The sequence below is a fragment of the Armigeres subalbatus genome, chromosome 2 (genome assembly GCF_024139115.2).
Source record: "Armigeres subalbatus isolate Guangzhou_Male chromosome 2, GZ_Asu_2, whole genome shotgun sequence".
Taxonomy (NCBI): domain Eukaryota; kingdom Metazoa; phylum Arthropoda; class Insecta; order Diptera; family Culicidae; genus Armigeres; species Armigeres subalbatus.
In genome coordinates, this window is record NC_085140.1 from 279,197,162 (window position 1) to 279,461,269 (window position 264,108).

The 264,108-nt window shown below is 40.1% G+C and overlaps 6 protein-coding genes and 4 long non-coding RNA genes across 23 annotated transcripts; 6 read left to right on the forward strand and 4 right to left on the reverse strand.

The window, feature by feature from the left end:
- Window positions 1–22,462: 22,462 nt before the first annotated feature.
- Window positions 22,463–157,282, reverse strand: LOC134212298 (anoctamin-8). 13 transcript variants are annotated; one of them, XM_062690018.1, is made up of 22 exons: window positions 157,086–157,280; window positions 156,117–156,552; window positions 118,779–118,889; window positions 118,561–118,702; window positions 104,480–104,651; window positions 85,818–85,899; window positions 64,237–64,353; window positions 63,955–64,085; window positions 63,012–63,173; window positions 62,741–62,896; window positions 62,124–62,192; window positions 53,693–53,828; window positions 52,960–53,090; window positions 52,063–52,880; window positions 49,471–49,744; window positions 47,847–47,941; window positions 36,866–36,973; window positions 36,369–36,591; window positions 36,078–36,191; window positions 26,186–26,333; window positions 25,976–26,112; window positions 22,463–25,912 (listed from the first exon to the last, which is right to left on the reverse strand). In XM_062690018.1, exons 2-22 carry the CDS (start codon window positions 156,286–156,288, stop codon window positions 25,751–25,753), a joined length of 3,660 nt encoding a protein of 1,219 aa, XP_062546002.1. In that variant the 5' UTR covers window positions 156,289–156,552; window positions 157,086–157,280; the 3' UTR covers window positions 22,463–25,750. The 13 variants fall into 13 exon arrangements, with proteins under 13 accessions (XP_062546002.1, XP_062546001.1, XP_062545999.1 ...); XM_062690017.1 differs by having other exon boundaries at window positions 156,117–156,690; XM_062690015.1 differs by having other exon boundaries at window positions 156,751–157,280.
- Window positions 106,992–116,056, forward strand: LOC134212297 (uncharacterized). Its single transcript, XR_009979237.1, has 3 exons — window positions 106,992–107,114; window positions 107,168–107,600; window positions 114,906–116,056. It is a non-coding gene; the product is annotated as an uncharacterized LOC134212297 (long non-coding RNA).
- A 9,207-nt stretch (window positions 157,283–166,489) lies between the features above and the next one.
- Window positions 166,490–197,450, reverse strand: LOC134212300 (ATP-dependent RNA helicase vasa). Of its 2 annotated transcripts, none has more exons than XM_062690028.1 (5): window positions 197,239–197,450; window positions 178,758–178,799; window positions 178,598–178,694; window positions 177,500–178,263; window positions 166,490–167,693 (listed from the first exon to the last, which is right to left on the reverse strand). In XM_062690028.1, exons 2-5 carry the CDS (start codon window positions 178,779–178,781, stop codon window positions 166,689–166,691), a joined length of 1,890 nt encoding a protein of 629 aa, XP_062546012.1. In that variant the 5' UTR covers window positions 178,782–178,799; window positions 197,239–197,450; the 3' UTR covers window positions 166,490–166,688. The 2 variants fall into 2 exon arrangements, with proteins under 2 accessions (XP_062546012.1, XP_062546013.1); XM_062690029.1 differs by lacking the exon at window positions 197,239–197,450 and adding an exon at window positions 179,141–179,460.
- LOC134216420 (uncharacterized) lies at window positions 189,375–190,702 on the forward strand. Its single transcript, XR_009980661.1, has 3 exons — window positions 189,375–189,748; window positions 189,830–189,929; window positions 190,454–190,702. It is a non-coding gene; the product is annotated as an uncharacterized LOC134216420 (long non-coding RNA).
- A 2,524-nt stretch (window positions 197,451–199,974) lies between the features above and the next one.
- LOC134216422 (probable ribosome production factor 1) lies at window positions 199,975–207,205 on the forward strand. The gene is made up of 2 exons (XM_062695308.1): window positions 199,975–201,216; window positions 207,188–207,205. The coding sequence occupies exon 1, from the start codon at window positions 200,090–200,092 to the stop codon at window positions 201,185–201,187; it is 1,098 nt and encodes a 365-aa protein (XP_062551292.1). The 5' UTR covers window positions 199,975–200,089; the 3' UTR covers window positions 201,188–201,216; window positions 207,188–207,205.
- Window positions 207,206–207,532: 327 nt separating this feature from the next.
- On the reverse strand, window positions 207,533–208,816 carry LOC134212301 (uncharacterized). The gene is made up of 2 exons (XR_009979238.1): window positions 208,585–208,816; window positions 207,533–208,058 (listed from the first exon to the last, which is right to left on the reverse strand). It is a non-coding gene; the product is annotated as an uncharacterized LOC134212301 (long non-coding RNA).
- A 2,067-nt stretch (window positions 208,817–210,883) lies between these two features.
- Window positions 210,884–212,694, reverse strand: LOC134216421 (peroxisomal biogenesis factor 19). Its single transcript, XM_062695307.1, has 3 exons — window positions 212,389–212,694; window positions 212,195–212,309; window positions 210,884–211,856 (listed from the first exon to the last, which is right to left on the reverse strand). Exons 1-3 carry the CDS (start codon window positions 212,465–212,467, stop codon window positions 211,172–211,174), a joined length of 879 nt encoding a protein of 292 aa, XP_062551291.1. The 5' UTR covers window positions 212,468–212,694; the 3' UTR covers window positions 210,884–211,171.
- A 3,099-nt stretch (window positions 212,695–215,793) lies between these two features.
- Window positions 215,794–216,361, forward strand: LOC134212302 (uncharacterized). The gene is made up of 3 exons (XR_009979239.1): window positions 215,794–215,874; window positions 215,934–216,013; window positions 216,218–216,361. It is a non-coding gene; the product is annotated as an uncharacterized LOC134212302 (long non-coding RNA).
- A 592-nt stretch (window positions 216,362–216,953) lies between these two features.
- On the forward strand, window positions 216,954–235,254 carry LOC134212304 (protein transport protein Sec24C). The gene is made up of 10 exons (XM_062690030.1): window positions 216,954–217,146; window positions 217,340–217,459; window positions 217,526–218,263; window positions 231,342–232,229; window positions 232,295–232,583; window positions 232,666–232,826; window positions 232,889–233,057; window positions 233,117–233,713; window positions 233,970–234,163; window positions 234,229–235,254. The coding sequence occupies exons 2-10, from the start codon at window positions 217,358–217,360 to the stop codon at window positions 234,370–234,372; spliced, it is 3,282 nt and encodes a 1,093-aa protein (XP_062546014.1). The 5' UTR covers window positions 216,954–217,146; window positions 217,340–217,357; the 3' UTR covers window positions 234,373–235,254.
- Window positions 235,255–242,845: 7,591 nt separating this feature from the next.
- Window positions 242,846–244,744, forward strand: LOC134212305 (phosphoglycerate kinase). The gene is made up of 3 exons (XM_062690031.1): window positions 242,846–243,027; window positions 243,092–243,440; window positions 243,672–244,744. The coding sequence occupies exons 1-3, from the start codon at window positions 242,966–242,968 to the stop codon at window positions 244,506–244,508; spliced, it is 1,248 nt and encodes a 415-aa protein (XP_062546015.1). The 5' UTR covers window positions 242,846–242,965; the 3' UTR covers window positions 244,509–244,744.
- Window positions 244,745–264,108: the final 19,364 nt, after the last annotated feature.

The following is a 264,108-nucleotide window of genomic DNA, read 5'->3' on the forward strand; positions in this document are numbered from 1 at the left end:
TGTTGTTGGCCATTTCTGGAACAGGTGTCACCATGATTTTTGGTTTTGAAATAATCTCTATATGCAAATCTACCGGAATGGTATAAATAGGAACGAAATGCACATTTCATTTCGTCATATTCTTGGACTTAAGTATATTGCCAAAGAAGGTAGTTGGGGTCAAATTTACTGCATCTGACCCAGTGATCCACCGGTATAACTCAGGATTAGAGGACCACATCGCAAGTCCCAACATGTACGGATCCGTACGAGCAGAACAGTGATAAAACCAAGACAATACGACATAAAATGACGAAATGGCAGTAATTTGATTATTTTTTTCCTTCACTCAGGCCAATACGGGTTAACTGCGAAGTTTCTAAGCCATGTTACCATTTTTGCATTCGTATATCATGAGGCTAACACGATGATACTTTTATGCCCAGGGAAGTCGAGACAATTTGCAATCCGAAAATTGCCTAGACCGGCACCAAGAATCGAAGCCAGCCACCCTCAGCATGATGTTGCTTAATAGCAGGGATTGAACTTATCATTTCATTCATTTAGTATTCAGCCAATAACTCATTCCAGATGCGGAATTCCAAAAAGTGTTGTATGGCGGAATTCTAGCGCTGATTCCCCTCTACAACTTTGTCTAAGCGTACATTGCTCTTTGTCTAATATTCACCGCGGGAAATGCTAGTATCATTTAGTATACTAAATGATAATAACACTTATTATCATTTAGTATATTGAGTGTTCCTACCGTTTCACGCTGTAAATATTAGACATAGAGCAAAGTACCCTTAGACAAAGTTGTAGAGGGGAATCAGCGCTAGAAGTCCGCTCCGCCATACAACACTTTTTGGAATTTCGCCTCTGGAATGAGTTATTGGCTGAATACTAAATGATAATGAAATGATAAGTTCAATCCCTGCTTAATAGCCGCGCATCTTACCGCTAGGCTAAATAGCCCCCCCCTATATATGGGAAGTTGTGGGAATGAAGATTCTTTTTTCACAACGATGTTTGGTACTGGCCCATGGCTGTGGGGTTGAACGAGCTAGGCTATGGGTGCCGGTATTGAAATATTTTATTATGTTCGTGTTTAATTCTAGCTAAAGGACAAGCTCAACCTCCTGCTTCTGAACCACCATCGTCAATATAATTGACTGTAGCAGAAACATACTCAATATCCAAAGCCAAAGCGGGATCGGAAGGAGGTACAGCGCTGTTTAGGGGGCAAATAAGCTCAACTACATAGAGAATATCAAGCTGATTCCGAGGCATGTTAGAGAAAAAACAGCGCTGGCAGAATTATCCACGGATACGTTTCGATCCGAATCGGCAGAACTAGACCCTGTTCGATGGAGGCAGCAGTGACTATGTCCAAGGGCTTTACGACCCCTCCCCAAGGCCACTGAGAGTTAGGGGCCCTGTCTAGAACGTGAAGGAGTTTGGCAGTGGGCTCTGTTAAACCTCTACAAAAAGCTACATGTGTCCACAAGCAGGCCAAAGGGACCCTGCACATGGGTACACAGGAGCCCAGGGAGTGTCAATTGGCATGGGGAGTGTCCCTACTTCGATAGGATAGTGCGTGTCCTGCTTTAGCAGAGAGCGAGTGATCTGCTTGTGTTGAAGCAGGAGTGCCATAGTGCGTCACCACTATTGTCACCTCGAAGCACGGCAAACTTTTTTCTTCTATTTATTATAGATTATAGATTTTTCAAAAAGCGTACGAAATTTCGATGTTTCTTATTTCGAAGAAAAACTATAATATAAAACAATGTTTATTCGAAAAAAAAAAAAATAGCTGCTGTTGACTTTTCTGTCTCGTATTTTCTGTACTTTTATGAATTCAGCCGATAAAAATCCGTTTTCCGAAAATTGTGGTAGTTTCTAGAATTTTTTTTTTCTTCTCTCGATTCGCGGGTGTACAGTGGTTTTGGACTCAACAAATTTTGAATACCCTATTCCCCTCAAAATGTTGCCCATGCAGACGAAGAACCATTTAGCCAGTTCAGAGCCGCATCGAGGTATCGACTCCGGAAGGGGGTTTTAAAACTGGAAACCAGAATGGAATCGTCGTAAGTTAAAAATAGATCAATTCAAGATGGAAAAAGGTAAGCAAAAGAAAAAAGATCATTTTTATATCTCAGCGGATTATGTGTAAGTGTTTTTTTTTACTGAACTCATACTGTTTGCAGTATTCATGATGCTAAATTAGTATTGTCATCATCTTCTCTTATAATATAATTATTATTTGTCATATAGGGGTAACGGCTCAAACCTTGGCCCATTATGCTACGGTTGAGCACATTTATCGTTATAAATCTTCATATATTGCATTTCCAACCAGAATTATTCCACCAGCCGGCTTGCTTACATTTGGTGTTGACGTCAAATAGCAAAAAACGGCGGTGAATGTCCGCAATATCTCATTTAAACCAGTGAAAGTCTCGAGAGAAATTGACAAAATGTCGGCATCCTTGTCCCTATCAGGTGGATCATTTTTCAGCCCACTTGGGACGAGTGATTGTTGATTTCGAACATACGAAAGATAAAGATGGGTTGCTGTTTGTAGTACCAGTCATTTTGCTTGCGTTGAATAAAGGCAGCATGCAAACAAATAGAGAAAATCAAATCACCTTATTGAGCGTGAATTCTAATTGGTTGCATGTAAAATACTACCACACGGATTGTGAGAGTGCATTTCTGATTCCCCAATAGCACGCTTACCAAGGACATGCTAACGAAAATACTATTATATGAATCATTTATTTCCCAAATATTTACCATATTTGCAAGTGAGGAAGTTTAGACAAATGAAAACTGTATTAAAAATTGCAATTGCAAAAAGGCTACATGTTCTAGCCCTCATGTTGTGCCTTCAAACAAATTGCATACGTTAATTATTGGCTGCCGCATAATTTTGAGATTTACTGCTAGTTTAAACCATGGCAGTTGTGTTGCTCTCGCTCTCGCGATACTCTCAAAGAAACTTTTTTCCAAAACGTAAACAATGCTTTAGGTGGGGATGATGCATAACGCACTACTGAAGAAAGCCAATTATAAAACTTATTCTATGCAATTTCTTGCTTTGTACTGTGCATAAACAGTTATAACTGAGCCAACTACCTGATATTATTACACAATTATTCATAAATACAATTATTGGATGCTTGTTTTTAACTCTGCCTGCATTGAAGTTTCATGATTGGTACATGCGTTTGACTCCACTCCTCTCAATATCGATCAGCTGTTGTGAATCCTCTCAAATCTCTCGCGTGTTTCAACTTCCCGAGTTGAAAGAATACTTCTTCGGTATCATTTTACAGATCAAAATACTTTTTGCAAGCAATAGTAGATCTAAATTATGATGAAGGTATTTGTCCAGTAATTTGACTTGAAATTATTCACATGAAATGACGTTGAAAGTTTATCGAAGGAATTATACGATCCATTGTATCTTTCCATTATTAAATGAGAAAATGTTTGTAAGATTCGTGCGAAAGAAGATAGTCATACACTAATTGAATCATTTATTTGCGAAATTATGAAGAAAATGGTGTATCGAACCCAAAAGGTTGATGCTTGAATCGCTTTCGCTTAAATCGTGTTTGGAAGCCGTATGGTAGGCAATTATTTTTGGTATGTTCTGCGAATGAAACCGATTATATCGTGTTTCGAGAAAACCATCATGAGGTCCATTCACAAACTACATGACGTTTTAGGTTGTAAGAGGGTACTTGTCTGAGCATTAAGGACTTTATACATTTCAGAACCCTACAATACATTAAGCATTACTAGACCACTAGAGGCTTGGTGTGGGTTGATTTTAGCGTTATGTAATTTGTGAATGAAACTTAACCGCTGAGTGGATTAACCTGTGTTTACAAAAATTCTCAGCATCTCAATCGCAAGCATCGGATATTCTATCTGCAGCTTTCGGTTATTTTCTCCAGTACGGGCTATCGGTGAGAATGTTTTGATTTTAGAGTTTCACCTATACTAACGTAGTGCTACAAATCGAAAGCGCATGCCAACATTTGACTACGAGTGCCCCCAGTATTGTCCAGAAAAGTTTTGGTTGATAATGTCGCTATACTAATAGAAATTATGAAATAAAAATTATAGCTGACATAGTGTGGTTGTTATCCATTCATCTGATGTGCGAAAGCAGGTATGTTCATTCAGAAAACTCTTTTATTGGGCAAAAGAAAAACTCTAGTACAGCCAGCCTGCATAAGTCAACGAAACATGGCTGCTAAAAAAACGAGTCAAAGTGATTTTTCACGCAACATAATTGCTTTTAAAAGTTTAAGAAGAGTATAATTCTAGAGTTATGAAGCAGATATATGTTTGATACACTTTTCTAAAGAAGCAGTGATTAATATCTCCCTACAAATCGACGTATTATCGCTGAAATATTGATTAATTTGCGTGAGGAGCCAATGTTACATCCAGGGCCAACATTACCGCCGGTAACCCTACGCTTATTAAAACATGTACCTATGTTATTTTCTTAAGCTGCGAACCAAATTACCGATTCGTTTAAAATTTGGTCGAAGTTTAACGGTTTGTGGGTTGTTTAACTTTTGGTTGAGATTCACCCTGTTCCGAAGTATGGCTGGATTTGTCAGTATGATAGATAAACTTTGTTTGTGGAAAAAATGGCGCTACATCAAATTTGTACCAAACAAATATCATTCTGCCAAAACTCATTGAGCTTTTTGACTAGATGTGGGATTGGTCGTTGAAGTAGTTTGAACCTAACAGAGGCCATCAGAGACAAACGATACATTCTGGAATGCAGAGGAAATATTGGTCGTGACCATCGTGGGTTTAAAGTAATTAGGTTTTCTCACCTTTCAATTGAAATAATCCAAAAAGTAGATGAAATGAATGCAATCAGCTTAGGAGTGTGCGCATCCTGGAATGTTAAATCAAGTTTTTAATTTCAAATATCATTTAATCCTACACCTTAGTTTTTCTAATTTTCTGATTGTGTAAACCTCAAATGTCCTTTCGTATTTATTTTATTTTTATTGATTTTACGGAATTTCAACAGAAGATAAACATTATTTAGTTAAAGTGATTTATTATTTGCCACTCGATTCCTGGACGTTGAAATGCGTTAGTTAAATGTATTTTCAAGATCAAGATAAGTTAAATAAGAATAAGCTTTTTTAATGGTATGTTTACCTTGAAGGCTCTATCCTTCAGTTTACCCACAACATGAAAGAGGACTGAGGAGACTATACACTTTCGCGTGGTGAGTGTTTCAGAGATACTAATTTTTGAGATATTTATATCATCTCTATTCTATTCTTTCACATATTTAAATATAGTATGTTTCGAATAAATATTTCAAATACTATTTGCCAAATGTGGGATATTTTTCTAATATTCACATATATTAAATAATAAAAATGTTACACATTGCTGTCAACGTATGAGTGAATATGGGCCAGTGAATATTTGAGATAATCGAGATAACGATAATCTGTGGTAAGTAAATATGATGTATTCTATCGTCTTATGGGTTCTATGCTTGTTTTCACCGGTTTTGTTTCTTTTTAGGCCTGGCCGCTTTATGTTTGAACTACATTCATGATGTGCTTCAAACATAAATATTGACAAGAAAAGTGATAGGTGTAGTCGAATCTATAACTTTCCAGGATTCTTCCAAGTGATGGCTGTGTATGTGTAGACTAGACTAGACTAGACTAGAATGCTGTCCGAATTACGAAATTCGATTTTTTTTTTGAAATCGGAATGGAATCCTGTTCAGATTCCGAATGTAATTCCTTATGCATTGCGAATGAAATTCTTTTTGAATTCCGAATTTACTACTGTTTGAATTCTAAACGTTTTTTTTTATAATTTCTTATAGATTTCTTCGAGTTTCGAATGCAATACTGTTCGAATTCCGATTGGAATTGTGTCTGAATTTCGAACGGAGCTCTTATGTAATTTTAAATGGATTTTTCTATTCGAACTTCGAATTAAATTCTGTCCGAATTTTGAGCGGATTTTTTTTTCCGAATTCCGAGTGGAGTTCTGTTTGAATACCAACAGAAGCTCTTTCAGAGAGACTTTCAGCCCTAGATCACAATATATATATTTATTCTGGCCTTTGCTCGCCTTCTATTTTGACTATCTTCAAATCTTCCTTCTCATAGCCTATTTCAAATATATCTCTTTTGTCAACTATCTTGCTCGCTTTCCATTTTGTTAGTAGAAAATGCATTTTAGACATAGCTAATTTTTTGAAGAGTGGTAGAAATGCTAGTACATATTAGGTTGGTAAGAAAATAGATTAGAGTGCGTTTTTATATGATATGCAGATTGTTCGCGAGAATCAGAAGCTTTTGATCTGCTTGTGCGGTCGATATGTGAATAGATTTAATTGATCGCAATGCTGTACTTGAAAACATGGCTTAAAGACATTTATTTAGGAGTATCAAATTTTCTGTCGGAATTGAGTGAAAAAAGTAGATCATGTTTGTTTGTTGCTTGAAAGACAAATGTTCAGCATTCAGAGGTCACGTACAGTTGTGATTTATTTAGTAGGCAGAACGGTCGGCTGGTCATGACATAATTTGTTCTGCTTTGTGCGGTTAGCAGAACGATCGCCCGATCATCGAAATGTTGTTCTGATTTGTGCGGGTGAGTAAATTAATTAGAAAGTGAAGATGCAGTTCGCGTCAGTAAGCAGAACGATCGGTCGGTCATCGAAAATATTGTTCTGCTTTGTGCGGTTAGCAGAGAGATCGGCTGGTCATCGACAATTTTGTTCTGCTTAGTGCGGTCGGTAATTAAAATAATTAGTGTTCGTTCGATTATGTTTTGAATTGAACAAACTACACACTATACACGGCATACCGTTTACCAAAACGAACCCTGCCACAATACCTACCCCATATATCCAACATCCCAGTGATTTCTCGTGGAAGTGCAGATGACTCGTCGGCTTCTATCAAAGCGAGTATCATGTCAACATTTTCCTACCCATTCCTTAATTGACCTGCATTCGGACACGGCCGGCGCTGGTATTGCTTATTTTTGGGTCACCAGTTCTTACACATTGAAGATGATGTTAGTTCCAAACTTCATCTGTTGGTTCTCTATGTAATTACAGCTGACCTGGCAATAACGGAGTAGCAACCGTGGGCGGTCAATCATGCTCATGCTCATGCTCAATATAAAACAATGTTTATTCGCGAAAAATTTGTTCAGTGCAATATGAATATGAGTTAAATTGTTGAACTAAGGGCCGATTTCTTCACATCCGCTTAGTGCTTAAACCAGGTTCAAGCGTATGGGTAAGCACCACATCCTCGTTCTATGATTGAATTCAACGCAAGTCCTTAACGTGTTCATTTCAACACCTATTTCCCTAAAGATGGACAATGGTTATTGTACGTGACATTATCATAGAATTTCCAAAGTTAGAGTAGGGAAACAACACTTTGCCGTAGTGAAATGATGGCACAAAATAGAGAAACTCCCTTCAATAGGTTCTTCAGACTTTTGCGGGAATAAACATTAATAAAAAGTTAAACTTTTCGGCACCAATTCCCAACAGCTTATTACGATGCTCAGGCTTTTCAGTTCGGAGTAAACTTCTTCCGAATACTTTACTTTATTTATTACGGCGTTTGTAATCCATTATCCAAATGACTACCGTTAAATTACGCATATTTGCGCAACTAGTTGATATTTGTTTCGCGAAAAATATCTCCGACCTCTGAATGCGACAAGAAAACCATGTGTACCTGTTCTCAGATGAACAAAAAATGTTATGAGAAAAATGTATTCGGAAAGCAACGACATCAAATTGCTCACTGGTACGCGACACAACATAGCTCATTGCTCCACTTATCGCCGGGGACGACGACAGCCGAACACTGAGCGGTGCATGTCATATCTCAGGGTCTTACGATGTAGCTATTTTGTACAAGCCGGACAGACAATTACAAACTCATATAATTACCACCTAAAAGTACACCCAGAGGACTGTAACTGTTGTGCGCTCATAAACTGGATTAAGGCTACTTTCGTACCGTAGATAAATCAAAACAAAACATAATTAATTTAATCGCTATAAAATGTTTGAAGCGGAGGAATAGCACAAGGATTTTAATTACGCCTAGGTTTCTTTCCCATTCATCACCTTTGGGTCATTCATGCTACAGCTAACATCACCGGATTGCGGGGTGTCGTTCACTTTAGCACCAGAAATCCCGTCGGTTTCGTGTCTAACAACAAGGTGCACTGCTGGATGATTTTTAAGTGCGTGTGAAGCTGTGCGAAGGTGCTTTTAAAGTGTAATTTAAACTTTACAACCTTTCTCGACGTGTAGGTATCTGTCGTATCACGTGTGCATGCTGATTTGATGCTCTAAAATATGACTTTGGTACCTAGTATCGAAATCGAATTTGGGGTTCGAGATCCGAAGATAAATTTATTATTTTACAATGCTTCCTTTTCTTAATAGGTTCAATGTTGATAAAATCCACGCGGATTTACATAACGATTTTAGGGATTCGCGCGGATTTGACACGGATTTAGTTATAGGTGAAAATCTAACAAATAAAATTCTAGATCTAAGGACGTTTATTTGAAAATTAGTTTTATGTTTATCTAGATGGGCTTTATTTTCGTTTGCAAATGTTGTTGAGAACGAAATTCCCATTTGAAGTCAATTACAATATTTTTCGGATAACTACAAACCCTTATTGAATTCCATGATTACACTCTTCAGCATTCATTGGATAAAAGTTATGAGGAGAGTGTCACCGAGATATTTGTCGTAATTCCAAAATATGTGTCAGTTTCTGATTGATTATTCCTTTTACGATGAACCACAGCATGATGTATCATATCATTTCTTGAAATTTTTTTCCTCGAAAATTCTCATATACCGCAGAAATTCGATCAAACATTGAAATGTGCACTAATTAATGATTTGAGTGTATTACTATGTATTAGATATGTGTATTAGATATAGCAGCTTACACACTGATATTCTTCCCTCCCCCTTCATACGGGAGTTTGGCAGAAGGAAGGTCGTGTGATATGTATATACCATCACAAATATTGCCCTCCGCTCGCTTTCGAATCAACTTCTTTAACCCTTTTGTTACCGACAAAAAAACACCCTTACGTTACCGACAGGGTACCCGGGTACCCACGGACTTAAAATGATCATAACATTGTCAGTTTTTCACTGATTTTGACGATTTTGGTTGCTACGGATGCAGGAACTTACCCGCTATTCGATACATGTTACAGAGAACCGATTCGGATTACCTGGTAACCGGAATTCCAGATTTACTGGGCCAAGTCCCAAAGTATGTGTAAATTGAAGGTATATATTCAACCAAATGAAGATTTCTTGCGTCATGACTAATAAACTTCGTTGGAAATTTAAAGAATATAACTTAACTACGTTACAGGATCATCTTATGAATTAATCCCGGAACGGTTATTCCGGAAACAGGTTCCCGTCGGGCCTAAAGTGGCCACAAATTTATTCTGAAGAAACCCTGGCAATATGGGTATCAAAATTCATGAAATTGTATCGGAAGCATGATCGGATAAGTAATTGGATCAATGGATGGTTTGACAACGGACCGGTCATCCTGGAACTGGTTCTCGTGGGGCCTAAAGTGGCCACAAACTCATTTTGAAGAAACCCTTGCAATGTGGGTATCAAAATTCATGAAATTGTTTCGGAAGCATGATCTAATAAGTAATTGGACCATAGGAAAGTTTGACAAGTCATCCTGGAACAGGTTCCCGTGGGGCCTAAAGTGGTCACAAACTCATTTTGAAGAAACCCTGGCAATGTTGGTATCAAAATTCAAGAAAATGTCTCGGAATCATGATCTTTTGGGTTATTAGGCCATAAGATGGTTTGACAATGGAAAGGTCATTCTCGAACAGGTTTCCGGGGGGACCCTCATTTAAAAGGAACACTAGCTATCTTCTTTTTCCGTTATTTCTTGTCAAAAAAACTTAAAAATTCTTGAAATAAAAACTCAGAAATGATCATTATAAATGTATCATTGGTGTTTGCTGGATAATTTACAAAATTAAAAAGAAAGACTAAAATTTTTTTAAATGTTTGTGGTGATAAAATGGGTCAAAAACGTGACAAAAGCGGGACGTGATAAAATCGGGTCGAAAATGAAATAAAGTCGGAAGTAGATAAAATCGGGGAGTGACAAAATCGGGTCAACACTGTGTAACTTTTCACTTCTCTCTTCTCATTTCTCTCATTTCAATTTTCACTTTTCACTTTCCACTTCTCACTGCTCACTTCTCACTATTCACTCCTCATTTCTCATTCGACCCAATAACCATTCGGCCTAACAGCCATTCAGCCTGATGACCCAACATCAGTCCCATCTTCTTTGAAAAACATGTTTCCGAAAATATTCCAAGAATTTTGATGCCAGGGTGTCTTCTAAATGAGTTTGTGGCCACTAAGGGCCTTTCGGAAACTTGTTCTAGGATGACTGTTCTGGTTGATATCCATCCTATGGTTTTAACTTTATGGATAACATATTTCCGAAACAATTTAAAGAGTTTTGATACCCATATTGCCAGGGTTTATTTTAAATGAGTTTGTGGCCCCTACGAGCCCTCCGGGAACCTGTTCCAGAATGACCGTTCCGGTTCATATCCAAGTTCATATCTCAACTAGATGAATAACATGTTTCAGGAACAATTCCAAGTTTTTGATTCTCATATTGCCAAGGTTTATTCTAAATGAATTTATGGTCACTTTAGGCCTCCGAGAAACTGTTCAAGAATGACTATTCCGGTTGATATTCATCCTATGGTCTCAACTACATGATTAACATGTTTCCGGAACAATTCCAAAAAATTTGATACCCATATTGTCAGTGTTGCAACTTGCAACAAATTCAAGAAACAGACTTCCGATTTTCTGAACGTGTATTTCGATTTCGTCTAACGCAATAAACTACGTTAAAAAATCCCTATTGAGAGGTAGCAAAATATAGGGAAAGTATAGATATATATGAGTTGTACATAGTAATTTTTAGGGTTTACAATATAAGGTTCAATTCATCTTCTCCGAATTACATTCATATTTATATTACTTACGTTTAGTGTTTCTTTTCTGCTGCAAATTTACGTTCTTCTGACGCTATTATCAGTTGTGGGTAGCTATAAGGTTTACAATATGGGTTAAGTTTAAGTTCACATTATTACAAGATAACATTACCTTTTTGAGTATATATTTAAGAGCTTGTTTTCTACTAATTTCCCATTAAACTTTATCTAGGTTTAAGGTTCGGAGCTGTTATCTAGAGCGTACTAATAATTCATTTTAATTATAGAAATAAGCTGTCCACCACATGAACCATGATTTACTAACCAGATTATCTTTAGAGATTTAGTATATAGAAATCCACAAGCATGTACTTTTTAGTAACAAAACTCACTTCTAGACCTAGCCTAGTGATTACTTTTAGTTTTAAGGATATAGATTTAAGAAAATAGTATAATTTTAGCCAACAATAATTAAGAATTCACGAAATGCACGTTTTCTGTATACTGTAAATAACTGCTAGTCAATAACAATCTAATCGTCTCTCCCACTGTAGTATGCATAGATAACGATGCAATATCATTTCGTTGTCTGCGTTGATTGATACGGATAAGGTGATTGTGATACGGATGTAGGTACGTACCATCGCTGCTGTTGGTAGTGTGGTGCGAAGCAACGAGAGTTGCGACAGCCAGGGTTTATTCTAAATGAGTGTTTGGCCCCTATGGACCCTCGGGTAACCTATTCCAGAATGACCGTTCCGGTTGATATCCATCCTATGGTCTTAACTACATGGAAAATATGTTTCCAGAACAATTCCAAGAATTTTGATACCCATATTGCAAGGGTTTCTACCAAATGAATTAATGGTCACTTTAGCCCCTCCGGGAACCTGTTCCAGAATTACCGTTCCGGGTCATGTCTAATCTATGCTCTCAACTACATGGAAAACATGTTTCCGGAACAATTCCAAAAATTTTGATACCCATATTGCCAGGGTTTATTCTAAATGAGTGTTTGGCCCCTACAGACCCTCCGGGAACCTATTCCAGAATGACCGTTCCGGTTGGTATCCATCCTATGGTCTTAACTACATGGAAAATATGTTTCCAGAACATTTCCAAGAATGTTGATACCCACATTGCTAGGGTTTATTCTAAATGAGTTTTTGGCCACTACGGACGGGCCCTCCGGGACCTGTTCCAGAATGACCGTTCCGGTTCATTTCCATCCTATGGTCTCAACTACATGGAAAATATGTTTCCGGAACAATTCCAAGAATTTTGATACCCATATAGCTAGGGTTTATTCAAAATGAGTTTTTGGCCACTACGGGTCCTCCGGGAACCTGATCCAGAACAACCGTTCCGTTTCATATCCATCCTATGGTCTCAACTACATGGAAAACATGTTTCCGGGACAATTCCAAGAATTTTGATACCCATATAGCTAGGGTTTATTCTAAATGAGTTTTTGGCCCCTACGGACCCTCCGGGAACCTGTTCCAAAATGACCGTTCCGGTTCATATCCATCCTATGGTCTCAACTACATGGAAATTATGTTTCCGGAACAATTCCAAGAATTTTGATACCCATATTGCTAGGGTTTATTCTAAATGAGTTTTTGGCCACTACGGGCCCTCCGGGAACCTGTTCCAGAATTACCGTTCCGGTTCATATCCATCCTATGGTTTCAACTATATGAATAACATGTTCCCGAAACAATTTCAAGAATTTTGATACCCATATTGCCAGGAATGAATTTGCGGCCACTATAGGACCCACGGGAACCTGGAGATCGAAGTGCACCGTGCTTGCAGTTGGACGTGTTTTTATTTTTGTCCCGTCACTTTTTTTTTGTATTCGCCAATTTCAATTTTCATTTTTCTAGAATTCAATGTTTAAGGTCACTCCTGACGGATTCCAATTTTCAAAGTACTCACGTTTTCAAGGGCACACCATTCGATACGGAAGCAACGCACAACTGTCATTTTTGTTTTTTCATGTTTGCTACGCCGCAGCATGCGTGAAAAAATAAAAATGACAATTGTGCGTTGCTTCCGTATCGAATGGTGTGCGAGTACTTTAAAAATTGGATTCCGTCAGGAGTGACCTTAATCAGACATGATTACCATTTAACAAGTGCTATGCTTCAAATGAATGTGAAGCGTGGTAACACTGAATACGTATACTGCAATTGGAACTATACAGGTTTTGTATTATCGTGCTAATGGAAAAAGGTGTTCTGTATTTTACTTCGAGTAGTCCAGTTTTCGGAAATCAATTCGGTGAGTTTGTTCCATAATATGATTAACGAAATGACACAAAAATCGTCCGAAATGTGTTCCCCGTCACAGGATTAAGAGCCGGTTCCTTTGCGACAGATTTGATTGCACAGTCGGTGCGTCGGTGAAGAGGGCAAGTGAAAACATTATACATATTAAAATAACTTGGCAGAGGTGTACTAGGGCCGGTTGGTCCCAATACCGGACGTTTCTCTTAAATGACACTTCTGGGATCCACACATATATTATATCTAAGAATAACAGGTCTATTACAAAGCTTTTGTCCTGCGTAGACCGTCTCTGTTCAAGATTTGAATTAGATATAATGGTCAACATTTTGAGGATTCACTCACTTCCAACAGATTTGAATAACCTGTAAGTTTTTTTTCACATTATTTGGGTTATATTCCATCATATTGAGAATGCAAGAATGAGTCGCGAATGGGTTACTTTAGTAGGGTTTGATGGAGCAAAATGAGCACTCTAAGAATGATGTTTAATACCTTCTAAGACAGCCTGATTTCCTATACACCCGATTCCGTGTTATTTCGAGAAACCGTGTAAAAAATCCGTGCAAAAAATATCCGTGTAAAAAAGTAATCGGGTCTTTGTTAATATGGGGGATGCGTTCCGTGTAAAATAAATCCGTGTGAAAAACATCCGTGCTGTTTCGAGAATCCGTGTTATTTCGAGAAACCGTGCAGAAAAAAACAAAGAACTTTCTTTTTAACTTATATTAAGCATTTTTTTTTTGTACATCCTCTGTCAACGTTATTTGTCACAAAACTGATCTTACATCCCAAAGCTGTTGAAGCCTGAAGCAGACCACACTCTCTCTCACTCAAAATCCATAATTTCCCTCAAAGTCCATCAAACCGCTATCAAATTCGTTGCACGCTAATGTTTTTTTAAATAGTTAAATACCCGATCAAATTACAACAAATTCCATTTTTATTTTTATTTCAGCAACCGTCATCATTGAAACACATTTTTTTTAAATTTACTATTCTTCATTCCTACACGTGCTACAAAAAAAAAGTGTATACGTTTTCATACCGTGGTTTATATGTTGAAAATATTGCAGGCTAGTTTTTTTTCTTTCTTTTCAACAATCAATGTAATAGTAGGAACTTCTTGCGCGCAAATCAATTCCACGATCACCATAGGTCATTGCTCGCGGCAAACATAACCTCACTATTTTGACAGGTACTGGTAGACAGGTACTCATAGAAGAATCTCAATGTGTTTCCTCTGAATGCAGAACGATCGCCCGATCATAGAGATATTTGGCTCTGCGTTGTGCGGGTAATTAAATTAATTAGCAAATAAAGATTTAGTGCGTGTTCTATCGTGTTTCTATTAGTACGCAGAGCGATCGCGCGATCATCGAAATAATTTGTTCTGCTAAGTGCGGTCGATAAGTTGGATAAATTAGTGCGCGCTCTATTGTGATTTAGTTTAAACTTCATCAAACTACATGCTACACACGGCAAACCTTTTACCAAAACGAACTCTGCTACACTTCCTACCCCATATATCCAACATCCCAGTGATTTCTCGTGGAAGTGCAGATAACTCGTCGGCTTCCATCAAAGCGAGTATCACGTCAACATTTTCCTACCTATTCCCTAATTGACCTGCATTCGGACACGGCCGGCACTGGTATTGCTTGATTTTGGGTGACCTGTTTTTACACATTGAGGGTGATGTTAGTCCCAAACTTCATCTGTTGGTTCTCTGTGTAATTACAGCTGACCTGGCAATAACGGAGTAGCAACCGTGGGCGGTCAATCATGCTCATGCTCATCTTCAAGGGAAGCTTCCGAGCCTCTTGAAAGGAGGCTTTCGTCCCTTTTAAAGGGATTCTTTTAAGCCTCTTGAAAGGACATTTTCGGGTCCTTGAAACGGGGTTTCAGAGCCCCTCGATAGGAAGCTTCCGAGCCTCTTGAAAAGAGGCTTCCGAACCTCTTGAAAGGACACCTCTGAGCCTCTTGAATGGAGTCTTCCAATCCTCTTGAAAAAATGCTTCCGAGCCTCTTGAAGGGGACTTCCGAGGCTCTTGAAAGGAGGCTTCCGAGTAGCGTAGACCGATCCTACTAATGCAACGAAGCAACATAACTTTTCGTAAAAAAAGCCTCTATGCTTCTCAAATGCAGGGTTTCGTACCTTCAGACTCTAGATTATAATTCAGAAATACCATTCATTTATTTAGTCTGCATCTAATCAGATGACACTGAATCAACAATTTGAGGCCACAATACACGGTTCGAGGCTTTGATATTCAATATTTCTTTATATATGTGCTCATGTTATTATGTATGATACTGCTCTCCGTCTTTTTATTTCATCTTTTCAGAAATCAAGAAGACTATTTTTCGATCCTTGAGCCAGAACGAAGCCTATTCCACGATTTAAACCAGGAATTATTGGTTTTCCACCTCTGAAGACAACCTCAATCTAAAACTAGCTGTTGTTGAAGAAAGGTCATCCAGGACAAGCGAATTGAAACTTGGTGAGAGAATTCCATTATATATTTTTACCAAATTATATTGAAACTATATGATTATAAACTATAAAAAAAACCATCAGGGCACCCGATTGAAGCGATTTGGATAGGAAGAGTGGAATCGCCAACTTCCTATTGTTAACATCTCATGGATAAAGGGCGGGCACTTATCCCCATCTATTGGGTCAATCTGGGAAATGAGGGCTAGATTATATTATTGTATGTACGAACTTTCTTCTGGAAGGAGTTTCTTTATTCATCCCGTGGATTTGCATAAGTGTCTTTGCTTATGGAACCATCCATTTTGGCCCTTTATACAGGAGTCTGATGAAATACAAACAATAGTATAATCATGATCAAATCGTTTGTCAGATATGGCCAGTGCTATCGGCAGGTGCCTTGCTACAATAGATGGTAGTATCATCATCATCATCATCATCATCATCATCATCATCATCATCTATAGGACCCACGGGAACCTACTCCGGGATGTCCGTTCCGAGTCCATATGATCACGTGGTCCTAATACGTTGGGAAGTCATAATCCTCGAATTTTCTGCGAAACTGGTAACTCAGGATACAAGAAATCATCATTTGGATTCTGTAAGATCAACTTCTCCATTTTTGAGACATGGTCTAGCAAATCCGGAACTCCGGTAACCAGGTAATCTGGATCGGTCCTATGTGACATGGATCGGGTAGAGGATGAATTTCTCAATCCATAGCAAACGGAATCGTCCAAATCGGTTGAAAACTGATGAAGTTATGGTCATACCAAAACGTGGGTACCCGGGTACCCTGTCGGTACGTTACGGGGTAAAAATATTCAGAAGCCCCTCCTCAAGCCCCCCCTTACTGGATTTTCATTTTCGTACCAACCAAACCTTAATTTTGCCGAGTTTGAAGATGTTACGGAGTTTCAATTTCCTGCGATGTTTAGAACCCTAAGAAAATTTCACTTGAAAACGAAAAAGGTACCCGGGTACCCTGTCGGTAACAAAAGGGTTAAAAACATTCGTCATGCCTGCCGTATTCCAACGGAACTATCAGTTCCATACTTTCGCTTCTAATTATATCATGACCATCCCAAGTAACATTTTTAGTTTTATAACGCTCTTGAAGACCAGTATTTACTCTACAAGAGTGCCTTAAAACCATTATAAAACCATGTAATTGAAATGTGGTTTTCAAAAGGTATTTCTGAGAGAAAAAATCCGCAGTAATTTCAGGAGCATTTTTTGTAATGTTTTCTGATATATTCGATGGTAATACTGCAGGAATACTTACCGACAAAATACGAAATCACCCTAAGGAATTTTCACAAGGATTCTATGAGGAATTTAATGCATAAATTTCCACAGCCTAAAGAAGATTTCTGCAGTCTGTGTTGAACTTAATCCTAGAATTAAAAAAAAGATTTCTAAAGCAATTAAAATCCAAAAAATTATAAAGAAATTTTTGGAGAAATTTCTGAAACTCTTGGAGTGCTGACCACAGGAATTACTGTAAAGCAATCCACAATTTACGAAAGAGTTTCCTGAAGGTTATTTAAATGAATTCACCAAAAAAATGTCTGCAGAAATTTCCAAAGCAATTTCCACAGGAATTCATGGAGGAAATTCAGAATTTATTTTCGGAAAAAATTTTGCAGAGATTCCCAGAGAAATTTCCACAAGAATTCACTTCGCGATTTCCTCAGAAATTCCTGTAGCGATGATCACAGGAATTTCTGTAAACATCTGTGGGGTTTGAGTAAGTTACCATCAGAATGTGTTTATATATTAGGTATTACTTATATATGAAAAGCGAATCATGACTCGGCCTCTTCTTGTCAAAAAAAATAATTACGAGGTTAACAAAATGTTGCCAGCTTTCACAAAGCTATTAAATTGGAGTTGTTGGCTAATAATATTAGCTAACATAAGTCTAAAATTGACGTATGATATCTCTATATTTTTTAAATAAATATCATTTTCTAGGCGATTCTGGAAATCCTTTCCCCTCGGATATGTTACCTTGCCGCGGTGGGTCGGCTTACGCCATTAGCACTGATATGGCAACCAAAGACATATCCTGTCGTGGTGGTATCACATGTTGACTATTTTTATTTGATGCCGCGTTACATATCAGGCATTGACGCACTAATTTACGGCATTTGCATGTGATCCAACGGATCTCGTGTCTTGGAGCCTTGAATGGTAGTGCAGTCAGGCAGTGGCCTTTCTCATCAGTGATAATGATGTAAGTTCTCTTCTTTTCGGCAATACTTTTCTGATGCGTTCCCTGTGACGATGAGTCGTAGCTACGCTTACATTTAGCTAGCTAGGCATTTATTTAAAAAAACAAGACATTCGTAGGGAATCGACTGCTGGATTCACTGAGTAGAAGTTTTTTTCAAAACTAAGAGCGTGGTGCCAGTTTTATTTTGTTATTCCTCACTTCGAAGAGCAATAATAAAAAATACCACACACTATAATGATGGTATATGAACAATCTTATGACGGCTTCATTCACGATAATTTTTACTAATAGTAGGGAATAGGCGTGATGAAGCTTTACTTTGCCACCAAAATGTGAATCCTATAGCTGACTCATAACAGATCATTAGTACATGATAGATAATGACAGTTAGTTTGGAAACGATGAAGCTACTTATTAGAACATAATAATAGTAATACCTTGACAAAGGAATAACAATAAAATAGACTAAATGCACGAACAGTTTCCACTTTTTACAAGACATAACTTACATTGTGTTTGATAGTATTGACATCGGATGAACCAATAACTTAGGTAAACAAAGTAATTCATGGAACGCATACTTCATACCTTCTGACCATGAAGACAAGAATGACATCGTACAGATCAATCTATATGATTCGGCAATTGAGCCTTCAAAGTAAACGAAAGATTAAAAAAAAAATCTATATGATTAGGAATGAGATAATGGGAGAGAGTATCTATTAGAGTTATAAATGTAATGTCTTTTGAGCCAGTTCAACAATGTCTTAATGGACGACATGATCCTTGTACGGCTGGAAAACTGCTTCAAAAGTTATTAACTTGTCATTTTTTTATAAATCGGGGATTGAACACTTTCTTATACTTTCTTATACTAAAAAAAGCTTCCAACTCAGTTTCTTCGATGAAGCATTGGGCAACATGTTCCATGTGAGTTGAAAAAACTGCTTCGGTCGATTTCGAGCGCGTATAATGACAATAGACGTCTAAATAGCATAAAAACTGACAAAATAGTTTGACTCTGACAAGAAAATGACAAAAATGACTTTAAACTATAACGATGTTAGTTAGCATGAGACCTGTCTGACTATTTATGAACGTAATTCCCTCTGATTCAGGTGGCATACGACAAGGTGGCATACGACAGCATAGACCGCGTAGAGCTATGGAATATTATGGACGAGAACCGCTTCCCTGGGAAGCTTACCAGTCTGATCAAAGCAACGGTGGATGGTGTGCAAAACTGTGTGAAGTTCGTTCGAATCATGCCGGGGACTAAGACAAGCTGATGTACTTTCTCTGTTGTTCAACATTGCGCTAGAGGTTGTCATGCGGAGACGCGGGTGTAACAGCCGGGGTACGATTTTCAACAGATCCAGTCAATTTATTTGTTTCGCGGATGACATGGACATTGTCGGCCGAACATTTGCAAATGTGGCAGAACTGTACACCCGCCTGAAACGTGAAGCAACAAAAGTTAGACTGGTGGTGAATGCATCGAAGCTTGTGGACGGAACCGAGCGCGACCGGGCCCGCCTGTGAAGCAGTGTTACGATAGACGGGGATACCTTCGAGGTGCTCGAGGAATTCATCTACCTTAGATCCTTACTAACGGCTGATAACAATGTTAGTCGAGAAATACGAAGGGGCATCATCTGTGGAAGTCGGGCCTACTACGGGCTCCAGAAGAAACTGCGGTCAAAAAAGATTCGCCACCGCACCAAATGTGTTATGTACAAGACGCTGACGGGGGCAGCCGGGATTATGTCCAAGGGCTTGACGATCCCTCCCCAGGCCATCTGCGAGTTGTGACGCCTGTCTAGAATCTGGTGGGGTTTGACAGTGGGCCCTGTTAAACCTCTATAAAAAGCTGCATGTATCCGCAAGTAGGCTCCGCCAAAGCGACCGTGTGCCGCTCAAAGCGCACAAGCCCAAGTCCTGGTGTTAGGTGGGACGCTCAACAGCCCTGACACGACGGCCCTCCGACGAGACAGGAGTTTTGCGCAGGCCCAATAATCCGCCTTTAAAAACAACCATTACGAACGACATAGAAGATAATACGACTCGATACAATCGGCAAAGACCTAGGCGACGAATAAAGGATCACGATTGGAAGCTCGGATTATGGAACTGCAATTCGCTAAGCTTCGCTGAATGCGACAGAAGCATACGGTCAGTTCGTTGTGCCTACTCCGCATAAAAGAACGTCGCAATAGTAATATAGCGTTTCATAATCATTAAACAAAGCAGAGTCGTATATATGTTCTACAACGGTACACGGTCAATTGCACCCACCAAAAATACGCTGAGAAGTAACAATGAAGATGAAATGCATCCCTGCATCACATTCAATAAATTGTGGTAACCAAAATTGATATTTCACGTGTTTAGTTCTGGGTCGCGCAGATTTTCCGCGGAATGGATTTCATGTCGCGCGGAAATGGCGCAGATTTGATTTATGTTTCAGAGGTTTTGGAGTTGATAGTTATAAAAGTTATAATACCTAGTACAAAACGTGTTGTAAATAGTAAAACAAAGAATGAGATACAATTCAGCAAGACCTGCCCAGTCCACACAAGATCGTACATAAGGTACACTGGGGGAAGTATTTTTTAAGCTTTATTAAGGTGTTTTTTTTAATTCTAGATTAAGTCTAGATTAACACCGACTGGGGGAAGTGGACAAACGAGGTAAGTATGTTAAAATTTGTATAATATGGGGCACATACTAGTGGTATTCGTACCATGAATGTTTACATACGCGTTGAGACTGCCATGTCTTTTGTGTGCCATGCTAAACATCAAACAGAAAATCAGGCTACTATGCATATTAATGGTAGTAGCTTGGTTTATGTTGGATATGTAGCGTTAAAAGTACGTCACTTTTGAAGTATAGCCTTTGTTACAAGCCTATCTTGTTTTGATTAGATTTTTTTTTCGGTATCGCCAGTGGGAGAAAGCGAAGATGACCTGTGGTTAGCTACTGAAATGTTGTTATTACTATTACGTTAAAATCAAATCTTCACATTTGGCCGCCACGTGGTGCATCCTAGCAGTGAATGCTTGGATAGCACGTGCTATTTGAACTGCGGAGAAATTTTTCACATCACATCACAGAGCTTTGGAAAATTATCACGAAAGTTGTAATTTTTGTTGCAAGGCACAATAACGTCAAAAAAAATCATACGCTCTGTCGACCAGCCTACTTTGATCTAACTAACGTTTATTTCCTTACGAAAACCGTTTTTTATAAATATATTTTTATGTATTGATTTTTGAGGGATACTTTGTATGGACCACATTTAGAACTTCTAAAGGCACATCTTTTTGTTGAAGACCCATGGACCTATCTCGTTTATTTATCAAGTTATAGCCGTTTTTCGATTAAAAACATATTTTTTTCAAAATGAAATAAAACGCTTTAAACAAAAAACGCTCTCTCAGTTTTCCCACCCTAAACGCAGAAAAGTGCGAGCTTTCGGATAGAACCAATAGATTGGAAATCGGTTTGCTCCATTTTGAAATATACGCATGTTAAAAAAACATGTTTGTCATACAAAAACTCGAATAACTTTTTTGTTATAAGAGATAGATCCATGGTTCTTTAACAAAAATGTGCGTCTTCAAAAGTCCTAAAAGCGCTCGGAACAAAGTTTATGCGAGAAATGAATGTATAAAAAGTTATGTGGAGAATACCGATTTTTAGGGACCGCCCTAACGTATTTATTAAAAAGCTCATAACTTGTGAACCATAAGTGATAGAAAAATGGTTTCTTCGGCAAAGTTGCTCAAAATTAATTGTTCTACAACTTTGTGGAACATTGCACAAGTCTTTACAGAAAAATTAAAAAGTTGATATTATGAACTTCTGAAATATAGGTACCACCCTAATTTCACTACATGGAAAAAAATCGTCAAAAAATATGGAATTTTTTTCCCAAAGACACTATATATCTAAAACTAATAGTTTTGGCGCAAACATTTTTGTCTTGCTAGATTCGACTCTGGGACCATTGTGCCATGGTACAAGGCGACAAGAAAATAATTTCAAGGCTATCTTTAATGAAGACATTATAATACAATTAAACTAATCACATTCCATTTGCAGTGGTTTGTACCATAAAAGCAAATAATTTAAAGAATTTTACTTACCCTTGGTATCGAACACACTGTTTTGATCACTCGAAAATTCCCCTCCCTCCAGGGTTTATTTCGATAGCTGTGAATCTTAATATGGTCCTTCTCCGTTATCATTGTGTTTAAACTAATAATATATATATAAGCAGAACATAATGGGATGAATTATTTATATTCTTATATTCTATTTGAAATTCTTTAACAGTTCTTCATTCCAAACCACTCGTTTCAAGTAACATCAACATTTTATTTCCCAAAAGAAAATAAAAATACAGTTTTATATACAATGTTCAATTTTGCCTACTCAACTGCAGTATTGTATTTAATGTTTTGTTCGTCATGTTAGTAACAATCATCTCGCCATTTCAGGTGACCTTTGCGTTTGATTTAGTATTAGACTTGATAAAATTCATTGCAAAGCATTTTGTTCGAAACATACTTGGCAGGATGGTGAACTTAAATGCATGTAACTTTGTATCTGCAAACATCTGGACACCTAGAGTAAAATATGACAGGCGGAATCAATTGTTTAGAGGGGTTAGTTGTTAGGTGGGAGCCATAAGTAGTGTGATTTGTTTCTACTTTTCCCTAGGAATGTAAAGTTACAATGTAATGATAAAGAGTTACGGATTACAGTTTAGATGAAATAATGTTATCTACAGAGATTAGATGTGGATAGTTTTCAACAGTAGTGTTTTTTCTAAGTCTCAGTTTAAAACCGTTGTGCTTATAGTTTGCATTGCGGATCCAGCTTCACTACATCGATTAACTTATCGATTGTGCATCCGGTGATAATAAGTTTACTATTTCGACTGTTTTCTTTTCAGACGGTTACAAATTCTATTCTGTCAGCATTCCATGTGATTTGGCCTAATTGACTTGACGGATTGGTTATTTTGTAGCCGATCTGTTCGACAGTTCAAAGCAAGTTGTTTTTACTAATATATCAACCATTATTTATATTATAAGCTAAATACAGTCATAGCCGCTGGCATGCAAAATATTTATACTTGGCGATAAATGTAGAAAATAACATTCGATTGTACTGTAATTATTATTGCATGAGATTCACATCGCCGCTTGGACATGGACATTTGTTTTTGCACTGTAAGTTGCTTAATCTTGCATAGCTATCTGTTTATAAATTAGGTTAAATAATTAATGCACTAAAGATTGTCACTATATATAAAAGTAATAATAAAAAATGTCACAATAATTATAATAAATACAAAATGATTGCTTGTGTTTTTTCGTGAGTTTGTAATTAATAATCCATTAAATAGGCGAACCAGTCTTTTAAATATATCGATAAATAAAATAAACCTAATCGCCAGCTTCCTAAGCCTCCTGAATGTTAAATCATCTTTATTAAACATTGCGTACAAAATACAATCTACGAAAAAAAAACATTTTACCATATGCTACTTTTTAGACGATGGCGTATTGGACAGTTTTTCAGAAATTTATTGCCGTCTGATTCCTATGATAAGCACAAAATATGGATTAATACATTTAATATATTAATTATCGCGAGACCCTTGTTAGCTTAGTGATAGCAAAAATTCATGGTTTCCAATCTGGATACGGTGATTTTGATTCTCAGTCCATTCGATAAATCATAATTCAATATTTAAACTTATCGTTTGTCAAGTCATCATCTTTTAATAATTCACGTTGTGATGGCTAACTTTTGCCATATTATCGATCGTAGGCTTCCTTTTTGTTTATACATGTTCAGATTGGCCATATCACTTGACAGAACATTTTGTTATGTCAAATGGTATCGTATGGTATCACGTAAATAATAGTCACACTCGAATCCCTTGAACAATCTTGTCCCATTTGTGCACTTCATTGTTCATTCATTTTCAACAATATATATATAATACTGTATAGAGAAGCACCCAATATTATATTACAAACAATGAACGCCTTTTTATTCCAGCAAACATCTTGAACTCAATGCGATTTGCAAATCCATTCAACATAAAGCATATTTCTGTCAAATTGAGGTCTGATGTGTTGACTGGATTCCATACTGCTGTCATTTAAGCACATACCACTCTTTTATATCACCCATTCAGATTAATAATACCGACCATCGCCTACTTTTTTTATGATATTTTTATGCACTCTTATTTTCATTAGTGTAAAATTCCTAAACATCGATTATTCACTATTGCAAAGAACTACGATTAAAATTCCTCTCAAATATTTTGTATTTTTTAGCTTCTACACTGTATATACAAATTCGATTCTTGTTTTTGCTGATTTAGCCTTCAACGATAATTGGATCATTCGAGGTCAAAACATCCAAACGACAAAATTTATTTAACGATCTGTCAGTTTTTAATTTATTTAATGCCAGTCATTTCTCGAAATTTCACTCAACACTTTTCTCATCAAATTTTATACCATCACGACCATCACAAAATCAAATATTTGATTGTGGGTAATTTTAACAGCGCTGATTAGGTAATAAGTTCGAAAAATTAAAAACGCTATAAGTCTATAAATTCCCGATTTGATATGTATTATAGACAAAAGACCAGTGTTAAATTGAACACATTTTATTAATTAAAAATAGGTTTGATGCCAACTATACTGCCTATGATGGCATATCAGTCCCATCTTTGCTAGATTTACTATTCATATGGGACAAATATGCGATTGTGGGCAGTATAGAACTTAAGGTATAGACAATAATCCTTCATATGAGATTCCCATTTTTTTCGGTTCACGAAGAAACATAATGGCATCAATAAATCCTACCAACTGAGTGGATTCAAATTTTACCTGAAAAACGATATCGTTACAATCTTTTTGAAATTAATTCCTGCAGTACTTTTTATAACTTTTTTTTTTTTGAAAACATGATTGAAGTTGTAGTGAAAACGAAACCTGAACAATTCCATGAAATGAATTCAGGCGTTTGGCTTTCAACTGAAGTTCTGTGTTACACAGGCACAGGCAGGTGAAATACCTGGTGCACGTCATCGATCGTGACGGATGACAAGCCAATCCAGATAAGATGCAATTAAGGTAATAATATCCTAGATGCCTCCATCGAGGAATATCACAGAGCTGCGTTCTTTCTTGGGAACCGAAGTTCATCAAGTGAATGCACATACACTTTAATTCAGCTTTCTTGATCAGAAAATGCCATATCGATATTTTGAAAACGTGAATACGAGTCTGGCTGGAGCATCACTTATTAACACCATCTAGTTTGTGATGGATTAACGACTTTGATTATGTGCAGGGTTTCTAGTGTTCGCTGCTTATAAACGAACTGATTTTTTCCTGTCCCTGACCAAATGTGAATCGATTCGTTGATTTGACCTGGAATCATTCGTTCGCTTTACCCCTGATTCTACTGCTAGGCTAGTCAATGTAACGAGCTTTGATGTGTTATTATATGTATCTCTCTCATAAATGCTGTACAAGGAAATTCCTTTTCCTATCGCGTTACGGTCGGCGGCAACGTCGACCGTTATAAAGCATATCTTGTGTCCTACGTACTCCCTGAGCCGTTGTTGCTGGTACTGATATTGGTGCTGGTGCTACTAGCTTGGTGCGTTTGATTGCGCTGGTTCAGAACATCATCCACTTGTATCAGTTGCTCGATGGGAATCAGCGACAGTTCACCGCCCGGAGGAGGCGCTGGGAGTGCTTCCTAAAAGCGTAAACGGTTCAATTCAAGTAGGGTTGCGAAATTAAAATTGTTGAGGGCAATTACTCTGGCTTCTTGGGCTGCCTTTTCGGCCCGCTTCGCGCGTTGTTCCTTCAACTTCAGGGAGAATATTGCCACCGAACGTGCCCGCTTCACCAGGCTTTGCTTCAGTCGTGATTTCTTGGCGGCCAGCTCTGCCGCTGCTGAACAGAGTACAAATAAGTAAGAGTGATTTACCAGCGCCGGTTATTTTAAACTAGGAAGAGAATGGAATACCTTTGGCTTCCTCTTCGGTTTGTGGCTTAATGGTGGGTGCACTTGAGCTGGTTCCGGGTTGCTCAACGGCAGGTTTAGGTGACATGTTGCTCCACGACGGTGCTCCTTTCAGCAACTCGGAGTCGGATGATGTCGCCAGCTCTTGTTGCTAGAAAAATTGAAATGTTTCACTATTTTTTGGTAATTATTATCACATCAATACATCCAACAAACAACGAAACTGTAGCGTAAATACGATATGTGTTGATTAAATTTTATACATATACTATTCTAAAACCAAATAGCATAGCATAAATATTGTCTGTGAATCATAAGTTGATATAGATTGTATAACATTTCATCGAAAGCTATTTCGCGGAAATCCTTTTCGCAGTTGAACATTTCGCGGAATAACATTTGGTGGTTTTTAACCTTTTGCGGTACACAGCAAATAATTGAAAAATCAACGATATGTAAAATTGCAACTTATCTCAATAAACAAATCAACATTCGATATCATGAGATCGATTGAATGTTACGTTTATTTACATGCTCCAAATATGTGCATTAAAATACATTTAAAATCACAACATATTTTTATCTGTATAAGACATTTGGCGAATTCTACCTTTTCACCGAATGACTTTTAGCGGAATGAACAATTTCGCGGAATATTAATAATAATAGCTTAGTGAGGTCCTCCTTAGCCTAGCGGTAAGATGCGCGGCTATATAATAAGACCATGCTGAGGGTGGCTGGGTTCGATTCCCGGTGTAGGTCGCAATTTTCGGTTCGGAAATTGTCTCGACTTCCCTGGGCATAGAACAATCATCGTGTTAGCCTCACAGCAAATAATTTTGAATATTCAACAACGTGTAAAATTGCACCTTATGCCATTTGATGGCCATTAACATTCGATATTGAATTAAATTTGATTGAATTTTACAAGCAAGCACCGTTAAGTTTATTTTGATTTAAAAGAAGAGTGTGACTGATTGAATGTTACGTTTATTTGCATGCTCCAAATATGAAAATGATTTAATAGATAGATTTAATAGCATGAAAATAGATTTAAAATCACAACATTTTTTATCTCTGCTTATGATATACCATATACGAATGCAAAAATGGTATAACATGGCTTAGAAATCTAGCGATTAATAACTGTACAAGTGCTGAATAAACACTAAGTAGCGATGCGGCAAAGTCCCAGGGGGGATGTGATGTCAATAGGAAGAACAATATGCTTAGTGTTCATTCGACACTTCCACAATTATTGCCTGCGAGGTTTCTAAGCCAAGTGACATTTTTTTTTTGCATTCGTCTAACACGTTGAAACATTTATGTCTAAAAGAGTCGAAAAAAATTCATCGGTAAATTTCCTAGACCGGGCCAGAAGTTGAACCCAGTCTCCTTCAGTGTAGTCTTAGTTGACAGCCACGCATCTTCCCGCATGGCTAAGGAAGGCCTCCAAAATATGTAGGAGTAGTTTTTGAAATTTCAATTGCCTCTTACAAATGCTTTACAGGGTGCGTGACGAGTTTTTGCAGAAATTTCAAAACGGATTTTTGAAAAAAAAAAATGCATAACAAGATACAGACATATCTGTAAGCAATGGTTATTTTTTCTGTAAATTTCAAACAATTTTTTTCTATGATTGCAGAAAAAATCAGATATATCTGGAAACACAATTTCCTTCGGAAGTGTCTATAATTTCACTTTGTATGCGTTACGGAGGCACGCTACATATTAATCTATCAATATATCTCTTAAATTATGAAATAAAATGTATGGTATTTGAAACAACAAACTAGCTGACCCGGCGAACTTTGTCTCGCCCAATACTAATCAATTTACTGATATTTTTATTTACGCACACAATATATTAAAAAAACAAACCACTTTTCTTATTAATTTAGTAACAAAACCAAAATTAGATTAAATCAATCTTTCCGTTATCTGATGAATCAGTGATGATAATGTCAACTTAGATGACATGATTTGAAATTAGCATAAAAAGACACGACAAACCATTTCATCGGAGAGGATATTCAATTTTTTTATACTTCATCGTAGATAGAAGAAGAAAGGAAATATAAATTTGCAAAAATTGGGCTGTCTGTTCTTGAGTGATGCGCGGCCGTACAAATACCAACTTTGTTTTATATATATAGAAGAAGGTGATATGATGCAATGTACGTGTGCGAATTCTTAAATTTACTACCTTATAAATCTCATACATTTCTAAGGTATCAAACAAGATAAATTTTACGAAATTAGGTATCCGTAAGGCGAAATACATGTTATTATTGAACGCATTTGAGTTTAATTCAGGTCAATTACGGGTTTAGTTAGTTCCAGATTAATTAATAGGGGTATTCATGTAAGGTGGTATTTTTAACAAGGCGTATTTGCTAAATGTTTACCACTGCTTTCATGTGAATGCTCCACGCAGTGTACTCGGTATATTGATGTGTAAATGGACAAAATTATCTGTTCTATATCAAAGTATAGCGAAAAGAGAGAATAATTGTATATTGTTCAAATGGTCTGGGACGATTTGTTGTAGCCTATTTGAGAATGAAAGATGGAAGTTTTTAAAATACTTCTGATGCAAGGGGCGCACTGATGAATATTGCATGCATATTATATTTAGACTATTATTTAGCGCTATCCGTAATTCTAAGTTTAGACAAGACATGTGAATTAAGCAAGTCACTTAAATTAAACGCGAATTGAACGTGTAAGCACCTTCATTTAATTCACTTGAACGAAAAGAAAGCTGAATATGTTCAACTTTTGGCAAGTCAATTGAACTCAACTGAGTTGTTTAATTCACTTGCCCCGTTGAAACGCAGCATATAAGAATGAGAAAAGCAGCCTCGCTCAAATGTCATTTACAACCCAAACCGGTACGCACATAGGAACTTGTCGAGTCTCGATTATTTAGAGCAAGATTTCACGTTTGTTATTTATTTTCTGAAAAATATCATATCAATACCCTTGAACATAGTATTGTAAATCGGTGTAAACGAATACACATCAAAATCGAAGTGTATCGGCATACAGTCGCGTAAGTCTGATTTCCTTCGAAAGAAATACCAGCTCGTAAATATTTGGCTAAATATACCACGTATACAAGAAATACACTGAATACCAAGCGCTACGTGAATACCCCTAATATCTCTCTAGAAATTACGAGTATGCTGCCAGCATAACGATAGTTTCTCTTTCAGCCATGTTACAATAGCTACTCAATTCGACAAGCGCCTGATAGATAAGCAGATTGGCGTGCAGTGCGTTATCATTCGTTTTATTGTCACTCAAGTATGAAAATATTTTCTTATGATTAAGGAAGGGTAAAAAACTCACTGTTGGTGGATTAATTTGGTTTTTTTTATGAATAATCCTTTATTTCGCCTTATGCTGAGAAAACGTATTCTTTTAAATATGGTATTATATCCTCCCTTCGCTTTGTACCGGGCAAAGGCAACCATTTAGAGAAGGCATTATCCCTTCTTTCGCAATATACCTAGCAGATGTGTTCTTTTTAAGAAGGTTTTATTAACTCCTTCGCCTTATACCGGGAAGTCACATTCATTCAAAGAAGGCATAATCCATCCCTTCGCCTCAAGTCGAGCAGATGCGTTCTTTTAAAGAACGCTTTATCTCCTGCTTTCACCTTATAACGGTCAAACGCTACCAAGCATTACCCCTTCCTTCGCGTTATGGCGAGCAGATGCATCAGTTTAAAAAAAAGCATCCCCCTTTGCCTTATACCGGGCAGACGCGTTCTTTTAAAGAATGCATTATTAACTCCTTTCGCTTTATACCGGGCAGATGCATCCATTTAAAGAAAGCGTTACCCGTTCCTTCGCCTTACACCGGGCAGATGCGTTCTTTTAAAGAAGGTATTGTACCGGGAAGACAAAAGATATTTTAGATACCAGATAAAGATTGTCGCTTCGGTTCCCTTTGTTCTGCTGTCCGAAACATGTGTGGTACCTAACTGTCAAATCGTATGTATTTTTCCATAGGTATTTTTCCATTTTTCCAGCAAAAGATGTTCCGGACACAACGACAGCGACAATGTTTATCTGGTAACTAAAATATCTTTTGGAAAGACGCATCCATTTAAAAAAAAGGTGTAACTCCTTCCTTTGCCTTAACCCGAGAAGACGCGTTGTTTTAAAAAGGCATTATCAGTTCCTTTCGTCTTATACCGGACATACGCATCCATTTAAAGGAGGCATTCGCCTGCGTTCGCCTTATACCGGGAAGACGCGCTCTTTTAAAAAAAGGCATTATCAACTCCTTTCGCCTTATACCGGGCAGATGCATCCATTTGAAGGAGGCATAAGCCTAACTCGGAAGACAAATGAAAGGCGGACCTGAAAACTAACGGGATATATGGATAATGTTTGTTTTTCTGTGAAACTATCGATTGAGGACTTTTGGAGACTTCCGAGCCTCTTGAAAGGACGCTTTTCAGTCTCTTGAATAGAGACTTCCAAGCCTCTTGAAAGAATAATTCCGAGCGCCTTGAAACACGGCTTCCGATGCTCTTGGAAGGAGACTTCCGAGTATCTTTGAAGAAGGTTTAAGAGCATCTTGAAAGAAGGCTTTCGAGTCTCTTGTAAGGAGGCTTCCAAATATCATGAATGGATGCCCTTGAGCATCTTGAAGGAGGGTTAAACGCCTCTTGAAAGAAGAATTTCGAGCATCTTGAAGGAAAGCTTCCAAACTTCAGAGGGCTTCCGAGCCTCTTGAAAGGAGCCTTTCGGGTCTGATGGAAGGATACCTCCGATCCTGTTGAAAGGAGGCCTCCCAGTTTATTTGCAGGAAACTTCGGAGTCTCTCGAAAAAAGGCTTACGAGCTGCTTGGAAAGCTTCCTCTTGACTTACTAATGTGGCTTCCGAAACGCTTATAAGGAGGCTTCCAAGCTGCCGAGCTTACCGAACAAAGACCTTCATGTCTCTCAAATGGAGACTTCCGAAGTTCAGAAGCATATTCTTAACATATTACTCAACATTTTGTCTCGGTCAGGTAAACTGCATTGAAAAATTGAACCTTTGACGTTTTGTCCTTTTGATCTTTTATCCCACAGCCCTTCATACATTGTGCTGGTTGGGGTAGGCCGGATTCAAAAGTCATCGATTTACTGGTCGCCGTGCATTTTATGTACAGTACCCTTCTTAGCCGTGTGGTAAGACTCGCGGCTACAAAGCAAGACCATGCTGAGGGTGGCTGGGTTCGATTCCCGGTGCCGGTCTAGGTATTTTTTTGTCTTTATTAAGGAGACTTTCAGCCCGAGGCTGGCTCGTCTCCGGCGGTCTATGTAATTTTCGGATTGGAAATTGTCTCGACTTCCCTGGGCATAAAAGTATCATCGTGTTAGCCTCATGATATACGAATGCAAAAATGGTAACTTGGCTTAGAAACCTCGCAGTTAATAACTGTGGAAGTACTCAATGAACACTAAGCTGCGAGGCGACTCTGTCCCAGTGTGGGGATGTAATGCCAATAAGAAGAAGAAGAAGACAAACTTTAAGAATTGAAAATTATTATTATTATCAAGTTTTTTATTGAAATTGTTCTACATCCGCCATTACGATTTTTTGGTCAAGGTACCCCATGGGACCAACAAAGATACCTCCAGAGGACCCCAGATTGAGAACCGTTGGAATAAGTTTTCGTGCCCTAAAGAATTGTCAACAATAGATTTATCCAGCCACGGTTTGTCATTAGCTTAGGAGCACTGAAAATACCTTCAAATCAAATGCGCCACTTTACGCAACAATCAATTATTATCTCTATTTTTTAATTAAATGTTCTTCTCACCAAAAAGGTATCTACTCCCGAAAATTCGACTATATATTTTTTTCTCCCGATATTAAGTTGGACCAGTATAATGATCATAATGGTGACTCAATTCAAAGATGCGTATACTTCGGAAATTCGATTTTTATGTACACATATCTTTATAGTGGAGTCACGGTGCGCCGGTAGACCGTTATTATAAATTAAAAATGTCCATCAAAACCAAGTACAGGGCTCAATTCTTGTGCTAATTCTGCACCTCTGGACAAATTTTCAAAAAAATCCCTAGGAGGAATCTCGAGAAATCTTGATTTGAAGTTTTTAGCTAAGAAATTTCAAAAGAATCCATATTTTAATTCAACAATATTCTCAAAATACCTGCAAAAACGTCCGAAAAGTGATCCAAGTTGTTTTCAATCAGTTTGAATTTGTTGCCGTTTCATTTGTTATTTAGTTAACATCTAAACAAATAACACTGAATCATCAATTTAAAGCCACAATACGCGGTTCGAGTCCCGATCTCCCCATCCTCGGTAACGCTCCACGCTCGTCAAGTCGTTCTGTGCCAAGCTTGCTGCTCTTGGATGGTTTAAGCACACAATGTTCTTATGCATACCGCCAAAGATGGGTTTAGGCACAGGGAACAGACATGGAGGCTCGAACAAAATTTCTTGCAAAACATGTGTAAAAAAACACACCGAACCTCAACGCCATCGACGTCGACATTGCAACACACAATCTCATTTTGACAACACGATGGCGCTGGTATGCTCTTGCGTGCATAACCACACTAGCGCACAGTGGCATTTTTTGATGACGCTAGCGCTGATTATGCACGGGATAACGGCGACATTCCAAAGTTATTCAAAATGAACAGTAAAAAGTTATCACAACATGGCGAGTGCAGCTTCAACGTCTGTTCTCTGTGGTTTAGGTAAGTACACGTTTCCATTATTACAACTATAAATATTTACAACTGACTTATCTTACCAATCTGACTTAAGTATGTTTTTTTGTATGGATAACTGGTTCGAGTTTAGTTGTTGCCGTCCATGTTAATTAGAATAGAAGGTAAAAATGAACTATAATTTAGTGTTTATGTTCATATTGGAGAGAAGTAAGATTACAGTTCAAGTACAATGATAGTAGTCAGAGGCTGAAACATGTGATCGCTGTTACACTCGATTACAGCAGTTTTTAAACGATCTTTCTAAATCTGAAATGATTTAGGTGCTCTGTACCGCTGCCAAATCTAGTCAAAATTCTTATGAACGGACTCGAAAAAGCATGTTTGTTATGTAAGCCAAGACTTCTTCCGGTGCTTTTACAGAACTCTGAAACATGATAATTCAAGATATGGTACTTTGACGTAAATGGAAGCTGATAAAGAGATTTTCCTTACCGCCATCCTTGCAGTCATTACCAGCCGGATGATCAGTTTGCGGGGAAATATCAGACAAAATCATGGAAAAGCTCTGTCCAATTGTTACGAAGGACCAAAATCTACACTACTTCTAACAAAACTTTAAGCTGTCGCTTTCTATCCACAAATTTCTTTCGTACTCCAGGTTTGATCTTTGCTTCTCATATACTTTTTATCACACTCACATAATGAAAAAAAAATACACAAACTTTAATCTGATTAGAATATAAGGTTTGCTCATACTAAGAATGTTTTCGCATTAAACAAACAATCTACAGCCTGCACGTGAATTCTTGAAACAAACTTTCTACATATTCTGAACGAGAGGTGGTCGGGGTTCTGCCAAATCACACCAAGCGCCAATGAAAAATTTCCATTTTTTTAGCCAAAGTTTTCGTGAAACGGATTCAATTAACCACAAATCGCATCGGACATCGTTCAAGGCCATAGCTGAGGATATCCTACAACAAATGTACGCATGATTTGACATAAAATAAATACTTTCCGTTTTCCTTTTGCAAACGAAATATCACAAGTCAGTCGAAAAGCCGCCTGGTGCGGATTGGCTGAACCCCAACCAGGTATCATGCTTGAAGACTGGCGGTTTCAAGCCATATAAAAATTATACCTAAGTCAGTTTGGTGAGTTTGTCAGTTGGAAATATTTAAAAAGACAACAAATGCAAACTGATTGAAGACAACTTGAACCACTTTTTGGACGGTATTGTAGGTATTTTGGGGATATTGTTGAATCAAAATATGGATTATTTTGAAATTTCTTAGCTAAAAACTTCAAATCAAGATTTCTCGAGATTCCTCCTAGGGATTTTTTTTTTAAATTTGTCCAGAGGTGCAGGATTACCACAGGAATCGAGGTTTTGGTGGACATTTTTATTTTATAATAACGGTCTACCGGCGCACCGTGGGAGTTCTTTTGTGAGGCAGCAAAATAAAATTTCCATAAAGCATGAGTAATTATACATGAAAAATTAGGAAATTGCCGATTAAGAAATCAGGGTAGAAGCTATAAATAAATATAAACATTCCCTAGATTATGCAAAATTTCCATTAACAATTAAAATGTTGAAAATGAAAAAAGAATTTTCCACAAATAAATCATATTAGCAATAATCAAATTCAAAATTTTCCACAGTATAAATTATAATTATAAGAAAACTAGACGCCGCATTCTTAATCGATTCCAGTTCTAGCTTGATAGTTTTCTTCAAAACTTTTGAAATCGTATTATTAATAAATTTGTTCAACTTTCGCAACAAAATGTTCTATCTTTTCGTACATAAAAACACAGCAGATCCCAAGACGAATCGATTAATGAGAAAATAATTATCGTTATAAATTATCTTCCATCCGTTCTTGAGTTATATTGCCTCAAAGGGAATGAAAACTCATTTTTATATATAGAAGATTAAAAGCTTTCCACAAAACACAAATAAAGAGCAATTGAAAAAAAAAAATTCGGAGACGAGCCAGTCTCGGGCTGAAAGTCTCTTTAATAAAGACACAAAAAAAAAGCAATTGAAAAAATGAGAATTTCAATGAAGAAAAAAGCAATAATATTGCTTTTAAAGATAGAGTCATCTATGGAAAAAAAATCAGTTTTATTCCTTTTTATGTTTTTCCATAAAAGGGCCCTCCTTAGCCGTGCGGTTAGACGCGCGGCTACAAAGCAAGACCATGCTGAGGGTGGCTGGGTTCGATTCCCGGTGCCGGTCTATGCAATTTTCGGATTGGAAATTGTCTCGACTTCCCTGGGCATAAAAGTATCATCGTGTTAGCCTCATGATATACGAATGCAAAAATGGTAACTTGGCTTAGAAACCTCGCAGTTAATAACTGTGGAAGTGCTTAGTGAACACTAAGCTGCGAGGCGGCAATGTCCCAGTGGGGGATGTAATGCCAACGAAGAAGAAGAATAAAAAAATATTTATTTATTTATTTTGTGGAAAATTTTGTAGTCGTATATTTCTTATATAAATTTCTTTATAGAATTTTCCTCTTTTATATTTGCAAATTTTGCAAAAGTGCTAATGTATTTTCTCTTTCATAAAACGAGTGACAAGTGAAAACATTCCACTCAAAACTCAAAATGATTTTCTTACAAATATATTTTTGTTTCGTGAAAAAAAAAACATTGTTTATGGAAATTTTGCATTATTTAGGGAAATTTTATATTTATTTATTCCTTTATTTATAGTCTGATTTCTTTGTTGACAAATTTAATTTCTTTATGGAAAATTTTTAATTTTTAATTTTTTGTCTTTTTTGTCGAGATTTTCAGCCCAAGGCTGACTTTTTTCGTACGCGAAGAAAAGTTCAATTTTCTTGGTTTATCATTATTATTTTTTAAATTATTTAAATAAAAATCATATATGGATAACTGAAAACGAAAAGTTCATGCATTTCCTAATTATATCCTGACAAATCAGTGTGCAGTCGTTAGAAACTCCATGGTCGGGTATGCAGTGAATAAAATCGATAGATTACAACGATAAACAGCGAAGCCATCCAGTGCAATGGTCGTCGGATTAATTTTGACTGTATGTGCGTAGATAGACATTTAGCAGGCCGAATACGAGTTACGTAGGCCGAGTTCCACAGCACCGTGATCAAAGGCCAATAGTTTGCTTCTGCCAAGCTTTTACAAGTTACCTTCGCTACAATGCAGTCGGTGCTTCTGTGAATTATGGAAGGATCTGCCGCCTTCAAACGCTTCGCCCACTCTGCACCTCCACTAGGTCCAATCGTGAGATGGTGTTCGGTGTGCTTTTGTGTGTGGCAATTTCATGGACAAAGTTTAATGGAATGACAAAGTGAATGATGACCAACGGAAATAAAATTGCGCACGAGGATGGGTACAATGATTAAGAAAATGAGGAGAGATAGAGAAAAGTGCATTTCCACACGGGTTAGTACGGCTCGGCTCGACGATACGAAACTGACCTTTATTCGGCTCACCTCGATGTTGGGCATCCATTCTTTGGACTTGATACGCGGTCGGAAGGGAGGTATTTCCGGTATCCTGGGTGGCGACGCGTTCGCCGAGGAAACGTTCTGCGGGCTCTGATTGACGGGCGAATGCATGGTGGAGTGTGCCTGCTTGCGAAAGGGTGGAATCTCTGGGATTTGAATAGGCTGCGATGCCACTCGGGGACTCATGGTTTCACTGAAATTTTTTAAACAGACACTTTAGCACTGGTAAAAACTATCAGTTGTAGAGGGGTCGCTATTTCTTTCTAGTTTATTGTTTGTTAGACCGAATTGTTCAAGTTTTACTATAGGAAGAAAGAACGAAATAATAAGGAAGCTAGGAAAAGAATTTTGATTATTTGGATGCACACTCTGATTTGATTGAAGAAAAATAAAACACTTTTTTAACATCTATGGGAAGAAAAATACATCTATATTTGAGAAGGGAAAATTTAATACTTAAACCATACCCAAGATTGATGCTTCGCTTATCGTAAATACTATAACTGTGCTTCATCGATTGTCCACGGAATGGCGGAATTTCAGCGAGATTAATGCTTGGCTTCTTTGGGCATGCACTATAAATGTAATTATAAAGAAAGTATAGCAAAAAATGCTAGCAGTAAGATGTAAAATCTTTGCGAAACTATTTGACTATTAATTACTATTTTCGTTTCAATGTAGTCGAACAATTTTGCAAAATTTAAGAAAATTACATGTATCTAACACTATCTACAATACGACATAAATAAGTTTATTTTGAGATCATTAAAAAATTTTGAAAACTGTAATGAGTTAGGCCGTTACAAATATTTAATTGACTTTTTGTCCTACTAGTCTCCGAAAGTTCAAGGGGGGGATAATAAAAAATAAATATTAAAATGAAAAAAATCAAAAAACTCCTCGGATTTGTTAAAGAATGTTTTGAAAATCCTCAAAATTATCCGAATTTTATTTTGTTGCCCCCTCAAAATATCATTTTTTGGCGAAAAAAATCCGAGGGGGGGAGACAAAATGGATTTTAAATATTTGTATCGGCCTTATTTAAGTATATTTTCACATTTATGAGAAACTAATTTGAAAACTTCGTGTGCTTATGTATGTACAACATAAAGAAGATAGGGTACGAAAACGAATATATTCGATTTCAGTAACTTTGTGGAATTAGGCGATAAACTTTAATGACAAAATGAATAATTGCAATTCGCAGAAATACATATGGCTTTTATGCAACATGGTCAGGATATATCATGGTACTTGATGTTTTCGTATTCTTTTAGCTACGTTCGTAACTTAAAAACTCCTCATATTTTTAAGCAACCACCTTCACGTTATGCTTGTCTTGGATTATCCATGGTGGTATTGTCCCAGCCAATACGAAATCACATATGCTTAAGCTCGATTCACCTACGTCTTTTTTACACCGCTTCTAGTGATTCGTTCTTTTGACCGCAAATTATTTGAGACGCTCTCTTTTTTCAGTGGTGAAAATTTTGTAACGATTCGTTTAGATTGAAAAATTGAATATTATATTTGTGCGTTATTGTACAATTTGTGGCTCCACGCACTGTTCATGCCAGCATGCTGATTCGCCCACGCGTGGTGCGTTGTTTACTAACATGTTGCTTGAGATGAAAATACCCATAAAAATCGTTACAGTTAAAAGATTGAAGCAGTCTTTGTCTTGCTGGGGCATATTGCCCGGCAAAACATACTTTTGCATATACACAATAAAGAACGATCCATAAAAAATGAAAAACGATCCGTAAATAACTTCTGAAAATAATTTTAAGATCAATAACTACGCTAAAATATAGCACTTAATAGGAAAATATATTCCTTTAAACATGGTCAAGTAAAACAATAAAATTCTAATGATATGGAAATGCTAATATCATCTTCCAAACTTAGACGTACATGTTCATGATAGAATTAGAGGCGAAAGTATAGAATTGATCATATTATCGAAATTATGAGCATGAGCATGATTGACCGCCCACGGTTGCTACTCCGTTATTGCCAGGTCAGCTGCAATTACACAGAGAACCAACAGATGAAGTTTGGGACTAACATCATCTTCAATGTGTAAGAACTGGTGACCCAAAAATAAGCAATACCAGCGCCGGCCGTGTCCGAATGCAGGTCAATTAAGGAATGGGTAGGAAAATGTTGACATGATACTCGCTTTAATAGAAGCCGACGAGTCATCTGCACTTCCACGAGAAATCACTGGGATGTTGGATATATGGGGAAGGTATTGTGGCAGGGTTCGTTTTGGTAAACGGTATGCCGTGTATAGCGTGTAGTTTGATTAATTCAAAACATTATCGAACGAACACTAATTATGTTTATTACCGACCGCACTAAGCAGAACAAAATTGTCGATGACCAGCCGATCTCTCTGCTAACCGCACAAAGCAGAACAACATTTTCGATGACCAGCCGATCGTTCTGCTTACTAACGCGAACTGAATCTTCACTTTCTATTTAAATTACTCACCCGCACATAGCAGAACAACATTTCGATAATCGGGCGATCGTTCTGCTAACCGCACAAAGCAGAACAAATTATGTGATGACCGGCCGATCGTTCTGCCTACCAAATAAATCACGACTGTACGTTACCTCTGAATGCTGAACATTTGTCTTTCAAGCAACAAACAAACATGATATACTTTTTTCACTCAATTCCGACAGAAAATTTGATACTCCTAAATAAACGTCTCTGAGGTATGTTTTTAAGTAAAGCATTGCGATTAATTAAATCTATTCACATATCGACTGCACAAGCAGATCAAAAGCTTCCGATTCTCGCAAACAATCTGCATATCTAATAAAAACGCACTCTGATCTATTTTCTTACCAACCTAACATTATAACAATTCAATAAATCATCTATGTTGTAGACTCAAATGTATTTTCTATTAAAAAAACGGAAAGCGAGGAAGATAGTTGGCAAAAGAAATATATTTGAAATAGGCATTGTGAAATAGAAGGCAAGCAAAGGCCAGAATAAATATATTGTGAAATGAACCTCCGTAAATTGGATTTGTCTTGCTCCAATCCATCTTCAATCATCCATCATTCATTAATGAATCAATCTTTGATGAATGTACAATAATTAAAAATTACATATTAAAAAGAAAATGCAAAAATAGATGATAAAATTTAAATTTGAGGGGACGATTTTTTTCCGCCTTTCTCGCCCTCTGGAAAGAAAAAAATGAATGAATAAAGCGACGAAAAACAAACGAAATCCTAAGACCATCAATATAACCATATTAGATACTTACAATAGCTTCATATTTGTCTAACCTGCAATCGTTCATGTTCGACCGTTTCAAGACCTGGCCCTATCCACACATAAAATCTCGTAAAGCTAAAATATAATTGTACTTCGGCCGTGCACAAACCGGGGCAAACTCATAAAAAACTTTGCAGGAGCAAATTCAATCAATTCTTTGCACTAATCTGCAATTAGGGATAGTGGTTGATCACTATGTCAACGGCTACTGCGGAGAGCTGCGCGACAGATTTAAATGGATTGCGGGTTCTTTGCACCGCATTAGATGTTCAGTATCTACAACAAACCTCCATGTCAAGACTGGATCCAATCATTTCGGTTCAACGATTTGTATTATTAAAAGACAAATCAATATATGGTGGGGATATAAAAAATAACACTTAGATATTCAGTGACATTTGTACAAATCAGAGACGTTGTTTATAGATAGAGACCCGCAAACAGTGAAGCCGAAAGTACCAAACGAACCGTCAAACGCGGTACCAAACGAGCAAAGTAAACAAACATTACCAATCGGTACTAAATGCAAGATAGGTATTGTAATCAACATTATAGAAATTATAAAAAAGTTTGAAAAGTTCAGTGAATGAAGATGTTTTCAGAGTTGTCATAGCAAATTTATATATGGTATTTAATCATATTTACTGTTGAATATAAGGAAATGGTGCTAAACAAGAGAAAATATGTAGTTGGATCAAACGAAATAACTGCTCACACTGAGAGTCACTTCAAGTTCTCACAATTTTGTATGTTGCTGATCGCACAGAATTTTTTTGTCTGCTGGCCGTGAAGCCAGAATTGCTTTTATTCTCTCCTCGTGTCTCTATATAATACCATCGTCTCTGGTACAAACCATTTTCCCCCTTTCCACGAAACTACATTTTACTAGGCGCCTTTTAACTCTAAAGGCATTTTCTTCAAATCTGTTGTCATAAAAATCTGAACGTTCTATCTGTATAAATTTGATTTAAAGACATTTTATATTAAAACTCTTTTCACCTTCGTTCACCCTTCAATAATTTAGTGGGCCTGAGTAGAACGAGCTTGCCTCAAAAGCAAAGGCATGTTTAGCTAGTAAATGTATATATATAGGTGTGCACTTTAATATAAAATAGAGAAGCATTCCATCGTGGAACAGACTCACCGGGCAATCCATCTGAATATCGGATTCACTGGGTTTCTTGAGAATCACAAAAACATGGTTCAGCTTCAGTTAAAAACATTTACAATACACAACTGACACACACAAGAAAGCGCGATACATTTGAATTGAAGTCATATCTACAATCTCCACCATTTTCCAAATCTACAAAACAGTACTTTTCAAGTCAAACTAAAACTTTGAAAGGTAAATTGAATAAAATACAGAAAAAATGACGGGAGCAAACATTTTCCGCGTCCAATCGCGAACTTGGCACACTACGATCCTCCATCGAAATTATGGATCATATAAACAAAACTATGGATCAAATGACCAAAATTATGATCCATATAAAAATACACGATAAAAATTGCGCAAATTTGATGGATCACAATATTGTTTTTTATGGATCATTTTCCAAAGATTTATGGATCATTTGTCATACGTTCATGGGAAAATAGCTAAATAGAAAAACAATAAAATTCTTGCAAGAATTTTATTGTTTTTCTTGACCATGTTTAAAGGAACATGTTTTCCTATCAATTGCTAAATTTTAGCGTAGTTATGGATCTTAAAATTATTCTTTACGGATACTCCCGAGCAATGTTGTGGATTTATGGTAACGTTTATGGAACATTCAGAAGTTATTTACGGATCCTTTTTCATTTTTTATGGATCGTTTTTGCTCATTTAACGGTGCAAAGTAAGGGCTGCCATATTCCCTCCCTTACCCTATACTGCGTTGGTTATTTGTAAGGGTGATGTATATCTTTGGTGAACTGGACAGTTAAAAATATATTCAAAATGCTCGTGTGCCATATTTGACACATTTGTAGTTTACGAACTTAAAAACCAACTGGTAACTGCCGCTAGTTGATTGATTGGGGAAACTCCGAGATCGTTTTATTACAAAATAGAAGATGGTTCGTCGTTTGTGAATTTTCCTCGACGTTCTCGTTAAAGTCATTTGCATCTTTTATGGTCGCTTGAGATGAAATATAGGGTAAGACGGTATAATATGCCCCCCCTAAGGCAAATCCTTGATAACTTTTTACTTTTCAACGCAATTTATGCAAACTTTGTGTTATTTGGTAGTCCAGAAAGTCGCAAATGTATTGCCCGTGAGTAGCCATATACAAATATTACAGAAAACACGTAATAAAGCTTTTTTGAAAAGTCGTGAAAAAATGAATTTTAAATAGTGCCTGGGCAATACGCCCCACCTCAACCAAAGTCATTTAATAGCCCTTGATTAGTATTTTATCAATCCCATAATAAAAGGCTACAAATCCTTAAGCGCTTGACATTAAAAACCAACATAGGTCCATTCAAGCAGGTATGAATTACATTTCAATATTTTCCATACAATTTGGAAGCAACTGCTGCAGGCTCGCTGCGCTTGTGTCCAGTTGGTAAGGGCATATCGTCCTGCCTACACTGGGGCGTTTTGGCCAGTGAAACATGTTTTCGAAAATCGTTACATTTTTGAAGATGGAAGCAATTTTATATCGTATTAACCACTGAGAAAAGTAATTTTGTTGCCCAACTGAGTGCTCCAGTGCAAGTTTTGCGGACAGTATGCCAGAGTCGCTCCAGAATGTTCAGCAAACAAACATTAAAAGTTACATCAAAACTGTGACTTTTTGTATTTTGCAAATATTTTCATTATGTAATACAAAAATATTCACATATTCACATAGGATGATGGTTTTACAAATATTTATAGGTACCAACTGAATTTGACCCTTAGTTAGTTATAGTTTTCTAGAAATCAAAGCGGGGCGTTTTGGCCAGGTGGGGCGCATTATACCGTCTTACCCTACCAAGGTATTCCGATCATCGCTGTGAGTGTTTTTCAGTGTGCCTTGAGTGGGCGGTCGGTGGAATAGGTAGAGATAATTAATCATTTGTTTGAGAAACTGCATATATCCATTTTATACCAGTTGAAGAATACAACAAAATACTGTTCTTGAACAAATTAGCACCGCATCTTTTGATTTCTTCAATACAGGTCAACAAATTTCGTGCACGCATTGTTAAAAGCAATTATGGAGTACTGCTTACAGTTTTCGCACTGGAAGTGCCCCAGGGTGTTGAGTTTTACCAAAAACTATCGATCTATATCAGAGAAATCGAAAGATTCGCTGCCAATTTGAACAAAAACAGTGTTTTATTATGATATGGAAATGCTAATACCATCTTCCATCTTCCAAATTTAGACGTACATGTTCATGATAGAATTAGAGGCAAAAGTATAGAATAATAGAATTGATATGGAGATATATCAGCTTCCACACTGATATTCTTCCCTCCCCCTTCATACGGGAGTTTTGCAGAAGGAAGGTCGTGCGATATGTGCCATCACAAATATTGCCCTCCACTCGTTTTCAAATCGACTTCTATAAAAACATTCTTCATGCCTGTCGTATCCTAACGGAACTATCAATTCTATACTTTCGCCTCTAATTCTATCATGAACATGTACGTCTCTAAGTTTGGAAGATGATATTAGCATTTCCATATCATTGTAAATCGTTTAACTCCACGTAGAAGTAATACACTCAAATCATTAATTAGAGTGTTTTATTGTTTTCTCGATATTGTGTAAAATGGATATATGCAGTAGAAATACTAGAATAAGAGATCGGCAAAGACGCCATCTTGTTTCCAATCGAACCGTCAAAAGCGGTTCCATTTCGACTTGTTTACTTTTTGCATCCATAAGAAGCAAGCAAAAAGTTCAAGTGCTGCCAGTATCATTTTCGCGATTTCATGCATTTTCATACGTTGCCATTTCGACAGTTTTTCACTCCGCCAGTCTCTGGTTGTAATGTTGCTAATATGCAGTTTCTCAAACAAATGATTCAATTGCTCTTTAAAGTACAATTTAATTTATTCGATCCAAGTAAACCGTGCTTCAGTTCGGTTGTGTTATTTTTTAGCGGGTCAAATTTTTGTTGCCTAACAATCATCAGAATTTTGGACGGTCCGCGTTTTAACGATTTTCAGATTTTTTCTTTATTAACGTGATTTTTAAGTTGCACAAAGTTCATCACTAGCGATTTTCAGATGTTATTGATAATTCAAACTGTGACGCAAGTGGCAAGTGGCAAGATGCACCACGAAAGTTCTGTGTTCAAAGTATTTTTTCCGGATGTTAGTGGATGGCTGGTGACATAATATGATCAAAAATGCTGCCTTACGTATTACGCACAACTTACCAATGACAGATATTCTTCCTCAAGCGTGAAGTATCAGGTCTCCGGATATGTATTATCCAATAAATAGGCGGGGCTTATTGTAAGCAAAAGTTATCTCGGTCATGAAATACCAAGCAGTTTAAAATGGGTCACTGGAGCTGCAGTAGAGCTAGCACTTTCTAACTCCCGGACTGTAAAACTAAGGATTTAGAATATACATTTAAATATCATTTTGTCCAAAAATAGCACATATGCAGTTTCTCAAACAAACCGTTCAACTAAAAAGTTCATCATCATAAACCATACGAGCCCTGTGCTGAATGTCTCTCAAATCAAAACAAAAAAATAGCATATGGAGACGCAGGGTGCATTGATTAATCAACTCCTTTTGACTAAACTTTCTGAGCAAATTTCATCACAACTGCTATGTACAACACAAGTATGCAAGCAAGTATGGTAAGTGCTGGGCGATATGTTTTTTTTCCTAAACAATGGAGGGGGAATCTGCTCAACAGACATCCTGGGTTGACCAGGAAGTGCGGGGTTAGGGATCACCGAGGGAGGCAGGACTACATTCCCGACCCGCTAAACCGTTTCCATTGCCGCCAAGCCCATAGTCCCTTCGGTACAACCAGAAAGTAATGCTTCAAAGGGGGGCCAGTGCACAACGCACCCTCGAGGTTAGCTGCGTGTCCTTGCAGCACCGAACATCGTAACTCGCTTTTCTAGAAGAACACCATGGTATCGTGCCAGCGCGTTGCCGGCTTTCCAGGTGGCCTTACCACGCCCTATGTCCTTGGAAGGTGGGAAGGGTCGACTTCGCGCCTGCTTCCCTCTGCACGACTGGTATCAAGAATGATGATGCCGCGTGCACCCCAAATTGACCTTTCTGCGATAGGGCCTATTCGCCAGCACACAGAGGGACTTGCCGACGCGAGGCCTACGCCTGCCCCAGCCTTGACGAGGACCCCTTTCCGTCCTCGGGCTCGGAACCCGCCCGGTTGACCGACGCCGCGAAAGCGACGATACCATGTTGTTCTTCGCGCGGCCACTTGTTCGATAAAGGATCGAGTTCGACCACAGAGCATGACCACCGGTATGACCCATGAAGCCGACTCCGATCCCTTGGACCACCTCTTATTTGCGCCTGAACTAGCCATCCTTGAGTCCACGCGCCACCTTCTGTGTAGCTCCGAGACGATTTGGGCGATAGCCGATAAAACGGCGTTCCAGCCAACTTCATCTTTACACATCCTCCGAACTAGGTTGTCCGGGGTAGTGTCCAGACTACATGTGGCAAGCATGTGGTCACGCATTGCGCGAAAACGTGAGCACACGAACAACACGTGTTCCGCCGTTTCCTCTAAACCTGCGCACACCAAACACTCGGGCGAGGCCGAGCAAGCCAGCTGCGTTACCTGCACTTTGATTTTGCAGCACGCTTAAACGCCGGGCACATCGAATCCCCCATGGGGTGCTTGCTGTTCACAGCTTTGCTGGAACAAATCAAACAATTGGGAGGGTTCGTGCAGCATTGTGCCTTATGTCCCTCAATCCGCAGCGTCGGCAGAGATTGCTTCTGTCAGGGCCTTTGCGGTCCCATTGCTTGTGCCCCGGTTCCAGGCACTTGAAGCAAACTTCGGGTTGCTCGTATATGCGCACAGGGCATACCGACCATCCCACCTTGACGCTCCCTAACTTGACTACCTTGGAGGCGTCCGCTGCAGATAGCCGAACCAATGCTACCTGCGTCCCTGCCGGACCTTTCCGTAGCCGAACGGCTGCGGTGGTCGTCTCCACTTCACACTGTCGCCGCAGTGCCGTGACGAGCTCTTCGACTTCAGTGATCTCGTCCAGGTCTTTAACCCTTAGATTCACCTCCGTCGTGAGTGCCCTCACCTTGACCGTCTCGCCTAGGACCTCCTCCGCCAACTTCTTGTAGGCGGCGCCCTTTTGCGAGACGCCCCGCTTCAGCTCGAGTATCATCTCGCCCATCCGGGTACGTCTTATTCGACGTACGTCGGCGCCGAGTTCACCGAGCTTGACGTCACTCCTCATCGCCTTCAAAACATCCGAGTACTTAGCCTCGTCCGCCGCGATGACTAGGGCATCGCCCCTGGAGTGATTGGCGCCTACCCTAGACTTCTTGCTACCCTCATTCGCCTGGGCCTTCTTTTCGGCCCTTGACGTCTTCGGTTTCCTCTTGTTCTTGACCAGGGTCCAGGAGGCGTCACCCCCCTCTATTTCCCTGGTCTGGTGCGGCTGAGAACTTTCAGCCTGCCGTAACCCCTTATCACCGTCTTTCCTGAGTGGACGGACCTTTACAGGTCCTTCCTCCCCCGGTTTTGGAGGTACCTGACCGGGCTTCAGCTTCCCAGCCCCACTACCCTTGTTCGGGGTAGTAACCCTCCGCGTTTTGGGCGATATGTACTAATTATGCTTCTATACCTGAAGGAAGGTGAAAACTGATAGGGAGCGTCTGTCCACCAAGGCTCACAACATAGTCTGTTCTTCGCGCAAGGTGCGGCTGTTCATCGTCAAAAGACCAGCGAGGGACTCTAAGAAAAACGGAGCACCCTTGGAGATAAAGCAGGAATGGTCCTCTGGAAATTTAGGGGGTTTGGTGTCAGGCCCTGCAAGTCAGCTTTTAAAACACACACAACAAATAAATACCAAATTTTTAAAACGACTTAACTGCTTTTGTAAGCAAAAATTCAAACGTCGATTTAACAAATCTGAGAGCACTCCCACGCAAACCAACACCAATTCCATTGGCTTTCGACAATAATAACAAACTTTCTCCTTCTCACCACTCGAAACAGGAACTACAGCTACGTCTTCCTTTCTTGTCTTATCTGCCACTCGTCAAGTAGCTTTTGCTTCCCGATCTGCATTGTCAGATATTTGTTCTTCTGGCTTTCAGTATAGAGCCGGGTGTAACAGCCGGGGTACGATTTTCAACTGATCCAGTCAATTTGTTTGTTTCGCGGATGATATGGACATTGTCGGCCAAACATTTGGTGGCAAAACTGCACACCCGCCTGGAACGTGACGCAACTAAAATTGAACTGGTAGTGAATACCTCGAGGTGAAAGTGCGATACCTAGCGCGACAGGACCCGCTTGGGAAGCAGTGTTACAACAGACGGGGATACCTTCGAGGTGTCGTTAATTTCGTCCTTGTATTCTTACTAATGGCCGATAATAATGTTAGTGCTCAAACAAGATTCACACTCGCACCAAATTTATCATTTAAAAACGCTCCCATATGATTCCCTGATCACAGTTTTTGAAGTGGTAACCATGAACAAAGTTTTACCACAAGAAATTGATGAACCCATGTAATATTGCAACATGCGTCTCCATATCCCTACTTACCCCGCTGGGAGACCCATGTTCTTCTGAACACATGGGAATATACAATTATCATACCTCATATGAACATCAAACATACAAATGACTTCAACGTCGAGGAAAATTCTAAAGCGACAAACGCCCAGCTTTTTGCTTGATTAAATAATCTCGGAGTTTTTCCCACTAGCAGCACGTAATACTTAAGATAAAATGCACAAGATTTGATGATTAAAGAGTGTTTTCGTAACTTCAAATGATTTGTAATTTAAATGAGCCTCTGGATAATAAATAATACAAAACGCCAATTATAAAGCATACATAGTGCAACGCAAACAATACATTTTTTAGATGTTTCAATTACGATGTTACAATGGAAGAAGAAAACCATTTATGAAGTACAGTGTGTCACACACACAACATTGAAGAAAATGGGAAGAAAAAAGTATGTCATACCCTGAGCTCGAATGTGTAGACTCTAATGCAACAGTTTGTGCTGATTGACCACTAAGGGGAGAATCTTGAAGAGGTCGTAACAATAGTGTGCTGGTCTATCGGAGTATGGAAAAAAGAAAATGGATATGTGTATTGTGGTCAAAAGTCGTTTCGATGACGATGATTTCGATTCGAACACAATTTATTTTGAAATTAAAAACACCGAAAAGAACAATAAAAGTGTTACAAACATTAAAAGAGTACAAAAAGGGAGATTTACATTTATCTTCTGGTTCATGTCTAATTGGATAAACAATACGAAAAAGAATAATTGATAAAAAAAAATTGAATGGATTGTGAGAGATTGCATATTATCATTGACTTATCCTACAAAGAGCGAAAGAAACCTATAATTAAAAGTGCATTAATATTACATACCTGTTAAATACATATTTTTATATCCGAAATTGGACATTAACTGGTGCTGAGAAATTCGATTTGAAAATGTGTTCTAGCCGCAAAGTATAATAAAGCTGGTTGAAGAACATCCAGCAATCTGAACACAACTTGATACTCTGTTTGAAATAGCTTTTAATTCAATGAAATTCTATCAATATTCTACAACAGTTAAGTGGAAACTGTTCAATAAACGAATCGAAACCAAAAATAAAGTTTTCCGCAGCACAATTATTAATTGAAATTGCACTTATTTTATTCCATATATGTACAATATGTAATCAGATTAGTTTCATCAATTTTGGCAGCATCCTTTTCCCACAGACAAACAGACATAACACATTGAACATTTACTCAACAAATTCATCGTCGTTCAAACACTAACGACATCTGTTGATTTCAGTTAGTTGGGCAAATCACGAACCAGATGGCGGTAGTGAGCAAACGTCAAACTGGAGCAAAAACGACGCGCGCGCTACGAGCGATTGATTGACCAACCAATGATTATTTGAATTGACCAGTAAATCAGTGAACGATGGAAATTTGACAAGTGTTATGTCTGTTTGTCTGTGCTTTTCCGGTCCGAACCTCTTTTATTCAGCTACATCTCAACAAAAATGTCTTGACATTCACCCTTATTCTTGTTTACGTACGAACGCGCTTTCGAACGAAAGATGATGCGCATTCTCGTTTACGCCAGCAAAATCAAATGGGGAAACGATTCGAACGAACTGCCTTCGTTCGAAAGTTTCGTTCGTCCGTAAACAAGAATAGGGGTGATGAAATAATTGGTTAAGTAATAGCAAGCGCGGCCGGAAATAGGAATCCTCCTCAATAAGACTACTTCGTATCAGATTCTGTATTGTGTCTGCCACTGGATGTTCCCAATTTGACGTTAGATAGATGTTCACCTTGTTTATGATCAGCAAATCAAATCAAACGAACAATTGCATAATTTACCATCAGTTGTGTTACAGATAAACGCTCGAAATTCGGTTTCTTTTGCTCAGCTTGCAGATGTTTTTCTTTGGACACGTGAAATATAGAAGGGTGGTAATTGTAGTTGATAAAAAGAAGGAAACCCATGTAAAGATCAAAATGGCCAAACGCAAAAGAAAAAAACAGGAAAATCGATTGTTATACTTTGTCAGTGGAGCCGGTGGAGGATGAAAATCGAATCATAAAATACCTGCGAAAGCGGCGAGTCCGGTGTAACCTCCCGCGTTTCGGTGGCAAAGATGTCCATGTTATCGTTGCTGCTGTGCGAGTCTTTTTTCTGCTGCTGCAGGAGGTGATGGTGTTGATGATGTTGTGCTGGTGGGTGGGGATGGTGATGATGTTGCTGCTTCTGTTGCTGTTGTAGCTGCTGACTAGAAAAATTGTCCAGTTTTGCCGCCACATTCGTCAGTGTGACCCGCTCTAAATCGTTTTCCTGATTATCGTGACTAGAGGAGATGTGAAATCTTGGTTGGTGAAAAAGCGTTCAGAATTACTCTACTTTTACTGGGGTGCTGGAAGGATGCGGTACTAGGCATGCATTTTTGATGCATGGTTGCCGGCATATTGCCGGCTAAATAGTGTTCAGTAATTAGACTTAATGTCAAGCTTGACTTGCTGGTAGTCAGTACCGTGTTTCTATTCCAATTATTTTATTCGTTTGAAACAAGGATGTTATTTATAAAAGCTGTTCAATGAGAAATTATAATAAGAACTATTCCAAGCTTGTGCAGATAAGTGGCTGTTTTTGGACATAATTCAAACTATAAATCAGTTTATAACTTGAAAAACCGCAAGCGATCTGTATTATAATTAACTGATTTATGATGGAACGCACAAAGGACAGCATAAACAAAACTGTATTGCGATAGTAAGGAGGAACTGTATTACAATATTAAATAGAATTGTATATGTGCTTTTTCTATTATGAAACTTTGTATCTTCCCCTAGATGAATATTTGTCTTTCCATCCACAAACATATATTGGGTAGTGCGAGAGACCTCATTGGCTACTTCCAGAACCTCACGGAGTGCCCCGGGGGAGTATGTAGAAGCTCCATCTTCATGGTTACTCACGAATAATCCTGAGGTGAGTCAATAAAAGTTTGTAATGTGTGAAAGACCTCATTGACCACTTCCGGAATATCACGAAAACCTGTAGAAGTGGACATTTTCGATTGTAGACCAGAAAGTATCACGCGGCAGCTCATTTTTCGTCGTTTCTCACAAATGAACTTCTGAAGCCTTTATAAAGCGCATTCTCCGTGATTTATCAGGATCAAACTTCTGCAGTCTTTGTAAAGGGTGAAAGACCTTATTAATCACTTCCGAATCCCACGGCGTTTACCCCGGGTGTATATGTAGGAGACGACATTTTCGAATACATTCCAAAACGCGTTAAACAACACATTTTTCTTAATTTCTCAAGAATAAACTTGTTGATAATCTGATAATCTGTTAAGTGTGCGTGCCCCTGTGGAACCTGTAAAAAGGGACAATTCCGGCTGTAGACCAAAACGTGTCATGCGACAGCTCTATCTTCATGATTTCTCGCAAATAATTATCTGATGAGTCTATAAAGGACAGTTGACATCATTGACCACTTCTGGAACATTACGAAGTGTCCCGGGGGAATCTGTAGAAGGGGACATTGTGTGTGTGTCTGAGGAGTATCTCAGTGGAACATATAGAAGCGAAAATTTCCGTTTTTCGACCAACACATGCGATAGTTCATTCTTTATGATATCTCACGGATAAACATCTACAAATGAACATGTTCCCACCTACAGTTACCCCATGAGGTTCCCGAAATAGCCAATGAGGTCTTTTCCTTTTTACAGACTCCCTTCAGGTTTATTTGGGAGAAATCTTAAAGATAGAGCTGTTGCATGACACGTTTTGGTCTCCCCCGGGGTACTCCGTGAAGTTCCGGAAGTGGCTGATAAGGTCTTTCACACTTTACAGACTCAAGCTTATTCGTGAGAAATCATGAAAAAAAGTTGTCACATGAAAAAACAGAAATGTTTTCTTCCTACATGTTTCCTCGGGGCAATACGTTAGGTACCAGAAGTGGACAATAAGGTCATTCGCCCTTTACAAAGACTTCAGAAGTTTATTCGTGAAAAATCACGGAGAGTGAGCTGTCACATGACCCGTTTTGGTCTAAAATTTCCTGCTACAGGTTAACTTGGGACACTCCGTTATGTTCCAGAATTGGCAAATGATACCAATTGTTTTTTATAGACTCATCAGAAGATTATTCGTGAAGATGGAGCTGTCGCATGACTCGTTTTGATCACACAAATTTCCTTTCTGAAGAGTTTGACATTTTTAGTGTTAACGAATTATGATAGCAATTGAATTTCATACTGGACTATTTAGTGAAAGACAGAGTGTCCATGAAAATAATAAGTTGCAATTCATTTTTGACCACATGTCAATTCGCCTAAAAGAAAAGTCATTACCGAAATGTCCCAAAGCCGTCTTCCATGCATCACGATTATTAATTGGGTTTTATCAAACGCTTCAAACCCGCTTGGAATTCAAACCAAACACGACAGCACTGGGCGTAGCCAGATGATGCTATGCATAAGTGGTAAATAAGAATGCACTTAAGGTGAAATGACTGAATTAATTTTGCTGCCGTACCAGAGATAGAACATCAAAAATATATTTTCGTTTTTGTTAAATATAATCACATATAATGCAAACATCTATATGCCATTAAAAATCATGCCTATTGTTCGCACATTTTGATTTAAGACTTATTAGGTTTCACAAGTACCTGCCGACGGATTGTTCCGTTTTGTCGAAAATGTCCTGGTTGCTGTTGAAGTCCTGATCATGGTGTGATAGCGATGTCGATGATGGTGGAGACGGTGGGGTTTGTCGTGGCGAAGGTCCTTTGCATTGCATTTCCCGACGGCAGTGCTCTGCACGCGCAATCTCAGCAGCTAACCACGATGGAAGCTCGGGTAACAGCCATGTAAGTGCAGACCTCAATCCAAGCATGACATGCTCGAGGGCAACTATCAATATCACAGTCTGTGTCGACGTTAATCCAGGCCAAAGACGTGAAACTTGCCCCGACAAACCAATAAGAGCACAGTTCACTATCACAGCTGCCAATCCCAACATGCCCAAAGCATTCTGCCACGTGCCAATATTAGCAACTCGTTGCCCAAAAGGCCGTTGGTGTACATGAGCAAGTTTAAAGGCATCTGACCGTATCTCCAACAAATTGTTCGCTAACGCACACAGTCCAGCCAGTGGAAACGCTGAGGAAAACAGGACAACATATCCCATCTGAACTAACATTTCTAGATGATCGGAGAACGTCCCGTCATATTTGTACAATGAGCTCTCGATTTCAGCCTGGTTAATAGACCGTTTCGGCGTCGATGAAGTGCAGTCCGATGAACTCTTGCTATCACCCAACTGCTTGTTTTCACTCGGGGGTGGCGGAGCCTCCTGAGTAGGACTTAACGCGCCCCACATTTTAAAACTCAATTTTGCCAGCTTCCACTGCTCCACCAAGTACGGCCAGGCTGACTCGCGTAGATTGCCGATAATTTGTCGCGATATGAGCAAACCAGCCAGTTGCTTGAAAGAGAGAAGGGGAAAAGTGTTTCAAATAGAAGGCAGAAGAGCCCACTGACTGGCTGAGTGCAAACTATATTACCTCCTTCAGCTTATCTTGATCACGAAGATAGAATGCAATATAGAACAACGACAAGAAGCTGTTCACAAATTGGAACAGAGCCACTTTCGCGATTAGGTGGTTCTCATACTTAGACTGCAGTCGATAGCTCTCTGTTGGGAAAAAGAAGAAAAAAAATTATTAAGATTATGACACTTTATTTAATAGACTAGGTTACACGAGTTTTCATTATCAAACTGATATTGACAAACAAAAAACGTGCATTAAACATAATCTGAACTCTCATTTCGTTGACAATTTTGTACTTTCGAAAGTATTCATTGAGTGGGTTGGATATTGTTTATTTCGTCAAACATTGTAGACTACAAATACCTACATTGATTCACTTAATGAGCACTATCTAATTGATCGCTTATACAATCCTTATCGTTAATGTTTATCAGGGAACAGCAAGAGCAACTAATATTTAAACAAACATCACATCATCTTATGTTACATATATCTTCGTCCAAATGTTCGTTACTCTCGCAATTTCTAGTATTCAAATACATAATACGAAATCTATCTTTAGCTGTAATACTCGTCTTACAACGTTACAAAGCTGAATAAAAACCATTTCATTTGTATTTTTGTTTTGCATTGTTTTACTCCCTTCAATCTATGATCAACTACGAATGTACTATACCCTTTTGTTGAAATCTACCCATATCTACCCATTACTACATGATACATACATATGTGATTCATAGCTTACCTCTGTCGTTCAACCAGACTGCCAGCTTGTAGTACGCTTCGTCCATCAGCGTAATGGCGCCGGCTAGGAGGACCTTTGGTATCACGCTCAAACAACTGAAAATGCCTTGCTCTGGGAGTTTCTCATCCCACCAGTCCTGTCGTCGGTGCATCCACCGGAAACGGACGGCAACGGAATAGAACAGGAAAAGAGGAAAGCAAATTGAACTATCTGTCGGTGATGTGATTGCGATTCGCGCCTTCAATGTACAGGTATCGATTGAATTTTATATTCGATGACGATGGCCACTCGCTATATGGTATCATCGGTTCGGGGGTACGACTGGGGAGAGTTTATGAATATATCTAGCTGGATCTACCAGATGAAATGTGTTGCTTTTATGATTCTGAATTTATAATGGTGTTTGGCATAGAGTTGTTGGTCGGATGAGTTGCCCTATGATTGTACCCAGTGGACCAATTCAACATGTGTTGTTCCATGGATTTAATTACTTTTCTAATAAGCTAATATGCCAGATTGAAAAGCATTCCCATATTATTTAGTTAAATTAATTTCAAATATTATTTCATCTTTATAAATAAAAATGAATTGCCACGATTTTCAACTTTTTCAGACTTAGGTGTATACCCGAGCAAGAGAAAAAAAATCAACGATACATAACCCTTAAAAGGCCGGGATGGCAGTCACCTCCTTCAAAGTGCTCGTTCTCAGTTCTCAGAAGCGCAATGCTTGTTTCAAATCAAGCTCAGGTCATCCTTCCCAGTTCAAAGAAATCAAATGAATTATTGGAAATGTCAGAACCCCTTTCACACATGTTTCATTTGATTTCTTTGAACTGGACAGGATGACCTGAGCTTGATTTGAAACAAGCATTGCGATTCTACTTGATTGTAGATCTGACGATCTGAACTCAATAACGTTTTGGAAGGCCTTCAGTGTATTGAAATGCAGAAAGATCGGTATAACGTTTCTTGGCAGTTATCCAAGGATCTGTTGGGAAGGGTTTTGATAGCTGCCGAAAACATTTTTGAGGCCGTTGTAGCGTAAGTCTTACGAGCTGAACTTCAGAGCATTTCGGCGCATTCTAGAATGTCATTATGGGGCATGCAGAAAAATTTCCAATAAGTCATTTGATTTCATTGAACTGGGTAGGATGACTTTAGCTTGATTTGATACAAGCATTCCCAAGAAACATTTTGGTTTTATGATGGTTTTATAACACTCTGGTATAGTAAATTATGGTCTTCAAGAGCGTTATAAAACTTAAAATGTTACTTGGGATTGCGCTTATACTTGATTGTAGATCTGACGACCTGAACTCAAGAACGTTTTGGACGGCCTTCAATGTATTGAAATGCAGAAAGATCGGTATAACGTTTCTTGGCGGGTATCCAAGTCTTACGAGCTGAACTTCAGAGCATTTCGGCGCATTCAGAATGTCATTATGGGGCATGCAGAAAAATTTCCAATAATTCATTTGATTTCATTGAACTGGGTAGGATGACCTGAGCTTGATTTGAAACAAGTATTGCGCTTCTACTTGATTGTAGATCTGACGATCTGAACTCAAGAACGTTTTGGATGGCCTTCATTGTATTGAAATGCAGAAAGATCGGCATAACGTTTCTTGGCAGGTATCCAAGGATCTGTTGAGAAGGGTTTTGATAGCTGTCGAAAACATTTTCGAGGCCGTTGTAGCGTAAGTCTTACGAGCTGAACTTCAGAACATTTCGCGCACTCTAGAATGTCATTATGGGGCACGCAGAAAAAATTCCAATAAGTCATTTGGTTCCTTTGAACTGGACAGGATGACCTGAGCTTGATTTGAAACAAGCATTGCGCTTCTACTTGATTGTAGATCTGTCGACCTGGACTCAAGAACGTTTTGGATGGCCTTCAGTGTATTGAAATGCAGAAAGATCGGCATAACATTTCTTGGCAGGTATCCAAGGATCTGTTGGGAAGGGTTTTGATAGCTGACGAAAACATTTTCGATGCCATTGTTGCGTAGGTCTTACGAGGCGAACTTCAGAACATTTCGCGCACTCTAGAATGTCATTATGGGGCACGCAGAAAAAAATCCAATAATTCATTTGGTTTCTTTGTTTTGATAGCTGCCGAAAACATGTTTGAGGCCGTTGTAGCGTAAGTCTTACGAGTTGAACTTCAGAGCATTCCGGCGCATTCTAGAATGTCATTATGGGGCATGCAGAAAAATTTCATAAAGCAAGAAAACAAACGAAATATCGACGGTTTCGTGCAATACACGCACAACTAGAAATCTGTAAATTTCAAATTTTCACTTGAAAAAGAATCTGAAATATTTTTGTGATTATTTTGAAATCGTGGATATTTTTGCATACATTATTGATACAAATGGGTTAGTTTTGTATGTTTCAGCAAAAAACTTTTGAAAAATCAATAAATTTGATGATTCATACCGGTTTTTTGAAAAAATCGCCAAGTTTTAAATTAGCATAACCAGGGCTGACAATAGTCATCGTCATTGCACGAAATGGCACAGTAGCGACGAGATGCAGTGTCTTCATTGCTACTCTACACATCGTCAATGACGCGCACGACGTAAGCTTTCGTCGTGTAACCAAATCGTCATGACGACATCGAAGAACGAAGACTTCATACCGTTATTCTTCAAGCGGCAGCTGCCATGCGAAGATTTTTACTAATTCTTTGTAATAATGAATTTGAAGCAACGCATGAAAGCGTTATGAATGTTATCGATACATTTATGTTACAAAAGTTCCTACTATTTGTTTATTTGAGAAGCTGTTATGTTTTTAACCAGTCCGTCTATAATGACGTGCAATCAATTCTTTTTTTTAGTACTTTATTAACGTGATCGTGCAATCAATTGTGTGAAGAAGTGACGACGAAAATCGTCATAACTTTTGGCTGCGCGACTATCGTCGTGGTACGCATGCGGTGCGAAGAAAACGAATAGGTGTTGCGTCGTGCAATGTTATGACGAAGACTAATTTTTTTTCGCTTTCTTCATGCGACGAGAATGACTATTGTCAGCCCTGAGCATAACTTTTGATACTTTGCAAACTTTGACCTGAGTCTTTGTCAGATTAAACTTCATGCTGCTACCAAAGGTCAAAAACGCAAAATTTTGAGTTATGCCAGTATTGCACGAAACCGTCGATATATCAAAAGTACTGTGTGATACCACTTGAAAAAAAACTGCAAATTTGGAGGTCGCGTAATACCGTAATGAAGGTAGATTGTGAAGAAATAATCCTAACATTAGAGGCTATAGACCAATGCAAGATCTTGACTTGATTTCATGACAATTCACAGAGCTTGATTACATGGTGTAAGAATTTGCATCGATGCACAGTGGCGAGCCCTCATACAAATCCCGGACAAAACCTGAGAGTGCGTTCAAAACTTCACCACAAAGTAATTTTGAAACGTTGAAAGGTTAAAATGGTTATCTGACATACTTTATGTTATCCAAGGGCTTCCGCAAGCCCAGGCCCTAGGATTTAGAACAAAGACAGCGTCCCCATTCTAGCATTGCACCAATCAATTTCCCGCTTTTGGGCAGCTATGCGCAATTCACCACACTAACCACCGGAAAGTAGACAAAAAATAGATTTTAATACATAATACCAGAACTTTTCGAATCTTTCCCAAAAGTTTAGCCAAATTTCATTTTGTTCGGGAGAAACTTTCGGAATGAACTTCAACAAGACATCAAAAATTTAATTTACAAGTTGCAAACAAAATTTTGGAACTAGGTAATTCAATATATATGTTAAGGTGGTTATACAACAAAGCCACAAATCGGACATTTTGGAAACCACGTGCTTTTTCTAGCGATTTTTCAAGAGCACGAATTAAGAGGACCACAAAGGGGATGAAACATCCGTAGATCGTTTGCTTACTTATGCTAAACAATCGACTTTAATTTCAACACTGTACAAAAATTATTACGCTAGATTTGAACTTTTGATAATAAAAGTAGAAAACCGTGTGGTGAATTTGAAATTCACCACATGGCTTGATTGTATAATCACCTTAAATTTTTTAAAAATATGGGCTTCACGTAGGGGAACTGTTCCATTTTCCATCTCACTGAACATATATTCATCTCATCACAAAACAAAGAAATACAACACCAATCTCGTCTCTTCTTTTTGCTAACACGCGTGCTCACTGGTGAAAAAACTCACAAAAATAAAAACCAAACCAAATTCCTTTTCATTGCTTTGTTTTTGATGGGATGGAAATAGAAGCTATGGGATGAAGTGCCGAACCGTTTTCCTAAATCACGAAAAAAAATTGAGGTTTCGTCCGGCTTCCCGCCACTATGCGATGCTCTAGAGACTAAGGCATTGTAAACAAGCTCAGTGAATTTTACAGTACTCTATTATCCCATACAGTCAAAGGCTAACCAACCAACATTTCAAAAGGGTGAAACTGCTTTTGTAAACAAGAGCTTCATACGTCGCTGGTGGGCAAATGTATGGCCACCCACGCAATCCAGTGCCATTTAATGAAAGGAGAATTCGCTGCTTCCGTCAGTGTTGTTGGGCGTAGCCAGGATTTCGAGCAGATTGCCCCCCCGACTTTTTTGGGTCTTCTAATTCGTAGTTTTATAGTGGTTTTATGAAAACACATGAATATTAGTGCTTGGCACTATTTCCTTCTAAGTTCCAAAAACTTTGAAACGAAATCCACAACCAACAGTAAAGGCTGGATCACAATAGCACGTTGCGCTGGGCGTTGAAGTCAGCGTTTTGTACTAGAACGCAACGCTAATAAACGTGATGCATTCATGCCCACAATGCAACGTTCGCGTTGTGCGTTTATTAAACAACAATAATGATATTTGAATTTCTAAACCAATCCGCTCTGAAATAATATTTATTATCAAATAGGCTGAAAAAAAAACAATATGCAAGCTTCCTCCAGGAATTCCTTCGACAATTGCTCCAGTCATTCTATCCGAAGTTCTATCAGGAATTCTTTAGGAATGCCTCCAGCAACTTCTTCGGCAATATCTTCAGGAATTTCACCATTAATTTTGCCGGGAATTAATCCAAAAATTTCACCATTATTTACTCCAAGAAATTTCCCCGAGCTCCTTTGTAATCCTAAAAGAATTCCGGTGAAAACATCAAGATTTCCACTGGAAGATCCTCCAGGAGTTTCTCCAAAAACTGCTCCGGGAATTCTTCCAGGAGTTCCACCGGCAGTTCCTCCAAGAGTTCCTCTAGGATTTCTTCCGAGAATTATTCCAGTAGTTCTATCGGCAGTTCCTACGGGGGTTCATCTGAAAATTCTTCCGGGAAATTCTCCAGAATTTCCTTTGGGAATTCATTCAGGCTTCCTTTCTGGAATTCATTAGGTTTTCTTCAGGAATTAATATAGAAATTCACCCAGAAGCTCCTCCGGGAATTTCTCTGGGAGCTCCTCAGGGAATTCTCCGGGATGTCCTCTGACGATGACGATGGTCCAGCTATATACCCCTACAAAGGTTTCAGCTAGACGAGATTTGTCTATAAGATGAATTTTCCACGATTTTTTTCCGAGGATTCTTCTGATAGTTTCACTGGCATTTCCTCTGGGGGTTCCTTTGAAAATTCTCCCGGCAGTTTCTTCAGAAATTCCTCCGGAAGTTCCTACGAGAATTCCTCCGAGAGCTCCTTCGGGAATTTCACCAGTAGCTCTGCCAGGAACTCATTCAGGCTTTTTTAAGAAAATCATTTAGGCTTTCTTCAGAAATTTAAATGGAAATTCCTCCTGAAGTTCTTCCGATAGTTTCTGTGGGAGTTCCTCCGGGAGGTCCTCTAGGAATTCTTCCAGGAGTTCCTCCTGAAATTCTTTCGAGAGTTCCTTCGGGAACTCCTCCGGGAGATACACCTCAGAAGAGGAACTCCCAGAGTAATTTCCGGAGGAACATCCGGAGGAATTCCCGTAGAAATTATCAGAGGAATTATAAGTCGCTAAGTTAACTAAGTCCCGTTTTATTAGGAAATGCTAAGACAATGTAACAATAAAACCGGACTTAGTTAATTCCTTGATAAAGGTACAATATATGTAACCGAAACGTCGGATAAAAACGTAAAACCCGTTTTTGAGCATAAGAAGACTGAAATCCATAATCTCAAATACTATTATTATCTTTATTTGGGAAGTTTTCAGTCCAAGGCTGGCTAACCTCGAATCCAGGAATTCCCTGTGAAGTTCCTGGAGGGATTCCCGGAGGAACGCTTGGTAAAACTCCAGGAGGGAGGGAGGAGGAGCTCCCGGAGGTACTCCCACAAGGAAGTCCTGAAATAGTTCTTGGAGAAGTTCCTGAAGGAATTTCCGGAGAAATATCAGAAGTAATTCCCGGATAAAGTATTCCCTGGAGTCTTCCTGAAAGTATTCCCAGATGAATTGCTGATGAAATTACTGGATGCATTCCGGGACGTTTGTTCTGAAGAAATTTCTGGAAGAACTCAATGGAAGATGTTCTGAAGGAACTCTCAAATTAATTTCCGAATGAAATTCTGGAGTATATTCCGAGTGAAGTCCGGAAAGAATTCTAGGACAATTCTGCGATACATTGCCGGAATAATTCCTGAGGGAATTCCAGGAGAAGTACCTGAAGGAATTCCCGGAAAAATATCTGGAAGAATTTCCGGGGAAATACTTGGACGAACTCCTGGAGAAATTCTCAAAGAAATTTTTAGAGGAATTCTTGAAGGATATTCTGAAGTAATTGCGAAAAGAATTCTAGAATGAAATCCTAGAGGATTTCGCTATTAAGTTTATGGCGGTTTTATCCCGGAGGATATAAAGAAAGAACTCCTGGAGAAAGAAGTTCCTTGAAGAATTTCCGAAGGAATTTCTTATAGATTTACAAGTGAAATTATGGAGCGAAATCGGAGAATTTCTGTCATAAATTTTTGAAGAAACTTCTGGTGGAATTTCGGGAGGAAATTCCGTATGTATTCTTGAAGAAACTCTCGAATACATTCCAGAAGAAATGCCGGAGATTTAGCTGGAAGAATAGCCGAAGAAATGTATAGAAGTAAAACTTAGAAAGAAGTAAAAAATCTTCAAGGAATTTCCTCATGAATTCCCTAAAAAAAATTTAGTGAGGGGTTTCTAGATAAAAAGGAATTACAATTACATGAGAAGGATTTTCGAACGATTTTCAAAAGGATAACTTCCCGGAGGAATTAAGAAGTTCCCAGGGGAGCTTCTAGAAGGATTTTAAGGAGAATTTATGACCGACGAGTTGTTTTGAACTTTCATATGTATTATGGATCCTGGATACCCTAATAAGTTTTTGGGAATCTGAATTTCTACCACCTATTTCTGAATATGATTGTATTGTAAAGTGCACATGTTAAGGGAATTCATTCCAATCCACCAGGCAATTCATTAACCCCGCCCCCCTTGGGCTACGCCCTTGGTTGTTGTATTGCGTGGGTCGGCTCAAATGAACCCATCAGCGACGTAAGAAGCTCTTGTTTACAAAAGCAATTTCGCCCTTTTTATAATGTTGGTGCCAAATTTTGTGATTACCTATTGCTATTGTGATCAACTTTCCAGATTGGTTGAAAATAGACTACTCTTATGAAAAACAAGGACAATGTCCTTAGGACATGCGACACATTAAGCCTCACATTATCCAAATTTAAATCTACTCGCCTTTCCAAGTGCACACCACTCAATAAAAAGCAACGCCCAACTGTCATCCTTTTACTGCGACGCAGCATGCGTGATAAAAATAAAAGTTACAGTTGTGCGTTGCCTCCGTATTGCATAGCGTTCCCTTAATAATGTGAGTGAATTTAGTTTTGGATTGTCCTGAAGAACCGTTTTGCGAGAACCTCGAAGAACATGTTGATTGCAAGATTTACAGACTCATTTGAAATCTAATACTAATGCATTTACTATTGGCGTTGTCTAAAAATGTCTAACCAGCCTCAATTAAGCAGATATGAATTATTATATAAGATATAACTCGCCTCAAACTTTCATAGGGTTATTAGCTAAAGAATATTCGTAGTCATCATTAATTAATAAAATAAAATATTTTCAACTTTTATCATGTAAACTAACAGGTTGTGAAATGGTGAGTTGAAGTTCGGGATAGCTTGAGGATATTTAAACAGAACAAAACAGGATTAAAATCGTGAAAAATGGACACAGAGCATCCCATCGTCTCATCAACTAATGCCACATGATTCCAAAATGTCACAGATGTATGAGAAGGTCGACGCCAATTTTAAAGTGCTAACGATGATGAATGGTGGAAGCGCAACCGAAGGATAATTTTAATTACAACGCGCTAACATGGTGGGGATATGTTTCATTGCAATGCAACCGCAATGATTCTCTAACGCTTCCTAAGCCTATGGACAGTTATAATGCTATTAAGACTTAACAATAAAGCAGACCAGACCTTCGACGCCATGCACATGCAATCCCAGAGGCCATCGTTGGAATTTGGTAGGTGCTGATCGAGCCAATCCTGCAAATGGTGTATCGGTGTCGGAGAAAATCAAAACATAAAAAATGTGATCAGTGTATTTGCGTGTGTGCTGTGGCTTGTGATGCTTGATTATATAATAAGTGAAGTTGAAACCAATTTCGAATAGAATTTGATATACAAAGCGCTCAGAGTGAGGAAGAGTTTGAAATCTGATTTTCCAATTCTAAAGAGGTGATAAACAATATTTAAGTAAATCTATTACTATATAAATCAACAAAACAACTGGGTGATGGTTAAGAAATTTAACGCATTAAGAGGCATTCCGAGTTGCATCTCCTATTTAATTAGTATTATAATATATTTCATAAATGAGTAATTATCAAATAATTTAAATTTTAACACTTTAAAATGCAAAAGACTTGCAAGACTTGCCTCTTGATATTCCAAGAGAATGTACGAATAAAGATTATGCATATTAACAAGTAAATCTAAACCATAATAAGCGATGCACGCAAGGATGGGAGGTGTGTGAATTGTTAAGTTGTGCTTGCTACACATTTAGGTTATAAAACATTGAGCATAAATACCTGAAGTCGTAACATTAGGAACATCACTACAAACACTAGCACTAAACAGAGTCCAATTATTGGAAAACTAACTAGGTACCGAAACGCACGGCGCTGCCAGGCTGGAGCCTCCCGAGGCTCCAGTCGCCCCGTAACAGGACTTTCTTCCAGTGGACCCTTTTTTAAAGTTGCGTTTAACATAAAGGCAAGCGGAAGAAGAAATACAGTTTGTTAATCTTATTATTATAAACTGGTTCGACACGTGGTGAACGAACAACAAAGATTGGCTTACTTTGTACAGCGGCCTTGGAGGTTCCAACAGTTCCGGCGGCGTCGAAAGCGTGCCCCATCTGAAGGCAAGTTCAACAGAATACCGTCGCCAAGCCTCCAGATACAAGGACGCCCACGCCACGTTGAACAGCGAGAATATGACATGTCCAATATCCTGGGCAGTCTGTAAACAAATTAAGGAAGTAATTATTCTTACATGTGATTGAAAATAAATGACACCTTTCGGCAAAATTTTCTTCATCCTGTTACGATAGAGTTCTCTGTTCACGACAGTTTCTCTGCTTCCAAAATTGCGCTCTGTACTTAAGTGGTACACTTATGTTTCTACGCAGTTTGGTTTTAATCGATTAAGACCTTTAGATTCAATAAAACAATGAACTTTTTTGAACTTTTTTAATAGAATCAAAGAAAAATTCAGGTGATTTTTAAAAATCTGTGAAAGTTCTAGTTAACCAAGAAATTGATGAATTCCTACCGCATGAGAAAAACCTGGGTGTACTTACATAGTGAGTAAGTCTTGATTCTAAATATACAACGCTCTCGGATATCAAAAAGTTGGTCCTTAAATAGTACTCATCATTAGTATTGCACAGTTTCCAAAAAAAAAATTGCAAAACATTTTCTAAGGACGTGTGCTAATGCCGTCTTTAAATCCACGTTTAAGTTGGGTTGGAAGTCGGTGTTCATTGCATTTCTAAATATACACCACAGTAAAGGTTTGTCAGACGCTCGTTAATGACACATGCTTGAGTCCTTTTTAAGATCGTGACGCACGTGCCCAAGATAGGATTGGCATTGCCCTCTTCTTGAAGATGCTTGTTTTGTTAGTAAATGCAACATGTCTACTTAGCAACCTTATAAATTTGCAACGACGAACATTTTTGCAGTTTAACCACGCATATGCTGAACAGTAAACTTGTTTGCTTATTTTTCTCAACGCTTACCTGTCCACGACCCCACAGTCCAATGTACAGAATCGTTCCTAGCACGGCAGGAACACACAGAGCGCACGTATAATGGCCCAACCAAGCAAAATATAAAGCAACTTTCACTCCAAAGTACGCCGCAATATCATCTACCGGAGGAAGAAAAAAATGGAATAATGAAAATAGTGTAAATTAGATTACGCAATATTCCTTTGCCCACTCTCTAGGGAAATGATGTAGAGCCTGCAGGAGCACGAATGCAACTCGGAGTAGACAGTATGACACTTTAGCAATAATTACCTAACGGCTGGGGTGCAAAAAACTTCCGGACCCAACTGGACTGCAACTGTTGTAAGGCGCTTGTTTCGTGTAGAGGAAACACTTGTGTTATCAGACCCAACTCCTGCCAGGCCGCCACTATGGAAAACGGAAATTGACAAGAAAAAATAAAGAATGAAAATTGCAGTGGAGACTAATAGCTTTGAATGTACTGCCGTCCTACGCATATTTGTCCCATAGTTACCATATACATGGGACAGTTGTACGACTACAGATTCATAACGGCAGTGTAGTATGAAGCATTTTGTTTCTATTGAAATGCTCTGTGCATAAAACCAATCTCAAAAGAACCACAATATTTGACTAACAAACTTCGACTTAGATTAAGTTGACAAAGCATGTAATTTAATAATTTTTCGTTGTTTCATAGATAACCCAACCCTTATTCTCCTCTCATTTTCATAAATATGTTACTGTGTCATCTTAATTCACTTTCTACTCGAAAGTGAAATACAAATAAAATAAGACAAAACATCACTCACATTCATTTTATCTACAAGGAATTATGACGCTCGTACAATTGATGTACAAAAATAACTTTAACAGCTTTTTTCAGACTGACAGACCTTTTTTTTAGACCGACATGCAAGTAGAATGCATAGTGTGGCCACCCTACGTTTTATTTTCAAATTTCCCACTTTTTTCCTGAATTTCCGACAAATTTTGATGAATTCTCCCGGTTTTTTAAAAGTCATGACGTTAAATATGAAAATTAATAAATCAATTCATAATTTTTTGAAATTAAAAGACGTGTTTAATTTTCATAGCGAACTAATGCTGAGAGTTAGTTTTATAATAAACTAATAATTTGGAAACACACACAATAGGAAAAATGGATGTATTTTTGGCCAAAATTATGAATCCTACAATAAATAACGTTTTTTTTTAATCTTTCGTTTATTTGGAAGGCTCATTTGCCGTGAGCGTTACGGAGCCGAAATCAAGTTTAACAATACATTTCTTGATTCTTATACATTAGATCTGTTCACCATTTTCAAAAGTATTTCAGATTCAAAGTGCCACCCCTCTATTTCAATGAGTATCTTAAATGGAGTCTCCTGACCAATTTTCAGCCAAATCCATGGAGTTTTAGAGGTGCATCAAACGAGATTTGTGATTTTTCAGACTTTTTCGTAAAAATAGCATCTAAAAGCATCAATTTAACTCCACATAATAACAGGATTAGTCGTTGATAACTTCTTTAGACTATTATCTACCACTTTGTCATTGATGCTAGGATGTTTAGATGGCTTATTCTATGACTTTTTTTTAGATTTAGCTGAAAAAAATGCCTGAAAACCAAAAAAATAATTTTAGGTGCTTCTGGGGGTACAGTCAAACCTCCATGAGTCGATGTTCTATGACTCGATATCGACTCGAGGAAGCAAATTATGCCATATAAAAAAATATTTTCTGGGTTACTGTGATGGTCCCTTCAAACGGCTTTCCAAAGATTTGCTATTCCTCATCTCGATATTTCCATAAGTCGATGGTCCCTTCAATATCGACTCATGGAGGTTTGACTGTAGTATAAATTTTCAATATGTGCCCAATTAAATTTTTCCTTTCATTTCCTTCGAATGTTGCGGAAGTTTCGTCCATACATCACTTTAGTCCACGGTTCGAGGCGCCGAATCGATAAAGATTTTGTCTTGTCAAGTCTTATGGAAAATGCCATGTTTTCAATGACCTTTTGGGGTCGTTAACTACATTTGAATGTGATCGATCCGGTTTTGTTTGTGGCATGAGTGTGGTAAAATAACTAAGGAGAGGTTAACCAATAAATCAAGATGTTTTTTAAACTTTATAAGATTTTTTTATCACGTTCAATTTAAAGGAAGTTTCCGACCGCGACAGATTATCGACAACATGGAATTAGCCACCTGGCTTGATAAATAAAATATCTTTAACTGCTAAGCGCCTCGAACCGTGGACCTCTTGATCTGCAGGCTCTGACACTACCACATAGCCCACTCTAGATCCATACCAGTGGGTCGAGCATACTGGATGACATTGCTCATAAATCATGGTCAACTTTGTTTTAGCATAGGGGGAATGGTTTTGCTTGACTACCCTATTCAAATGTTGAGTATTTCATGAAAAGTGCATTATTACATGCCGAAGCTTATTTTTCAGAATAAAGTGATGTATGGACGAAACTTCCGCAACACTCGAAGGAAATGAAAGGAAAAATTTAATTGGGCACATATTGAAAATTTATACTACCCCCAGAAGCACCTAAAATTATTTTTAGGGTTTTCAGGCCTTTTTTTTAAGCTAAATCTAATAAAAAGTCATAGAATAAGCCCTCTAAACATCCTAGTACCAATGACAAAGTGGTAGATAATAGTCTAAAGAAGCTATCAACAACTAATCCTTTTATTATGTGGAGTTAAATTGATGCACTCAGATGATATTTTTACGAAAAGGTCTGAAAAATCACAAATCCCGTTTGATGCACCTCTAAATCTCCTTGGATTTGGCTGAAAATTGGTCAGGAGACTCCATATAAGATACTCATTGAAATAGAAGGGTGGCACTTTGAATCCGGAATACTTTTGAAAATGGTGAACTGGTCTATTATACATAGTGTTAGTTTTGGGGAACCGAAAGACTCGCGGTTTAGTCGAGGTTAGGGAATACAATAATACAGTAGGAAAGGAAAGGATTTTAGGGTGCTTTGCTTAAGTAATTACGATGCTGATGTTCAGAAAGTTGACATTCCTCGCATTTTTACATCTGTAACGGGACAAACAAACTTTTTTTGGGAGACAACGACAAGAGGAGGACATACGGAAGGGATTAACGACAGACTTGGAAATGTACAACAAGAGGAAGACATTCGATATGGGATACGACAGGCTAGGGAATGGGCAGTCAATGATTATAGTTTTACATCAGCAACTTTCAAAAATTGGAGGACCAGGGACATATACTCTAGATCAAGGCCCGACAACACTTCCCTAATAGGCTTTGGTTGTTTTCCTCGGACCCGGAGATGTTCAGTTAGCGCAGATCTGGGGCCACGATGCTCCTCGCACGCCCACACGACATGATCGATGTCCTGATAATCCTCGCCGCAAACACAGAGATTTCCTTCCGAGAGCCCCACTCTGAAAAGATGTGCATTTAGAGTGTAGTGATCCGAATCCGCTTTCTCATTTCCCAGGATGGAGCAATGGAGTGATTGTGTAAGACCGTTGTGATAAGGCACTCAAAGCTTTCCGTATCCCATTCAGTAGATACGCTGAGTGCTTAACCGGTTTCATTGACCGAACAGCTTCCAATACAACACAATCATCTGCAAGCTGCCTTAACGAGCAATTTGGCATGAGACATTTATCAATGTCTCTGACGTAAAAATTGTAAAGAAGGGGGCTATAAATAACGTTATTCATCAGAAAACTATAGATAGATCAAAAAAATATTTTTTCTTTGGCTTCAATGGGGTATTGGACCAATTTACGGCATAGTATCGATTTTTGTCATATTCTACAAAACCAACGGAATTTGGTCACTTTTTGGCTGGTAATAAGCCCGTTTGATGCTGGATAAATTACTAATGGTCATGTGAAGGTTTTAACAGTATATTCAAGTCACAGACAAATTTACGCAACAAAAATTTCCTAAAATGATCAAAAAAGCCCCATTAGTTTCTGGTGTTGAAAATTTACCGAGTAGAACTTCTTAATATAGGTAAAATAGATTCATTAAGCGTCATATTTCGTAAAGTTTTCTTTTATAATTATAAAAGGTCTTAAGGCAAGGAGTTGTTCAACACACTATTCAATTCATCCAACACATTATGGTTAAATGTAAATCTATAATTCGCTTCTATTATGTAGTAATGTCAAAACTGTAGAAGGGCCCTTCTCATTTTGAACGCTTTTGGTATGAAAGATGATTTTTTTTTCTTGAATTAGGCGCAACGTTATAACTTTTGAGCCCAATGTCCGATCGAGCCCATTTTTGATAGGGAAACAACATTCTCTGAATAATGAAACTTGTTGCGAGTAAATCGGCCTAAAAAAGAGTTTTTTTGCTCTCACACATACAGATATTCACACACACGAATACACAGACATCACCTCATTTCGTCGAACTGAGTTATTTGTATACAACACTATGGATGTTGGGGCTTTCTTTTATGAGTTTATGAGCGATCATATAGCTTCTAGGTATACTTAGTATACGAGAAAGGCAAAAATGGGCAACTTTTCAATTTTTTGTATCTCACAAAATGGTGAATTTGTGCAGAATTTTATTCATGGCCCTCAAAGTTTTGATCGTTAAATACAGTAATATCTCCATGAGTCGATGTTCTATGACTCGATATCGACTCATGGAAGCAAATTATGCCATATTAAACATATTTTCTGGGTTACTGTGATGATCCCTTTAAACAACTTTCCAAAGATTTCCTATGCTACATCTCGATATTTCCATAAGTCGATTGTTCCTTCAATATCGACTCATGGAGGTTTGACTGTATTGCGTAAAATATGCTTTTGCAAAACTACTAAAAACTAAATTCAGGACGGAGCTATTATTACATTATTGAGTTTATTGCATAGTTCTGTTTAAGAGCTTTGTAACAATATATACATATGTTACTTTTGGGAAGGAAATATGGCAAAGCTGCTCGTTTCTAGGAGGGACCAGTTTGAACGTCCCCCACCCCTCCTTAAAAAAACTAAAAAACCAAACTGTCCCGATTATAAAAATATAAGATATAAGCTGTGTATGCATCACATTTTACGCGCCCTTTTGGTAGTTTTGGCCACTCCTTTATATGGGTACAATAGGATTCCACGTTAGAAACAGGAATGTAAAATTACCAATAACGTGTTATGTGGATTTTTTATGTAAATAAACAAGTTGTGTTCTTCATAGTAGTGTGCCTAGGAGTTATCAACAATATAGCATTTAATTTGTATAGTGTTGGTTTAATGAAATGCTACTCCAGGGTGGTGTTTCTCTCAAAGAGCTCAATGTCCACATAAAACATCAAAAACGTGTCTTTAAAGAAACGATTTTAAATAAAACAACAAAACGTTAGATCTTCTTCTTTGTTGACAACATTACATCCCTCACTTGTACATTTCGAGCTCGCAGTTTAGTGTTTATTGAGCGCTTCCACAGTTATGCTAGGCTAATTTACCTTTTTTGCATGCATTTATCATGAGAATAATGCATTTATCATCGAAACAATTTTCATCCTAAACCGAACCGGGAATCAAACTCAGCCACCCTCACCATGATTTGCTTTGTAGCCACGCATCTAACCGATAGGCTAAAGAGGATCTAAAAATGTTTGATGTAAAATTGGTTGTAAACTTCGACAAAGCAACTTGTCAAAGCTGCTTTTATTTAAGGTTCAATAATTCAAGTATAATTCAAGACAAAATTTTCAAAACGACTTATCTGCTTTTGTAAACAAAGATTCAAACGACGAGTTGACGAATCTGATAGCTCTCCCACGTTAACCAACACAGGTAGCGGAATCCTTCACCTACCTATTGATAGTGTTGGTTTGCGTGGGAGGGCTATCAGATTCGTCAAATCGTCGTTTGAATCTTTGTTCACAAAAGCAGATAAGTCGTTTTGAAAATTTTGTCTTGAATTACAGATTGACCGTGAAGTAACAAGGGAGCATTCATGTATAACGTCTGCTTTATTCGGTGTCTTTGAGAGTTCTGTGTTACAATAATTAAGTGTTGGTTCTCACTATCTGACATCTCAATATTTGCCTACTATGATTCTGCCACTACAGCTCGGCCATCCTGATCAAACACATCGCCCCCGATGTGCACTATGTCTGATCGACTTCCGTTCTCCATAATTTCATTTTGGTTAGATCAAATATACCCGTGAATGGCAGACGAAATAGTTGCCATCCATCTATGTCACTGATAACATAACGATTATTCACGAGAACATTCTTAACCACTTAAGGTCCTTTGAAATGTTGTTTCAGTTTAGACGACCCACCGGAATTCGAATGATGTGGTATATATACAAGATCACCTTCTTGATAAACTGATGTGGTTTTACATTTAGAGTCATATTGCTTTTTATTGTAAATTTGAACGGCTTTGTTAACCGCTATAGCTTTTTCGCGAATTTTCGTCAAATCTCTTTGCATTTCTGTGTTTGCATTTAAAACATTTTCAATATCTACATTAGCTGAGTAACGTTGATTAATTCCGAATAAAACTTGTGAAGGAGTATTAGCTATCGATCTACAAAAAGAATTAGGGGGAATGACGGCTTTGGCAGGTTTTGTTCTATTATTATCATGGGGGTTTTTTATGACTGATTATGCTCAGATTTGGCCTAAACATTCTTTGCATATCAAAGAATATTGTGGCCAAATTTCATAAAATTCGGTCGGCAAAAACCTCCCTGCCAATAATAGAACAAAACCTGCTGTTGGAGCCACACTAGAGTTAAGCACAGAAATAACTTCTTGTACCATATTCCCCTTTGTATCGAATTACTATTAGTTCTATTGGTCTCGTTTTGCCATAGTGCAGTAATCAATCTGTCTCCCTTGTCACTAGCCGTCTGCTAGCAAGAAGAAAACGATCTCGATTTCTATTATGCACATACCTTTTATACTGAATTCTATATGCAAACCAGAAACAAACTAGTGAACAATAAATTATCGGACAGTGAACATCGCTGTATTTCTCTCGTCAAATAAACTTTGCCTCGTTTCGTAGTTAGTTAACTTAAATCCGTGTCTAATAAATCAGTGCAGTGGAAGAACGAACCCTATCACTAGAACGGTCTCCCAAATTCCGCCGCGATAACATTTTGGTCCTGGTCGACCGGATCAACCGTTTAGTGAATAAAAAACGGTGATTGTTCGGACAATTCTATTCGCGGTTTGGTGTATGTCGAAAAGTGAACATTCGTCACAGGGTTAAGTGACGCAACTAGTGATTTACGGACTGGGACTACAAGTGCATAAAGTGACAAACTACCCGTACACTGCCGTGACGTTGAACAGTGATAAGTGATCAAACGCATGGACTGAGGGTGCAATTGCAACAATATTCTGCTTAGAGCAAACAGTGCGCGAAAGATCGTTTGATATTTCGATCTCGTTAGTGATCAAAGCTGCTGCTGTTCCTGTGGATCGTAGGTACATGTACAATAGCGCCGTCCTCATCGTGAGAGCTAGGCACGCTGGTTTGGCTGGCTTGGGTTGCTTTGTGCTGCCTAAAGGTACAATAGGACGACGGTCAAAAAAGGTCAGCAGAAAACAATTGTGAGTAGATGCCAATTGAATTGAATTGCTCCCGTTGGAAGATTATTCATAGCATCAAAAAGGCTTCGCTTGCTTTCATCCTGATCGAGTTTTGCTCTGTAGCAAGTTGGTACTTAGGTGAGGAGTTGAGTCGAGCTAATATTGATAAATTTTTGGCTGCGTGTGTGGAAAATGTCGCCTAGTTTGAGGACACTTTCCCGCCAAGAGCGGTTTCATTTGGACACCATGACCAACATAAAGCGTTTCGTAGAGAATTTTAATGTCGAGCGCGATGTAGGACAGCTTGAGGGATGGAAGCAACGAGCGGAAGTATTGTATGCCGATTTTCAGGCAAATCGTTTACAGATCGAATTGTTCGGCGAAGATACCGATAAGAAAGATACGGATGAAGAGGATGCAAAGATTGCAGAAGAAGCTAATCGTCTAATTCGTCAGGGGTTCGAAAATGATTTTGTACGGGTTCATAGTTTTCTCACTAGTGAATATCGTAAATCTACCACACCACAATCGATAGTTCCTGCTACTACCAGTGATGCAGGAAACCTATTCAATCACCCTTATTCTCGTATAAAAGCTCCTGAAGTAAAACTTCCCACATTTTCTGGGTGCGTTTCGGAGTGGATAACGTTTCGTGACACGTTTAAGTCCCTAATTGACTTTCTCCTATCAATAAATTGTCGAATCTCGTTGCTTCTCTGTCCAACGATGCTAGGAAGGTGGTCGAATCCGTCGAGAACACTGCTGCAAATTATCCAGTCGCCTGGAACCTACTAGAGAAGCGATTCGACAACAAAAAGTTAGTCGTCAGAACGTTAATTGATGCTCTATTTTCGATTGAGCCCTCAAAAGGGAGTGTTATGAGTCGCTTATGCATCTTGTCGATGATTTTGAACGAAACCTGTGTATGATCGACAAGATGGGCATTCCCACGAAAGACTGGAGTGTGTTGCTGGCGCACATGGTATGTAGTAAACTCGATTCGTCCACGCTGAAGCAGTGGGAAACGTACCACAAATCGACAGAGGCTCCCAAATACGAAGACGTCATCAAGTTTCTTCGTACCCATCTAACGGTGCTCCAATCGCTGACTCCGTCGAAACCACGCTTGTTAGATACACCCAAACCGGAGTCGTACCGGTCACAGAAGTCGAAAATAAATACAGTCCACACAGTTACTACTACTAGCTCATCGCCAAGTTCTTGCCCGTTCTGCTCCACGTCTCCTCATTCTCCATTCAAGTGTGAAGCATTCCAGAAACTTTCGGTCGTCCAACGTTTCGAGCAGGTGTAAGAAAGGTTTGTGTATCAATTGCTTCTTCTCCTCCCACCTAGTCAGAAATTGCTAATCCGGTGCTTGCAGAGTATGTGGCCAGAAACATCACACAATGCTACATCAGTCGCAAGACTGTTCGTCCACTCTATCAAAGCCAATCAATTATTCAATTCTACTGTTATTTCGCAACCTTCGGCATCGAATTCGTCAATGCAACCAACACAGTCTCGTCAATCATCGACAGCAGAATCCCAATCGCCATCAGCCAATGCCACAAGCCTCATTTCCACCACTCTCGTCGGAAGTTTTCGAACTGTTCCAGCTACTGTACTGCTACAAACCGCCATCGTCAAGATCTTCGATTCACACGGACACACGCATTGTGCCGGAGCATTACTCGATCCCGCTTCACAGTTAAGCTTGGTTACGGAAAATCTTGTCTAGAAACTCCAGTTACGCCGCTATTCTGATCGCCAAGAGATCGGTGGCGTAGGTAACTCCCTCGTAGTTTCGTACCATGCTGTTCCTATTCGTATGGGTTCGCGTTGCTCGGATTTCGTCACTGATGTACAATGTCACATCCTAAAGAAAATTACACGTGAGTTGCCAGCCAGGTGCATCGACACGTCAGCGTGGAACATCCCATCGAATATCGCTTTAGCTGACCCTCAGTTCCACAAGCCTGGACCCATCGATCTCCTCATCGGTATGGAAATGTACTATGACCTGCTTCTCGAAGGATTCTTGAAACTCGGACCAGAAAAACCTGTCCTGCAAAACACCGTGCTTGGATGGGTGGCCTCCGGTAGGGCAGGCTCCAACCGTACAACTGAGCACACTCCGAAACTTGCTCATGTAACCAGTGCTGAATCTCTCGACGCCCAGCTTGCTCGCTTTTGGGAAATTGAATCTTGCTGGAACAAAGGTACCTTTTCGTTGGAGGAAACCGCATGCGAAGAACATTTCTCCAGTAACGTCTGATGAATCAGGTCGCTTCGTAGTCACTCTTCCCAAACGTTCGTCGATGCTAAACCTATTGGGAAGTTCAAAGGAGATTGCTACTCGAAGATTTCTCGCTCTCGAACGTCGCCTGCAAGCCAACCCCAAACTGATGGAAGCATACTCGGCTTTTATCGAAGAATATCATAAATTGAACCATATGCGAGAAGTTGTCGATGAAGAAATTTCTGCTAGTGGTATTTCATACTATCTCCCGCATCACGGCGTGGAGAAAGCAGACAGTACAACCACGAAGCTTCGAGTAGTCTTTGACGCTTCGTGTTCTACTGATAGTGGGATCTCGCTGAACCAAGTACTAATGGTAGGTCCAGTCATTCAAGATGACCTGTTAGCAATCATTCTGCGGTTTCGGATGCATCGCTTCGTTATTATTGCTGACATCGAGAAAATGTTTCGGCAAATTCGAGTCCACTCTGCTGATTATCCACTACAGCGGATTCTCTGGCGTAGCTCGCCGGACCAGCCTCTTCGTACCTTTGAGCTGACAACAGTCACGTACGGCACCGCTTCTGCCCCATATTTGGCAACCAAGTGCCTCCAGCAGTTGTCCAAGGATGGGTCGGAAGAATATCCCCTCGCTGCGTTCACCTTAGCAAAGGATTTTTACATGGACGACATGTTGACCGGTGTCGACGATGTGGACGAAGGTGTAGAGCTCTGCCAGCAGCTTCTACAATTGATGCAGTCGGCCGGCATGAGCTTGCGTATATGGTCATCGTATTCTCCAGCAATTACCGCCCACATACCAGCAGAGCTACGCGATGAACGAACTACATTTTCGCTGGACTCGTCTTCCGCTCCAATCAAAACATTGGGGCTCCAATGGCAACCGGTGGACGACGTGTTTCGATACTCTGTTCCCAAATGGTCCAATGAAGGGCCAATTTCTCGACGAATCGTTCTATCGGATACGGCTCGTCTCTACGATCCTCTCGGTCTCATCGGCCCAGTTGTGGTGCTCGCTAAACTTTTCGTTCAGGCTCTCTGGCGAGCTATGAGGAATTGGGACGACCCGTTAGACGAAGCCGGACAACATCACTGGTTGGAGTTCCGTAACAGTTTAGATGGGCTATCGGCGATTAGCATTCCTAGATGGGCGATGCCTGCATCAGTTCTCGTGTCCACTGAAGTGCATGGTTTCTGCGATGCCTCGGAGAAGGCGTATGGAGCCTGCATCTATATACGCACAGTTTCGACAGACGGAATGATCGCCGTTCGATTGCTGGCTGCCAAATCCAAGGTGGCCCCAACGGGGATACCAAAAGGCAGAAGCGCATCTGCTTACCACGTCTTGAGCTCTCATCAGCCCTTCTCCTGAGCCATTTGTACTACAAGGTTCAAACAAGTACAGCGTTGAAAGTCAAGGCCATTTTTTGGACAGATTCAATGATCACCCTCCACTGGCTTCGTTCGACTCCATCGCGGTGGAAAACTTTCATCGCAAATCGAGTCTCCGAGGTGCAACATCTCACCGCCGACGGTGTTTGGGCGCATGTCCCAGGAGTTGAAAATCCTGCAGATATCATTTCTCGCGGCATGTATCCAGATCAGCTTCAAGAGAGCACATCGTGGTGGAATGGCCCACCATGGCTTAGTCAACCATCGCGCTTTTGGCCACCTCTAACTCCACAAACCTCATTCGACTTGCCGCACGAACTACTTGAAGAGAGAACAGTATCACTGCCGGTACAGGTGCACCAACCAAGCGAAATCTTCTCGATTCGATCGTCATTTCCGGCACTCGTTCGTATCGTTGCTCTGCTTCGTCGCTTCAGTCACAACAGCAAGCCAAGTAACCGCACAGATCGACGGTCAGGTTTTCTTCAAACGTTGGAGCTCATTGAAGCTTCCAACAACCTTGTTCGACTAGCACAAAACGAAGTTTTCGCTAAAGACATCGCTGCAGTAGCTACACACGGTCAAGTTGAAACGAACTCGAAACTACGGAACCTCGCCCGATTCTCGTTGATGGGATTCTACGACTTCAAGGCCGCCTGAGACATGCGGCTATCTCCAACGACAGGAAACACCCAATTATTCTGCCAGCTTGGCACCCTCTAACGATTTCGATTGTTTCGTAATACCATTTGAAGAACCTGCACGCTGGACCTCAACTTCTTGCGGCATGCGACTGGGAAAAAATGTGGCCTCTTCGTCTTCGGGATTTGACACGAAGTGTTGTGCACTCCTGCGTAAGCTGCTTTCGCTGCCGTCCTCGTAATCTAGATCAGCTGATGGGGGACTTGCCTCTTGAAAGAGTAACACCGTCATTGCCGTTCCTCAACACAGGAGTAGATCTCTGTGGTCCTTTTCAGTACCGCAAGGCTAAGAAGGCACCTCCAATAAAATGTTTCGTAGCCATTTTCATCTGCCTTGTCACCAAGGCAGTACATATGGAGCTGGTCTATGACCTCTCCACTTCGGCGTTCAAGGCAGCGTTGCATCGGTTCATCGCTCGAAGAGGAAAGCCAAGTCTCATAGAGTGTGATAACGCAACAAACTTCCGAGGAGCCGCAAAGGAATTAAAGGAATTGGGCAAACAGTTTCGTTCGCAACAGCACCAGGATGGAATAGTCCATCAATGTGCGGACGAAGGCGTAAACTTCAAGTTCATACCGCCTCGCAGTCCAAACTTCGGTGGTCTGTGGGAGGCGGCAGTTAAGACCTTTAAGAATCACTTCCGTCGAACCGTCGGGAACTCGGTCCTCTCAGGACGAATTCGTCACTCTGCTAGCACGCATCGAAGCCTGCTTAAACTCGCGGCCGCTGACGCCACTCTCTTCCGACCCGAACGACCTAGAAGTTCTCACTCCGGGACACTTCCTCGTTCACCGTCCGCTCACTTGCTTCCCCTGAACCAGACCTCTCGGATGTCCCTCGAAATCAATTGGATCGCTACCAGCAGAATCAAGAACTTCTCCGGCGAATCTGGAAACGGTGGGCAGCAGATTACCTGTCTGGCCTCCATCCACGAACCAAGTGGACACGCATTCGGGACAACGTTAACATTGGAACGATGGTGCTTCTAAAGGAAGATGGTCTTCCGCCGCTTAAGTGGAAGTACGGAAGGATCTCGAACATAGTTCGCGGAGACGATGGCAACATCCGGGTCGTAGACGTCCGAACAGCAGGCGGAGAATATCGGCGCGCAATCACCAAGATTTGCGTACTCCCAGTAAGCCAACCATTATCCGAGCAGACCTAGCCACAACCCGGTTGGTTCGTCCATCGCAGTACTCTAAGTACTGCGCAACATTCGGAGGCCCTAGTGCCTCCGAAACCTGTAAGTATTAATTTATAATGAATTTTCAAAAAAATAATGGAATGTTTGTACTCCGGCATGTGCGGCGCTTCGACGGCTGCTACGATGGGTTACCATTGAGTATGCCCAACCTGATGACTTCGAGGTGAACCTCTACATAACCTGATCGACGTTCGAGTGGGCCGCAACGAAAACTTCGACGACGTAATTTCCTGCAGTGAAGGATGTCATCGCCATGACGGACTGTCCTGAGCGACCCGGTTAACCAGCGGTTTCGTGAAGCAGTGAATCAGCGAGTGCCAACGGTTACTTCTCGATCGACAATCTCAGCATTATCGGTAGTGTGCAATATTGCGGTTGAAAGGATCGATCTTTCAACAGGGGCCGGCATATGTTGGAGCCACACTAGAGTTAAGCACAGAAATAACTTCTTGTACCATATTCCCCTTTGTATCGAATTACTATTAGTTCTATTGGTCTCGTTTTGCCATAGTGCAGTAATCAATCTGTCTCCCTTGTCACTAGCCGTCTGCTAGCAAGAAGAAAACGATCTCGATTTCTATTATGCACATACCTTTTATACTGAATTCTATATGCAAACCAGAAACAAACTAGTGAACAATAAATTATCGGACAGTGAACATCGCTGTATTTCTCTCGTCAAATAAACTTTGCCTCGTTTCGTAGTAAGCTAACTTAAATCCGTGTCTAATAAATCAGTGCAGTGGAAGAACGAACCCTATCACTAGAACGGTCTCCCAAATTCCGCCGCGATAACACCTGCCAAACCCGTCTTTTCCCCTATTGATAAAATTTCCTGCATCTTGCAAAATAGGAATAAACCTTTGCTAGGATTCGAGTCTAATTTGGCTAAAACTGGAGTTAGTACCCTGTTGAACCTCTCCACCTGACCATTGGCTTGAGGGCAAGCAGTAGCTGTAAGAATATGTTTAATATTTAAGCCATTTAAAAATTCTTTAAAACTATTTGCTTCCGCGATCTGAGACTAGTTGAATAGGTAATGAATAATTAGATAAATACAATCTTAGATGCTTTAGTACTTCGCTTGTATTTGTAGTTTTACAAGGATATAATTTTAAATATTTCGAGAAAGCATCAACAACAACAAACACATATTTATATTTACAATTGGATAAAGTTAACGGTCCGTAATGGTCAATATGCACAGTATGAAATGGTTCACTCCTCTTATCTTCTTCTTCTTCTTCTTCTTCTTCTTCTTCTTCTTCTTCTTCTTCTTCTTCTTCTTCTTATTGGCATTACATCCCTACATCGCCTAGACCGGCACCGGGAATCGAACCCAGCCACCCTCCGCATGGTCTTGCTTTGTAGCCGCGCGTCTTACCGCACGGTTAAGGAGGGCCCATCTATTATATTTAAAAGACCATCTTTACTGAAAATTTTCCTTGAAAATACAATGCACTTCAAACAGTTTTTTATATATTTTGATATTGTTTCTTTCATTTTGGGAAACCAATAAGACTTGATTATATTTTCATATACCTTTTCAGTGCCAAAGTGCCCAAAATCGTCATGATACATTTTTAAAACTTGATCAATCATATTTTTGGGAACATAAAACAACAAGCGGCTTCGTTTGGTTTTCTTGTACACAATTCCATTTCTTAATTCAAAATCTTTGTGTTCTCTTGTTTCTAACAATTGACGAATTGCTTCTATATTAGAATCCTGAACTTGACTTGCAATTATAGCCCGTTCAAAAGAATTACTTTCATTCTCAATAAAACATAATTCTGGAATTCTAGATAAAAAATCAGCGTGTTTCATGAGAATTGAATTTCTGTGTATTATGTCGTAATCATATTCTGATAGAAAAATCTCCCATCGTGCTATTTTAACAATAATATCTTTCTTTTTTAAAGTTTCTTTTAAAGCAATACAATCAGTAACAATAGTAAACTTGATTCCCTGCAAATAAATATGAAATCTCTTAATAGAGTTGACCACTGCTAGTGTTTCCAACTCAAATGAATGTAATTTTGCTTCATGACTATTTGTTCTTTGACTATAATACATAATTGGATGCAACTTTCCATCTTTTTGCTCTTGCATCAGAACACTATACCGAATCCATGAGAACTGGCGTCAGTGTGAAGTTCTGTTCTGGCATAAGGAGAATACACTTTCAAAACGGGGTCAGCTATTAATTTGTCTCTTAGAGTTTCAAATGCTGTGAATTCTGATTCTTTGAAATGAAATTCTTTCGGGGAAGGTTCTTAAGATGGTTCGATACCCCTCCCCGCTTTGGAAAGGGGGGCTGTGATACAAATTGAACACCAATTACTTCATAACTCGAGATCTAATAAGAGAATTAATTAATTTTAAGCGAAACGAAGTTCGTCGGGTCTGCTGGTGTAACATAAATCTGGATTAGATGGAGTTAAACGACTGTTGTTATATTTATCAAGGAATAAGATTTGATGCTTCGTATATCCGTTAATGAAGTTCCGTTATCACCAATATCTAATAGATCCACATCAGTTTTCAAGAATGTGTCTGTATACTTACCTCTATATTGTTAATTTCAAACAGTGGATAATCTGGACAAGTCACCGACTTCGAAGAAGCTTATGTAATTAATTGGTTTTTGACTGCAAATTGCAATGTTCGACCGTCATACCCAACTATCAAGTTATTGCGCTTAACGAAATCCGATCCCAAAATACACATAAATATAATCATCAATTACAATTTCTGAATCAAAAATACCTGAAATATTCAGTTTTGAATTATTTAAACCTACATATGAATTTGAAAATGTTTTATGATATTGAATTTTATCTGAAACAAAACTACTTTTGATTGAACATATAGGACTACCTGTATCAAATAAAGCATCTGATTTAATTAAATGATTAGGGGCCATCCACAAAGTACGTCACGCACCTAGGGGGGAGGGGGGGTTTCGAGCTGCGTGACGACCCATACAAAAATTATAGATGTTTCATACAAAAAGTGTGACAAAGGGGGGAGGGGGGGTTGAAAATCGCCAATTTTTGCGTGACGTACTTTATGGATCTTCCCTTATTAATTTTTATTAAAATGTTGAAATATACTTTTTCTATACTAACCCTACCATGATTGTGTTGTGTTACTCATGTAGAACATTGTTCTTCATTGATAATTCGTCCGTCGAAGCATGACCACGCTGCAACGTTTCGAGTATTCGATTGCTGACAACCAACATCCCGAGATTGAGAATTTTGTTGACTACTTCGAAGCCTGTCCTAAGTCGCACGACCTAAACTTCCGCACGGATAACAACTTCTGTTACTTGAATCTTGTAGCGATGAACGCATCTGCATCTGGTTTTCATAACGTAAGATTGCATCCAGTAAGGATTCCACATCAGCAAATTTCATAGTACTCAGAGCCATCCTCAAATTAAAGTCCAATAAGCCATTAATTATATACTTGACTAGTCGACCCGGCAGACGTTGTCCTGCATAGTAGGCAAAAATGCGCGTTGTGAACTACGCATGCCCATACGATTCCTTAGTTTTGTTTTTCACGATTTACTCAACTTAACTAATAATTTTCGCATGAGGAAATATCATATAAACCCGTCGGAAACTATAACGAAAGTAACTGCTGAAGGAATAAAGATGATCCATCCAGCCGTTATCGAGTTATGCGGATACGAACACAGACCATTTCATTTTTATTATATAGATTATAACTGTTATGCTCAGGTCAACAGTTCTTGCTTTGGCAACGATTGCATAAACGAAATTTTCATAACTTTCATTCGGCTTCTTCGTCCGCTTCATCAACTCAATATGAACATCCACCTCATCTATTCTAGTAGGAAACGCTCGTATAATACGTTGCTTGAAATCAGCCCATGCAGTAATATTTTCTTCGATACTTTCAAACCATATTCTTGGAACCGGTCCTAATCGCATTACTGCATAATGCAGTGCAGCACGTTCATCCCAACCGTACATACTTCCTAAACTTTCAATCTTCCGTAACCATTTTTCTGTTGTTGTCATTTTTGGATTGAACTCGGGAATTAAATTTCGTACATCCTCAGGGTGCAGAAACATTTGGATGACGCCTGATTGAAACATTTCTGGTCTTGGACAAAAACTTCTGTAGCGCCACATAAAATAAAATCTTTACGACTTTACAGGTTCAGAGTTTCCAGGTTCATCCTAACTTCGGAAATGGAAGTAACAAGGGAGCATTCATGTATAACGTCTGCTTTATTCGGTGTCTTTGAGTGTTCTGTGTTACAATAATTAAGTGTTGGTTCTCACTATCTGACATCTCAATATTTGCCTACTATGATTCTGCCACTACAACCGAAAATTTCCTAGATCGGCACCGGGAATCGAACCCAGCCACCCTCAGCATGGTCTTGCTTTATAGTCGCGCATTTTACTGCTAGGCTATGGAGGGTCCCTATGATTTATACAGGGTAAAGTATTTCATCAGCGATTCTTTTTAGAAAAAGTGAATTTATTTATTTTATCCTCCAACGTGTATCGAATACATGTTCTAAACAAGTCAACAGACAAGTCTAGGCTACAAAATCGATTTTTTTTTTCAAGAACAACTGCAATACATTTATACATATATTTTCTTGCATTATTTGCTTCAAACATTCGCACCAAATGTGCAGCACACTGAATTTTGCTAAATTTTGTTGAGCTTAGCATAACTACTCCGCGATGGATCAGAACTGGTGTAAATTGCACTACGATCCAAGTGATTAGAGGTTGAGATTTACCACCTATTCTCGAAGTACACGTTTCAAAACCTCACAAATCTAGATCAATAACGGCGTCGGCCAAGTCCTTACAGTCAGTGAGGAAAGGAAGGTAATGTTATTGTGTAGTTATTGTTGCTACTAGAGACCAAGAGTACCTTCGCATCCCCACAATATCACGGTATGAAAGTTTTGTTAATTGCATGAGCATGAGCATGATTGACCGCCCACGGTTGCTACTCCGTTATTGCCAGCTCAGCTGTAATTACACAGAGAACCAACAGATGAAGTTTGGGAATAACATTATCTTCAATGTGTAAGAACTGGTGACCCAGCGCCGGCCGTGTCCGAATGCAGGACAATTGAGGAATAGGTAGAAATAACTGGGATGTTGGATATATGGGGTAGGAAGTGTGGCAAGGTTCGTTTTGGTAAACGGTCTGCCGTGTATAGCGTATAGTTTGAATTAAAACATAAAAAATCGAACGGACGCTAATCATACAACTGGATGCTAACTAAATTTTCACTTTCTGATTAACTTCCTCACCCTCACAAAGCAGAACAAAATTTCGGTGACCGGCCGATCGTTTTGCTTTCCGCACAAAGCAAAACTAAATTTCGACAACCGGCCGATCGTTCTGCTTACTGGAGAATCACGACTGGACAAGAAACAAATTTACACTTTCTGATTAATTAACTCACCCGCACAATGCAGAACAAAATTTCGATGACCAGCCGATCGTTTTGCTTTCCGCACAAAGCAAAACTAAATCTCGGGTTAGGGACAAACGGTCGAAAGACATAAGGTCGAAAGGACAAAAAGTCGAAAGGCAAAACGTCGAAAGACAAAAGGTCGAAGGGACAAATGGTCGAAAAGGACAAAAAGTCGAAAGGGACAAAAGGTCGAACGGGACAAAAGGTCGAAAGGACAAAAGGTCGAAAGGGACAAAAGGTCGAAAGGAAAAAAGTCGAAAGAAACAAAAGATCAATCAAAATCAAAATTACACAATTTTTAACAATTAATTAAAATTCATTCAGTGAGTACAACTAAAGATGGATGTTTGGGTTTTCTAAATATCATATCGATCTATCAAAATGGCGCACGCCGCACATTAAATACATCAATGCGCGCGCCTATTTTGACAGATCGAAATGACATTTAGAAAACCTTGATATCCATCTAATATTTCCACTCATTGAATGCATTTTCTTCAATTGTTGAAAATAGTGAAAAATAAAAGGGCAATTTTTTTGCCAACTGGTCCTTTTGCAACCAATACAAGTTTTATTCATTTCCAAAATCAACAATCTGCTTTATCTCTAACAAAACTATCTAGACATTCATAATATTGTTTCATAGTAATTTCTCCTTCTTTGAAAATGGCTCATTCTTCAAATTTGATTAATGAGATGAGTGTGTTATTATTTCTGCATGAAGAAAAATGTATAGCACAAACACCCAATTTGTTATCAACTTGTTCTTGATCGAAATTTTGTCCCTTTCGACGTTTTATCCTTTTCGACCTTTTGTCTTTTTCGACCTTTTGTACTTTTCGACCTTCTGTCTCTTTCGACTTTCTGTCCTTTCGACTTTCTGTCCCTTTCGACGTTTTGTCTTTTCGACATTTTGTCTTTTCGACCTTTTGTCTTTCGACCTTTTGTCTTTCGACCTTTTGTCTTTCGACCTTCTGTCCTTTCGACCTTATGTCTTTCGACCTTTTGTCATAGATTCCTAAATCTCGACGACCGGCCGATCGTTCTGCTTACTGGAGAATCTCAACAGATGCTAACCGTGAACTACAAACCAAGAAATTCGGTTGTAATGCGCCCGAGCAATAAACGCTGCGGACAGGAATGAGGGGTACCGCCCAAATGGTCCGATACCCTGTAATTAGGTAGAACTCACCGAATTTTCATTCTCATGAAAATGAGCCATCCTGGAAAGTTTCACTACTTCCTCGTCTATAATTAGTTCACTTCGGAAGTTCACTTCAATTTCGATACTGCGACTCAGCGTAATGAGGCCAGACGATTTAAACTTAATCATCAATATGTTCCCCACTTGTCCTCATACTTTCTTGGTCCAAACGTGGTCATATTTTGCCTTTGAAGTTTCCAATTTCTTCATGCTGCATCACTCGTAGTAGCAAAAATTTGAGCATTCATTTGTGGAACGATGGGAAATATGGACAAACCTTTTATAAGGTTTTTCTAGCTGTAACACTTTTTCACTACAGAAAAAACTCAAAACTCCTTCAAGGAAGTTTTGTTAATTGGGTAGGGTAGATAAACTGAAGCAAAGCGTAACCACAAAACTCGGTTCTCGCGAATGTTCTACATCCTACCCGAAGCACGTCCGATCTCGCACCAATTAGTTTAATCACTCACCACTGATTTTTTTAGTATTTTATACGATTAACAAAAAAATCTATGTACACTTGATACAGCTCGCGATTCATGTGTCTGCTCCGCGTAATATTTTCTTCCCATCTGTTTAAAGTTTCATGTCCATGAAAAGCTACCGGAAGCATTAGAGTTTAATATAGATTAAACTTCGTTCTCGTCAGTATAGTGCAGCCCTAAAGTTTATTACGTAAGCCGTAGAAAACCAACTCCGCAGCAGTAGGGTAAGACGGTATAATATGCCCCCTAAGGCAACTCCTTGATAACTTTGGGGTCGTTCAATAATGTCACAGGTTTTAGGGGGGAAGGGGTCTAAGATTTTGTGACAGTTCATATATCAGGTATACAAAAAAGCGCAACAGAGGGGGGAGGGGGTCTAGAAATCTAAAAAAGTAGTGGACGTCATAGTTGAATCACCCCTTCTCACTTTTCAACGCAATTTATGCAAACTTTGTGTTATTTGGTAGTCAAGGAAGTCGCAAATGCATTGCCCATGAGTAGTCATATAAACATATTACAGATAATAAAGCTTTTTTGAAAAGTCATGAATAAATGAATTTCAAAAAGTGCCTGGGCAATACGCCCACCTTAACCAAAGACGATTCATATCGCTTCATTAGTATTTTATCAATCCCATAATAAAAAGGTTACAAATCCTTATGGGCTTGACGTTGAAAAACCAACATAAGCCCATTTAAGCAGGTTTGCATTACATTTCAATAGTTTTCATATAATTTGGAAGCAACTGCATATTTTCCTGCCTACACTGGGGCGTTTTGACCAGTGAAACATATTTTTGAAAAACGTTACATTTTTGAAGATGGAAGCAATTTATATCATATGAACCACTGAGAAAAGTTATTTTGTTGCCCAACTGAGTGTTCCAGTGCAATTTTTGGGTACAGCATGCTAGCGTCGCTCCAGAATGTTGAGCAAACAAACATTGAAAGTTACATCAAAACTGTAACTATTATTTTTCTATTATTTTCATTATGTAATACAAAAATACTTCCACATTCACATAGTATGATGGTTTTACAAATATTTATAGGTACCAACTGAGTTTGACCCTTAGTTAGTTATAGTTTTCTAGAAATCAAAGGGGGGCGTTTTGACCAGGTGGGGCGCATTATACCGTCTTACCCTAATACGTATTTTGCTTCATGGGAAACGTTATTTTCACATGTCACAAGCGTTAATAACATTTATTTATACAAAAATTATTATATTACGCGTGTAGGTTGTGTTTATAAGCCAATCAAAAGACTTCCCTTCCTGCCACTCTATTTCTTTATGTTCCAAAGAGATAGACAATGCACACCAATCGCTGGTTGTCATACATACATGAAATCACTCCAGCCGCGAGCCGCCGACGATAACTTCGGACGTGGACTTCAAGCTTCAAGTGTTACGTCGAGTGACAAGGGTGAAAACGTCTTCAATTTCGAAAACAACTTACGGTTCTCCTGAGGCTGGTTTTCCCCAACCCATTTTCCCTGTTTTGTATTCAGCACTAATATATAGTGGTGTGTACGAAGAAACAGATACCTACCTATGCTCTGACCTTCCTCGACCTGTGCCCTTCCTTGTAGCGCTTGCAGATCCGAAGCCCCGGCTCTTAGTCCTTGCAGTACCTGTTTGTGCGGGAAAAGGAAAAAACGACAAAAAGATGAGAATACTACGTGAGACGGCACCGAACCAGATAAGAACAAAATTGCTTGCTCAAAAATGCAAGAGCACTTTCGGTTTTATTGTCGTTCTTCAATGTCCTCCTATCCCCGAAGATTCAACAGTGGAAGGATGCGTTAAAAAGCTACTTCCATTTGCATATCTACTAAGATGTAATAACGTAATAATTAAAAATAGTCTTGGAATAATTTTCTTGTCCTCTTGTACCATGGTACGAGTACCACAGGTGTGTCCTTAGTATAAGTATTTAAGTTGTCTGGGACTACACGAAAAAAAGAGTTCCCGAATTCGTGAACCAGCTAAAATACACCGTGATTTAACTCATGAATTCGGGAACACTAGTCACGTTTTCCAGAACATTCCAGAAAACGTGACTGTATTCTCGAATCCGTGACTGTTGTTCCCGAAAAAACTCACCGTGAACTCGTTAGTTCACGAATTCATGAACGCTTTTTTTTGCGTGACACACAATATTCATCAGCAAATGCACTGATCAAGTATAGAGGTTGTGTGTGCTATTTGCTAATCTTCCACATAATGTAGGCTAGACAGTGGCGTAGCCACGGGGGGGGGGGTGGACATAACCCCCCCCCCCAAGAGACGAAATTTTTAGAAGAAAATTTTTTTTAGCAGAAAAAAAATGTTCAGAAAACCCCCCCCAGACGAATTTTCTGGCTACGCCACTGAGGCTAGATGTACCAGTCGTGGCAATAGCACCAGTGCTTTATATGCGAAATGGCCAATCAAATCACCACAAAACAAGTTCAGATCGATAAAGCATATTCATATGATACGATAACACCTTTGATCTCCTCCAAAACAAGCAAAGCATAATAGTAAAAATTGATTTTGCTTAATCTTTGACGTCCTTTGTACTAGTGGTCCCTATTTGGCCAATCCCATAAGAAAACAATGGGATTTGCCAAATAAGGAAATTAAGAATAGTGCCACAACTGGGGCATGCGTTCCTGTAATGGATTAATCAATTTTGAGGATTATAACACATTTTATTGTGGTTTTCACAGCTGTTGTAAGGAGCAGGAAGTAAAACCTTTCGCTTGATATATAAAGTCGAACCGCATGCCTTTTACTTATTTAAAAAAAACAGTTCCGTGAGGTGGCCAATATGAACTATTTATGTACAATCAATGCATTGACGCGGGTCGCTTCGACCGTTTCGTATGGAGTGAATTTAACACCATTTCCGTTTTATTACCTCCAGCAGGGTTACCTTACAGGGTGTTTGTTTCCTGAGTGTGCATATTTTGGGGGCAGCTTGGGGACCCCAAAACATGAAAAAGTGCCCATGGAACATAGGGTCGGAAATCACTGCTAAGTGAGTTATTCAAAATTCTATGTTTTAATTTTTGGTCAACTTTACCAACCTCTATCTCATTAACCAATGATCGTATAATCTCAGTCAGCACACAGAACGAAAGCTTAAAGTCTAAGCTTTCTGAGCTTCGTTGACCTTATGTTGATAAAAGTGGTGTTAAGTACAGTAATTATGCAAACTTTCGAAAAAGTGTCAAAAATAACGTGCTTTTTTCTTATAATTTAGTGATTTTTTCATCAATACATTCGATATTTTGAAAAAATTTCTTCTACAAAACATTCTTATGCTTCTTTGCTTCCAAAATGTCCTTTGGTGGAACATTGTATGATTTGTAGTTCACCCGTAATTTTCAATTTAAAATAATTAAGAAAAATCATCGAACAGCAATTTTCATCGCGATGTTTGCTTCAAAATGTTGGTTGGCAACCCTACATGTTCGGGCGTTCGTTGCCTGCACGTGGTGCGATCGTTTGTAAACACCATGCATGCCACTAATGCCGTGCAGAAGTGAGTTCAAAAACAATGGATCAGCTGACAGAAAAATTGGTTATTTTTAACCAGGGCGTACATTGTTTAAAAAAATCGCACGTTTGTGTAATTAACTTTGAAGAGCGTAAGTGTTAAATTTGCAAACTATCCACGCTGTCTGATGTAAGGCTTATCTGTTAGAAGCGGTCATAATTTATTTACAGATAATGCTTTTCATCAGTAATTAACTATCATTTTATTTTGTTTTCGCTTAAATCGGATAATACCCTGATAATAAAATCCGATGCATGTAGGCAAACGATTGACGAATGACTTCGTATTTGACTTGGTTGCTTCTGGTAGGGTGGAAAATTTTCATTCAGTTGTAGTCGTCCTGCGGTGACGATATGGCACGATTTGTTTATGCAGGTGCTTTACTTTTTTGGACTTATTTTAATTTCAGTGATTCCGGGCCAGGGACATTTTGGTGTATTCTTAAATTAAACAAAATGGTATTTATGGGAATCCGATCAAGAGTCGTCCGTGGGTACTTTCGGGAGGAGTGATGCATGAGAATTCGACTAATCAATTTATTTTTAAAATTTCTATGAATTTGTGGGATTTTTTGGGCTCTGGTAAATTTCTGTGAATTCGGTTGTTTTAATGAAACTAAAATCCACTTTTTAGAAATACGATTGAATCTTGAGAAATACGATTAATACGATTGAATGAGAGTCTTTGTGGGTTTTGGGAATCCGGGTGCATGTGGATAGATTTATAAGACTCTGGATGGATTCTTGAGAAACATGCGTGGATTCGTGAAAATCCGGAAACAATGAGTTTTTGGTGAAATTTTCATTTTTAAATTTCACCGTTCAAAAATCATGGGACCGAGGAGATTCTTTGTAAATCCCGGAGGATGTTTGGAAAAACTCTAAAAATTCTTTGGGAATCCCGGAGGATTCTTAGGAATCCCGGAGGATTCTTAGGAATCCCGGAGGATTCTTAGGAATCCCGGAGGATTCTTAGGAATCCCGGAGGATTCTTAGGAATCCCGGAGGATTCTTAGGAATCCCGGAGGATTCATAGGAATCCCGGAGGATTCTTAGGAATCCCGGAGGATTCTTAGAAATCCCGGAGAATACTTAGGAATCGGAGGATTCTTAGGAATCGGAGGATTCTTAGAATCCAGGAGGATTCTTAGGAATCCCGGAGGATTCTTAGGAATCCCGGAGGATTCTTAGGAATCCCGGAGGATTCTTAGGAATCCCGGAGGATTCTTAGGAATCCCGGAGGATTCTTAGGAATCCCGGAGGATTCTTAGGAATCCCGGAGGATTCTTAGGAATCCGGAGGATTCTTAGGAATCCCGGAGGATTCTTAGGAACCCGGAGGATTCTTAGGAATCCCGGAGGATTCTTAGGAATCCCGGAGGATTCTTAGGAATCCCGGAGGATTCTTAGGAGATTCTTAGAATCCCGGAGGATTCTTAAGAACCGGAGGATTCTTAGGAATCCCGGAGGATTCTTAGGAATCCCGGAGGATTCTTAGGAATCCCGGAGGATTCTTAGGAATCCCGGAGGATTCTTAGGAATCCCGGAGGATTCTTAGGAATCCCGGAGGATTCTTAGGAATCCCGGAGGATTCTTAGGAATCCCGGAGGATTCTTAGGAATCCCGGAGGATTCTTAGGAATCCCGGAGGATTCTTAGGAATCCCGGAGGATTCTTAGGAATCCCGGAGGATTCTTAGGAATCCCGGAGGATTCTTAGGAATCCCGGAGGATTCTTAGGAATCGCGGAGGATTCTTAGGAATCCCGGAGGATTCTTAGGAATCCCGGAGGATTCTTAGGAATCCCGGAGGATTCTTAGGAATCCCGGAGGATTCTTAGGAATCCCGGAGGATTCTTAGGAATCCCGGAGGATTCTTAGGAATCCCGGAGGATTCTTAGGAATCCCGGAGGATTCTTAGGAATCCCGGAGGATTCTTAGGAATCCGGAGGATTCTTAGGAATCCCGGAGGATTCTTAGGAATCCCGGAGGATTCTTAGAACCCGGAGGATTCTTAGGATTGTCGGAGGATTCTTAGGAATCCCGGAGGATTCTTAGGAATCCCGGAGGATTCTTAGGAATCCCGGAGGATTCTTAGGAATCCCGGAGGATTCTTAGGAATCCCGGAGGATTCTTAGGAATCCCGGAGGATTCTTAGGAATCCCGGAGGATTCTTAGGAATCCCGGAGGATTCTTAGGAATGCCGGAGGATTCTTAGGAATCCCGGAGGATTCTTAGGAATCCCGGAGGATTCTTAGGAATCCCGGAGGATTCTTAGGAATCCCGGAGGATTCTTAGGAATCCCGGAGGATTCTTAGGAATCCCGGAGGATTCCAAGGAATGCCGGAGGATTCTGAGGAATCCCGGAGGATTCTTAGGAATCCCGGAGGATTCTTAGGAATCCCGGAGGATTCTTAGGAATCCCGGAGGATTCTTAGGAATCCCGGAGGATTCTTAGGAATCCCGGAGGATTCTTAGGAATCCCGGAGGATTCTTAGGAATCCGGAGGATTCCAGAACCCGGAGTTCTTAGGAATCCCGGAGGATTCTTAGGAATCCCGGAGGATTCAGGAGGATTCTTAGGAATCCCGGAGGATTCTTAGGAATCCCGGAGGATTCTTAGGAATCCGGAGTTCTTAGGAGTCCCGGAGGATTCTTAGGAATCCCGGAGGATTCTTAGGAATCCCGGAGGATTCTTAGGAATCCCGGAGGATTCTTAGGAATCCCGGAGGATTCTTAGGAATCCCGGAGGATTCTTAGGAATCCCGGAGTTCTTAGGAATCCGGAGGATTCTTAGGAATCGGAGGATTCTTAGGAATCCCGGAGGATTCTTAGGAATCCCGGAGGATTCTTAGGAATCCCGGAGGATTCTTAGGAATCCCGGAGGATTCTTAGGAATCCCGGAGGATTCTTAGGAACCCGGAGGATTCTTAGGAAGCCGGAGGATTCTTAGGAATCCCGGAGGATTCTTAGGAATCCCGGAGGATTCTTAGGAATCCCGGAGGATTCTTAGGAATCCCGGAGGATTCTTAGGAATCCCGGAGGATTCTTAGGAATCCCGGAGGATTCTTAGGAATCCCGGAGGATTCTTAGGAATCCCGGAGGATTCTTAGGAATCCCGGAGTTCTTAATCGGAGGATTCTTAGGAATCCCGGAGGATTCTTAGGAATCCCGGAGGATTCTTAGAATCCCGGAGGATTCTTAGAATCCCGGAGGATTCTTAGGAATCCCGGAGGATTCTTAGAATCCCGGAGGATTCTTAGGAATCCCGGAGTTCTTAGGAATCCCGGAAGTTCTTAGGAATCCGGAGGATTCTTAGGAATCCCGGAGGATTCTTAGGAATCCCGGAGGATTCTTAGGAATCCCGGAGGATTCTTAGGAATCCCGGAGGATTCTTAGGAATCCCGGAGGATTATTAGGAATCCCGGAGGATTCTTACGAATCCCGGTGCACTCTTAAGAATCGGAGGATTCTTAGGAATCCCGGAGGATTCTTAGGAATCCCGGAGGATTCTTAGGAATCGGAGGATTCTTAGGAATCCCGGAGGATTCTTAGGAATCCCGGAGGATTCTTAGGAATCCCGGAGGATTCTTAAGGAATCCCGGAGGATTCTTAGGAATCCCGGAGGATTCTTAGGAATTGGAGGATTCTAGGAATCCCGGAGGATTCTTAGGAATCCCGGAGGATTCTTAGGAATCCCGGAGGATTCTTAGGAATCCCGGAGGATTCTTAGGAATCCCGGAGGATTCTTAGGAATCCTCCGGGATTCCTAGGAATCCTCCGGGATTCCTTAGAATCCTCCGGATTCTTAGAATCTGGATTCTTAGGAATCCCGGAGGATTCTTAGAATCCTCCGGGATTCCTTAGAATCCTCCGGATTCCTTAGAATCCTCCGGATTCCTTAGAATCCTCCGGGATTCCTTAGAATCCTCCGGGATTCCTTAGAATCCTCCAGGTTCCTTAGAATCCTCCGGGATTCCTTAGAATCCTCAGGATTCCTTAGAATCCTCCGGGATTCTTAGAATCCTCCGGGATTCCTTAGAATCCTCCGGGATTCCTTAGAATCCTCCGGGATTCTTAGAATCCTCCGGGATTCATAGAATCCTCCGGGTTCCTAGGAATCTCCGGGATTCCTTAGAATCCTCCGGGATTCCCAGAATCTCCGGGATTCCTTAGAATCCTCCGGGATTCTGAATCCTCCGGGATTCCTTAGAATCCTCCGGTTCCTTAGAATCCTCCGGGATTCCTTAGGAATCCTCCGGGATTCAGAATCTCCGGGATTCCTTAGAATCCTCCGGGTTCCTAGAATCCTCCGGGATTCCTAGGAATCATCCGGGATTCCTAGGAATCATCCGGGTTCCTAGGAATCATCCGGGATTCTAGGAATCATCCGGGATTCCTAGGAATCATCCGGGTTTAGGAATCATCCGGGATTCCTAGGAATCATCCGGGTTCCTAGGAATCATCCGGGATTCTAGGAATCATCCGGGATTCCTAGGAATCATCCGGGTTCCTAGGAATCATCCGGGATTCTAGGAATCATCCGGTTCCTAGGAATCATCCGGGATTCCTAGGAATCATCCGGGATTCCTAGGAATCATCCGGGATTCTAGGAATCATCCGGGATTCCTAGAATCATCCGGGATTCCTAGGAATCATCCGGGATTCCTAGGAATCATCCGGGATTCTAGAATCATCCGGGATTCTAGGAATCATCCGGGATTCCTAGGAATCATCCGGGATTCCTAGGAATCATCCGGTTCCTTAGGAATCATCCGGGTTCCTAGGAATCATCCGGGATTCTAGGAATCATCAGGTTCTGGAATCATCCGGGATTCCTACGAGTCATCCGGGATTCCTAGGCATAATACCCGATTCCTATTAATCATCCGGGATTCCTAGGAATCATCCGGGATTCCTAGGAATCATCCGGGATTCCTAGGAATCATCCGGATTCTAGGAATCATCCGGGATTCCTAGGAATCATCCGGGATTCCTAGGAATCATCCGGGATTCCTAGGAATCATCCGGGTTCCTAGAATCATCCGGGATTCCTAGGAATCATCCGGGATTCCTAGGAATCATCCGGGATTCCTAGGAATCATCCGGGATTCCTAGGAATCATCCGGGTTCCTAGGAATCATCCGGGATTCTAGGAATCATCCGGGATTCCTAGGAATCATCCGGGATTCCTAGAATCATCCGAGTTCCTAGGAATCATCCGGGATTCCTAGGAATCATCCGGTTCCTAGGAATCCTCCGGGATTCCTTAGAATCCTCCGGGATTCCTTAGAATCCTCCGGGTTCCAGAGATCCTCCGGGATTCCTTAGAATCCTCCGGGTTCCTTAGAATCCTCCGGGATTCCTTAGAATCCTCCGGGATTCCTTAGAATCCTCCGGGATTCCTTAGAATCCTCCGGGATTCCTTAGAATCCTCCGGGATTCCTAGGAATCATCCGGGATTCCTAGGAATCATCCGGGATTCCTAGGAATCATCCGGGATTCCTAGGAATCATCCGGGATTCCTAGGAATCATCCGGGATTCCTAGGAATCATCCGGGATTCCTAGGAATCATCCGGGATTCCTAGGAATCATCCGGGATTCTAGGAATCATCCGGATTCCTAGGAATCATCCGGGATTCCTAGGAATCATCCGGGATTCCTAGGAATCATCCGGGATTCCTAGGAATCATCCGGGATTCTAGGAATCATCCGGGATTCCTAGGAATCATCCGGGATTCTAGGAATCATCCGGGATTCCTGGAATCATCCGGGATTCCTAGGAATCATCCGGATTCCTAGGAATCATCAGGGATTCTCAGGAATCATCCGGGATTCTTAGGAATCCTCTGGGATTCTCAGGAATCATCCGGGATTCCTGGGAATCATCCGGGATTCCTAGGAATCATCCGGGATTCCTAGGAATCATCCGGGATTCCTAGGAATCATCCGGGATTCCTAGGAATCATCCGGGATTCCTAGGAATCATCCGGGTTCTAGGAATCATCAGGGATTCTCAGGAATCATCCGGGATTCTTAGGAATCCTCTGGGATTCTCAGGAATCATCCGGTTCCTAGGAATCATCCGGGTTCCTAGGAATCATCCGGGATTCCTAGGAATCATCCGGGTTCCTTAGAATCCTCCGGGTTCCTTAGAATCCTCCGGGATTCCTTAGAATCCTCCGGGATTCCTTTAGAATCCTCCGGGATTCCTTAGAATCCTCCGGGATTCCTTAGAATCCTCCGGTTCCTTAGAATCCTCCGGGATTCCTTAGAATCCTCCGGGATTCCTTAGAATCCTCCGGGATTCCTTAGAATCCTCCGGGATTCCTAGAATCCTCCGGGATTCCTAGAATCCTCCGGGATTCCTTAGAATCCTCCGGGATTCCTTAGAATCCTCCGGGATTCCTTAGAATCCTCCGGGTTCCTTAGAATCCTCCGGGTTCCTTAGAATCCTCCGGGATTCCTTAGAATCCTCCGGGATTCCTTAGAATCCTCCGGGATTCCTTAGAATCCTCCGGGTTCCTTAGAATCCTCCGGGATTCCTTAGAATCCTCCGGGATTCCTTAGAATCCTCCGGGATTCCTTAGAATCCTCCGGGATTCCTTAGAATCCTCCGGGTTCCTTAGAATCCTCCGGGATTCCTTAGAATCCTCCGGGATTCCTTAGAATCCTCCGGGATTCCTTAGAATCCTCCAGGATTCCTTAGAATCCTCCGGGATTCCTTAGAATCCTCCGGGATTCCTTAGAATCCTCCGGGATTCCTTAGAATCCTCCGGAGAACTCTCCAGATTCCTTAGAATCCTCCGATTCCTAGAATCCTCCGGGATTCCTTAGAATCATCCGGGATCAGGTTCCTAGGAATCATCCGGGATTCTAGGAATCATCCGGATTCCTAGGAATCATCCGGGATTCCTAGGAATCATCCGGGATTCCTAGAATCATCCGGGATTCCTAGGAATCATCCGGGATTCCTAGGAATCATCCGGGATTCCTAGGAATCATCCGGGATTCCTAGGAATCATCCGGGATTCCTAGGAATCATCCGGGATTCCTAGGAATCATCCGGGATTCTAGGAATCATCCGGGATTCCTAGGAATCATCCGGGATTCCTAGGAATCATCCGGGATTCTAGGAATCATCCGGGTTCTAGGAATCATCCGGGATTCCTAGGAATCATCCGGGATTCCTAGGAATCATCCGGGATTCTAGGAATCATCCGGGATTCCTAGGAATCATCCGGATTCCTAGGAATCATCCGGGATTCCTAGGAATCATCCGGGATTCCTAGGAATCATCCGGGATTCCTAGGAATCATCCGGGATTCCTAGGAATAATCCGGGATTCCTAGGAATCATCAAGGATTCCTAGGAATCATCCGGGATTCCTAGGAACCATCCGGGATTCTAGGAATCATCCGGGATTCCTAGGAATCATCCGGGATTCCTAGGAATCATCCGGGTTCTAGGAATCATCCGGGATTCCTAGGAATCATCCGGGATTCCTAGGAATCATCCGGGAGTCCTAGGAATCATCCGGGATTCCTAGGAATCATCCGGGATTCCTAGGAATCATCCGGGATTCCTAGGAATCATCCGGGATTCCTAGGAATCATCCGGGATTCCTAGGAATCATCCGGGATTCCTAGGAATCATCCGGGATTCCTAGGAATCATCCGGGATTCCTAGGAATCATCCGGGATTCCTAGGAATCATCCGGGATTCCTAGGAATCATCCGGGATTCTAGGAATCATCCGGGATTCCTAGGAATCATCCGGGATTCCTAGGAATCATCCGGGATTCCTAGGAATCATCCGGGTTCCTAGGAATCATCCGGGATTCTAGGAATCATCCGGGATTCCTAGGAATCATCCGGGATTCCTAGGAATCATCCGGGATTCCTAGGAATCATCCGGGATTCCTAGGAATCATCCGGGATTCCTAGGAATCATCCGGGATTCCTAGGAATCATCCGGGATTCCTAGGAATCATCCGGGATTCCTAGGAATCATCCGGGATTCCTAGGAATCATCCGGGATTCTAGGAATCATCCGGGATTCCTAGGAATCATCCGGGATTCCTAGGAATCATCCGGGTTCTAGGAATCATCCGGGATTCCTAGGAATCATCCGGGATTCCTAGGAATCATCCGGGATTCCTAGGAATCATCCGGGATTCCTAGGAATCATCCGGGATTCCTAGGAATCATCCGGGATTCCTAGGAATCATCCGGGATTCCTTAGAATCCTCCGGGATTCCTTAGAATCCTCCGGGATTCCTAGGAATCATCCGGGATTCCTAGGAATCATCCGGGATTCCTAGGAATCATCCGGGATTCCTTAGAATCATCCGGGATTCCTTAGAATCATCCGGGATTCCTTAGAATCCTCCGGGATTCCTTAGAATCCTCCGGGATTCCTTAGAATCCTCCGGGATTCCTTAGAATCCTCCGGGATTCCTTAGAATCCTCCGGGATTCCTTAGAATCCTCCGGGATTCCTTAGAATCCTCCGGGATTCCTTAGAATCCTCCGGGATTCCTTAGAATCCTCCGGGATTCCTTAGAATCCTCCGGGATTCCTTAGAATCCTCCGGGATTCCTTAGAATCCTCCGGGATTCCTTAGAATCCTCCGGGATTCCTTAGAATCCTCCGGGATTCCTTAGAATCCTCCGGGATTCCTTAGAATCCTCCGGGTTCCTAGGAATCCTCCGGGATTCCTTAGAATCATCCGGGATTCTAGGAATCATCCGGTTCTAGGAATCATCCGGGATTCCTAGGAATCATCAGGGATTCTCAGGAATCATCCGGGATTCTTAGGAATCATCCGGGTTCCTAGGAATCATCCGGGATTCCTAGGAATCATCCGGGATTCCTAGGAATCATCCGGGATTCCTAGGAATCATCCGGGATTCCTAGGAATCATCCGGGATTCTAGGAATCATCCGGGATTCTAGGAATCATCAGGGATTCTCAGGAATCATCCGGGATTCTTAGGAATCCCCGGGGATTCCTAAGAATCCTCCGGGTTCCTAAGAATCCTCCGGGTTCCTAAGAACCCTCCGGGATTCCTAAGAATCCCCCGGGATTCCTACGAATCATCCGGGATTCCTAAGAATCCTCCGGGATTCCTAAGAATCCTCCGGGATTCCTAAGAATCCCCCGGGATTCCTAAGAATCCCCCGGGATTCCTAAGCAGCCTCCGGGATTCCTAAGAATCCTCCGGGATTCCGAAGAATCCTCCGGGATTCCGAAGAATCCTCCGGGATTCCTAAGAATCCTCCGGGATTCCTAAGAATCCTCCGGGTTCCTAAGAATCCTCCAGGATTCTAAGAATCCTCCAGGATTCCTAAGAATCCTCCGGGATTCCTAAGAATCCTCCGGGATTCCTAAGAATCCTCCGGGATTCCTAAGAATCCTCCGGGATTCCTAAGAATCCTCCGGGCTTCCTAAGGATCCTCCGGGCATCCTTAGAATCCTCCGCGAATCCTTAGAATCCTCCGGGATTCCTAAGAATCCTCCGGGATTCCTAAGAATCCTCCGGAATTCCTAAGAATCCTCCGGGATTCCTTAGAATCCTCCGGGATTCCTTAGAATCCTCCGGGATTCCTAGGAATCCTCCGGGATTCCTAAGAATCCTCCGGGATTCCTAAGAATCCTCCGGGATTCCTAAGAATCCTCCGGGATTCCTAAGAATCCTCCGGGATTCCTAAGAATCCTCCGGGATTCCTAAGAATCCTCCGGGATTCCTAAGAATCCTCCAGGGTACCTAAGAATCCTCCGGGGGTCCTCAGAATCTTCCGGGATTCCTAAGAATCCTCCGGGATTCCTAAGAATCCTCCGGGATTCCTAAGAATCCTCCGGGATTCCTAAGAATCCTCCGGGATTCCTAAGAATCCTCCGGGATTCCTAAGAATCCTCCGGGATTCCTAAGAATCCTCCGGGATTCCTAAGAATCCTCCGGTTCCTAAGAATCCTCCGGGATTCCTAAGAATCCTCCGGGATTCCTAAAGAATCCTCCGGGATTCCTAAGAATCCTCCGGGATTCCTAAGAATCCTCCGGGATTCCTAAGAATCCTCCGGGATTCCTAAGAATCCGCCGGGATCCCTAAGAATCCCCCGGGACTCCTAATAATCCCCCGGGATTCCTTAAGAATCCTCCGGGATTCCTAAGAATCCTCCGGATTCCTAAGAATCCTCCGGGATTCCTAAGAATCCTCCGGGATTCTAAGAATCCTCCGGGATTCCTAAGAATCCTCCGGGATTCCTAAGAATCCTCCGGATTCCTAAGAATCCTCCGGGATTCCTAAGAATCCTCCGGGATTCTAAGAATCCTCCAGGATTCCTAAGAATCCTCCGGGATTCCTAAGAATCCTCCAGGTTCCTAAGAATCCTCCAGGTTCCTAAGAATCCTCCGGGATTCCTAAGAATCCTCCGGGATTCCTAAGAATCCTCCGGGATTCCTAAGAATCCTCCGGGATTCCTAAGAATCCTCCAGGATTCCTAAGAATCCTCCGGGATTCCTAAGAATCCTCCGGGATTCCTTAGAATCCTCCGGGATTCCTAAGAATCCTCCGGGATTCCTAAGAATCCTCCGGGATTCAAACATCCTCCGGGATTTACAAAGAATCTCCTCGGTCCCATGATTTTTGAACGCGGAAATTTGAAAATGAAAATTTCACCAAAAACTCATTGTTTCCGGATTTTCACGAATCCACGCATGTTTCTCAAGAATCCATCCAGAGTCTTATAAATCTATCCACATGCACCCGGATTCCCAAAACCCACAAAGACTCTCATTCAATCGTATTAATCGTATTTTTCAAGATTCAATCGTATTTCTAAAAAGTGGATTTTATTTTCATTAAAACAACCGAATTCACAGAAATTTACCAGAGCCCAAAAAATCCCACAAATTCATAGAAATTTTAAAAATAAATTGATTAGTCGAATTCTCATGCATCACTCCTCCCGAAAGTACCCACGGACGACTCTTGATCGGATTCCCATAAATACCATTTTGTTTAATTTAAGAATACACCAAAATGTCCCTGGCCCGGAATCACTGAAATTAAAATAAGTCCAAAAAAGTAAAGCACCTGCATAAACAAATCGTGCCATATCGTCACCGCAGGACGACTACAACTGAATGAAAATTTTCCACCCTACCAGAAGCAACCAAGTCAAATACGAAGTCATTCGTCAATCGTTTGCCTACATGCATCGGATTTTATTATCAGGGTATTATCCGATTTGGGCGAAAACAAAATAAAAATGATAGTTAATTACTGATGAAAAAGCATTATCTGTAAATAAATTATGGCCGCTTCTAACAGATAAGCCTTACATCAGACAGCGTGGATAGTTTGCAAATTTAACACTTACGCTCTTCAAAGTTAATTACACAAACGTGCGATTTTTTTTAAACAATGTACGCCCTGGTTAAAAAATAACCAATTTTTCTGTCAGCTGATCCATTGTTTTTTGAACCTCACTTCTGCACGGCATTAGTGGCATGCATGGTGTTTACAAACGATCGCACCACGTGCAGGCAACGAACGGCCCGAACATGTAGGGTTGCCAACCAACATTTTGAAGCAAACATCGCGATGAAAATTGCTGTTCGATGATTTTTCTTAATTATTTTAAATTGAAAATTACGGGTGAACTACAAATCATACAATGTTCCACCAAAGGACATTTTGGAAGCAAAGAAGCATAAGAATGTTTTGTAGAAGAAATGTTTTCAAATATCGAATGTATTGATGAAAAATCACTAAATTATAAGAAAAAAGCACGTTATTTTGACACTTTTCGAAAGTTTGCATAATTACTGTACTTAACACCACTTTTATCAACATAAGGTCAACGAAGCTCAGAAAGCTTAGACTTTAAGCTTTCGTTCTGTGTGCTGACTGAGATTATACGATCATTGGTTAATGAGATAGAGGTTGGTAAAGTTGACCAAAAATTAAAACATAGAATTTTGAATAACTCACTTAGCAGTGATTTCCGACCCTATGTTCCATGGGCACTTTTTCATGTTTTGGGGTCCCCAAGCTGCCCCCAAAATATGCACACTCAGGAAACAAACACCCTGTATATTTAAAAGCTTTCGACCAAGTGCTAATTTGTATGTTCAAAGCCCAATTTTATTGTGTAAGAAGCAAATTAAGGAAAAACGCCCAAAGTGCTGAGCACCACGGCCCTAGTGGAACTAACCTACAATATACTACGCGTCTCCACGCACTGTCCATACCAGAAAGCTGATTCGCCGACGCATGGTGCGTTGTTTCCTAAGAGTTGTCGACTTAAAGGCGTTTTGCTTCATGAGTGTTCCGGCAACGAAATATCACCACTTTTTTAAAATGTGAATTTTATCAATATGAGATTTTTTTCTGATTTCAATATGGCAGCAGCTAGCTATATTGTTACAGTTGATGAAATCGGAACAGTGGTAAAATCGGAATAATTTTCTTTGACGATTTTTTTTAACTAAAATTTTAGTAAAAATTATATATTGCTGGGAAAATGTAAGATTTTCAGGTTCTAACATTTTTAAATGCTAAGGGACTGTCCATAAACCACGTGAACATGCTAGTGGGTGGCAAGGGTTAGTGAAAAGACATAGGAAATGTATATCAATGGTGACTGGTTGAGGTTCCTGGCAAGTAAGGAGTATCAAGTTTGACTATACGCTGAAGACCTAGATATCCAAAACCTTGGGAAGCTTTTGCTTCTGACAGTACACGGTGCCCCCAGACGCGAATATTATCGCACTTTCATGAACCTCCGTGGTTTTCTCACGAAAAGAGCACCAGGAGAAGGATACGGGGTGTTTTAAAATCTTTCATCGGTGAAATTTTGAATACGCCCTATTATAAAATTGCACGATTTTTCCCATATACATACATGTTAGCACCAGGGCCCCCTTCACAGTATTTTAGCCCTCGCTGCGCTAACCGGAGCTATGGCGTAGTTGACTTTTTACTTCTCCGAAATAATCGGCTACTCTTATTCAACCTCATCGTGAGGTTAAATAAGAGTAGGGTTATGAATATGTGTTTTAATCAGTTTTCAACAAATTGTCACCTATATGGATTCGCATTATGCATTTTTTACAATGTGCTTCGTGTATGTTACCCATATGGATTCGCATTATGCGTTTTTTCACAGTGTACTCTGTGTCTCGTCCTTGACGTTTGGCTTCGGCTACTCTTGTTCAATCTCAACGTGAGGTTAAATAAGAGTGGGGTTATGAATATGTGTTTTACTTAGTTTTCAACAAATTGTCACCTATATGGATTCGCATTATGCGTTTTTCACAGTGTACTCTGTGTCTCGTCTTTGACGTACGGCTTTGGCTACTCTTGTTCAATCTCAACGTGAGTGTGGGCTTATGAATATGTGTTTTACTTAGTTTTTCAACAAACTTCTACCTATATAGATTCGCATTTTGCATTTTTTTTACAATGTACTTTGTGTTTGTCACCTATATGGATTCGCATTATGCGCTTTTCACAGTGTACTCTGTGTTTCGTCTTTGACGTTCGGCTTCAGCTACTCTTGTTTAATCTCAACTTGAGGTTGAATGAGGGTGGGATTATGAATATGATTTTACTTAGTTTTTCAACAAATTTTCACCTATATGGATTCGCATTATGCGTTTTTTTACAATGTACTTTGTGTTTGTCACCTATATGGATTCGTATTATGCGTTTTTCAAAGTGTAATCTGTGTTTCGTCTTTGATGTTTGGCTTCAGCTACTCTTGTTTAATCTCAACTTGAGGTTGAATAAGGGTGGGGTTATGAAAATGTTTTTTTACTTAGTTTTTCAACAAATTGTCACCTATATGGATTCGCATTATGCGTTTTTCACAATGTACTTTGTGTATGTTACCTATATGGATTCGCATTATGCGTTTTTCACAGTGTACTCTGTGTCTCGTCCTTGACGTTCGGCTTCGGTTACTCTTGTTCAATCTCAACGTGAGGTTAAATAAGAGTGGGGTTATGAATATGTGTTTTACTTAGTTTTCAACAAATTGTCACCTATATGGATTCGCATTATGCGATTTTTACAATGTACTTTGTGATTGTCACCTATATGGATTCGCATTATGCGTTTTTCACAGTGCACTCTGTGTTTCGTCTGTTGTCTGTTGACGTCCTCTGTTGTGACACCTCTCTTTAGTCCCTAGCTGAATGCGTGTGATTGGCTTTCTTATAAATGGTTCCATTCTCTTTTCCAACTTCACTTCCTCTTCCTTTCCCCTTTTTCACTTCCTTTTCCGTCAGGTAAATGATGAGAAAGGCCAGTGAAGGTGCCTCCTGAGCCGACGTTCTGATACCTGATACCTGATATGTTCCCAATAGTCATGAAGATCGATCACGAAAAGCGCCGCAACTTAGTTTGCGTTCTGTGTTTGGAAAGGATATCCTAATAAAAGGTGTGTGCAAATGCTATTTCACTATTGCATTATCGCGATAAATTCATCGAATTTTATTGGATAATAGGTATTGTAAGAAAAGTGTCACATGTAAACTGCCATTCTACGCATAATTGTCCCATGTACATAGGAAATCCCAGCAAACATGGGACAACTATGCGTATGACGGCAGTAAACATAATGAACTAAAACAAGCATAAAATATTCGCTTTGCACCGATGTGTAAAATTGTATGATTATAATAAAAACAGTAAAAAACAGTGCAGTATGCAAATGAATCTGAAATATTGTTTAACCACATTGTTTAATAAATCTGAACACTCAATCCAGTAAAATAGGCACATGCGCATCATGAAAACCCAATTTTCTCAAACACGAGATGTTCAAGGTACTTCAAAACGTTTCTAAGTTCAACCCAAAGTATCTACCGGACAACCATGGCTTTTTGTAATGTCTTCAATATCGATATGTACTCAACCTGGTTCAAAAAGCATGAGCGTACCATGCAATTTTATTAAATTAGAAATGTTTAAGGTTGTACTCCAAAACATTATCGTGTTGATTTAGGATTTTAAGCGATACACAGGTACATCATTCAGGACTTGGTTGATCAACTAGATCACATGTTCTGAACTCCAGGATGTTTTGAAGAACCGAAAAGGCCTGTAGTAGCTTGTAAGAATAATGAGTGAAATACTATCGGCTCAATAGACCTGCTGGGATGTTCAACGATGCACGGATACATCGTTCAGGACTTGGTTGATCGGGTAGATCACATGTTCTGAACTGTTTTGAACTCAAGGACGTTTTGGAGAAACTAAAAGGCCTATAGTTGCGTGTAAAAGTAATGAGTGAAATCCTATCGGCTCAATGTACCTGCTAAGATGTTCAACGATGCACGAATACGTCGTTCAGGGCTTGGTTGATCGGATATATTACATGTTCTGAACTCCAAGGCGTTTTGAAGACCTTAAAATAGTTTACCTTTATTCAAAACACGATCAATTTATGTCTTATGATCACAGAGATATTTTTGGACATGTATCTCGGCTTAGGACATTTAGTTTGTAGACATATTTTGCGTTACTCGGGTTGGCAAAGAGGATTGCTAAATCGTTTACCGACATTCACGCTCTCAAGTCGGTATATTGCGCCATAGTCCGAAGCGTGCTAGAATGCGCGGTGCAAGTCTGGAGGAGGACCGCATCGAGCGAGTACAACGATCCTTCGTCCGGTATGCTTAAAGAAACCTGCCGTGGAATGATCAGGTTAGACTGCCTCCATATGAGAACCGGTGCAAGTTGATAAGACTCAGTACCCTGAAATCGAGGCGTGTATTTCTACAGAGGGTTATCTGTTTTGACCTGGTGTGGAATGTGATTGACTGCGAAAACTTATTGAGACAAGTAAATCTTTACGCTCCACACCGTTCTCTACGACGCCGCGCACTGCTCTATATCCCCTCACGTCGCACATTATATGACCATCATAATCCACTGCTTAGTTGCTGTAGACATTTTAATGACGTGAGCGACTGTTTTGATTTTAATATTAAAGACTACGTTTAAAAAAAGTTACAGTTTGTGCAACAATTATATGTTGAAGACGGTGGACAAATAAATAAATAAATATTTCCTGGTACATTCGAGGATATATACTCCAGAACAGTTTGGAAGGCCTAGAACATCCGAAAAACTATTTCAACGATTTTTCAGTTATATCAGAACGCCAGATAACAGTGTAATCTTTCGTCCTGAAGTAATAAAGTGCAAACAAACCTGCATCTTGTCAGTTTTATTTCGATGAGGGGAAGTCGATGAAGAGAATCCTCTCTTGTTAGTTACGGCGTTATTACCGCCAGTGCTTGGAATATTATAAAGACAACATTTGGTCAAAACTAACCTAAGTTATTTTATTAAAATAGCAAAATCTCTGAAAAAATATATTGAATTTTCTTGTTGATAAAAACGGAATAATTTTGTTGACGAAATCGGAGCGTGACAAAATCTGAACGCGATCAAATCGGAACATATCTGTAATGTAAAGTTTATATTATAAACTATTTTTCGGATGTTGGTATCATATTTTACTCCAATAAAAAGCCAATTATTTAGTTCACCAGAACTGCAAAAAAAACATAATGATTGAACATTTATAATAAGATAGTACCTATTGCATAATGCCAGCAATATTCTATGTTATATTACCGTACCAACTTCTTACCTGCAGCACAAGCCATTGTCGCTCTTGAGACGTAAACAATGTGTTTGCGCCATCATTATCCTTCGTTTGGGCGAAACAGTGACTTTCCCGTTTTGTAAACTCCTTCAGCGCCCCACCGAGGTCCGTTCGCAGTCTTTTCGGTAGACGTGCTTCCTCTGCTGCTTTGAACAACCTGATTGGATGAAGAAAAAAAAGTAATAAAAGCTGGGTGCTACCATCGTCATCGCTGCAGGTGTCCGTAATCATCTGAACCTCAGAACAAACTTGTATCATGCTCGTAAACAAGCTTACAATCAACAACCCACATCGACTGAGTACACAGACTACTAACTACGATAAACATTGCTTCACAACCTCCCATATACACCGTTATGTATTACCATAGAGTGTATATGCGAAATAGTTTATGGTTGTAAAATAAACTCAAGAAGCAACAACATTTCCAGTCCATAATCCTGTAAAATCAAAGATATTGTTCAGACGATCATTCAGACGCAGATGTTTCTCAAGTGAGTTAATGCTTCGAATGTAAATTTACGCAAACCTTTTAAATTATTCGGTTTTGTCTTTCTTTTGTGTATTAGTATACGTAAAGGCTATAGGATCACTACAAAACCGTAACTTTTGATAGCAATTGCAATAGACGCAGATTGCGGTCTAGTTGTTTTCTATTGAAAATTGGCCAGATCGGCCATTGCGTTCCAAAGCTATTAGCAAAACATTTTTGTTTGCCAAAAAAAACAAAACACAAAAAAACTTTTTTTCAAAAATTACTTCAATGACCACAAACAGATATAAATTGATAGAAAGCTATTTCGACCCCTCTAATGAGTTTTTCTTATTTTTATAATGCTCGAGAAAGGCACCACCAACACTAGGTGGAATATTTTGCAGTCACGGCTTCAAAAATATCATCATAGGATCATCCCCAGGAGCTTGTTTTGAACTACGGGGAGGATGATCTGCTCGTGTTTCTGTGTTTGAGGTTCAAGATGATGAAACTAATACAGAAAAATTGCCAAAGAAATCCTGAATGTGATTTCGAAGAACTTTCCGAGAACATTACAAAGAATTCTCCGAAAAGTAACCAATGAAATTGCCCAGCCACCCTCAGCATGGTCTTGCTTTGTATCCGCGCGTCTTACCGCACGGCTAAGGACCCCTAAGGGCCCCTGAATCCCTTCATATAAAAGGGTATTAGACTGGCCCAGCTTAGTATGGGGAGAAAAAAATGTTGTCGAATTCCACGGGACTGGATTGTGTCTTAAGGTGAGAAAATCAGTCTCTCAAAATTTCAGCTCAATCGCTTATTGCATAAGCTGACGCATTTGATTTGAAGTTTGTATGGGGATTTCAGTCAAAATGTATAGGAAAAAACACCTCCGACACTCATTCGGTCTGGAAATTGGTTCTGATTGCTTGATTCAGCTCAGAATTGCACAAGGGCTGTTAGTATGCTACAGAACAATTCCACAGAACATTGCACGATGATTAAATGAACTTTTATATACTTTTTAGCTGACTCGATTCGATCAATAAATCCAAAAGTAGACAAAACAGCCCCTAACAAATCAGCCGAAAGCTAAATAAAAGTTCATTTAATCATCATACAATGCTCTGTGGAATTGTTTTGTAACATATCAACAGCCGTTTTGCAATTCCGAGCTCAATCGAGCCCCGTGAAATTCTACAACTTGTTGTTTACTGGGCCAGTTTAATGGGTATTGTGGCCACTATATGTAGGAGAAAGTTAAAAGTCTTGCATTGAGTGATAATTTATCCCGTTTACTGATTAGTTTCGTGTAAATAGACTCAGAAATGTTATAGGGTAACGGTACCAATAGTGGAGGTATTAGTAGATCCACAAAAGAAAATATTTTTTAAAAATTGATAATTATGGGAAATTTAATGCTTTAATATCTTATTCAATAGATAAACTAATGAATTTGCTAACAAAAATGAGATAGATGTCATTTAACATAAATAATTACCAAATATTGCTTGCACCACTGTGGGTACACTGTTCCTTTAGTGGAGGTAAAAATTAATTTTGGTTCCCATAGTGGTGCTATCCATTGGTTTCTTATGAGATTCGCCACTATCGGTACAGTTGCACCACTATAGGTGCAAGGGAGTCAATTTTGTTAAGGAAAATCATTGTTTTCAATAGTTTTTCAAGCGAAATCTCAAGATAAGTTGCATTCAACAGGATATTTGAAGCACGATGCATCAACTGAAACCATCGTAAAGTGTATAAATATGATAAATCTCATTAAAACCCCACTACCTCCACTATTGGTGCTACCAGGAACTAATTACCGGGACATCGGAGTCCCGAAGAACCGATTTAAAATTCATGCAACCCAGATGAGCTGACGAGACCAGCACCGCCAGAGGCGCTAGTGTATTTTACTCATATTATGGTAAATTTATTTGAAAGTGTTTGCTGTGAGTTTTTGACAGATTCCTACCCACTCAAAGCCGCGGCGAAATTTACTTCTTCTTTTTTCATCGAAAATAAAATGCGCCGTGTTTTGACGTTTATTTTATCCTGACAGATAATAAAAATCAAACTGAAAGGATTGAACAGAGAAACTATAATATTTACAATAGGCATTCGAATATAATTCGCAAGGTAAGAGAATTCTATTGCTTGTTTTCCATTTTAATAAACTTTACTTCCTCCAGAATAAAAAATGAAAACGATACCGGCGAAGTAAAAATATGAAGGAATGGATTTGCTTACGCTAACCCAGAGAAGGCCGTGACCGGAAATCGTATGTTCATCAAATTTTAGTTGAACCATCTCACCAAGTTGACGGACAGTATCATGGTTAAACTAAAGCCTGATCCGGAACCCGAAAACAAACTTCACTAGTTCCGATGCGCAAATATCATACGGCTTCTACTAGCACAACATCTTGCAAATGGATTACACTTGCCTGAGTATTTCTCGCCGCGACTGCAACTCGCCCAAGTGAGCTCTACGTCCTTAGGAGTTCTATCAGTGTCTAGCTTGTACATCTCCCATGAGGCAGAAGCCCGTCGAGAGTATTTTTACCTGGAGCCGACCGACAACGGAAGGGAGCATCCGGAGATCCTTCTGAATTAGTCATGGTGGGTAAGTAATTTATTTCGAAATAAGGAAATTTATTTCAGCACAACAATGTTTGTAACTCATTAGAATGAGGTTGATAAAGGCAATGGGTAGAAAATTAGACCAGCAAATGTCACCTTAAGGGCCGATGTCCACGTAGCGGTTTTTTAAAACTGCGTGCACGCCGCGTCCACGCAAGGTACCCAGCATCAAATGCAGTCGAGCAAACGTTTCCATTTGATGTTGGGTACCTTGCGTGAACGCGGGGGTACGCAGCGTAAAAAACCGCTACGTGGACATCGGCCCTTAAACAACATTTTGCTGTACGCGTTCTTCACACTACCTACGTCCTGGGGGATCTCAGTAATGCACTGATTATTACACTGAGCATCTCAAAATAATATTTTGCTTTGAGTGTACCGGCGCATTATCACGCTATATGCGCCCTGTGGCACCTCAGTAGTGCACTTATAGTAACAATTAGTCTCTCAAAATAACATACGTATAACATAGCGTACTGATGCATATTCACTAGGGTGGTTAAAAAAATCGATTTTGCTCCACAGTGCTCATCTGATTCTTTATCATGTTCTGAGTGTCCTCTGAAAATTTGAGCTCATTTGGATTAAAACTGATTTAGCACAAGCGATTTCAAGTTTGCATGCAAATTAGTATGGGGAAATTTATTTTTCATTATACTGTTGATGACGTTTCCCCATCAAGCGCAGGTTAAAAGAAAACCTACATAGCTAAAAGGAATACTCAACAGCTTTCACTCAGTGAAAACCGCATCTCAATGAATCGTTCCAATAATTAGTAATCGAATTTAATCTACACCGTGGTGTTCAGGAGCTAATTGCTTAACTCCTCAACAGGCAACATCGCTGCTCGTGGCGCGAAAGATAGCACACACAAATTCAGGCTACTATGTTGCACTGCACATTTCAGTGATGCCCTCAAAGAAGTTTAACGATCATGACTAAAGATTCGCATCCTGTCTTAAAATCGATTACTAATTATTGGGGCGATTAATCAACATGCGGTTTTCGTTGGGTGAAAGCTGTTGAGTATTCCTTTTAGCTGTGTAGGTTTTCTTTTAACCTGCGCTTAATGCGTAAGCGTCATTAACAGTATACTGAAAAAATAAATTTCCCCGTTCTAATTTGCATGCAAACTTGAAATCGCTTGTGCTAAATCAGTTTTAATCCAAATGAGCTCAAATTTTCAGAGGACACTTAGAACATGATAAAGAATCAGATGAGCACTGTGGAGCAAAATCGATTTTTTTAACCACCCTAATATTCACATTACCTGCGCCATGGCGCGTCTCAGACTGAGTTGCTCTGAGTATGAACTACCCTTTACCCTTGTTATTGACAAAATGTAATAATATGAATGAATGAAATTCTTACGATAGTTGAAGGTATTTCATACTACTTAATTATTCTTCTTCTTCTTCAATGGCTCTACATTCCAAATGGAACTTGGCCTGATTTTCAATTTAGTATTCTATTAACATTTCCTCAGTTATTAATTGAATTTTTTTTATGCTCGCCATTGTAGAGTATTTAGGGGAACTGTTTTGTTTTTCATCTCACTGAACATATATTCATTTCATCGCAAAACAAAGAAATACAGTACCAATCTCGTCGCTTCTTTTTGCCAACACGCGTGCTCACTGCTGAAAAAAAAATCACAAAAATATGAAACAAACCAAAATTCATTTCAATGCTTTGTTTTTGATGGGATGGAAATAGGAGCTATGGGATGAAGTGCCGAACCGTTCCCCTATCTTGTGTGGCAAGTACAATAGATACACTATGCCCAGGGTGTCTAAAATGTTTCCAACCCGAAAACATCATACACCGGACCGAGAATCGAACTCGCCATCTCCGGATTGACAATCCTACGCCTTTGCTCGCAAGGCTACTGGAGACCCCCATTCTAATACTATTGTTTTGATAAGAAAATTAGTTTGAGCTTTTTAGTGGAATGTCTTCTATTGTTTTGTTATTAACTTTATTCTATTAACTTCAACTATTAAGGTTCGATATCAACGTAGCGTTTTTTCAAAGTCGCGTGCACGCGGCGACACTGCGTTACCGCTCTTTTCCAATGACGCACTTGCTTCCTTGAAACGCCGCGTGCACTCAGCGTAACGGGGGCATCAGGTATAAGGTAAACTTTTTTCAACAGCGGACTGAACAGGTTTGACACTATTCACAGTTTGAACTGCAGCATTTAGATTGGTCTATGGTCATTTTCTGTATCGATCGTAAAAATAAGGAACCGTAATGTATTTGTAACAACTAATCGTATCGATTTTACAATTTATTTGCATAATGTGTTACAATACAACACTACAATTTTTATATCGTGTTGATTTTATGGTTTTTAATTATGCATATTAGGAATATCTAATTTCTTTGTAAAATTTTACTTTAAGTTCTACATTGTTGTTTTTTATTTTTTCCACCACTTGAAGATAATTTAACAGATACGTATTTCGACTTCAACTGTAAGGCCGTCTTCAGTGGCTCGACTTGGGCATTTAATTGTTTTCGACTGGTTGGATTATGTAATCCTGGATGATATGCGTTTCTCCATCATGTTCATCCTACATAGTTTCAACGCAACATTTCAGTAGCTCTCTGCAGAAAAAAATGAGATCGGTATTTAAAATTATTGCGTAGAGCGCAAACAGAAAATTTCCCTACTTGATGTGCCCTGGTAATCAACATAGCCATTACTGTAAAATCATTCCTCAAGCTGGTATTCTTTCTAGATTCATCTTGAAGAATGCGATCTGGAACGAAAGAAAGAAAAAAATAATTCAAAATCAATAATACTGACGATCGTCAATAAAAGCACTCCATCACAAGGCACTTTTATGAATAACTCTATATCGTAATGTGTGGCCGATTTACCTCCATTTATAATGTTGAATCCAGTTGTGAGGCTACCATATCATAAAATGTAGACAGCATGATTTTTCAGTCGACGTTAAATCGCCATCCCAGCCTCTCCTGCCGTTTAATTCTAGCAATGCATAGTCGGATCTCGCCAATTAGAAGGCGATGGTCAGAGGCGATGTCAGCACTGCGTTTGTTCCGGACAGCCATCATGAAGGCTCACGAGAGTCATTTTGCACCTGGTCTGCCCATCTCGCTCGCTGCGCTCCACGCCGTGTCAACCTCTTTGCAGGGTTGCTGTCCGGCATTCTTACAAAATGTCCTGCCCATCGTACCCTTCCGGCTTCAGCTACCTTCTGGATACTGGGTTCGCCGTAGAATTGGGCGAGCTCGTGGTTCATTCTTCACCGCCACACACCGTCTTCTTGCACACCGCCAAAGATGGCACCCGTCTCTCGAATACTCCGAGTTAGTCCAGTTATTCTGCATGTATAGATTAGATAGGTTTTATGAAGGTGTTCTATTCTGTTCATTAATTTATGTTCATTAATTCCTGGAGGAACTTCCGAAGGAATTCCTGGAGGAACTTCTGAAGGAATTCCTGGAGGAACTTCCAAAGGAATTCCTGGAGGAACTTTTAAAGGAATTCCTGGAGGAACTTCCAAAGGAATTCCTGGAGGAACTTCCGAAGGAATTCCTGGAGGAACTTCCGAAGGAATTCCTGGAGGAACTTCCGAAGGAATTCCTGGAGGAACTTCCGAAGGAATTCCTGGAGGAACTTCCGAAAGAATTCCTGGAGGAACTTCCGAAAGAATTCCTGGAGGAACTTCCGAAGGGATTTCTGGAGGAACTTTCGAAGGGATTCCTGGGGGAAATTCCGAAGGGCTTCCTGGGGGAAATTTCGAAGGAATTCCTGGAGGAACTTCCGAAGGAATTCCTGGAGGAACTTCCGAAGGAATTCCTGGAGGAACTTCCGAAGGAATTCCTGGAGGAACTTCCGAAGGAATTCCTGGAGGAACTTCCGAAGGAATTCCTGGAGGAACTTCCGAAGGAATTTCTGGAGGAACTTCCGAAGGAATTTCTGGAGGAACTTCCGAAGGAATTCCTGGAGGAACTTCCGAAGGAATTCCTGGAGGATCTTCCGAAGGAATTCCTGGAGGGACTTCCGAAGGAATTCCTGGAGGAACTTCTTAGGAACTCCCGAAAGAATTCCTGGAGGAACTTCCTTAGGAACTCCCGAAAAAATTCCTGGAGGAACTTCCGAAGGAATTCCTGGAGGAACTTCCGAAGGAATTCCTGGAGGAACTTCCGAAGGAATTCCTGGAGGAACTTCCGAAGGAATTCCTGGAGGAACTTCCGAAGGATTCCTGGAGGAACTTCCGAAGGAATTCCTGGAGGAACTTCCGAAGGAATTCCTGGAGGAACTTCCGAAGGAATTCCTGGAGGAACTTCCAAAGGAATTCCTGGAGGAACTTCTGAAGGAAATCCTGGAGGAACTTCCGAAGGAATTCCTGGAGGAACTTCGAAGGAATTCCTGGAGGAACTTCCGGAGGAATTCCTGGAGGAACTTCGAAGGAATTCCTGGAGGAACTTCCGAAGGAATTCCTGGAGGAACTTCCGAAGGAATTCCTGGAGGAACTTCCTAAGGAATTCCTGGAGGAACTTCCGAAGGAATTCCTGGAGGAACTTCCGAAGGAATTCCTGGAGGAACTTCCGAAGGAATTCCTGGAGGAACTTCCGAAGGAATTCCTGGAGGATCTTCCGAAGGAATTCCTGGAGGAACTTCCGAAGGAATTCCTGGAGGAACTTCTTAGGAACTCCCGAAAGAATTCCTGGAGGAACTTCCGAAGGAATTCCTGGAGGAACTTCCGAAGGAATTCCTGGAGGAACTTCCGAAGGAATTCCTGGAGGAACTTCTGGAGGAATTCCTGGAGGAACTTCCGAAGGAATTCCTGGATTAACTTCCTGAGAAATTCCTGGAGGAACTTCGTTAGGAACTCCCGGAGGAATTTCTGTAGAAACTTCCGAAGGAATTCCTGAAGGAACTTCCGGAGGAACTTCCGAAGGAATTCCTGGAGGAACTCCCGAAGGAATTCCTGGATAAACTTCCGGAGAAATTCCTGGATAAACTTCCGGAGAAATTTCTGAAGGAACTTCCTTAGAAACTCCCGAAGGAATTCCTGGATAAACTTCCGAAGGAATTCCTGGATAAACTTCCGAAGAAATTCCTGGAGGAACTTCCTTAGGAACTCCCGAAGGAATTCCTGGAGAAACTTCCGAAGGAATTCCTGGATAAACTAGCGGAGAAATTCTTGGAGGAACTTCGTTAGGAACTCCCGGAGGAATTCCCGTAGAAACTTCCGAAGGAATTTCCTATGGAACTTCCGAAGGAATTTCTAGAGGAACTTCCGAAGGAATTTCTAGAGGAACTTCCGAAGGAATTCGTGGATGAACTTCCGAAGGAATTCCTGGAGGAACTTCCGAAGGAATTCCTGGAGGAACTTCCGAAGGAATTCCTGGAGGAACTTCCGAAGGAATTCCTGGAGGAACTTCCGAAGGAATTCCTGGAGGAACTTCCGAAGGAATTCCTGGAGGAACTTCGAAGGAATTCCTGGAGGAACTTCGAAGGAATTCCTAGAAGAACTTCGAAGGAATTCCTGGAGGAACTTCCGAAGGAATTCCTGGAGGAACTTCCGAAGGAATTCCTGGAGGAACTTCCGAAGGAATTCCTGGAGGAACTTCCGAAGGAATTTCTGGAGGAACTTCCGAAGGAATTTCTGGAGGAACTTCCGAAGGAATTCCTGGAGGAACTTCCGAAGGAATTCCTGGAGGATCTTCCGAAGGAATTCCTGGAGGGACTTCCGAAGGAATTCCTGGAGGGACTTCCGAAGGAATTCCTGGAGGAACTTCTTAGGAACTCCCGAAAGAATTCCTGGAGGAACTTCCTTAGGAACTCCCGAAAAAATTCCTGGAGGAACTTCCGAAGGAATTCCTGGAGGAACTTCCGAAGGAATTCCTGGAGGAACTTCCGAAGGAATTCCTGGAGGAACTTCCGAAGGAATTCCTGGAGGAACTTCCGAAGGAATTCCTGGAGGAACTTCCGAAGGAATTCCTGGAGGAACTTCCGAAGGAATTCCTGGAGAAACTTCGAAGGAATTCCTGGAGGAACTTCGAAGGAATTCCTGGAGGAACTTCCGAAGGAATTCCTGGAGGAACTTCCGAAGGAATTCCTGGAGGAACTTCCGAAGGAATTCCTGGAGGAACTTCCGAAGGAATTCCTGGAGGAACTTCGAAGGAATTCCTGGAGGAACTTCGAAGGAATTCCTGGAGGAACTTCAGAAGGAATTCCTGGAGGAACTTCCGAAGGAATTCCTGGAGGAACTCCCGAAGGCATTCCTGGAGGAACTCCCGAAGGAATTCCTGGAGGAACTCCCGAAGGAATTCCTGGAGGAACTCCCGAAGGAATTCCTGGAGGAACTCCCGAAGGAATTCCTGGAGGAACTCCCGAATGAATTCCTGGAGGAATTCCTGGAGGAACCTCAGAAGGAATTCCTGGAGGAACCTCAGAAGGAATTTCTGGAGGAACTTCCGAGGGAATTCCTGGAGGAACTTTCGAAGGAATTCCTGGAGAAACTTCCGAAGGAATTCCTGGAGGAACTGCCGAAGGAATTCCTGGAGGAACTCTCGAAGGAACTCCTGGAAAAACTCCAGAAGGAATTCCTGGAGGAACTCCAGAAGGAATTCCTGGAGGAACTCCAGACGGAATTCCTGGAGGAACTCCCGAAGGAATTCCTGAAGGAACTTCCGGAGGAATCCCTGGAGGAACTTCCGAAGGAGGTCCTGGAGGAACTTCCGAAGGAATTCCTGGAGGAACTTCCGAAGGAATTCTTGGAGGAACTTCCGAAGGAATTCCTGGATAAACTTCCAGAGAAATTCCTGGAGGAACTTTCTTATGAACTCCCGGAGGAATTCCCGTAGAAAGGAACTCCTGGAGGATTTCCCGTAGAAACTTCCGAAGGAATTCCTGGAGGAACTAGTTTCCATGCAAAACATAAAAAAAATCTAATAAACTCATACATTCTGCGATCTTGTTAAAATTTTGTAGCGTTGTTCCTCATTCAATGAATGAACCTAGAACAAGCTTATGTAACGTAATGTAAAATCTCAATAGAACTAGTATGCGGGTATATTCAAAATGGGACAAGGTTGGTTTGGGGTTTTTCACATTTCTCCCGAACAGTCTCATTTTTTATAATGTTACGTAGAAGTATGATGAACGGTGACGAAAATCCAAATGGGACTGATATGCAAGTACCGGCAGTATAAGAGTCGGACAAACAGACAGAAATTCGTTTTTATGTACTTAAATTGTCTACCTTAATATTTGATAACATTTTATATTTTCTTATATTTATAGGTCATTGCTCATGAGGGTTCGGCGGAGGAGAAACTATCTATGCGTAAGGAGTTGGAAGAACGCTTGAACTTGTCAAGTTAACGCAATAGATAAAAAATGGATTCGAGGAAAAAATTGCTTAAGACGTTGTAAAACTGGATGCTGAACGGGCCATCGAAGGTCTGCATAAAGATATCAACAAATGCAAAGTCGATTTCTTTGAGCATCAGATACATCTGGGATGAGATCAAGCGCAGCTTAGCTATTGGCTTTTTGAATCCTTGCCTGGGTTATTCGTAGAGCACGATCTTGTCCAGTGCATGGGATACTTCTTCAGGACGAGTTTGCAGATTTTATCATAGCAAAGAAAAAGGCAATGCTTAGTGCTCAAAGTCTTAACCCAAGAGGGTGCGTGAGAAAAACGTGAAATACTGCCACTTATGAAAGATTGTCCAGCAGACCAAATAACTATGAACAAAGAAGATCTAGAAACAACCCTCGCGTTCATTTATCACAAAATACATTGAAAGTAAGATTCTACTGATTCCAAACACGACCCGTGACCGAATGCTAACATTATTTTTGAAGCCACCATCCGCAGGAACCTTTTAGGACTAGATAGAATCGAAAATTCTCCTGGGTTATTTGGGTAGCATGAAGGTTACTGATCGAGAAGGTGCACTGCAGTTTTACTTCAAAGGAACTGTATGCAATGGGGTCGCAATCGACAGGCGGCTACGAAAAATGAAGAACCCAATGATCAAACCCAAGGCATGAAGAACGACGAATCTGACGGTGAAAGACATCTGAAAGACAACTTATTTTTGACAAAAGTCTTGGCTATGATTTGCCAGACAGGGTTATTGTTGCAAGTAATCAACATCGTCAAAAGTTCGTTTTCTTGCAACAATCCTGCTCCAAATCGAACAATGTATTGATCCTGAATTTCTGTGTTTCGCATTCGAAGGGAAGAAGAAGATCATATAAGATAAATCTACCATCACAAAATCAATCATAAAGGGCCAGAAGAATCTGGGAAGAATTTTATATGAGCGCTACAAACTATCTCCAGCTTTCCTACATTATAATTCGGTTTTCAACTGAAAGCACAATATATACCGCACAGGCCACTTCGGCCTTAGTCTGAATAAATCTATATAATAAAAATGAAATGGTCTGTGTTCGTATCTGCATAACTCGAAAACGGCGAATGGATTTTCTTTAATCCTTCAGCAGATATGTTCGTTACAGTTTCCGACGGGTTTATATGATATTTCCTCATGTAAAAATTACGAGTAAGGATGAGAAAACTGAAATTAAGATTTGTATTGGAATTTCGCTTGAGTAGTTCAGAACGCGCATTTTCGCCTACTATGCAGGACAACGTCTGCCGGGTCGACTAGTCTATATAATAAAAATGAAATGGTCTGTGTTCGTATCCGCATAACTCGAAAACGACTGGATGGATTTTCTTCATTTCTTCAGCAGATATTTTCGTTATAGTTTCCGACGGGTTTATAGTATACTCTCCCATGTGAAAATCAGAAGTAAAGTTGAGAAAATCGCGAAAAACTAAAAATTAGAATTCGTATGGGAATCTTTGCATGGGCAGTTACAACATGCTTTCTGGCCTACTATGCAGGACAACGTCTGCCGGGTCAACTAGTCTATATAATAAAAATAAAATGGTCTGTGTTCGTATCCGCATAACTCGAAAACGGCTGGATGGATTTTCTTCATCCCTTCAGCAAATATGTTCGTAGTCGTTTCCGACGGGTTTATATGATGTTTTCTCATGCAAAAATCACGAATAAGGTTGACCAAATTGTTAAAAACTAAAATTAAGAACCGTATGGAAATTTCGCATGGGTAGTTCACAACGCGCATTTTCGCCTACTATGCAGGAACACCGTCTGCCGGGTCGACTAGTATAATATAAAAATATATTGAATAGTGGATTGGTAAAGGTATTGTTTTATTGCTTGGTTAGTTGATTGATAGTTTGCATAAATGGTAGATTGATTGCTTTATTGGTTGTTTGATTGGTTGGTCGGCTGGCTAGTTGATTGGTTGGTTTTTTGGTTGTTTGAATGGTTGATTAGTTGGTTGGTTGATTGATTGATTAGTTAATTTGTTAGTTGGTTAAATGGTTAATTGCTTGATTGGTAGCTTACTTGAATGGTTGGTTGGCTGATTGGTTAGTTGCTTGATTGGACGATTGGTTATTGGTTGCTTGATTGATTGGAAGTGTGTTAGAATGATTGTTTAGTTAGTTACTTGATTCGTTTGTTGTTTGCTTGATGGCTGGTTGATTAGTTGCTTGATTGGATAATTGGTATCTTGATTTGTTAGTTGGTTGCTTGATTGGTAGCTTCTTGAATGGTTGGTTGCTTTATTGGTTAGTTGCTTGATAGGTGTAGTATACTTGTAAGTAGCAATAAACTAAGGAGGCTTGGAAATGATTGGCTTACAAGAATGTCACTTGAAATCAGTACATACCTCAGAACGGAAGCAAGTGTTTACCCGTCCTCCCTACAAATTGGCGACGAGGATGAAGAACGTCGAAACATTTAGGAAATTCAGAAAAGTTAGCGAAGAGATATCGGCGGTAAATTCGGAACAAAAGAACAAGCCAGTCTACATCACAAATTTCTACGATAAATATTTTTTTAATGAATATATAATGAATAATTACCATATGCATAGTGATCCTTGGGTAGAGACGTCAACGCCATATGCTTACGCAATTCTTCCATAAATTTCGAAAAACCTGTCTTTTTCGGGTTGATTTTTAAAATTTCGAGATCTGTGTCAATGGGCTTAACAAAAATGGCATCGACAACGGCCCGGGAATGTTTGTCACCGAAAAAGCGACCATCGTACTTGAAGTTCACTACCCGGATGTCCTTCGCCGTCCAGTACTGGTATCTTTTATGCTTGGCGAACACCAGCTCATGGCAAGTATTGCACGGTCTTGCAAACCAGTCTGACACCGCTTTTTCATTGAAGTATCGGAAACAATCCGAACACTGACGGATCTCAATCAAATCATAGACGCTATCCGTAACAAAGTACATCACTGCGTTGTACTCAAGGGAAGTAGATCCATGAATGATCCGGATGTTGTGAGCTATGTCCAGAATATCTGCACTATACTCCTCCAATCTCTCGTGCGTGGAGTCTTTGAGCTTATGCTGAATTGTATCCATGGATATGGGACAACGTAGCAATAGTTTTTTGCACAAATCCATGTTCTCTACAACTTCAGAAATACGCGGACGATTATTGAACAGTCGTGTAGGAGAATACGTGTCGTGTGGAAGCCATGATTTGTATTCTTCGAATACAAATAACTTAAGCAAATAATTCAGCTCCTGCTTGCTCAAATGGTATAAACAACAAAAACATCGATGCTGTCAGTAATGCACGGTGAGAGAAACATGCGTGATAACTGACAGCGTATTTAGTGTCTTTTCAGTTGTATACCTAGGACTCCTACACACCGATTGAGAATTAAGTGCAACACGAGAAAATTGCGAGTGTCGGATCCCGGTATTAGTCCCTGGTGCTACCTCCACTAAGGGTACGGTTACCCTACATATACAAATATACAAGTTTGATATGAAGTGTGCTTTATATTAAGGACACCGTACCACAATTTATAAAACAAACTTACACATTCATCGGAGCTGTGACATAGAAAGCGGTTCGTTTTGTACTGTCATGTGCTCTCACCAGTGTCGATAGACCAAGGCCTTCTGGTGGGGTTGCCTTAATTTTACTTAAGAGCCATCGTAGAGCGTCATCCGGGGCATCCTCTGTGATCGAAGAACAGTATATTGAAATATTTTCACTCGCCACACTAATGACACCCATCCCGTAGTCAATTCTTACCTGGAAATTCAATCACCACGTCGCATTGAGTTGGAATTTTGTTCAACCACAGCCGCCGTGGCGTCATGAGGTGTCCTGCACATGGCACTCGTCGTCGTATCAGTCTGGATGCTGGAAGGAGAAAAAAGAAAGCCAAAGGTAAAATCGTGGCAGTTTCGTTGAGCAAGGTTTAACGGTTAAGCAGGTCAATGTAAAAGAAAGATCATATTCAAAGTAAAGGATGTTCCACAGATCATCGATTCCCCTTCGTACGAGGGCCAGGACCGTACATATCGTACCCATCAACAATCTATGCACACAGGCACAGCATGTAGAAGATTTAATTCGAAAAAGGTATTGGAAAGTAAACCAGGACCCAGTTTGTTAGACAGGGGCTCTGCTACGAAGAACTTTTACTTTTTGCTTTAAATGTTCCGTAACTCGCCTTCTTCTCTTCTTTTCCTTCATTTTCTTCTTCTTCTTCTTCTTCTTCTTCTTCTTCTTCTTCTTCTTCTTATTCTTCTTCTTATTCTTCTTCTTCTTCTTCTTCTTCTTCTTCTTCTTCTTCTTCTTCTTCTTCTTCTTCTTCTTCTTCTTCTTCTTCTTCTATGGCTCTACATTCCAACTGGAAATTTGCCTGCTTTTCAACTATTAGCATTTCCTCAGTTATTGATTGAAATCTTTCTATGGCCGCCATTGCATGAGTATGTATCTTGTGTGGCAAGTACAATGAAAACACTATGCCCAGGGTGTCGAGATTGGATCCCACCCGAAAACATCCTAGACCGGACAGAGAATCGAGCTCGCCATATATACTCAGACCAAACCCTTTCAGTCCCATTCCCGAAACGTTGTTGCCGGGGCGAGATTAGTGACCACAGCGGAACACGACCTTATTTAGGATTTTGCCAATCGACACCATCTTAGCAAAGACGCTGCACTTAGTTTCTAGTGTCTTTACCCATGTTGGTACATCATACCGGATTATATAATAATAACCCCTGTCATAAGCTTACGCGTCTGATTTTCCACCACTGATCTATTCGACATGCATTCTGGATCTTATTACTAGCCACGCCCATTCGCCTGCCTAAGGGGGCTAAACATGCAGGTTCCTACCCTAATTTAGCCTGTTGCAACTCATGGTGACTGGTACTACCACCACTGGTGGAGCTAAACTGCGGCACGATGGGGCATGTGACCCACCAAATTGCTCTGAAAAAAAACTTATTTTTCGCCAAATTGTATAAACACTGGCGAACTAAGCTGGGGACGATTGAGCATGTGACCCACCAAATTGGATATTTTCCCTGAAATTTTATTATCACAAATTATCACAAAAATAAGAAACTAACCAAATTCCTTTTCATTGCTTTGTTTTTGATGGGATGGAAATAGGAACTATGAGGTAAAGTGCCGAACCGTTCCCCTACATACGCCTACATACGCCAATTTTCAATAGAAAACAACTTTCTTACGGTTATTTCCGAAGATTTTTTTTGGATATAACTTTTTTCGTAAATTCTTGTAAGATTTCCTTCGGAAATAACTTTAGCATTTGCTTTAGAAATTTCTTTGCAAAATCTTTCCAAAATCTTTAGGATTTTAATTAGAAAATTTGTTTGAGAATTCATTCCTGGAAATTTCTCCAGGAATTTCTTCAAAAAAATCTTTCGAAAATCCTTCCACTTTTTTTCTTTTTTTTTCGCAAGCTGTCATGACAGAGAACTGATTCGGGAGGATATGCCCCATGATAAATTTCTTTTAGAAAGCTTCAAATGCGGAGAGCACTGGCTCTGATGATTCATTTTAACTTGTTTTACACAGCTGTGCAGTAACCAATACGAAAGGAACGAAAACAAAGCGAGAATCGCCAATTTTCTGTGGGGGCTACCTATCCGATTCTGTTTTTTTTCGCACTTGTATACAAGTTTGATAAATTTGTTATCATGGCTTGTTATGATTAGGAACAGTTTTTGCCTCTCTTTTATCGTTGTTCGTTATCTATTGAGAGCCATTTCTGCAAACCCTGCGCGAGGTATTTCCTCATAATATTCTTTCGAAAATTAAAAAAAGAAATTATAAGAAAATTTCGAAAGATCCTTCTTTAAGGATTTTTTCAGTACCTACAACACCTACGGAAAAACAATTTAGGATTACCTTTGGAGATTCCTTTAGGAATTAAATTTAAAGAATTTTATCAAGAAATCCGTTTGGAAACTCTACACCGATAGAAAAATCCACTGAAATTTACGCTAAAAATCATGCACATAAATGGAACGCCATTATTAGCGTAATTCCATACGGGATATAGCCTGAATGTATACAATATTCGACGTGAATCGTCAATATTGCATACAAGTTGTAAGCAATCTTGTTGGCAAGAGGACCATTTCAGCGTAGAATAGCGTAAATTTTTGCATGTCAAGTTTTACGCGCTGTTTATATTTCATTATTTTTTTCTGTGTAGGAAGAAATTCTTGAAATTTCCCTCAGGAATTTCTTCAGAACTTTCTCCAGGATTTCTTTCGAGAATTCTTTTAGGAATTCCTTCGGTTATTCCTCTGGATTTGTTTAGCAATTCTTACAAAAATTCCTTTAAATTTTTGGAGATTCGTTTTGTAATTCCTTTGTAATTTCCTTTGCGCAATTTTTCGGGAATCTCTTCAGAAAATCATTCAGAATTTCTTTTAAGAATCCTTCGTAAATTTTATTTGGAAATTATTTTGAGAATTTCTTTGACAATTCTTTAGAAATTCCTTACGAAATTTCTTCAAAAAACCCTTTGAAATTTCCGTTAGAAACTCCTCCATAAAAATCCTTTTGGATTTCCTATTTCATTCTTTTATATTTTTCCGTAGGATTTTTACAACAAAATTTTCGGAATAATTCCTGCGTGAAATTTTGGAAGAAATTTTTTGGAAAAAAAATAAAAAGGCCTTTCTGAGGTTTTACGGAAGAATAAACTACAGGGGAGTTAAAAAAAGGAGGGCAAGAATTTCTGAACGAATTTCTGAGGAATTATTAAAAGAATTCTCGGAAGAATTTCCTAACAAATTCCTAATGGAATTCCCATATATATTTTTAGATTTCTACAAGAATTCCTTCTAGAACATCTGAGAAGTTTCTTAAATAATTCGTTTAGGATTCTTCCGAAAAAAAATCTAATTTTTATCGGAATTGCTTCTTTACATTTTTAAAAGAATGTCTTGGGAAATCTCCAAAGGAATTGTCTGATTTATCTTCGAAGTAATTTCCAGACGATTTTCTGGAAAAATCCCTAGACTAAATTCCGTAAAAATACTTAGAGGAGTGTTCAAAGATATTCTTGGACAAATTCAATGTCGAAAATGCCTTCAGGAGTTCCGTTGTCACTTCCGTTAGCAATTCGTTCCTAAGGAAATTCCTGAAATTTTGTCCTACATTTGTGGAAGACATTTTTGCTGGAAATTTCGGAAGAATTATTACTGGAGAAATTTCCGAGGGAATGGAATTTCCGATGGTATCCGAAGAACAATTTATGAATTAGATGTTTTTGGAAAAATATTTCAAAGAATTTCTAGAGACCTTTTCAATAAATTTAGACGGTGCATTGCATTTTATAGACGATAATCTATATATGTACATAAACTGAATTTCTGTCTGTTTGAACCTCGTCTGAGACTCGGAAAGTACTGAACCGATCGGCATTAAAGTTTGTATGCAGAGGTTTTCGGGGCCGGGGAAAGTTCTTAAGATGGTTCGAGACCCCTCCCCGCTATGGAAAGGGGGGCTCCCATACAAATGAAACAGAAATTTTTGCATAACTTGTGATCTAATCAGAGAATAAATCAATTTTAGGCAAAATGAAGTTCGTCGGGTCTGCTAGTATGCAATGAAATTTCTGTAATACATATTTGAAATTACCTGACATGTTATTAATTGGTTTATCGCCTGATCCGCTATTGTGAATTTCGACCTGGGTGTTTGTCAGATGAAATTTTATATCATTTTCCGTGCTTTGCCGTCAAAATATCTTGTAATCTTGTAATCTTGTAATATCAACGCACCCTCTGACCATAGCCTATCTGCGTTGTATTTAAATACCACTGAGCGATACGTCTACTGGGCAACACGTCCGGTGTGCACTGCACTAAGATCTCCTTAGATGCAACCGGACCGAGATCTTACTTAAGGCTCCCAAGGGTCCGTTTCGTTGTGATATGTTGCTATAAAATAGAAATATATGCACTTGCTTTTCTAATCTACGGGAATATTTAAATTTACTAATGATATTGATTAGTGACAAGTAAATTCATTCATCGATCAGATTAGAACGAGCTCAGTGCAATTAAAATATAAACGCAATACTTATCTGCAATTCACAGAAGATGTTGGGATTGTCCTTGAAGTAATCACGTTGTGAACACAGACTTCCTGTATTGCCGGTGGTTGTTATGAATATGAATACCACTGCTGATACCGGAACAATAAGATTTTCTTCATCACTGGTCGTCTGGAAAGAGGTAGATAAAAGAATTGGGCCGCTTTCACTCGCCGGCCCGCAAAACATTAGTAACAAAACAAAGACAAAAATACAGTTCTAATAATTCTGTCTTATTAATGGATATCACACATGCCCATCTGATACTCAACTTAACCAAAAACATATCCTCAATACTTAATAAAATGATAACTGTATATAGTTTCTATTATTGTCCATATATACCTACTATTCAATCTAGGATTCCAAATCGGATAAATTAATTCAGTTGCTAACTAAAAGCTTATCCTCAACGCTTTGGCTGTCAATAGTCTCCACAATATGAACCTTAAAGGTTATAACTTTGTTCAATCCTACATCTGTTTATATTAAAACTCAATCCTAACTGCCCCGAAACCGCTTTCAACACTTAATTGCCCCGAGCACAGCCACTACATGCGACCCACAGGACCCCAATCGAGGACGGCCTACACTATACCGTTGTGAGCTTACACCCTCTCCTGGGCTGTGCGACGCTGAAAACATGCTCCTAACGTTTGATGCCTAAAAATAAAAATAATTAAACTAATTACACTAAATCTTACACTTTTGATCGAATCCGGCTGACATTCGCGTTAAACAATGTGTTCCATGAGTGCTGATCACTCATGATAACGCCCCGAATCGGCGAATAAAATTCAGTTTAACGCAGAGTTTAAACCCTCTCTTGCGCTAAGTAATGCTGAAAACCTAACTTCTAGGAATTTGATTCGTAGAAACAAATTATACTGAAATTGGTGCGTGGCAAAATAAGTTAAACTATTAGCTAATTTAGTTAAACCCTGACTACCCCACATTATACTGGCCCGTTTGGAGTCATCCAGTGGCACTTGGTCTTAGCATTCGTTTTCTTTTTAAATTCTATAACAATTCACCACGCTTACCCCCATATTAGTAATATGTAGAACGAATGCTTGACTATTACTATACTAAGTATAGTAAAAGACCGGAAGTAATAATTGGGCCAGCCACCACCATCATTTTCCGTGCTTTGCCGTCAAAATATCAAAAACGAAAGAAAAAATAGTTGTGCCAGTATAGCACGAAACTACAGTGACTATAATAGGACTCTACACGAAACCATATCGATGGCTCATGACCATAGCCGAAACACCTATAAATACCTGCCGAAGGACCATGCCTGACCAGGCATATAGAACAACACACTTTCAGTTTTCCCTTATCCAGCACCTTCTTGGCTTCCGCCAGAGGTACTTGAAACAAGGTAATCTGTGTTCCCACATTGCCTAAATCACGGTATCGTAGATTTCGACGCCATACTAATCGTCCAGTCAACACAAAATCGCATATGCTATCGAATAAGTGTACATACTAAAGGCGATATAGTCGTATTCCTCCATTTGACTGCATGCAAAATGTGCGTATATAGCCACCACTTTGTACACTTATTCGCTATGATATACGATCTTGTGTTTGCTGGGCGCTTAGTGTGTCCACTATGTCTTCGGGTTCAATTATCTCTTCCAGTTATCTGCACTGAATCACATCTACCACAGGTAACAGATATTTAGGCTAGAACCAATTTTATTGAAAATCCTGTGTAAACTTTTGAATTGATATACGTTGGCCCACTACTGCCATCTACTCAGATGATTGCGGTAGTACATACGGACGCTGCTGATTAACAATATTCGAACGCAGCCACTGCATTTGACAGCCGCATTCGGGCTGCGTTTTTAATAACAATGATCCTTGCGCCATCTCTAATCGATTGCCAAACGCGGTCCCAATTTAAAATTCATTTGAATTAACGGTTGCCGATGTTTACACACGTATCGGATGCCAGCCTCAATATCTGTTATCTGTGCATCTACTAAGCCCACGGCTTTCACTACGCCCAGTGGCGCCAGGAGTGGGTGGGACAAGTAGGACATGTCCTACGTATGAAAATATCTGGGTAGGACAGTCGAAGCATTGTCCTACCCATGATTATGGTAAGAACATACCATACGCATAACTAAAAGATCTAATACTATCAATACTGTTTCAATTTAAAGATCTGAAAAAAAAATTAAAACGTTTTAAAGTTAATTAGAGATTTGAAAGTTTACCAGAGGTTAAACTGACAATCGTGGAGGTTTTCGGGATTGTAAAGGAGAAATCTATTTCGAACGGCTTCTCAGAGTCAGAGTGAGGAATTCTTTTAATTCCAAAAAGTGCTCAATGATGTTTCTAATAGTTTCTGCTCTTTCATAAAATTGTTGAAAAATTTCTGGAAGTACGTAAATATTTCTACTATCTTAGGGAAGCTCAGAGAATTTCTGAACACTTGCATGCAATCTTTAGAAAGAAAGAAGTCTGAAATGCAGAGTAACATTATTCTTGAGATTTCTGAAAACCTTTAACAGTACTGAGGGTCTGTCTCATTTGGAGAATTGAACTGAAATTAAACTTAAAAGTGACATTTCAATAATTATCGAATAACCCTGCACGCAGAGCAAGATTACTTTTGACAGACTTTTGACTTTTGATCGAATCATTTTGCATCGGTGTCTAATTGGAATTGCTGGGTAGCACAAGCCATTCTTATAACCGGGTTATTTACTAATTTTCGAACTGTCACTTTTAAGTTTAATTCTCCAAATGAAACAGACCCTGAGGCTCTGTCTCATTTGGAGAATTAAACTTAAAAGTGACAGTTCGAAAATTAGCACACAACCCAGTCATAAAAATGGCTGGTGCTACCCATCAATTTTAATAAGACATCGATGCAAAATGATTCGGTATCTGTCAAAAGTAATCTTGCTCTGCGAGCAGGGTTATTTGATAATTATTGAAATGTCACTTTTAAGTTTAATTTCAGTTTAATTCTCCAAATGAGACAGAGCCTGAACGCCCTGAAAAAATCTTGGAAGATCATATAAGCTTTACTGGTAGATCGTAGCGATGTTTCTGAAGATTTCTAAAGCAATTAATTGCATATTATTCGGCATCTCGGCCGTACGAAAATCTGTTTTTTGTTGAACACATGTTTCGAAATGGACAAATTGATATGGGATTTTCGAAAAAGAATCCACGTGTCTTGGAGGCCTCGAACCATCAATCTCCTACTTTTTAGATATCATGCCTATCCCTACATAAATAACAAGACCACTTAGGGTCTGTCTCATTCGAGCCTGTGGCAAGCGCGGTGTCATCATCATCAATAGACATAGACCGCTGTCATCATTGAAAAGTAGTATGAAAAACAATTGTGCCCGGACATCCTGGCTACGATTTGGCGATGGGCAAAACAATAGCATGACAGTAGCCTGGTCTCATTTGCAGAATTAAACTTAAGGTCACTCCTCACGGAATCCAAGTTTCAAAGTGCTCGCGTTTTCGGGGGCTCGAAAACGGTGGGGGGAGCACTCGATACGGAGGCGGCGCACAACTGTCGTTTTTGTTGATTTAGCTTTGCTACGTGAAGCATGCGTGAAATAATAAAAATGACAGTTGTGTGTTGCTTCCGTATCGAGTGGTGTTCCCCCGAAATAGCGAGCACTTTGAAACTTGGATTCCGTCAGGAGTGACCTTAAAAGTGACAGTTCGAAAATTAGCAAATTACCCGGTCATAAGAATGGCTGGTGCTACCCAGCAATTCCAATAAGACATCGATGCAAAATTATTCGATATCTGTCAAAAGTAATCGTGCTCTGCCAGCAGGGTTATGCGATAATTATTGAAATTTCACTTGTGAGTTTAATTTCAATTTAATTCTCCAATTGAGACAAACCCTTAAAGGTCCCGTTTTGTGGAAAAGCCATCAGAATCCGAATACCAACCTCCACTGCGGTTAGCTCTTCTTGCAAATTTAACATCTTTCGGATGCTTGATTTGCCGAATCGTCAATGCTGTATATCCACAGTCAAGCGAGCCCACCTTGTTTATTATCGAGCACTTCACACACTATGTCCCCAACAACGGGCTGGGCGAATTTGTATAGAGTGTGAATCACTCACTGCACTCTGCTCACACTCTACTATGTTTAATAAGATTTCTAAAGATTCGAATCCCAGTAATTGCTTGAAACCATCAAATGTTTTATAAAATTGGCAGGAATCCATAATCACTTCTTGAAATTCGTAAAGATGTTGGAAGACATGCTTCTTGGAAATGTTCTATTCATTATTATTATTTATTCAGACTAAGGCCGAAGTGGCCTGTGCGGTATATAAGAGTCTTCTCCATTCGGCTCGGTCCATGGCTACACGTCGCCAACCACGCAGTCTACGGAGGGTCCGCAAGTCATCTTCCACCTGATCGATCCACCTTGCCCGCTGCGCACCTCGCCTTCTTGTGCCCGTCGGATCGTTGTCGAGAACCATTTTCACCGGGTTACTGTCCGACATTCTGGCTACGTGCCCGGCCCATCGCAGTCGTCCGATTTTCGCGGTGTGAACGATGGATGGTTCTCCCAACAGCTGATGCAATTCGTGGTTCATTCGCCTCCTCCACGTACCGTCCGCCATCTGCACCCCACCATAGATGGTACGCAGCACTTTCCTTCCGGAAACAAGTACGCGTTGGTCCTCCACGAGCATCGTCCAGGTCTCGTATCCGTAAAGGATTACCGGTTTAATGAGCGTTTTGTAGATTGTCATTTTGGTACGGCGGCGAACTCTTTTCGATCGGAGCGTCTTGCGGAGTCCAAAGTACGTACGATTTCCAGCCACTATGCGTCTCCGAATTTCTCTGCTGGTGTCATTTTCGGCAGTCACCAGTGAGCCCAAGTACACAAATTCTTCTACCACCTCGATTTCGTCACCACCGATGCAAACTCGCGGTGGGTGGCTCACATTGTCTTCTCTTGAACCTCTGCTTATCATGTACTTCGTCTTCGACGTGTTGATGACTAGTCCGATCCGCTTAGCTTCCCTCTTCAGTCTGATGTAGGCTTCCTCCATCTTCTCAAAGTTACGTGCCATAATATCTATGTCGTCGGCGAAACCAAATAGCTGGACGGACTTATTGAAAATTGTACCACTCGTGTTAATCCCTGCTCTTCGTATTACCCCTTCCAAAGCGATGTTGAATAGCAAACACGAAAGACCATCACCTTGCCGTAACCCTCTGCGGGTTTCGAAGGGACTCGAGAATGCCCTGAAACTCGAACTACGCACATCACCCGATCCATCGTTGCTTTGATCAACCGTGTCAGTTTATCCGGAAAACCGTGTTCGTGCATTAGCTGCCATAGCTGGTCCCGATCGATTGTATCATATGCGGCTTTGAAGTCGATGAATAGATGATGTGTGGGCACGTTGTATTCGCGGCATTTCTGCAGTACTTGGCGAATGGCGAACACCTGGTCCGTGGTGGAGCGTTCGCCCATAAAACCCGCCTGGTACTGCCCCACGAACTCCCTTGCAGTTGGTGCTAGTCGAAGGCATAAAATTTGGGAGAGTACCTTGTAGGCGGCGTTCAGCAATGTGATTGCGCGGTAGTTGCTACAATCCAGCTTATCGCCCTTTTTGTAGATGGGACACACGACACCTTCCATCCACTCCTGCGGCAAAACTTCCTCCTCCCAAATCTTGGTAATGACCCAGTGCAGCGCTCTAGCCAGTGCCTCACCACCGTGTTTAAATAGCTCTCCTGGTAGTTGGTCAACCCCAGGGGCTTTGTTGTTCTTCAGCCGGCCAATCTCCTCCTGGATTTCCTGGAGATCCGGAGCCGGTAGAATTATGTCCTGCGCGCGCGTTCTCCCAGGTCCATCACCATACCGCCATCTTCGTCTGCCACATCGCCATTCAGGTGTTCTTCGTAGTGCTGCCGCCACCTTTGGATCACCTCACGCTCGTTCGTAAGAAGGTTCCCGTTTATGTCCTTACACATATCAGGCTGTGGCACGTGGCCCTTACGTGAACGGTTTAACTTCTCATAGAACTTTCGTGTGTTATTAGCGCGGTACAGTTGCTCCGTTTCTTCACGGTCTCGATCTTCCTGCTGGCGCTTTTTCCTCCGGAAAATCGAGTTTTGTCTGTTCCGCGCCTGTTTATATCGTGCCTCGTTCGCCCTCGTGCGGTGTTGCAGCAATCTCGCCTATGCTGCATTCTTCTCTTCCACTAACTGCTCACATTCGCCGTCATACCAGTCGTTTCTCTGATCCGGGGGCACCGTGCCTAGTGCAGCGGTTGCGGTGCTACCAATGGCGGATCGAATATCTCTCCAGCCATCTTCTGGAAATGTTCTATGAACAATGGAAATGTAATGGTTGTCAGTCATAGGGACTTTTATAACTTATCTGAGGACGTCCGAAAAAATCTCTAGAGTTCCGAGAGGGTCTCCGGAAAGTCCCAAAAAGTATTCTATAAATTTGATAATCCAGTTTTTGTCCTACCCTACCAACGTCTCGGAACGTGGCCGCGCCACTGACTACGCCCAACTCTCCCGTCAGCACCCAAGTAACAATTTCCATGCTTGTTGGATTTATTTAATTCTTATAACGGATTTATGACCGCAATCATCATGGCTAGCTGCTCAGTTTTGTTGTCACTCTTATTACTATCAATAAATCTCTCATAAATCTGCTGAAAAAGCCTCAAATGTTAAATTCCAATTGATTTTATCAGTTCTCTACGGTGGTGATGAAGAGCGCAATAAGTCACATTTTCAAAGCTCAATAAAAGCCAAAGCCAAAGCTCGACAAAGCCATTTGACAGCTGCCGCAGCCAAATTCCCTTTTTTGTGGGTAGTTTAAAAGGGGTTTCCAAAAACGCTTATAAGAGGTTTAAAGTGGTCATCTAGAGAGGGCCACATGGCCATATCTTACTCTTATAGTGGTCATCAGATGGTTGTCGTATAATAATGAGTTTTATTGTGAGTTCTTATAATTTGATCGTGAAAACCATTCCAAGAGTGGAATAAAACTTGAAATGTTACTTGGGCATCCAGCTCCAAAACGAGAATCATCCCACCCTTCTGCGCTCTACAGATGCAAGTAACATCCACTCCCAGGCCAAAGAGCTTTTCATCATCTCTCTCAGGACATTAGTGTAACTCTTACCCTCAGTCTTGGCAATAGTTTCCTCGCCTCGCCAACGTATCTTCAGTCGCACTTCTCGCGGCTTCTTTCACTCACATTTTCCCCTTTTAGGATTCACGACCCCCATCCAAGGCAGCCGGGGCCCTCCTTAGCCGTGCGGTAAGATGCGCGGCTACAAAGCAAGGCCATGCAGAGTGACTGGGTTCGATTCCCGGTGCCGGTCTAAACAATTTTCGGATTGGATTGGATTGGAAATTTTTTCGACTTCCCTGGGCATAAAAGTATCATCGTGTTAGCCTCATGATATAGGGTAACCGGCGGTAATGTTGGCCCTGGATGTAACATTGGCTCATCACGCAAATTAATCAATATTTCAGCGATAATACGTCGATTTGTAGGGAGATATTAACCACTGCTTCTTTAGAAAAGTGTATCAAACATATATCTGCTTCATAACTCTAGATTTATACACTTCTTAAACTATTAAAAGCAATTAACTTGCGTGAAAAATCACTTTGACTCGGTTTTTTAGCAGCCATGTTTCGTTGACTTATGCAGGCTGGCTGTGCTAGAGTTTTTCTTTTGCCCAATAAAAGAGTTTTCTGAATGAACATACCTGCTTTCGCACATCAGATGAATGGATAACAACCACACTATGTCAGCTATCATTTTTATTTCACAATTTTCATTAGTATAGCGACATAATTAACCAAAACTTTTTTGGACAATACTGGGGGCACCCGTAGACAAATGTTGGCATGCGCTTTCGATTTGTAGCTTTACGTTAGTATAGGTGAAACTCTAAAATCAAAACATTCTCACCAATAACCCGTACTGGAGAAAATAACCGAAAGCTGCAGATAGAATATCCGATGCTTGCGATTAGGTTGCTGAGACTTTTTTGTAAAAACAAGTTAATCCACTCAGCGGTTAATTTTCATTCGCAAATTACCTAACGCTAAACTTGACTATTGTCAACCCACACCAAGCCTCTAGTAATGCTTCATGAATGGTAGGGTTCTGAAATTTATAAAGTCCTTAACGCTCAGACAAGTACCCTCCCACACCTAAAACGTCATGTAGTTTGTGAATCGGACCCCATGATGCTTTTCTCGAATCACGATATAATCCCTTTCATTCGCAGAACATACCAAAAATAATTGCCTACCTTACGGCTTAAAACCCGGTTCAAGCATCAACCTTTCGTGGTTCGATACACCATTTCCTTCATAATTTCGCAAATAAATGATTCAATTAGCGTATGAATATTTAATTTTATCATCTTTCGCACGAATCCTACAAATATTGTCTCATTTAATAATGGAAAGATACAATGGATCGTATGTATCATTAGATAAACTTTCAACGTCAATTCATGTGAATAATTTCAAATCAAATTACTTGATAAATACCTTCATCATAATTTAGATCTATTATTGCTTGCAAAAAGTATTTTGATCTGTAAAATGATACCGAAAAAGTATTCTCTCAACTCGGGAAGTTGAAACACGTGAGAGTTTTGAGAGGATTCACAACAGCTGATCGATATAGAGAGGAGTGGAATCAAACGCACGTACCAATCATGAAACTTCAACGCAGGCAAAGTTAAAAACAAGCATCCAATAATTGTATTTATGAATAATTGTGTAATAATATCAGGTAGTTGGCACAGTTCTAACTGTTTATGCAAAGTACCAAGCAAGGAATTGCCTAGAATAAGTTTTACAATTGGCTTTCTTCAGTAGTGCGTTATGCATCATCCCCACCTAAAACATTGTTTACGTTTTGGTGAAAAGTTTCTTTGAGAGTATCTCGAGAGCGAGAGCAACACAACTGCCATGGTTTCAACTAGCAGTAAATCTCAAAATTATGCGGCCGCCAATAATTAACGTATGCAATTTGTTTAAAGACACAACCTGAGGGCTAGAACATGTAGCCTTCTTGCAATGGCAGTTTTTAATACAGTTTTCATTTTTCTAAACTTCTTCACTTGCAAATATGGTAAATACTAAGGAAATAAATGATTCATATAATAGTATTTTCGTTAGCATGTCCTTGGTAAGCGTGCTATAGGGGGAATCTAAAACGCACTCTCACAATCAGTGTGGTAGTATTTTACATGCAACCAATTAGAATTCACGCTCAATAAGATGATTTGATTTTCTCTATTTATTTGTATGCTGCCTTGGATGCCGACATTTTGTCCATTTCTCTTAAAACTTTCGCTGGTTTAAATGAGATATTGCGGACATTCATCGTCGTTTTTTGGTATTTGGCGTCAAATGTAAGCAAGCCGGCTGGTGGAATAATTCTGGTTGGAAATGCAATATATGAAGATTTATAACGATAAATGTGCTCAACCGTAGCATAATGGGCCAAGGTTTGAGCCGTTACCCCTACGAATGCAAAAATGGTAACTTGGCTTAGAAACCTCACAGTTAATAACTAAAGTGCTTAATGAACACTAAGCTGCGAGGCGGCAATGTCCCAGTGGAGGAAGTAATGCCAGTGAAGAAGAAGTTCCAAGGCAATCTTTCCTCTCGGCGAACTTGAGCTACACACCTCATCTGAGGCAATGTTTTCCGCTTTTCTTTAGGGTAACCTGCTTCAACTTGTTTTGTCATTTCTTCATTATTAATCACGAAAACAAATGGTATCTATCAAATTTACTAGGTAATACCGCTTAGAAAAATTTGGGTCTGAAAGGGTTAATGTAAACACAAAATATCTCCGATTCTGCCACCCCACCATTCCGATCAGTATCTTAAAATAAGTCTTTAGATCAATCTTCAGTTAATCCCATAAATATTTCGGGGTGCATCAAATAAGATTTGTGATTTTTTTTTACTTTTGCATAGAAATCCGACACGATTGATAGCAACGTCCTCAACACGATTTTTATTCAATCTATACCACCGCGGCGTTGATGGCATTGAATCAGTGGTAGTAAAATCTAATTGTAATCACTATAAAAGCATTCATTAGTGCGAACTAAGTGCAAGATAATCTATTCACATTATAATTGATTCCTTTTCTGGAAGTAAATTTCATCGATATATTGGTAGCATGAATGCGGTGCTGCATACAGTTAGAGTTAGATGGTAAATAATAAATTACTTATTCAAACTTATCTATCGAATCTCGTCGGATCATCGACAACATGCAATTGATAAAAAAAGTGTCTTACCCTACTTCGATGCGAACCTAGTACCTCTTGATCTACAGGCTCTTATACCAACACCTGGCTTATTTCAGATACCTACATACAAGTGAGTTGGGAATATTAGATGACATCATTAGGGTCTGTTCACAAATTACGTAAAATATTTGGGGGGAGAGGTCCAACTTGCATTATACTTTATTACACTAAAAGATGGGATAGGGGGTGGACTAGGGTATCTGTTCCATTATTAATAACATGCTCCTATATCAATAACATTCGCAAAACAGGCAATTTAGTCTTAATTTGTGTCATGTTTTGTTGTTATCCGGCGTGCTCACTGCTGAAAAAATCGCAAAAATGAGAAATAAAACAATTTGTGCACCGATTTTTTGCTTTCGAATGGTATTGATTTGGGTACATGGTATAAATTCAAGGAGCAGCTCCCCTACCAAATGTTACGACAAACGCGAATGATCTTTATCAGGACGATGAATCCGATAACACCTAACCGCTCAACTGCACTTCCACGCATAAATGTCTCATATTAGTCTCAGTAGATTTTCACTTTTTATCTTAAAATTGTTTATTTTGATGTATATTTTTCAAAAATATTTAAAGATACCGAACTTTGTTCGAAAAATTATCGAGTCTGTTTGCCACATTTCTGAATTCCTGCGCATTTTTGTCTTGCGATGAATATTCACCATTTCTAAATATTATGTTATTTTATGGGACGATTCTTATTGAAATTTTGTTTTCTGATTAGGAATTCAAAACCAAGCCAAAAGTAATAGATGCAACTTAGAGAATTTCAATTCTAAGTAATTGCACATGGAACATTAAAAAAGTGAGGCATTATGAGAGATATGTTCATCATATTAGGCATTAACGAAATCAAGTAAATAGCGGGACTGATTTGCGTAAAAATGCCAGATATATTTCAAGGCAGAACTAACCCGCTAAACTATTGTAATGGTCACTCATGGCCTCAAATATATCCGAATAAAAAACTAGACTTATTTCAATGAGAATAATCTTTCTTAACACTACTGTGTTGAGAAAATTATTTTGAGCTTTTAGTGGAATGTCTTCACTTGTCATAAGACGAGTTTGTACCATCCCATTTAATACCGTTATATAACGAAAATTAATACCGTTATATAACGAAAAAAAGCATTTCGAATACATTCCGTGATTTCCAAGGAAATGCTTGTTTTAGCAGGAATTTGCTTTTCAAAATCATGTACGCTTAAATCGCAAAGTACTTAATAGTCTGATTTCCATGTACGGGAGGAGTGACAATCGCCTTGTGGAGCAACATCGCCTGTCGCATGCTGCTGGACTTCAAGCCTAAAATCATCGAAGCTGTTGGAGTGGAAGTCACCACCGCCGTCGGAGTCGTCACCTTCATCGTGGCTTACTGTCCCACACAAGTAAAAATCGACGACGGCACGTCGGCCGAACTACGAAGCGACATAGTCAAGCTCACTCGGCGGCAGGGGCAGTTCATCATCGCCGGTGTCATCCGAAGACGTCGACGAGCAGTTGAACGCCATCCAGGTGGCGCTCTCCCTATCCCGCGAGCATCATGTTCCAAAGGCCCGGCAGGTAATCAACACCCTAAACATTGATATACTCAACCGTCTAAGACGAGTTAAGTAACCTTTATTTAATTCCACCAATTATTTCGATATCTTTGCAGATACGTGTATCTGCAAAGATATCGAAATAATTGGTGGAATTAAATGGAGGTTACTTAACTCGTCTTAGACGGTTGAATACATTCCACTAAAAAGAGCTTAAAATATTTTTTATTGATTGATATACTCATCGAAGATTTGATCCGTCTGCGAAATGTCACTCGCAGGCAGTACCAACGTACTGGGCTGCCTGCGTTTAAGACCCGCGCAATCGCATGACCAAACTTATCCAGACCACCATTCGGACCTCAGAAGTAGTGATTTTGCCAATAATATTCACGCTCTCCGAACAATGGATCCAAAGATCGCTTGATAACTCCTGCAAAGAAGTTTACCGAAATAGGTCGTCACGTCATCAGCTCGCACAATCTTGGACAGAACATCGTCTGTCCACACGAAGCTAGAGAGCATGCTAACAACATCCATCTTATTCCCAACGACTTCTCGGAGGAGTTGGAGATCACAGCTGGCGAATTGAAGGCCTATATCAAATCATCGAAATACACAGCATCCTGAATCTCGAGCTCAAACATATGAGTGCTTTCGCTGCTCTTTAATCAGTGTCTCCGTCTCAGCTACTTCACATCGTCCTGGAAGTCAGCCAAAGTCATCCCCATCCGGAAGCCTGGGAAGGATTCTTCCTCTCCGAAAAGTTATCGCCCCATCAGGGTTATCCAAGCTGTTTGAAAAGGCGATTCACAGCCGGTTACTTGAGTCTGCCGAACACCACAACATCTTGCTCGAAAAAACAGTTTGGTTTCCGACGCGGAAACCAAACTTTACTCCAAAACATCCGCCATGACCTTACTCGATGTCGAGATGGCATTCGGCAATGTATGGCATGATGCCCTGGTGTACAAACTACAACGCTACAATATTACCAGCTATCGGTGAAAATCAACAACAATTACCTGTCCGCAAGGACATACCGAGTCTCAATCAGCGGAGCGAGTTCCAGTGCGCACAACATCGTCGCAGTCGTCCCCCAGGGCAATATCCTTGGGCCCCTGCTTTTCAATCTGTTCACCTCCGCCATGCCAGAACCTCCAGAAGGCGGCAATCTGTCTCTGTTCGCAGATGACACCTTCATCGTCTACAAAGGTAGAGTGAACAGAGCGCTAGTGGCAAAACTCCAACGAGGATGCCCTGACAGAGTACCTCACCAGCTGGAAGATCTGTATCAACGCGGCGAAGACCCAGGTCATCATTTTCCCCCACTCTAAATCCCCTAAACATGTTCCGCCTGGAAACTGTAGAATCATCCTCTATAGCACGACTTTGGCATAGGCCAATGAGGCTGACTACCTTGGTTTGACCCTCGACAGCAAGCTTATCTTTTGAAAACAGGTTGAAAAGACGGTGACAAAGTGTAACGTCTTGTTGAAATTACTGTACCCTTTGATCAACCGCCGGTTGTCATTGTCGATGAGATTGCTGTCTACAAGCAAATCATACTCCCTGTGATCAAATACGGCATACCGGTCTAAAAGAGCTGCGCTAAAACCCATTACCTTAAACTCCAACGGGTCCAAAACCAACAACGTCCGAGGTCCACCGTCTGGCTGGGATAAAAACATTACATGAACGCTTTGGTGAGTGTAAAGGAAGGTTTAGGGCCCGTTGCTTGCATTCGGACCAGGCGACCATTAGGGCGCTAGTTTCAATATAGGTTATCAAATTTAATTTAGTGTATATATAGTAGTAAGATTACCAATTTTTTAAAACTAAACTATTCCTGATAAAGAGAAAACATGTAGGATTCTTTTCAAAAATAATGTATTGTCACCAATTATAATTAAGTTTATTGTAAAAATCTTAAAGCTGAAGGGCCAAGCACTTGAAATGTGAAAATAATGTATAAAAACAAAAATAATAAAATATATGAATTAAAGCCAAAAAAAGCTTCGGCTGTTCGGGGATTGCTTATTTAGGAATGATCGAGAGCAGACAGTTTAAGACTAATGACATGAAAAGTGGATAGTGGCCACACGGGAACTGATTAACTCGACAACCTCCACGGCCATTATTCCGGTGTGAGAAGCGCAAACAAGTGTAATCTGGGAGTTTTACTCCGCAAGTACCACCCATGAAGATCGCCGTTCCGCAAGTGAGGTAAAGAGGACATAGGGGTTCTCTGCCACCAAACCCAATGTGCGTGGCGCAAATCAACCAGGAATTTTTTGTTAGTTTTCCAGTGCAGCTGAGGCTCAAATACAAAAAAAAATTATGGAGCAAAATATTGTTGCCTCTATAAATAAAATTCGATTACGGACTTGGGACAACTGTAAACATGATGCAAACAGCATTGATTGAACTGATACCCATTTTGCATGTCAACCTATCAAACAAATCTGCAACAGACGATGGGGGTTGGTACGGCTAAACAAATTTCTACTAACACCAACATCATGTCGTACATTTTACAACCAAATTGCTTGCAGAGTAATCAATCACGTATGAAATGTAGCTCATGTTTGCACACAGAAATAGGTAGCATTTCTAGCTTTCCACGATACATTTATTTGCATCAATTGTTTGATCAATGTTCACCATATAGGGTTTTTGAAATATGCTGGTATGCATAACATTTTAAGCAAATAGTAATAAATGAGAAAAGTCTGCATATTAGCACAAACCGATACCATCACGCTTGGCGTTTCATCAAGCTCTGTACTTTGGTTCCGATCCTACCTGATGAACCGCTCGGTACGAGTTAAGATAGGCTCGTCTGAATCGGAAACCTTCTGCAACAACTCGGGAGTTCCGCAGGGCAGTAATCTTGGTCCTCTGCTTTTCTTACGTACCGGCTGCCGCTTGTTTTACGCAGATGACACAAAAATTTACAAAGTAATAAAATGTGACACGGACTGCTTGGAGTTGTTGAAGTATGGTGCTTACCTTCGCCGATTGGTGTTCGCGTAATTTGTTGTGCCTAAGTGTCGAAAAATACAACATCATTTCGTACCACCGTAAGAACATACTGATCATTTCAATCAAAGGTAATTGCCTATTTCCGGGGATTAAACCACCCGACTTGGACGTTAATTTACAATGTTATGAAAACTCATACACAGAGAAACAGACGTCTCACTCAACACATGTTCCATCGTTCACCTTTTCAACGGAAGATTCAATTTTTTGTAGGTGGTCGATCGGCCACCGATGGCGCTTCCATCGTTTTAGCTTGTGTTTGACGTTTGCACACTATCGCCATCTCGTTTCCGATTGTCCAATCACAGTGCATTTAGCATTGGGCGATAATGTTTCCGTGACGATGATTTTAATTGCATTTTGTTCTAAGTGAGACGTCTGTTTCTCTGTGACTCATATGTGAATATGTACGTTATGTGGAAGATATTGATTTGGAAAATGTATTGGAGGTAACCACTTTCCCTTCGATGGGACTCGAACCCATGACCCTACAGTACGCTAGACTGGTGCTTTAACCAACTAAGCTACGAAGGACCTCCGTCGGCCTTCGCAACCTAGCGGCTACTGAACGAGCTCGAGATTCCCAAATTGGACGCATAGTCAAATCACTCGCAATCCATTTATCAAGCCAATACTTCCACATGTGTATTGTACACGTCCACATTAGAGGAGCGTGAGTATTTAGAATGTCTGGCGGCTATACACATTCTTCATCAGCAACGGTACTGATCAAGTGAGGTTGTGTAAGCTATTTGCCAGTCGGTCGTCAAGCTCAGACCCGACCGCATTGCGTAGGCAAGAGCACGCAACTCAAGTTCAGTTCTCGAATCTCGAGCTCGTTCAGTAGCCGCTAGGTTGCGAAGGCCGACAGAGGTCCTTCGTAGCTTAGTTGGTTAAAGCACCAGTCTAGCGTACTGTGGGAAAGTGGTTACCTCCAATACATTTTCCAAATCAATATCTACATAACGTACATATTCACATATGAGTTTTCATAACATACTCATCTTCGACTTGACCCTCTCCGGACGTAGTCTCACCCGAGTGCAGCACCTAAAGGATCTTGGCGTTAGCCTGGACAGTGGATTTACCTTTCGAGTTTACTACAATGATATAATCGCCAAAGGTAATCGACAACTGGGCTTCATGTTCAAAACTGCTAACGAGCTTCGTGATCCCTTTTGTCTCAGAACCCTCTACTGTTCGCTGGTTCGATCAATTCTGGAGTCAAATGCTGTCATATGGAGCCCATTATATACCAGTTGGATCGCCCGAATAGAAACTATTCAAAAAAAAAGTTCGTGAGATTTGCACTTCGGTTCCTCGGGTGGCGCGACCCGATGAACCTGCCACCATACGCACAACGTTGTCGTCTTCTGCAAATAGAACATCTTGAGGTTAGGCGTTCAATTGCTCAAGCGGCTTTTGATGGGAAGTTACTAACGGGAGATATCGACTGCCCGGCTCTGCTAGCTAAGCTCCAATTTGTACGCTCCTGAGAGGCCACTCCGTCGACGCGATTTTTTGTACCTGAACCCACGAAGCACAGACTATGCTCTGCACGAGCCAATTCGTTCAATTAGCTGCCAACTAAACACGTTTTTTGACCTACTTGATTTTAATGTTTCTTCGGACATGTTTCGTCAACGGATGCTCATGCTCAATCTATTTCGCACCGCTGATCGTTTCCAGTTTGGGGGCAGCAGGGACTATGTCCAAGGGCTTGACGATCCCTCCCCAGGCCATCTGCGAGTTGTGGTGCCTGCCTAGGATCTGGTGGGGTTTGACAGTGGGCCCTGTTAAACCTCTATAAAAAGCTGCATGTATCCGCAAGTAGGCTCCGCCAAAACGACCGTGTGCCGCTCAAAGCGCACATGCCCAAGTCCTGGTGTTAGTTGGGACGCTAAACAGCCCTGACACGATGGCCCTCCGGCGAGACAGGAGGTTCGCGTAGGCCCAATAAGCCGCCTGGAAAACCAATAATTACGAACAATATAAGAGATAATGCGACTCGATATAATCGGCAAAGACCTAGGCGACGAATAAAGGATCACGATTGGAAGCTTGGAACATGGAACTGCAAGTCGCTATGTTTCGCAGGTTGCGACAGGATGATCTACGATGAATTACATCCCCGCAACTTCGACGTCGTGGCGTTGCAGGAGATTTGCTGGACAGAACAGAAAGTGTGGAAAAGCGGGCATCGGGCGGCTACCTTCTACCTAAGCTGTGGCACCACCAACGAGCTGGGAACCGGCTTCATAGTGCTGGGTAAGATGCGCCAACGCGTGATTGGGTGGCAGCCAATCAACGCAAGGATATGCAAGCTGAGGATTAAAGGCCGTTTCTTCAACTATAGCATCATCAACGTGCACTGCCCACACGAAGGGAGACCCGACGACGAGAAAGAAGCGTTCTACGCACAGCTGGAGCAGACATACGATGGATGCCCACTGCGGGACGTCAATATCGTCATCGGTGACATGAACGAGCAGGTAGGAAGGGAGGAAATGTATAGACCGGTCATCGGACTGGATAGTCTGCACACCGTATCGAATGACAACGGTCAACGATGCATAAACTTCGCAGCCTCCCGCGGAATGGTAGTCCGAAGCACCTTCTTTCCCCGCAAAAATATCCACAAGGCCACATGGAGATCACCTAACCAAGAAACGGAAAACCAAATCGACCACGTTCTAATCGACGGTAAATTCTTCTCCGACATCGCGAACGTCCGCACTTACCGCAGTGCGAATATTGAATCCGACCACTACCTCGTTGCAGTATGCCTGCGCTCAAAACTCTCGACGGTGTACAACACGCGTCGAAGTCGGACGCCGCGACTTAATATTGGGCGGCTACAAGACGGTAGACTAGTCCAAGAATACGCGCAGCAGCTGGAAGTGGCACTCCCAACGGAAGAGCAGCTAGGCGCAGCGTCTCTTGAAGATGGCTGGAGAGATATTCGATCCGACATTGGTAGCACCGCAACCGCTGCACTTGGCACGGTGCCCCCGGATCAAAGAAACGACTGGTATGACGGCGAATGTGAGCAGTTAGTAGAAGAGAAGAATGCAGCATGGGCGAGATTGCTGCAACACCGCACGAGGGCGAACGAGGCACGATATAAACAGGCGCGGAACAGACAAAACTCGATTTTCCGGAGGAAAAAGCGTCAGCAGGAAGATCGAGACCGTGAAGAGACGGAGCAACTGTACCGTGCTAATAACACACGAAAGTTCTATGAGAAGTTGAACCGTTCACGTAAGGGCCACGTGCCACAGCCTGATATGTGTAAGGACATAAACGGGAACCTTCTTACGAACGAGCGTGAGGTGATCCAAAGGTGGCGGAAGCACTACGAAGAGCACCTGAATGGCGATGTGGCAGACGAAGATGGCGGTGTGGTGATGGACCTGGGGGAACGCGCACAGGACATAATTCTACCGGCTCCAGATCTCAAAGAAATCCAGGAGGAGATTGGCCGGCTGAAGAACAACAAAGCCCCTGGGTTTGACCAACTACCAGGAGAGCTATTTAAACACGGTGGTGAGGCACTGGCTAGAGCGCTGCACTGGGGCATTACTTAGATTTGGGAGGAGGAAGTTTTGCCGCAGGAGTGGATGGAAGGTGTCGTGTGTCCCATCTACAAAAAGGGCGATAAGCTGGATTGTAGCAACTACCGCGCAATCACATTGCTGAACGCCGCCTACAAGGTACTCTCCCAAATTTTATGCCGTCGACTAGCACCAATTGCAAGGGAGTTCGTGGGTCAGTACCAGGCGGGTTTTATGGGCGAACGCTCCACCACGGACCAGGTGTTCGCCATTCGCCAAGTACTGCAGAAGTGCCGCGAATACAACGTGCCCACACATCATCTATTCATCGACTTCAAAGCCGCATATGATACAATCGATCGGGACCAGCTATGGCAGCTAATGCACCAAAACGGATTCCCGGATAAACTGACACGGTTGATCAAAGCGACGATGGATCGGGTGATGTGCGTAGTTCGAGTTTCAGGGGCATTCTCGAGTCCCTTCGAAACCCGCGATGGTGATGGTCTTGGATGTTTCTGCATACATTTTTCCATATAAACTTCCTACGAGTTTACCACCGCCCAAATGTTGGCCGATTTGGCTGAAATTTTGTCCAGGACATCAAATAGAACCGAATAAGAGGGCGGCCTATCAAAAAATTTGGAAAAGTGTTTTTTGAGCCACCTTAATAGGGATCCTTCAATGTTCATAACGGACATCACGTATCACAAACAAAAGTTGCTTGAATAAGGGGACTAGGTAGTTTTCTGATTTTCCCAACTATTTTCATCGGATTTCTGACCGTCATTCTGGCTACGTTCCCGGCTCACTGCAGTTTTCCGATTTTCGCGTTGTGAACGATGCATAGTTCACCCAACAGCTGATCCAACTCGTGGTTCATTCGTCTCCTCCACGTACCGTCCGCCATCTGCACATTACCATAGATGGTACGCAGCACTTTCCTTTCGAAGACCCCCTGTGCGCGTTGGTCCTCCATAAGCATCGTCCAGGTCTCGTGCCCGTAGAGAACTACCGACCTAAAAGTATTTTGTAGATAACGGCAGCAAACTCTATTCGATCGGAGTCCAAAGTATGTACGGTTTCCAGTCACGATGCGTTTCCGAATTTCTCAGCTGGTATCATGTTCGGCAGTCACCAAGTACACGAATTCTTCGGCCACCTCGATTCCGTCACCACCGATACAAACTCGTGGTGGGTGGCTTACATTGTCTCGTGAGCTTCTTCCTACCATGTACTTCGTCTTCCATGTGTTGATGACTAGTCCAATCTGTTTAGCTTTGATGTGGTTATTATACTATATAAGAAATTTCCGACCCCGTGCTGATAACCGTTTTTAATTAAATTACTTTTACATTTTTTGAGAAGAGCTTGTAAATTGACTACGTATGCTTCCCCGTGCATTTTTTTTCGATTATCATCTTTTCTGTTTCTTCTTCTTCATGCAACGTTTATTCGCCAATTCACTAATCGATGATGACCACCGATGCGTTATACAGATGATATTTGCATATCTGTCATCAATGTACACTGGAAGTGGATTACCAATGAGTAATCTATCTCATCTTCACATTTCACTTCTTCTCTCACTAAAAACGAGAAAAAAAAACATTGACCTGGGATTTTTCAAACAATTTATAGATTTTTTTTTCGAAAATTACAGTCTAATTTTACAATCCAATACCATTGCTCAAATTCCATATTAAAAATCGTCCTAATTGTTGTATTAATGTAGCATAACACCTGATCACGACATTTCTGAAGGATTTGCCGTACAGTAAAGATCTGGTCCGTTGTTGAGCGGCCATTAACGGAGCTGGCTTGTTAACTTCCCACGAACTCATTCACTAATGGTGACAGACGTCGAAAGATGATCTGGAATATTACTTTGTAGGCGGCATTAAGGATGGTGATCGTTCGAAAGTTTTCACACTCCAGCTTGTCATCTTTCTTGTAGATGGGGCATATAACCCTTTCCTTCCATTCCTCCGATAGCTGTTCAGTTTCCCAGATTCTGACTATCAGTTTGTACAGGCAAGTGGCCAGCTTTTTCGGGCCTATCTTGATGAGTTCAGCTCCGATAGCATCCTTTCCAGCTGCTTTATTGGTGTTTAGCTGTTGGATGGCATCCTTAACTTCCCTTAATGTGGGGGCTGGTTGGCTTCCATGGTCCGCTGAACTGACGTAGTCATCACTTCCGCTGCCTTGATTTTCACTGCCTGTACTCTCAGCGCCATTCAAAAGTTCCTCGTCGTGCAGCTTCCACCTTTCGATCACCACACGTTCGTCCGTCAAGATGTTCCCATCCTTATCCCTGCACATTTCGGCTCGCGGCACGAAGCCTTTGCGGGATGCGTTGAGCTTTTGATAGAACTTGCGTGTTTCTTGAGAACGGCACAGCTGTTCCATCTCCTCGCACTCCGCTTTTTCCAGGCGGCGTTTTTTCTCCTGAAAAGATGGGTCTGCTGTCTCCGCTTCCGTCTATAACGCCTGGTACCTTGCTGCAGCGCGACCGCCCGTCCCACATACCCAACGTTGTTCTCCGCTGCGTCGTTAATGGCTGCCTTGACTGTATTCCAGCAGTCTTCAAGAGGGGCCCCATCGAGCTCACCCTCTTCCGGCAACGCTGTCTCGAGATGCTGCGCGTATGCCACGGTGTCTTTATGGGGAAATATGATTTTTCAAAAATCAGTAACTTTGAAACACCCACCACGCAAAAGTATATGATCTCTTCTTTCATATCGTGTGTAAACTAAAATGTCCTATCGGGGGATCTAGAACAATCTTTTTTTTCACTATTTTTAGTACAAACTCAATAGAAATCTCAAATGATTAACCCCAAAAAAATATATGGAAAAATGACCCCCGATAGAACATTTTAAACATGCACCTACGAGAAAGAGGAAACCCTATGTTTTCGTGTAGTGGGTGTTTAAGAGATACTGATTTTTTAAAAATAAGCCTCTTCGGACAAAGACAGCAAGGTGACGACATCAGGTTGCTTCAGTCGCTCTAGGTCGTACCGCGGTGGTCGTCGGTACCGAACATTGTTGATGACGGATAGTTTTGGGCGCAGTTTAACCATCACCAGATAGTGGTCAGAGTCGATGTTAGCGCCACGATATGTCCTGACGTAGATAATGTCGGAGAAGTGCAGTCCATCAATCAGAACGTGGTTGATTTGTGATTCTGTCTGCAGTGGTGATCTCCAGGTGTACCGATACGGAAGGCTGTGTTGGAAGTAGGCTTGCGAATGGCAATATTCTTGGAGGCGGCGAAATCAATTAGTCGTAGGCCGTTTTCGTTCGTCAGCCGGTGAGCGCAGAACTTTCCAATAGTACTCATATGTATACTCGTACTCACGCTCCAGCTACGCGAAGAATGCGTCCTTATCATCATCAGTGCTTCCGGAGTGTGGGCTATAGACGTTGATTATCAACCTGTACATTCTCTCATTGATCGGCCACCACCCGATCACGCTCCTTTGCATATCGCTCATCACTATGAAAGCTGCGCTACGATGCCGAATCTAGGTCCTTGTTGGAGATTAGCCAACCAATTGACGGGTGAATTTCCGAGATATTAATACAGGTGAGGAACGACCGGAACGAGAGGATTTATGTTCTTATCCTAGTATTAATATATTCCTGCAATGATATTACATCTTACAGACTACAATCGTTACAATGTAATACACCGTCCTGAATCAAGTTCAATGTTGTTTTTATCTATTTGCACTTACGTTTAGTCCCGTTTGTCCTACGTTTACGGGAAGGAATCTAGGCTTCGAATCACCGGGGGTCGTATATGCTACTACTCACAAACTAGTGCTGTGTGACTAAATAAATCCGTACTAAAATAGCCGTTGAATAAGTTCATGTAAATAGTTCGATTAATAGTAGTTACCTTTGCACGTAGATATAGATATAGAAAGGATTTTAGGTTAAGTATTTAGATACTTTAGGCAAACACTAGTAAACTTCTGTAGATTAGCACGATTTCTTGATTTCACTTCTTTATAGAATAAGTATAATTTAGGAGCTAAGGAGCTATGAGTTTAGTTTGATTCTTTCAACGATAAACTGCGTGTTTTGATTCTCGATCGAATACAAAGCTAGCTCTTACAAAGGCATTCAATCATGGGCAATATAATGGATGGGAAGGTGTGTCATAATCACTACTTTGCATCTATGTGTGTTTTGGGTGATAGGGTGCGCATTTACGCTAGGGGCGTATTCAACACTCCCCCCGGGTACGCTGACCATTGGATCAGCTTACTGTTGTACGCATCTTACATCTAAAACGGCCAGCTTTGATACAGGACGCTCGAATACTCCGTTGACTGTTCTCACGGTTGCTGACCTTACCTGCTTATCTTTACTGTTGATGTTAGTTTGGATGACCTTACCTTTGGGCCAACACATTCTGGGTAACTTCGGATCTGCGATGACAACTATATCGCCAATCTCGATTGGCTTCAGGTACTCGTACCATTTAGTCCTGCGTGTGATTTCTGGCAAATAGTCACTCAGCCAACGCTTCCAGAACAGGTTAGCTAGTTGTTGAGACATTCGCCAGTTTCTTCGTAGCATTTTACCTCTGTCGTCCAGAGCACATAGGGGCTTCGTCCCGTCAGATGACCCCAGAAGGAAGTGATTAGGGGTAAGCGCAGCTGTAGATTCGTCATCTACCGGGACGTGTGTTAGTGGCCGAGAGTTAACCGTGTTCTCGATCTCAATTAGAAGATTTCTCAGGATCTCGTCATTGGGCTTGTGCAGGGGGCGAATTTCCATTAGGTTGCGCTTCACGGTACCAATAAGGCGTTCCCAACTACCGCCCATGTGTGGCGAAGCTGGTGGAATGAACTTCCAAGATATTTCAGTGCTACTAAACTCCTTCATAATCTCGTCCTGATTGATTGTCGTCGCAGCCTCTAGTAATTCGCGACTAGCGCCTATGAAGCAGGTTCCATGGTCACTGTAGATGGTCTTTGGTGTACATCTGCGTGCTACGAAGTTACGGAGCCCCATGATGCAGGAATCGGTACTCAAAGTATGCACCACTTCGGTATGGATGGCTCGAATGGTTAGGCATGTAATCAACATTCCCCACCGTTTCTCAACGCGACGGCCTAAGGCAACTTCGATTGGGCCGAAGTAATCGATACCAATATGGGTGAAAGGCCGTGCAAATGCATCGAGTCGTTCCGGAGGGAGGTCGGCCATTATTGGAGGCCTTGGTACGGCACGATGATTCTTACAGTATTGACAGTTGTAGCGTATCTTCGCATACGTCGCACGTAGACGAGGTATGCAGTATCTCTGTCTGAGTTCATTTATCGTGGTTTCGTGATTTATGTGGTGGTACTTATTATGATAATGTGAAATTATGAGTGAGGTGGTGTGGTGGTCACGTGGGAGAATTATCGGGTTTTTAGCGTCTTCGGTTGCTAAACTGCAGGCACTTATCCTTCCTCGCATTCGCAGTAGACCTTGGTCGTCTAGCCAGGGAGTCAGTTTGAACAGTGGACTGGCCTTCGGAATGCAGTTTGTCGGTCCATTCATGGAGTCCTTGAGAGCAGCTATTTCGGATGGGTAAACTTCTCGCTGGACTTGACGTATAACGGAACGTTCGGCGATCTGCAACTCCTCCGTAGATAATGTGTCGCAGATAATGGATTTCATCTGTATTTTTCTACGACAGTTTGCGATAAAACGATGAACGAACGCGGATATCGTGATTAGCCGCTTCCAACTAGAGACGTGGATTGCCGCACTCGAGATGGCGTGGTGAGTTAAAAGACGGGGGCGAAGCTCCGTATCCGTCTGGCTGTTTCTTGCTGATTGAGATGGCCATTCTTTCTCTGGTTGCTGCAGGAATTGTGGTCCATTAAACCATCTGGAATCTGTAGTCATATCTGGCAGCTTTCCCCACTTTGGTCCTTCATCTGCGACATTGAGCTTTGTGGGAACCCAGCGCCATTGATCTAGTTCTGTTGCTTCCAATATTTCGCTGACTCGGCATGCAACAAACGGTGTGTACCGGCGATGATCTGAGTATAACCAACAGATTACATCCCGAGAGTCAGAGTGATAGAACAGTTTGCTCATATTGAACGAGAGAGAATCGAGTACAGTTCGGGAGAGTCTTGTTCCGATAACAGCTGCCATGAGCTCGAGCCGTGGGATCGAGTGATATTTTAGCGGGGCGACTCTTGTTTTGGCGGCGACTAGACAGCAGTGAACGGCTTCATCTTGAACGAATCGAAGGTAGCATGCAGCGGCCATACCATTCTCGCTAGAGTCTACAAATGTATGTAGTTGTACCTCGTAGTATTTCGGGGCTAGCTGGGGACAAAAACACCGTTTTATTTGATTTTGCTCTACCAAGGGCAGCACGTTAAGCCAACTACACCATTTGCCAAAGGCATTGTCGTCAATCTTCTGGTCCCATTTGATTCCGCTTCGCCAGATTTCTTGCAGAAGTATTTTCAAAAACATCAAGAATGGTGCGATAAGGCCTAGCGGATCAAATATCGTCATTAGAACTCGTAGAACCTCCCGTTTCGTAGGTCGGCGATTACCTTCCCACAAGTCTGTATCGTAACGATCCCATTTGACCTTGAAGGTGAAGACGTCTGTAGAGGTACACCACCACATTCCAAGTACTTTTTCTGTTGTCATCTGTGGTGAGAGGTCTAAGCTTTTTTCCTCGTCGGTACTTCCATGCATGCATTCCAGGACACGCCGAGAATTACTGGTCCAATTTCGGATTTCGAACCCACCCTGTGAGTGCACGAACTTCACGTCCCGAGCTAGTTTGATGGCTTCCTCTTCAGTGTCCACGCTAACCAACATATCATCTACGTAATGTCTGTTCTCTATCACCTTCACTGCTGCTGGATAGTCTTGAGCAAAGCGAGCGGCGTTCAATCTCATAACGTACTGGGCACAGCTAGGGGAGCAGCAAGCACCGAAGGCCATCACGCACATCGCGTAGGTCGCTATCTGGCCGTTATCGTCTCTCCAGTAGAAGCGTTGACACTGTTGGTCTTTATTCCGGATGAGAACTTGATGAAACATCTCCCGTATGTCACCTGTCAGAGCTATGGGGTGCTCTCGAAATCGAGTCAACACAGCAAACAGGGATGAGGAGTTTTCTGGGCCTTTCAATAACGCTGAGTTGAGTGATGTCCCAAAAGCCTCAGCAGCCGCGTCCCAAACTATTCTCACCTTGTCTGGCTTGTTTGGGTTTGTTACTGGGAACATGGGAAGGTACCAGATGCGATGAAATGATTGGCGTAGCTCGTCCTCGGATAACTTTCGTATGTAACCTTTGTTAAGGTGTTCGGATATTTTCTCCCTCAGTATGTTTGCGAGTGCTTCGTCCTTCTTCATGCGCTTCTCGAGACAGTAAAACGTCGTATAGCCATCGCTTGGCTGTCCGGCAGACGGATTGAGTCGTGGCGCCAGAGTAAACCGGTTTCGTAGCGTTGTCCTATGAGCTTGGTTTGTGATTGAAGAAGAAATTGTGCTCGTTGATCGTCAACAGACAGACTTATTTCCTGTGGCTTCATAATCCCCATGCTGTCCAGTGCAAAATACTCTTTAATAGTTTGGTGCAGATCGTCGTCGGATTGTCGATAGTTCTCACTAGAACCTATATGGTAGACTGAGTGCACCGGACTGGTTGCAGATTCTGCTGTACCAGCACCACACACCGTCCAGCCTAATCGAGTTTTGATAGCTACAGGATCATTCGGCTTTCCTTCGCGGCACTTGAGAGCGATGCTGAGATGCTGGTTCTTCAGTCCGATTAACATTCGAGGTCGAACGCCATGGTATGAGTCAATTGGAATTCCCTTTAGATGAGAGTGTAGTGAAGAAAGCTCCTCCATATCCATAGTTTGATGTGGAAGTAGAAGTTCTTTTACGGTACGCACACCGCTGATGGCGAATCTTTTGGACCCATTTCGTGAGCCGGCTATTTCTAGCTCGATAACCTTCGACTTAATTTCTTGACGCTGCGTTCCCCCGGTCCAGTGTAGACAAAGGGATCTTATTTCTCCGTTCAGCTGTAGCTCGTGGGCTAACTCTTCGTCAAGTAACGTAAGATCAGAACCGTCGTCCAGGAATGCATGTGTGCGAATTGATTTATGCGCTCCGTACAGCACAACGGGAATATAACGGAAAAGTATGTCGCTTGATTTTGTCTGATGCGTGTGGCAGCTGTGCGATGTTGAACTAGGTCCTGCTGCCGGGTTCTCCCCGCTCGGGGCGTGCTCTGATGACAATGTTGACGGTGAAGATGATCCCGAAGTAGTTTGTAGTTGCTGTTTTTGATCATTGTGCAACAGCATATGATGTTTAAACTGGCATCCGTTTCTCCCGCAAGGTTTGGCTTTGCATTCACCGTCGTGACGAGAGAGGCAACGACGACAGAGTCCAAATTCTCTCACTATGGCCCAGCGCGAATCACGAGAAAGTTCCAGAAAGCGCTTGCAATTGTCTATTGATTTGCAAGTTTCACTACACACACGGCATTCGTTGATGTTCCTTCTGTTGTATGGGCGCGATGTATGGTACTCAGGTAGATTGCTCTCTGGTGGGCGTTCACAAAGGCATTCCCTTTCTTCGCTCCACTTCTCTCACTCTTCATTGTTGTAGAATGGGTGATATTTGGAACGGTCACTGTGCTGGCAGCTTCCGCAAGCGAGTAAACCCAATTACTGAATGATGCTAGGTTGACACTTGAAAGGGAAACCCTGTGCTGTGCCCAGTTCAGTTTAATTGTGGGAGGTAGCTTGCCCACAAGCTGGTGTAGAAGAGTTGCGTTGTAGAGGTATTCGTCCAGGCCGCAGGCATCTACAGTTGCACAAAAGTTCTCCACGCTCACGGCGAAGTCCACCAGAGTTTCAAGCTTATCCTCTCTTATGGCCGGTAGGGAGTGGATTTTTTCTATGAGCGTATGAACTATGGATTCAGGCTGTCCGAACATCATCTTAAGCGTTTTCAATACACCAGGAACGTTAGAAGGATGAACCAAACGGCACCTTACAGCTTCGAAAGCACGGCCTCGAAGACTTTTCTGCAACCGAAATATGTTTTCGTCGTTCGTGAAACCACACATGGCCGTTGTGTTATTGAATGTGGCTATAAATAGAGGCCAATCCTCAGGATTACCGGAAAACTGGGGCAGATCCTTGGATATAGCCTGTCGTGCTGCTAACTGGTTTCTAGTTAGTGAACAGATCTCTTCTTCGGGTTGTGGTGCGTGAGCGATGCACTCTGGAATACGCTGCTGGACGTTACGTTGTGCATTCACAAATGTTCTAGTTCGATCGTTGCGTTGTTGATTTCTAGTTACGAATGATTCAGATGCAATTGATTCTTCAGGTAACGAACGCTGATCCTCCGGTTGTGAATGGTGACTTGATTGGGCTTGAGGTATCCATTTTCTATGGCTTCCGATTCGCTGTACATGTTTGATCCGTCATCACTTGCTAGCTCTTCCAGTAGTTTGTATTTCTCATCCAAGTATGCTTGTTCCTGTTCAATCTTCTTTTGATTAAGGATCCGTTCTTCTTCAAGTTTTTGCAGTCGCAGTTTGGCGAGAGATTGTGTAGATCTGTTAGAGGCACCGGAAACTATCGAATTACTTCTTCCGCTGTTGTTTTTCGGTGGGCGACCGTCCGTCTCCTTCAATAATTCCTCGGCGCTAGTTTTAGACTGCAGTTTTTTACTAATGATCGCAGGAATTGCGTATTCTTTCAGTGTTAACTCGGCGATCTGTTTTACCTGCTGCTGATCTTGGGAGAGATGATCCGGTATATCCGTTTTCCTTTCGATGACTTCTTCTTCTCGTTCTTTTTAGGTTCCAGCCCCAGTCCTGTCTGACATGGATTCGACGATTTGGGTGTGAGCAGATCATTCGGCTGCGAACATTTGTTGCTACCACCAGAAACCTTGACAGTCTTCTTCTTCTTTGTACCACCGCAGGAAATTCCGCCGTCTCTCCGACTTGGTAGCTTACCAGGAACGTTCAGTGATTGCGCGCAGTATACACAGTTCCAAGGATTATTCTCGATAGCTTGAGTGACGCCAACGCAGGTAAAGTGGTACCATTTGAGACATATATCACACCTCACCATCTCTTCGGTGTCGCTTGTACGGCAAACTCTGCACGACTGTCCTGGGAAGGAGGGTTCTGGTTCAATAGTTTCACTTGTGACCACCACTTGCACACTACCGATTGCACCTTTTTCACTACCACCGGCATTGCTGCCTTTATTTGACCGACCTCGATTCGACATACCGTATCTCCCAACTAACATTTTTGGTGCTAAAAGCTTCAACTTCTAGCCTTTGGCTGTATAATATTTGAATAAAAGCAGCCAATGCTGAATAAAAGAAAAGCCTCCGCAAATAATCCCTTAAACTTCAACTCGACTATTACCCAAATATCTATCAGCTAGTCAGTGTGCCGAATATATTTAATCTTTTATCGTTTATGCAGCTTTCATATAGTCATAAAACAGCTCTGTCTGAATTAGCAACAAAGCTTATCGGTTAAGAGCTCATGTATGTAACTGAGTTGCTTGTTAGTAACTTCCCATATTACGGTGAGTAGCATTCACAATGAAAACGTTTTTGCTGTTGTTATAGCACTAACAATATAGCGTAATGGCGCTATAAATGAACTAACGAAGCTTTTAGGCAACTTCTGTACCTTTGAAGATTACACAACGTTTAAGTAAACCTATTACTGCTTCTTTTAATAGCATATCAGTATGGAACGTCAAAACCGCTATGTTTACATTTGATTTTTGTTGCCGGAGCTGTGTATGAGCTATTGATTTCTTTAATGCAGCTACAAAGATATTCACCTGCTCTTATAGCAACTGACAAAGCGCTGTCATTAATGCTAGCAGATAGCGTAAGAAAACAAGCCATTTAGAAGCGATATTTCTGTTGACGGCTACTGTTAAACGATAAGCAGCAAAGTAGCATCTATACAGGTCGAGAAAATGTTGCCTAAAAACAATTTCAGCGATTGATGATGGATAAAAGTTAGCCAACAGAACATGCTGATAGATGTTTGAATAATGGTTGAAATAATGCTGAAAGCATAATTTTTAAGCTTATGTGCTGAAAGCAGCATGTAGGCCTCTTTCTAACGTTTATACAGCATGGAAATAAAAATAGCGTTAGTAAAACAACCTATAAGGTATGCGAAGAAGCACATCCATAATTTTCTTTGATATTTACATATGTCAAAGTGACGGTGATGACAGAGCAGCGGCCATTGAATCAGGAGATCAGGAGTTCGAATCTAGGTAGCAACAAAATTGATATTTGAGTTTTCACAAAAAAAACATTGAATAAACTCCCGAAATTTACTCTCCTCTCAAATAATATTTAATCAAATTGAATTCAGTGGCTGTATAAAACTTATTTAACAGATTCAAAAAATCTGAATAAGCGCCATTGAAGCGATTTATATTACTAAATGGTTTAGTAAAGATTGAGAAAAAACTGTGTAACATGCTGTAAAGTAGTTGTGCAGACACGTCAAAAACAGCTGAATAGATTCGCCAGATTTGCTGGTAAAAGCATTGAATAGAAGTTCTTGATCATATGTATAGCACACATATTCAGCTTGAAGCCGTATAGACGAGTTGAAATAACATTTACATTGACATTAAATGTTAGTTGGGCTGACCGCGCCGACTCGTAAACGAATATATTAAAATGTTGGAGATTAGCCAACCAATTGACGGGTGAATTTCCGAGATATTAATACAGGTGAGGAACGACCGGAACGAGAGGATTTATGTTCTTATCCTAGTATTAATATATTCCTGCAATGATATTACATCTTACAGACTACAATCGTTACAATGTAATACACCGTCCTGAATCAAGTTCAATGTTGTTTTTATCTATTTGCACTTACGTTTAGTCCCGTTTGTCCTACGTTTACGGGAAGGAATCTAGGCTTCGAATCACCGGGGGTCGTATATGCTACTACTCACAAACTAGTGCTGTGTGACTAAATAAATCCGTACTAAAATAGCCGTTGAATAAGTTCATGTAAATAGTTCGATTAATAGTAGTTACCTTTGCACGTAGATATAGATATAGAAAGGATTTTAGGTTAAGTATTTAGATACTTTAGGCAAACACTAGTAAACTTCTGTAGATTAGCACGATTTCTTGATTTCACTTCTTTATAGAATAAGTATAATTTAGGAGCTAAGGAGCTGAGTTTAGTTTTAATCTTTCAACGATAAACTGCGTGTTTTGATTCTCGATCGAATACAAAGCTAGCTCTTACAAAGGCATTCAATCATGGGCAATATAATGGATGGGAAGGTGTGTCATAATCACTACTTTGCATCTATGTGTGTTTTGGGTGATAGGGTGCGCATTTACGCTAGGGGCGTATTCAACAGTCCTACTTCCACGAACCGAGTTTACAATCGCATGTCCCTTTTCGTCACAGTGGTCTTCGCCGATGGTTCCGGTCCGTACGCTTTTGTTGATTATTCGTAGCGTAAGTTTTTTAAAGGCTATCTTGCAGGGCCTGACACAAACCCCCTAAATTTCCGGAGGACCATTCCTCCTTATTTCCGGTGGACCATGGTGCACAGTTCTACTTAGAGTCCCTCGCTGGCACTCGGACGATGATCAGCCGCCCCTAACATGGAGAACAGACGCTGTTGTGAGCCGATCCTAACATGGAGAACAGGTGCTCAGTAAGATTTGTACCTCCGGAGATGAGCAACCCCCCCCCCCCCCTTTTCTGTCAGCATAGTTCCCACCGGTGTTGGTTTCCCGATCTTCCCTGAGGTTGCTCGTATCCCGGCCAGCGCCACGAGGAGGTAGGGACAGGAGTTGCTGGGTAAGAGGCTAAGGACCGCGAGATGGGGTCTATTTTATTCCTTCAGGTACGCGATATACCAATGGTACGCTTTACCAGAATTTTCCGTGCCAAATTTTAAAGTATGCTGTGAGATATTTGTGAATGCGATGCCGAGCATTTGATCAAAACAAACACGAGTCGTCGACGAAGATGCATATGGAGTGTCTACACCAGTGTTGTAAAATGTCATTTGCATCCGTTTGTATAATTTTCCCAGAACTTTTTCCAGAAGGTAGCTATCAATTCATGATGTATGACAAGCTTATAGCGCTTAAATGTGCCTACAACCCTGTCCAACAAGACATTGCTGTAAATATGTAATCTGAGGCGTGGGAGGCAAAATGTCATTCAAATGACATTATGTCAAATGACACGTGACATTTTGGAGAGTTTTCACTATCCAGCCTCATATGTTATACTTAGAGCAATGTACCCTTGGACAAAAATATAGCCCTACTCAAGCGTTATGAGTATATCTAAAATTATGGAAAAAATTTGGCTTCTGAAGAAAGTTATGAACAAATTAGTGAAATGACATGCATATGACATTTTACAAGCCTGGTCTACACCCAACCAGCGACTTTTGGATTTTCTAACAATTCTGTATGAGAACCTACTAAAACCTGTATTAGAACTGGGCATATGCGAAAATGCTAGATTCTTATACAAATATTGTATGAGATCTTACAATGTTGCATGCTTCTCTTACAATATTTGTTTGTGAGCTTACATTTTTTTTTTGTTTAAGAATCTAACAATTTCGCATATGCCCAGTTCTTATACTCCATTGCACAGTGACGTCACGCACGACTTTTGACAGGTACTGGTCCTGTTGTTTACAGACGACTTTATTTTAACTTTGAGATACTTCTATCATTCTTTGAATTTTCTGATCGATAATTACCTAAACTTATCGATAATTACCAATATTTGAATGCGGAATGTACGGAATGTCTTCAACATCGTGAAATATGCAAATTTAATTTGAATCAAAAAAATTCTAAGTCCGAAACGTAAACAACAGGACCAGTACCTGTCAAAATAGTGAGGTTAGGTTTGCCGCGCGCAACGACCTATACAGGTTTTGGTAGTTCTTAAGGCCCAAACGCAATTCAGCGGAATGGCGACGGAAAGAGAAAATTTGACAGAAAATATAAGGGCTAACTGCCAAATCTGCCGTTTCCGTCGCCGTTCCGCTGTATTGCGTGGGGGCTTTATACAGAGTTGTTAGAAAATCTAGCAGTCACTGGTTGGGTCTGGGTGTAAGCAATGTGATAGAAAAATTAAGTAAGAATGATTCCTTATTATTGAACAAGTCGTCAAACAGAACGGAAGTTGTTTTTCCTCTGTAATGTTAAGTTTAGATCAACTCAATTGATGTTTAACATTCTTTCAGTTAAACTACTCAAGTTTAGACGCTCAATGCGTGTTCAAGTCGAGCGACTCGCTCAATTCACCTTCCGTGTCAAAATGTAGCATAGAAGTCCGATAATTAGTCCCCCATAAATAACCGATAATTATGATCGTTAAGAATTGACCACTTTGCCTTCAATTTCAGTATAAAAGTATGTGCTTACCATTTTCAACGCACGAGATAATTTTTCCTTTTCGACGACGTAAATTGGACTCCAAATTGCACTCATCACCGTATTCCTCATTGCCAGTGTCCTCCGATTCCTGATGGACATCCTCAATAATGCCGCTGTCGTGGATGTTTTCATTCGCCACCATAAGCGGATGCTGATCCATGTCGATTGCAACAGCGTGACAATAACTCACGCTTTACGAAACATACACCCACAAATAACTCACCAGAACTCTTTTGCACACTCAAGCAGCATAAGAGAGTTCCAGTTCCACAACAAGATGGGTAATTGGATTTGAAGCAAAATCTACTTCAAGAACATACTTGTTCAACACTTATTCACATTTAGATTAACACAGATTTTCTCGCGGATATTTTCTTATCCTTTTTATTTTTTTATTCACTGTTTGTTGTATTCTCATGTACACCTAGAATACAAAATATAACTCGCACTAGAAACATTTTTATAATTTCCCCCACTTATATTTTTTGCAAAAGATCGCCTTTTGGCCACAATGTATGCAAAAACGCCTTACACCCACGCAATTCCAATTTCGAAACCGTGGCTAACAAAACACATAGAGAACGATTATCTTTCACTGCTGTGCATTCCACACGGGCCTTACGTCAGAAGAAAATTTCAAACCTACTTCGTACTTCGTGTATCGAATAGGTTGGTTATCCTTCACGCGATGCTAAGAAAATTCACTTTTGCACGCAACACTTTACTGAACAACGTCAAAGATCTGGCACGAGTTGAAATGAATAAAAAGTCTCTAGTCGTTTCATCGTAACGCTGTTAGCCATCAGACTAATCGATTGCGCCGCAATTTAGTTCTTCGATCGATTACGAAACTGTGTTCGCTATTTTACAGGACAATGCAGTGCATATCCTGGACAATTCTATCTTATCAATCCCACACCAATCTTATAGATGGCAGTGGAAAACACTTGTAATTACATATTCCGAGATTCACAACTTGAACAAAGAGCCCTCAGTAGTTCAGGAAAATGTCTTCACCTCACACACTCCACCCACAATACGGATGAAAATTTTCTTTTCATGAAGGGGTGGAAGAAAATGTATCCGATAACGAAAAACAAGGACTTCACTCCAGCTTGTCCGTGACACAAATGACGAGCTGACAATCGAAGCAGTGATTGAGTTCCCTTCGTCTGAATTCAATCGTCGATTGGTACGCCTGCGCCCCCGAAGGCCGGCTTCTGGTACTATTGGAGGACACTCATGTTTCGTTTGTCAACATAACGACCAAGGGATGTTGACCGCGCACTCGAGGTTCGTGTCCGCTGCCGGCGGAAACCTAGCAACTCAGCGGATGCATAACCGAATAGCCACGTGAATTTTATGATCATAACAAACATCGTCAAGAATGCCGAATGTGAGTGAAATGCAGTCTTTGGCCTGTCTCGTACAAACAATCACAATTTACGTGTGGTGTATACCGGCTTCGTACAGCATGTTCAAAATAGAGTCCAGTGAAAAACAAACTAGTGGAACGTTTTATTAAAACTAATTTTATTTGCTAATTATCGAAAACATGCATTCATCTCTCAGACTAGGTGTTCCGTGTTTTCTTAATACTATCATCCTTATATGCTATGATGCATTTTTAGTTATTATTAATACATTTCAATTGCCTCTGGCAGTAAGGATTTTCCTTTTGGTTGAATTGAACCATGTAGGAGTTACAATGTTTTAAACTTAAACTAAAACAAACCTAATTTATACTAAGGGTACAAGGAGCTAATCGTTGCAATAGAAGATTGCAACGATTTTTGTCTAAAAGTGAACATTTTTGATTGTTGCAATGTCTCTTAATATTTGAAATTCTATGAAATTCATTGGTACAATACCAGGCAGGCAACCTCATTTTGAATACTTTGAAGGAAAAGATATTTTAGTTACTAGATAAAGATTGTCGCTTCGGTTCCCTTTGTTCTGCTGTCCGGAACATGTTGGGTACCAAGCTGTCAAATCGTATGGATTTTCCTTCTTTGACATTTAGCTCCCCTATCCTCGCCAGCAAAAGATGTTCCGGACAGCGACGACAGCGACAATCTTTATCTAGTAACTAAAATATCTTTTTTTGAAGTTGTTAGTAAATCAAAAATTTGTTCTTCGGCTTGAATGCCTTCAATGTAATTTTTAAAGTTTATTTTTGATCTAGCAGAAGTCCAAAATATTTAGCTTTGCTAGACCAGTTAATTGGAACCCCATTCATAGTGACAATATGTCTGCTAGAAGGTTTCAAATAAGAAGCTCTCGGCCTATGTGGGAAAATTGTAAGCTGAGTTTTGGAAGAATTCAGGGAAATTTTCCCTTTTTGCAAGTAAGTGGAAAATATACCCGAACTTTTTTGCATTCTACTACAAATGACACGAAGGCTTCGCCCTTTGATGGAAAGCTCATCTGCAAATATTGTTGACACCCTGGTGGTAAATCAGGTAAGTCAGAAGTAAAAATGTTATACAATATGGGCCCCAGTATGCTGCCTTGGGGAACACCAGCTCTTACAGGTAATCTATCAAATTCAGAATTCTGATAGTTTACCTGCAGTGAGCGATCTGATAAATAATTTTGGAATTAGATATTGTTTTTGCTTATCATTTTAGCACCGCGAGGGGGAACGTGGCCGGTACCCATTGCACTTTTCTTGCCCTTTCCACAAACAATTACCATCATTTGTGATATTTCAACGGAATTTTATTGGGAATCCTGAAAAGGCAGACAAATGAAAAATAATAACTTATCGATCCCAAAAACAGTTTTACCTGATTTTATTTCTTAATTATCTATAATACATGCATTCATCGATTAGACTATGTGTTCCGTGTTTTCTTAACACTATCATCCTTATTTGCTTTGTTACATTTTTAGTTATTGTTAATACATTTCAATTGCCTCTGGCAGTTAGGATTTTTCCTCTGGTTGAATTGAACCATGTAGAAATTACTATGTTTTCAACTTAAACTAAACTTAACCTAATTTATACTAACGGTACAAGTAGTTTATCGTTGCAATAGAAGATTGCAACGATTTTTGTCTGAAATTGGAAATTATTTTGTTAGACATTTGTTGCAATGTCTCAATATTAGAAATTCTCATTGGTATACTATACCACGGAGGCAACTTCAGAATCATTTTCAAAATTTTATTTTGAATCCTCTGGGGTGCCTTCTTTCTGGTATTGCAGCAATTATACAATCATATTCTTGTTTACGTACGAACGCGCTTTCGAAAGAAAGTTGAAGCGCATTCTCGTTTACGCCAGCAAAATCCAATGTTGAAACTGTTTGAACAGGTTCGAAAGTATCGTTCGTCCGTAAACAAGAATAAGGGTGATAGTCCCTATTGACACAGCATACAACATGGCTGGGTGGCTGGTCTAAACATTTGTTTGTAAATTAAAAGTTTGTTCTTAGGACAAAGTTTTGATTTCCTGTTTTTAAGTGGATATAAACACTTAATATATTTCTAACATTTGTTTGGCTTGAATGCCTTCAATGTGACTTTTAAAAGTTAATTTTTGATCTAGCAGAAGTCCTAAATATTTAGCTTCGCTAAACCAATTAATAGGAACCCCATTCATAGTGACAATATGTCTGCTAGAAGGTTTCAAATAAGAAGCTCTCGGCTTATGTGGGGAATTACCACCAGGGAATCAAAGATTTTTGACTCCCTGGTGGTAAAACAGGTAAGTCAGAAGTGAAAATGTTATACAATATGGGCCCCAGCGGGGAACATCAGCTCTTACAGGTAATCTATCAGATTTAGAGTTCTGATAGTTTACCTGGAGTGAGCGATCTGATAAATATTTAATTTGGATCAGTTTAATAATGTACAGAGGAAAATTAAAATTCATCAATTTTACAATCAAACCTTCATGCCAAACACTGTCAAATGTTTTCTCTATATCAAGAAGATCAACTCCAGTCGAATATCCTCCAGATTTGTTGAGCCGAATTAAATTCGTAACTCTTAATAACTGATGAGTGGTTGAATGCCCATGGCGAAAACCAAATTGCTCATCAGCAAAAATAGAATTGTCATTAATATGAACCATCATTCTATTTAAAATAATCTTTTCAGACAGTTTGCTTAGGGGAGATCCATTTATTACGTAACGCAAAAATTGGCCATTTTCAACCCCCCCTCCCCCTTGTCACACTTTTTGTATTAATCATTTGACATTGTTGTATGGATTGCCACACTTCGGGCAATTGAAAATAGCAAACTGATTGGTCGATAACTAGAAGCCTCAGATGGATTTTTGTCCGGCTTCAGAATTGGAACAACTTTGGTGTTTTTCCATTTATCTGAAAAGTAGGGTGACGGCTGTATTTTGGACCGGGCTCATATTTTGGACCATCTAGCTGAATTATGCATTTTTATCACACAAAACTAAATAAAATATGCAACAACTACGTAAAACCAATTATAGTACACTGAACCAACTATTCCGCTCTATATAGAAGAGAAGGGGCCCTCCTTGGCCGTGCGGTAAGACGCGCGGCTACAAAGCAAGACCATGCTGAGGGTGGCTGGGTTCGATTCCCGGTGCCGGTCTAGGCAATTTTCGGATTGGAAATTGTCTCAACTTCCCTGGGCATAAAAGTATCATCGTGCTAGCCTCATGATATACGAATGCAAAAATGGTAACCTGGCTTAGAAACCTCGCAGTTTTAATAACTGTGGAAGTGCTTAAGGTGGTTATACAACAAACCACGTGCTTTTTCTAGTGATTTTTCAAGAGCACGAACTGAGAGAACCACAACGCCCATGGTCGTTTGCTTACTTATGCTGAACAATCAACTTTAATTCAGCATTGTACGAAAATTATTGCGCTAGCTTGGAACTTTTGATAATAGGAGTAGAAAACCGTGTGGTGAATTTAAAATTCACCACATGGCTTGATTGTATAATCACTTTAATGAACACTAAGCTGCGAGGCGGCTCTGTCCCAGTGTGGGGATGTAGTACCAATAAGAAGAAGAAGAAGATAGAAGAGAAGGAACCATCCAACCACATAACATATAGGCATGTTTGCCGTAGAATGTGGTCCTTCGATTATTTTGGAACGCTAGCGAACCTAGCGGTGGAAGTCAAGCTTTACTGAACAACGCACATAAGACAGAGCAGCATCGCATGCTTTGCTTTCTCTTTCTGTCGCCCTGGATATACGGGAGTGCCGTTCGTCGATTGTTGATACACAAAGAGCCTACTTTGAAATTTGCAGTTTGTTCTATGATGTCTATCTGTTTTGTGATCCAACGACAATACTACCCAGCTTTAGCAGCATCTCCCACTCTATGAAGAAGTAGGGACTCCACTGTCTAGCGGCTGGGCCACCCCATTCATACAACCCAGTTCAATAATAGATAATACCCTGAAAGTAGGCAATTACCAAGGATTGGAACGCGCTGTATGGGGAATGCATGATGCATGAAAAAACTAAAATTTTCAATAGTTTAGCGTTGATAATCAATAGTTTCAATATTACTGGCAAATTGGTGGAAAGTTTACAAATCGATTGATATATAAATCATTGAAATCCATTGAAAGATAAAGGACCTATTGATGTTACAAATCTTACATGACTTCGTGACGGTCTCCAGTTTTGAGATTCTCATTTGACACCCTGTATCTGAGTCTTCCCCTTAGACGTAGTTTACTTCAAAAGAAACTATCCATAAGGTATGCCGGACAGCAACCCTGCAAAGATGGTGTTCGCTTCCGATCCGGCAGGTACGAGACGGCGTGGAGCGCAGCGAGCGAGATGGGCAGACCAGGTGCAGAACGACTTGGCGAGCGTGGGGCGTATCCGAGGATGGAGAGATGCGGCCTCGAACCGTGTATTGTGGCGTCAAATTGTTGATTCAGTGTTATCTGTTTAGATGTTAACTAAATAAATGAATGAATGAATGAAGGTATCTCCTACATTTGTTTCTTATAAAATATAGCCATATTCTTAATATTTTTAACATTGGACGGCTACAAGACGGTAGACTAGCCCAACGGAAGAGCAGCTAGGCGCATCGTCTCTTGAAGATGGCTGGAGAGATATTCGATCCGCCATTGGTAGCACCGCAACCGCTGCACTTGGCACGGTGCGTCCGGATCAGAGAAACGGCTGGTATGACGGCGAATGTGAGCATTTAGTAGAAGAGAAGAATGCAGCATGGGCGAGATTGCTGCAACACCGCACGAGGGCGAACGAGGCACGATATAAACAGGCACGGAACAGACAAAACTCGATTTTCCGGAGGAAAAAGCGTCAGCAGGAAGATCGAGACCGTGAAGAGACGGAGCAACTGTACCGCGCTAATAACACACGAAAGTTCTATGAAAAGTTGAACCGTTCACGTAAGGACCACGTGCCACAGCCTGATATGTGTAAGGACATAAACGGAAACCTTCTTACGAACGAGCGTGAGGTGATCCAAAGGTGGCGGCAGCACTACAAAGAGCACCTGAATGGCGATGTGGCAGACGAAGATGGCGGTATGGTGATAGACCTGGGGGAACGCACACAGGACATAATTCTACCGGCTCCGGATCTCCAGGAAATCCAGGAGGAGATTGGCCGACTGAAGAACAACAAAGCCCCTGGGGTTGACCAACTACCATGAGAGCTATTTAAACACGGTGGTGAGGCACTGGCTAGAGCGCTGCACTGCACAGTGGGGAAAAAGCGACCCAAAAAGGTACCTATTTATTGCGGCCACTTGCTGCGGCAGAGAAATACCCTTCCTTAAGGGAAAATTCACGACAAATCGATTGGTGCTATTTTCGTTCACCGGAAATTATGGGAACATATTTTTTCTATGGGAGCTATACTTAAAAACCGATTGCGGCTAACTACTCCTATGTTTACTAATGCTAATTTTGTAGAGAATATGTATGGTTAACATTCCGGCCCTGGGTCGTGTGTGGCATATAATATCACAAGTGTGAATAGGCCTTTAATAGAGTATACACGTTACATCATGTTACAGCGTTATGCTTGGCGTTATGTGTATATATTAGAGTGTTATCCCCCGTTCGCCGTTAGCTGGATTGTAAGTCGCCGTTGAACGGGTCCCTTAACGCAACACACATTCATCAGAGGCATTCAGGCAACCAGCCCTTTTCCCGCATCGCTCACCGAGGCAAGTCGTGTCTGCTCGCAAGTGGTCAAGACCTTCCGCCACGTAAACCTGACTGCACAGGTCGTGACTGGAAGGGGCTATTTTGCCCCATTTTCCTCTGAAAAATGCATTTTTTCTATGACAGCTACTCTTTAAAACCGATTGCGGCTAACTACTCCTATGTTTTCTGATGCTTTTTTAGTAGAGAATAAGTATGGTATGTATTCCGACCCCAAATCATGACTGCAAGTGGCTGTTTTGCCCCATTTACCCCTAAAAAAACATATTTTTTATATGGCAGCCATACTTAAAAACCGATTGCGGCTAACTAATCCTATGTTTTCTTATGCTATTTTAGTAGAGAATAAGTATGGTATGTATTCCCCAAATCATGACTGCAAGTGGCTGTTTTGCCCAATTTACCCGTAATAAACTTAATTTTCCTATGGCAGCTATACTTAAAAACCGATCGCGAATCGAAAGTGCTGCGTACCATCTATGGTGGGGTGCAGATGGCGGACGGTACGTGGAGGAGGCGAATGAACCACGAGTTGCATCAGCTGTTGGGAGAACCATCCATCGTTCACACCGCGAAAATCGGACGACTGCGGTGGGCCGGGCACGTAGCCAGAATATCGGACAATAACCCGGTGAAAATGGTTCTCGACAACGATCCGACGGGCACAAGAAGGCGATGTGCGCAACGGGCAAGGTGGATCGATCAGGTGGAAGATGACTTGCGGACCCTCCGTAGACTGCGTGGTTGGCGACGTGTAGCCGTGGACCGAGCCAAATGGAGAAGACTCTTATATATACCGCACAGGCCACTTCGGCCTTAGTCTGAATAAATAAATAATAATATTCTTAATATTTTCACGTATTTACCCATTTCGGCTAGATTAGACCAAAACCAAGACGACATTGTAAAATGGAATTCAGCTTTCAAAAGTTGTAAGTTTATTTGTATTGATTAGTTCAAATACCTTAGCTATTGGTATTGTTCTAACAATGTACTTATAGGTCAACAAAGACTTTAAGGGTGAAACGCCAAAAATGCTGGAAATCACTAATTTAATCTAATAATAACATAACTTTGCATACAATTCAAAATTATTCGAGTGGTCCAAAATATGTTAAATAGGTGGTCCAAAATAAAAACAGGTGGTCCAAAATTGAATCTTACATATCTTCAGAATTTATGATATTTTGGTTCTTTCGGTGGGATTTAAAAACATTTTTACCTAGAAATCCAATCTAGCATTTACCACCTTTTAGTTGCATAGGAAATTGATCAAGAATTATTACAAAATCTAACTTTTATTCGAAAAATTGTTCGTCTGACACTGTCAAACCCCACCACACCCTAGGCAAGCCCCACAACTCGCAGATGGCCTGGGGAAATATTGGATCCATTAAAACGAAGTCCAATAACAATTCTTTGAGTAAATTTGATACCAACCTGAACAGCTTCAGTTTTGGTATTTGCTTTGAACATTGCATCAATCATGTGATGCAATTGTAGAAAATCAAATTTGGAAGCAGACTGCCTGAGTCGTCAGAACAGACGTTATTTTCCGTTGATGAATGGATATGAAAATCATTCATCGTCGGTAAATTTTCAGAAATAAAATTTTGCCAGCCTTCAGCGGTGCTTGCATAGGTAGGCATGTTTGAAAAATTAGAATTCGACGAACTACTGTTCGTTACCCGGTGAGAGGTAGAAGCAAAATTTGTTCGTTGATTGTGGTGGGTATGAATTGCTCGACCGGCAAATGATTGTGGATTTTGAGCGTTTGAAATATGTTTACCCGTCGAATCTGGGATCCTATTGGAATTTCCCGCCATCAATTTTGCACGGGAATTCAAAACTTTTTTGCATGAAGGGCGTTCCCAGAAGTTCCCAGGAGTTGGATTGAGATTTATACAAATCATGCATTTAGCATCCATGTGGCAATGTTTAGTTCCGTGACCCCACTTTTGTCACTTACGGCACTGAGTGGGGTTTTGGAAATTTCCTCCAGGCCTGCGGAAATGTTCCCATGTAACACGGACATGGGACATAATACAGGCCTTTTCCAAACTTTTCATATTATTTAGTTCACTTTCGTTAAAATGAACTAAATAAAATTCTTGAAAAATGCCCCTCTGGGAAGTACCTTAATTACTTGGACTGGTCTTAATTACTTGGACTGGTGAAAATCCAAATAATTGAGAAATTTCAATTTTAATCTCATCCATTTATCATCACTTGGGAGACCTTTCAAGACGACTTTGAACGACTTTGAAAGTTTTGTCGTCGTATGTGAAGAATTTATGCCGCTTCTCAGTTAAAATATTGAAGAAGACGTTTTCGATTGTCTCCAGCTTCCTTCTATTTTTTCCGCGCTTTGGCAGGACGGTCTTGAAACCTTGTTTCTTAAAAGGAAGTGGAGAATTCAGAGACTCACCCTTCCTCTTGTTTTTATTAATGCTCATTGCTGAGCGTGGAGACGTGAACTTCTAAGAGACTTTGTCCTAGAACGGTGTCCCTGCAGGATTACCACCGCTTGTCGGACTTACTTCCGAAAACGGGTCCAACGTAAAACGAAGGCACGGGTTCAAGCAAAGATCGTAACGGGATCAGTAGGTACAAATAGCACTGAGAAGCACTGTTTAAATTTAAATAGCTTCGGGTAGTATTAAAAACTTCCTTCCGCAAAGAGAGAAAAGAACCGCACAGCACGATGCGGTCTGAGAACAGTTTTATTGTTTTAATATGGCCAATGCGCATTAAAAGCTATTATTTTTTCTTTTTTTTTTAAGACGAGTTTTTACAATTGAGTCGAAAACTTACGTTATACGGAATATTTACGTTATTGTTTTCGCTACAAAAGACACACTCTAACGTACAATTGTGCCAAAAAATCAAGACCAGATCTCTGAAGTGCGGCATCACCAATGCAACATCTCACCCGGATTTACCCTGTTTTATTAGCCATTCTCGCTTAACTTTTCAAAAGGACCTAAGTAACATTTTTTTCATGAATTAATTTGAATAGCGCAATCAACAGAACAACATGAAAGCTATTGATTGCAGTACTCAAATTAAATCATGAAAAAAATGTTACTTAGGTCCTTTTGAAAAGTTAAGCGAGCATTCAGTGCTTTTCGAAACGATTTTCTCAGGTGACCCGTATTGCCCCGATCACTCCTATAAAACTTACAAATAATAAAACGTTTTGAGTGCTCTAGAACATGTAACATTTTATTCGTCAGAAGTACTGAAATTGTTCATAACAATTTTTATCAAATATATATTTCTTGATCGGGATGTCATTACACTCTTCATAAGAATGTACTTAAAAACTTAAAAAATGTAAACAAAAGTTCAAATTATTTCTTATGCCACAGGTCTAAGAGATAGAATTGTCTAACCCTAATCCCATTCTTCTTCCGGTTCCATTTGTTTAGGCTGTGCATCGATTCGCGATCCGCCTGTATCCCGGGAGCGGATATCTCGTCCACCAAACTGGCTGGCTCCACCGAATGAACCTCCAGTAGAAAGACCCTCCAAGAAGTCGGGCACTTGTTGTCCGGCTTGCGTCAGAATCTTGACCAAATCTGGTGCGATAGCAGCATCCGCTTCCATGTCGTAGAAGCTTGAAGCCTTGCCTTTGTTGCCTACACGACCGGTTCGTCCAATTCGGTGAACATAGTCGTCGATACTCTTGGGTAGATCATAGTTGATAACGTGAGCTACATTTTTAATGTCCAGTCCTCGTGCGGCTACTGATGTAGCAATCAGTATGAACATTTTTCCGGACTTGAAATCTCGTAAAGCTTCTTCTCGCTCACGTTGTAGGCGATCACCATGTATGGAGGTAGTAGGAAACTTTGTTTCCGAAAGAAGCGACGCCAGGTAATCGGCATTGCGCTTCGTTTCTACAAATACCAATGTTCCGGTTGGATCGTCGGACTCCAATAGTTCCTCCAGCTTCTTACGTTTCTGGAACTTTGAAACCTGATAGATGGTTTGCTCAACGTCAGTACTAGCGCCTCCAACAATTCCCACTGCGACGAAAATGTAATTGTTGAGGAACTGTCCAGCCAACTCTTGAATTTCAGCTGGGAACGTCGCGGAGAACATCAATGTTTGCCGATCTTCCTTAGGCCGCATCGTTTCGTGGTTCATCATTTTTTCGACCGAAGGCATGAAGCCCATGTCGAGCATGCGATCTGCTTCGTCGAGTACCATAAATTTAACTCGCTCAAAAGTTACTGCTTGTTTGTCTACAAAGTCTAGCAGTCGACCGGGCGTTGCGACAAGAATGTGGCAACCGTTTTGGATGTTGTCCATTTGATGTCGGGTAGCAGTTCCTCCGTAGGCAACGCATACTTTCAGGATTGTTCCAAGCGCAAACTTACGGGCTTCGTTGAAGATCTGTTTGGAGGAAAAAGATAGGGTGAATTTTGAATAAATCAAATAAGACCGGAATAAATTCTCAATTTTACTTTTGTCAACCACCCACTCCCCCTCCCACCGTTAAAAAATGACGAAAACTTGGAAAGGGGAAATAAATAAAAGGATTTTTCTCAGTGTTGTTTTTTCGCGTTTTCCGTGTTTCGGCGAGTTATATAATTCAATTTCTTCAAAATCAAACATTAATGACTTATGGTCTGCAATAAATGTCTGTAAAACGTCGGAAGCTCAAGCTTTGAATGATCCATCCTTCAAGAAGTTTTTCGAAATAACATGTTAAAACTACATCATACATATTTCAGGTAATAGAAACGAGGCACTTCAATGACTGTTCTCTGCATATCTTGCTTAAATTTGTATTTACAGGTAAAGAAATGCCAAGATGAATGCTGTGGATTAGACTGGCCCAGGAAACAAAAAGTTGCCTAATTTCACGGGGCACCCCCCAGGATTGTGTCTTTGGGTGAGAAAATCAATCTCTGAAAATTTCAGCTCAATCGCTTGTTGCATAAGCTGGTGCATTTGATTTGAAGTTTGTATGGGGATTTCAGCCAAAATGTATAGGAAAATACACCTCCGTCACTCATTCGATCTGGAAATTGGTTCTGATTACTCGATTGACCTCAGAATTGCAAAAACGGCAGATAGTATGCTACAGAAAAATTTCACAGAACATTGTATGATGATTAAATGAACTTTTATATAAGTTTCGGCTGATGTGATTCGATCAAAAAATCCAAAAATACACAAATCAGCTCCTAATAAATCAGCCGGAAACTATATAAAAGTTCATTTAATCATCATGCAATGTTCTGTGAAGTTGTTCTGTAGCATACCAACTGCCGTTTTGGCAATTCTGAGGTCAATCGAGTAATCAGAACCAATTTCCAGATCGAATGAGTGACGGAGGTGTATTTTCCTATACATTTTGGCTGAAATCCCCATACAAACTTCAAATCAAATGCGCCAGCTTATGCAACAAGCGATTGAGCTGAAATTTTCAGAGATTGATTTTCTCACCCAAAGACACAATTCTGGGGGGTGCCCCGTGGAATTCGACAACATTTTTTTCTCCCCATACTAATCTGGGCCAGTCTACTGTGGATATCATAAAGCAAAACGATTATTAAACGAAAGCATGCAAATTGATTGGCTACCAACGCCAAAGCTTCAAGGCGATAAGTACAAGTCTTTCGAAGAAGTTTACGATTCAGAACCAAATAATGATGAACATTAGCAGAGTAAAAGCAAGAAAATGAAAGTAGGTGGTTTGTCTCATCCTTAATTTCTATTGGCTCCAACTCGAGCGCGGCTAATTGTTACTTGTATGGAGTGCTAAGTTTCCACGTCTTTTGTACTCACGATTCAGCATGAAAGAACAGGTATTGAGGGATATCAAACGTGTTTTTGAAGAAAATTACTGTTAAGTAACCATTCACCGTGCATTTTAGGCAATTTAGCAAGTCTTAGGGCTCTCCAAATTTATTAAATTAAAAATTTTACCCTTGAACACCGTCACGTATCTTAAATAATTATTTTAATTCGAATGAAAATTCTGAAAATGTCTTTCTGGGGAGTAGTGCATTCTGGGGAATGGGTTTCTGGGGCTATGACATACACTCTTCAAAACCATCCCACCCATTTTTGGCCCTTCATACAGGAGTTTGATGAAATATAAACAATAATATAATCATGATCAAATCGTTTGTCAGATATAGCCAGTGCTATCGGCAGGTGCCTTGCTACAATAGATGATAGTATCATCATCATCATCATTATGACATACAATCTTCAGAACCATTGAAAAATGTATGCCACTGATTTAGGCCGGAACAAATTTCAATTTATTCTTTTGTCACCTTTTAGTCATGACCAGTCAAGAGATAAAAAATAAAAAATAATTCCTGTTAATTAACCAAAAAATATTTCTAAAGTAGTAACAAAACAGTATTTTCATTCAAGATACTTATTATTTCATAACAGATCGTCCATTTGGCGTTTTGACAACTACATCGGACCTCGATGAGTGGCATTTGGCCCACAGATTGACTTTGTTATGTATAACACTCGGGTTACTGGAAAGACATTTTGAGCACAAGTTTCTGTAACCTTTCAAAAAAGAACATTGATAATAATGAAGGTGAATTTTGCCAAGCAGCCAATTATGGGGAATGATTTTTGTTTTCTCATGATACTTTTTTTTTTTTTTTTTTTTTTCGAGAGTTGACCAGTTGTAGTCTTAATAGACTGGTATCTCGGCTGGGCTCTCCATGTGATACACAATACTAGCAGACGACTCAAGCTATGTTGCTCACTAGGTCACTGCGGCCTGGGTTTGTATTGTGATCATACCGATACATTATTCTTTCTATCTACAGTCTGTCAATTATAAACCGAACAAATAATGGAAGCTCAACATGTACATAGATGTTTTCTGAATAAGTAGTTAACATGTAAATTTAATTATTAGTTACTTGGAGCCGACATTCAATACCTAATAGTAGTCTATGTTGACAACGAGTGGTACTGTTGCCATTTCCAAGTAACAATTTCGAATAAAGATGTAATGATATCATTCTGGTAGGGTAGTTTCAAAATAGATTAATTTAAGTACTATTGTAATAAATGGACACATTGAAGAGCTTCCCTTATTTTAACACGGTTGAGTATCGGATGTTTGTCAATACGTCGTCGAGTTAATTGTATCCTATCAGTCACAGTAATGTCATATGTTAAAGTTTCAGTAGTCTAATAGTGATCATTATACAAAATTTCTGTCCAGTTGTTCCGTAATTGCTTTTTTTGGTCAAGTTCTATTCCCTTTTCTAATATTCAAACCTTTATTATTTATTAAAATAATGAGGTTAAAATTCAGTTATTCAGATTCAGGGTATACAATATTCAATATAATAGTGGATGAACGCATCATATGGTTTATCCTCATTTCCGTAAGTGGTCAAGTTATTAGTCTTGTAGCAATAATAGTGGTACTAGTTATTCTCTATCTTGTGAGTGCAATGGTCTCAATTAACTATTCTAAACAGAACTCTGTCTCTTGTCTTTCTGTCCACCGATGGTCATGTATTTATTTTCGTTTTTTATTATTTATTTGATATCATTAAATTTCAGTCATTTATTTTACTATCGGTCATTTATTTTATTATAAGGTAAAGATCAGCGAATTTGTCTTAATACGAGAAACACTAAGTCATGTCCCCTAAATATTCGCTAATTTTTCTAACTAACCTAATAGAAGGAAGAGAGAAACAGTTTTTTTGCGTTGATCCATGCAGCTAGAGAGACTAAAATATAAAGATTATCGAGAAGATATAATAGATACATTCACTATCTCCAATGCCAAATTAGTAAATCTACAAATTCTACTTTTCATACTAAAATTCTACTTCAGCTATTATAATACGGTATACATATACGGGTACAAAATGAATTATTGTTAGCTACTACTACAAGTATAAATAGATGTATGCTATTTGGATAAGCGTTTGTTTCAGGGTCTTGTTAGTATTAGAGTTATGTTAGTTAGACCCCTACTGAGCCCTGCCGGCACCTCCAAATTTACCAATAGGCAGTTGTTGTTAGATCGTGCGACACTAACCATTAGTTAACTTGGAGGCATGGTACCTCAAGTGTTTGGTATAACTGTTGACCTTATTTAAGTAAGATGTGATAAAAGTTTCTCTACGGAGCTTATTTTTAAACCATTACCATTAAAATAACGATATTCTTGTGAAGGAGATTTAAAAAATGGAAAAATATCTTAATTTTTTAATTTAGTGTTGAACTTAACCTTTGTTTGAAAAAAGCACTCTATGAAACAACAAAAATAAAAATAAAATAAAAATCTTTTTAAGACACTTGAAATATCAACGTCAAGCCCCTTATCCATGGACAGGGATTTTTGTTTTCTCATGATACTTCAATATGTACCTCCAAAAATTTCCCTTGAAATTCCTCTGGAAATTATTAAAGGAATTCTCCCGGAAGTACCAGCCGTAATTCTCAAAATTTCTGCGAGTACTTCCTCTAAAATGTCTACAAAAAGTCATCCCAAAATCCCTTCATGATTTTCCGAGATGTTTTTTCCAGGAATTAGCAGCAATATCTTAAAACAATAACCACGGAAATTCTTCTAGAAACACTCCCCAATGTTCTATCAGAAATTCCTCCATGAATTCTCTTTCCTCGGAAATTACTTCAAGAATTTCTCCTAAGAACCCCTTTACAAGTTCCCAAGAAAATTTCTTCATGAATTCCCCGGGAATTCGTTTCGGAATCCCCACAGAAATTTCTCAAGCTATTCTGTATAGAAATTCCTTCAAGAACTGCTCCGGGAAGTTTATGAAGGAATTCTTGTGGGAGTATTCGACGGAGTTCCCAAAGCATTTCCTCGAGAATTTCCTATAGTATGTTCGGGAGGAGGAGACCTCAAATGGATTTTTTGGATAAATTCTAAATTTTTCGCTGGATTTTCTGGAGAAATTTTCAGAGGGATTCCTAGAAGAGAATCGAAAACAAATTCAGGAGAAATTCCAAAATAAGAAGTTTCATTCAAATGAAGTTTATAAGGAATTTTGAGAGGTAAATATTTTTAAATTTCCAAACAATTTTAAATAAAGTTATGAAATAATTTCAGACTGAAAATCGAAAGAAATTTTGATAAGAATTTCAGGGGGCGTTTTAGGAGCAATTATTTAGTTTCCTGAAGAACACTTCCCACATTTTCAGAAAAAGTATCTCTATGTTTGGCCGAGAATATGTTGAATAACAAGGGATCTTAGTGGTCAGGTTGCCAAAAATAGTTTCCCACGTCGCACTTTTTGGTCAGATATCAGCTCCACGCTAGCTGCAGTTGTGAGTAGATCGCAATCCAATGATTTATATTTTAAAACTTTATCGACAGACATCACCTCAATTTGTCGAGCTGAGTTGTTCGGTATATAGAAGTCGGCCCTCCGGGCCTCTTATCAACACTTCGTTTTTGGAGTGAACATATTACACCTTGGTGTAATTTTTCTTGTTCTTTTTATACTCATCTCAGTGTTAAGTACACATATCATTACGAATCATAATGAAGGTCCCTACAAACCAACGTGATTCGACTGTGGCTATAGCTGGCAGTTTGAAGCTTTGGTAAGAAAGCATTTACTAAGTAGCATTTTTTTTTTCAAATGACGCGTTCAAAAATTACGCACTAGGTCAAATTGGTCAAAAAAATAGCAGTTTTTGTTTTGGAAATATCAGGAAAACTATTAATTGGAATGTTATCAATTTGATTTCAGGTGCTGCGAGACACTAAGTTTGTACTTTAAAAAATACAAATACAGTCGAATTTCGTTTGTTGGGCTATCTTTAAGTGGGCTTCGTTAAAACTGGGCTCCCGTTAGTTGGGCTACAGCCCACTTACATCGAAGTCAAACGTCTTTTTTGACAGTGTCAAATTTCTGTCAAGGGGTTCGGGGATGTACAACTTGAATAGCCAAATAAAAATTAAAACAATTTGAAAGCAAGTTTATTTCAATTTCAAAATTCAAGTAAAACAAAGCGTAAATTTCAATAATAAAGCCAAATTCTTCAACATGTTCGTTTTAGCCATTCCGCTTCAATGAGTTTTGTGCGTAGAGCGTTCAGACGACAAACTTCTGCTGCATCGTGTTTCACAAAACGAATTACGCAATCAAGTGACTTAATTGCGTCTCCAAATTCTGGATCTTCGGTATTTGTAGCGGAAGTATCAAGAGAGTTGTTACTGTTCTCTGTCGATTCTTCCAACCATTCCTCGTGCATTTTCGGTTGACCTTTATGAAGGACGGATGACAAGATCTCTTCATCTGAAAACACTTCACTGGTGACCCAATCTGGGTTATGGTCAGCATCATACACTTGATCCTTCATCCACAGATCGATGTCTTCGTCAGATGTGCTAGTTCCTGAAAGATGGTCGATACTCGCAATGAGTGTTTTGAAATCCGCATCGCCTGCGTTCGTCCCTTCGTCGGTAGTATCGTTCGGCAAATCATCGATTAATTTGCGCCAAGAATTCCGGATGGTATTAGCGGAAATTTCATCCCAAGAAGAAGCCAACCATACGACGCACTGCTGAAGGTAATCTTTTCAAGCGATCTTCGAATGTCAAATGCTCGTTTTCCAAGATCAGCTTCAACATCAGTTTTCTTTTGTACTTCCGCTTCATTGCATTGATAACCGATTGGTCCATTGGCTGACACTCAGAGGTGACATTTGGAGGAAGGTAAATAACCTGAATCAGCCCGTCATCACTTTGGAGAGGATCGTCTAGATCATAATGACTGGTACAATTGTCAAGCACGAGCAATGCCTTTGGTTCAAAGCCTTGCTCGAGAGAAAATTTCCGCACTGCGGGGACAAATTCCTCATAGAACCAATGACGGAATAATTGTTTGGTCATCCAAGCTTTTTTGGAATGACAATACGATACGGGTAGTGTTGCTGTGTTCAGTCCCCGTGACTTTGCAGCTGTTCCAATAAAAAGCAACTGAAGCTTAAGCGATCCGTCAATATTAGAACATGGCATGAACGTATACCTGGTTTTATTCTGCTTTCGCCCACTCGCCATGGTTACAGTGTGCGTAATAACAGAACGGGTAGCCAAGAGCTTGATAAAAAGTGCAGATTCGTCTGCATTGAAAACCTGAGAGTTCGACAGCTGCATATCACGATTTTTCTTTTGTAGAATCGCTTTAAAGTTTAGGTATGCTCCAACATCTGCAGATGCCTTTTCACCCGCTACCGTTTTAACCCGCAATCCAAACCGCTGCTTGAAGCGATGCATCCAGCCGTCTGAGGCCGAAAATTTGTGCACGACGTAGTGCCCTTTATCCTGCAACAGCTTGAACAAAAGCTCCGCCTTTGTTTTCAGAATTTCCACCGTTAACAGAATATGAGACTGTCGCTGCTGGAGAATCCAGACATAGAGAGCTTCTTCCAGCAAAGGGAACCTCTGCTCCCTCAATGTCTTTCGGTTATCCACCCCATATTCGGTAAATTTCTCCGCTGCTGCTCGAATCGTTTCCTTTTTCTGTATAATCCTGGTTACAGTAGAAGATCCTATACCGTACTTCTTCCCTAGCGTATCATGCGTTGCGCCTCCAGATTCAAAATCTTCTATTATACGCACCTTTTCCACTAATGTCAACACGATATTTTTTCGTTTTTTGTCCATTTTTGCATGGGTGTTATCCATTTTTGTACCTAGTGATCACGTAATCATATGCACATTGAACCCTTCTTAATAAAGCTTACCATGTAAATAAATACTTACCCAAGAACAAATCGAAAACAAGATCAACAACCAAAATAATAAATTTCACTTTTCATAAATCGAAAAAACTTATAAACGTTTCTGCAACGATCCTGACAATAACAAACGATCGATGCGTCCCTCAATGCGTTTTAAGCTTTGACGTCTCAGTCCAACTAATGAAAGCCTTTCACTAAGTGGGCTACGGGTTTAGCCCAACGAACGAAAGTTGACTGTAGTGGAATTGGCCAATATATCTAAGATAAAACTGCTATTTTTTCGGACAATTTGACCTAGTGCGTAATTTTTGAACGCGTCATTCGAAGAAAAAAATGCTACTGTAAATTTCAACATATTTGTAGTTCACTGCCAAAATTTCAGCTTTATCGGTCATCGGGGTAAAAAGTTTAAGCCAGTCTTCCCACAAACATGTGTGATGTTCAACACAAGTACATTTTCATCAACTCGTGTTGAACACTGAACATGGATTATTGACGTACTCGAGTACAAAGGGATACCCAGTACCTACCTAAACGAACTTGTACTTAAGTACAAAACACATGTACAAACTTGCTTTCAGGTCCGAGAGTCGACCGGCAAGAGACAAAGAGAATGAACAAAATGGAATTCGAAAACTGTGCACGCTGAAATGAAGATGCACAGTGATGGGTGGATGTGGAAGACTTTTATTTCGAATAATTTTCTAATGTTGCAAAACTTTTTTACGACGTTGGTAACCAACTGACATGGGCTTCCAACATCACGTAAACAATAATTAAGTTTACAGAAGATGTTGATAAATTTGACTTCGATTCACATACCGCTATATAACTTTTGTTGAGCGTGTACATTCAACAAGGAAGGAATAGAAAGCGCATAATTATAAATACTATGTATACTCATAGATCAGTGGAACAATTTCTTGACTCTCTGTTAATGTATCTTCTTCTTATATATAAAAATGAAATGGTCTGTGTTCGTATCCGCATAACTCGAAAACGACTGGATGGATTTTATTCATTCCTTCAGCAGATATTTTCGTTAACGTTTCCGATGGGTTTATATGATATTTTCCCATGCGAAAATTACGGGTAAGATGGAGTAAATCGTGAAAAACTAAAATTAAGAATCGTATGGAAATTTTGCATGGGAAGTTCACAACGCGCATTTTCGCCTACTATGCAGGACAACGACTGCCGGGTCAACTAGTTCCTAATAAATAAAACTAAATTGTGTATTGTCACGCTTTTAGAAATGCTCCATCGGGTGAGAGCATTTCGTGTTGCACTATGAGACCACTCACAAATTACGTAACATAAAATTGGGCGAATCCAGTCCTCTTCTTTGAAGCACATTATGTATTGACAATTTAATTCTTTTGTCTGAATCGTAACCCTTGAGGCTATCCCCTTCCTCCCTATATAGCGTCACGTAATTCATCCACAGCCCCCATGGATGCACAGCACAGCATTTTTTTTGTCAAAAACCGGCTTTGTGTTGGAAAATACCATACATAACATATTACGCAATAGCCTCCACAGACTACCAGCTCTTTGACTTAATGATATCAAAGATCACACACCTCATTTTATTTTAAAATGATATCAAATGACTATACTCGTAATCTGTACAGACTATAACCTAGGAATGCAGAACTGAACCATTCCGAATGACAACAACATTGTCTTCAGAATTAACTAAGCACGCAACAAGCGATTGACTTTGACTTTGCAACAAAATAGGGGCATAACACTTGAAAGATATAAACTTAATTTTTGCGTGAACACTTTTGGTGGCAATTTTGCTGAGCCTTCTAAAGTACAAACCCTCATGAAAATATTGATATAATAATAAATTTGCTTATATCCGCACATCTATGAATTTGTTCACTGTCTACATTTGCTTTGTTTGAGAAGCTTCTGGAACGCTATTCTACAGCAAATTTTACAGCCAGAGTGTACATGTGTACTGTACAGATGTACAGTACATCGGTACAAAATGAAACTCGAACGCAAGTTCGGGTACAAGTATACATTTCGAGCGTATACGTATAAACACGAAGCAAGGGTACAGATGGAGTATACGGACAGCTGTACTCAGCGTGTTTGATGTTCGTTTGGGAAGACTGGTTTAAGCTTGTCAAAGTTGACCATTTTGTATGAAAAACGGCTTCCGCTGCTATTATTCTGAACACAGGTGTACAAAGGCGATGATTTTGCTCAATGCTACATACAATGATTTTCAAGAAAATTTCCATTTCAAGAAAAATTTGGATCCTGTTGGTTACTTGTGTACTATACTGCCGTTCTACGCATAATTGTCCCATGTACATAGGGAATCCCAGCAAACCTGCTGGGAAAAGCGTAACGTCGAGTCACATTAACTATATGAAATAATTGGACCTCCTTTCGGATGCAATCTGGTTTGAACCATGATAGAATACCACATTAAAAACAATTTATGATCTTACCTGCAAAGCCAATTCTCGAGTAGGAGCAATGATGACTACGAATGGATTCCCGGGTACCATATCATCATTATCATTCAGTAGCGTATTGATCATGGGTAGCAAGAAGGCAGCCGTTTTTCCAGAGCCAGTCTGAGCACATGCCATCAAATCTCGCTTATCCATGATGATTGGGATGGCGTATTTTTGGATCGGTGTGGGTTTAGTGTAGTGAGATTTACGCACATTTTGCAACAGGTAATCTCGCAGCCCCGATTCACTGAACGACTTGATCGGACTCGGCGGATTTTCACCTGTTACGTTTACTTTGATTTCGTCGAATTTGTCGAAATTAATGCCGGAACTGATACCCGAACCAAACATTTCGTTCTCATCCTCAGTAGGAGCAGGAGGAATATACAGCTCCCGAGGTTTCTCAGTTTTCACCTGATCGTCTCCACCATTCTCATTGTTTTCTTCGTCATCCCGGTTGCGGGATCGGAATCCCCCACCGCCACCACGGCCAAACCCATTTTCTCCGTCATTATTGTCACCCCCGCCAAAATCGCGACCTCCTCGGCCGCCACCACCGCGGCCTCCACGACCACCGCGACCCCGTCCACGGAATCCGCCGCGTTCTCCACCGCCAAAACCGTTTTCATGACCATTGGTGCCATCATCGTTACCATATCCGTCTCCACCGGCGCCAAAGCCGTTTTCACCTCCGCCATAGTCGCGACTTCCTCCACGTCCACCTCGTCCGCCGCGACCGCCACGTCCGCCACGACCTTTAAAAAATAGTGAAATATCCTAATTAGGTTATCTAGAAGATTTTATTGTTTAGGACTTTAGAATGTTTAATAAGTTTAATAAATCCCTCCAGGGTCCAGTATGCTATCGTTCAAATGATTTTTTTTATGGAGCTTCCTGCTATCATTCATTAGTCCACATTTTTATTCTAAGCACTATCGAACAAAAGTGACAAAAGTTCTCTTCATTGACTTGCCTTTTTTACTTTTGAATAAAACCGAAAAAACGGCGGATGTTTTTCTGGGTTATAAGTTGAGAAAGGGAAAAAAATAATATGCTACTTGTCACAGCAACAAGTTTCAGATAACATACCTCGAAAGCCGCCACCGCCTCGACGATTTTCGGAGTAGCCGCTGTCCTGGTTATCGTCATCATAATTCGGTTGTCCAAAAGACTTTCCAGCCGCGTCCTTTAAAATATAAAATACAAATTTTAGACATTTAGATAGGCATCGATTGGTTAGTTTACTCACATTATCATCCCACTCGTCGCACATTGTAACTTCAACGGTTTACTGAAAAGAAAACAACACATACGATAGAAACTAGGTATTATTTTCAATAAGCAAGAGCAAATATCACTTGGAAAACTAGCCAACGGTGAAACAGTAGTAATAATAAACCAACAAATAAAAGAAGATATATTATTAACTCAGGCAGATGAAACCAAAGCGCGGCTCAGAGAGCCATATTGCGAATTAATTGTTTGCGGATGAGTGACAACAAGCTCTAAGCACGCGCCCTCACACCGGGACTAATGAAAATCGCTGCTTCGGAGGTATTTAGTTTTAGCCTAGTTTTCACATTTTTTCTTCTTCATTCATCTTACACATGCAACCTATTCGAGTGCACTTACCAAATCACTGCACCACTGATACCGAATAAATGTGGCCTAAACTTGACCCGCGTGCGGGTGATTGGATTGTTCGGAAGTTTACAATTTGTTAAATCCTGAATTGACACTGATTAATGCTGGCCATTGTTAATTTTACGATAACTGGCGGGAACTAAAAGTGATTTGTCATCAGTCCACAGGAACTCAGTTAATGTAACACAAGAAAGCACATTGCAACAGAACTAGCCCTGATATTGGCTCTACAGGTCAAGTTTCAGATAAAAAATACAGACATCGGCTAAAATGAGATTATGGGCTTTGATATTCTATCAATGAATGAACCGATTCAACTGTTTGTGTTGTCCACACCAATGAAAACGAAAGAAGATTGATCTGTACGATGTGTGATAACCGGCTTTCCAAACAAAAAGAACAAGGCAACAGCAAGTGATAGGTTAGTGCAGGCAACTATTTGTTTATTTTCACGCTAAGGAGTATATCGTTTAAGGTAACGGAGATAAAAACAATGACTTTCATTTGATCAAATTCGAGATGTTGTTTGCATTTTTTATATGTTTATAGTAATAAATAAATTGTAGAATCAAGAATGTAATTAATTATATCAACTGGTATGTTTTAAATTCTAATCTTTAAATCTTTAATCTGTAAACTGCCTTTAACTGCAAGTCAGTGCCGGCATCCATATACAGACAGAACTAACTTGCGGTTGGCGGCAGTATAGAATCTATACAACATATACTGGAAATTGAATGAAGCTAATATGAAGTTGGTTTTCACGGTTTTCAATAAAGCCATACGGACGATTTTCTAGCACAATCTTTTTCAGTGAACCTTAAGCATACTAGATTTCGTTATGAATAAAATGAATCGAAACTGACGAACGAGGAGGCGATTTATGGTTTCAATTACACGGCCTTTAATTTGAAATGACAGTTTAAAAGGTTTGGTCGGGTCCATCAACCTGATGTTGGGCTAGCAACCTGATGTCGTTACTGTATAAGCGCAGCAATTCAAGGCAGCATTGGCGGAAGAAGATGAGGATAGGACTCCACCTTTTGAGGACTGTTGAAACACAGTAGCAGCTATACCGAAGCAGCGGTGAGCAACGTCAGGTATGTGGGACGAAGTCGACGGAACGATTGATTCGATGAACAGTGCAGACAGGTTCTGGAGGAGAAGATTGCAGCGTGGAAGAAGTGGAGTGCGAGGAGATGGAACACATTTGCCATTGTCAAGAATCTTGCAAGTTCTAACAGAAGCTTAACGCATTCCGCAAAAGTTTTCCCATGGGAAAACTGTCAAAACGTACGCAAACGTATTTGTTCTGCTCAGCTTTTTCGTGTCGCGAGCGGTATACTAAGCCTTTGGTGCGATTCCTGAATTAATACAAAATTTAACTTAAAAATGACAATTTCCAAATAACCCTGCGTGCAGAATCTTGCTCTCTGAATCTACTTTTGACAGATATTGAATCATTTTTAATAGATGTATTATTGGTCTTGCTGGGTAGCTGGGTAGGATTTCCTAATATTATGTTTAAACATTTCACCAAATAATGTGATATCCATAATAGCCAGGTTCTGATTTTTTATGAAAACCACGGTAATAGGCGATGCGCGGAATAAGGGCAGGCAACGGTATCACTTTTAAGTTATTAATTCAATTTTAATTCGCGAATCGGACCAAAGCCTAAAGGGATAACGATGGGAACATGTTGATTGAGGAACGTGTTTTGATCTAAAGCTGGAAGCAGCACTTCTAGGAACACTGTCGGAGCTAAACTCATTAAGGTGGGTCCGGAAAGCTGGCCAATTGTTTGCATGGACTGATAGTCAGAATCTGGGAAACATATGCGTTACGAGGAGCTAGGTGTTGGTTGACAATGATTGGCGTTATTTAATTTCCGACTGAACCTTAATCGTTGAGTGGATTAATCTGTTTCTTCTATCACAGATGAAAAGGCCTCGGCCTGTCTGCACCACCATTCAAGACTCCAAGATACGATGTCCGTTGAATCACATGCATATGGGTAAAATCAGTGCGTCAATGCCAGATTATATGTGACGCAAAAACAAAACCGGTCAACATGTGATACCACCACGATAGGATATGTCTTTGGTTGCCATATCAGTGCTAATGGCGTAAGCCCACCCATCGCGGCAAGATAACATATCCGAGGGGAGGATAATGCAAAATGAGATCAAAGGTTAAAATGATAATTTCAAAAATTCTAGTACAAAAATTCTAGTTGCCTTGGAAGCAGCTGATGTGGTTTGAAAGGTCATATAATAGTCCAATTATAAGTTATTTGATTTGTATTAGTGCGTATTAGTGTTCTATTTTATAACTTTTATTTATGCAGCATGAAAATTAATAAACTTTGTTTGTTCTGGTTGTAGCGTATGCGCTCGTCAAATCACTTTGTTTACCTAAGTCATTGTTTCGTCAATGTTCTTAAGCTTTGTCGATACTACCAACTCAATTTAAGATATATCATGTGGTCGGGGTTCAGCCAAAACGCACTAAGCGCCAACGAAAAATTACCGATTTTCTGCTCAAACTTTCGTTTAGCAGATTTAATTGATCGTAAATCGTATCGGATATCCCTCAACTCCATAACTGAGGATATCCTACTGCAAATGTACGTTTAAAGTGATATGAAACTATTTCCGTTGTCCTTCTACGAACAAAATATCACAAGACAGTCGAAAAGCCGCTTGGTGCGGTTTGGCTGAACCCCAACCATGTAAAAGTGGAAACTGTTAAAGAATTTAGTTTATTCTATTATAATTTTTTTGTCAAGGTTGCCTATAACTTTAAACTGTTCTAACAAGTAGCTTTATCGTTGATTAATTACGGGGATTATCTATTAAGTTCTAATCAAGGCCAGCTATTATAGGATATCCTTTTCGGTGGCAAAGTAAAGCTTTATCACGCCACGCATATTCCCTATCTATTTGTACAAAATATCGAGAACGAAGCCGTCCATATACCATTATTATGTGTGGTATTTTTTTTTATTATTATTGCTCTTCGAAGTGAGACATAACAAAATAAAACTGGCACCACGTATTGAAAAAACTTCTACTCAGCGAATCCAGCAGTCGATTCCCTACGAATGTCTTGAATACATTGTTATTCAATAAATGCCTTGCTCTTGCTAGCTAAATGTAAGCATGGCTACGATTCAGCGTCACAGTGAACGCATCAGAAAAGTATTGCCGAAAAGAAGAGAACTCACAGCATTATCACTGACGAAAAAGGTCTCTGCCTGACTGCACTACCATTCAAGGCTCCAAGACACGATGCCTGTTGGATCACATGCACATGCATTTAATCAGTGCGCCAATGCCAGATATGTGACGCGACACCAAACAAAAATAGTCAACATGTGATACCATCACGACAGGATATGTCTTTGATTGGCATATCAGTGCTAATGGCGTAAGCCCACCCATCGCAGCAAGATCACATATACGAGGGGAGGGAACGACCCCTAATGGAAATTGCAATGAAAATGATAGCTAACATACTGTGAATGATATACGTTTATATGATATGCGAAAGCAGGTAAGTCCTTCCAAAAGACTCTTTTATTGGGCAAAAGAAAAAACACTTGCACAGCCTCCCTACTTAAGTCAACAAAACATGGCTGCTAAAAAACCGCAAGATTGCGTTTAACTATTTTAAAACTATCTTTTATACACATATTTTGGTAAAAAAAACACGAATAATGCACCTAGCGGTGATTTATTTGCTTGTTCTAGATCAACTGACTCTATTTAGCCCTAAATGACCTTATTACATAATTACTAATTACGAGTCACATTTTTTTTTGTAAGGAAGTCTGATATCACCTGATAGGGTAAAACGTCATATAGTTGTAGTATTTCCTAATGTTGCGGTCAGTACTGAGATTTTCATTTTCATTGAGAGAGGTCACGTGATACTTACATTTTATTCTCTCCCGCTTTCATAGAAAACATAAACAATGAAAGGAATTCTGCCAAATTTTCACGGATTTTTCTTTCATGAAAGCGCATCAAACTATTGTAAACAAGCTGTTTCTTCAATAATGTTACTTTTAACTCGAAAATCAAAAACAATACAATCATTCTATCGACTAGTCACCGTTATTTGCACAGATCTAATAAAACTATTTAGAAGTTTGGATTTCAAAACAAAGCAATATTCCCATCATAACTGCTTGTAATGTGACAGGTGACCGGGAGATGGCTACATTTTCATTTGGTCTCTTGAAAATGAAAATGCAACTGTTTTCGCTTTCACATGACAGTCACGAAAACTACCAGTACAGGTTTACCTCGATTATATGGACCCTCGATTATATGGACTTTTTACCTCGATTATATGGACATTTTTTTTCGCTCATTTTTTTTTTGTGTTTTAGGGTAAAAAGATGTTGAATATTGTAAGTCATATTTTACATTGATTCTATATTTATTATGGTACATTGGGGTAAATAAAGGCCCGTAAGGCATGTTGTGATGTTATATATGGAGATGCACTCTGAGTCATATGTTCGATTGACTTGATTGATTTACCATTTTCGCGTTGGAGAATTTCATTGCATATAATGATAAATATACAATTATTCAATCTGCAACAGTCACGGCCACGTTCTTACAAATAGGTGATGAAAAATAATGCGTATTTTTGGTGATCTCTGCCATACGAAAACGTGAAGTGAATTGTCAGACAGACAGTATGCGGAGCAAGTGATAAGATGAGATTGTCATATTTAGCTGTTAGATCTTTGCTTCCAAACTTTTTCTGCTTTAGGTGCATGGAATTAAGTATAGAAGGACGGATGATGCATTAACATCCAGCAAATCGTACCCACTGAGACTGATTTTTTAGGTATAAGTATCCACAAAACTGGAAGAGTTTATTTCAATATGTGATACATAAAGTTCCAAATGGTTTTCAAACCTGGCATTATTTCTTCTGGACGAACTTGATAATTATTTGAATTTAAAAAACTGAAAACTTTTCGAGCAGTCTTTATGTTTAAATACCTGATGTCGAATATCCTTAAGCACAAGGCTTAAGGATTATACTGACGCTCAACGGTAGGAAAAGAAATTGAATATCTTTAAAATGTTCTTGTTAGCAGTTCTTAAATCAATTGCTGCCAAACCGTTCAGCAAAGCGTGATCCTGAAACGCTCATGCAAACTCATTCATGCTGTGTAATGTGAGCGATGTATTTTTCGTTAGTGTTGTACAAAATACAACAGCGCGCGGTGGTGAAATTTTGAATGCAATCTCAAGTTTTGTCCGGTTTTTTTTTATAAGGGCCCGCCATTGTGCGTCGTTTTAAATTTTAAAACCCATTGCAAAATACAGCCCTGCTTTAATATACGTACATAGTCCAATATAGCAATAACAATTTATCCTTTAATATTCCATTTAGCAGGTGTAGGTGCACTGTGCAATTGATCTTTGGGGTCGTTCAAAAATGATGTCACAAGTTGTAGGGGGGAGGGGGTCTAAGATTTTGTGACAGTACTTGTACTAGGTATACAAAAAAGCGTGACAGAGGGGGGAAGGGGGTCTAGAAATCCCAAAAAGTAGTGGACGTCATATTTAAATCGCCCCTTTCCCGTCAACAATCGATTCTTCAATTTTTTGAAGACAACTTTCCCAAAGAACCCATACTTTTTGACGAATAGTGCTGGTTTCCAAGCTTGACCTAACATTCGCCCGATTTTGAATTAAAATAAGGCCAATTCCAATTCTTCAAACGTGCTGCACTTTTCCGATTTTTTTATTCTAAAATATAAGTTCTGTGAAAAATTTGAACTTAAATAAGTCAAAGAATTGACTGAGACAATAAAACGAGATACATTTTTTGGCGGGTAATGTCAATTGGTTCTTGTCAAAATGACACTGATACGTGAATAGAGCCTCTTATTTACATTGATTTAAATTCTTTTTAAGAATATCAATCAAACGCAACTTGATGCGAGGAGATCTTTTAAAGATAAGTGTCAGAAAAGTGAGACTGTTTCTACGCGATTTTTGCATAAACAAATGCATTTTGGCCATATCTTCTGAGCCCATAGTCCAATCCGGCCAATTTTCAATAGGAGACAAAATTTTCCATCGGTTTCAATTTGCTGCGATCAAATCAAAAGAGGACAAGTGTCATTCCTTCTATATAAAGCCAGTTTTTGAATCTAACATATATCTTTCTCGACCACTCAGTGTTTGCTTTGTTGCTGAAACAGGAAGGCACTGTAGTTAAAATTCGTGAACAAGTATATTAGTGTGCTCACATTGAGCTGGGCGAAGTCTTCATTACTAACGTAATCTTAGAAACTAGCGACTGGAAAAAGGTTACGTTCTTATAGAAAATCATAATCTACTGAGTTATCATAAAATGAGCCCAAACATGCGGATTAGACTGTAAGGCAATATATGGATATTTTCTTTCAACTTTTAAGACTTATTTCATCGTGTACACGCACAGAAAATCTGAATATTTGAAATAATTCTAATATTTATTGTTTTCAATAACTGAAATCTATTTGTTGCAAAAATACAGTTGTGTTGAACTAATCATGTTTTGTTTTCAAAACAATATAGAATAATTGTTGATTTTACTAGTATGATGAACAAATAAGTATATTTTTGAAACAACAATTATACACTTTGTTCTGAATATAAAGTTTGTTTATTTCAATCAATAACATTGTAGATTTGAATAATTTTATTTTTCAGTGTGTAAAAGAAAAACGGAACAGTAAGTGCACCGCCAGCATCGCCATTTTGTTTACTGTTGTAAAACGTTTTCATTATCACTGCAAAATGTCCGGGTCGGATAATTCACTTATCGAGGAATTAGATGTTGAGAAAATTTCTGTTGAGGAAGTGCGTCTTATTGAATTGCTCAATAGCTTCGGACTATCTGAGTCTATTATTGAAAGTTTTCTCGGTAAGTTTTTAATTGCTCTTAGCCTATACATATGCTTTGCATTAACCAAATTTAATTTTTTCTCACTCGCCATACAATGCAGTATTATTATTAAAATTTTTTTTTTTTTTTTTTTTTTTCGAGAGTTGACCAGTTGTAGTCTTAATAGACTGGTATCTCGGCTGGGCTCTCCATGTGATACACAATACTAGCAGACGACTCAAGCTATGTTGCTCACTAGGTCACTGCGGTCTGGGTTCGTATTGTGATCATACCGATACATTTCCCTTCCCGCAGTCTGTCAGTTTAAAAACAAATAATAATAATAATGGAAGCTCATCACGCGCATGAATGTTTTCCGAATAATTAACATGTAAAGTTGATTTAATGTTTTCTTGGAGCCGACATTCAATACCGAATAATAGTCTATGTTGACAACGGGTGGTACTGATGCCATCTCCAAGTAAAGGCCGTACTACAGCGATTAACGCAACGGCGAATCTTGACAGTAATTCTGTATTCTCTGTCAAAACGCGTCACCGCGCCCACCACCGCAGCCGAGCCATAACACTTTGATGTAATGTAATGGGATCATACTAGTGGACTTTGTTTCAACATGGAATAATTTAAATGGTATCGTAAATATACAATAAATTAATTTAAGTACTATTGCAATAAATCGACATATTAATCTGGAAGCTTCCATTATTTTGGCGGTTGATCAAGATTATGGCGTCATATCCTTTACAGTACTGTCTGATATCATAAATTTCAGTAATCAAATGGTCATGTTCTATTCCGCTCTTCAAAATTCAAGTCTTTAAAGTCTGGTCCAAGATTCAGTTATCAATGGTATGGTAATGCTTCATTGCGTCTATTTCCTAGCTAAATGAATGAATTTTACGATTATGAAGCATTGATTTATATGAATAACATCATTAAAAATATGTACTACTCGTTGGATAGTCATTTCTATTATTGTGAGTTGTATAATTAATGTAAGTAAAACACTACTTGTCTTCTATATTTTAGATCTGTTATTGTCATTGTGTTGTTGTCGGTTGTCTGTCTGTTATGTTTCAACATAAAGGTCTTTTATAACTTTGTCTTATTAGTGTTTTAGTCATTGTTAGATACAGTATGTATAAAACTACAAAAGAATTGTTGAGTATTGCCTTACAAATCCTATGTCCTTCTTCTATCTATCAATATCTGATTTCTCCTTTTATCAATCTCTTTTTCTCTTTTATAATCTCAACCTCCACTTTTTTCTTCCGTCTCTCTTCTATCTCAGATTTTCAATTTAATATTTATCTATCCAATAGTACAGTAAACTTCTACCTTGGCTGCTCTAAACCATTTCTGAAACAAAAATAAAAAAATAAAATTCTGTTTAATTACTGAATCTAAAATGTTCAATATTATTATTCAATTTTTTTAATCCTACGTTTTTTCTTGGCTGATTTCTGGTTTGCTATGACATTACTATTTTGAATTTTTCAACCTGATGTAAATCCTGATAAGTCTAAATAGTTCTCCACTCCCAATTGAAAACATTCTGAAAATTGAATGTCTCTAAAATACAAAGTAGACTTCTTAAATTCAATCTATATTACAACCTATCCTATCCTACCTATGGCCACGCGTTGGCTTCGCTACTTCCAGTTGACGAGAAATTGATTAATTTCCCGACCCTTTGGAGAGTGCTAATGAGCCCTAGCGGATCCTCCATGTAAAGAGCCTATACCTGATAAGTATGCCGGGACATACGATCAGGGGCTCAGTCTGCAAAGCAGCCGATCCACTGTGAATCGTTAGAGGCGCACTGAAGTGCTCCAAATGTGATATGATACACAGATGAATATTATCTTCAGTACCGTCAACCCCCGTGACCTTGGCTAGGGCAGTATTATTATTAAAATTATACATATATTTTTTGAAATCAAAATTGTTTTCTGTGCGTGTAACACAAATTTCGAGAAAAAAAAATTGCTTCGATTATATGAAAAATTCGATTACATGGACTTTTTTGCATCGAAAAAGTCCATATAATCGAGGTATACCTGTACTGGTTGCGGTAGTGTTAAAATAGTCCATTCTGGATATACTAGAAAAACAATTTTGTTTTGACGTGTTGCTTAACCCCTCCGCCTCCATAATAGGTGGTTTCTCGCTTAACAATTAATTAGGGCCTACAATAAAAAGTAAACAAATTCAATTTTAACACCCTTTGATAGCATCCTCTAATACTAAATTAATGATTTCGTGTGTGTTACTTCTACGTGAAGTTAAACGATTTACAATGATATGGAAATGCTAATATCATCTTCCAAACTTGGACGTACATGTTCATGATAGCATTAGAGGCGAAAGTATAGATTTGATAGTTCCGTTAGGATACGGCAGGCATGAAGAATGTTTTTATAGAAGTCGATTTGAAAGCGAGCGGAGGGCAATATTTGTGATGGCACATATCACACGACCTTCCTTCTGCCAAGCTCCCGTATGAAGGGGGAGGTGTGGAAGCTGATATATCTCCACTGGCAAAAGGAAGGTGGTTTGACTTGCTCATATGCCATCGCGTGCGGAAGGATTTGCTATCGACGAGTACTGTCTCCAAATTTCTAATATGACATCAGCATTTAGTCGAATAGGATTTTTATTGCACAGTTCTGTTTTCTCATTGCGTCCGTCTCGTCGCAACCAACTTGGCTGCCTCGGAGAGAACAAAGCAGAGAAAGGCACTGCTGCTGTACCGTCGACCAATAACAGCTGAATTGATGGATGCCCCCACCAAGGGTAGTACACTAAATTAATGATTTCGTGTGTGTTACTTCTACGTGAAGTTAAACGATTTACAATGATATGGAAATGCTAATATCATCTTCCAAACTTGGACGTACATGTTCATGATAGCATTAGAGGCGAAAGTATAGAATTCTCGCGTGATTTTTGAAAACGTCGTAAGTCCAAATGAGAGACTCTCTTTCATTACGCTCTCTTTTGCTAATATCTAGGCTAGTTTAAAATTTGTTGCAATATTTTCACCTCAGCACATTAGACAAAGCTATTTTCTTCAGATCGGTGCAGGAAAATCCAATGTAAATGTTATTATGGCTTTGTAATAATCGAAAGAGAAAGTAAACAAAGAGAGCCTCTCTTTTGGACTTACGACGTTTTCAAAAATCACGCGAGAATTGATAGTTCCGTTAGGATACGGCAGGCATGAAGAATGTTTTTATAGAAGTCGATTTGAAAGCGAGCGGAGGGCAATATTTGTGATGGCACATCCCGCATAGAAATAAATTGTAGACTGAATGGGTAAAATTATAAGTTTTCCATTCGGCATGTGATCATTATAAGCTGTACGATTAATTTACAATAATATCATTAATATTTTTATCGACCTAATCATATATAATTATTGACAGATCATACATGTGATAGTAATGATTACCGGAATGGGAAATGAAAAATAATTTGTGGGAAAAAAAATCATACATGATATAATTTCGTTACCCGACTGCATATAATGAAGTTTTTCCGAGGGTTTTTCATTTTCAGTGTAATACATTTTTGTGACATTTTTGCCAGCGGCAGTTTTTTTTTCTTTCGATGCCGATGAAGATCTGGTAGGGGAACCTAAAATTTAAACAGCCTGTATTGCATGTAAGTAGTAGCTTTATTATATCTAGATAAAAAGGAAAAGGATTCTTTTATTATATTTCTCCCATTTTTGTTTATTTCCAGAATCATCTGGTTTCATCGACTACGCGGGAATACACCACTTCGAACAGCGGATTCATAAAATTGGCTAATCCGTAAGGATCTGCTTGTAAACCTTGGAAAGGTAAGAATCTGTAACAACCTTCGGTGTTCCGCGTGTAAAACTTTAAGACCTAGAAACGTCAAGGAAAAAGGAAACGTCTGCGTACGTTTTGACTGTTTTCGCATGGAAATACTTTCTAAATGTACGCAAACGTATCCATTTTACTTGGTTCATAACATCGATCCAAAGCATTGATTGAACGGTATGCTAAAGATTGTGTCAGGATGCCGGAACTCTGATGGAGATATTAAAGAGTACCGCACGTAGGATACGTTGCGTTTGACAGAAATCTATCCAACGCATCCTTGTATTTCGGCATGACATATCGCTTCCAATTATTGCACCAATGTCAGTTGGTAGTGATTGGTCCCTTAGATGTTATTCATACCTCCGTTCTGCTCATAATCTTTGGTATATCTTAAGTAACTTTTTACTAGGTACTTCACGTGAGAGCAAGAGTGGTGCACATCTTGACAAAAAATCGTGTGTATTTCATGGTTCATGATTCCCACTAAATGGATGAATTCTTTAAATATAATTCACAGGTAAAGTTGTTGAGTGTTCGGTACACTAAAATGGTCCTGAAAACGCACCTCAAAGTATCCCGCCTTCCACCCTCGGTAATGGGGGACACCGTGATTAGATCATCCGTTCACTGTACTTTTAGACGAATGTCGAAATATTGTTCTTAACTGCTATTAATGAATTCCTCAATAATTTTGGGAAAATGTATAAATAATCTTAGAAGATAGTAGAGAAGCTATATAAGGCAATAAACGAGAATAAATGAAAAATAATAGAACAAGTTTATAGTGTTGGCTTATTATTAAGTGAAAAAAGAAAGCAAATGTAAAATTTACACCATAGAGAGTGGTGAGATATTTAATATACATAGTATAATACAGTAATCGTATAATTAAATGATTATCGTACAGCGTTTGATTTGGATTAACAGTTGAATCATCAAAAAATCGTACTATTGATCGTTTTCGTTGAATATTATCAAACACCGAATGATCACATGAAACAAAATTGAAGATAAACTAATTATTCATGGTAAAATTGCTTTGCAAAAATACATGCAAAAGTTGATGTTTTTGAATGGTAACGATACTTAACAACCCATTCAATGTATCATCAAAAACCCAAATATTATAAGGGCTATCGTAAATATCATTCATGCTATAATTAACGTACGGTATTTCGTATGATTCTATAAAACATTCAACAATAATTTTCTATACTGCAAAAACGATAAGTTGAAAAATAGTTGTATAATTTCATTTTATTCGGGATATCACACGACCTTGTGCCGTGTAAAAATTCCCATACAAAATTTTTGCAAGTTGTTCCATTTTGCATGATTCGTCGAGAATAATCATAAAACTTTTTTACACGGATTTTAAAACTTTGAACTGAAAACTTTTTACACGGAACGCATCCACCGTGTAAAAAAAGAATCGGGTGTATTTCATTTTATGATGCAAATCCTGATAGGTCTAAATAGTTCTCCACTCCCAATTGGAAACATTCTGAAATCTGAGTTTCTCTAAAATATAAGAATGATCATGTGATTCTTGACTTCTCTTCAAACTATATTACAACCACAGACAAACAGACATAACACATTGAACATTTACTCATCAAATTCATCGTCGTTCAAACACTAACGACATCTGTTGATTTCAGTTAGTTAGGCAAATCGCAAACCAGATGGCGGTAGTGAGCAAACGTCAAACTCGAGCAAAAACTATGCGCGCGCCACGAGTGATCGATTGGCCAACTAATGATTATTTGAATTGACCAGTAAATCAGTGAACGATGGAAATTTGATGAGTGTTATGTCTGTTTGTCTGTGTTACAACCTATCCTATCCTACCTGTGGCCACGCGTCGGCTTCGCTACTTCCAGTTGACGAGAAATTGCTTAATTTTCCGACCCCTTGGATAGTGCTAATTGAGAACTAGCGAATCCTCCATGTTTAAAGAGCTATACCTGATAAGTATGCCGGGACATACGCACAGGGGCTCAGTCTGCAAAGCAGCCGATCCACTGGGAATCGTTAGAGGCGCACTGAAGTGCTCCAAATGTGATATGATACACAGATGAATATTATCTTCAGTGCCGTCAACCCCCGTACCTTGGCTAGGGATGTTATTTTATTAAACTTAATCAAACCAAATTTACTAAATCAAAGCATTGTTTTAGTAGATGTTTGTTCTAGTATTTCTCAAAATTCATTTGAAATATGCAGTCTAGAATTCAATTGTTTCAAGTTATTACCAGATCTGCTATTTTTACATAAAGAATTAAACATACTTTTGTAACATAAATTCGGGAAAATTCCTGGTAACTTCATCAAATTCCCGGGGTTATCCCAGCTTTTCCCTGGTGATTTCAAATTCCCGTGTTTTTTTTCCGGGTGAGTGGCCACCCCGAGTTTTCAAAGTTAGGCGAGAAGACTTGATGTTCAATTGAAAACGATCAACTACCGGTCTACGGTAGTAATTGCAATTTAATTTTTTGTAATTTTTATTGTGTATGCTGCCGGCATACGCAATTTGTCCCATGTTTGCTGGAATTTCCTTTGTACATGGGACAGTTATGCGTATAACGGCAGTACGGTAGTCGCTCGAAATTATTTCCATCCCGAGAAACTTCGAGCGACTTCAACCTCTCATTAAACAAGACTTCAAGCAAAATTTTTCATAACGACGTATGTAACAAAAGTAAACAAAACGAGGTTTTTAATACAACGTGACAATCACACGCGGCTTTATATAATACGCATCGATTTTACTGATTTCAGATCTTAAAATTCTTTAATTCAATCTTTTTACGAATCGACGTAGGGGACCAGGGGCATTATGAACACCCGGGGCAGATTGGACACCCCCAATATTCTTGTTAATTCAATCATTTTTCTACTTTCAATGCAGCGAACTCTATAATCCTTTCATAAACAACTAATTTATAGCGTAGAAGCCATTGTTTTATTTTCTTTGCGCATAATTTTGACAAAAAAGTTAGAATGTCTTCCAAATGGTTAAAAATTATAAGTTTCACGTCCCATAAAATAAGCTTTACTTTACCACAGAAGATGATTTCTCATTTATTGGTCATCCCATAGCAAAATTCTGTTATTTACAGTGCTCTGGCATGCATTTGTGACAAGTTTCCTTGATTTTTACAAAATTTCCAACAGTTTTTAAATTTGTTCACCTGTTGGGGCAAACTAAACACTCTATATGGGGGTAGAACTGACACCTTGAAAATTAAAAACATAACCTCAAACTCATCGAACTTGGCTTTCATATCGTGTTATTTTCGTGTTATCATGGTGCGGAATTATAAATCGCCATAAAAGTACCAGTACATGACATATATACCACAGAAGCATATAATCATAAAAGTCGCTGAAAGTGCAGCAAAAAACCCAAATTAATCCACCTAGCGTTGGTGGTGCCTTTCTCGCATTTTCCATTTTCGTACCATTTTCTTCATAACTTTTGAACGCAATGACCGATCGTTATAAAATTCAATAGTGATCAACAAGGCTTTGTCTCCTGTCGAATGAAACTTGTTGCGAGAAAATCGGTTAAGGATTACTATACGAAAAGTTGTCTAATGTTTTTTATAGCTTTTGTGCACACACATACACACATACACACACACATACACACATACATACACACGGACAGACAGACATGTGCTCAGCTCGTCGAGCTGAGTCGTTTGGTATATAATACTATGGGTCTTAGAGGCTTCTATAATAAGTTCGTTTTCGGAGTGAAATGATAGCCTTTCGGTACAACTTAGTTGTACGAGAAAGGCAAAAAAGGAAGTGTTTGGTATAGATTTGGCAATCTCGTTGGCAAGTTGATCGGTACAACCCATTGGAAGGATTGGCGATGCCAGTAGGATGAATAAGAGTATGCATAGATTATGCAATGCTTAGAGTAGAGACGATTGAGAAGGGGTCTTGCAATAAGTGTGAGGATCCATATAAAAACAATCATATGCTTCATACAAAAAGTTCGACATACATGTATGAGGCCGGCTAAAAGTGGCATTTTCTTGCGTTACGTAATCAATCTTCTTCTATTCACCATGGAATTAATATTGAAAACGACCATATATGACCTCGCTTAAGAAGAGGGAAATAGATGTGTTCGGATGTTGATGATTCAAACACAATTTTAGGTGTCTCATACAAAATCATGACAGGAAGATGAACAATTGGGTAATAGGGTTTCTTAACCCATTCCCGGCCTAACATGCGTACGACTGCATTATTCAATTGATATTTATGACAGGAAGCAACTTTTCCTGAATTTTGTGGGCTGTACAATACTGCATTAGGTTTCACTTCTGCTTAAAAATAGCTATTCGTGCTAAATATCGTTCAAAAAAGCTTTTATTTGATTCAAATTAACGAGGTGCAGCACTCATTTCAGTCATAGCGATTCCCATTCCGGCATATCATAAAACCAGTTCCCGGCCTAAGCAAAATTTCACTCAATCTCTCAACTTTTTTCTCTCATTCTCTCTCGGGACGGTAGAAAATGCGACGTAAACAAAAATATGCACGTTCTACAGCAGCAAGGTGCCAGATGGTATCATTCATAATTATTTTTATTTGGTTGAGAAGATATATTTACTCATCCAAATTTTTCTCAAATAGGGGTAATAACGGCTTTGGCAGGTTTTGTTCTATTATTGGCAGGGGGGTTTTTTATGACTGATTATGCTCAAATTTGGCCCAAACATTATTTGCATATCAAAGAATATTGTGGCCAAATTTCATAAAATTCGGTCGACAAAAACCCCCTGCCAATAATAGAGCAAAACCTGCCAAAGCCGTCTGTTCCCCTACTTAAAAACAATATTTTTTTCACCTTTTGAAATCGAGAAAATTATAAATAACATGATAGCGTCAACGTATTAGTCAGTTTTCCTATTAACGATGAAGGATCATTTTCATTCTCCTGGCCTTTTGGCAGCACGGTGCGGCTAGAAGTTTTTGGGCCGAGGTGATTTTTTGTTCGGTTTGAGAATACATTTTTAAATGTATTCTAATTATGTTTATATAAGTTCTAGTGATACGTTCTAGTGATTAGATTGAAGTGCGTGTGTTAAGCATTATGGTGTGGTGATTAAAAGCTTGAAGCAATGATTGTAACGAGCACTAGGACGATTTTCAGGTAGGTGTTTATTTGATGATACCGTTTTGTAAAAGTGGAAAGGATCACTCCGGCTCAGTGGTGTGGCATCGGAGAGCGAGATTTTGAAATCTACATTTTTATTTTCTACAATTGGATCAATTAGGAGTAAAACAAGTGATTGAAAAATATTGAGTATTGTGAAAAATAAATGGGAGGCTTTTTAAAAATTATCAATCATAAACCTACGGCTTCCAAACAGTTTTCTGAGCAGTGAGCCGGGAACCGGGTCCATAGGCCCAAGTAGTGATTTACCCTATTTATGTTGGATGATCCATAAAATAGGTTACAATGGCATATAATCACAAGTAAGATAATTTTCTTCATATTTTATAAGGGTGTCCATACTGCCCCATGGGGGTGTCCAATCTGCCCTGCTGCCTTCCCGAGAGTATAGTGAAAAATTAACTATTACAAAATCGTCCTATTTGATTGAAATTGCCTCAATTTGCAATTCGAGTAATAGTATCATATAATTGCTAGAAATCCGAATTATATTCAATTTAAATCACCTAATATTGATTAAAACCTTAGGGTGTCCATATTGCCCCTTGTCCCCCTATGTCAAAAATCAATTTTTGAAGTCTCACTGTTACATACGTCGCTTTAACATATGGGAACTAAGAGCGACCTATGTACCAAAAACCCAGATTAATCCACCTAGCGGTGATGACGCCTTTCTCGTGCGGTAAAAAAATAGTATTTTGGGCATTACTTCTAAGCCCATCGTCCGTTTGGGCCAATTTTCAATAGGAAATAATGAGACAAGATTCTGCGTCTAATGCAACCTGTTGCGAGGAAATCGGTTCAGGGTAAGTGCATTAAAAGTGAGCTAGATTTTTTTACGCGCTTTTTTCTGAGAAAAAGTATTTTGGCCATAACTACCAAGCCCATTGTCCGATCCGTCCAATTTTCAATAGGAAACAATGGGGCAGTATACTGCGTCGAATGCAGCCTGTTGTGAGGGAATCCGTTTAGGGTAAGTGCATTAAAAATGAGCTAGACTTTTTCACGCGCTTTTTTATGAGAAAAAGTATTTTGGCCATAACTACCAAGCCCATTGTCCGATCCGTCCAATTTTCAATAGGAAACAATGGAGCAAGATACTGCGTCGAACGCAGCCTGCTGTGAGGGAATCCGTTTAGGGTAAGTGCATTAAAAGTGAGCTAGACTTTTTTACGCGCTTTTTTATGAGGAAAAGTATTTTGGCCATAACTTCTAAGCCCATAGTCCGAATCGGCCAATTTTCAATAGGAAACAATGGGGCAGTATACTGCGTCGAATGCAACCTGTTGCGAGTAAATTGGTTGAGGGTAAGTGCAAAAAAAGTGAGCTAAACTTTTTGCTCTTTTGGTGCGCACATACACACACACATACACACACACACACGCACACACACACAGACATCACCTCAATTCGTCGAGCTGAGTCGATTGGTATATAACACTATGGGTCTCCGAGCCTTCTATAAAAAGTTTGTTTTTGGAGTGAACATATAGCCTTTACGTATACTTAGTATACGAGAAAGGCAAAAAGCAAAACAAAACAAAACTGCAGTTGCGTCAATCGTGCACTATGGAAAACCGACCAATGTACACCGACGTGCGTGCAGCATACCGGTGTATGTATAATTTTATCGTTTTTCACAGTGAATTTGAATGAACTGAGTCATGTAATGACGCATGCCAGCGGAAAAAAGTATTGAAAAAATATTTAGTTTTAAAACAGTTTTAGAAAAAGTTTTGCCAACTTTCTGCAAAGGATTTCTCGAATCCTCATAATTGTTACATACGTCGTTATGAAAAATTATGCTTGACTTATGTAAGGGCGGAGCGCTAGTCATGATCATGATTTTTTTTCTCTCGGTAATAATCAAAACATGAAACATGCATTGTAATACCTTCTGTTCAGAGTAAAAAAACATGTTAATTGATTTTGTGACATAGCTGTAAATCATAAACCAACGAAACATATTTATACATGCACTGATAAAAGCTAAAAATCGATCATTATGTGCATGCTCAAAACATCGAAATACAAGATGGCTGATGAACACGCTTTCGCTAACCTTTTCTCCAAAAGACTATTTCCTGTAATACTTAACATACCTGGATAATTCAGTGATTCACTAACAATACGCTACAACGCGTACAATTCACTTCTTTATTCGATAAAAATAATATTCTGAAACTGATAAAACGGCCGAAATTTTCCGAATTTTGTGGAGCGCGCGACGTATGGCAATCAAGCAGAACCAGAAGCTACGACACGAAAGATGTGTGAATGCTGAGAATAGCGCGAAGTCGACCGGACCGGGCGATGATGGGAAAAATGAGAGGACAAAAGTTTGCACAAACACAATCACAATAGTGTTGCCCGATAGTATAATTTTGGATAATTAAATCAAGACAAAGTTTTCAAAATGACTTATCTGCTTTTGTAAACAAAGATTCAAACGACCAGGGGTTTGCGAAGCGGCCATGTTTTTGATGCCAGCATCAAAATCATCGATAAATTTAATATGAAGGCGTAATCATACACTGAGGAAAATGGACGTACGATTTTCAATAAAACGCCTTATGGAAATTTGCCACAAGGAATCGGTATGAATTTCAATATGTTGCCTTATGAATGATGATTTTCATTTAAAAAAAAGTGAGATGCGGCAGACTGGATTCGAACCATGCACGTCGGGGTCGGGAGGCCGGTATGTAGACCACACGCCCATCGACGCTTGGGTATTCAAAGAGGTAACTGCGTATAAGAAGCACTGAATAATCAGTCGAATATTCATAAGGCGCCAGTTATGAATTTCGATAGTCCAGTTCGCTGAGTGTAGTCATCGAAAGCCTGCCATTAAAAATATGTTTTAAATATCATGATTTTTTGGCGAAGTAGAGCGCTTGGTGCAGATTGAAATATGAAAATACATTAAATAAAGGCATCAATATTCTTGTTGAAATACACCTCACATTCATACTTTCGCACAAGTTCTCGAAAAATGATGAAAAATAATTACGTCTATTTGGAAAAAATCACTTCGGAATAGTGGTTTGTTCACAAAATAGAATTGTCAGTGGGAAACCCAATTTCAACCGAACAATGGGAAACTCAAAGATGTTGGCTATTGTCAAACGTAGTGAGTAGGATTGGGGGTGCCAGATACCTGCAAACGACGATTTGACCAGGGGGGTAATATGCGGTGCATCGCGCCTCCTCTGCATGTAGTATGAAGCAAATGTAAATAAACAATCCCACATTTTTTTCGTTAGTCAGGAGTAGTGTAGGTTAACCAATATCCTTCAAGAATCCAGTTCGAAAAATGTTACACTTGCCAAGCGGGGTGGCCCAGGGTGGCCCGCCTTTCCCAAGCGGCGAGGCCCGGATAATATATCTTAGGTAGGCTTGATTTGTTCGTGGATGACAGGCTTACTCCCCACCCCCTGGATTTGACGAATCTGATACACTGACAAAAATCCAATCATGTCCATTATGTGTTGCACACATAAATTTTGACTATAGCATTTCCCACATAACGGATATGTGAATTTCCATAGCATGTAAGTGGAAACACACATAACCCTTATTAACTAATAACCTTCATATATGGATTCTCCTATAGCGGGTGGTTATTAACGCACACATAAAATTTATTTGTAAATTTCTTTAGATTTTTGCCATTAAAAATTTTATTAGTGTAGCTCTCCCATGGCACGCAAATTAACACCATTCGCGAAGTCGAAGCTGACACCTAGCACCACCAAACGACGTATTGCCACAGTCAATATTCTAACGTACTTTGATTTACACAGCTTTTTGAGTAACATTTTGTTCTAGCCTGGATGTCCGTTATCTGTGTTAACGGTTACCTGGGTAGTCTACAAAATAGTAATTTTTACCAGAGTTATATTGCCATTTCCAGCTCTCGATCTAAATGCATGAAACTTGGAAATAACCGTCTGTTGAACCACTATTGCAATTATTGTAATATGCTTCCACAAAGAATTCATATTATAACTAACTTGAAAGTAGCGAAAAGATTAACTTTCACTACAAATCATTATTATTTTTCTAGAGTTTGATCAAACAAATGTACTGGCAACCCTGCCGAGCCCACGTGTTCATTTGAAAACATAAACCACTTTCGTTGGCGCCAACCCGTTTCACCCGATTCATCAGCCCGCCAACCGGGAGAACAAAGGATTTTGACATCTCGCACTTATGACTATCTCGCACTTCTGAAGTGCGGAGTCCAACGAGGTGGGAAGTGCGCAATATAGAGTTGCGCAGAGGATCTTCCTACACTTATTCTGAACGATCTTCTTGTTATTCTGTTTGCAACTTTCATTTTTGTTCATCCCTTAAAGTGACTTCACGGGAGTGTTCACTGCTAAAGCTTTTTTATTCGATAACCAAGTCACCCACAGAGTGCAAACACGTGAGTTTCTTGTTGCTACTTTATTGGGGGATGTATTGAAGTTTTTAGAAGCTGTTTCTAGAACAAATCTAATACATTTCAATTCATGCGTTTTAATTCGTCATAATAATCATTAGGCGATAACAATACTTCCGCCTTACCAACAAGCATTTGTTTACTTTGCTCGATAGGTAGACGGTTTGACAGTTCAATAGGTAGATTTGGCTTCACTCTTTGCGTAACTCTATATATAATAGACTCTGATTTTTACAACGGATTTTTTTTTCTGTGTAGTAAAATCCCGATGAATCGATTGCGGTAACTAATCGATTACTTTCGATTGAAAATTAATCGATTATCACAACGATTAATCGATTAATCGAAGTAATCGATTAATTTGCGACATCTCTTGTCTCCCTTGTCACTGTTCAACAGTGACAGTGACTTTGTCAGTTTTCAAAACAGTTGAACAACAAAACAACGTGGTTCATTATTTTAGTATCAAATTGATTATTCCCTGGCAAAAGCAAGTTTTACAGAAGATGTCCAGTGGCAGCAACAGTGATTCCGATGTGGAGAAAGCTCCACTGAAAAAGGAATCGAAAAAACGTAAGCGTCTTCAGGATTATTTGGACGAAAAAGCAGCTCGTGAAGCGGCGGATCGTGTGGAGCAGGAACTGATTCGCAGAAGGAAGAATGGATTGGGCGACGATGAGGAAGCAGCCGAAGTTAGTTACCCGGTTATCAACCCGATCAATTTTATCAAAAACAAAGAAATAAGATCCAGAAAGTTTAAACGGCTCCAAGGGTCTAAGAAAAAAGAGGAGAAAGCTGCCAGAAAGGCGCGCAAGTTGGAAGGAGGTCCGAAAACCACTGGGCACACAATTGAGAGCTTAAGGGAAAAGGATCAAACATCGTTAGCAAACGTTACTGAAGACGATAATGAAGAAATTACAAATGATTTGGAGAATGATGAATTCAACGAATATTACAAAAAGTCGTATGAGCCGAAGGTACTGATAACATACAACGCCACACCGCATACACGAACACGGAAATTTGCCTCGGAATTAGAAAGGATACTTCCAAATTCACTGGTTCATGCTAGAAATAAGGCGCGATTGAAAAATGTTTGTAAAAGCGCTATTCGAGAGGAGTTTACCGATTTGGTAGTTATTAATGAAAACAACAAACAACCGGAGGGTTTACTGGTCATCCATTTACCGGACGGCCCAACAGCCCACTTCAAAGTTAGCAACTTTAAGTCAGTGAGAGACTTAAAGAAGAGAGCATCTGCAATTAGTAGTCACCGCCCAGAAGTGATCCTGACTAACTTCAGCACCAGATTGGGTTTGACTATCGGAAGAATGCTGGGAGCTCTGTTCCATTACGAACCCGAATTCAAAGGACGCCGTGTCGCCACTTTCCACAATCAGCGAGATTACATATTCTTTCGACACCATCTGTACGAGTTCGATAAGAACGGTAAAAGAGTTAAGCTGCGTGAATTGGGACCACGGTTCACCCTCAAGTTACGCTCGCTTCAACAGGGACTTTTCGACAGTAAATGTGGCGATTACGAATGGATGATAACCAACAAGCGGCACCAGATGGAAAGCAGAAGACGATTCTTCCTGTAGAAAGTTTACATTTTTTCATTCAATAAATCGTAAGTATAGTTATCAGCGCTTAGGTTATATCATTTTTTATCACATTCCTTTGTAAATATTGGCTTTTGTCTGAATATCGTGATGTCGCCCGGGCTCAAAGTTTTACTGGACTGGAACGCAACACCCTTCTTCTTCTTCATTGGCATTACATCCCCCACTGGGACATTGCCTCCTCGCAGCTTAGTGTTCATTAAGCACTTCCACAGTTATTAACTGCGAGGTTTCTAAGCCAAGTTACCGTTTCTGCATTCGTATATGATGAGGCTAACACGATGATTCTTTTATGCCCAGGGAAGTCGAGACAATTTCCAAACCCAAAATTGCCTAGACCGGCACCGGGAATCGAACCTAGCCACCCTTAGCATGGTCTTGCTTTGTAGCCGTGCATCTCACTGCACGGCTAAGGAGGGCCCCAGAACGCTACACTCATCAATACCTAAACATTGGATGACGGGGCAAGATCAACACCCGGAATGGGATCTTCCTAATTTTACCGCCTACCTATATACTCTGCATATCTGCATACTAAAGACACTATAAATACATAGTGTCTTTACTGCATACATATTTTAAATACATTTACATACAGGATTATGTTGTACTGCGTTTTGGTCTCTGAGGACGGCTTCCCGAAGAATGTTTATTCCACAAAACTATATGGGTACATCAAAAAATTACGTAACGCTCGGAGGGGGAAGGAGGAAGTGGCCGAAGTGTGACGCTCCTACAAAATTTCCAAATGCATCATACAAAAACAGGGTGTTGACTACTTGAAAAACTTGGAAAGTCAGGTAATTTGAATGTGGACCTGGATTTTCAGGTTTCAGGGATTGATTGAGGTCAGGGGAAAAAAATCACAAAACCCAATACCGTGACCTGCCCTAATTCCGCGCAACGCCTAATACCGCGGTTTTCATAAAAAATCAGAACCTTGTTATCATGGACATCACATTATTTGGCGAAATGTTCAAACATAATATGTTTAAACATTTCACCAAATAATAAGATGTTCATGATAGCCAGGTTCTGATTTTTGATGAAAACGACGGTATTAGGCGATGCGCGGAATTAGGGCAGGTCACGGTATTGAAAATTTATAGCGATGTTTTTAAAAATAGAACAATACGATAAACTAAGAGCAACTTCACCAGTAATACAAATCGTCGATTTAGACCAAACTTTGGACCAATACCAATGTAAAAAAATTGAGCTCGCACCAGTGTTCCAAATTTGGCTCTATACCAGTTTTCTGGTCTATTTTTTGGAACTGGACTAATTTTGAACCAGGTCCAAAATCGTTTTTGACAGATGAAAAACCACATTCGCAAAATGAATTTTTCACCAAAAAATCATGGTTATGGCAATGCTATTCACTCATAAGCAGAGATGCCAGATTTGAAGACATGTCTTCAATTTGAAGACATTTGAATCTCTGTGAAGACATTTATTTCGTGAAGACATTTTGAAGACTTTTCAAAATATTTGAAGACTTATCTATTTATTTGAAGATACTTGAAGACAATCAATAAGCCAGCGAGAAAAAGTATAATTTTATTTCTTAGTTATTAATTCTGCGACTTCTATATATGGTCAGGGTTCAGCCAAATCACACCAAGCGCCAATGAAATATTTCCTATTTTTCCAAGGTTTTCATGTAATAGATTCACTTGGTCAATCACATCGTTCAACGCCATAGCTGAGGATCCCTTACAACAAATATACGCATGACTTAACATGAAATACTTTCCGTTTGTCTTTTGCGAACAAAATATCACAAGTTAGTCAAAAATCCGCTTGGTGCGGTTTTGCTGAATCCCAACCATATGTAAATTATGCCAAAAAAATACTAAAGTTATAATAGGGACACGGCAGGTATTTCCGTCCATCGTCGTAGGGGCTAAAACCAACGAAAGCAAAGTACATTTGCTAGAACTCCACTATAGCAGAACGTTTCTCCTGAGCTTACGATTTGGTACGTATGAGTTTTACAAAAAAGCGTCTCTGTTATCGGTTTTCGAGACTATGACGAACAGACGAAACTACCTGCCGTGTCCCTAGTCTTTGTCTGGGGCTTAAAATCTCAAACATAAAAATACATTCACATTAGCTGGCTGATAAATGCAACGCATTTTAGCCTTCATACGTACGCACTTAACTTGGAGGCGCTGGTTAAAAAATTCCTGATGGCGTGTATGTAAAAAGGTATTTTGATCATTACATTGGAACGCAATTGCCGTTTCATTTTACGGCAAAAATATATTGAACTCTTCTATGACTTGATTTAATCTATTCAATCGTTGAACTAGAACCTGATCTTTTTCTAAATTCCTTACGAATTCATTTGATCTTTTCGGTGTGTCCATGTAACTTTCGTCTAAATCAGTGATGTTAACGATCATTCAGTAATATGCGTTCGATCATTTACTAGTTTGTCAATAACACATTCTAGAAGCTGAATTTCAAAATATACGTGGACTTCTAGCGCGAAGATTTTCCATTCTGCCTAATGGTTCGTTGTTTGAATTCCACTAGTAACGGAGTTATAGCTATAGTTCCAGTAACTTAGACTAAATGATAACAAAATTCCAATCATTTAGTTTGAGTTACTGCAACTAGCGCTCTAACTCCGTTATTAGTAGAATTCTAATAACGAACCATTAGGAAAAGTTGTAGAAAAACCTTCGCACTAGAAGTCCACCATACAACATATTTTTGAATTTAGCTTCTGGAATGTGTTATTGACAAACTACTAAATGATCGAACGCAAATTACTGAATGATTGTTAACATCCTTGGTCTAAATAGGGTTAAGTGCCCAATAGTGGACCCCCAACCAATAGTGGATCCTCCAGCCATTTTTGCATTATTACAGCACAATATAATCATGTTGCTATGAAATTCCACCGGGAGAACCTACCTTACAGTCCTATGATTTGATTACATGCATTGGAAATGCTATGAAAAGTAAAATTAAATGATTTTTTACAATTCTATAAAAAATAAGCAAGAGAGGGTCCATTATAGGAATATTTTGGGGGGTCCATAATTGGGAAGAAGAACGTCCCGAAACGGAACATAAAAATCAAATGAAGTGTCGACTATAGGGAAGCAAATTCCTATTATGGACCCCCAGGGGGTCTAATATAGGGCGAATTCAGTCAGACTTTAAAATGTTAATTTCAACGAATAACGTCGTGTATTTGAGTGTTTTATGTATGTATCGTGAAGAGGAGATGCAGAACTTGGTATTAGATGCCAAGCAGAATTAATATGTTGAAAATTTCTACTCCTTAGAACAAAAAGAGCAAAATTTCGCTACTAGGGGGTCCACTATTGGGCATTTTACCCTATTCGACGGGAAACTCTTTGAATTTTCTGTGAATTTTTAAAAGAATTTCCGATGAAAACTATAAGGAATTTCTTGTCTATATTCAAAAGAATTGAAATTGTAAATTCAGTACAAAATTTATATTTAATAATTTCCGTAGAAAAACATAAAGAAAATCCTCCAAAATTTAAACGGAAAATTCATCTTGATTTCCACAATTCCCACAATAAATCCCTTTTAATTTCCACAAGAAAATTGTCTCAATAAATTTTAATTAAAAATTCTTACAAATGTCAATAAGAAATAGAAATTATGTTGGTGTTAAATGGGTATTTCTCATAATTTTCAAGGTAAATTCCTACAGGAAAATATACCTAAAAAAAATTCAGAGGAAACTTACTACACACTTTTGTTAAATTTTTCCTTGAATTCCTTTGATTATTCTTCTAGAAATATTTTTGGACATTATTCCAGTATTTACTCCGCGAATTCCTCTATGAATTTCTTTAAAAAATCATCCTGGTATTCTTTCTGTAATCCCTCCAGGACTTCATTTGAAAGAAGTTCCAGAAGTTTCTCCAGAACTCCTTCAGTAGTTCCTTCATGAATTCCTCCAGTAGTTCTTCGAGGATTTTTTCCGAAAGTTTTCCCGGGATCCCTCCGGAAGTTCTTCCTCTGGAAGATCTTTCAAGAAAGTTGCCGAATGACTCTCCAAGAATGCCTCCGTAAGTATACTATGAAATTTATCTGGTATTTCCTCCAGGATTGCTTTCGGAAATTTTTGCAGCAATACATCAGAAAGCTCCTTCAAGAATTCATCCAGAACTACCTCCAAGAATTTCTCCAGAAGTTTCTTCAGGAATTCCACCGGAAATTGCTTCAGTAATTCCTCAGGAATATCATTCAAAAAGCCATCAGGTATTCCTCCAGAAAAAAACATCCGGAATTCATCCTGAAGTTTCTACAGGAATTCCTTCTTAAGTTCCTCCAAGAATTCCTCCGGAACTTCCTTCTGAACTTTTTCCGGAAGTTTCTTCAGTAAATCATTTGGATGTTCCAACAGGAATTGCTCGGGAAATTTCTTCAGGAGACTTCCAGAAGTAATTAGAAGCTCCATCCAAAAGAAGTTATAAGAAGCTCTATCAGGAATTTATCTGGAAGTTGATCTAGAAATTTTACCGGAAGTTCCTTCAGAAAATTCTCTGGATGTTTCTTCAAGTATTTTACAGTAAATTTTGAATCCCAACAGGGTATTCTTTAAAACGAAATTTGAAAGAATTCCACGTGAAAACTCAGTTAAAAATCCGCCTCAGTACAAAATCCAGGGGAAACTCGTCATAAAAAAATTAAATAATTTTCAAGAATATTCTCTTGAATTCAACAATTTGTATGTTAAAAAAATAAATATTATTCCACATCAGTAAAACAAGGAGATTATTGAATTTACAAACCTATTGGATTTTGGAATTTCTCGCTAAGAATCGTTATTTTAATATTGAAGACATTTGAAGACATTTTTAAACGACCGTGAAGACATATGAAAATATCTTCTGGCATCCCTGCTCATAAGAATCAAGTAAACGGGGTACAGAAAGCACGGCGGTATCATGAAGGGTTCGCCGCGTGCAATTTTGAGAAAATCAGGCAATAGCATTACGGTGTATCGTTTGGCGCGGCCGTACCTTTCGACAGTCATTCGCCGCGTAAAGTTTTGTGCAAGTACCCATGTGGGAACATTACAAACGCCGCGCAGTGTATCATATCCAGAAAATCTGACAATAATTGATGGCTTGCTGATGTTGTTAAGAAAGCACCCGAGCAGGAGAAATTCACCCATATTCTTGTTTACGTACGAACGCGCTTTCGAACGAAAGTTGAAGCGCATTCTTGTTTACGCCAGCAAAATCAAATGGAGAAACGGTTCGAACGAATCGCATTCGTTCGAAAGTATCGTTCGTCCGTAAACAAGAATAAGGGTGATTGGCTCAATAATACTTATTTCTGTTATTGATACCATACTCTGTTATGACCTAGCCCTGCATAAGAGGTAAAATACCAAAAGAATAATACCAAAACTAATATGCACAATACTTAAGCCATAACAAACTCAGTTATTAAATTGAATTTCAATACCAAATGCATAACCAGTTATTGTTCGTTTGGTATTGAAATACCTAAGCATGGTATGCCTCAAGTATTCTGTATATAAGTTTTTGGTATTAATTTTTGGTATTTTACTCTTATGCAAGGCTAAATCATACACAGAAAGAAAAATCATTATTAAAATTAAGAAAAACGTTGGTTAAAATAAAAAGTTGCATTGGTTTCGTTTTCGTAGAGAGTTGCGTAAGTTCAAATTAAAAGTACGCCAACTTTTGCAACAACCATGGTTTTGACAGCCGCATACCACCCTGAAATTAAAAGTTTGAACATTCAAAGCAAATTGTGGAAATGTCAAATCAAAATGGTTACTCTGTGAAAAAAAGTAGAATATTTTCATTCAAAAAACATTTCATTTGCCCAAAAAACCTCCCACCCGCAAACCCTCCATTTAACTTTTCTTTCCAAATTAAACTTAATCATTTTTATTTATTCATGCTTTTTATTTCATCATTTCCTTCAACGATTTGTAACGCCGTGGAGGTGGCCACTTTGAAACAATCCTGCCATTTGTCGTGGTGCGCATCGTAGGGAACTGTAAATACTGCGCTATGGATTTCCGGGATTTCCTGTACGTTCGAAATGCCGAAACCCGCAAATTACCTGTACACGGATAAAAATAAAAAAGCTAAATAGATTATCTTTTAATCTAAAACCATATTCGGTCTATCCACTCATTGAAAAGCTTAGATACACAATAATGTTAACTGGCTTAGCCAAAGTTTAATCATTGGAATGATTTTTTCAAAAATATTCAACAGAGATTAATAACAATTAATTCATTGGAAAGTATTGATTTGACGTTTCAGAAATAAGATAAACAATATGTTTTCAAAATTTTATTTATTTATTGAATATATGAGCAATAAATATACAAACAGTATTAAATTCGACATTGTGGGGTAACAGCAAGGGTAACAATGAAAGAAAAACAGTTCGAATCTAAAAAAAATATCCGTCGTGACCCGACTATTCCGGATTTTCCATCTCAAACGACGGAACGGCGACGGTAAAATCCTGCCGTTTCTGTTCTGTGCAACAAATGATGAGCGCAGTGATGTGTTCTGACATTTATTAGATGTATTTTCTGTCGAAGCACTCCGCTGCGCTCACTTTTACTTAGGTGGCTTTACAGTCTGAAACGTAATACCAAATTTATTCCGTATCAAAACTATCACTATCGGACGACCTGATTTGACCCATTTAAAGGTGCTGTTTCCGTCATTTATCAACATCTTCCGCCATGCGATTCCTGGTGCGATCAAATAATTCCCGTGAACCAAATCCATCTGTTCCGGCTCCACTCCCATCATCACCATGTACAGCACACGTTGGAGCATATTTGGACTTATGGCTGTGGAAATCAAAATATGTTTTCAATTAATACTCCTCATCGTATTTGGTTTAGGATAACAGGTCATCATTGCTCATTTTATTTTTAATCCTGCAGCCTCCTGAGAATATTCCTGAACAGTTTGAACTAAATGAAGGGAAAAAATGACAAGTCCCAGCAGTAACGAAAAATCAGAGATAATATTAAACTATTATTAAATACCCAAAAAGCATTACAATAATTAAAATAAATAAAACAACGTTTATTTTGTATGCTCTCGAAGAAGAATAAAATTTAGAAAAGCTCGAAAAATATTAAAAATTAGGCTAAAAACATTTTTAATTTTTATCCGTGTAGGAAAAGTAACAGAAGAATTCGCATAAGTATCTTGATTGGTATCTAGAATGATTTGCCTCGATTATCAATAGAACATCAAATCAAATCAAACAACAGCGCCCAATTTCGGGCCATAGCGGGATGCCGTTTGATTATGATTAGTAAGCACCTGCCACCAACATTTTTTAAGTTCTAGTAAAAAAAGACTTACCTCTCGATACCGCAAGATCGGCGCTTCGGAAGTTTACTTCGGTGTTAAAATTAAAAACACTAAACACTGCAAAATTCAGCTATATAGCACTACCGAACAAAATCATAAATTTACATTTACAACGACCGAAACAATAATTTATTCTGCTGAATTGTTTTTGTTTTGTCGCCTCGCACACTTTTTAAGGAGAGCGGAGAGAGACGAAAGTCGAGAGTTGATGACAGTGAGAGGCACTATGTGCGTTCCCAATACGTTAATGGTCAAAAAATAGTCAATATCATTATGGGAAAATATCAGGCCTATGCTGAGAGCTCATGTTTATTATCTTCGCTCATCTATATATTCCACTATCTATAGTTGTTACGTAGTGCCCCAGATCTGAGTAGATTTTTTCCTTTCTCTGTTTCGCCCAAGGTTTATTGACGATTGATTTGACAGTTTTACAATTTTTAGGCTGAATACATGTACTTTTAGTTTTACATTGAAAAATGAGGAAATAACTTTCAAACAGAAAGAAGCACTTTGGCTGAAACCAATTTCGTTTTCATTTTCAAGAAAATGAAGCACCTTTCATGTGGAAAGTGTATAATTCTCTATAAAACCATTTTTGTTTTTTGTGTGTACCAAATTATGTTATCGAGGTCGTCGCTCTTGCTCGGGCATACATGCACGGAAAAAGTTTCAAATGATATGACAAAGCGCGAACAGATGCATTCAATTGCAATATGTTTCGAAAGGGGTCCTCCTTAGCCGAGCGGTAAGACGCGCAAGCAAGACACATTACCACATTATTTCCTTTAATTTATTTAGGATGTATTAACATACAATTCTCGCTTAACTTTTGAAAAGGACCTAAGTAACATTTTTTCATGAATTAATTTGAATAGCGCAATCAAAAGCTTTCATGTTGTTCTGTTGATTGCGCTATTCAAATTAATTCATGAAAAAAATGTTACTTAGGTCCTTTTCAAAAGTTAAGCGAGAATTCCATATATTTTGATGGTGAATTTAAGTCACATGAATTTGTCAAATTAATGCAAAACCTCATTTTTCGATCATATCTTTTCTCGATACACTCCTACCGAGAAAGTTCCAAAATTTGAACCGGGAAATCCGGGGAAAAAACGGGAATTTCAAAATGGAAATTGAGTAGCCACCCTGGGAGGGCCTATTGTAGCTGAATCTATGACAAAAGGTCGGAAGGACAAACGGTCGAAAGACAAAAGGTCGAAAAGACAAAAGGTCGAAAAGACAAAACGTCGAAAGGGACAGAATGTCGAAAGGACAAAAGGTCGAAAGGCACAGAAGGTCGAAAAGGACAAAAGGTCTATTAAGAACAAGTTAATAACAATTGGGGTGTATTCCAAAAGAATTTATGAAATGCATTTAACTTTAAGCAGAAATAACGCACTCATCTAATCAATCAAAGTTGAAGAATGAGCAATTTTCTAAGAAGGAGTAATAACTATAAGACAATATTATGAATATCTAGATAGTTCTGGAATATATTACTGCCGGTCTAGGCAATTTTCGGTTTGAAAGTTGTCTCGACTTCCCTGGACATAAAAGTATCATCGTGTTAGATATACGAATGCAAAAAGGGTAACTTGGCTTAAAAACCTTGCGGTTAATAACTGTGGAAGTACTGAATGAACACAACGAGGCGGCAATGTCCCAATGGGAATGTAACGCAAATAAGAAGAAGAAGAATGAATTGTGAGCATAATTGTTACGGTTTATTTTATCCTACCGGTAAGTGACAAATGCTTGAATGGAATTGTGTTCGTACCATTTCTTAATGTTCTATGTTTGGACTTGAAGATATTTTGACGCAGAACACAGGACACAAAACAATGCGTTCGAATGTTGTTGTTCATCTTAAAAGGGAAGATTTTACTCATAATGCTCGGTTGTTTGTAGGAAAAAAGGAGCATGCGATCCTTAGCTAGTAAGTAAGTACGATCCTTAGCTTTGTGGCCAAGAAAGCGAAAAATTTACGCATTATGAGTATGACCTCCATATGTTCTGTTCGGATACGTTGACTCTTCATCAGAGCAAATTCGTTGATATATTTTTGGCGAAAATAAATTTTAAGAATAATTTGATATGAAAGAGCGCCAAGTTTGGACATGCGTCAAATATGGTGCTTCCACGGTGTTTGAGAATTTGAGTTTTTTCCAACACTGCTCACACAATCAAAAACGTTTTTAATTTCGTATGCGGATCATCAATTTACTTCGTTTCAGGTTTCCACTTAAAACCATAGGATATTCTCTATTAACACAATCAAAGACTTGAATCGCTATTAATGTGACTTATAATTTCGTAAAAGTATAAATATTCGCATCTGCTGTCAATCACACTGGGCAATTGCAGGTTCCACTCCGATATATGTTCAGTAGACAAAAAAAGGCAACTTTCAGGAAGCAACTAAAATAACACACAATGCCTTAGGATACCCTCTTCCACGTACAAAACCGTACCAATCCAGCTCAAAATGTCCTGGAAGGCTCCCAAACGAGGCAAATTATACAGATATCGCTGAGCGAAACTAAAACCATATTAATTATCAAATGAAACCAACTAATTAGCTCGTGGCACATTGGTTGGGATCGCTGAATGCAGCTGGGTCTATCGTAGGCAAGTTCAGATTGCCAGGTCCGATATCTCCAACGAGATCTGCCGGCGGTTGTCCCAAGTCTTGCATATTCTGCATCATATCTAGCACCGTCTGGAAGCGCACTCGCTTCTCCTCGGCTGAATCATCTGGTTTTTCTTTTTCCAGTTCACGACACACTTCTTCCATTAGCTTGAGCTGTTTCTCGTATCGCTCTTTGTCCTCTTTGGGGATTGTTTCTCCGTTTTTCTCCAACCAATCGGGATATTTCTCGGTAAGATCTTTCAAACTTGGCAGTAAAACCTCTGCCGACAGCAAACTCTGCATCATACTTTGCATAAAAGGTAAGAATGCATTGTTTTCGCCGCCTTCGTTGAGATCGATGTTTCCAAACATGCCGGCAATGTCTTCCGGACTGAATGGGGTTTGCAGGTTCTCGCGGCCTTCACTCAACCCTCGCAAAGCATCGGTTATACTCTGGCTGATCGAAGGATCTACTGCCTCTGTTGTAGGGTTGGTAGCTTCTCCTCGTACTGCCAGTGCAGCCGCTTCAGCAATTCTCTGGAATCCCAGCGTGATCTGCTCTGCGTCCACTTCTCCATTTCCGCCACCGAACAGCGCTGCCATTTTTTCCTCGAACATTTTGGCTTGAGATCTGTAAAATTAGACTTTTAGTAGTTATGTGAATAACAAAAACATAAGACACAAATTTCAATAAAGCATTGTTATTGTCTTTTTCTATATCATACACTCTGAACCGCAGTATTAGGTTTTAAAAAATGGGGTAGCTTGATCGCAAAGTTCACACATCCAATTTTGACTGCCAAACGTGTACCCATAAGATATCAAGATATACTTTATCAGGTCGTGGTCTGAATAGCCTATATATAACATGATATTCAGTTATCTTGATGCCTTTTCTCTCTTGTCGACAATCTGAATATAATTATTTCGAACACCACTCGAACACTATTATACTAGTACATAACTCACGAGATAAATTCCTCATTCCACAACTGCTCCGTCGGGGGATCGTCATGTTGCGCATCCGTGCTTTCGGATGATTTTCCGCCTTCCTCTTTCTGTTTACTGAAATCTTCTAGTGCACCTATAATGTGGAAATCATTAATTTTCCACAACGCTGTTACGATGATATTATGTTCATTATGTAATAGTAAAATACTCACTGTCTAGTAGGTCGTCTAGTTCCTTGTCGGCGGAACTCTGTCCAGCGGCTGTATCTGGTTTCTTGTTGCTTTCTGACATCTTTTCCTATTTGAAGCTTGAACTTTAACCCGAAAAATTCACCGACTCTTGACAGGCAGCTCCTACTTATTGCTTTGTTGAATATTTTCACGTTACTGCCTTGCAAACACTTTACGTACTGCGATGCTCGGATAGGAATTTTCAGAAGAAAAAATCACTTTCAGTAATCGCAAACGCACTGCGACGGACAAAATCGGCGGAGCTGCGGATGACAAAATGACAAGACAAGAGTCAATTCCAAAAAATGACATCAGGTCAAGCTCTATCTGGTAAAAGGGCGAATGTCGCAAGAGAGGATTCTCTTCGTCGACTTCCCCTCTTTTAAATAAAAGTGACAAGCAGAGGATTTCATCGCGGTTTATCACCTCATAATGCAAGTTTTCATTGTTTTCTTTCGTTCTGAGGGGAAAAACCGCAACGAAATCATCTGCTTGTCACTTTAATTTAAAAGAGGGGAAGTCGGCGAAGAGAATTCTCTCTTGCGACATTCGCCCTTATTCCAGATAGAGCTTGAGGTGACGTTTTGCTTTTGATTTCAACTTGACGAATATAGACACTATAGAAATATAGATGAGCAGATATACTAGTGCTGTCCAATGAGCAGGGATGCCAGATAATATTTTCAAATGTTTTCACAGTCGTTTAAAAATGTCTTCAATATTAAAATTATGATTATCAGCGAGAAATTTCAAAATAAAATACACTAATAAAAATCCACACGTTTTTATTGACAAAAATCTAAAGAAATTTACAAATAAATTGTATGTGCGCGTTAATAACCAACCACTATGGGAAAATCTACATAAAGGTTATTAGTTAATAAGGGTTATGTGTGTTTCCACATATATGCTATGCGAATTCACATAGTCGTTATGTGGGAAATGCTATAGTCAAAATGTATGTGTTCCACACATAATGGATATGATTGGATTTTTGTCAGTGTACGTTTGTAAGTTTAATCAAGTCCTTATTTTATTGATGTGGAATAATGTTTATTTTTTTAACATATAAATTGTTAGAATTTTAAAGAATATTTCTAAAATATAATTTAAATATTTTTCAAATATTTATATTTAATTTAAAATTTTCACGATATAGTGTATAACTAGTTTCCCTGGATTTTTCATTGAGTCTGATTGAAATTCCACCCGATTTTTAACTGAATTTCCACGTGGAATTCTGCCAAATTTGTTTTTAAAGAATACCCTGCGTAGGGATTCAAAATTTACATGATATTTTTTAGAGGAACTTCCGGATAAAAAATCCTTGATGGAGCTTCTTATTACTTATACTAATTTCTTCTGGATGGAACTTCTTAGTACATACTTCTAAGACTTCCGACGAAATTTCCCGAAGAATTCCTGTTGGAACGTCCAAAGGATTTATTGAAGAAACTTCCGGAGGAATAATTGCTGGAAAATTTTCAGGATAAATTCCGGAGGGATTTTCTGGATTTCCTGAAGCATTTTGCTGATGATTTTCTGAAGGATATTCCTTAAAAATTACTGAAGGAATTTCCGGTGTTCAGGAATCCCAATGAAAATTCCTTCAATAATTCCACAGACAAACAGACGTAACAGCTTGAACATTTTTCTAAAAAATCCATCGCTCAACTCCTCTACCACCATCTTGCGAGCATGTTACACGAAACGATGTTTCGTATGACATCGTCACCAGAAGGCGCTGGAGTGAAATGTCAAACTTGAAGGATTACGACACTAGCGCCTCTAGCTGTGAATTGCGTAATCAATCAAATTCAAATTGATCGTTGAAGTCATGGTCGATGGTATTTTCTCTAGTGTTACGTCTGTTTATCTGTGTATATAGTTTACATAAAGAGGTTGCAGAATTCATAAGTCAGTAATAAAATTGTATTTTCTATTTGCTGGCTTATTTATTGTCTTCAAGTATCTTCAAATAAGTATATAAATCTTCAAATATTTTGAAGTCTTCAAAATGTCTTCACGAAATAAATGTCTTCACGGAGATTCAAATGTCTTCAAATCTGACATCTCTGCCAATGAGAGCTTGAATGAAGTAGCTCGAAGTTTCTTCCTGTCCTGCTCATGCCCATTCGTTGACAAAAAAAAGTACGAGCAGGACGGGAAGAACAGCTGCTCATTGGACAGCACTACTGTTACGTTCCCCCCTTGCGTCCTATACACTATCACATGGGGTTTGACAATAGCCACCACACGAAAAAAAATTTAATGTTGTTTATTAGGCTTTCTGCGAGCGTGTACGCACACGCACATTTCACTCACACTTTTATTCAGTTTGTTTGCAACCACGAGCAGCTGTCACGGCAAAATCAAATGGGATTGTTTGCAACCACGAATCGTGCGTTCGTTTTGGTGAGAAATGTCGGCGAGACCCTTTGCCGATTTCACCAATTTGAAGAGTTAAGTGTGTATGTAAATATATATACCGTGGACCCCCGATAATTTGAACGGTACCTCATTCAAATTAACGGGGTTCTTTTTTAATTTGAACTTCTGGTTACTCTATTTGCATCAGAAGAACTGGTTTCTGGCTGCTCTCTTGGCTGGTTTGTTTTGATTCTGCATTCCGTTTCACGATGTTCCATTTTTCTTTTCTCGATTCCACGTGTTAAATGACGTTTGAACCATTTTTAATTTGAACGATGTTCAAACGAACGGGGTTCAAATTAAAAAGTGTTCAGATTAAAAGCGGTCATATTACCGGGGGTCCACGGTATACTCAATCCAGTTGAAACCCGAAATTGGGTGCTAGCGAAGTTGGATTTTTCTCACAATTCACAATCCATACGTTAAACCTAACTTCGGAAGTGGTGCGTTGAATAGCGCTTCGCGATATGAAAACAGCGCACCACTTCTGAAGTTAGGTTTAACGTACGGATTCCCGCATAATTAAAAACCATCTGCAGTATTCTTGTTACTATTCACCTGCACTAAGGAATACTGTTACTAGCTGTGTAATAATCGATGTACAATGTAACTATATTTATTCATATAACCAATACTGTACAGCATGTTTCATCGACAATACTGTATGCAATAATGCCATAGTTTGTTGTTTATTTTATATACGTTATCTTCCGTTATTTCGAGAGAAAACGATAATATACTATAAATGACTCATAAATGATATATCAACCATATGAAATATGTCTATGAAATAATTATGTATCTTCTAAATCTAGTCTAGTTTCCTTACCGTGTGGAATCGCAATTAAGAATTATATCTTCCAATGATAAAAACGTAATAAACGTAAAAGTTCTGCAATGATTTTCAACAGACCGCAGAATTATTTTCCCGTGTAGCTGCCATTGGTTTTGTTTTTAAAAATAAACAGTTGGTTCGGTGAAACCAGAATGTTTAAGTTATGTGCTTTTAACAATTATTTCTTGTGCTGAAAATCAAGGGTAAGTAATGAAATGCGAAATTCATTCAAATATTTTCAAATAATCGAAAATTCTCACAGTTCTCAACAGTATCTTGGCGGAAAAATGTGGAAGCAAAGTCCACTTAGCTGCAAAATAATTTCATTGAGGCGTGATATTGGTAAGTATTTCATCAATTTGATAGGATATACTCTGCATGTTCACGGGGAAAATCCCAAGAAAGGCGAAAAAGACGTTAAATTTCGCACAAAGTGTGCCTTCTGTTATGCGGGATAGACGCAGTCTTTTCCGAGATTTTTCGTCTAGGAAAAACGTGCTGTGTGCATATTTATAATCTCGCGTTTTTCTTCCTGCGTATTTTCAGGTCAGAATAATATTCTTTTGGATGCAGCTTTCCGGACGCCCAAACAAAGACAAACTAACTATTTTGCCCATAAATTTTATATAACGAAACATATATCATACAAATAAATAATCAAAATGTAACATACACTTGTTTTTATTTTTCTTGGGAGAAATTTTCATCTGCTTTCCTTCTAGTGAAAGATAAGGGATACGGTGTGCCAATTTTTCTCTCATATCATTCTACTGTTTATATACTACATCCCATATTGTTCTTATCCAAAACACGGATTAGAACTGGACCATACCATATGCCATGTTAGAAAAATAATGTACTGAAAAATGTCCCTTTTTATATTGTAATTATACTTAACCGCCCATTACCCGTATGGTCGATTTGCCAATCACAACATATCATACAGTGATTACGATTTATGGTAAGGTGAGTGTATCTTTGATATGAACAACAATCAGATCAGTAGTGGTAATGTTGTTTATAGTCATAAACGTTCTGAGAAATAATCCACTTATGGTTCATAATTATGCGGGTTGTGATAAAAATCCAACTTCGCTATCCCCCAATTTCGGTTTTCAACTGGATTGAGAATATTTATTTATTAATTATAGCCCGCGCCACTGTGCCTTCGTTCAATTTTTCGTTAAGTTACGTGGCAGCGAAGACAAGAAAAATGACAGTTGTTACAACCAAAATAACTCCCTCCTCAACATTCCTCGCCCACAAGCTACCCATTGATGGTTGCGAAAGATCGAGGAGACCCTATCCAATTTTGACATTACTCCTCTGTTTTCTCTGTACATGTCTGACGTGGAAATTGCAGTAAAATCGTCGATAAATAAGTTCTTTTTTACGTGAACCACTAGGAAATTATGCTGTAGAAAGTGTTATTTCTTAAAAAGAGGACTCAAAAGATTTGATTTTCATAGCAGAAGGTAAGCAGTAGAATGGCGTTGTGATTTAAAACAAGATTGAAAAATCTTCGTCTTGTTGACGGCGAATCCGAGCACTGTCAGAAAGGGTTCCAAGTCATCGTTTCAAACGAAGACTGAAAAATAACAATGATAATCATTAAAAGACAAATTAATTCAGGATATTTATTACGTTTTTTTTGCTGATATTTTCCAGTCCAAGTTGTAGCTAAAAATGAACCCTCAAATGACACCATACGGCCAACCACCTCAAGGCTGGGCACAGCCGGGTGTGGGTCAAATACCTCCACCACCAGTTAACGGAGCTCCGCAAAATGTAGGTGTCTTATTCTTATTCACTGTATACTAACAAAACTTAACAATGTTTCACAATTTATTTTAGCTGCCCAATCAATTCCAAAACATGTCGATTGGTGGTTCCTCAAAACCGAACGTAAATGGACCACCATTTCCCAACCAACAAATGGTTGGACGCCCGACATCCACCGTTGCCCCCGTTCCAGTAGCGTTTTCTCCTGGTCTTCAATCTCAACCACCATTACAGAATGGCCCACCATCAGCAGCGACGGGTGCTGTTAGACCACCAGGTCCAAATTATGGTTTACCTAATGGGCATCAACAGCCATCATTCAATCAACCTCCCGGAATGCCTATGATGGATTCTAGCACTGTGCCTCCCCAACTTCCGCAAGTTGCTGCAGGACCACCAAGGCCTGGACAACCAATGATGCCCCCCATCGGTCAACCAATGCCTCCACAGTCTAACGCTTATCCACCGCAGCCAACTCAACAATATCAACAGCAAGTTCTGCCGGGCCCTCAACAGACTCCAATCCCTCAATATCCCCAACAACACAGTCAGCAACAGCCGCAGCATTATCCTGGCGGTCAACCTGGGTATAATCCCACAGCCGGAATGCCTCCAATGGTCCCGAATGCTGTTGGGCCCAATCAATATCAACCGGGTTCTTCAGGAATACCGCCATCGATGAACGCAGGGATGCCCCCGATGCCGAATGCTACGGTTCCCAATGTCCAGGGGCATCCACCTCAACCAGGACAAATGCCACCAATATCCGGTGGACCTCATATGCCACCACCCCTTCCACGAGGATACAACGTGAGTATTGATAAATCGTTGAAATAATCGAAATTTGCTATAGGGTCAAACGAGCCTTTTAATCGGACTGCTTGAGAAATTATAATTCATACACTTGGGTTGCTTAATTATGGTGGAATGAGAAATTCCCGAAATCCAACCGCGTAAAAGCGACCCCAGTGTATACCAATCAACTTAGTTTAACGTACTGAGAAAATGCTCTTTGTCTGGCTATAGGTACAAAATTTAGGAAAAACATTTGTACTAATTCTGTATCTCATGAAAAATAGTCCACATGGTCGTCTCATGTCAGTCGTGTCGAAATGGACGATTCAGGATTTATTCGAGACGCACAATAAGCGCAATTAACTAACTAATTTTTCATGTTTTTCGAACAATTTTCTAAGTTAAACCGCTTCCTAAAACATCTCAAAGTAAAGTGCCATAATTTCTATGTTGTCAACGTCAAGTAACTGAACGAACTTCGTGAAAATCGCACCACTCGTGTGCGTTTTCGTATCACCCTTACCTCCTCCAAAGCGATGTTGAATAGCAGCTACGGCATCATAATCCTCTGCTCGTTTCAAAGGAACACTGAAACTTATAACTCAAGACAAAATTTTCAAAACGACTTATCTGCTTTTGTAAACAAAGATTCAAACGACGATTTGACGAATCTGATAGCTCTCCCACGCAAACCAACACCATCAACAGGTAGCGGAAACCTTCACCTACCTATTGGTGGTGTTGGTTTGCGTGGGAGAGCTATCAGATTCGTCAAATCGTCGTTTGAATCTTTGTTTACAAAAGCAGATAAGTCGTTTTGAAAATTTTGTCTTGAACTGTTCCTAAGTTTAGGCTCTGTCTCATTTGGAGAATTAAACTTAAAAGTGCCAGTTCGAAAATTAGCAAATAACCCAGTTATAAGAATGGCTGGTGCTACCCAGCAATTCCAATAAGACATCGATGCAAAATGATTCGATATCTCGGCATCAACATTTCAAAAGGGCGAAACTGCTTTGGTAAGCAAGAGCTTCTCACGTCGCTGGTGGGCTAATTTGAGCCCACTCACGCAATCCAACGCCACTGATGGATGCAGCGAATCCTCTTTTTTCAATCAATGGTGCTGGATGTTGTGGGTGGGCTCAAATTAGGCCACCAGCGACGTGAGAAGCTCTTGTTTAAAAAAGCAGTTTCGCCCTTTTGAAATGTTGGTGCCGATCTGTCAAAAGTAATCTTGCTCTGCGAGCAGGGTTATTTGATAATTATTGAAATGTCACTTTTAAGTTTAATTTCAGTTTAATTCTCCAAATGAGACAGACCTAAGTTGCTAAGCAAAATCACCCGATTCATTGTCGTTTTTACCAATCGTGTCGCTTTATTCTTAAGTTATTCGCAAGTCGCTAATAACGTCTCTCATAATATTGGAGTGTTTCTGGCAGAAATTAAAAATTTCGAACACAGCAACATTACAATCAGGTGACGTGTGTGTGTGCGTTTCAAATTGATTGTGTGTATGTACTTACAAGACGTCACAAAAAATGAGCGGAACAAGGGCCCACCAAATATTTATAGTCGTTCTCTATTCCGTTCAGATTTAAATGGAAAATCATCTAAACCTAATAGCATATTCAGATAACATACGCTATTTATGATAATAAATATAATGATAAAGAGTAACTTGATGCCAATCCCCATACATTCAATTTTCTTTGTTATATTAAACTCGATAATTAATATAATAATGGTGGATGGTGCGCAAGCCTGTGTGAAGATTTCTGGCGAACACTCCAGTTCGTTCGAATCGCGCCGAAGACTAAAACCAGGTGATGAACTTTCGTGCCTGTTCGAAGTTGTCATGTGTGATAAGTACATCAAAACCACTTGGTTTAATATTTCAAGCGCGCTGAACGAGGTGAAGAAATACAAAAGAGGATAAGCGGTGAAGGCGTGATGCGGAAAGCAGAAAAAGACGTCTGGATTTGGCTAAGTCTCAGAAACAACTGAGGTCGTATTTTATTTCCAGCACTTTCCAGTTTAGAGCAGACATTTGCCTGAGCGGTGGTTTGTTGAGTAGTTTATATGTATTGTCGGGCCGGCACCAAACCGGACCGCGCGATTGAGCACTCGCGCTGCGACGCGAGTCGCGACAATTTGAAATATTTCATTAGTAGTGCGCATCATGCACGCATGGATGTACTATCATGCGCACTAATCAAAAATGAGTTGCGACGTCTGATAACTGCAGATATTTCATTTTATTGAAAACAAATTTTCGATTTTCTACTATACACGGAAAATATGTTTCCGTTAAACGAATCATTCCGAAATATAACACACTAAATCTAATCGACTAGTTATTCTGAACGTTCATTATGCTACACACAGAACTGAAACACCTCAATGTGGAGAACCGGGTTTAAGACCGCCTGGAAAGCAGTGTTACGCTAAACGGGGATACCTTCGAAGTAGTCGATGAATTCATCTACCTTGGGTTCTTGCTAACCGGCTGATAATAGTGTTAGTCGTGAAATAAGAAGGCGCATAATCTGTGGAAGTCGGGCCTACTCAGGCTCCAGAAGAAACTGTGGTCAAAAAAGAATTACACCCGCACCAAACTGCCCTTCTACGCATAATTGTCCCATGTTAGTTTTAGTGAATTAACCATAGAGCTATCTATTTGTATACATACTTTTCGAAACCTCTCACAAATGTTGAACTTTGTTCGGAAAATCATTGAAAACAACATCAAGTCTATTTGTCCAATTGCTTAATTTCTACGCATAATTGCCATAATAGGAGATCGTCAGTTGCGTTCTAGCAAAAATTCCGCTTGAGGCCCTTCCTAAATATTTTAACAACAGCCACTACACCTGACGGTATAATTGCAATATTTCCATTATCAGGCGACAGGTGGTGTTGCTGTGTGTTTGTATCAATGTAATATTGCATATACACTAGTGACATCTGCTGTTCGATATCGTAAGCTTTCAATGTTCCTTCCACACACACGAGGTGGAGAACAGTCTTGAAGAAATTGAAAGTATACAGCTAGAATTTAGTATGGAGGTACAATGAAATCTCTTTTATTGTTTAGAACTGTAAAACAAGTCGTGGGAACAAAAAATCTAAAAATTATTTGTTGCTCTTTGACCTAGGTTTCATATTGATGCGATGCGTAGTTAATGAGAACGGATGATTTGTCCATACAAGGAAATTCATTTTACTTTAAATGTTGTGGCGCCATCTCGTTCAAACAGCACCTTTGTCTTTGCCTTATTGTCTCGCAGTACTTAATTTCATTATTATGACAGATTCTGTTATTTTATGGAGTAGCGCTCATTGGAATAATTGTTTCTGCTTATATCTTCCATAAAACCAATCAAATATTTTAATAAAAACTAACATAATTAAAACAAAGCATCTAGAAGTAACAAACTCAAAAGCAGGTATATTAAGGGTCTGTCTCATTTGGAGAATTAAACCACAGAGAAACAGACGTCTCACTTAGAACAAAATGCAATTCAAATCATCGTCACGGAAACATTATCGCCCAATGCTAAATTCACTGTGAGTGGACAATCGGCAACCAGATGGCGGTAGTGTGGAAACGTCAAACACAAGCAAAATCGATGGAAGCGCCATCAGTGGCCGATTAACCACCTTCAAAAAATTGAATCTATCGTTGAAAAAGTGAACGATGGAACTTATGTTAAGTGAGACGTCTGTTTATCTGTGATTAAACTTAAAAGTGACAGTTCAAAAATAAAAACAATCACACGGTCATAAGAATGGCTGGTGCTACCCAGCAATTCCAATAGGACATCGATGAAAAATGATTCGATATCTGTCAAAAGTAATCTTGCTCTGCGAGCAGGGTTATTTGATAATTATTGAAATGTCATTTTTAAGTTTAATTTCGGTTTAATTCTCCAAATGAGACAGACCCTAATTGTGCATCTCATTTTAGGGGTTAACAATTGACGGATGGGCGATCTTACTATTTATCCTACCTCAATTCTATTCTAAAGGTTTACGTTATGTTACGTTATGTAATCTTCAAAGATAAAGAAGTTGCCTAAAAGCTTCGTTGGTTCATTTATAGCGCCATTACGCTATATTGTTAGTACTATAACAAGAGCGAAAACGTTTTCAATGTGAATGCTACTTACCGTAAGATTGGAAGTTGCTAACAAGCAACTTAATACTAATAGCTTATCAGTATGGAATATCAAAACCGCAATGTTTACATTTGATTTTTGTTGCCGGAGCTGCTCATATACAGCTATTCATCATTTACCGACTGAATTTTCCCAAATTTATCGTATGTCTCGCTCGATTTCGATTATCTTATCAAAGACACGATGCCGGTGAAATCCATATCTTAAAGCATCTATTTTGTCCAGCAGCATTGAATTGTAAAATAGCATTGTTTATACATCTTACTTGTTCGCCATTTTGATTAAAACATGGTTTAATTTCAAAACATTGAATGTTTAAGTAGCGGATGTTTATTATTATAAATATAATCATGAAAAAAGAATATTAAAATACATTAATCGGGTTTATAATAAGAAATTTTATAGAAAAACATTAGCTGTACGCTCAATTTTGTCACATCTAATAGGCGTATTTTGAGATTATTTTCAAATAAATGAACTTTAGAGAAAAAAAATCAACCATTTTATGTACGCATACATTGAAGGAAGGAATGAATATTGAAATGCATTAAAAACAACCGAGCCAACAATGAAATTTCCTTTGGAATTTTCGAATATATTCATCTAATCCATGCTGTACGCTCAATTTTGAGAGTGACTGTATATGCAAAATTGGTAACCTGGCTTAGAAACCTCGCAGTTAATAACTGTGGAAGTGCTTAGACGATCCCCACCAGTGCGTAAATAAAGCCAAAATAGCAACCTCTATCATGACGCGAACTCGCACCGGTCGTTGGTAAACGGGTTTGGGAAATGTAAACGCAACCTTCGATGAATAGCGAGTTGGCAAATTTGGCGACCCGCTCCAACCGTTGCCAAACCATCACACGGAAATATAGAGTAACGCATAAATAAAAAATGTGCCGTCTTTTGAAAAATTGTTCGGTTATTCATCATCAAAACCATTGTGATGGAGGTCAGTTTAGTTTGGATTTCAACTGATTGGCGGCGCTAGTGCATATGAAATAACCTGATAGGTTAGATATCTCGAAATCTGGAATTTTTAGAATATTGGCGTCTTCTACAAAGTTGTTCGGGTGGTCAAAACCATCATGACAAAAACAAGTTTAATTTGAAATACAACCGCTTGGCGGCGCTAGTGAATTGGAAATAACCTTAAAGGAAAAATATTTCGATAGTTGAAATCTTAAGAATATTGCCGTCTTCTACAAAGTTGTTCGGATGATTAAAACCATCATGACGAAAGCAAGTTTAGTTAATAATTCAACCGCTTGGCAGCGCTAGTGTATTAGAAATAACCTGATAGGTCAGGTATTTAAATAAGAAATAACCTGCTAGGTTAGATATTTCAAAAACTGAAATTTTTAGAATATTGCCATATTCCACAAAGGTGTTCGGGTGGTGAAAACCGTCATGATGCAAGCAAGTTTAGTTTTAACCACAATCGCTTAGCGGCGCTAATGTATAAGAAATAAACTGATAGGGTAAATATCTCAAAATCTTGAATTTTCAGAATATTGTCGTATTCTACAAAGTTACTTGCCATAAGACGAGTTCGTACAATTCCATTTAATTCCACCACTTGGTTGTACCTTTGACAGATACTTATTTCGACTTCTACAGTAAGGCCATCTTCAGTGTCTCGTACTTGACTCGATTCGACTCAACTCGAGCGCCAACGAGTATTGCGGTTTCAAACTAAACTTCTGATTTTGACTACCCTTTTAAATCTTACATAATAACCAAACTAAAAGATAATTCGGATAACTTTGTAGAAGATGGCCACTTTCTAACTCTAACGGATTTAGAAATATTTAACCTAACAGGTTATTTCTCATACACTAGCGCCGCTATGCGTATGAATTCCAAACTAAACTATTCTCCATGGCTTCTCCATGTTATGGCTACCTGAACAACTTTGTAGAAGACAAAATCTTTCTAAGTCTCATAGATCTCGAGATATCCAACTCACTAAATTGTTGCATATAAGCTAGTGCCACCTAGCAGATGTGTGTCTAGCTAATCTGATAATCACAAAATGCATTACGCACATACTTATATAACAAAAATTGGAGCGCGTTATGAAAGATTTGAAAGTAAATAATTTATTTATGGAAAATATATTAAGCTCTTTTAGTGGAATGTATTAAACCGTCTAAGACGAATTAAGTACTGTCCATTTAATTCCACCAGTTAATTTTTTTTTCTGATTTTATTTATTTCCGTGTTTGCCTCAATAGCAACCGGATATTCACCACCGGTGCGAAGCATGATTGCACTTCAACAACCTTGATAGAAACAACCGGTGCGAGAACAAGTGCATAAATAAAATATGAACGCATTTCGTTCCTATACTAGACACTCATTTGGATACACATCGGTGGGGATCGTCAATCAACACTAAGGGTCTGTCTCATTTGGAGAATTAAACTGAAATTAAACTTAAAAATGACATTTCAATAATTATCAAATAACCCTGCTCGCAGAGCAAGATTACTTTTGACAGATATCGAATCATTTTGCATCGATGTCTTATTGGAATTGCTGGGTAGCACCAGCCATTCTTATCACTGGGTTATTTGCTAATTTTCGAACTGTCACTTTTAAGTTTAATTCTCCAAATGAGACAGAGCCTAAGCTGCGAGGCGGCTCTGTCCCAGTGTGGGGATGTATGCCAATAAGAAGAAGAAGAAGAAGAAGATAAAACTTATTTAACAGATTTAAAAAATCTGAATAAGCCCCATTGAAGCGATTTATATTACTAAATAGTAATAAAGATTGAGAAAAAATTGTGTAACATGCTGTAAAGTAGCTGTACAGGCACGTCAAAAACAGCTGAATTGATTCGCCAGATTTTCTGGTAAAAGCATTGAATAGAAGTTCTTGATCATATGTATAGCATATATATTCAGCTTGAAGCCGTATAGACGAGTTGAAATAACGAGTACATTGACATTAAATGTTAGTTGGGTAGTACTGGGAGTGGCGCTTAAGCTGCTGAACGGTTGTAAGGACATACTTCTTCGTTACAACTTATCAATAATAACTGATTTTGATATTTCTTTTTCTGCAAATGAGTTTTTTTTAGCCATTCGCTCGAACAATTTCTGCTATTCTTTTAGTTATTTTAGAAACTTTATCAAACAAACTAACACTAAATTTTGCTATTCTGTTATTAATATATTAATGGTAAAATTAGTTATTCTTTTGCTATTTTCTTCTACCCGGGATTTCACAAGTCTATTGAATTTATGAGGAATTTTGGGAGGAACTCAACTTCCTCGGTATACAAAGCGAACGTGTAGCCAACTACGCTACAAGGCCTCCCGGGATTAAGTACATGAAATGCAAATAAAGACGCGAATTAATTGAATTTTTACTCTCCGAACTAGGGTGGTCTAACCGGTAGTACCGAAACCGGTAATACCGGTATTACCGGCCAATTTTGGGTACCGAAAATACCGGTTTTAGAGACGGAAAATACCGGTATTTTCGGTATTTCAAATTTTTCTGTCAGTATAAAAAATGTGACTTTTTCTTCAATTAACATTGTTAATATCGTCCCGAATTGAAAAGGGCTTGGTGGTCATATGGCTACATCATCAATGCATCATCAATTCCTTCCCATCCCCGATGACCGTGAGGACGTGGCCAGCGCCGTTATCGACTATTCAAAATACTAGAGCTCTCGGACTGTGCACATTGAGGTTGGAGAGCAAATCCCATGCTTCCATCCATTGGTTCCCTGTGCAATTGCGATTGTTCTGGTCGATCACGGAGTAGCAACAACGAAATGCACGGTCATCATGCTCATGCTCATGCTCAATGAACATTGTTAATATCGTCCCGAATTTTCCCGCAATGTATGAAATTGTGAAAACGGTACGAGCCGTAGTAGTTATTTTCCGTAGATCACCTGTGAGAAACGATTTTCTGCAAAAATATGTCCGTTCTGAATTCGGAAAAGAATTTGAATTAGTGGCTGATGCCAAGGCACGCTGAAATAATTCAAGCCCTCGAACCTTTCAAGCTGTTGTGGAACTACTGCTCTGTGAGTTCTGCACTCTATATGAAGCCGACGTGGAGTTCCAATTTACGTTGGAACTATTATCAAATCAAGCCACAGAAATTTCCACCACTATTTCGATGCTTTTAAGGAATGAATCCAAGAGAAACGATCCAAATACGCCGATCTTTTTGCTTTTTTGAATAATTCTGCCGTGAAGCAATTAATCAGAAACGATTTTGGCATTTTCTTCAAGGCATCCAGAGCTACTTTGATTAAGCAAGCGTGTGGGATCTTTAAGCGTCTAATCATTCCTGATGCGATCGTTGAAACTGAGACAACGACCATACCTGACGATCGGTACGAAGAAGATGACTCTTTGAATATTTTTCTAGTTTATCGGTTAAAGAACAACTTGTGAAGAGACTGTAGCAAAGCAGAACACTTGCGTTGCTGGTGGCAAATACATTGACGCCAGGATCCTTGTATACAATCCGTAAGGAATTCTTCTACTATGAATCGGAAGGGATTAAGGGCAAGAATTTTACACTGATTTTCGACGGTCTTGGAACCATTCGTCCTACTTCAGTTGAACCAGAGAGGGCATTCTCAGTAGTTGGTAACATTGCTAACAAAATCCAATGTGGATTGGGAGATAAGTCGCTCAGTATGTAATATCTACTTAAGTTTTGCTTTGTCCAGTTCAACAAGCAATGATTTTAACATTGGAAGTTTATCAACAAATATTGTTTTTCATCCAGTAGTCCAAATCAAAAGTTTTTCTTTCTCTACCTGAAATTTTCACAAAAACCGGTATTCTACCGGTATTACCGGTATTGACTCCATCAAATACCGAAAACCGGTATTTGACAAAAATGGCCAATACCGACCACCCTACTCCGAACAGTACAGAGCAAAACAAAATATGTCGGATCGCGCGACTGTTTTGCTTGCTTGCGATCAATCGCGTAATCAGAACAGAACTAAATTCTCGGATCCCGCGAAAGTTTATTTATCATCAGACTAAGGCCGGAGTGGCCTGTGCTGCACATAAAAGACTTCTCCATTCAGCTCGGTCCATGGCTGCACTTCGCCAACCACGCAGTCTGCGGAGGGTCCGCAAGTCGTCCTCCACCTGATCGATCCACCTTGCCCGCTGTGCACCTCGCCTTCTTGTTCCCGTCGGATCGTTGTCGAGAACCATTTTCACCGGATTACTGTCCGACATTCTGGCTACGTGCCAGGCCCACCGCAGTCGTCCGATTTTCGCAGTGTGAACGATGGATGGTTCTCCCAACAGCTAATGCAACTCGTGGTTCATTCGCCTCCTCCACGTACCGTCCGCCATCTGCACCCCACTATAGATGGTACGCAACACTTTCCTTTCGAAAACTCCCAGTGCGCGTTGGTCCTCCACGAGCATCGTCCAGGTCTCGTGTCCGTAGAGAACTACCGGTCTTATAAGCGTTTTGTAGATAGTCAGTTTGGTACGGCGGCGAACTCTATTCGATCGGAGCGTCTTGCGGAGTCCAAAGTACGTACGATTTCCAGCCACTATGCGTCTCCGAATTTCTCTGCTGGTATCGTTATCGGCGGTCACCAGTGAGCCCAAGTACACTAATTCTTCAACCACCTCGATTTCGTCACCACCGATAGAAACTCGTGGTGGGTGGCTCACATTGACCTCTCTTGAGCCTCTTCCTATCATGTACTTCGTCTTCGACGTGTTGATGACTAGTCCAATCCGTTTAGCTTCGCTTTTCAGTCTGATGTAGGCTTCCTCCATCCTCTCAATGTTACGTGCCATGATATCAATGTCGTCGGCGAAACCAAATAACTGGACGGACTTCGTGAAAATCGTACCACTCGTGTCAATCCCTGCCCTTCGTATTACTCCCTCCAAAGCGATGTTGAATAGCAGACACGAAAGACCATCACCTTGCCGTAACCCTCTACGGGTTTCGAAGGGACTCGAGAATGCCCCTGAAACTCGAACTACGCACATCACCCGATCCATCGTCGCCTTGATCAACCGTATCAGTTTATCCGGAAATCCGTTTTCGTGCATTAGCTGCCATAGCTGGTCCCGATCGATTGTATCATATGCGGCTTTGAAGTCGATAAATAGATGATGTGTGGGCACGTTGTATTCGCGGCATTTCTGCAATACCTGACGTATGGCGAACACCTGGTCTGTGGTAGAGCGTTCACCCATAAATCCCGCCTGGTACTGCCTCACGAACTCTCTTGCAATTGGTGTTAGTCGGCGGCATAAAATTTGGAAGAGTACCTTGTAGGCGGCGTTCAGGAATGTGATTGCGCGGTAGTTGCTACAATCCAGCTTATCGCCCTTTTTGTAGATGGGACACACGACACCTTCCATCCACTCCTGCGGCAGAACCTCATCCTCCCAAACCGTGGTAATCACCCAGTGCAGCGCTCTAGCCAGTGCTTCACCACCGTGTTTAAACAGCTCTCCTGGTAGTTGGTCAACTCCAGGGGCTTTGTTGTTTTTCAGCCGGCCGATCTCCTCCTGGATTTCCTGGAGATTCGGAGCCGGAAGTCGCATGTCCTGCGCGCGTGCTCCTAGGTTCATTACCATACCGCCACCGTCGTCTGCCATATCGCCATTCAGGTGCTCTTCGTAGTGCTGCCGCCACCTTTGGATCACCTCACGCTCGTTCGTAAGAAGGTTCCCGTTTAAGTCCTTACACATATCGGGCTGTGGCACGTGGCCCTTACGTGAACGGTTCAATTTCTCATAGAACTTTCGTGCGTTATTAGCGCGGTACAGTTCCTCCGTCTCTTCACGGTCTCGATCTTCTTGCTGGCGCTTTTTCCTCCGGAAAATCGAGTTTTGTCTGTTCCGCGCCCGCGATACACGTGCCTCGTTCGCCCTCGTGCGGTGTTGCAGCAATCTCGCCCATGCTGCATTCTTCTCCTCAACTAACTGCTCACATTCGCCGTCATACCAGTCGTTTCTCTGATCCGGAGCCACCGTGCCTAGTGCAGCGGTTGCGGTGCTTCCAATGGCGGATCGAATATCTCTCCTGCCATCTTCAAGAGATGCTGCGCCTAGCTGCTCTTCCGTTGGGAGTGCCACTTCCAGCTGTTGCGCGTAGTCTTGGGCTAGCCTACCGTCTTGTAGCCGCCCAATGTTTAGCCGCGGCGGACGACTCCGACGCGTGTTGATCACCGTCGAGAGTTTTGAGCGCAGACATACTGCGACGAGGTAGTGGTCGGATTCAATATTCGCACTGCGGTAAGTGCGTACGTTCGTGATGTCGGAGAAGAATTTACCGTCGATTAAAACGTGGTCGATTTGGTTTTCCGTTACTTGATTAGGTGATTTACATGTGGCCTTGTGGATATTCTTGCGGGGGAAGAAAGTGCTTCGGACTACCATTCCGCGGGAGGCTGCAAAGTTTATGCATCGTTGGCCGTTGTCGTTCGATACGCTATGCAGACTATCCGGTCCGATGACCGGTCTATACATTTCCTCCCTTCCTACCTGAGCGTTCATGTCACCGATGACGATTTTGACGTCCCGCAGTGGGCATCCATCGTATGTCTGCTCTAGCTGCGCATAGAACGCTTCTTTCTCGTCGTTGGATCTCCCTTCGTGTGGGCAGTGCACGTTGATGATGCTATAGTTGAAGAAACGGCCTTTTATCCTCAGCTTGCACATCCTTGCGTTGATTGGCTGCCACCCAATCACGCGTTGACGCATCTTTCCCAGCACTATGAAGCCGGTTCCCAGCTCGTTGGTGGTACCACAGCTTTGGTAGAAGGTAGCCGCTCGATGCCCGCTTTTCCACACTTTCTGTCCTGTCCAGCAGATTTCCTGCAGCGCTACGACATCGAAGTTGCGGGGATGTAATTCATCGTAGATTATCCTGTCGCAACCTGCGAAGCCTAGCGACTTGCAGTTCCATGTTCCAAGCTTCCAATCGTGATCCTTTATTCGTCGCCTAGGTCGTTGCTGATTGTATCGAGTCGTATTATCTTCTATGTCGTTCGTAATAGTTGTTTTTAAAGGCGGCTTATTGGGCCTGCGCAAACCTCCTGTCTCGTCGGAGGGCCATCGTGTCAGGGCTGTTTAGCGTCCCACCTAACACAAGGACTTGGGCTTGTGCGCTTTGAGCGGCACACGGTCGCTTTGGCGGAGCCTACTTGCGGATACATGCAGCTTTTTATAGAGGTTTGACAGGCCCACTGTCAAACCCCACCCTAGGCAGGCGCCACAACTCGCAGATGGCCTGGGGAGGGATCGTCAAGCCCTTGGACATAGTCCCTGCTGCCCCCAAAAGACGACGCGAAAGTTATGCGTCCGATTTACAATCCGACCGCACAGAATAAAACTAAAAGCCGGATCCGCGTCCGATACATAACACGTTGGGGTCCTTGTTAGCCGTGCGGTAAGATGCGCGGCTACAAAACAAGACCATGCTGAGGCAGGGTGGCTTGGCTCGATTCCCGGAGCCGGTCTAGACAATTTTCGGTTTGGAAATAGTTTCGACTTCACTGGTCATAGAAGTATCATGGTGATAGCCTCATGATATACGAATGCAGAAATGGTACCTTGGCTTAGAAACTTCGCAGTTAATAACTGTGGAAGTGCTTAATGACCACTAAGCTGCGAGGCTTCAATGTCCCAGTGGGGGATGTAATGCCAATGAAGAAGAAGAACGTAATACGTTCAATGACGAACTAATTGATTCACTTTCTGACCGCACAAAATAAAATTGAACACTCGAAACCGCGTTCGATTCGTAACATGTTTTATCACAAACTCCTCTACACATATCAGTTGTATGAAAATAATGTTTTTTTCGAATAACCATATGTGTCCAGTTTCCCCATCCATCTATTCCATCTCCTAAAAACACTTCCAATTTAATTTTCTCAACAGCAACCACCGGCACCGCAAGGATTCAACCAAATGCCGGGACAACAGTATCAACCTCCTGGACCCGGCGGCGTACCCCATTATCCTGCGGGTGGTATGGCTCCACCACCCCAACAGAAAAGACTCGATCCGGACAGTATGCCGAATCCGATTCAAGTGATGAGCGAAAATCAACGCTCAAACGGTGGAGTGTTTGCGACCAATCAAGCTGGATTGGTACCGCCTCTAGTGACGACAAAGTTTCTCACGCAAGATCAGGGCAATTCGGGACCGCGGTTCATCCGTTCATCGATGTACAGCGTTCCAGCCAATACCGACATTATGAAGCAGAGTGCCGTTCCATTTTCACTAATTATATCTCCGTTTGCTCGAATCGTCGAGAAAGAACTTGCTCCACCGATCGTCAATTTCGGAGAACTGGGACCAATTCGATGCATCCGCTGCAAGGCTTATATGTGTCCCTTCATGCAATTCATCGATGGTGGACGTCGATTCCAGTGCCTGTTTTGTAAGGCAACTACCGATGTTCCAACAGAGTACTTCCAACATTTGGACCACACCGGTCAGCGCATGGATAAATTCGAACGTCCGGAATTGGTTCTTGGTACTTACGAATTCGTGGCCACCAAGGATTACTGTAGGAACAACACAACTCCGAAACCACCAGCAATGGTCTTTGTAATAGATGTTTCCTACAATAACGTAAAGTCCGGTTTAGTTCAGTTGCTCTGCTCTGAAATGAAAACTATCATTCGCAATTTGCCCATCGATGAGGGGCACGAAAAAACTGCTATGAAAGTGGGTTTCATCACTTACAACAATTCTGTTCATTTTTATAATATCAAAAGCACTCTTGCTCAACCTCAGATGATGGTCGTCGGTGATGTTCAGGTATGTATTCTAGCAAAAACATTAATTTTAATTTTGGATTTTATTCGTCGTTTTATGTTCTTTAGGAGATGTTCATGCCCCTACTGGATGGTTTTTTGGTTGATCCGGAGGAATCCAGTGCCGTAATCGATTCCTTGATGGATCAAATTCCCAAGATGTTCGGAGACACTCGTGAGACCGAGACTATCCTACTGCCGGCGCTCCAGGCCGGTCTGGAAGCTTTGAAGGCATCCGAGTGCACTGGAAAATTGTATGTATTCCATTCATCGTTACCGACCTCGGAGGCGCCCGGCAAGCTTAAGGCACGCGAGGATCGCAAATTGCTCGGAACGGATAAGGAGAAAACGGTTTTAAGTGAGTATAAAAAATGGTGACATCTGGAATTCGGAGATGAGGCTTGTCATTCATATGCATGACTAATCAATTTCCTTTACAGCTCCTCAATCAACCGTTTATAACATGCTCGGTCAGGAATGCGTGGGTTCCGGCGTTTCAGTTGATTTATTTATTTTCAACAATTCATATATTGATTTGGCTACTATTGGTCAGGTTGCACGCTTGACAGGTGGAGAGGTTTATAAATACACGTATTTCCAGGTTAATACTTCGAATTTATCCAGTTTTTTGATCAGCTATGATAAACCTTCTCGATTTTTCAGGCTGATATTGATGGTCATCGACTAGTGAATGATTTAATTAAAAATATTTCAAGGCCAATAGCATTCGATGCCGTGATGCGTGTTCGTACTTCTACAGGAATTAGGCCAACTGATTTCTTCGGGCACTTTTTCATGTCTAACACCACAGACATGGAAATCGCAAGTATTGGTAAGTTACTGGAAACCAAACGAAAATCAATGTGTTCAACATATTTAACTTACTTGCAGACTGCGACAAAGCAGTAGCAATCGAGGTCAAACACGATGACAAGCTTTCCGACGAAAATGTATTCATTCAAGTAGCACTACTGTACACGTCTTGTTCCGGTCAGCGTCGTTTACGGATTTTGAATCTTAGCCTGAAGACGTGCACTCAGTTGGCCGATCTGTTCCGAAGTTGCGATCTGGATACAACGATTCTGTTCTTCGCCAAGCAAGGTCTGTTCAAACTGCTGGAGAATAATCCGAAGGCCATCAAGGACTCGTTGATTAACCGAGCGGCCCAAATATTGGCATGCTATCGTAAGAATTGTGCTTCACCTACGTCTGCCGGCCAACTGATATTACCGGAATGCATGAAGCTATTACCATTGTATATTTCATGCCTATTGAAGAACGACGCCTTCTCGGGAGGTTCAGATCTGACTTTGGACGACCGTTCCTACTCGATCTACTTCGTGATGAGCATGGATTTGCCAACTTCGGTGCAATTTTTCTACCCGCGATTGATGCCGATACACGATGTCCAGGTAGAAGACACCGACGTACCGGCTGCCATACGATGTACAGCGGACAAAATGATGGAAGACGGTGCTTATATCTTGGGTATGTAGTATTCACCTTTCATACCAAACATAAGCCACTCTTTAGTATATATGACATAAAAAGTAAATGACACCGAAATTGTGCTTATTCTACGGATTTTGTACTTTTCGCACGTGTTACGGCTTGTACTGCAAAATAGGACATCGACATTAATGCTCACTTTGTTCGAATCTTCTCACCTCATTAAACGTCATAGATTAAGTCGGATTGTGATTATCTGTCAGACCACTTCACTAACTACTTATTGCTTTTGCAGAAAACGGTGTTCACATGTTCATGTGGTTGGGCTTAGGCCTGAGTCCGGAGTTTACGCAGTCGATATTCGGAGCGCAGTGTACACAGCAGATAGACACAGATCGTACGGGTTTACCAGTATTCGATAATCCACTTTCCAAGCGGGTACGAGGAATTGTTGACAGCATACAAAAGGAAAAGCATCGTTGTATGCGAGTAAGTGGGACAAGTTTGATTTGTCCTAGGGAATACAATTTTAAACGTTTTATTTTTTTCCGTAGCTCACATTGGTACGACAGCGTGATAAGTTGGAAAACGTGCTGCGCCATTTCCTCGTGGAAGACCGTGGCATTACGGACGGTTCAGCCAGTTATGTGGACTTCCTCTGTCACATGCACAAAGAAATTCGAACACTATTGAGCTAGCTGGATTGCAACGGGAACAGCTTAAGTAGTCGCTTTAGGTTAACCTACAACAGCAACCATAGTAATCACAATGCAAATTCAACGATCATCAGTAGTTCGCAATCCCAACGCCAGGTTCAACATCCGCCTGGAGGTAGTGAGATTAATGGAAACATTCTGTCCCAGTCGCCATATGGGCAGTGCCCGCAGCCTCCTCCAAGCGACGATGGCGATGATGACGAGAACGATACCATCGAAGAAGAGGACGAAGATGAAGCGGAAGAAAATTGTGCGGTTCCAACGAGGCAACAACATCAACAACAATACTATCATCAGCACCAGTACATAACGGCCTCGCCCGGCAGAAGCATCTCACAGAATCGTACCAGAGCATTGCGATATCGTAAAGCATTCATGGGAAAGTGGTAATAGTTTTAGATGTTTTTCTTATACATTTTTATTTTTAACAAAATACGATTATATTTCCAATTTAGTACTATCTATATATCGAATGATGAAAAACATGAGAAAACTAGCCGGGTGTTTTGCTTAAATGTTTACACTGGAAGTGAAGTGAATCAATTATAAACATATACAAATAACTACCTAATTGTTGGCTACTGGAAAAGTATGTCCACAAACTGAAAGTACTATTATACAAACAAATTAAATTGCAACTATTGAATGCGAACAGAAAAATAATTGTGAATTTCACTTAATGTTAATGTAATGGGTTTTGGCATGAAATAAATGACACGCAAAGCATTCAGAAAGCATGAAGAGAGAGAGAGAGAGTCCTTAAATAATATATTCGAGTAAAAGTGACTACACAATATACCCTCAATCGGAATACAGACAAAAATAGCAAAAAGAAAAATATACGGAAATATTATTATCATTGCATATTATGCTTGTAATCGATTAAAAAGAAATCTGCCTTTTTGTTCCCTTTTCCGTGGTGGTAACAGTGGACACCGTTTCGTGTTATTAATCTATACTGCATTGTAATTAGGTACCCTTATTTTAATGTTTTGGTAATTGGAATTTTTACCTACTTTAGGTAAAGAAGATTAAGTTCTGTGGATCTTGTAAGAGGTCTATACAGCATTTTTTCGGGGGAGGGCCCTGTAAGATTTTTTTCATACAAATTATTTTGGATTTATATAGTGCGCGTAAGAAAACGAAAGAGCCCCTCTCCCTTCCCCATACGTGCTTACGTAATATGTGTACGACCCCTAAAATAGGGTACTATGTACTATAGCAGCAGGTACTATGTCCAAGGGCTTGGCGATCCCTGCCCAGGCCATCTACGAGTTGTGGGGCTTGCCTAGGATGTGGTAGGGTTTGAAAGTGGGCCCTGATAAATTCCTATAAAAAGCTGCATGTATCCGCAAGTAGGTGGTAGCCAAATGGCGTCAGACGGCGCTACCAAGATCGACATAGGCGCACGGATCAAGAAAGCAAGGGCTGCCTTTGCGAGTTTGAGAAATATCTGGAAAAACAGGCAGATAAGTGAATGCACCAAAATACGAATTTTCAACTCTGACGTGAAATCTGTGCTGTTATACGCTAGCGAAACATGGTGTGTATCAGTGGAGAACACTCAACGGCTGCAGGTGCTCATTAACAGATGCCTGTGGACCACCGGAGGTGTACAGGATCCATAAGTAAGTAAGGAAATCCGCAAGTAGGTCCCACCAAAGCGACCGTGTGCCGCTCAAAGTGCACAAGCCCAAGTCCTGGTGTCAGGTGAGACACAAAACCGACCTGACACGACGGCCCTCCGACGAGACTGGAGGTTTGCGCAGGCCCAATAAGCCGCTTGGAAAACCAATAATTACCGAACAATAAGAAATAATACGACTCGATGTAATCGGCAAAGATCTAGGCGACGAATAAAGGATCACGATTGGAAGCTTGGAACATGGAACTGCAAGTCGCTAGGTTTCACAGGTTGCGACAGGATGATCTACGATGAATAACATCTCCGCAACTTCGACGTCGTGGCGCTGCAGGAGATTTGCTGGACAGAATAGAAAGTGTGGAAAAGCGGGCATCGCGCGGCTACCTTCTACCAAAGCTGTGGCACCACCAACGAGCTGGGAACCGAACATGCCTTCTTTCTCCGCAAAAACTACCACAAGGCCACATGGAGATCACCTAAACCAAGAAACGGAAAACCAAATCGACCACGTTCTAATCTACGGTAAATTCTTCTCCGACATCACGAACGTCCGCATTTACCGCAGTGCGAATATTGAATCCGACCACTACCTCGTTGCAGTATGCCTGCGCTCAAAACTCTCGACGGTGTACAAGTCAAAGTCGGACGGCTTAACATTGGGCGGCTATAAGATGGTAGACTAGCCCAAGGATACGCGCAGCAGCTGGAAGTGGCACTCCCAACGGAAGAGCAGCTAGGCGCAGCGTCTCTTGAAGATGGCTGGAGAGATATTCGATTCGCCATTGGTAGCACCGCAATCGCTGCACTTGACACGGTGCCCCCGGATCAGAGAAACGACTGGTATGACGGCAAATGTGAGCAGTTAGTGGAAGAGAAGAACGCAGCACTACGAAGAACAATGGCGATGTGGCAGACGAAGATGGCGGTATGGTGATGGACCTGGGAGAATGCACGCGGGACATAACTTTACCGGCTCTGGATCTCCAGGAAATCCAGGAGGAGATTGGCCGGCTCAAGAACAACAAAGCCCCTGGGGTTGACAAACTACCAGGAGAGCTATTTAAACACGGTGGTGAGGCACTGGCTAGAGCGCTGCACTGGGTCATTACCAAGATCTGGGAGGAGGAAGTTGTCGTGCGTCCCATCCACAAAAAGGGCGATAAGCTGGATTGTAGCAACTACCGCGCAATCACATTGTTGAGAGCCGCCTACAAGGTACTCTCCCAAATTTAATGCCGCCGACTAACACCAATTACAAGAGAGTTCGTGGGGCAGTACCAGGCGGGATTTATGGGTGAACGCTCCACCACGTACCAGGTGTTGGCCATTCGCCAAGTACTGCAGAAGTGCCGCGAATACAACGTGCCCACTAGACTGGCCCAGATTACTATGGGGAGAAAAAAATGTTGTCGAATTCCATGGGGCACCCCCCAGAATTGTGTCTTTGGGTGAGAAAATCAATCTCTGAAAATTTCAGCTCAATCGCTTGTTGCATAAGCTGGCGCATTTGATTTGAAGTTTGTATGGGGATTTCAGCCAAAATGTATAGGAAAATACACCTCCGTCACTCATTCGATCTGGAAATTGGTTCTGATTGCTCGATTGACCTCAGAATTGCAAAAACGGCAGTTGGTATGCTACAGAACAATTTCACAGAACATTGCATGATGATTAAATAAACTTTTATATAATTTTCGGCTGAATTATTAGGAGCTGATTTGTGTATTTTTGGGTTTTTTGATCGAATCGCATCAGCCGAAACCTATATAAAAGCTCATCCAATCATCATACAATGCTCCGTGAAATTTTTCTGTAGCATACCAACCGCCGTCCCTGCAATTCTGAGGTCAATCAAGCGATCAGAACCAATCTCCAGATCGAATGAGTGACGGAGGTGTACTTTCCTATACATTTTGGCTGAAATCCCCATACAAACCTCAAATCAAATGCGCCAGCCTATGCAACAAGCGATTAAGCTGAAATTTTCAGAGATTGATCCTCTCACCCAAAGACACAATCCTGGGGGGTGCCCCGTGGAATTAGACAACTTTTTGTTTCCTGGGCCAGTCTAGTGCCCACACATCATCTATTCATCGACTTCAAAGCCGCATATGATACAATCGATCGGGACCAGCTACGGCATGCACGAACACGGATTTCCGGATAAACTGACACTGTTGATCAAAGCGACGATGGATCGGGTGATGTGCGTAGTTCGAGTTTCAGGGCCATTCTCGAGTCCCTTCGAAACACACAGAGGGTTACGGCAAGGTGATGGTCTTTCGTGTCTGCTATTCAACATCGCTTTGGAAGGGGTAATACCAAGAGCAGGGATTATCACGAGTGGTACAATTTTCAATAAGTCCGTCCCAGGCTTGTAAAATGTCATCTGCATGTCATTTGACTAATTTGTTCATAACTTTCTTTAGAAGCCGAATTTATTGCATAATTTTCGATGTACTCATAACGCTTGAGTAGGGCTATATTTTTGTCCAAGGGTACATTGCTCTAAATATAACATCTTAGGCTGGAGAGTGAAAACTCTCCAAAATGTCACGTGTCATTTGACATAATGTCATTTGAATGACATTTTGCCTCCCACGCCCCAGATTACATATTTACAGCAATGTCTTGTTAGACGAAGTTGTAGGCACACTTAAGCGCTATGAGTTCGTCATACATCATGAATTGATAGCTATGTATGTCCCATCTACAAAAAGGGCGATAAGCTGGATTGTAGCAACTACCGCGCAATCACATTGTTGAGCGCCGCTACTCTCCCAAATTTTATGCCGTCGACCAGCACCAATTGCAAGGGAGTTCGTGGGGCAGTACCAGGCGGATTTTATGGGCGAACGCTCCACCACGTATCAGGTGTTTGCCATTCGCCAAGTACTGCAGAAGTGCCGCGAATACAACGTTCTCACACAAAATCTATTCATCGACTTCAAAGCCGCATATGATACAATCGATCGGGACCAGCTACGGCAGCTAATGCACGAACACGGATTTCCGGGTAAACTGACATACAGTAAAAAAGCAGCTATAATGAGGAGCGATGCGCACCGGCGCCCGCTAGAACCCGAAATATTCATGGAGTTTTCTTGAAACAAAAATTCTACTGTTTTTATTTTGAAAGTTATCCCAAGGAGGAGGTCTTCCAGGAATCCCTCAGAAGGTTCCTTTAGTAATTGTTCAATGTGTTCTTCAAGTAGTTCATCCAGAATTTCTCCAGCAAGTTTGTCTTTTGTGTAGTTGATTTAAACATGATTTGTTTTGGAAATTCATCTAGGATACCTGGAAGATCCTCCGGGAGTTTCCCAGCAATCTTTGTGTTCTTTTAAGAATCTTTAGCAGTTCTTTCAGTATAGTTTTAGGATTTCTTCCAGAATCTTTCGGGATATTTTTATTGGAATCGCCCTATAATTTATTTTGTGGTTCAATTGAAAACTTATTTTTTTCAAGAGAATTCTCCGGATTTTTCGGATTTTGTTAAAAAAATTTTTTGCTCCGAGGCATCTTTCAGAGAAAAAAAAACTGTGGAAGCATTCCTGCATGCTTTTCTCGAGAGATTCCTGTAGCAAACTGGTGGGTATTTCAGGAGGAATTTGTTCGACTGCGAGTATAAATCCCCGAAGGAAATTTACGGGAGGAAGGTACTCCAGAAGGAATAACGGTGAAAAAAATTACTACGACGGGTCTCTAGTTAGCCTTGCAAGCAAAAGCGTAGAATTCCTGTTCCCGATTCGGACAAGGATGTTTTCGAGTGGGCTTCTTGGGCATAGTTGTCACACAAAATACATACTCATGCAATGGCGGGCACAGAAAATCTTTCAATTAATAACTAAGGAAATGCTTATAGAATACAAAGTGGGAGGGAGCGCTATAATATTTAAGAATAGCGATGAGGATTCCCGTGGAGGTGCTCTTAGAAAGGGAAGTAGGGTTGCGAGAAGTGTGTCGATCCATAACGAATTTTCAGATGATTCATACAAATAGTGGAAGGGGGTTGAACATTATCGAATTTAGCGGTTAATAATAATGTTATTATAGCTAAGTAATTATAGCTCTTTTTGTGGGAAGATTTTTTTTGTGGTTTTTTAATGATTAAGCCTTCTGTGGTATGCTACAACATTTTCGGCCTTTTGTATTGATCCCAAAATATAAGAATTGCGGTTTCTCAAACTTGTTCGATACTACTGCAAAAGATATTTTAGTTACTAGATAAAGATTGTCGCTTCGGTTCCCTTTGTTCTGCTGTCCGAAACATGTGTGGTACAGTATACCCCCGCTGATCCGACAAATGTATGGCCGGACTATCGGGGTTTCTCTCGTTAATCCGACTGTCAAATCCATACAAATGAACCAAAACAAAATCATAGCATAGCATAGCATAGCATATGTGATTGTACAAATCGTGGGTGGCTATACAATGCTCAATCCCCGCTTAACTCTTCAAAAGGACCCAAGCAACATTTCTTTCATGAATCAATTTGAATAGCGCAATCAACAGAACAATATGAATGCTATTGATTGCAGTATTAAAACTAATTCATCAAAAAATGCTACACTTAGGTCCCTTTGAAAAACCAAGCGAGAATTGAAGAATCTACTGTATATTGTCGCAAATTGGTACTTGGGATTAGTACCTTTTCCTATACAGTAGCAGTTGTATACCTGGCCACGTCCTTACAATCACGGAAGGAAGGGAATGAATGTTAGTTCAACATCTACTAGTGAAGATGCAGGGAACCCATACTACCTTCATAGATGTCTCGGGAAGGAAAATTTGTGTTAGTGGGTAAGGTGAATAATAGGGAGCTCTATTCGACAATATAGAGCGTTTGTCAATAACAGTATATGCTGAAAAATATTAAAATATATTCATCAATTTACTTACGAACCGTCCAAAAGAGGACAAAGTAACCTGGATTTTACAAATGTTTCGCATTATATACAAAACCGCACACTTATTCACTGAACATTAAAGTCAGAACCAAAAACTCGGATTTTACGAATGTTCTAAATCCTACCTGAAACACGTCCAATCACGCACCAATTGTTTACTCACTCGGCCGCGCAAACTATCTGCAAAACACAAAATTTCGGCAAATCGCGCGATCGTTCTGCTGTCCGGAACTGAACTAATTAACTTTATTACCGGCCGCGCAATGCAAGACACAAAATTTCGGCAAATCGCGCGATCGTACTGCCGTCCGAAACAAGAGCCAACACGCACTGAACTAATTAACTTTATTACCGGCCGCGCAATGCAAGACACAAAATTTCGGCAAATCGCGCGATCGTACTGCCGTCCGAAACAAGAGCCAACACGCACTGAACACAAATGAACCAAAACAAAATCACAGCACAAATTTGAAAACTGACAGCATAATGTGTTTAAATGGGTGTTGATACTTTTTAATCCGGAAAATTCCGAATTAGCGAGATCCGGACTAACGAGTCGTCGGACTAGCGAGGTCCGGATAAGCGGGGGGATACTGTACATACCTGTCAAATCGTATGGATTTTCCTTCTTTGACATTTATAGCTCCCCTATCCTCGCCAGCAAAAGATGTTCCGGACAGCGACGACAGCGACAATCTTTATCTAGTAACTAAAATATCTTTTTATACTGCCCATGGGGGGAAATTGTTAGTGCATTACAGACGCCCTATTTTATACAGAGAATCATAGTTAAGAGCTGATATTCTCTTCAATAAAAAAAATCTGCCTCAATCACAATGGATCAAGTAATCACCCATCTCCGGATTGGCAAACATCACCACTGAGTTTATTTTTTCCCAGCCCATGCAAATTCCAGAACGTTTATCAGACATGTAATATATTGTAATATGTCTATAGACATCAGATGGTACAGTATCCCCCCGCTTATCCGGACCTCGCTAGTCCGACGACTCGTTAGTCCGGATCTCGCTAATTCGGAATTTTCCGGATTAAAAAGTATCAACACCCATTTAAACACATTATGCTGTCAGTTTTCAAATTTGTGCTGTGATTTTGTTTTGGTTCATTTGTATGGATTTGACAGTCGGATTAACGAGAGAAACCCCGATAGTCCGGCCATACATTTGTCGGATCAGCGGGGGTATACTGTAATCTGGGGCGTGGGAGGCAAAATGTCATTCAAATGACATTATGTCAAATGACACGTGACATTTTGGAGAGTTTTCACTCTCCAGCCTCAGATGTTATATTTAGAGCAATGTACCCTTGGACAAAAATGTAGCCCTACTCAAGAGTTATGAGTACATCTAAAATTATGGAATAAATTTGGCTTCAAAAGAAAGTTATGAACAAATTAGTCAAATGACATGCAGATGACATTTTACAAGCCTGCACCACTGGGGATCAAATTTTGGACAATCTAATATTGTCTGATTTTGTCAAAATTGCTGCCGCGCTTTCTGCACCCCGTTTACTTGATTCTTATGGGCGAATAGCATTGCGGTGTATCGTTTGGCGCGGCCGTACCTTTCGACAGTAACTCGCCGCGTGAAGTTTTGTGCAAGTACCCATTTGGGAACATTACAAACGCCGCGCAGTGCATCACATCCAAAGAATCTGACAATAGACAAATATTTTACATTTTATCCGTTTTCTACGGCACCGTTTTTTGGCTGATTGGAAATTGGGCACTTTACGGTATTTGAACTAAACTGAAAGCGAGACATGATTTTATAGCAAATATACCTCTTCTGATGAAAACAAATTACCAATACATGCATACTCTTCCAATCAAATGCTCTCAAATAGACTGTCATGTATGTCCTTGATACGACATTCAATTCACTTTTTCTCGGAGGAAATCTCATTTTCATAGCGGCGTTCGTTGAGGGAAAATCAGTGAATATCTGTTTTTTGAAATTTACAATAAAATCGCTAGTTGAATTCTACCGAAAATTCGGAATGGCTCTAAATAAATTAAGCATTGAGAATGTTGACCTGAAAGATAAGCGCGTTTTCATGCGGTAAGATAATCTTTTACATGTAATTATGGTGGCTTGTTCATTTTGTTCACTTTCATTCTCCTAGTGTGGATTTCAATGTCCCAATCAAGGAGGGCAAAATCACCAGCAACCAGCGTATTGTAGCTGCCCTGGACAGTATTAAATATGCCCTGGAAAAGGGGGCTAAATCCGTTGTCCTTGCTTCACACTTGGGACGACCGGATGGTAATAAAAACGCCAAGTATACCCTGGCCCCAGTGGCCGAAGAAATGAAGAAGCTGCTGGGCCGCGACGTAACATTCCTGAATGATTGCGTCGGTGCTGAGGTCGAAGCTGCTTGTAAAGATCCTGCACCCGGTTCTGTGATTTTACTGGAAAACGTTCGTTTCTACGTGGAAGAGGAAGGAAAGGGCGTTGACGCCTCTGGTAATAAGGTACGAATCATTGTGTTTTTTAAGCTGATAATGATTTGACTTGTATTCTTCGAATACCGTTTATTGTTTGAATTTCATTGTTATCATCTCAAGCCATCAATTGCATAATATTACGTCATTAAAGTATCATTATTTTATTGTGGTGATGCTTTTAATCTCGCCTTCAATGTGTTGAATGTTCTATGTATATCCCGAGCAGACACAAACAACTAAATTTCTTTTTACTTTCAGGTCAAAGCTGATAAGGACAAGGTCAAGACTTTCCGTGAAAGTCTTGCCAAATTGGGGGATGTGTACGTCAACGATGCTTTTGGAACTGCACATCGAGCACATAGCTCCATGATGGGTGAAGGATATGCCCAACGATCCGCCGGGTTACTATTGAACAAGGAGCTGCGTTACTTCGGACAAGCTCTGGACAACCCACCACGACCATTCCTTGCTATTCTGGGTGGCGCCAAAGTGGCTGACAAGATTCAGCTCATCGAGAACTTGTTGGACAAGGTCAATGAAATGATCATTGGTGGCGGTATGGCTTTCACTTTTCTGAAGGTTTTGAACAACATGGAAATTGGCGGATCACTCTATGATGAAGAGGGTTCCAAAATCGTACAGAAGCTGGTGGACAAAGCAAAGGCGAATAATGTGCAGCTGCATTTGCCAGTTGATTTCGTTACGGCTGATAAATTTGCTGAAGATGCTGCTGTAGGTGCTGCAACGGTAGAGAGCGGAATTCCCGCTGGCCACATGGGTCTCGATGTTGGTCCCAAATCCCGCGAAGCTTTTGCTGCTCCGGTTGCACGCTCCAAGATTATCGTTTGGAATGGCCCTCCTGGTGTGTTCGAATTCCCCAATTTTGCGAACGGAACAAAATCTATTATGGATGCCGTGGTCGCTGCCACAAAGGCAGGCACCGTTTCTATCATTGGCGGTGGGGATACGGCTTCGTGCTGTGCTAAATGGGGCACAGAATCTCAGGTGTCTCATGTTTCTACTGGTGGCGGTGCCTCCCTGGAGCTTCTGGAAGGCAAGGTGCTGCCTGGTGTTGATGCTTTGAGCAGCGCCTAATTTAAATGATTCTAAAAACAGGTTCTAGCAAAGGTTAAAATCACATTACTGTTGTGCATAGTCCCGAGCTGGCTTATCTAAGAATTATGATTTAAGTTAAAGTCAAAACTCGTCATATAATAATCAATGTGCACGTATTGCTAAAATGCTGTGCTGTTAGCGAATTACATAATGAACAATTATCATAAGAAATAAAAAATGTGTTGCGTATTAGTGATGAAACTGTCTACACATAATTCATTATTTTCACTTAGTATGATGACTCAATTTTAAATACACATAGCTAGTGTTGGGTGTTGTTGTACGGAGACACTCAAATTCATAATATAAGATCAAAACTTTTCTAAATCATATTTAAGACCCAACACGAATGTTTAAAAATCGAGACAGAAGATGAGGTGTACCTTAAAAAGTTAACGTTTTTAACATTTTTTTTTACTTAATCATTATTTGCGAGCGTCTTAGGGGAAAATGTTACACAATTTAAAAAAAAAATGTCTTCCTTCCGAATTAGTGGAAGTAAAAGGAAGACATTTTTTTTAATTTTTTTACGTTAATCAAGTTTTTTTTTAAGTATATATTGACTAAGAAACAACATTGTGATTATTCGATTTCGACTATTCCGCGTGAGGCCACCATGTTAACGGAAGTATCCACAATAATTCTCACATCATTCTAAACGTAATTAGGTAAATGTTTTAAATAATTAAAAAAAAAACTATTTTGCCCTGATGAAAGGAATGGTTTTCCGATATTTCACGGTAAAACATTTCGCGATAAACCATTTTCCGGTGTACCATTTCGCAGTAGGGGTAGTAGGGACAATATGAGCCGATTCTATGACACTGCCCCGAATGTCACTAACCCGAACGCCAGTACCCCGAAAGGCTATTGCCCCGAATAACCCATTACCCCGAATGGTCACTACCCAGAATTATCATTACCCCGAATGACCATAACCCCGAATTTGTCAAAAATTAATAAAAAACATGTACTCACTTTCTTGCTCACTTTATTACTTTATTAGATTGCGTTTCAATAATTGAAAATAAAAACTAATCAGTCAAAAATAACATATTCAAAATAATTAAAGTATGAGTCATTTACTCACCCGTCTTATTCCGGGCTACCGCGTTGTTTAAAAAAAAGGAAACATTTGCTTTTTCGTCGCATCCTTTAAAGAAGTTATTTACTCTTCCACCTTATTCCGGGCAAATGCGTGCTTTAAAAGAAGGAGGCATTCACTCTTTCGCATTATTCCGGGCAAGTGCGTTCTTTAAAAGAAGGTGTCATTTACTCCCCACTTTATTCCGGGCAGATGCGTGCCTTTAAAGAAGGAAGCATTATTCCGGAGAAGCGGATGCTTTAAAAGAGGGTGTCATTTACTTTTTCACATTAGTTCGGGCAAATGCGTGTTTTAAAAGGAGGAGGCGTTCACTGTTTGTGCAGGCCTCTTTATTTTGGGCAAGCACGTGCTTCAAAGGGTGTCTTTCGCATGATTCCAGGCAAGCACGTGCTTTAAAAGAAGGTGTCATTTATTCTCCCTCCTTTTTCCGGACAGATGCGTGATTTAAAAGAAGGAGGCATTCACTCCCTCGCATTATTCTGGGCAAGCACGCTTTACAAGAAGGAGACATTCACTCTCCCATCTCATTCCGGGCAAGTGCATAATTTGAAAGAAAAAAGTAATTTACTCTCTCGCCTTGTCCCGGGTAAGTGCGTTTATTGTACTAAGCGCATTAACATTAATTGTTGCTGAAGATATTAATATCCGTTCCATAGACAGGACATGTATTATAGAAAAACCAATAATTGCTTATACTGAAAGTCACATCACAAATTTCTCGTGAAGGTCGTGAAGCCAGATTTGCTTTCATTCTCTTTGTTGGTCTCTATATAAGCACCGTCTGTGGCAAGGTCTCTGGCATTCGCTCTTCCGCATTATCCCGAGCGTTCCCGGCTCAAATATTGGGATAATTGTTAGCATATGCAAAAGTAATAATTAAAATTATTGCGTAGTATACAGGGTGTTTGTTTCCTGAGTGTGCATATTTTGGGGGCAGCTTGGGGACCCCAAAACATGAAAAAGTGCCCATGGAACATAGGGTCGGAAATCACTGCTAAGTGAGTTATTCAAAATTCTATGTTTTAATTTTTGGTCAACTTTACCAACCTCTATCTCATTAACCATTGATCGTATAATCTCAGTCAGCACACAGAACGAAAGCTTAAAGTCTAAGCTTTTTAAGCTTCGTTGACCTTATGTTGATAAAAGTGGTATTAAGTACAGTAATTATGCAAACTTTCGAAAAAGTGTCAAAAATAACGTGCTTTTTTCTTATAATTTAGTGATTTTTTCATCAATACATTCGATATTATGAAAAAAATTCTTCTACAAAACATTCTTATGCTTCTTTGCTTCCAAAATGTCCTTTGGTGGAACATTGTATGGTTTGTAGTTTACCCGTAATTTTCAATTTAAAATAATTAAGAAAATCATCGAACAGCAATTTTCATCGCGATGTTTGCTTCAAAATGTTGGTTGGCATCCCTACCTGTTCGGGCGTTCGTTGCTTGCACGTGGTGCGATCGTTTGTAAACACCATGCATGCCACTAATGCCGTGCAGAAGTGAGGTTCAAAAACAATGGATCAGCTGATAGAAAAATTGGTTATTTTTTAACCAGGGCGTAAATTGTTTAAATAAATCGCACGTTTGTGTGATTAACTTTGAAGAGCATAAGTGTTAAATTTGCAAACTATCCACGCTGTCTGATGTAAGGCTTATCTGTTAGAAGCGGCCATAATTTATTTACAGATAATGCTTTTTCATCAGTAATTAACTATCATTTTTATTTTGTTTTCGCCCAAATCGGATGATACCTTGATAATAAAATCCGACGCATGTAGGCAAACGATTGACGAATGACTTCGTATTTGACTTGGTTGCTTCTGGTAGGGGGGTGGAAAATTTTCATTCAGTTGTAGTCGTCCTGCGGTGACGATATGGCATGATTTGTTTATGCGGGTGCTTTACTTTTTTGGAATTATTTTAATTTCAGTGATTCCGGGTCATGGACATTTTAGTGTATTCTTAAACTAAACAAAATGGTATTTATGGGAATCCGATTAAGAGTCGTCCGTGGGTACTTTCGGGAGGAGTGATGCATGAGAATTCGACTAATCAATTTATTTTTAAAATTTCTGTGAATTTGTGGGGTTTTTTGGGCTCTGGTAAATTTCTGTGAATTCGGTTGTTCTAATGAAACTACAATCCGCTTTTTAGAAATACGATTGAATCTCCTGAGAGTCTTTGTGGGTTTTGGGAATCCGGGTGCATGTGGATAGATTTATAAGGCTCTGGATGGATTCTGGAGAAACCTGCGTGGATTCGTAAAAATCTGGAAACAATGAGTTTTTGGTGACATTTTCATTTTAAAATTTCCGCGTTCAAAAATCCCGGAGGATTCTAAGGAATCCCGGAGGATTCTAAGGAATCCCGGAGGATTCTAAGGAATCCCGGAGGATTCTAAGGAATCGGAGGATTCTAAGGAATCGGAGGATTCTAAGGAATCCGGAGGATTCTAAGGAATCCCGGAGGATTCTAAGGAATCCCGGAGGATTCTAAGGAATCCCGGAGGATTCTAAGGAATCCCGGAGGATTCTAAGGAATCCCGGAGGATTCTAAGGAATCCCGGAGGATTCTAAGGAATCCCGGAGGATTCTAAGGAATCCCGGAGGATTCTAAGGAATCCCGGAGGATTCTAAGGAATCCCGGAGGATTCTAAGGAATCCCGGAGGATTCTAAGGAATCCCGGAGGATTCTAAGGAATCCCGGAGGATTCTAAGGAATCCCGGAGGATTCTAAGGAATCCCGGAGGATTCTAAGGAATCCCGGAGGATTCTAAGGAATCCCGGAGGATTCTAAGGAATCCCGGAGGATTCTAAGGAATCCCGGAGGATTCTAAGGAATCCCGGAGGATTCTAAGGAATCCCGGAGGATTCTAAGGAATCCCGAAGAGTTCTAAGGAATCCCGGAAGATGCTTAGGAATGTCGGAGGATTCTAAGGAATCCCGGAGGATTCTAAGGAATCCCGGAGGATTCTAAGGAATCCCGGAGGATTCTAAGGAATCCCGGAGGATTCTAAGGAATCCCGGAGGATTCTAAGGAATCCCGGAGGATTCTAAGGAATCCCGGAGGATTCTAAGGAATCCCGGAGGATTCTAAGGAATCCCGGAGGATTCTAAGGAATCCCGGAGGATTCTAAGGAATCCCGGAGGATTCTAAGGAATCCCGGAGGATTCTAAGGAATCCCGGAGGATTCTAAGGAATCCCGGAGGATTCTAAGGAATCCCGGAGGATTCTAAGGAATCCCGGAGGATTCTAAGGAATCCCGGAGGATTCTAAGGAATCCTGGAGGATTCTAAGGAATCCTGGAGGATTCTAAGGAATCCCGGAGGATTCTAAGGAATCCCGGAGGATTCTAAGGAATCCCGGAGGATTCTAAGGAATCCCGGAGGATTCTAAGGAATCCCGGAGGATTCTAAGGAATCCCGGAGGATTCTAAGGAATCCCGGAGGATTCTAAGGAATCCCGGAGGATTCTAAGGAATCCCGGAGGATTCTAAGGAATCCCGGAGGATTCTAAGGAATCCCGGAGGATTCTAAGGAATCCCGGAGGATTCTAAGGAATCCCGGAGGATTCTAAGGAATCCCGGAGGATTCTAAGGAATCCCGGAGGATTCTAAGGAATCCCGGAGGATTCTAAGGAATCCCGGAGGATTCTAAGGAATCCCGGAGGATTCTAAGGAATCCCGGAGGATTCTAAGGAATCCCGGAGGATTCTAAGGAATCCCGGAGGATTCTAAGGAATCCCGGAGGATTCTAAGGAATCGGAGGATTCTAAGGAATCCCGGAGGATTCTAAGGAATCCCGGAGGATTCTAAGGAATCCCGGAGGATTCTAAGGAATCCCGGAGGATTCTAAGGAATCCCGGAGGATTCTAAGGAATCGGAGGATTCTAAGGAATCCCGGAGGATTCTAAGGAATCCCGGAGGATTCTAAGGAATCGGAGGATTCTAAGGAATCCCGGAGGATTCTAAGGAATCCCGGAGGATTCTAAGGAATCCCGGAGGATTCTAAGGAATCCCGGAGGATTCTAAGGAATCCCGGAGGATTCTAAGGAATCCCGGAGGTTTCTAAGGAATCCCGGAGGATTCTAAGGAATCCCGGGGGATTCTAAGGAATCGGAGGATTCTAAGGAATCCCGGAGGATTCTAAGGAATCCCGGAGGATTCTAAGGAATCCGGAGGATTCTAAGGAATCCCGGAGGATTCTAAGGAATCCGGAGGATTCTAAGGAATCCCGGAGGATTCTAGGAATCGGAGGATTCTAAGGAATCGGAGGATTCTAAGGAATCCCGGATTCTTAGCAATCCCGGAGGATTCTTAGGAATCCCGGGGGGTTCTAAGGAATCCCGGAGGATTCTAAGGAATCCCGGAGGATTCTAAGGAATCCCGGAGGATTCTAAGGAATCCCGGAGGATTCTAAGGAATCCCGGAGGATTCTAAGGAATCGGAGGATTCTAAGAATCCCGGAGGATTCTAAGGAATCCCGGAGGATTCTAAGGAATCCCGGAGGATTCTAAGAAATCCCGGAGGATTCTAAGGAATCCCGGAGGGTTCTTAGGAATCCCGGAGGGCTCTTAGGACTCCCGGAGGGTTCGTAGGAATCCCGGTGGCTTCTTAGGAATCCCGGAGGATTCTTAGGAATCCCGGAGAGTTCTTAGGAATCGGAGGATTCTTAGGAATCCCGGAGGATTCTTAGGAATCCCGGAGGATTCTTAGAATCCCGGAGGATTCTTAGGAATCCCGGAGTTCTTAGGAATCCCGGAGGATTCTTAGGAATCCCGGAAGTTCTTAGGAATCCCGGAGGATTCTTAGGAATCCCGGAGAGTTCTTAGGAATCCCGGGAGTTCTTAGGAATCCCGGAGGATTCTTAGGAATCCCGGAGTTCTTAGGAATCGGAGGATTCTTAGGAATCCCGGGAGTTCTTAGAATCGGGAGTTCTTAGGAATCCCGGAGGATTCTTAGGAATCCGGAGGATTCTTAGGAATCGGAGGATTCTTAGGAATCCCGGAGTTCTTAGGAATCCGGAGGATTCTTAGGAATCCCGGAGGATTCTTAGAATCCCGGAGGATTCTTAGGAATCGGGAGTTCTTAGGAATCCCGGAGGATTCTTAGGAATCGGAGGATTCCTTAGGAATCGGGGATTCTTAGGAATCCCGGAGGATTCCTTAGGAATCCTCGGAGGATTCTTAGGAATCTCCGGAGGATTCCTTAGGAATCCGGAGGATTCTTAGGAATCCGGAAGTTCTTAGGAATCCCGGAGGATTCTTAGGAATCCTCGGAGGTTCCTTAGAATCCGGAGTTCTTAGGAATCCTCCGGGATTCTTAGGAATCTCGGGAGGATTCCTTAGAATCCCGGAGGATTCTTAGAATCCCGGGAGTTCTTAGGAATCCTCCGGGATTCTTTAGAACTCTCCGGGATTCCTTAGAATCCTCCGGAGGATTCCTTAGGAATCCCGGAGGAATTAGAATCCTTAGAATCCTCCGGGATTCCTTAGAATCCTCCGGGATTCCTTAGAATCCTCCGGATTCTTAGAACTCCGGTTCCTTAGAAATCTCCGGGATTCCTTAGAATCCTCCGGGATTCCTTAGAATCCTCCGGTTAGAATCCTCCGGGATTCCTTAGAATCCTCCGGGTTCAGAACTTAAGAATCCTCCGGGATTCCTTAGAATCTCCGGGATTCCTTAGAACTCCGGGATTCCTTAGAATCCTCCGGGATTCCTTAGAATCCTCCGGGATTCCTTAGAATCCTCCGGGATTCCTTAGAATCCTCCGGGATTCCTTAGAATCCTCCGGGATTCCTTAGAATCCTCCGATTCCTTAGAATCCTCCGGGATTCCTTAGAATCCTCCGGGATTCCTTAGAATCCTCCGGGATTCCTTAGAATCCTCCGGGATTCCTAGAATCCTCCGGGATTCCTTAGAATCCTCCGGGATTCCTTAGAACTCCGGGATTCCTTAGAATCCTCCGGGATTCCTTAGAATCCTCCGGGATTCCTTAGAATCCTCCGGGATTCCTTAGAATCTCCGATTCCTTAGAATCCTCCGGGATTCCTTAGAATCCTCCGGGATTCCTTAGAATCCTCCGGGATTCCTTAGAATCCTCCGGGATTCCTTAGAATCCTCCGGGATTCCTTAGAATCCTCCGGGATTCCTTAGAATCCTCCGGGATTTCTTAGAATCCTCCGGGATTCCTTAGAATCCTCCGGGATTCCTTAGAATCCTCCGGGATTCCTTAGAATCCTCCGGGATTCCTTAGAATCCTCCGGGATTCCTTAGAATTCTCCGGGATTCCTTAGAATCCTCCGGGATTCCTTAGAATCCTCCGGGATTCCTTAGAATCCTCCGGGATTCCTTAGAATCCTCCGGGATTCCTTAGAATCCTCCGGGATTCCTTAGAATCCTCCGGGATTCCTTAGAATCCTCCGGGATTCCTTAGAATCCTCCGGGATTCCTTAGAATCCTCCGGGATTCCTTAGAATCCTCCGGGATTCCTTAGAATCCTCCGGGATTCCTTAGAATCCTCCGGGATTCCTTAGAATCACCGGGGATTCCTCAGAATCCCCCGGGGTTCCTTAGACTCCTCCGGGATTCCTTAGAATCCTCCGGGATTCCTTAGAATCCTCCGATCTCTTAGAATCCTCCGGGATTCCTTAGAATCCTCCGGGATTCCTTAGAATCCTCCGGGAATCCTCCGGGATTTTTGAAGGCGGAAATTTTAAAATGAAAATGTCACCAAAAACTCATTGTTTCCGGAATTTTACGAATCCACGCAGGTTTCTCCAGAATCCATCCAGAGCCTTATAAATCTATCCACATGCACCCGGATTCCCAAAACCCACAAAGACTCTCAGGAGATTCAATCGTATTTCTAAAAAGCGGATTGTAGTTTCATTAGAACAACCGAATTCACAGAAATTTACCAGAGCCCAAAAACCCCACAAATTCAAAGAAATTTTAAAAATAAATTGATTAGTCGAATTCTCATGCATCACTCCTCCCGAAAGTACCCACGGACGACTCTTAATCGGATTCCCATAAATACCATTTTGTTTAGTTTAAGAATACACTAAAATGTCCATGACCCGGAATCACTGAAATTAAAATAATTCCAAAAAAGTAAAGCACTCGCATAAACAAATCATGCCATATCGTCACCGCAGGACGACTACAACCAGGGGGAGAAGGCGAAGCACTGAATCCCTACCCCAACATGTGCGACATCTGGATTTGGTTCTAAACTGTAAACAACAGTGTTAATTCTCTACCACCTTTTTGTTATGGCGAGGCAATTTTTATGCACACTTTTGTTTTCGATATTTTATCAAAACTAAACACTCAATCGTGCAGCAATATAACGATGTGGTATGCTTGAGATACCTGCTTGATTATAGGGACTCGAAAAAGAATTTATTTGCAGTAACTAACCGAATATAAAAATGTTCGCATTAACGATTGCGCCCTAACACCGGTTCTAAGCTTCGATGCGGAGTACACGAGCTTTGTTCGCCAGTGACAGGCGTATGAGGCCCTTGACTACAACTGAATGAAAATTTTCCACCCCGCTACCAGAAGCAACCAAGTCAAATACGAAGTCATTCGTCAATCGTTTGCCTACATGCGTCGGATTTTATTATCAAGGTATCATCCGATTTGGGCGAAAACAAAATAAAATGATAGTTAATTACTGATGAAAAGCATTATCTGTAAATAAATTATGGCCGCTTCTAACAGATAAGCCTTACATCAGACAGCGTGGATAGTTTGCAAATTTAACACTTATGCTCTTCAAAGTTAATCACACAAACGTGCGATTTATTTAAACAATTTACGCCCTGGTTAAAAAATAACCAATTTTCTATCAGCTGATCCATTGTTTTTGAACCTCACTTCTGCACGGCATTAGTGGCATGCATGGTGTTTACAAACGATCGCACCACGTGCAAGCAACGAACGCCCGAACAGGTAGGGTTGCCAACCAACATTTTGAAGCAAACATCGCGATGAAAATTGCTGTTCGATGATTTTTCTTAATTATTTTAAATTGAAAATTACGGGTAAACTACAAACCATACAATGTTCCACCACAGGACATTTTGGAAGCAAAGAAGCATAAGAATGTTTTGTAGAAGAAATTTTTTCATAATATCGAATGTATTGATGAAAAAATCACTAAATTATAAGAAAAAGGCACGTTATTTTTGACACTTTTTCGAAAGTTTGCATAATTACTGTACTTAAAACCACTTTTATCAACATAAGGTCAACGAAGCTCAAAAAGCTTAGACTTTAAGCTTTCGTTCTGTGTGCTGACTGAGATTATACGATCAATGGTTAATGAGATAGAGGTTGGTAAAGTTGACCAAAAATTAAAACATAGAATTTTGAATAACTCACTTAGCAGTGATTTCCGACCCTATGTTCCATGGGCACTTTTTCATGTTTTGGGGTCCCCAAGCTGCCCCCAAAATATGCACACTCAGGAAACAAACACCCTGTATTTATATGATTTTCGGGGTAATGGCCTTTCTGGGTAGTGGGGTATTCGGGGTAGTGACCTTTCGGGGTACTGGCGTTCGGGGTAGTGACATTCGGGGCAGTGACATTCGGGTTAGTGTCATAGAACCATATGAGCCACCCTCAATTTGAGCTTATTAACAAGTTTTGTCATGTTAAAGTTATACGATCTTTAAGAGAATGCTCCACATATGCCTCAACGTAAAAACCCGCATAAAATTCAATTCAAACATGAAAGTACACATGAAAATGTAAATTTTCGCTGCATAGGCAGAATTATTATAAGATTTGAAGTTCATAAATAAGGTTTTGACACAAAACTGATTAAAATACAGGTCAAAAATTTATCACAATCAAAAGATCTATTATAATTAATTTTGTGCACACATGTTTGTACTGATACAAATCTGAACTTATCAAAAAACTTTGTTTTCCAAAACCATTCTCTACGTTGCAATATGGGCATACCTGCACAGAGCAAGTTATTAAACCTTAAAATGCTTTCAAATTTCAGCTGCCGAATACAAGAATATTCATCTATGTTAGATTCATTACGCATACATTTTAACACCACATTACTGCGATCGGAACAGGACCCATAAGAAGGTAAGTAAAGTGCGATAAATGCGAAGGATCGTGATATCGGTAAAAAAATTACATGCGATTCAAATGTGGTTAGTTTGGTTTAGTTGACTAGGGGATATCTATGTAACCTTGTGAATATGCTTTGGGGGGGGGGTGCTTCGTACTACCATTCCACAAAAGCATGCTATGCATCGTTAGCCGTTGTTATTCACTACGGTATGCAGACTATCCAGTCCGATCTTTCTTGCTACCTGAACGAATGTCAATATACGGATATATTTGTTTTTATTGATAGGATAGTATTTATAAATAGAAATTACAAAACTTAATCTGCCTGTAACCGCATGTTTGTCCCAGCAAAACTAACGTGGTGATTATTAACCAGAAACTGAAGATGAAGGGAGCAGTCACCACTGACATTGGTCATATGAAGAATTGGTGGAATCAGCTAGCCAAAATCATGACTGGAGAAGGTGTGCGCCGACTGACAAGCGGCATCAACAGGAAACTGCGAGAATTTCTTCGAAATAACAATGCATGGTTCGTTTCAGTATAATAATATAACTTTTGTTCCATTCTTAGAAAGTTTTTCGATCAAACTCAAAGTTAAAAAAATACACGCATTTGATCTGGTCTTTATCATGTCTGTATACACTCTCGATAGGTAGCACACCGTGAGACGGCTACTACCCATGATACATTTCTTTCAATAAGCCCCAATTGCGGGGGGCACCGGTTCTAATTATGCATTCCAACTTGTTTCACACAGCTGTGCGAAAAAAATATGGCCCCCAACATGAAATAAGCGAGAACAAAGCGTTTTCATCAAACCCCATTGGTGAGGGCCGCCTATCCTAATCAGTTTTTTTTCCAACTTGTATACAAGCGCGATAGCTTGTTATGATTCGAAGAGGTTTTTGCCTCTCTTTTATCGTTGTTCGTTATCTATTGAGAGAGATTGATGCAAACCCTGTTCCTCATACATCCAACTGCGTAATATATAAGATTGTCCCTGATTCGGGGACCTATCAACACTTCCTTACCATCCCTAGTTACGGTAAAGTTGGACGTGGCCAAGAGAAGTAATCCTTAGAGATTTACTATTTCTGATAGCAATCAGGATAGGTGTTAGCCGACGATTAAATTTTCTAAATACGCGAGGCTATCAATCGCCACATGGGAGGTATGATAATAGATAAGAACAGAGGACAAAAACAAAGATAGATAGTTAGCAAGTCACAGCCTTTCTCTAAAGTTGTTTGAAGCAGAGATAATAATTTAGATCCGGTAAGCCATACATGTTATATCGAATCAGATAAACAACCGATATGTGATCCATAACTACACTTTTTTACAGTACTAGTGCACCCGCAAGTTGACCCGCAGCACATGTAGTAGTTCCAGGACGAAGCAATTGTGATTATATAAAGGAACTAAACGCTAGTGCTCATAAAAGTTCATTGTCAATTATATGCCACTTCTTACACTGGGGTTCACCCCACACTTTTAAAACGGAATAGATGCTATGAACTACATAATACTGAATATTAAAATAATTTACCCCGCTAAGAAAATTATAACTGGTACACAATATAATATGTCATTCAACAGGAAAATTATATTCTTCCAAAACCGAGCTGTTTGCGTTTGTATTTCCTGCCGGTCGAAGAATAGTATTTCGGAAAATAACTCCCGTTGAAACGACTTTCAACAATAGGGGTATCAAAAGAAACATGAGTATCACCAGGGTTTGCAGAAAACGCTCTCAATCAGGGGGAGAAGGCGGAGCACTGAATCCCTACCCCAACATGTGCGACATCTGGATTTGGTTCTAAACTGTAAACAACAGTGTTAATTCTCTACCACCTTTTTGTTATGGCGAGGCAATTTTTATGCACACTTTTGTTTTCGATATTTTATCAAAATTAAACACTCAATCATGCAGCAATATAAAGATGTGGTATGCTTGAGATAACTGCTTGATCATAGGGACTCGAAAAAGAATTTATTTGCAGTAACTAACCGTAACTAATTTTTATAGTTCACATTAACGATTGCGCCCTAACACCGGTTCTAAGCTTCGATGCAGAGTACACGAGCTTTGTTCGCCAGTGACAGGCATATGAGGCCCTTGCTCTCAATAGATAAAAACCCAGATTAATCCACCTAGCGGTGATGGTGCCTTTCTCGCGCAAAAAGGTAATAAATGTAGCCTTTACGCTTACACCTTGATGATGTACAAGAAAGGCAAAACAGCTACACCGTCTAATGTTATGATAGAAAATTTACACTAGTAGACGACAGATGGCGCTGCCAAAAGTTTCTCGAAATTCCTATGTTCGAATTTTGACTTTCGGACAATTTCATAGTACTATGAAACTGAACGAAGAGCATACTTACGCCTAAATGCGAGCATCTTTATAGTACGATGAAACTCGTAATGGGAGCAAGCCATGGATAAACATTAAAAATATTCATAGATGCAAGGCATTTTTCATAACACATTATTGTTCTATGTGATTATGTCTCATCACTATTTTAATATTATCTATTTTTTGCAATTCGCAATTATCATGAAATTCAATAGTGATCAACAGCGTTTTAGTCTCTGTCGGATGCAACTTGTTGCAAGACAATCGGTTAAGAGTTTCTATGTGAAAATTTGGCTAATGTTTTTTATGGCGTTTTGTGCACACACACACACACACACACACACACACACACACACACACGCACACACGGACAAACAGACATTTGTTCAGCTCATCGAGCTGAGTCGAATGGTATATAACACTATGGGTCTCCGGGACTTCTATCAAAAGTTCGAATTTGGAGTGAAATGATAGCCTTTCGGTACAACTTAGTTGTACGAGAAAGGCAACGATAAAAGAGAAGCAAAAACTGTTCCGAATCATAACAAGCCATGATAACAAATTTATCAAACTTGTATAATACAAGTGCGAAAAAAACAGAATCGGATATGCAGCCACAACAGAAAAATGGTGATTCTCGCTTTGTTTTCGCTCACTTCGTTTTGGTTTACTGCACAGCTGTGTAGAACAAGTTGAAATGCATCTTCAAAGCCAGTGCTCCCCGCATTTGGAGCTTTCTAAAAGAAATTTATCATGGGGTAGTAGACAGGCCCAAAATGCATGAAATCCTGAATTTCAAACCTTGCACACTTAAATGACAGCTTGGGGGTCCCAGAAGCTCCCCTGAAAATTTCAGCTCATTCGGTCCAGTGGTTGGCGTGCGCAAATGGCTCAAAGTTTGTATGGGAAAAGTGATCCAAATGTATGAGGAAACGCAACCGTTTCAGTTTTTTGCTTCTAGGTGGCGCTGTAGTCGACGGATTCCTGTTGTGGACAAAATGTAAAACCTTTTTGCCTTTCTCGTACAACTAAGTTGTACCGAAAGGCTATCATTTCACACCGAAAACGAACTTTTTATAGAAGCCTTTGAGACCCATAGTATTATATACCAATCGACTCAGCTCGACGAGCTGAGCACATGTCTGTCTGTCCGTGTGTATGTGTGTGTGTATGTGTGTGCACAAAAGCTATAAAAAACATTAGACAACTTTTCGTATAGTAATCCTTAACCGATTTTCTCGCAACAAGTTTCATTCGACAGGGGACAAAGCCTTGTTGATCACTATTGAATTTTATAACGATCGGTCATTGCGTTTCAAAGTTATGAAGAAAATGGTACATCGGACCATATAAACCCCATATAAGGTTGGTGTCTTAACTAAATGCGAGAAAGGCACCACCAACGCTAGGTGGATTAATCTGGGTTTTTATATAAGGAAGCGACTGGTGAAGACCGGATGTAAATCCCTTTGAAATTGGCCAAGTTATAAGCATCCAAAGTCGAGGGTGTCGAGCGTGTCCCCAAGGGGTGTTTAAAATGAGAGCAACGTACCACCGACCATTGCGGCGGCGATGCAGGCGTATTCGGTGCCGTGCGAAATTAAATGCATGATTATCACGATATCTCGCGAATTTTTATCCGATAGTTTAGAGTTCAATTTTCGAAGCGTGAATGTAAATACACGAAATAAATTAAGTACTTCTTCCATTTATTTTGTTAGCCTCAAATAAAAATATACAGCCATCCAGTTCCAACATTATTGATATGATTCTTCAAAATTACCTTATATTTGGTAGGATCGTTCCTTATAGAACAATATTGGACCCATTTTATTATTTCCCCTATATGGTGACCAATTTCAATATAGGGTTTCAGAAAAATCGATCATTTCAGGAATTTAAATTTTTCATAAAATTGTTACTCCCAAATCATTGAGCCTATTTGTTGTATTAACAAATCAAATAAAAGCTCTTTATTTCTACAGGTATACCTCGATATAACGTAACTTATTTTTCACTCTTCAAATCGTTGTATCTCCAAAACCACTGGTCCTGCAAGAAAAATGTGCTTCTTGCTTTTGTGAAGTGATATTTGATCGTGCAAGTGGAATACATAAAATGGATTCAAAATCTAAGGAAGAATTAAGTATGGAACTTGTTGTCCCAATTGAAAGTTTTAAAGGAGTAAAGTTGCCTTCAAATGGTGATGTGATTGGTCGGATGCGTTTTATATATAAAACCAGCTGCTAAAACTGTAATAACTGAACTTCAAATTTTTCGGGAGAAATTTAGAATTCCTCTAATGCAACACTACAATGCTGTTGTTAAGCTCCTAAAATTATTTAACAAAATGCGAGCAATTATCAAAAGAGACAGAAAGAGCAAGAGTCTAGTTTCATTAAAAATTTGGATCAATTGTTTGACATTGCTCGACGAAATGCATTAAATTTGATTAAAAACGATAAGGATAAACCGTTCCTTATTTTGCAAAGGGAAGTTGGAAGGCCTGGATCTGGCAAGGCCTGGAAAAGGCAAAATCGAAGAAGAACCAACAACGGAACCAGAGCCTTCCTTGGAGTCTCAATCAGCTACCAGCGTTTTTACTATTGATGGAGGACAACCGCTGCAACATCGATACGTTGCTTATTCCAACTCTTATTTAAGTGTTAACGGGTTGAAATGTTTTAAATTTGCGATGTTTGTCCCTAAATTATTCGAAATACATGCGAAAGTGCAATGGTTGATACGTCAACTATGAAATCATGGGCAGAGGAGGTAAGAATATAATCAAATAAGATGATAACTTCTACTATTTGTCAATATTTTCATGTCTTGCTTCCAGATGAGAAACCCTCCACTAGTGGAGCGTTTTCCGAGCGAAGTAAATCAAAAATATTGACTCCTATACTAGCTGCCACCCTAGACCGTATTGGACTAAGCGACCGAAATGCAATGTATGTTATTTCTGCGGTTTTAACAAGTGCTGGACTAAACTTAGGTAAGTTCTCCTTAACAGTACTTTTATTGTATTGTTCTTTCTTCTTGAGTTTAATTTTATTATATTGATAGTATCTTGTAACTAAAACAAAATCTTTATCAACTTTATCTATTTTTCAGACGATTTTACTCTTAGCAGACAAACAATCTCAAGGGCCCGTGCAGAATATCGCGAAGAGATTGCTCAAAATATCCAAAGCAATTTTGACCTAAATGGACCACTTGTTGTACATTGGGATGAAAAGCTGCTTCAAGATCTCACAGGTAATATATTTGAGTATTTTTCATAGCATTGAAATGTGTTATTCTGTGTTATGATTTTTGGATATCTTCTAACTAAGCATGATTTGAAGTAATCGATAGGTTTTTTTTGTTATTTGAAATTTCTTTCCTACAATTTTAGATTACATTCGGTAATATTTGTTTTTTTTTTGTAAAGAAGCTATTTGTAACATATTTTTAACTTTTTTAAAAGAATATATCTGATTTTTTTTTCTTTTTTTCTGTACTGACAAAGTAGAAAGATTGCCAGTTTTGGTATCTACTGGAGCAAATGTTTAGCTACTTGGCGTCCCAAAATTGTCTTCTTGAACTGGTGAAAGACAGGCAAACGAAGTTTGCAAATTGATGAATGCATGGGAACTAAGCGATCGCATCTGTGCAATGGGATTTGATACAACAGCAGCAAATACAGGAATCAAAAAGGCGCTTGTACCCTAATCGAGAAGCGGATTGGCAGAGATTTTTTATGGCTGGCGAGTAGGCATCATATTGCCGAAGTTTTGATGACAGCAGCTTGGGAAAAACTATTTCTTTCAAAAGGCCCTTCTTCAAGTATTTTTATAAAATTTAAATCAGCATGGCCTACTATGGATCAATCCTTTGATGAAAATATGGTAGACGAAAACATTATTGAGATCCTTGGTGATGAAACACAACATTTGATTGAATTTCTGGAAAACCTACTCAATATTCAACAGCAACGACAAGACTATAGAGTTGCTAAATTTATCTTTAGAGCTTCTTGGTGTGAAAAGAATTAAATTTTCGCCACCAGGAGCACATAGCAATGTCAGATGGATGGCGAAAGCAATATATTGTCTTAAAATATGGCTGTTTAGAGGCCAATTTGACATGACCGATGATGAAAGGCGAAACATTCCAGTAATGCGTGCTTTTATTTTACGAGTTTACATTTGGTCTTGGTTTAAAGCTCCTTTACCCTCACCAGCAGCACGAAATGATCTAAACCTGGCAAAAAAATTGATAACTTTACGAGATGCTTTCCCTGATCAATCAAGAAATGTGTATATGGCTGCGTCTTCAAGATTTACAAATCATCTATGGTACTTGAGTGAAGAACTAGTCGCTCTGGCTTTTTTCGACCCAGAAATATCTACTGATGAGAGAAAAGAAATGGCACACAATTTAAAATCTTGTAAGGGTGATGAAGAAAAATAAAATTGAAAGTATCTACGATCGATAAGTTGACTTCTTGTACGCTTTCGGATTTTGTTTCTCAAAACACGATGATTTTTTTTTTGAAATTTCTGGAATATCTGCAAATTTTCTCAAAGGAGATTCTAGTATATGGGATGAATTGGAAGAATTTGTTGAAAGTAGAAATGAAATTAATTCATTTTTGGTAGTGAATGACTGCGCTGAAAGAGGAGTTAAACTAGTTCAAGATTTTTGTGGAAAACTGACAAAAAATGAAGAACAGCTTCAATATCTTCTCAAAGTTGTTCAACAGCATAGGCATAAATTTCCAGGTTGCACTTGCTCTGTTATAAAGGAAGGCCTAGCAGTTGAAATAAATAATTAATATAGGTATAAGTGTTGTTTGTTGATAACTTTGTAGTTTTATACAGTTAATAAATTATGCTATAAACATTAAAACTGTTGTTTGAAAAATATATGACTTATATAATATCCCAGGTCTCTCTGTCTTTCTGTCCTTCTGTCCCTCTGTCTGTAACGGTTATATCATATCGTTCTAAAATTGATGCAATGGGCATCACGATGTCCGAAAACAACTCGTTACAAATATTTCTTGAATTTTGTCTCCCCTTAAAAACTTCAGCTCGTTGGATGCAGTGGTATGTCACCCCCTCCCGCTCTAGCTACACTACTGTACAGAGCACGGAAAGTATTTACCAATCGGATAAAAATTCGCGAGATTGCGTGATAAACATGCATTTAATTTCGCATGGCACCGAATACGCTTGCATCGCCGCCGCAATGGTCGATGGTACGTTGCTCTCATTTTAAACACCCCTGGGGGACACGCTCGACACCCTCGACTTTGGATGCTTATAACTTGGCCAATTTCAAAGGGATTTACATCCGGTCTTCACCAGTCGCTTCCTTATATAAAAAAGGTTCTACATTTTGTCCACAACAGGAATCCGTCGACTACAGCGCCACCTAGAAGCAAAAAACTGAAACGGTTGCGTTTCCTCATACATTTGGATCACTTTTCCCATACAAACTTTGAGCCATTTGCGCACGCCAACCACTGGACCGAATGAGCTGAAATTTTCAGGGGAGCTTCTGGGACCCCCAAACTGTCATTTAAGGGTGCAAGGTTTGAAATTCCAGACTTTTCACTTTTTCCATATAAGCTTGGGCCACTCTAATGGGGTAGCCTCCCGAATCAGTTCTCTATCATGACAGCTTGCGAAAAAAGTCTCTCACGGTATGCTACATATCGTATATGTATACAGAGATGATAAGTGATAGACTTCTTTTCTCATTCTCTTTAGGATTCAATCCCTGAATATCATCAGTGTCCAATCCACGAAGTTCAGTGACGACGTTATATTATCACTCGAATTTTATTTGGGTAGGATGGAGCAAGATGGGTTACCTAAAGCGAACCCTCAATGCCTCAAAATAGAAACATTTTAATTTAGCTTTTCAAAGTGGATCTATAAAACCAGCTCATAATCTGTAAGCCAGGGGTATGAAATAACAAAAAAATCCATTTTTTATTTCATTTTGAGTCATTAATGTACTGCCGTTCTACGCATAATTGTCCCATGTTACCTTTGATGAAAAATCTCAAACTCGAGTAAATTTGTCCCACTGAAAAAATGAAGTTGTTGTTTGATGATAATATAGAGACTGAAAACCGTTTGAATAAGTAGTGATTCGTTTGATGTCCTGGAAAAATGCTGCCTACGCTCATAACATTCCAAAAATATTTGTTATATTTTAAGAACCAATCGATTTTGAAATTAGTGGGACAAATTGACAAAGGTAACATGGGACAATTATGCGTAGAACGGCAGTGTAGTAGAAGTCTATTTTTCTGTCAATCAAAAAATGCCGGGGCAAGATGGGTCAAACAGCGGGGAAAATGGGTCACCTTTAAATTCTGCAAGTAATATTGTTTTTATTCACAATAATAAATTACACACAGATAGATAAGTTTAATGCCAATGATGTTTTTTTTATATGAAGGTTTACTGACGGGACTCTGAATAGAGTAGAAACCTCTGCACCAGGCCTTTGATGATACCGTAGCATAATTCCATTCAAAGCAGTTTTCCAGCCGTACACGGAACATGTCGTCCAAGAAGACGCTGTTGCAACTTAATCAGAGGGATTCACATTCATAAATAGTCAGAGAAGTCTCATGCTAACTAACATCGTAATAGTTTAAAGTCATTTTCTTGTCAGAGTCAAATTATTTAGCCAGTTTTTATGCTATTTATACGTCTATTGTCATTGTACGCGCTCAAAATCGACCGAAGCAGTTTATCCGACTCACATGGAACATGTTGCCCAATGCCTCATCGTAGAAACTGAGCTTGAAGTTTTTTTTTTATCAAGTATTAGGAAGTGTTCAATCCCCGATATATAAAAAATGACAAGTTAATAACTTCTGAAGCAGTTTTCCAGCCGTACAAAGATCATGTCGTCCATTAAGACACTGTTGAACTGGCTCAAAAGACATTCCATTTACAACTCTAATAGATACTATCTTTTATTATCTCAT

Excerpts from the sequence above, each read along its gene's own strand:
- LOC134212305 (XM_062690031.1), top strand. The coding sequence starts at position 242,966 with ATGGCTCTAAATAAATTAAGCATTGAGAATGTTGACCTGAAAGATAAG. Across the intron at positions 243,028-243,091 it reads GATAAGCGCGTTTTCATGCG|TGTGGATTTCAATGTCCCAA; the intron begins GTAAGATAATCT and ends TCATTCTCCTAG. Across the intron at positions 243,441-243,671 it reads TTGACGCCTCTGGTAATAAG|GTCAAAGCTGATAAGGACAA; the intron begins GTACGAATCATT and ends TTTTACTTTCAG.
- LOC134216422 (XM_062695308.1), top strand. The coding sequence starts at position 200,090 with ATGTCCAGTGGCAGCAACAGTGATTCCGATGTGGAGAAAGCTCCACTG.
- LOC134212298 (XM_062690018.1), bottom strand. The coding sequence starts at position 156,288 with ATGGATCAGCATCCGCTTATGGTGGCGAATGAAAACATCCACGACAGC. Across the intron at positions 104,652-118,560 it reads GTCACAGCTCCGATGAATGT|GTTGTTCAAAGCAGCAGAGG; the intron begins GTAAGTTTGTTT and ends TCATCCAATCAG. Across the intron at positions 53,829-62,123 it reads GCATGTGCATGGCGTCGAAG|GACTGGTGGGATGAGAAACT; the intron begins GTCTGGTCTGCT and ends CACCGACGACAG.
- LOC134212300 (XM_062690028.1), bottom strand. The coding sequence starts at position 178,781 with ATGTGCGACGAGTGGGATGATAAT. Across the intron at positions 178,695-178,757 it reads GCGACGAGTGGGATGATAAT|GACGCGGCTGGAAAGTCTTT; the intron begins GTGAGTAAACTA and ends TATATTTTAAAG. Across the intron at positions 178,264-178,597 it reads AGGCGGTGGCGGCTTTCGAG|GTCGTGGCGGACGTGGCGGT; the intron begins GTATGTTATCTG and ends TATTTTTTAAAG.
- LOC134216421 (XM_062695307.1), bottom strand. The coding sequence starts at position 212,467 with ATGTCAGAAAGCAACAAGAAACCAGATACAGCCGCTGGACAGAGTTCC. Across the intron at positions 212,310-212,388 it reads ACTAGACGACCTACTAGACA|GTGCACTAGAAGATTTCAGT; the intron begins GTGAGTATTTTA and ends TCCACATTATAG. Across the intron at positions 211,857-212,194 it reads TGGAATGAGGAATTTATCTC|ATCTCAAGCCAAAATGTTCG; the intron begins GTGAGTTATGTA and ends CTAATTTTACAG.
- LOC134212304 (XM_062690030.1), top strand. The coding sequence starts at position 217,358 with ATGAACCCTCAAATGACACCATACGGCCAACCACCTCAAGGCTGGGCA. Across the intron at positions 233,058-233,116 it reads CATGGAAATCGCAAGTATTG|ACTGCGACAAAGCAGTAGCA; the intron begins GTAAGTTACTGG and ends ACTTACTTGCAG. Across the intron at positions 233,714-233,969 it reads AGACGGTGCTTATATCTTGG|AAAACGGTGTTCACATGTTC; the intron begins GTATGTAGTATT and ends TTGCTTTTGCAG.